Here is a 271,812-nt window from a genome sequence, read left to right as displayed (position 1 = left end):
GAGGCGGTAGATGTAACACAGCAGCTCTAGATCCTGGCTGCATGAGCTGAGGGGAGAGCAGCCTAGGCCATGATTGTGAGTAGCAGACATACTGAACACCCTCCTTCCTCTCTCTCCCTCACCTCCATCTCTCTCATCCCCCTCTCTCACCTCCCTCTCTGTTCCCCCCTCTCTCTCATCCCCCTCTCTCACCTCCCTCTCTGTTCCCCCCTCTCTCTCATCCCCCTTTCTCACCTCTCTCTAACTCACCTACCTCTCTCTCACCCCCCCCCCTTCACCTCTCTCTCTCAACTCTCTCCTAACCCCTCTCTCTCTCTCACCCCCCTTTCACCTCTCTCAACTGTCTCTTACCCCCTCTCTCTCTCATCCCCCCTCTCTCTCTCTCTCACCCCCTCTTTCTTACCCCTCTCTCTCTCTCTCACCCCTCTCTCTTACCCCCTCTCTCACCTCTCTCTCATCCTCTCTTTCTCTCTCTCTCTCTCTCTCTTATCCACCCTCTCATACCCCCTCTCTCATCCCCTCTCTCTCACCCCCTCTCTTACCCCTCTCTCTCACCTTCTCTCTTTCTCTCTCTCTCCCCTCGCTCTCTCACCCCCTCTCTCTTACCTCACTCTCTCTCACACTCCTCTCTCTCTCACCGTCCTCTCTCTCTCTCTCTTTCTCTTACCCCCATTCTCTCTCCCTTACCCCCTCTCTCTCTCTCACGACCCTCTCTTTCCCTCCTCTTTCTTTCTCTTACCCCCCCCCCTCTCTTCCTCACCCCTTTTTTTCACCCCCCTCTCTCTCTTTTTCTCACCCCCCTCTCTCTCTCCCTTACCCACTCTCTCACTCTCCCATTCCCCTTTCTCTCTCACCCTCTTCTCTCTCTCTTACCCCCCCTCTCACCCCCCTCACTCCCTCTCTCTTTCACTTATCCCCCCCTCTCTCTCACCCCATCATGAAAATCATATTGGCAATACCAAAGGCTTCTAGGTGGGACATCACAGAAGAGAGGAAGCGCAGCTGATCCTGATTGGGAGAATACACATTAGAGACCACAAATACTGTTTGAAAATATTTTAATTTCAAGAAAATTAAACGACCCAAAGGGTCAATGAAGGAATTCAGCACTTCCAGTGTATAGATACCCTTTTGGATTTGGTGGAAGGATTGCTGCTATGGAACCACGTGGGATAATATTTACTGTAAAATTGGGGAATGTTGTCAGAACAGAAAGGAGTTTCTTGTAGTAGAAGTATTAAGGTATAAGCTTTATGAAATTGATATAAAACCCGCTTCTGTTTGTCAGGGATGTTAAAACGTCTACAATTGAATGAGGATGTTTTTAAAGACATCGGGGGAGCCATGGTATGAGTACTGAGAAATCGATGAAGGCATATAGCAGCAAGGAACCCATATCCACTTGAAAGTACCAGGGGGGTTGGGATAAGACCAGAAAAAGGAGAAGAGAAGTAGAGAGAGAATATAAGAGAACGAAATAGCAGAACTAAGGAGCTCTGAAAGAAGTGCCTTGTAGAACGCAGACCACCATATATACATGAATAGTAGAGTAGGAAGGCAATTTCCATGTTATCGGGTTGCGAGTCCACCAAGACTGAAGGAAATTGTGAAACTGGAAAATGAGGGAACTATGCAAAAATCACTACAATGTACAAAGATATCAGAGCCCTGAGAACCCTAAAGTAGGGGTCGTGGCAAGTGCACAGAGTGGCTCACATACAACAGGCTTAAATAAACCATCAACTGAAAAGGCCTTAAATACAAGGCCGTAGGTAATCTAATAGTAAAAAAAAAGTCATGAGAAACAATAGTGTAACAGGTAATAAGAGGCTCAGAACCAGCATAAGAACAAAAGTCTTTGACAAAAAAAAGGGAAGGAAATGCACACGGGTAGCTTATAAGGCATTTAGAACTACGGAAGATAATGGGCCACTAAGAGGAAGTCCCCCAGCATAAGATAACTGGTAAAAGATAACAGGTAACAATGTGAGGTGCCGAATACAGAAAAATTGCTAAGTGCGAAATAAATATAAAGTGGTATTGTAATAAATATTATTCAATCAAAAATGACAGTATTCCATAAAGTGTAATAATTTCATCCAATTAGAAAGTGTGTAAAAAATTACATATAAAATACATCCAGTCCATAAATGCAACACTAATTAATTCAGTGCCAACAACTCCACCACAAAATAAGTGTGCTAAGGTGCTGAACAAATCTTCTTAGAAAAGTGCTTGTGCTTAAAGTAATCCTTCACCCATTTGTGCGGTGGTGACTCACCAGAAATCCCAAGGCCTCCAGGATCCAGCTTGCTCCAAATTGTGTATCAGGCTCTGTGGATACGTGGTAGATATTTTCCCTGGACTCACAATGGATTGCCATCAACAATTCTCTCAATCAGGAATTGGTTGCCGTTTTTCAAAAAATAAATACGAATGCAAGTTTCTCATTAGGGGAGAACCTCTGGGGGAATCCAGGATGGAGAAAGATCTGGGGGTTCTAGTAGATGACAGGCTCAGCAAGCCAGGCCGCTGCAAGCAAAGCCAACGGAACATTAGCATGCTTTAAAAAGGGAATTCTCTCCAGAGATAAAACAATATTTCTCCCACTCTATGGACTCTGGTCCGGCCGCATCTTGAGTATGCCATCCAGTTGTGGGCACCAGTCCTCAAGAAGGATGTGCTGGAGTTCAGAGAAGGGCAACAAAGCTAAAAGGGCCTGGAGGATGTCAGTTATGGGGAAGGTCTAGAAGCAGTAAACTTATTATCTTACTGGTGACCCTAGCATAGGGAAAAAACTTTTCAGTGGCAGGGAGTTTAAAAAGACACACGGCCATTCATTGAAATGGGAAGAATTCTCTTCTACAAGCAGTGGTATCAACAGTGAGCATTGATAGTTTAAAAAACTATTAGATGGGCATCTTAACTATCACAACACACAGCAATATGCCATTTACTATTGACACAAACACATACACACACACCACAGGTTGGACTGGATGGACTGGTGTGTTGATTCAACCTTACCAACCAAGTCACTATATGTAACTTTGCCCATTCAGGATAAAGTGACAAGGGCTCCTTATGCTCCCCCAGCAAGGTATCCTTACTGATCTGTGCTCCTTCACCACCTCACTGCTCCATCACTACAGCTATAGAGGCACATAAAACCTCTCCAATTTCACAGTGCCTTGGCCTGAGCTGCCAGTTGACAGGCCTGAACACTGTCACATGAGGGGTATCAGTGACATCACCCACCGTGCTAAGTTCTGACATTATTCAGCACTGGAGCTTGCCCAGGATGGACTATTGCAGAGTAAAGGTGAGGAAAAAGTGTACATTGGTGAGTATACAGTTGCTGGGGTGTGGGGTGCTCATTCAGGGCTAACTGACAGTGTTTATTTTGGTGGTTACTTAACCTCAGGGGCGGATAATAGTTTTAAGCATCAGCCTATATAAAAATTATATCTTGGTTATGGGCAGATGTTGTTGGAATTGCAGATCAGATAGGGCTTTTGTGAGAAATTTCACCACAGGAGTCTGTTTAGCCACTTTACCTCTACCCCCCCCCCCCTCCATTCCCCACCTATGGACCAGAGTAATTTTTACAATTCTGCTATGGACCTGTTTATTTAGTAATAACTTTGTCATTACTAAAGATAACAAGGTAATACAACAATTATTTTTTTAACGCAATCCTTAGACAACAATTAGACAACAAACCTGTTTAATATGACCCTAAAACTGTGATTCTGACCCTAAAATTGTGATTCTGGTACTAAGCAAGTTATTTACAAATTAAATAAAGTTTTTTTTTCAATTTTGCAATTTTTTTTAAAATGAGAAATGTATCATTATATGGTAAATTTGTAAAAATATTAACAAACAAAACAAAAACAAAAAAAAAGATTAAATATTAAAGTGGTTGTAAACCGCTGGGCTTTTTAAAAATGTTTTTGGGGGAACCTGCAAGGTAAAGCCATAATGTGCTAGTATGCATCGCATACTAGCACATTATGTAAACTTACCTTCAAACTAAGCCCTCCCCTGCAGAGAAGTCAGTGCTGCAGGGGCTCCCATTGTTACCCCTCTTGCTTCCGGGATTGTGGACTCCAGCTATGTGACTGGCTGGAGCTGCGATGACGTCACTCCCGCGCATGTGCACGGTAGTCGCCGTTCACGGCACAGGGCTCTGAAGGAATGTCAGCAACAGTACACGTTTAGGAGATATTTATACTGCCTATAGGTAAGCCATATTATACTTTTACCTATAGGTAAAAGGAAAAGATGGAAGTTTACTTCCACTTTAATAGTTAATAAAATAAATACAAACAAAAAAATCAGCAGGAAAGCAATAGTTGAAGAGAGAAAGCGACTAAAGAGTTAATTTACCACTTGCTGACCAGCCACCGCACATATACTGTGGCAGGTTGGCTCTATTACGTGAAACGATGTACCTGTATATTGTTTCATGTAATAGCCATTGGGGGAGCCAATCAGCGGTCCAGCGGGCGAGATGTCTGCCGACCACCCACAATTGCTCCCCATAGAGACAGAACGGCGGTCTGCCTATGTAAACAAGGCAGACCTCCGCTCTGTCACAAATGAACACAGGGATTCTGTGTTCCTGCTATTCAGGAACACAGATCTCTATGTTCATCCATGGGCGTCCGCAGAACTTTTTTCAGGGGGGGCGCATCATGTTAAGGTCCCCCATGCTCCACCCCTTTTCACAATGTCATGAAGAGGAGGGGCTTAGAAATTTTACTTATTTTGAGTATTAATTTTTAAAGAGCAAACAGCAGCATTTATTTTTAAAGCATTTGTTAACCTAAAAAAAAAGAAAATTGATCCTGTTCCCTCAAGGCATGTTATACAGCACAGTGCTTTGCTGTGTAATTTGCCCCCCCCCCCCTCTATCACCTAAAAAACCTGGCTGATCTTGCCTGGCTATGTCCTACCCTCTGTAAACTGACCACGTTATACCATGACTGCTGAGCCCTGACACTGTGGTCAGTTTACGCGCATCCGTCATCCGCATCCCTCCTGTCCTCTTCTGTCCTCTCTCCCCACTCTCTCCCTGCCTTTCTGCTTCTGTGTCAGTGTCACCCCCCCCCCCTCCTGCTGCTGTAGTTTCATTTAAAGTTTCATATCCTGTCTACAGTCCTGTGTGCCATGTGTCTGTGTTTTATAAAAATAAGCCATTCTTTACAATTTTCAGAGTGCCACTTATCGCTCACGTTACCCTCCAGCTGTCAAACGGGGAGAGGAGAGAGCTGACGGGTCATGTAAGCGGTGCTCAGCCCTGTGAAAACTGGTAAAGAACGGCTTATTTTTTTAAAACACGTACACTGACACACAGACACACAGGATTATTAAACAAACCAGACTGGATGGTATAAACTGGCTTAGCAACCACTTGAAAGGGGAAGTTTAGATTCCGGGGGGGGCGGATTTGCCTCCCCCCTTGCCCCTACCTGCGGACGCCCGTGTGTTCATCTAGTGTGTCCATCCCTCACACAGTTAGAAAGCATCCTCTAGGGACATGCTTAACCCTTTGATCACCCCTGGTGTTAACACCTTCCCTGCCATTAGTACAGTAACAGTGCATATTTTTAGCACTGATTACTGTAGTAATGTCACTGGTCCCCTCAAAAGTGTCAAAAGTGTCACATGTGCGATCTATCTGCCACAATGTCGCACTTAAAATCACTGTTCGCCGCCATTACTAGTAAAAAAAATAAAACAAATAAAAATGGCACAAGTCTATCCCTTAGTTTGTAGATGCGATAACTTTTGCGCAAACCAATCAATATACACTTAATGGGATTTTTTTTTTTTAACAAAAATATGTGGCAGAATACATATTGGCCTAAAATTATGAAAAAAATTGATTTTTAATTTTTTATTGGCTGTGTTTTATAGCAGAAAATAAAAAATATTGTTTTTTTTTTTTTTTTTTTCTTAAAAACCGCAGAGGCGATCAAATACCACCAAAAGAAACCTCTACTTGTGGGGAAAAAAGGACATACATTTTATTTGGGTACAGAGTCGCATGACCGCGCAATTGTCAGCTAAAGTAACGCAGTGCCGAATCACAAAAAATGGCCTGGTCATTAAGGGGGTAAAACCTTCTGGTTCACAAAGCCCCGACACGGTCGCCCGGACATCGCTGAGGCAGCTGACATCTTCCCTCGGCGTCTCTTCTGGGTTCGTCGGCTCCGACGCTGTGAGTGGCCGGAGCCGCCCACGATGTTCACTTTCCGGCAAGGAGCTCTGAAGGACCGCCGGACCTTCAGAGCGCATATGCGCGCCGCTGCTGTCAGCGGCTGCATGCAGGGCGAATAGCTCCTAAACCGTGCAGATCTAGGAGATTAATTTTACCTGCAGATAAGCCTTATTATAGTCTTACCTGTAGGTAAAAGTTAAAAAGCGGGGTATACTTCCGCTTTAACTGACATTGTTTGCAGATCTAAGTTCATCCGTTTGACCTGAATGAACAGAATGATACAAAAATAACAATATGTTACAATGTATATTTGTATAATGGTCTGGAGCAGTGTTGTTTGCAAATTCTGATTCAGAATGCTTCTTTGACAGCTAGAGCTCCCCAACTTCTTCCCTAAGTATACAGTAATTTTGCTTTGAAAAAATACAGCTGACAATTAGAGATGGGCTCAGACGTGTTCGGGATTCTAGAGATGGGCTCTGGCGTGTTCGGGACCCTACTCAAAACCCAGCTGTCCGATCCCGCCAGGAAGCTGACACGGCACATCACCAATCACAGACAGTGAGACATTTCCCAGTCTGTGCAGCTGTGGATCGTGAAATGTCTCAATGCCTGTGATTAGCGCTGTGCAGTGTTGGCTTCCTGGCGGGATCGGGCAGGTGGGTTATGAGTAGGATCCCGAACACGCCAGAGCCCATCTCTACTGACAATTACTGTATACTCGGAAGGGGATCCCAGGAGCAGAGCAGAGAGACTAGATGCGCTACACACGCGCTGTACAATGATTACATTTTTTTTGGACGTGTGTAGCATGCCCAAAGTCTGCAACTAGTTAAATAAGGCCATGAATTATTCACACACCAGCATTTATTTCACACGTGTTCTGCCTGAACTCACTCTTATTTTGCAGCTGCATGCTTTTTCCAGGTCTGTGCTTCAAAAAGTTCTAAATCCAAACAATCAACAAACATGTCTGCCCAGCAATTGTCATTTTCCACAGGGTCACTAAGCACTGGCAGCCTCTGCATTTGTTAGAACAGCCCCATGGTTGCAGGAAAGAAATTTGCACCATATATAGCTGGCTTGATTCGGCTCTAGTATGTCTCTTTTAACCCAATCGCTGCCAGGCCCTTTGCTCCACTTTTAAACTTAGCTGGCCAGATGAATTTTGCAATTTTTCTATTGCTTTTTTTATTTCCCCTTACAGCTTTCAGAGTTTGTTAAAGACCACCCCCCCCAAAAAAAACATATATTTTTTGAAAGCACATGACCAGTAGAATACAAATAAAGTGCTACTGATTTTTAGGGCACAATTATATTTGCGCAAATGTTTATCAAAACAATATTTTCGCTAAAAATACACTAAAATCATTATTAGCAGATAAAAACACAGCCCATTTTACAAAATTCCTACTAAATATAAAAGCTAACCTGTATTGAGTTAATAAATAACCGCTATTTGTAAATTTTACATTGCGCCTTTTTGGGAAATGGGGAAAATTGAACATACCCAAAAATGTAAATATCCAAACTTCTCTAAGAATCAAGAGGTTTTCATTGTTCCCTTACAGCTTTCAGAGTTTGTTTAAGACCCCCCCCCCCCCCCTCCAACCATATATTTTCTGAAAGCACATAACCTGTAGAGTAAAAAGAAAGTGCTACTTATTTTAACGCCCTGCGATACTTGTGCAAATGTTTATCAAAACAATATATTCGCTAAAAATACTCTAAAATAATTTTTAGCAGATATAAACAAAGCAAATTTTACAAGATTCCTGCTAAATTCCTACTAAATGTAAAAGCTTAACCTGTATTGAGTTAATAAATAACAAATATTTGTAATTTTTAAACTGCACCTTTTTGCGAAATGGTGAAAACTAAACGTACGCAAAAATGTAAAATACGGGGGGGGGCGTGGTCGGAAGCGGACCGGGACGGACGTCTGGTGGAGAGGCTCCTATCTGGCAGAAGTAATCCGGCCTAATCCTCCTCTCTGATCACCCTGACAGCGACATCAACACCACAATCCTCCACACCGGAGCCTAAGGAACCCATCTGTGTGACCATTTTGACTCCGGGAGCGACTTTTGAGGTTGCGGCCTAGTCGGGCTCTGAAGCCGCGGACTCGCCTAATTGCGGCGCCCGCGGCCGCGATACGGGATCCGGGTGAGGCTGCATCCGGGGAGGGCCGCAAACGCCTACAATCGCCTCGGGGGGACCCACAGGCACTCCAGGTACTGTCACTGGACATTTTTGTGCAGTAATACACCGGATTGAAGGTCCTGTATTTCGGCGGCCTAATTGGGCTCCGGAGCCGGGGCCTTTCCTGGAGTAGGCCGCGGCTTCCGGGTTTTGGTGGAGCCGAAGCGCACAGAGACCATCCTTCCCCCTAGGGGCGCCCCAATTGCCCACCCATCCCCACCAGCTTCTCAAAGTAAGGCCCCAACAAATATTACAGCCCACACAGCATAGCAGTCCGCCATCTTGGCTGCAGAAGGGGACAGAGACACTCAGCAAGTAGCACACCACTAAACAATTCCAGTAATTGCCCCTGGAGACATACTGGTGTAGCTGGCTGTAGTTCCACACACCCGCTATCCCCTCCTTGGAAACCAGAGAAACTTGGCATTATTTGCGTGTAGCGGACATTGTGTAAAACCGGGGCTCACCCACCCGCCCATTTGACACAATAGCACTCAAAAGTCTGTGCACAGCGGAGATGGCCGACTAAAAAGAGAGAGCCGGTCACAGGACAGCTCCCCATCCTCCATGCAGCCACATTTTTAATGTAAGACAACATACAATGGGCAGGATACTTAAGACAGGATCCCAGGGGAAATTACAACGCTCTGGAAAAGTTGTTAGCAGCAAGGGGATCGCCGATATTTTCAAAACCCAGGCTCCCGTGAGGAGGAACAAAGCAGGTTCCAACATGGCGAGGAGACCAACACAGGAGGAAGAAGAAGAATATGATGCAGACTCAATCACCGCATCGGAGGATACGGTGGGAGATTCTCCACACTCTGACAGACAACTCACATTTAAAGACATGACTGTGTTTGCTGCAGACATAACTGCAGACATAAAAAATTCATTTGCCACAGCTATAACTGACCTGAAGGCAGACATACTGAGGATCACTGAACAAATTGCGGTGGGGGAGAGAGCAGGAAAAGGCAGAGATAAGGCTATTAAACGACTTGAGACTGTAGCCACCTCACACTCTGAACATCTTATTGCCATGAATCGTCAACTAGAGGATTTGGACAATCGGGGACGACGTAATAACATCAGGATTAGGGGGATACCTGAATCGGTCAGCGGTGAAAATATCAGACCAGTGTTGACCTCCATTTTTAATAATCTTCTGGAGAGACCCCCAGAGTCCCCGATTGAGTTCGACAGAGCCCACCGTGCGCTCAGACCCAAAGCTCCAGATCCCAACCCTCCGAGAGACATTATATGCTGCCTCTCAAACCACCCAGTTAAAGAAGAAATCCTCTATAAGGCGAGGCAAAATGAAGAGATCTTGTTCAATGAAACGCCTATTCAATTATACCAAGATCTCTCCCCCATCACCCTGAAAAATAGAAGGGCTGTCAGACCTGTGTTGGAAGCATTAAAGGAGAGAAATATCACCTACAGGTGGAAATTCCCCTTTGCGGTCCAGGCGTCATATCAAGGGAAACTATTTTTTCTTCGCACACCAGACGATCTCCCCACATTCTGCGCTAACCTAAATTTGGAGCCAATCTCATTGCCAGACTGGTATGCAGAATTTATGTTGCCCACATCCATGAGCGACACACACGAAGCCTCATGTTCAACATCAATGAGGTCACCTGCAACTAAAATTGGAGGAAAGAAATCTAAAGGCAGAGATCCTCACAACGCCTTCTCCTCACCTCCTAAAACCCCCAGACCCAAAGATCACACTTGATCCTGCTCACTCAAGTTGAAAAAGACTGCAAGTCTCTTCCTTTTTTTCTTTTTGTTTTGTTTTTTGGTTCTGCTCAATTGCTTTCAAGTTTTTTTTTTTTTTTTTTTTTGTGTGTAGATTGATGTTTGAACATCTGTTCAGTAGATGGTGCTAGACCCACAGAAACAATGGGTAGATGTACTGTTCTCCTATGTCCACGGGTCATTGTCAACATACAGGTTACCACTTCTTGAAGGTGGAAATAAACACAGACACAAGAGACCAACCGGCTCAATGATGCTTAGTTTCCACATTATCTATGAAAATAGGATTGCTCTCATGCAAGCCCTGATTGACTGACTATTGTGAAAGGTTCCTACGCACAGGGATTTGCCTTTATGAGGAATTCACTATAATATCGTACAAGACATTACCACTTTTCATTAATGGAATTCTCTTCATGCTACGGTTCGCAATACTTTAGTTCACCACAAGTTACCGATATTGTGCAGTTGACTTCAATCTCAGGAGTCTCAGATATACTGAGTCATTAGAATGACATACCTACCCATGTTTTCTCGCAATGACATATCTCATGTTGTCAATACTTGATTTAATTAATCTCGCCCCATAACGGGTTTGTTTTCCTTTTCTTTTTTGTCCTTCTATCTCCCTACCTCCGAGATAGTTTGGGTTGCAGCAAAAAGAGACAGCTACACTGGGACTTCCACAGAGGACCGTTATTGAAACACCTACCGGGTTATATTCCTGGGTCTACTCCAAGGTACTGTAACTAACTTCTTATAGCATCCACGCGGAACTATGAAAATCAAGAAAGGGAAAAAAAGGGAAAAAATCTATCCATCCTTTCTCCCTCTTTCAAAAGGTTTGATTCATCCAATGTAGTGGTTTATGTGACTCAATAGTTAATGCTATCCTGCTATTGGGGATGTGGAGGCGGGGGTCCCCTAATTCTCGGGGTGACGTTTGCCCCTATTTCCTCCAAAAATGTTGAAAAGTTCTTAGACCCATATCACAGCAATTGTTACGTGATAAACATGCTAACAGTTCAAGGAGTCATAATCTACTTCACAGTACCTCTTTAATTTTCATTGGCCTTTGAGGGGAGAGGAGAAAAAAAAAAAAAAAAGAGGGAAAAAGGAAAAGTTATTTTTTATTATATTTTATTATTAAATTTTTTTTGTTTTTTTTTTTTGTTTGTGTCCTTGGGCGCTATTGCCGAACCCAGGGATACATTGGTTATTCACCAAATGTACCATATCTTGCAGTCCTTTTATTCATTGCCTATTGTTATATATTGAATTTAGGCTTACGTTAAATCTTTTTTTTTTCCTGTTTGTTTAATAATGGATGGGGAGTTGTCCGGCTTCAGACTGGCGTGTTGTCCGTACTTTGTTCAAATTTTTACGACTTCTCACCGGACAGGCCGGACTGTACTCCTTCCACTCACCCCCCAGTAGGGAATATTATTCATAATTCATTCAAAGTTAAATAATTCTTTGATTTGTACCTAATCTTGATTCTCACCTTCACGGTCTGTTGATCATCGTGTTGGTGATACTACTTACTTGTCTATTCTTCCTTCCTCCTTCTCTTCTCTCTTCTCTTTGCCTTTTCTCTTCCACCCTTTCCCCCCCCCCCCCCCTCATTGCCCGTGTCCAATACCCCTTTGTCCCCTGACTAACCATGGCTTATTCGCAGCTGGGAAAGAATCCCCTGATAATTTCCCATAATGTGAACGGCCTTAATATTCCAGAAAAGAGGAGGAAATTGTTATATGAACTACGAAAATCAAAAGCTCAAATTGTGTTTTTACAAGAGACACATTTCAAGGGACCCAAGATCCCTACCCTGATTGACAAAAACTACACTAAAATATATGAGGCATCTAGTACCATCACTAAGACCAAAGGAGTCGCTATTTTATTACACAAATCTGCACCCTTTGTAGTTGAAAAACAACACTCAGATCCAGAGGGCAGGTTTCTGTTCCTCTCTGGTACATTATTCGGACGTCCAACCACGCTAGCAAATGTATATTTCCCAAATAAAGCACATGTGTCCTTTTGCTCAAGAATTATTGATGAATTAAAAAGCTTTGCCAGAGGATGTATTATTTTAGGGGGAGACTTCAATGTCCCCCTAAATCCCCTTCAGGACACATCTTCAGGTCATTCATGTATTAAATACCAATCACTGAAAAAAATCAAAAATGCACTAAGATCACTGAACTTGGTGGATGCCTGGAGATCGCTACACCCGGCTGACAGGGATTTCACTTTCTACTCGGCATCGCACAATAGATACACGAGAATAGATCATCTGCTCATTACCCAGAGGGACCTTCCCAACCTTACGGACGCTAACATCGGGATCATCTCTTCATCTGACCACGCTCCGATATCACTCTCTCTCTCCTCAACCACACATTGTAAACCAGTATTCAATTGGAGGCTAAACCCCTCTCTTTTAATAGACGCTAAAATACAAAGTGAAATCCAAACTACAATAACAAATTATTTCAATGAAAACAAATCCTCTGATATCTCCCCCATGATCCTGTGGGAGGCCCACAAATGTGTGGTGAGAGGTGAATTCATTAAGTGCGGGGCCAGGAGAAAGAGAGAGAAGGAGCAACAGGTCCAAGATTTGATCACAAAAATTTCGACTCTTGAGGCTCAACATAAAATGTCATTAACCAAAGAACACCACCAAGAACTATTATCTCTTAGGAAATCATTGTCCGAAATCCTAAACAACAAAATAAAAAGATCACTTTTTTTTAAAAAGGCAATATACTACGAATTTGGGGATAAGGGAAGCAAGTACCTAGCAAGGGCATTAAAGGACGCGCATACCTCTACACACATTATGTCACTCAAAGACAAATCTAATAGATTAACACATGACCCAAGAAAGATAGCGGAATCCTTTCGATCTTTCTATGAGAAGCTTTACAACTTGCCCCCTCAGAATAGACCCAGCGACCTCATAGGTCCCAGACATTCAATTATGAAACAGTATATCATTGACAGTGGCCTTCCTCAGATTTCAGATGGAGATGTGGAGGCATTAGAAAAGGAAATTTCCCCAGAAGAAACCAAATTGGCAATTCTAGATCTTAAAAATGGGAAGAGTCCTGGTCCAGATGGACTAACGTCCCAATATTACAAGATGTTTGAAACCTATTTAACAGATCCCCTTACAAACGCACTAAACATACTAACCAAACAGCATAAACCATCTCAGGATTTTCTTACTGCTCACATCACAGTGATTCCGAAAGCGGATAAAGATCCGACTACCTGCGCCAGCTATAGACCGATTTCCCTACTAAATCTTGATGTGAAGCTGTTAGCAAAAATCTTGGCAAATAGGTTAAGACCACTATTACAACAAGTTATAGGCCCCGAACAAGTAGGCTTCATGCCAGGCCGTGAGGCTAGGGATAATACTATCAGATCCCTGAATTTAATACACGGAGCCCACAATTTAGGAATTGAAGGTCTGTTAATCTCAACCGACGCCGAAAAGGCTTTCGATAGAGTGGCCTGGGACTACATGTTGATGATTTGTGAACATATAGGACTGAAAAGTAGTATGATATCTTGGATAAAATCCCTCTACTCTAATCCCACAGCCAAAGTTAAGGTGAACAACATCCTTTCCGCCCCTATCCATCTAAAGAATGGAACTAGACAAGGCTGCCCTCTGTCACCCATCCTCTTTATATTGGCGTTAGAACCATTAATTAGACATATCAACGGGGACACAGATGTGCATGGCTTCGGCATTAAAGAAAGAGAATTCAAAGTTTCTGCTTATGCGGACGATCTCCTCTTCTATATATCACAACCGCATATCTCCATTCCAAAATTGAACTTACATTTCCGCACCTTCAGATACATATCAAACTTTAAAATCAACCATTCCAAATCGGAAGCCATGGACGTCTCACTCCCCGATAAAGTAAAACAATTAACTAAATCTAATTGCCCCTACAAATGGGATTCGACCTCACTTAAATACCTAGGAATCAAACTTACCCCAACTCTAGATGCCCTCTATGAGGCCAATTTTATCCCAATCCTGAAACACATCACTAATGACCTGAGTAAATGGGATGTTAAACATTTCTCGTGGTTCGGCAGAGCAGCCATCCTAAAGATGGTCATATTGCCTAGACTACTTTATTTATTTCACGCTTTACCCATCACAATACCTCCCTCCTTTTTCAGGAAACTAACGACTATTCAAAGAAAATTCATATGGGCTAACAAAAGACCCAGGATACAACTAAAATATATGCAATTACCCAAGATCAATGGAGGCATAGGGGTCCCGGATTATTATAAATATTACCAAGCCACTCACCTTACCAGAGCGATTGACTGGCACTGCCATTCAACTCAAAAGGACTGGGTGGCCATGGAGAGGCACTGCTCCCGGTATCTGACCCAGTTCCTGCTTTGGACAGACCCTCACAACTTCCCTTCTGAAGTTAAACACCACCCCCTAATCAACACCACCCTTACCATCTATCACAAGCTAGCGAAATCATATAACTTATCCACCAACCCAAGCCCTCTGACCCCGGTTTCCCACAACCCAGACTTTGTTCCGGGTCTTAATATAAAGTGCTCTGCTGACCACCCTTTCCTCATTAAACATTGCATTCGTGATCAAAAAATCCTATCTCTTCACGAACTAAACAACCTAAAACCCCAAAACATCTCATTGAACCAGTGGAACTATATCCAGCTGCACAGCTTTGTTCAAAATAACAAAAAGAAAACTTTGTGGGCTAGACAACTAACTGCTTTTGAGAGGATATGTGAGAGACAGTCTCCAATATCGAAAACGACATCGATGACCTACCAGTGGCTTATAGCCCCGTCGCCGAATTTTGACGACAAATATAAGAAATTATGGGAACTCGAGTTATCACGCAAAATCTCTGATAGGGAATGGGAGAAAGCCAGTGTATTCACTCATAGATGCTCCCTGAGCACAAAAACTCAAGAAACGTCATTTAAAATCCGCACGCAATGGTACATAACACCAGCGAAAATGAAGACGTGGTCCCCACAGAACTCTGGAAGGTGTTGGAGATGCCTAGCTCACACAGGCACATTTCTGCATATTTGGTGGAATTGTGACATAATCAAAACCTTTTGGAACAAGGTTGTGCTTCTGATCAAACATATCACTGGTTCTACCATAGAATTTAATGCAGCAAGCTGTTTATTACACATCAATAAACTCTCCTATAGGTCATATAAAAAGTCTCTAACGAGACATCTACTCAATGCGGCCAAATCCCTTATACCTCTACACTGGAATTCCAAATCCGTTCCCTCGACTAAGAATTGGGTAGACAAGGTTACTTCCACATATGAGATGGAGGAAACTCTAGCCATCAAAAAAGAAAAATAGCGGACCCTTCCATGACATGTGGAGACCATGGTTGATTTTTACTCTTTCTTCGGATTTCAAAAAAATGATTGAAGATTAGCAATCTCGCAATTAACCCTCACATTCCACCTGGACCTTTTAGTATACGCTTCTACAATGAGCCACCTGATCAAGTACCACTTATCAATAGTACTCCATTACCCCCCCCCTCCCTTCCCCTTACATTTCCTTCTCCTTCTCTTTCTTTTTTACTCGTCTTCTTTAATTCCTATCTTCGCTTCCTTCCCTGCCCTCTAGTGGCCTTCTTTGAGACAGGCATATGACTTTGGTCCTGTCTCATCTGAGGGTGGGTATCTAGGTTAGATGCCCACTTTATACCTCAGGAGCTGACTTAGATGTTTAATGTTGTTGCACTAACTTTTGATCCAACATTATATGATGTTGTAATTTATGTACATGTTGTACAGTTGTACCAATATGTCATACTGCCATTGTTAATACTGTACATGTTTATTATTGCGATTCAATAAAGCTTTTATTGAGAAAAAAAAAAAATGTAAAATACCACATTTCTCTAAAAATCTGAAGGTTTTCATTGTTCCCTTACAGCTTTCAGAATTTGTTAAAGACCCCCAAACCATATATTTTCTGAAAGCATAGGACCAGTAGAATAAAAGGAAGATGCTACTGACTTTTAAGGCCCCAGAGCTTTCAGTTTTTAAAAGAACCCCCAAACATACATTTTCTGAAAGCACGTGGCCAGTAGAATAAAAAGAAGGTGCTAGTGATTTTTAAGGTACCACGATATTTGCGCAAATGTTTATCAAACCAATATTTTTGCTAAAAAAAATCATTAATTGGATGGATTCATACATGGCAAAATGTACAAAATCCCTGCTAAATTCCTACTAAATATAAAAATTAAATCTATATTGAGTTAATACATAACAAATATTTGTACATTTTAAATTGCACCTTTTTGTGAAATGGAGTAAACTGAAGGTACGCAAAATTGTAAATAAAAACAATTTACTCTGGAGGTAAATTTCACTTACAGCTTTCCGAATTTGAAAAAAACCCTTAAACCATACATTTTCTGAAAGCACATGACCTGTAGAATAAAAAATGTGCTACTGATTTTTTGGGCCCCGCAATAATTGCGCAAATGTTCATCATATCGCTATTTTCACAAAAAATACACTATTAATGCTCATAAACACAACATGATTTACAAAATGCCTGCCAAATTTCTACTAAAGGTTCGTTCACATGTGGCATATTAAGGTATACCCCCATGGAGGGCCATGTTTAGCCGCACAGGGATTCACAGGTGTTCCGTGCATCCCTGTACAAGGCAGTCCCATTCATGTCAATTAGGATGCCACGGCTGCACAGACATAGCTGCTGTTCCCAATCTGACATCTGTGTGGTTGTGGGTGCACGACCCCGAATGCAGACAGTGTGAGCTCAGGGGCATGCATGCGGACCTACATTGATGTTGAATTGGGAGCAACAGCTCTGTTTGTGCAGTTGCTGCATCCCAAACAACATCAATAGGACTGCCTGCACAGAGATGCATGGAACATGGGCCTTAGGCCCCTTTCAAACAAGCAGACTGATCGGGTCTGCCTATCCATTTTTCAGGCGGGGCCCAATCGGACCACCCATTATTTCTGTGGAGAGGCTGATGTAAATAGACGTGTCCGCTTGCACCCGCTTGCATCCGATCCACTAAAAACAGACAAATGAGGATCCCATTCCCCATCCATCTAGCAGATCGGATCGGATGGAAATAAACAGGTGGTCTGTTTCCATTGGACCACCCCATAGAGAACAGCGGCCTGTGTCCATGTTCGCTCAATTCGACCAGCAGATAAGGGGTGGGGAGTATAGTGGTATTGGATAGATGTGACTATCTTGCAGAGATGCAACGCATTCTGAGTGATACGCATACCTATACCCCCCTCCCTCGAGATACGGTTCCCCAATACAAAAAGGAACTGGATTTGATTGTGTCCAAAGGCTTTTCTTTAAATATTCTTAATAAAAAAGAAAGGGCCTTTTTGGTACCTAGATGCCCTAGGACGCCAATCATTTATTATTTGCCTAAAGTGCACAAGAGTCTTACTTCCCCCCCGGGGCATCCCATTGTGAGTGGGATCGACTCTGTGACGTCCCGGGTGGGGAAGTATATCGACTCATATCTTCAACCATTGGTGAAACTGACTCCCTCTTACATCAAGGATACGAGGCATGTAATCAATACATTGGCGTCACTAGCCCTGGTTGATGGATTATGGATGGTCACCGCGGATGTTGCGTCTTTGTACTCCATCATTCCCCACAATTTAGGCCTACAAGCCGTTGAAAATTCTTTGATTCAAAACTCCAACATCCCTAGTTCCCAGATTCAGTTTATTATGGAATTGTTAAGGTTTACCACCAAATCAAATTATTTTTGGTTTGGTGGCCAATTCTTTCGTCAGGACAGAGGAGTTGCGATGGGGGCAAAATATGCCCCCTCCTTGGCTAATTTGTTTATGGCCAAATGGGAGGAGGACGTCATCTACAATAGTGCCCGACCCCAGATCATGCTCTGGGCTAGGTACATTGATGACGTCCTCCTCCTGTGGAATGGGTCAAGGCAGGACTTGGACATTTTCATGGAGGAGCTTAATCAAAACACTAGGGGCATTCAGCTAAGTTTTGAAGCTAGTCAGGAAGTTATCAATTTTCTCGACCTGACTATTACACGTGATGAGAGGAGGTTTATTACCAGTACCTTTTTTAAGGTGACAGATAGGAATTCGTACATTCCTACAGATCGGTGTCACCATACCCCTTGGCTCCAAGCGATTCCAAAAGGCCAATATATGCGGCTTAAAAGGAACTGTACGGATCACAAGGACTTTGTCCGACAAGCCCAAATCCTCACAAATAGGTTAATTGATAAGGGTTACGACAGCTCATTCCTGTTTGACACTCTAAAGACGGTAGAGGGTATGGAAAGATCAAATATGCTTTCCACCGCAGTTCCATCTGCAAGGAGGGATTCTCCCTACACCCCACCATTTGTCACCACGTTTTCAACGCAACACAGAAGTATCAAAAACATCATTGAAAGGCACTGGCACATCTTGAAAAATGATCGTACTCTCACCAAGGTGTTACCAGATAAGCCTAAGGTGATATTTAGGGGAGCCCCTACTTTAAGAGATAAGTTGGCCCCGAATGTTCTGAACCCTCCAGAGCCAAAGCCCACCTTTTTTAGCCAGTTAACAGGGTACTACAGGTGCAATCGTTGCCAGACTTGTTCTGTTAACAAGTGTAAACATCAAAGACTTTTTTTTCTACAAGTACAGGCCTAACGTTTCCTATCATACCTTTTATTTCATGCTCCACAACGGGGGTTGTATATCTATTGCAATGCTCTTGTGGCTTGCAATATATAGGGAGGACCAATAGACCCCTCTTTGTTCGTTGTAACGAACACATAGCAAATATAAAGAAGGGTTTTAAAAAACATTCAGTGTCCAATCATTATTGCCTGAAGCACAATATAGATCCACGTAACACTATCTTCATGGGCATTGATAGGTTTTTTCCACACTGGAGCCATTTGTGAGGGGACTCTCCAGGTTGGAAATGTCCTGGATCTATAAAAGCAAAACTTTTAGCCCTTTTGGCCTAAACATCGATACAGATGTGAATGCTTTTATTGATGACTCTTAAATACAATTTACCATTTATGTGTTAATTTAATGTTTGGTCATGTCCTTAGATAAGTAGAGATATTTGTGTAAACCCGGTTTGAGCCGCATCCCAATATGGGTCTGGGGTCAGTGTGAGCCACATCCCAATACGGGCCTGGGGTTAATACTTAGCTATTATAAACGTACAATTTAATTAATTCAAGTTGGGACATTTATATATATATATATATATATATATATATATATTTTATTCTTATGTTTATATATATGTATATTTAATACTCAATGCAATTTGGTGGTGATGGTCACCTAAATTAAATTATTAAATTAATTAACCAATATTTATTAATATATTGATTTTAATATTATTCTTTTGATTGATGGATCCGTTATAGCTGTTTGGTATGGTTTTAATTATTAACCCATACATTTATATCTCTATGCAGCATACACCTATTTTCAATAAGAATTTTTAATGGGTTATTTTAAATAGACATTTAGAACCATTATTGCACTCAGGATTCTATAATTTTAATACATAATACTTAACTTTTTTATTTATTATTTAGATTGTGTCCGGTTACCTTCAATAGTGACATGGTGCTTTACAAGTTAATTCTCTAAATTTACCCATTCCCTTTATTGATATTGCCGAGGATCATAGACATAATTTCCAATGATGACGGCATTGACCTTATTTGGAGGCGGCTCAAATAGGGGTGGTGTATTTGTATTTTTAATTTTTCATGTCAGAGTTTTGCCGTGTACAAATGATGATATGTACTGGCATTTTTCCCTGGTTTAAGATGGCGCTGGCCGCTTCCGGGTAGACCTGGATGGGGCGGTAGCTACGCTCGTCTGTCTGGGTATTTAAGTGGTGAGTCAGCGCGCCGCCCGTATCCCCAGGAAGACGTCATCTATGACAAAACGCGTCGGTAGGGCGTGCTGACGTCACTACGTGATACTCGGAAGTCGGGCGGCGGTGTTCTGCTGAATCTGCCGAGAATAGTGCTATTGTTTCTACACCCATGTGAGATGTTTATCTTTTTTTTACAATAAAGTGTCCCCTACGTATTGCACTATTGTGGCCCCTTTTCTTTCATGTCCCCTTGGGAGTGCCGGGCTGGGACCATTTAGAGTGTTGGCTGGTGTACTATCGCGGCTCCCTGCTGGATTTGCATAGACCACCTAGAGAGAGGTACCACGCCACCTGCAGGATCACATTGGAGTTCCCATTATATGTTGGATGCCTGTATTTATCTTTGCTCTGGTAAGCGTCTAGTGTGCCTACAGCATGCAGCACTAATTGTGGAAGAAGTCACAGGAATTGGTGGTGGATTCTTTTCTTGCACTTGGCACCCTAAATTGGACTTTACTGTTCCTTTATGGACACTATATATTAACAGATAATTTTATGTCTTTCATGGACACTCCTAGATTATGTGTTGGGTGTTTGCTTTCCTAAATGGGGTCATTTTGTGGGTGTTTCCATTGTCCTAGTGCTCCAGGGCCTTCAAAAGTGTGATAGGTTTTAATGAAATTATATGTGTAATTTATGCTCCTAGAACACCTGACGGTGCTCCTTGCATGTTGGGCCTCTGTATGTGGCCAGGCTGTGTAAAAGTCTCACACATGTGGTATCACCATACTCAGGAGGAGTAGCAGAATGTATTTTGGGGTGTAATTGCAAGTATTCTCATACTGTGTGTGAGAAAAAAAGTGTTATTATGACAATTTTGTGTAAAAAAAAAATGTCTTCATATTCCTAAGAAGTGTGGGAAAAAAATTACAACTTCAAAAAACTCACCATGCCTCTTACTGAATACCTTGTACTGTCCTGACATTTCAGGGCCTCAAGAAATGAGATAGGCCATAGGTGATTGGCACCATAGCTTGTAGACTCTATAACTTTCACACAGACTAAATAATAACCACTAATTTGGGTTATTTTTACCAAAGATATGTAGCAGTATAAATTTTGGTCCAAATTTATGAAAATAAAATTACTTATTTGCATAATTTTATAATAAAAACTAAAACAAATTTTTTTTTTCAAAATTTTCGCTTTTTTTTCACTTATATCGCAAAAAAAATAAAAAACCCAGTGGTGATTAAATACCACCAAAAGAAAGCTCTATTTGTGTGAAAAAATGATAAAAATTTGATTGGGTACAGCGTTGCATGACTGAGTAATTATCATTCAAAGTGTGAGAGCACTTAAAGCTGAAAATTGGTCTGGGCAGGAAGGGGGTGAAAGTGCCCTGTATTGAAGTGGTTAACTATAACCTGATGAACCAGACCGATAACACACTAATGGCCATACACTTTTTTTATTTGAGCATCTAAAAATAATCAAATCCACAGACAATCGAATAGCTGTAACTTCCTTTCTTATTGATTTAGACTCAATTTTGATCATATTTAAATAAACCGAGTGAGAGGGAAAAAAGTATTGATCATTTTGCATCAATTGGCAGAACTGAGATACTTTGTTCATAAATACAATCGTAGTTCAATCGACTGAATTATGATATTGCATGGTGGAAACGGAGATGTGATCAATAACGTACGATCTTAACCACTTGCCTACAGTGCACTTTCACCCCCTTCCTGCCCAGACCGATTTTCAGCTTTCAGCGCTCTCACACTTTGACTGAGAATTACTCTGTCATGCAACACTGTACCCATACAAAAATTGTGTCCTTTTTTTCACACAAATAGAGCTTTCTTTTGATGGTATTTGATCAATACTGGGTTTTTTATTTTTTGTGCTATAAATAAAAAAAGACTGAAAATATCGTGAAAAAACGCATTTTTCTTTGTTTCTGTCATAAAATTTTGCAAATTAGTCATTTTTCTTCACAAATTTTGGCCAAAATTTATACTGCTACTTATCTTTGGTAAAAAAAACCCAAATAAGTGTATATTATTTGGTCTTTGTGAAAGTTATAGAGTCCACAAGTTATGGTGCTATTCATTGAAAATTGATCACACTTGATCACACCTGATGTACTGAAGGCCTATCTCATTTCTTGAGACACTAAAAGGTCAGGAAAGAACAAATACCCCCCAAATGACCCCTTTTTGGAAAGTAGACATTCCAAGGTATTTAATAAGGGGCATGATGAGTTTTTTGAAGTTGTCATTTTTTCCCACAATGCTTTGCAAAATGAAGATTTTTTTTTTTTTATTTTTTTTTTTTTACAAATTGCCGTATTAACAGGTTATTTCTCTCACACAGCACATGTATACTTGCAACTACACCCCAAAACACATTCTACTACTCCGCCTGAGTATGGCGATACCACATGTGTGAGACTTTTTCACAGCCTGGCCACATACAGAGGCCTAACATCCAAGTAGCAGCGTCCGGCATTCTAGGAGCACAAATTACACATATCATTTCCTGACAACCTATCGCACTTTTGAAGGCCCTGGAGCACCAGGACAATGGAAACCCCCATAAAATGACCCCATTTTGGAAAGCAAACAGCCCAACGTATAATTTTTGAGGCATAATGAGTCTTTTGAATATGTCATTTTTTTCCACAAGTTTTTGGAAAATGTGGAAAGAAAATGAAAACACATTTTTTTTACACAAAGCTGTCCATTTATGCAATATTTCTAACACATCGCATGTACATAGCAAAACTTGCACCCCAAAATACATTCTGCTATTCCTCCTGAGTATGGCGATACCACATGTGTAACACTTTTTCACAGCCTGGCCACATACATAGGCCTCACATCCAAGTAGCGCTTTACACAAAGTTGTCCATTTATCCACTTTAAGACTGGGCCTATTTTTGACACTTGGTGTTTACAAGCTAAAATCATTTTTTTTGCTAGAAAACTACTTTGAACCCCCAAACATTATATATTTTATTTTAGCAGAGACCCTAGAGAATAAAATGGAGATCGTTGCAATATTTTTTATCACACCATATTTGCGCAGCAGTCTTCCAAATGCGATTTTTTTGAAAAAAATTCACTTTTTTGAACTAAAAAATAATAAAACAGTAAATTTAGCCCAATTTTTTTCCATAATGTGAAAGATAATGTTACGCCGAGTAATTAGATACCCAACATGTCATGCTTCAAAATTGCGCATGCTCACAGAATGGCGCCAAACATTGGTACTTAAAAATCCCCATAGGCAACATTTTAAAAATTTCTGCAGGTTACTAGCTTAGAGTTACAGAGGAGGTCTAGGGCTCAAATTATTGCACTCGCTCTAACGATCGTGGCGATACCTCACATGTATGGTTTGAACACCGTTTACATATGTGGGCGGGACTTGCGTATGCGTTTGCTTCTGCGCGCGAGCTAACGGGGACAGGGCGCTTTAATTTTTTTTATTTTTTTTTTTCCTATTTATTTTATTTATTATTTTTTTATTTTTACACAGTTTAAAAAAAAAAATGTTTTGATCATTTTTATTCCTATTACAAGGAATGTAAACATCCCTTGTAATAGAAATAGGCATGACAGGTCCTCTTTATTGTGAGATCTGGGGTCAAAAAGACCTCACACCTCACAACTACACTAAAAAAGAAAAAAAAAAAAAAAAATTGTTGAAAGAGGAAAAAAAAAAAGCAAAAAAAAAAAAGCGGCCCTTTAAACCGGTTGCTAGGCAACGTCTTTTGACGTAGCTCCGGTCCTCCAAGACCATAGAGTTGAGTGAGGGCCATCTTGCCCTCACTCGACTTCCTGTCTCTGAGGATCCGGGACCGGATAGTTTTCCCCTCTGCCGGCGGGTCCGGTAAGCTGGGAAAACGTCTGGGACGTGGCAGGAGGGGGGGGGCACCTCTTCCCCTGCACCGTAAGGGTAATTCCGCGGCGAATCCGCCACTGGGACTACCCTTATCTGAAAGCCGACCGCCCGCCGTTTCAAAAAATACCGGGGTTATGGGGGTTATCTGCTGCCATAACCCCAGTATTTAGCTTTTAATGGCCGACGCATATAGTCGTTAGGCGGTCAGTAAGTGATTGCATGTATATGGCAAACAGGTGACGATGACTGACGGGGTGACAGGTGACGATGACTGATGGGGTGACAGGTGACGATGACTGATGGGGTGACAGGTGACGATGACTGATGGGGTGACAGGTGACGATGATTGATGAGGTGACAGGTGATGATGATTGATGGGGTGACAGATGACGATGATTGATGGGGTGACAGATGACAGTCACTGACGGGGTGACATGTGACGATGATTGATGGGGTGACAAGTGACGATCACTGATGGGGTGTCAAGTGACGATGACTGATGGGGTGACAGGTGACGATGACTGATGGGGTGACAGGTGACGGTGATTGATGGGGTGACAGGTGACGGGCGATGGTCACTGATGGGTGACAGGTGATGGGCGATGGTGCGCGGCGGTACTGATGGCAGTCTCTGGTGACCGGTGAATTTTAGGCTACGTTCACATGTGAGCGTAGCGATCGTGGGCAGAATCACTGCGATTCTGCCCGTGATCCAGAAATCATTGCAAATTGCGGGGCGCCTGTGCGTTGCCCGTGATTTGCAATAGCACCCCAAACGCTGTGCGATGTTGCCGCCATTTCCGCCTGCCGAATCGCGGTAACATCGCGCAAACAACGCATGACGCTCCAAAGAAACTCTTGTACCTTTTTTGGGCGTCATGCGATGTTTGCGCGATGTTACCGTGATTCGGCAGGCGGAAATGGCGGCAACATCGCACAGCGTTTGGGGTGCTATTGCAAGTCAGGGGCACCGCACAGGCGTCCCGCGATTTGCAATGATTTCCGGATCGCGGGCAGAATCGCAGTGATTCTGCCCGCGATCGCTGCGCTCACATGTGAACGTTATGGGTGTCAATTTCTGGGCACTGATGAGGTGACTGTTGGGTGACAGGTGACATTGAGGGGGGCTGAGGACTGTGTGGGGACCTTTATTAGTGTGATTTTACTTTGTGACATGTGTACAGAGCAGTAACTCACTATTTCTAGCTCTTCTCCCCTCATACTGGAAACTGTATGAGGAGAGAAGAGCTAGTAACACTGAGTTACTGCTCTTTGTTTACATTTTGTGATCGGCTGTGAATGGATTCACAGCCGATCACATAGTAAACAGCCACTGTCAGTGACTGTTTACTACCGCCGGTGACAGCTGTGTTCCTACGGAACACAGTGCCACCGACATGACCGCGCTGCGCGCTCCCGATCGCGCATGCGCGGTCATCTGGTGGGCGCCTTCATTGTGATCGGCTGTGTCATTGGAACACAGCCGATCACGTGGGAAACAGCCACGCCCATTGGCTGTTTCCCCCCTGCCGGTGACGGGGGGTGTCCCGGGGACACCCCGACACCGGCAGTGCAGGGCGGCGCGCACGCGATCGCGCGCCTGCCCTGCTTAAAGTGCCGCCGTCATATGACGGCGGCCCAGGATAATGGTCGCTCCGCTCCGCCGTCATATGACGGCGGGCGGGCGGCAAGCGGTTAACCACTTGCCTACAGTGCACTTTCACCCCCTTCCTCTCCAGACTGATTTTCAGCTTTCAGCGCTCTCACACTTTGAATGACAATTACTCAATCATGCAACACTGTACCCATAAAAAATTTGTGTCCTTTTTTTCACACAAATAGAGCTTTCTTTTGATGGTATTTAATCACTACTGGGTTTTTTATTTTTTGTGCTATTTTTATTTTTTGTGCTATAAATAAAAAAAGACTGAAAATATTGTGAAAAAACACATTTTTCTTTGTTTCTGTCATAACATTTAGCAAATGAGTAATTTTTCTTCACAAATTTTGGCCAAAATTTATACTGCTACTTATCTTTGGTAAAAATAACCCAAATAAGTGTATATTATTTGGTCTTTGTGAAAGTTATAGAGTCCACAAGTTATGGTGCTAATGATTGAAAATTGATCACACTTGACCACACCTGATGTACTGAAGGCCTATCTCATTTCTTGAGACACTAAAAAGTCAGGAAAGTACAAATACCCCCCAAATGACCCCTTTTTAGAAAGTAGACATTCCAAGGTATTTAATAAGGGGCATGGTGAGTTTTTTGAAGTTGTAATTTTTTCCCACAACTCTTTGCAAAATGAAGATTTTTTTTTTTTTTTTACAAATTGACGTATTAACAGGTTATTTCTCTCACACAGCATATGTATACTTGCAACTACACCCCAAAACACATTCTACTACTCCTCCTGAGTATGGCGATACCACATGTGTGAGACTTTTTCACAGCCTGGCCACATACAGAGGCCTAACATCCAAGTAGCACCGTCCGGCATTCTAGGAGCACAAATTACACATATAATTTCCTGACAACCTATCGCACTTTTGAATGCCCTGGAGCACCAGGACAATGGAAACCCCCATAAAATGACCCCATTTTGGAAAGCAAACAGCCCAACGTATAATTTGCGGCATAAAGAATTGAGTCTTTTGAATATGTAATTTTTTTCCACAAGTTTTTGGAAAATGTGGAAAGAAAATGAAAACTCGTTTTTTTTACACATAGCTGTCCATTTATGCAATATTTCTAACACATAGCATGTACATAGCAAAAATTGCACCCCAAAATACATTCTGCTATTCCTCCTGAGTATGGCGATACCACATGTGTAATACTTTTACACAGCCTAGCCACATACAGAGGCCTAACATCCAAGTAGCACTTTTCACAAAGTTGTCCATTTATCCACTTTAAGACTGGGCCTATTTTTGACACTTGGTGTTTACAAGCTAAAATCATTTTTTTTGCTAGAAAACTACTTAGAACCCCCAAACATTATATATATTTTTTTTAGCAGAGACCCTAGAGAATAAAATGGAGATTGTTGCAATATTTTTTATCACACCATATTTGCGCAGCAGTCTTCCAAATGCAATTTTTTAAAAAAAATTCACTTTTTTTAACTAAAAAATAAGAAAACCGTAAATTTAGCCCAATTTTTTTCCATAATGTGAAAGATAATGTTACGCCGAGTAATTAGATACCCAACATGTCATGCTTTAAAATTGCGCATGCTCACAGAATGGCGCCAAACATTGGTACTTAAAAATCCCCATAGGCAACATTTTAAAAATGACTGCAGGTTACCAGCTTAGAGTTACAGAGGAGGTCTAGGGCTCAAATTATTGCTCTTGCTCTAACGATCGCGGAGATACCTCACATGTATGGTTTGAACACCGTTTACATATGTGGGCGGGACTTGTGTATGCGTTTGCTTCTGCGCGCGAGCTAACGGGGACAGGGCGCTTTAATTTTTTTTTTCCTATTTATTTTATTTATTATTTTTTTATTTTTACACAGTTTAAAAAAAAAATGTTTTGATCATTTTTATTCCTATTACAAGGAATGTAAACATCCCTTGTAATAGAAATAGGCATGACAGGTCCTCTTTATTGTGAGATCTGGGGTCAAAAAGACCTCACACCTCACAACTACACTAAAAAAGAAAAAAAAAATTGTTGAAAAAGGAAAAAAAAAAAAAAAAAGGCGGCCCTTTAAACCTGTTGCTAGGCAACGACTTTTGACGTAGCTTCGGTCCTCCAAGACCATAGAGTCGAGTGAGGGCCATCTTGCCCTCACTCAACTTCCTGTCTCTGAGGATCCGGGACCGGATAGTGTTCCCCGCTGCCGGCGGGTCCTGTAAGCTGGGAAAACGTCTGGGACGCGGCGGGAGGGGGGAGGCACCTCTTCCCCTGCACCGTAAGGGTAATTCCGCAGCGAATCTGCCACTGGGACCACCCTTATCTGAAAGCCGACTGCCCACCGTTTAAAAAAATACAGGGGTTATGGCAGCTATCTGCTGCCATAACCCCAGTATTTAGCTTTTAATGGCCGACGCATATAGTCGTTAGGCGGTCGTTAAGTGGTTGCATGTATATGGCAAACAGGTGACGATGACTGATGGGGTGACAGGTGACGATGACTGATGGGGTGACAGGTGACAATGACTGATGGGGTGACAGGTGATAATGACTGATGGGGTGACAGGTGACGATGACTGATGGGGGACAGGTGACGATGATTGATGAGGTGACAGATGACGATGATTGATGAGGTGACAAGTGACGATGATTGATGGGGTGACAGATGACAATCACTGACAGGGTGACAAGTGACGATGATTGATGGGGTGACAAGTGACGATCACTAATGGGGTGTCAAGTGACGATGATTGATAGGGTGACAGATGACTGATGGGGTGACAGGTGACGGGCGATGGTCACTGATGGGTGACAGGTGACGGGCGATGGTGCACGGCGGTACTGATGGCAGTCTGGTGACCAGTGAACTTTAGGCTATGTTCACATGTGAGCGTAGCAATCGCGGGCAGAATCACTGCGATTCTGCATGCGATCCAGAAATCATTGCAAATCGTGGGACGCCTGTGCGTTGCCTGTGCTTTGCAATAGCACCCCAAATGCTGTGCGATGTTGCTGCGATTTCTGCCTGCTGAATCGCGGTAACATCGCGCAAACAACGCATGACGCCCCAAAGAAGCTCTTGTACCTTTTTTGGGCGTCATGCGTTGTTTGCGCGATGTTACCGCGATTCGGCAGGTGGAAATCGCGGCAACATCGCACAGCGTTTGGGGTGCTATTGCAAATCACGGGCAACGCACAGGCGTCCCGCAATTTGCAATGATTTCCGGATCGCGGGCAGAATCGCGGTGATTCTGCCCGCGATCGCTACGCTCACATGTGAACGTAGCCTTATGGGTGTCAATTTCTGGGCACTGATGAGGTGACTGTTGGGTGACAGGTGCAATTGGGGGGGCTGAGGACTGTGTGGGGACATTTATTTGTGTGATTTTACTTTGACAGGTGTACAGAGCAGTAACTCACTATTTCTGGCTCTGCTCTCCTCACACTGGAAACTGTATGAGGGGAGAAGAGCTAGTAACACTGAGTTACTGCTCTTTGTTTACATTTTGTGATCGGCTGTGAATGGATTCACAGCCGATCACATAGTAAACAGTCACTGTCAGTGACTGTTTACTACTGCCGGTGACTAGCTGTGTTCCTAGGGAACACAGAGCCACCGACATGACTGCGATTCGCGCTCCCGATCGCGCATGCGTGGTCTGATTCCGGGCTTTGCTATTGTGATCGGCTGTGTCATTGGAACACAGCCGATCACGTGGGAAACAGCCACGCCCATTGGCTGTTTCCCCCCTGCCGGTGACGGGGGGTGTCCGGGGGACACACCGACACCGGCAGTGCAGGGCGGCGCGCACACGATCGCGCGCCTGCCCTGCTGAATGGGATCACGTCATATAACGTCTTCTCAGAACAATGGCCGCACCGTCCCCCCGTCAATTGACGGCGGGCGGCAAGTGGTTAATATCTTAAGTATCCTAACTATCAAACAAAATCCACTCGAACATGTTTGGCATATCGATTGAATGGGTTGTCGACTATAGATGAATTATTCCTATTGGAAGAGACTTATCATAACAAGAAATCCATCATTTATCCAGTCTCATATAGCCACCATAAGAGAAACTGGTGAAAATATTACTGTTGTAGGAAATACCTTTTGTTTATAGACTTTTTTATTTGTGTTATGTCTCCATCTCCTGGAAACTGCTGGTATTTTTCCTAGAATGCATTAAGGGGGAAAAAGTTGAGGCTTTACAACCACTTTAACCACTTGCCGACCAGCCGCTGTACTTTTACAGCAGCAGGTAGGCTCTAGCCTGCAAAACAATGTACCTGTATGTGCCGATTGGCCACAGGGAGATCCAATCAGCAGGACCGGAGAATCCAGTAAGCCCATCCCCCTCACAGTTAGAAAACGTCTGGTGTTAACCCCTTCCCTGCCAGTGTCATTAGTACAGTAACAGTGCATATTTTTAGCACCGATTACTGTAGTAATGTCACTGACCCCCCAAAAGTGTAAAAAATGTCAGTTAGGTGTACGATCTGTCTGCCGCAATGTCGCAGTCCCGCTAAAAATCGCTGATTGCCGCATATTACTAGTAAAAAAAATCTAAATAAATAAAAATGACATAAATCTTTCCCCTAGTTTGTACTTTTACCAGTAAACCAGTAAAAATACACTTATAGGGATTTTTTTTACCAGAAATATGTAGCAGAATACATATTGGCCTAAAATAATGAAAAAAGTTTGATTTTTAAATTTTTTTTCATTGGGAATGTTTTATAGCATAAAGTAAAAAATATAGGTTTTTTTCCGGAATTGTCACTCTTTTTTTTTTTTTTAGTTTATAGTGCAACAAATAAAAATCGCAGAGGAGATCAAATACCACCAAAAGAAAGCTCTATTTGTGGGGGGGGACATCAATTTTATTTGGGTATAGCGTCGCACGACCACGCAATTGTCTGTTAAAATAACGCTGTGCCGAATTGCAAAAAATGGCCTGGTCATTAAGTGGGCAAATCCTTGCGGTCCATAAGTGGTTAATGCATAGAGTGCGTTAGGATAAAAAAAAACCTTCTGTCTTTACAATTACTTTAACAGAACAATAATTGTGTTTTTGCACAGCGGCTGTCATTGTAGGGAAGGTGTGTAGAGCGGGTACTATTGGTATATATAATTAAATTTTTGTGTCTCATTTTCTTTTCTTCATTCCTTTATTCTTTTCAAAAAAGAAAAAAAAAAGTAAAAAAATCTGTGATTTTGAGGGTTTTTTTTATAGAAATAATTTATAGACAGTAAAATATCTATATTTTTTTTAGGATACCAAAACAGATAAAATAGGCACAGTTCTACGAGGAGACCTCAGGCTCTGGCTGGAAAAAAGTCAGAGATTCCTGATGCAAAACTTCATTCCAAGGGGTCCATATTCACTACTATGGAGCAGCACCGAATCATTTTTTGCCAACAGTTCTCTTCTAATATCTCTGTGTTGACACCTCTGCCTACATGCATTAGGGCCCCTTTCACACAGGCGCCTCTGTTTCTGCTGATCCCCGCTGAGCAGGCAGATGACAGGTCCGTGTCCGCTCTGCACAGCCCCACTCTCCCCTGTGGGGAAATCAGATGGAATCGGACATGCTGTCTGTTTTTCATCTGATCCGATCCGCCAGACGGATGGAAAATAGGACCACTATCCGTCTGTTTTTTGCAGACAGGATTGGGTCAGGGTGTCTGCTGACATCTGCTGCTCCATAGAGATCAATGCAGTGTCCGATCAGGTCCACCTGAAAAACTGACAGGTGGACCTGATCAGACAGCCCATGTAAACCGACCCTAAAGCCCAAGAGCGATAAAAAGAAAAGCCCTCCTTTCCAGTGGGGACTGTACCCACAATGCAACGGATAAATGTTCCTTTATGTCTAGTACACAGGAAAAGCACTTTTGCCTCTTTGATTCTGTGCTCCCCCGGCAAATGGTGCTCCCCCATTCTCCAGCAGTGGACAGTTCCTTGAAGTCCTCACATCCAATGCAGGACTATGAACTATGAGCCCCTGGACATAATTGAGCATTTAACCCTTGCAATGCAGCTCCACTGCAAGGGAGGGTTTTTTCTTTTCCTGGAGTTCCTCTCCTGGGGTTACCTCTCCAGCCCATGTGAGCTGCGACCCTGGGTGTGAGAACTGAGACATGGACAACTCCGGCATCTTTGTTTGGTTGTTTTATTGTAGTTTTAGGGGATGGGAGAAGGGAATGAGTGGGATACTCCTTTGGCTCGACTATGTACACTTCGGGGACTTTATAGCAAAAATGCCCGTTAGCGCTGTCTTGATGCCAGCTGAAGCTAGCCAATGCTTACTGGCACTTTGAACACACTGTATCTCTGAAAGCTGTGCTGGAACTCCGACTTAAGCCTAAAAGATCCAGGACTGTAGAATACTGAGCTTCTAACAATACTTGCACTCAAAAGTCACTGACTACTCCCTCCAGCCTTGCACTGGCTTGAGGTAGCTTGTTGTGAGTTCCTGTATGGCTGCAACTCTTAACTGATGCACTACACACTGTGCACTGACTCCTCAGGGCCCAAATGCAGGCGTCCCCTTTCACACTTCAGGGTCCTCAACCTAGGTACCCCCTCTATCACTTCAGGGTCCTCTGACCAGGTACCCCCTTTACAGCTAGCTGATCCTAGAACCTTCTCCGGAGTGGTCCCCTCTGATACTAGGCAGACCCCAGGGGCAACCCTCAGTACTCATGACCTGTGTAGGCTTTCCTGGGACTGGACCCCTCTCGCTCTCCGCTGGTTCTCGGCACACCGGATCCCCCTCAGCTCAACTCAGCACTCTCTGGATCCTCAGGCAGCACCTGAGACATCCACCTTCCTCAGACAGGAGGAGAGACAGCCGTCCTCTACCTCCTGTGACTCTGCTTCCCGCCAAAGACGCTCAGTCAAGCATTCCCCTCAGACTTATACCCACTCCCAGAATCCTTTGCATCAAAATCTGCCTTATGGGGTAGTTACAAGCCTGAATGTGTCCCTGATTGGGTTTCCTCCAATGCCCTATGAGAAGCCTCTCACAGAACCAGTGGGGAGACTCCCCTCTAAGCAGGCACACCTGGAAGCCATGACACCCTAACCAAAAAGCTGCTGTTAGGCAGACAAGGCCGACTATGCATTCACCTAGCACCTACCTGTAGGGTGCTACACCTGCATCAAGATAAAAAGCCTTCTGTATTCAGAAGCCCCTCTCAGCCCCCTTAACACTTACCTGAGGTCCCTTTCTGTCTAGCGATGTCCACAAGTGTCTCAGCCGTCCAAGATTCTTCCTCCTGATTGGCCCCATTGGCTCCCTTTGCTGTCAATCAAAGTAATTTGGCCAATCAGGGGAGAGAGGGGGTGGGGCTCTGTGTCTGAATGGACACAAAGAGCTGCAACTTGGCTTGGGTGCCCCCCATAGCAAGCTGCTTGCTGTGGGGGCACTCAACAGGAGGGAGGGGTCTGAATCACAGAAGAGGGACCTGAGAAGAGTGCATATCCACTGCAACAGAGCAGGTAAGTATAACATATTTGTTATTTTGGCTTTTTTGGAATTGAAGGGGGGTCAATTAATTGATTTTTTTTGGCAAGGGGAGGGAAAAAAGGTTTCAAGAGGCAAAAATGTTGAAAAACATAGAAACACGCTTAGTGATCTCTCAATTAGACATGTATAAAATACAGTAAATGTATTGATTTTATCTGTGTAGCACCCTATAGGTAGGTGCTAGGTAAAGGTATAGTGGGCCTTGTCTGCCTTACAGCAGGGCTGTGATTTATTAGTCAGGGTGTCATGGTTTCCAGGTGTGCCTGCTGAAGGGGGAATCTCACCACTGGCTCCTGTGAGAGGCTTCTCATAGGGCGGTGGAGGAAACCCAATCAGGCTTGTAACTACCCCAGAAGGCAGATTATGCTGCAAAGGATTCTAGGAGTGGGTATAAGTTTGGGGGTGGCACATGACCAATGTCTTTGGCGGGAGTAGAGTTCCAGGAGGGTGAGAATGGCTGCCTCTCCTCCTGTCTGAGAAGGAGAATCTCTGGGTGCTGCCTAAAGATCCAGAGAGTGATGAGCTAAGCTGAGGGGATCCGGTGTGCCGAGAACCTGTGGAGAGTCAGAGGGGTGCAGTCCCAGGAAAGCCTACACAGGTTGTGAGTACTGAGGATTGTCCCTGGGGGTCTGCCTGAAGTTAGAGGGGACCACTCCGGAAGAGGTTCGGGGATCCAGTGCCAGCTATTGGTGAAAGGGGGTACCTAGGTTGAGGACCCTGAAGTGACAGAAGGGGTACATAGTCAGTGGACCCTTAAGAGCTTAAAGTGTAAAGGGGGCGCCTGTGGTTTGGGCCCTGAAGTGATAGTGCACAGTGTGAAGTGTGCCAGTTGAGAGTTGCAGCAGTACAGGAACTTACAAGGAGTTTTCTCAGCCAGTGCAGTGCTGGAGGGAGCCATTCAGTGACTCTGAGCTATTGCAGTGTTACAAGTCAAGCAGTTCTACAGTCCTGGATCTTCTGGACTAAAGTCGAGGATCCAGCAGTTTCAGTAATTACACAGTGTTCAAGCGTCAGGAAGCGTTGGCTAGCGTCGGCTGGCGTCAAGACAGCGCTAACAGGCATTTTTGGCCAGGAAAGTCCCACAATTGGATTTAGTTGAGCCTAAAGGAGTATCCCACTCATTCACTTCTCCCATCCATTTAAATACAATAAAACCACAAAACAAAGATGCCGGAGTTGTCAATGTCTCAGTGCTCACACCCAGGGCTGCAGCTCACAAGGGCTGGAGAAGTAACCAGTACCGATGGCAGACCCACATCAGGCCACAGGCCTGGAAAACCTGCTACATCTGTAACATCTGAAATTAGTGTTCGGTGTTTTTCTGTGATCTAGGACTGATTTATTTTATTAAAGTCAGTGTCTCAGTCACAAATCCCCCCCCCCCCCCACTGTGCTGAAGCTCTTCTCAGATATGACATGTGTAGCAAGACAGCCTAGTACATCAAATGTATATATATGCCAACCTCCAGCCAGTGGTCCACCCTTCACATTCAGTAGTTCATGAAATTAACTTTTGTATATTTATTAGCTAGACCCTTCATGTTTGCTTGATCAGGGGACAGAGCCCTAGTGCAGGGATCTCCTCCTGCAGGTCTGGACCCAAGTACACTGCCCCTGCTGCTCAGGCCTCCGCCTATTTATGAGCCCTTCCTCCACCTTCTGGGTACTCCTCCCCAGGGATTGGCTGGAGTCCCATAAATATTCAGTTTGCCTGTTCTGCTCTCCCTCCCACTAAACTTCTAGAAGGCTCTGGAAGACAGGGGAAAGTAACAGAACAGCAGTCTATGAAACACTGAGCAGCCCTAAGCAATCAACCCCTGCTCAACTGATTACAGAGGAGCTAAAATAAATTTACTTAGCAGCCTACTCCGTACTAGAAGGGTGCTACATCGAACAGAATTTTAAATTGCACATTTTTAAAAAATGTTTCCTGGCGTGTTCAAAAACACGTCTGAAAAACTTGCCCTGATGCTCCAATTAGCTAGTTAATTCATCAAAACTGTGAAGAAAGAAAAACTGTGGTTAGTTGTCAGTTACAAGAGACCCTGTGACCTTGCACATACACTAATTTACTGAGATACTGTAATTTGCCCTGCATATGCAAGGTCTATTTGTCTTATTAACTATAATGGAGATATGATGAGGATGAGCACAAGAATGCTCCTTTACAAGGACATCTGGGTGTAATTGAATAATTTCTCCTAAGTTGTGCTTACTTTGCGATCACTGGTTGGATGCAGTCCCTTTGGCTCTTCTTGGCCTCTTGCTGGAAAAGCAGACATTGCTCTGTTTGCTCCTAAACACACCAATACACACCACAAAGATATCTACGAAGCAGATCAGACAAAGTTGACTGCTAATGATGTTACAGCATACAGCATTGTAAATAGTTTTCATTGGCCAACATGAGAATCGCAGGATGCATTAAAATACAAGAAAATGCATTAAAAACACACATCAACAGAATTTAAAAATGGGCATCGATACGCAGTAAAAAACACATCACGCAAAGGCGTAGAACTGGCCTTATCCTTGTATATAATTAATAAAATATAGACATAGAGTACATGCAATATTAGGCATCCTTTTATTTTTTTTAGGTTCAGCTTCTACAGTTCAGTTCCTTTTTAAAAGAGAACTCACTTTTATAATTTACAATATTGGAAGCAGACAAAATCTTTCCTTTTTGTCCACACTCGCTCAAAGTTCCGCCTGGGTCTAATGGACCCAGCGGGACCCATGGTAGGGCCGGCCCTGCACCTATGTACTATGTCATGTAGGCAGAAGGCATTGTGGGGGATAGCTGAACCCTCCAGCAGGAGTAGAACTCACCTAGACTCTCATCTGAGGGTCTCCCAAGCCCAGCAGCACCCACAGCATATGCACAATGAGTTCAATCTCAGTGCTCACCCACAAGGCTGGTCTCTGGATTCTCAGACAGTGGCATCATGTTCAGGGTGTAGCACTGCTGCTCTGTTTCAAATTACCCACCACCATTATCGTCTTTACAGACTGTATACTGGGGGTTGGAGTGCAGGTGGACACAGGGGGATATGGATGGGAGGTGGAGCATATCCAACCTCCTTCCGCTTCCATGGCCCAACTCACAACTCAGCCTTGACAGCTGCAAGCCAGCCACCCTCATGCCTTTCAGGTGTATTAGTGGAGCCCATTGCCGGAACTTGTTCCGACAAAAGGCTCTGGAATTCAGCCCAGATTCATGGGATGCCGGGATTTAGTTAAAATCTCAGGATGGTCCCAGTGCATCTGGGATGGTTGGAAGGTATGGTACTGCAGGCAGTGCCAGATTTGTGCAGCTATGGGGTGCGTAGGCCAGAGGACTGTAGAACACTGGGCAGGTACCAAGTGAAGGAACACTAAGGTACTCGAGCAGGTGACAGAAACTTAGCCAAAACATGAGCTGAGTCAGTAACAGCTGGGCAGCGAGGTGCCCAGAAAGGAAATGAGCCAGGAACACAAGCCAAGGTCTGTAACAGACAGTCATTGAGATACAAAATCAGGAAGCGGAACTAGCATTGAGGGTACAAGAAATGGTTGGTGAAAGCTGGGCAGAAGAAGTACAAGGCAGAAGGCATAGCAATCACTGGTCCACAACATCCAATATACCTGCACAGATGTTTTATCAAATACTTCATAATTACTTTTTTTCATGGCGTGTTCCTCTGGTTCAGTATCAGGTTCTTTGTTCTCCAGTCAGGATGGCTTACCTACCTTGAAAATAGAGTAAAAAATGCAGGCCATGGTCACAAAACCATGGCTTCAGTGGGGTAGAGCTATGAAGAAATATGAAATGGCATTGGTAGATTTGCAGGAATGGTGCTTGTAGACCAATGACTGGCATGCAAATCCTAGTCTATAGAAGCCATGGTTTCTGTGAAGATGCCTTCTTTTGTAAGAATGCTCTGCTTTTTTTTTTTATTTTGTTTCTAATTGGTCCATTTAACTATAAACTGTTATGCTTTTTTTTTTTGCAAGGTCTATTCCGTAGAGGCTAAAGTTTCCATGTACTGCACTAATGATGGCTAATAAGCTTTGAACAGCTGTCTGACGTTTGGATTAAATTGCTCTATCATTTCAGACTGTATTTGTGCTGTAAATTGCTGGGTCAGGGTGTACAGTTTGTCCAGAAATGAGGGATAACCCTCCTAATGTCTAGATGTGTGCTGGAAGTAAGAGATGCAGATACTTTCTGTTTAGACAAGATTCTGTTGTGCATTGAACTGCTTTGATAGACTAAAATTAATGAGAAAGTTCTCTATCTCCCACTAATCTGTAAAGCAGGCATGTCCAACCTGCGGCCCGGGGGCCGCATGCGTCCCGGAACCACAGGCAATGCGGCCCACTGCCCCCTGAATTTTTTTTCTTTTTTTGCTGCAGAGGAAGGAAAGCGGGTCAGGGGCACAGCCACAGTGGCTTCCAGCTAACTGTAGGCAGAGGCTGCCTCGGAAGGGATTATCCTCTAGTTGTGTTAAATTAGTGCTGGGGGGGCATGGCAGTGCGGGAAGGGCGCGGCGGCGTTTTATTACTTATATACCTTAACTATAGTATATATTTTATATGCGCGGCCCGCGAAAATTTCTCTACACTCAATGTGGCTCAGAGAAGACAAAAGGTTGGACACCCATGCTGTAAAGCTATGCTTTCTCATTAAACTATTATTCTGTTTGATACTTCTAGGAAGCTGTCACTGTACTGGCCGATTAATTGCGGTCAGGGTATTCCCACACATACAAATAAATAAAAAAAACGCTTTTATTTTTTAAATCAGTTTTTACTGATTTCACATCACCATGCAGAGAAGCATGCATATGTAAGATTTAGTAAAAGAAGAGGGAAAGAACCACTTTAAAGAATCCTTCTTACAAAACCAAAAAGTAAGTTTACATTCATCCCAGAATGTTAGTTCCCTATGAGCCTTCCAAGTATTTCAGCTTTAGCAGGGCACAAAGGGTACGTTTAAATGTGCAGCAAGATTGCAGGGCCTCTGAAAACGGATCCATGGTCAGATCGCTTTTCAGAAACATTTGATTGGTAGTGAGGAGGCAATATAATATAAAACGCAGCTCAACCATGTATTTTTACAGCTCCCAAACAGCATTGAACCCTAATACATTGATCCACTCTAATTACATTTATATAATTGTTGTCACTATTCTTCAAACTAATTATAGTTCTAGCCAATTGTACTGTTCTTCTAAGATCAGTGTGCATGTCCAGTGTACATGAGATCTAAACTTAAAACAAATCAATAGTACAACCATTTCAAAACCATTATATTTAAAAAAAAAAAAAAAAAAAAACGTGTCCACAAATGTCCCAACATATTTAATCAATGAATTTAGGTGATGACTGATATGATATTCTCCTTTTTCCAAGTGATTTTCAACTTGTGTACACTTTCTGTGAATGTCACAGCTAATGTAGATTATGTAGAAGCAACGCAGCAATCACCGTTTTTGTTTTTTTTTGTGATTTCACCACCCAGAAGAACATAATGATCTCTATATCACAAGAAAGTCATAATAGCATTGGCCATCATGCACTCTCTGATCTTATCCTCCAAACATTGGGCATCCTTCAAAAGCAATGAAGAACCACTAAAAACTAGGATGGTTTTACAGCTCATGATTTTACTCAAGCACTCAGGGCCAGGACAAGGGGTGGACAGGCAGGGAAGCTGCCCTCAATGCAATGGCTTATTGCATTGATAGGTGCTGTTATAATGCTGACGAAGTAGTGACAGTGACATCACCGTCAACCGTTACCATAAGGGAAGGGGGGGTGCAGTTTGGCATCTTTGCCCTGGGCGCTTGATGATGACCTTGTTCCAGCACTGCTGGCACTACAGCATCTCTTTTTTGCATTTCCTCATCCATAAACCCAAAACTCAACATAGTGAAAACCACAAAGATTTTAATAAAACCATAAAAAAGCCACCCACTTGGAGCAGTGCTTCAAGTCATATTGATTTACAGTATCTCACAAAAGTGAGTACACCCCTCACATTTTTGTAAATATTTTAGTATATCTTTTCATGTGACAACACTGAAGAAATTACACTTTGGTACAATGTAAAGTAGTGAGTGTACAGCTGGTGAAACAGTGTAAATTTGCTGTCCCCCTCAAAATAATTCAACACACAGCCATTAATGGCTAAACCGCTGGCAACAAAAGTGAGTACATCCCTAAGTTAAAATTTCCAAATTGGGCCCAAAGTGTCAATATTTTGTGTGGCCACCATTATTTTCCAGCACTGCCTTTAACCCTCTTGGGCATGGAGTTCACCAGAGCTTTACAGGTTGCCACTGGAGCCCTCCTCCACTCCTCCATGATGACATCACAGAGCTGGTGGATGTTAGAGACCTTGCGCTCCTCCACCTTCCATTTGACGATGCCCCACAGATGCTCAGTAGGGTTTAGGTCAGGAGACATGCTTGGCCAGTCCATCACCTTTATCCTCAGCTTCTTTAGCAAGGCAGTGGTCATCTTGGAGGTGTGTTTGGGGTCGTTATGTTGGAATACTGCCCTGCAGCCCAGTCTCTGAAGGTATATCACAGTACATGTTGGCATTCATGGTTCTCTCAATGAACTGTAGCACCCCAGTGCCGGCAGCACTCATGCAGCCCCAGACCATGACACTCCCACCACCATGCTTGACTGTAGGCAAGACACACTTGTCTTTATACTCCTCACCTGGTTGCCACCACACACCCTTGACACCATCTGAACCAAATAAGTTTATCTTGCTCTCTTCAGACCACAGGACATGGTTCCAGTAATCTGTGTCCTTTGTCTGCTTGTCTTTAGCAAACTGTTTGCAGGCTTTCTTGTGCATCATTTTTAGAAAAGGCTTCCTTCTGGGACGACGGCCATGCAGAATAAATTAATGCAGTGTGCGGCGTATGGTCTGAGCACTGACAGGCTGATTCCCCACCCCTTCAACCTCTGCAGAAATGCTGGCAGCACTCATACATCTATTTCCCAAAGACAACCTCTGGATATGACGCTGAGCACGTGCACTCAACTCCTTTGGTCCACCATGGCGAGACCTGTTCTGAATGGAATCTGTCCTGTTAAACCGCTGTATGGTCTTGGCTGCCGTGCTGCAGCTCAGTTTTGAAGGTCTTGGCAATCTTCTTATAGCCTAGCCCTAGGCCATCTTTATGTAGAGCAACAATTCTTTTTTTTAGATCCTCAGAGAGTTCTTTGCCATGAGGTGCCATGTTGAACTTCCAGTGACCAGTATGAGAGAGGGAGAGCAATAACACCAAATTTAACACACCTGCTCCCCATTCACACCTAAGAACTTGTAACACTAATGAGTCACATGACACCAGGGAGAGAAAAAGGCTAATTGGGTCCAATTTAGACATTTTCTCTTAGGGGTGTACTCACTTTTGTTGCCAGCGGTTTACACATTTATGGCTGTGTGTTGAGTTATTTTGAGAGGACAGCAAATTTACACTGTTATACAAGCTGTACACTCACTACTTTACATTGTAGCAAATTTCTTCAGTGTTGTCACATGAAAAGATATAATAAAATATTTACAAAAATGTGAGGGGTGTACTTACTTTTATAAGATACTTTATAATGCAAACACAAATTATAATCGGAACAGAGCCGCGGTCATCAACTGTAGAAGACCTTGTATAAATTAAAAAAAAGCCTCTGTGTCATGTAGCTCCGCCTACCATGCATTTTGTCACCACAGGACTTTATCAAGGGATTATTATTAAAATGTTGAGACATTTTTAGACACGTAATTTTATTATATAATGTCTTTGAAATGGTTTCACTATTGATTTATTTCAGTGTGCTATATCAATTAATTCTTGTACATTATAAATATATAAAGCTCAACAGATTTTTGATGATACACTTTGACATTTTTACAATGGTCTGTGCAAAATAAATATCTTTTGTGCTCAGAGTGCATGAAGAAAGGACAAGTGTATTTATTTTAGTTAGACATTAAATGCACTAAATTCATTTCACACTTGTTCTATTTATTTTTCCATTTCAGCAAAGCATACACTGACTTTTTATTTACTTACTGACACGTCACAAAGAATTGTTATTTGTCATACATTTCATTCAGGTAAAAGAATTCTCCACTCAAGAAAACACTGGCTAGAAACCTAAGCCATGTGCCAACCAGTGCACTGCAGAAAAATGCAGAAATGCTGCATTCTACCGCAGGTCAACGCACATCACATCAGCGTTGCATCGTTCGTGAATATGGAGAAGGGAAAATTACTGTTTTCTACACTGCCTGGGAAAAAAAAATTCCCCATCAGGAAAAAAAAAAAACACATTCTAATATTTCGTTGGCTTTGATTATGGCATAGATTCGCTGTGGCATTGCTTCGATAAGCTTCTGCAATGTCACAAGATTTATTTCCGTCGAGTGTTGCATTCATTTTTCACCAAGATCTTGTATTAATAATGGGAGAGTCAGACCACTGCACAAAGCCTTCTCCAGTACATCCCAAAAATTCTCAATGGGGTTAAGTTCTGGACTCTGTGGTGGCCAATCCGTGTGTGAAAATGATGTCTCATGCTCCCTGAACCACTCTTTCACAATCTGAGCCCAATGAATCCTGGCATTGTCATCTTGGAATATGCCCGTGCCATCAGGGGAGAAAAAATCCACTGATGGAATAACCTGGTCATTAAGTATATTCAGGTAGTCAGCTGACCTCATTATTTGGACACATGCAGTAACTATCCAATAGGATAGTCACTGCATGCTTAGTTTAACCGCTTGCCGACCGCCGCACGACCATTTACGGCGGCGGTCAGCCCCGTACAGGCAAAATGACGTAAGACTACGTCGTTAGCCTGTGAGCCTGTAGGGGGCGGGCGCGTCCCGCCCCCGCTCATTCCCTAACAAGTCCGCGCGTGTGACCGGCGGACCCGATGTCCGCCGGTCACTCGCGATCTCCCGCTGCAGAGGGAGAAAGGCAGGCGGCTGATGTAAACAAAGCCGCCTGTCATTCTCCCTGATCTAACTGCAGAGATCATACGATCCTGCTATGTAGGATCGTATGTCTTTGTGGTTACATCAAAAGCCACGCCCCTTTACAGTTAGAAGCACGCCCCTAGGGACACACTTAACCCCTGCATCACCAATAAAGTTAACCCCATTCCCTGCCAGTGTCATTTTTACAGTAACCATGCATATGTATAGCACTGATTACTGTAGTAATGTCACTGGTCCCCCCAACAGTGTCAAAAATGTCAGTCAAGGGTCCGATCTGTCCGCCGTAAAGTCGCAGTCCTGCAAAAAAAATCGCAGATCGCCGCCATTACTAATTAAAAAAAAAAAAAACAATATAAATGACATACATTTTTCCCGTAGTTAGTAAACGCAATAATTTTGTGCAAACCAATCAAAATATGCTTATTGCGATTTTTTCACCAAAAATATGTAGCAGAAAACAAATTGGCCTAAAATGATAAAAAATTTAGATTTTACATTTTTTGGGGGGGGGGGGGGGGGAATTTCATATAAAAAATGTGAAAAATATTGTTATTTTTTTCAAAATTGTCGCTTTTATTTTCTAGTTTATAGCGCAAAAAATAAAAATCGCACAGGTGATCAAATAGCACCAAAAGAAAGCTCTGTTTGTGGGGAAAAAAGGACGTAAATTTCATTTGGGTATCGCATCGCACGACCGCGCAATTGTCCGTTAAAATCACGCAGTGCTGAATCGCAAAAAAGGCCCTGGTCTTTGAGCAGCCAAATCCTCCGGGGCTTAAGTGGTTAAGTATATTCAGGTAGTCAGCTGACCTCATTATTTGGACACATGCAGTAATTATCCAATAGGATAGTTACTACATGCTTAGTTTAATTAGTTGCGTAGTTAATTCCAGGTGGCGACTTTTTTTTTGGCCAGGCAGTGTATGTATACTAGTAGCAACTTGCATTTATCCAGTGCAGAAATATGCAGGTCACCGCTGATAGTGTAAATGAGCCTTCAGTGTGTGATCAATAAAGATGAGCTAAAAATCACATTTAAATTTCGGCTTTGCACTATTTTCAAATCCAAAGACCTGCGGTCCAAGTCATTCAAAGTCGTTGACTAAATACGGGCATTTTTCCATATAAGGGCTCTGATGTCGCCATTATCCCGCTCCTTTGTTTACATGCACTGTAAGATGGGGGAATGACCTGGCTTGCAGCTCACTGGATTAGAAAATAGAGTTAGGCCCCTTTCACATAGGGCTGATCCATTTTGACAGACTCTGCTTGCTCAGCAGGAATCACACTGTTGATCATCGCTGAGCAGGCGGATGACGGGTCCGTCTCCACTCACTGTGCAGAGACGGACCTGTCAGAGTCCCGCTCTTCTCTATGGTGAGATCGGATGAAAACGGACAGCCTGTCCGTTTTCATCCAATCCAATCTGATCCAACCCGCTAGACGGATAGCGAACGTATCGCCATACGTCTGTTTTCAGTGGATCGGATTGCAGGCGGGTGTCAGCGGACATCCACCTCCCCATAGAGGTCAATGAGTGGCCCAATTGGGTCCACCTGAAAAATGGACAGGCAGACCTGATCGGTCCGATCATGCGAAAGGGGCATTAAGCCGAGGCTTGGGTGGAGATGAGCTCAGAGGATGCCTGAGACATCTTTAGTAATTAGCAGCAGATGGAACCATGGAAGGGTATATTTGTAGACTAAATGTCATCGTGTACATATTGCTTTTAGGGGTCATTTGAATGGCAGTGAGGAGGCATAGTGATACTTCCTCACCGCCTGATTTAACCCTAAAATCCCGCACTACCATACCACAATCACGTGCATTGCACACAGTTCTGGCATCAAGGATCTTCAATAAAACAGCATATACACCATATATAGACTCTCATGATAGATATATATAAGGATAAGCAGAAAAGAACCTCATTGTGCAGTATTACTCATAAGTAATTATTTATTGGTAAGATCCAAAATGCTCACAAACAGAAGCACAAAACTGTATGGGTAATACTGCACAATGAGGTTCTTTTCTGCTTATCCTTATATATATCTATCATGAGAGTCTATATATGGGGGTATATGCCGTTTTATTGAAAATCCTTAATGACATAGCAGTGGAGAGTTGGTGTGAGATATGCCTAAGCTGTATTGACTACTCTTGCACAAGTAGTCCATCTTTTGGGGTAAGGGTCAGTGTGAACTCTTTCCTCCAGTGGTGGATTCTTCTCAACACTTCTCCTGCATGCATTTTTGCCCATTTATGGACTTTTTTTTTTTGGAATTTTGTTTTTCATTTGCATATTGGACTTTTTAAAAGATTTTAAGCGCTGCATTTGTGTGTTAATATTCTGATGTTCTTTGACCAGGGTTATAGTGTCAGCAGCTTTTGACTATAATATTATAGTGGTTTCTTGGTTTTTTATTGCACACAGTTAACCACTGGCCGACCGTCTCACATGGGAGCCGCAGAGCGTCTCTCCTGCGCTGGATTATGATCTAGTACGTGATCAAGCACTTCCAGGAAGGGGGAGCACAGCACAAGCCATCCGCTCACATCACTTGCCGGCCACGCCCCCCCATACACATTTCTAAATGGGAGAAATGAATAGATTCCCATATCAACATTTAACAATATGAATAAAGGAATCTCCCCTGCCAGCTATTGTAGTCTGACATCTGCTGCTCATACGGATGTCAGAATATTCAAACAATGACTGTTTATAATTGTCTGCAGTTACTCTTTGACTACGAAGTTTCTGCACCTCTTCTTCAAACTTTAGATTGAAATTTGTTGATTAACTTTGTTGAGCTGAGCAGTAGAAATTTGTTGAGTGCTACAGGGCCAACCACAGTAAGAATTTTGACCAATTGCTATTGCTGTCCACTTCAGTATATTAGAGATCTGAGATCCAACCATCATTCATTTAATCCATGTTCTTCTTCCAACCCCTGATCAAGTAAAATACCTTTTATAGTGTCTCTGTAATCTTTATTTTATCAGTCCTGATTCGGTTCAGTACCAGTCAGTCCTGGTACAGTCTGCTACCAGGCAGTCCTACTACCCACCCACCACTGTACCTATTGGGTGACCTGGGGGTATCTTGGAGGAACATCAGTTGTCTCTTAGACACTCACATTCCTGACAGTGGGTCAGCTTTTTTAAACAGCTGTGATGCTTAGGTGGGCATCCAGTGCATAGCCCCATGCTTAGTGTGGTATAATAATCTTATGTAACCTGGACTGTAGATGATAACTGATGTGGAACTTTTTCCATTGTTGCTGCTGTATAATCCTTCTGCAGTGTGGACAGGATTAAACAGAATATTCATTATTGCAGAAGTTCAGCACCCGTCTTTAACCCTTTCCAGCAGGCTGTACGCATTTAAAATGGGATTCTTTCGGAAAGCAGCATATATGGGTACCTGTGTTTGTGCTAGGAGTGCACTGCACAGCGCTGTTCCAGCACAGGGACCTGTCTACCACTGAGAGCATTGGGTCTTGTACTAATGATCAGGAACCGGAAAGCCCAGCTCCTAATCACCTGATGATAGCCTCTTACTGGCTATCACAGTGGTCAATCTCTGTAATGCCCGACCCTGTGTATGCTTTCTTATCTGAATTGAGGGTAAGAATGTAAAATGTAAATAAACAAGTGTGTCTAAAAATAAATAAATAAATACACAAAAAACTAAAAAAAAAGAAAAGATGCAAAGGTCAAGGACAGTATATTTTAGGTAGGATTTTTTTTTTTTTTTTTAAAAAAAGCATTTTTAAATCGGTATCACACAAAGGAAGCAATACAAAGAAACAGGATGCTTTCTTATACAAGTACATGGTACAGCAGGCACATATTAGGAATATGAAGCGTTGGGGTAACAAACACTTTAAGGTGTGAAGAGCAATCACAAAACAACTTAGTGGTTCCTTCGGGGGTAGTTCTACAGTTATTTTAGAACAGCCCACTTTATATCCACTGGCTGGGTTTATTTTATGTATGGATTTACTGGCTGGGTTGAATTTTAGGTAGTTTTTATGGTTGAACATGTTATAATAAACGAATAGTTTTAATATGCTGTATATTGTAAATGCAAATACAGTGTTTCAGACCTCTTTGTCCTGATCCCATCTGTGATTGTACACTAGGTGGTGCAGTTTTCATTTGTGATAACTTTCTTGCAATTCAACACACAACTGTAAGAGGGTGAATGAGTTCATTTTGCAATGACTCTAGTGCAAAATTGCATTTTGTAAACATAACTGATAGTCCAATCACTTGTGGTTTATTTATTTATTTTTTATGCTGGTTTTTGTTTTTATCCTCAAGTCTAGATGAGTTTTACACAGAAGAAAGCTGACTAAGGATTGCCATACATTATACAATTTTCTTACAATTTTCTGTACAATTTTCTTTAGATTTACCTTTAGCTGTGTACAGGCCCGGACTGGGACAAAAAATAGGCCCGGGCATTTTAGACTGAGCAGCCTTTTTTTTTTTTTTTTTATTTAAACCAAATTACAAATAATGACAGCTACCCGTTTCTCAATGTCTTTTAGTTCTATTTAGCCTGCTACAGTCACTGCTCACTGATTGCTATAGGTTACTGCACATTTTTAGCACTAACCCATTGGTGGCTGGGGAGGGGGGAGGTGTAATCAGTGGCAGTACTGGGGGGGGGTGAATTGAGTGGCAGTGCTGGGGGGGAGGAATGAGTGGCAGTTCTGAGGGAGGGGGGGGGGTAAGAATTAAGTGGCAGTGCTGGGGAGGGGGGGATGGAATCAGTGGCAGTGCTTGGGGGATGGAATCAGTGGCAGTGCTGGGGGGATGGAATCAGTGGCAGTGCTGGGGGGATGGGGTCAGTGGCAGAACTGGGGGGGGGGTGGAATCAGTGGCAGTATTGGGGGGGGTGTAATGAATGTCGGGGGAGATTGGATGTGATCAGTGTGGAGGGTAGGATGGAATAAATGGCAGTGTGGGGGGATAGGATGAGTGACAGTACGAGAGGAGGGTGAGATGACTGGTAGTGCTGGTTGGTTGTTGGGATGAGTGGCAGTGCTGAGGGGGATGAGATCAGTGGCAGAACTGGGGGGATGGAATTAGTGGCAGTGTTGGGGGGGGGGGTTGGAATTAATGGCAGTGTTGGGGGGGATTGGATGGGATCAGTGGCAGTGTGGAGGGATGGTGGGATCAGTGGCAGTGCAGGGGGGGATAGGATGAGTGACAATACGTGGAAGGTGGAATCAGTGGCTGTGCGGGAGGACGAGATGAGTGGCGGTGCTTGGGGGAATTGAATGGGATCAGTGGCAGTGCTTGGGGAGTGGGATGAGTGGCAGCGTGGAGGGAGGGGATGAGAGGAGTGGCAGCGTGGAGGGAGGGGGTGAGAGGAGTGGCAGTGTGGAGGGAGGAGATGGGAGGGGATGGGAAGAGTGGCAGCGTGGAGGGAGGGGATGGGGGGGATTGGAAGAGTGGCAGCGTGGAGCGAGGGGAGGAGTTGCAGCGTGGAGGGGAGGGGAGGGGAGGCAGTGTGGAGGGAGGCAGCATGGAAGGAGGGAGGAAAGTGGAGTAGTGTCAGTGTGGACGGAGGGGAGGAGTGGCAGCGTGGAGGGAGGCAGTATGGAGGGAGGGAGGAAAGGGGAGTAGTGTCAGTGTGGAGGGAGGGAGGGGAGGAGTGGCAGCATGGAGGGGATGGGATGAGTGGCAATGCTGGTGGTGGGTGACATCAGTGGCCATGCTGGGTGGAGGGATGGGATCAGTGACAGTGTTGGGGGGGGTCAGTGGCAGTGCTGGGGGGATCAGATCAGTGACAGTGCTGGGGGGGGATCGGACCAGTGACAGGTCTGGTAGGTAGGGATCGGATCAGTGACAGGGCTGGGGTGATTGGATCAGTGACAGGGCTGGGGGGATCGGATGAGTGACAGGGCTGGGGTAGGGGGATCGGATGAGTGACAGGGCTGGGAGGGAGGGATCGGATCAGTGACAGAGCTGGGAGGGATCGGATCAGTGACAGGGCTGAGAGGGATCGGATCAGTGACAGGGCTGGGGGGATCGGATCAGTGACAGGGCTGGGAGGGATCGGATCAGTGACAGGGCTGGGGGGGGGGGTCGGATCAGTGACAGGGCTGGGGGGGGATCGGACCAGTGACAGGTCTGGTAGGTAGGGATCGGATCAGTGACAGGGCTGGGGTGATTGGATCAGTGACAGGGCTGGGGGGATCGGATCAGTGACAGGGCTGGGGTAGGGGGATCGGATGAGTGACAGGGCTGGGAGGGAGGGATCGGATCAGTGACAGGGCTGGGAGGGATCGGATCAGTGACAGGGCTGGGAGGGATCGGATCAGTGACAGGGCTGGGGGGATCGGATCAGTGACAGGGCTGGGAGGGAGGGATCGGATCAGTGACAGTACTCACTCAGGGAGTTCAATGTCCATTCTAGGATCTTGGGATCTTCAAGGCTGAGGCTCTCATGGCCAACTTTACAGCTAAACAACTTCTTCTTCCCAAGATCCTAGTGAGCTTCAAAGTGGGACACAACGTTGTTGTAGAGGCCAATCTGTGTGACTGACTGTCAAAATAGGGATTATTTTTTGCAGCTGGTGGCAATGTGGCAGAGTAGTCACTCACTTCACTTACCTTGCAGGGCAGGGCAGGCCTTGGGGTGGTGCGGCGCCGGTGCTGCAGACAGAGACAGACTGAGTGACACTGTTCTTCCTTCCCGCCATCAAGCACTGCAGAACTCAGAAGGGGTCCCCTCTAGCTCCACCCCCTTCCTTCACAGACACAAGTCTCACGACGAGTCACCCCTCCTGACTGAGCTGCCTAGAGAAGGCTGGATGGCTGCGGAGCCGGCCGCAGTGAGCGGCGCTGGGCTCAGCATCAGCCCGACTGCTCAGTGGGGAGTGGACTGTCACTGGGACATACCCGGCCGGCCAGAACAATATGCGGCCGCGGCCCTCTCCGCGGAATCGGCCGCGGAGAGGCCAGCGGCCGGCAGCAAGTGATCGGGAATCAGAGGAGGGACGGTCACGGAGGTGAGAGTGACATGCGGTGTGGGCGGCCCACCGGGCATATGCCCCGTCTGCCCAATGGTCAGTCCGGCCCTGGCTGTGTAGTATAAAGGCCTCCCTAATACGATACAATTAAAAGTGTTATTTGTTTTGACCTCATATTATATGGTTTTTGGTAAATCTAACAGAAAATTGTACAAGACAATTGAACATGTTTGGACAACATGTTTGTATTCACTTAGGCAGGCCTTTGTACTACACAAATTGTAAATCTAAAGAAAATTGTACAGAAAATTGTAAGAAAATTGTATAATGTATGGCTGGCCTAAGTATTGCAGATGGAAAAATAAAAACATTAGTCTAGTATAAATCCTCTCACATAGATAGGGTCAGACAAGATTTAACTAGGTTTTAGTTCAAATACCTACCTTGGAGTCACAGGATTAATGTTGCAGTTTAGAATGTGAAATCAGTTATGTCTGTAATTAAGAAGTATATACTGTAAGGGATGCTAAATTTATATTGTATGTCTAGCAGTTGAAAAAAGGCTCCATTCACACTTGTGAGACTTCAAAATCCTGCGATTTTTATTGCAACTTTACCCTGCGGCTTGATGCGACTTTGATGCGACTTTGTTACAACTTTGGCTTTGACCAATGTGATTGTTTTGTTTGTGCTCTACAAAGTCATTAGACATGTGCAGAATGGAAAAATGTGCAAAAATGTTTAGTTTTGTTTGGTTTCTTTATTTTCTAATGAATTCCAAAATTACAGAACAATTTCAATTTGCATCAGTCGAAAATTGATCATCCGATTTGATTTCTGTGTGAAGAATTTGTTAAAGAGGTTGTAAACTCAGTTAAATTTTTTTTTTTTTACAAGCTGAAAGAGAAACACGTAATGAGCTAGTATGCATCGCATACTAGCTCATTATGAAAAACTTACCTTAGAACGAGCTCCCGTCGTGCCGTCCGCTCACCTCTATGACGGGCGACATGTCCAGTCGCCCGTCTTCCGGGATCGCGGCATCTGGCCATCTGATTGGCCGGAGCCGCGGTGACGTCACTCCCGTGCACACGTGCGGGAGCCGACGGTCACGGCACGGGGCTTTGAAGGAACGGCACCAGCTGCCGTTCCTTCAGAGCGCATGCGCCAGTGATGTCACTGGCTGCATGTAAGGTAAATATCTCCTAAACGGTACATGTTTAGGAGATATTTACAGTACCTATAGCTAAGCCTTATCATAGGCTTACCTATAGTAAAAGTGTCAGAGGAGGGTTTACTTCCTCTTTAAGGAGCAGGCCGGAGGAAAGCCAGCTGACGCGTCCTTAACAACTGATGACTCATCAGCTGTCCACGGCATTCCCCACTGATAAAATTAATGCAGCGCTAGCAACTAATTAATACAAATTATTTAAATTGAAACCAATCTATATCATGTGAATACAATAAGTAATAATAAAATATATTAATCACATTAAGGTGCATACATTTCTATAGAAATATTTTAAAGTGCATATTTAAACTAAAATATAAACATTCAAAATGTGAGATTTAAAGTGCAAAAATGGTGGAATAAAGTCCTTATTGATGATCCAAAAAGGTGCCAAAGTGCCAAGAAAATAAAGGTGCTTGTGAGGTGAAGGTGCCCTCTTGGTTCCCCACTCACCGGAATTAAGTAGTATAGAAGCCCTTGGTTTTATTGCACATTTGCCCAGGATCAGATATGGAATTCCTCCGATGTGTCCTCCGTATGGAAATCGTTCCGGATGTAGAAACGTCCATATATTTTCTGCAAAGGATTTGTATTTCTGTTCATACAGTCCTTAGATTTATACAGCTCTGCCATACAGTACAACCTTCTCTAGCAGGGTAGGGAACGAGATCTTTTTCTGCTAGTTTCACTTTCCAACCCCACCCTGTAAACAGACAGTGAATATATTCAATGGCTATATTCACTGTCTGTTTACAGGGTGGGGTTGGAAAGTGAAACTAGCAGAAAAAGATCTCGTTCCCTACCCTGCTAGAGAAGGTTGTACTGTATGGCAGAGCTGTATAAATCTAAGGACTGTATGAACAGAAATACAAATCCTTTGCAGAAAATATATGGACGTTTCTACATCCGGAACGATTTCCATACGGAGGACACATCGGAGGAATTCCATATCTGATCCTGGGCAAATGTGCAATAAAACCAAGGGCTTCTATACTACTTAATTCCGGTGAGTGGGGAACCAAGAGGGCACCTTCACCTCACAAGCACCTTTATTTTCTTGGCACTTTGGCACCTTTTTGGATCATCAATAAGGACTTTATTCCACCATTTTTGCACTTTAAATCTCACATTTTGAATGTTTATATTTTAGTTTAAATATGCACTTTAAAATATTTCTATAGAAATTTATGCACCTTAATGTGATTAATATATTTTATTATTACTTATTGTATTCACATGATATAGATTGGTTTCAATTTAAATAATTTGTATTAATTAGTTGCTAGCGCTGCATTAATTTGGTTTATTCATTTATTCTAAGAATTTCTTAGTGTTGCAGCAGCTGCACACCTTCACAGTTTTTTCACAGAATAACATATCACTACTGTGTAGCGCGGGTTTAAATTTGTTTTTTCATTCCCCACTGATAGCTGAATGTAAAGAAAAGAATGGCGGTAATGAAAAATATATGAAAAAAATTTGGTATAGTTCGGGCACTCACTCGTACAATGCATCTCATACTCATTTACATGGGGGGGGGGGGCAGAATCTGGCGGCCCCCTTGTCAGTGGCGTCGGGAGGGGGCCTGACCCGGGCTATAGAACCGTGTGGGCCCCCAAAAAGCCCAAGGTCCCGTGTTGTTTGTTTATAATTATTAGCCCCGAGTCGTGAGTTCAGCCAGACAAAGCCTGAAATGATCCTCCGCTCCGCTGGGCCTCTATTGCCTGGCCCGCCACACTGGTTGTTAGTATTGCCTGCTGCCTGGTGTCTAGCAACCAGTGATATTGTCGTCACGTCAGGAGAGAGCTAGGCCCCAGGCTCCCAGTATTTAGAGTTGAGGAGGATTTCAATTCCTCCTCCGTGCCTAGAATTGGCTCCACCCACCTCCCTCAATGCCTCCAAACTCCATCTTCTCCGGGCGGCAGCTCAGAGCTGAGGGAAGGGACAGGATCAGGGAGCATACAGGAGCATCAGACTCGAGCACCCACCGCAAGTCTGAGGACTCGAGGAGCTGTCCAGTGTCCACCGACTCCACCTGGCCTGCTGCACGCACCTGCACCTCAACCTACTACTTGAACACTGAGCTGATTAGGTATGTAGTGAGTGAAATTAGCCAGTGTTAACCAGATCATGAATATCACTTTGATGAGTGAGGGCATGCGTTCTCATCACTTGCGTGCTTGCTTGTTTTTTTTTTCTTTTCGTTTTTTTCTTTTTTTTCGTTTTTTTTTTTATATAGTTCTATCTTGTAAGAGAATGATGCGTCATGCATGTATTTATAAAAAAATATATATTTTTTGCTTGCAAAAGCATATATTAATATTGCAATTTGATTCATGCACACGCAGATTCCATAATACTGAATTGGATGTTTATTTTTTTCTTTTCGTTTGGAGAAAACATTCCCGCACTTCCTTGTTTTTCACCTAGGTGAGAATCATATTTGTTTCCCACAGCTTCTTGGATAACTACGTCGAGCATCCCAGGAGGCAATAGGGTAATCTATGGCGCACACGCTGTGCCATGTCATTGAGGGGGGCTTGCTGTCTCTTCATGTTTTTTGCAGCCGGCCCCCTTATGATGCACCATGACACGTGTTCGTCATTATAGTAAAAGCAATAAAAGTGCAGCGCTAGAAAAAAGTGATAAAGAACATAAAAATAATTCAAATGAATGATAAAAAGTGAATACAAAATGTGAATACAAAATAGGTGAGTCCCAAGTGAGAACAGTAAATTAATAAATCCAGGGTGATGTGTATAGTCACGATGACTGCCAGATCCAAACACCAACAGGAAGGTATATAGTATGCGCTCACCAGAAGATATGGACCCAAACTACCATATAGTACATGGGTCAATAAGGCTCACATGGTATATGATGGGTATCCAGATCAGTGCTGCAACCTTGGATGCTTCAGTATGCAATCGTATGATGAATTTGAAGAGGATGAAAACTCCCACTCACCCGATGACATAAGGGGATATGAATCAAATGAAGCAAACATAGTGTAAATATGCTAAAACAATTTATTAAACAATAAGGGAATACACTTACAGACATCCAGAGGTACAAGCGCATGTAATGGACACACAATCACACAATCAGGCTGTCTTTGGCATGGTACTGACGCATTTCATCACAGACGACTTTATCAAAGGATATTGCAATATCCTTTGATAAAGTCATCTGTGACGAAACGCGTCAGAACATGCCAAAGACAGCCTGATTTGTGTATCCATTACATGTGCTTGTACTTCTGGATGTCTGTAAGTGTATTCCCTTATTGTTTAATTGTTTTAGCGGATTTACACTATGTTTGCTTCATTTGGTTTATTCCCTTATGTCATCGGGTGAGTGGAAGTTTTCATCCTCTTCAAATTCATCATACGATTGCATACTGAAGCATCCGAGGTTGCAGCACTGATCTGGATACCCATCATATACCATGTGAGCCTTTTTGACTCATTTACTATATGGTAGTTTTGGTCCATATCGTCTGGTGAGCACATACTATATACCTTCCTGTTGGTGTTGGCATCTGGCAGTCATCGTGACTATACACATCACCCTGGATTTATTAATTTACTGTTCTCACTTTGGACTCACCTTTTTTGTATTCACTTTTTATCATTCATTTGTCCATTGGAGTGATTTTTATGTTCTTTATCACTTTTTTTCTAGCACTGCACTTTTATTGCTTTTACATTTTACCAACTTTTTTTGTCAGCTGTTTGTGTCAGCAGCTTGTTTACAGATAGCGCAGTATACTACACTTCCTTTTTCGTTCGTCATTATAGTGCTGGCTGCAAGAACCAAGAAAAGACATCCGGCCCCCCTAATGATGGGGGGGGATGTTCCTTTTTAAAGTGACAATAAACCCATGTAAATGAAAAAAATAATGTAATAAAGTCTGATACCCTTAGTATCTATCTGTGTTCATTCTAACAGCAGTGTTGGACATCACATCCATTAAAAAAAAAACAAAAAAAAAACCCTGCATGGTCCCACTGTATATGGGAACGTACGTAGATACCCTGATAGCTTCCGACATGGACTTCAGCACTATAAGCACACACAGACAGGATTTCAATACACCCTAATTGGGGGGTGCACAGAAACAACATTTAAAAAGCAGAGAAACCATATTTTAATGTTTTTGGCAGATTAACAAATTTGTGTTGGACGTACCTGGGAACTTGCCGGCTTTCGACCAGAGATGGCGGCTTTTCGCTTAGGTTAGTGGTTCTCTGGGCACTGGGCTCATTACTCCAACTTTCAGCGAGAATTGACAGGAGTGAATGCACCATCACCCCTGTCAGTCAGAACAGGAACTAGGATAGAGGGAGGTTTTTGCTCTCTCTTCCCTCTCATGGCAGGCCCCTGTGGGCAGAAGACAGCAAGAAAAGAGGGTGCCCGCTGAGAGCAGACCTCTTTTTCAGTATTAGCCCAGACCTCTACTCCACCCCTGTCCCAACTTTATTCTCAGGCCCATTTATTTATAAAAGTTCCAAGGCATAATGGTGGGTTTAGTACCTTATCCTGTATTAGGAGTTGATTTAATCACTTATACTGCAGCAGGTTGGCTCTGTTACACGAAACGACGTAACTGTACGTCGTTTTGTGTAGCAGTTAGTGGGGGCGCACACGTGCCAATTGGCTAGAGGGGGAGCCAATTAGTAGGTCCAACGGACGTGATGTCCGCCGGGCATCCATGATCGCTCCCCATGGACACAGAACGGTGGTCTGCCTATGTAAACACGGCACATTGCTGTTCTGTCAGTGATGAAAACAGGGATCCTGTGTTCCTCCTATTTAGGAACACAGGTCCCTGTGTTCATCAAGTAAATAAATCCCCCACACAGTTAGAAAGAATCCTCTAGGAACACATTTAACCCTTTGATCGGCCCTGTTGTTAACCCCTTCCCTGCTAGTGTCATTAGTACAATAACAGTGCATATTTTTTGCACCGATTACTGTAGTAATGTCACTGGTCCCCTCAAAAGTGTGCAAATTTTCAGTTAGGTGTCCGATCTGTCCGCCGCAATGTCGCAGTCCTGCTAAAAATCGCTCATCACCAACATTGCTAGTAAAAAATAAATAAATAAATAAAAATGACATAAAAATATTTCCCCTAGTTTGTAGACGCGATAACTTATACAAAAACCAACCAATATAGGCTTATTGAGATTTTTTTACCAGCAATATGTAGCAGAATACATTTTGGCCTACATTAATGATAAAAATAGATTTTTTTATTTATTTTTTTTTATTGGGAATGTTTTATAGCAGAAAGTAAAAAATATTGTTTTTTTTTTTTTTTTTTTCAGAATTGTCGCTACTTTTTGTTTATAGTGCAAAAGATAAAAACCACAGAGGTGATCAAATACCACCAAAAGAAAGCTCCATTTATGGGAAAAAAAGGACATCAATGTTATTTGGGTACAGTGTCACATGACAACGCAATTGTCTGTTAAAATAACGCAGTGCCAAATCGCAAAAAATGGCCTGGTCATTAAGGGGGAAAATCTTCCGGTCCAGAAGTGGTTAATAATATTTATTAAAATTGTATCTAAAAATTCCCCAAGTATTAAAAATGTTGCACGGCACATTTCAATGCAACTTGAAGCAGTTTTTATCTGCAGATTGAAGGCTTTCATTTTTCTTACTAAGACTCCATTCACACTAGTGCGATTTCAGATGCAACTTGAGTCCCACAGAATTGCATGATAATGGTAAGCACATTGTTTTCAATGGTGCCCATTCACATCAATGCAACTCAGCAAGGCTCCATTCTGGAAAAGGTTCCTGTACTGCTTTGGTGCAATTTCAATGGGATTTTGACCCCATGGAATATGCAAACCACATCCAAGCTAATCGGCCGCGCAATTGTCCGTTAAAGTAACGCAGTTCCGTATCGCAAAAAATGGCCTGGTCATTAAGGGGGTAAAACCTTCCGGTCCTTAACTGGTTAACAGGGAATGGTTAGTGCTGCTGGGGGTTCCAATGCAACAGGTGCTATCTCACCACCCTCAAACATGAATGGTCAAATCAGCTGACCGTGTTTGTAGGCAGAGGGATAACTATTGGCCACGTTTTTTTTTTGACCTGTAACCAAACCCTTCTATCCTTTAAACCCAGGGAGGAAAACAAAGGTAAAATGCTGTCGCTCAAGGCATAAATTATACATATAAAGTATATTAGCTACAGCAGTCCATATAGTCCATTAAAATGTCTGTATCAAATTGGTGACTAGGCAGTGGGCTATCAATGCACAATAAGCACTAGGGCAGAGCTCTCCTCTGGAGTGAAGCCGACTCTGGAAGGAATATGAAAAATAAAACAGAAGAGTGCCTCTACGTGCAATATTTTATTAAAAATGAAGCAGAAAATCAGCCAAGTGACAACTCACATGAAGTGTAAAAAAAGTAAGCTCATCTGTGGAGAGGAGAAGCTCCAGCAGCGAGAGGTTCCACACATCCAACCTGGGGAATGAGGAGCCGCAGTGTGGCGTGTAATACCCAGTGAGGATGAGGTAGTTTCCGGGTACAGGATGGAACGCATCGCCAGCTGGCATGTGACGTCACTGATGAGCGGGGAAACACATGCGCAAAGATCAGACGAAGCATGCGCGCCCCTTTGTCAAGTGTAACAAGGACGGGAAGGAGTAAGGTTTAAATAGGTGGACTCTCTGAGGATCTGAAAAAAAGAATTGTTGCTCTACATAAAGATGGCCTAGGACATTGAAGGCGAACCTTGGCACCCCAGATATTTTGGAACTACATTTCTCATGATGTTCAACTACACTGCAGAGTACAGGAGCATCATGGGAAATGTAGTCCCAAAACATCTGGGGTGCCAAGGTTCGCCATCACTGGCCTAGGCTATAAGAAGATTGCCAAGACCCTTAAACTGAGCTGCAGCATGGTGGCCAAGACCATACAGCGGTTTAACAGGACAGTTTCCACTCAGAACAGGCCTCGCCATGGTCAACCAAAGAAGTTAAGTGCATGTGCTCAGCGTCATATCCAGAGGTTGTCTTTAGGAAATACAGTAGATGTATGAGTACTGCTAGAATTGCTGCAGAGGTTGAAGGGGTGGTGGGTCAGCCTGTCAGTGCTCAGACCATACGCCGCACACTGCATCAAATTGGTCAGCATGGCTGTCTTTTCAGAAGGAAGCCTCTTCTAAAGATGATGCACAAGAAAGCCCACAAACAGTTTGTTGAAGACAAGCAGACTAAGGACATGGATTACTGGAAACATGTCCTGTGGTCTGATGGGACCAAGATAAACTTTTTATCTTGATCTGATCTTTGTCTGATGGAACCAAGCGTGTGTGTTGGCAACCAGGTGAGAGGACAAAGACAAGTGTGTCTTGCTTACAGTCAAGCATGGTGTTGGGAGTGTCATGGCCTGGGGCTGCATGAGTGCTGCCAGCACTGGGGAGCTACAGTTCATCGAGGGAACCATGAATGCCAACATGTACTGTGAAATACTGAAGCAAAGCATGATCCCCTCCCTTCAGAGACTGGGTCACAGGGCAGTATTCCAACATGATAACGACCCCAAACACACCTCTAAGATGAACCACTGCCTTGCTAAAGAAGCTGTGGGTAAAGGTGATGAACTGGCCAAGCATGTCTCCAGACCTAAACCCTATTGAGCATCTGTGGGGCATCCTAAAACAGAAGGTTGAGGAGCGCAAGGTCTCTAACATCCACCAGCTCTGTGATGTCCTCATGGAGGAGTGGATCAGGACTCCAGTGGCAACATGGGGAACTCCATTTCTAATTTCTAATTTAGGCCAGTAGGTTTAAGGGTATCTAAAGTAAAAATCCAGAACGTTTCACACTGACAAAGTCTGGAGAAATGTTCTGCTTCAGAGAGATTCTTTGGAATGGCTTCAATGATCCAGACTCGTAGGCCTGCTGTGGATTTGTTGTGTACCTCCAAAAAATGTTGAGGGACGCTATGTTTATCGCACCTTCTTCATTAAAGAGACAGTGTTTACCAAAATGCTGTCGCAAGGGGCAGAGCTTACATGGACAAGTGAGGCAATAAACCACATGATCAGTGGAACAGTTATAAAAATTCTCTAGGTGATATGTCTTGTCTTTGTGTATAAAACTTTTTTGCCCATATGTGATAAAATCACAGGTCTTGCATAGTGCTTTGCGACAGGGATACATATCTTTAAGAGAAGGTAGACACAAAGGCCTAGGGTCTTTTAATTCTTTCAGTTTGCCTTTGACCTTTGGCCTATTCCCCAAGATAGACTTAAAGTGGGGATCTTGTTTTAGGATATTTCAATGTTTATATAGGATATTTTCCATTTTCTTATATTGATCGTGATACCTCATGATAAATCTGACTGGTAGATCCTCGCCTGGTTTAGCAGTTTTAGGTGGCTTACCAGGAAGATACATGCTGTAGGCCTGATCGGCCAATGTATCTGGGCACCCTTTTCCAAGAGTTTTTGTCTGAGAAGAGAACACTGGGCAATATAATCAGAATCTCTAGTACAATTCTGTCTGAGATGACAGAATTTCCTTGTGGGCATGGTATTGATCCATTGCGGATGGTGGAAACTCTTGAAATGCTGATAAGAGTTCCCAGCAGTGGGTTTTGTGTAATTACGAGCAAAAATATAATTGCCCTCATGGCCAAGTTCTAAGTCTAAAAAGGCTAAGGTGTCCTGATGATGAACCGATTAGACTGGGTACTACACCCCACACTGCGGCTCCTCATTCCCCAGGTTGGATGCGTGGACCCTCTCACTGCTTGAGCTTCACCACAGATGAGCTTACTTTTTTTACACTTCATGTGAGTTATCACTTAGCTGATTTTCTGATTCATGTTTAATAAAATATTGCACTTAGAGGCGACTTGTTTTTTCCTTTTTATACCCAGGGAAGCTGCCATGTGCCTGCGTTTGATCTGCAGTTGCCATGGTGCTGTACAATGAATTACTTGGTTTGACAGTTTGACTGAGAGAATAAGCAACTATGACAGTCATCATTCCCTGCTTATCTTGAAAATAACCGTTTTGGGAAACCATTAAATCAATGGGTTTGGTTCCCCTTTAACCTATCCAATCGCTGCTTCTCCAGAGAAGCCTTGGCCGCTGATGTCAGAAAATACCCTATATATATACCCCAATACACTTTAGATCATTGCCAAATCCAGTTGAAAAAGACCAGATTGGGGGATTGTCATCTAATCAATTTTAAAACATGACATGCTAGGTATTTACTTTCTCGGCGTAACTTCCTCTTTCACATTATACAAAATAATTGGGCTAAATTTACTGTTTAACTTTTTTTAATTCAATGAAGTGTATTTAAAAAAAAGAAAAAATTGAGTTTGAAAGACCGCTGCGCAAATACCGTGTGATAGAAAATATTGTAGCGACCGCCATTTTATTCTCTAGAGTCTCTGCTAAAAAATACATATATTTGGAGTATATATATGTATATATATATATATATATGTTTTGGAGTTCTAAGTAATTTTCTACTGATTTTAAAGAAAATACTGATTTTAAAAATTTTTGATTCCTTTTGCGGTTTTTATTTTTCCACATTAAATACTGTATATAGCTGGTTGCTAAGGAGCGGGCCATGAAGCCGGCCGCCGCGTCCATAACAGCCGATGAGTCATCAGCTTTCAGCAGGGTTTCCCACTGACAGCTACATGTACTGTAAAAAGAAAATGTTGCCGTCAAAAAAGAAAAAAAGTGAAATAAAACAGCATGTGGTCCCCCCAGGTACATACCAGACCCAATGGGCCTGTTACAAAACACAAGAGGCGGTTTTTGAAAAATCCTTTATTACAAATCGCGTCTTCTTCCTCAGGTAGGAAGCTTAAATAGAAGGAAGCTTAACCACTTAACGCAAACTGGCGTAGACCTACGTTGACTCATTTTAAGTGGTTGTACCGGGATGATGCCTCTAGCTAGAGGCATCATCCACATGGCATTGTTTAGAGCTGGCGGTCGGCTTTCCGGCGGTAATGCCCGATGCGGAGCCGCTCGATCGTTACCCCGGCGAGTGGGAGGGGACATCCTCCCCTCCTGCCACCTTCCGCGGCTCTGCCCAGGTCTCCTGTCCCACTAGGAGACCTGAGCAACCAGCCGGCGCGTCCGCCGGCTGGATGGAGTCCTGATCTAAGCCAGATGCTGCTTCAATCGGGTCTCCGATGACGTAACCTGGAGGCGGCGTCCATGACATCACATCCGGGTTACTTGGCTGCTAAAGGCAGCAGTTTCAAAAAGTGAATGTATTCAAAAATGCAGTTTTCGGCATTTTAAATACATGGAAGTGCAGTGGAGGGGTCGAGGGTCTTTTAGACCCTCGATCCCTTCATAAAGAGTACCTGTCGCTGCATATTGCTGTCACAAGGGATGTTTACATTGCTTGTGACAGCAAAAAAAGTGATCAGATTTTTTATTTTTTTTTTAAAACCTGTGTTAAAATTAAAAAAAAAAATAAATAAATAGGAAAAAAATAAAATTTTTTAGCCGCCCCTGTCGCCGTGAGCTCGCGCACGAAAGAAAACGTACAGTATATGGAAGTCGCGCCGCAAATTAAATCGCTGTTCAAACCACACATGTGAGGTATCGCCGCGATCGCCAGAGCATGAGTAATAATTAAAAAAAAAGAGCTACACTCTAACTCTAAACTGGTAATCGTTAAAAATTTTTAAAACGTCACCTATGGAGATTTTTATTGACCGTAGTTTGTCACCATTCCGCTGGTGTGTGCAATTTTAAACCGTAACATGTTAGGTATCTATTTATTTGGCATGACATCATCTTTCACAATATACAAAAAAATGGGTTAACTTAACTGTTTCGTTTTTTTTTTTTTAAATGCAGTGAAATGTGATTTTTCGTAATTTTTCCAAAAACAATGGTGTTTGAAAAACCACTGCGCTAATACCGCGTGACAAAAAATATTGCAATGGCTGCCATTTTATTCTCCAGAGTCTTTGCTAAAAATATATACATAATGTTTGGGGGTTCTAAGTAGTTTTCTAGCAAAAAAAATACTGATTTTAACTTGTAAACAAAAAGTGTCAAAAATAGGCCTGGTCTTAAAATGGTTAAATAGAGGCAATTTTAAAGAGTGCTTAAATTATTTAGGTAAATTTGATCCTTTCCTTCAAAAGTATAAGCCTCCAGGCAATACTATGTATACTTCAACTTCATCACAAAATGATTTCATACAGTGCTGTTCAGAAGACAACGTGACAAATCCAATTGTCAGTGAGTTTAATAAGTCTGAAAATTATTATACAATCTAAAGGTAGTGAATTGATGTGTGTAAGCTGTTATGGATAGTTTTTGACTTTAATATTTAAACTGATGTGTATTTCATAGAGGCACTATTATATAGTGTGCCTTTTACCTTGCACTTTTTTTGTAGTTTTTCACTAAACTCCAAATCGTAATGAACCGAAATCCAAATGGCAAAGATCAAGATAAAATTGCCAAGCTACGGCTACAGGTGAGCTGGAGAATTTCTCCATATTGCCTCATTTCGCATTTTGATTGTAATTTGCTTTAGTTTGGAGAATAGTGAATAAACCCCTATTATGTGTTATTAAAAAAGTGTTATAACAAGTGTCCTATGTATTGCTTGACAGAGTGTGGATTTTCTAAAATATAATTATTACCAAAGTGTATTCCTCTTTGGTTTGATGCTAATATAAGTATTGGTTGCTGATTACTTTGTGTTAAGTATAATAAACATAAAACTGTTTAAAAATTTGTGTATGCATATTTTTTTACTTGAGTCTGACTTTTCTCTTCTGCCAGTGTGTTTTTAAGTGTGCACAAAGGGGTGCGTGCACCGATATATACTCTATCCTGCTCCCTGCAGATTACCAGATTCCCTGCAGGGAGCTAAGATTACCTTACATATACAGTCAGGTCCATAAATATTGGGACATCAACACAATTCTAATCTTTTTGGCTCTATACACCACCACAGTGGATTTGAAATTAAACAAACAAGATGTGCTTTAACTGCAGACTTTCAGCTTTCAGCTTTAATTTGAGGGTATTTACATCCAAATCAGGTTAACAGTGTAGGAATTACAACAGTTTGTATATGTGCCTCCCACTTTTTAAGGGACCAGAAGTAATGGGACAGATTAACAATCATAAATCAAACTTTCACTTTTTAATACTTGGTTGCAAATCCTTTGCAGTCAATTACAGCCTGAAGTCTGGAACCCATAGACATCACTAGATGCTGGGTTTAATCCCTGGTGATGCTCTGCCAGGCCTCTACTGCAACTGTCTTCAGTTCCTGCTTGTTCTTGGGGCATTTTCCCTTCAGTTTTGTCTTCAGCATGTGAAATGTATGCTCAATCGGATTCAGGTCAGGTTATTGATTTGGCCATTGCACGACATTCCACTTCTTTCCCTTAAAAAAATCTTTGGTTGCTTTCGCAGTATGCTATTGCCATTGTCCATCTGCACTGTGAAGTGCCGTCCAATGAGTTCTGAAGCATTTGGCTGAATATTAGCAGATAATATTGCCCAAAACACTTCAGAATTCATCCTGCTTCTTTTGTCAGCAGTCACATTATCAATAAATACAAGAGAACCAGTTCCATTGGCAGCCATACATGCCCACGCCATGACACTACCACCACCATACTTCACTGATGAGGTGGTAGGCTTTGAATCATGAGCAGTTCCTTTCCTTCTCCATACTCTTCTCTTCCCATCACTCTGCTACAAGTAGATCTTGGTCTCATCTGTCCATAGGATGTTGTTCCAGAACTGTGAAGGCTTTTTTAGATGTTGTTTGGCAAACTCTAATCTGACCTTCCTGTTTTTGAGGCTCACCAATGGTTTACATCTTGTGGTGAACCCTCTGTATACACCTAATGTTTTTGCTATCTCTCTGATGGGTTTGTTTTGTTTTTTCAGCCTAATGATGGCTTGCTTCACTGATAGTGACAGCTCTTTGGATCTCATATTGAGAGTTGACAGCAACAGATTCCAAATGCAAATAGCACACTTGAAATGAACTCTGGACCTTTTATCTGCTCCTTGTAAATGGGATAATGAGGGCATAACACACACCTGACCATGGAACAGCTGAGCAGCCAATTGTCCCATTACTTTTGGTCCCTTAAAAAGTGGGAGGCACATATACAAACTGTTGTAATTCCTATACCGTTCACCTGATTTGGATGTAAATACCCTCAAATTAAAGCTGAAAGTCTGCAGTTAAATCACACCTTGTTTGTTTAATTTCAAATCCATTGTGGTGGTGTATAGAGCCAAAAAGATTCGATATGTGTCGATGTCCCAATATTTATGGACCTGACTGTAGCTTTATATAATGCTCCTAATTATTTGCTAATTAATAACAATTCCAAGATTTGGTGTCATAATGGGTTCATAGAACATTTTATGGTGGGGCATTGGGCAGGGGTGAGGGGCATTGGGTGAAGCTTGGGCGGGACTAACTTTAAAATGTCGGAGGGATTATCAAATTTACCTTCGGGCTGAAGCCCCTGGTCTTTTTCCTACCTAGCAACGCCCCTGCCCCTTGTTAAAGGGGGCTTTAAGATTCTGATAAGCCCCCCACCCGCAGACCCCCACAACCCCTGTCCAGAGTTATGGGGAAGAGGCCCTTGTCCCCATCAACATGGGGACAAGGTTCTTTGGGGGGAGGCAGAGCCCCCCTGCTCCAAAACACAATCGCCTATGTTTAGGGCATGTGGCCTGGTACAAGTCAAGAGGTAGGAGTGCTCGCTCATCCCCCCTTTCCTGACCTGCCAGGCTGCATGCTCAGATAAGGGTCTGGTATGGATTTTGGGACGAAGCCCATGCTGTTTTTTTTTTGTTTTTTAATTATGGCGAGCAACACTGACTGTGTTGATGAGGGAATTGAGCAATTTTCTTTCCTTCAACCCATGTATGGCCAGAGCTGTGAGAAGGAGGGTTTACCCTTGAAATGCACAAGAGTCTGCTCTATATTAGGTGTTGTTTGTGCCTATCTGGAGCTACAATTTGAGGCTACAGTTGGAGTCGCCCTGTGGTTTGTTATGTGTCTTACACTCATCTGGTTTTGTAAGTATAATTGTCTGCTTTTTGTTTACAAGAAGGACACTGAAAAAAAAGGACAGACTCACTAACTAGGGGACCTTCGAAATTTTGCTACAGTCCTCAGTCTTTTCGTGTATGTATGTATGTACTACTATTTGCTAATTATTTACAAAGTTATTTCAATGTTTTTCTGAATATGCAGTGAAATCCTCTACTCACCTTAGTGACCCAGTTCACTAACAGGCAACTGTTCAGTTACCTTCATAGTGACAAAGTGATGTCACCACTTAACTCTTACTGTAGCCATTGGAGCAGTTGCATATTCTTGAGCCAAGATGAGGTGATCTTAGGTAAATGATCAGTATATGCTTCTCTGCACCCGGAACTCTCAGTTTAATGGAATTTTAGGCAGCTGCCCAACTTGCTTGGGGCTAGAACTGGCCCTAGTGAGAATCTTGGGAAATAAAATGGCTGTGAGGAACAGATGAATAGTATATGTGAAGTAACCTGTGGGTGTACTGTCAATGTTTTGGTGTCTGTTTATATGGAGACACCATGCTTTGCAAACACCATCTGTCTGTTTGATCATGTCTTAACCATTATGTGGAAGAGACGACAGCAAATGAATACCACCAGTTAGGGTTGTAAAGTACATATACAAACATTTTCTTTGGTTCACATATTTTTTTATTTCTTTAGTACAAATAAAGCACATATACATATTTTATATGCTACAATCTGACATGTGTACATGTTTGAGAACTTTAAGACTGATAAGAGTTTTTGCAGCCTGGCAGGAAAGAGTCAAGGAGAGCAATGGAGCATGAGCTAATTAAGTACTGAAGTGAGTTAATGAATACACAGAACAATCTGGTGATGGCATGAGCTTAGTCCAGATGGCTTTTGTCATTTACCTTAGTGTTTTTCGTTTACAGCTGAGACAAAATGTATTTTACCTCTAATAGGGTCCTTCACACACGAAAAAAAGGGTATCTAACTTATCAATTGTGGCCTTACATTTAGAAGTCCAGGTGCCAGCGATTTCTATTAGCCATTAAGTAAAAAAAGTTTGCATTCACCCAAGACGAATAGTTTGCAAATCTAGGGCATAGAGTGTCAAAAGTGCATTTGGCATCAGTGTATACCTAATCGTAATAAATATGGTGAAAAATTAGGAATTAGGAAATTCGCTAGGAGCACTCTGAAGAGAGAAATGAAGAGAAAAGTACACAGAGTATGTCATGGTGAACAGAGGGCATGGTCACATCTCAGTAAGGGCTTGTTCACACTAGATGAAGTGCAGAGAAGCATGCAAAATTGTGCAATTTCTGTCAACACACAAAAACATGCTGCCTTTAGCAGACGCACATCTAGCAAATGTGCATGTGTTTGCACTTGCTAAAACGTATGGTACTGCAGTGCCAGCACCACATTTCACGTGCATAGGGCAGCCCACTGAAATAAATTGGCTACCCTATAACACAACGCGTGGCAATGAACAAAAAAGCATGCACGCTCAGACACACTTACACGTGTGAACAAGCCCTTAAAGTAGGAGTAGCCTAACCCTTTCCCACCACCACCTCCTGGCCCTTTAAGAGCTTCTAAATGGTGGGAGGTGGAGACATTCGGGTCATGTGACCAGTGTGATTGGATGTTACAGCGGTCACATGATCGTACAGCTCCTGATCACAACTATGAATTGGGAGCTTTCTGGTCCCCGCCAGTGACTGTGCTGGGAGTTTGCAGGGCGCACGCTCTCAGCACAGAAAAGTGTTTACATGAAGTCACATAAATGCGGCCTCTTGGTGTTAAAGCCTACCCGTCAAGAGGCCATGCGTCATGTCGACAAGTAGAAGTTAAAGAGGCAAGGGTAAATAGAACCTTAGTCTAATCATTGTATACGCTGCACACACATGCCACAGTTCTTGTCCACACCAAATATGCTGTTATTACTGTGCCACAAGCAAGACACATATAAACCTCAGGACAAAGCATCATTTGAATAATAAAGAAAAACTCTTCCATTGCATATGGTTTTTCTGTATGCAGGAATAACGCGGAATTCTAAGGAAGATAATTTCTTCTGCATATGGACACCATGATTTCTCTATAAAAATGCAGCATCCCAAACTCAGTGAAACAGTGTGGAGATGGCTTTCATGCTAACGCTACTGTATTCCATTGGACCGACTGGTGTTGATTACTAAGAGTTGAGAGTGCAAAATCTGATGCAGCTCTGCATAGAAACCAATCGACTTTCATTTTTTTTTTTGTCAAAGCATAATTAAACAAGTTGAAGTTAGAGGCTGATTTGCTACAATGCACAGCTGCACCAGTTTTTGCACGCTCCAGTTTTAGTAAATCACTGTTTCTTGGATGGGAGTACAATTCCGAGAGAAAAACAAAAAACAAGGACCATGAGAGGCCCCGAAAAGTGGGACTATATCGGCATGTGTATGGTTGTAGGGATACAGACACAACACCACTATATAAAAAAACATATTCATTTATTTATGCAAAAGATAAAAAACAATTGTGACATCACATAACGACAGACATGTAATTTGATTAAAAAATACATGGATCCGTGTGTGAAGAGATTACTTGAAATCGATACAGTATACCACACCAACGGATCTCAATGTGTATGCAGTCTAACGGTCCCTGGAACGCGTTTCGCAATTATAGCTTCGTCAATTCTGGATGTTGGCTTGGAACGGAAAAAAATGGTGATGATCACTCCACCATTCCTGATCCCTCCTTCCATTTTTTTCCCTCTCCTCCCTTAGTAAACATTTCTAAAATACCTTCTACTTCAGACTTCCTTTCCCCCATTCTTACTCCCTAAATAGTTTGCTTTTAACCCCATTCTGACCTAGGGTTTTAATAAAAAAAATAGGTAAAAAAATAAGTAAAATGCAAGGAAGACACTGTACGTATTGATTTTCACTGAAGTACTTACCTTTTTGTACTACAGACACAAATGTTACATTTTAGCCTTTGGCAAGCTTTTTCTATACCTTGTCTGTCTGGAGATGTGTGTCAATAAGTCAATTTATTCCTGTGCTAAAGAAAAAAAAAGACATGGAATACCTACTTTGTCAGAGCCTACCTTAATCACTTCTGGACCAAGCCCTATTTTTCGATTTGGTACTGCGTTAAGTTAACGGACAATTGTGCGGTCGTGCGACGTTGTAAACAAATATAATTGATGTCTTTTTTTCCCACAAATAGAGCTTTCTTTTGGTGGTATTTGATCACTGGTGCGATTTTTATTTTTTTGTGCTATAAACAAAAAAAGAGCGACAATTCTGAAAAAACCCAAAATATTTTCCACTTTCTGCTACATAACAGTCCCAAAAAAAAAATTAAAAAATCTAAATTTGTTAACATTTTAGGCCAATTTGTTTTCTGCTACATATTTTTGGTGAAACAAAATCTTAATAAGCAAATTTTGATTGGTTTACGCAAAAGTTATCGCGTCTACAAACTACGGGAAAGATTTATGTAATTTTTATTGTTTTTTTTTTTTTACTATTAATGGCGCAATCTGCGATTTTTAGCAGGACTGGAACATTGCGACGGACAGATCGAACCCCTGACTGACATTTTTGACACTTTTCGGGGGACCAGTGACATTACTACAGTATTCAGTGCTAAAAATATGCACTGTTACTGTAATAATTACACTGGCAGGGAAGGGGTTAACACCGTGGGTGATCAAGGGGTTAAATGTGAGCCTAGGGGAGTGATTCTAACTGTAAGGGGGTTGGGCTTGTAAATTGACCACAGAGACCTGTGTTCCTATATGGCAGGATCATAGGCACTCTGTGATCATCCCAGAGAGAAGAACGGTCAGCTGTGTTTACAACAGCTGCCCATCCTTCTCTCTCAGTGGGAAATGATCACGGGTGTCAGGCGGTAATCGGAGCCACCTGCCCCGTGCATTGGGATCCCCGCTGCCGTTGGGGGCTCGCCCCCTAGCTGCAGGTGCGCGGCCGACGTATACCTACGTCGGTTTGCGCAGAAGGGGCTGCCTGCCGCAGTATAACTGTGGCGGGCGGTCTTTAACCGGTTAAAGAAAACCTTTGTAAAAATAGTTGGGGCTGCTTAGCAAGCAACTATTCAGAAAATGATAATTTTATTCAAAGTACGTAATGTACAGTACGGCATAGTACAGTGGTTAAGACGTAATTAATACACAGCAGAAATTTCAGCGGTCATAAGTATGTAACATAAAGCAGAGCATGCAGTGTGCAGTGATGACAAATATGAAATGTACGGCATGCAGTGGTCAGCAGAATGAAACACAAAGCACACAGTATAGTGATCAGGAGTATGTCATGTTTAGCACAGCTTACAGTGTTCAGTGGTCTACAGAACAGTCTGTGGAGTACAGGGTTCAGGAGTATTGAACACATAACAGAGGGCGAAGTGGTTAAAGATATATAACATCAACACATAGCACAGCCTAAATCATGCAATGTCCAAAAGTATAATGTATTGCAAAACATACAGTGTGCAGTGCACATGAGTATTTAACACATAGCACAGAGTAAATTAGTCAGAAGTATGCTAAGAACCTCTCCTCCTGGGGAAGAACAGAACTGCGTCAGGCTCCGAATTATTTATGCACTCCCCAGCCACCTTCTGGGCACCCTTCTCCAGGGATTGGCTGTAATCACATAAACATTCAGGCTGCTTATATGACTCTTCCAACCTACTATATTCTGGAAGCCTCCAAAAACAGGAGGAAGCAATCAAATCAAATGTAAAGCCCGGTCTACAGAAGGTAGGAGTTAAATGTACATAACATAGGGTGGAGTGGTAAGAAACATGTAATCTACAACACAGCATACAGAGTACAACATGCAAGGCAAAACGGTCAAGAATGTACATTGTGCATTAAACAGCCCAGCATACAGAGTGCAGTGGTTAGAAGTAAAACAACCATACTAACCAGTAACTTAGTGGAACCTGCTAGCATATTGAATGCTCAATACAATTCAATTTCACCACAATATGAGTCTCTGTAATATGTAACTACATATATATAATAGACATCAAGCTAAAACAAATTAAAACAATAAAACTTAGCAGGGGACACCCTCCTATAGATATTTGCCATATAAATTACCTTCAGGTGCAATATTTCAAGTGATATGTGACTTCACATGTAATACACATCAAAATGAAAATATCACTCAAAATGTTGCAGCTGAAGTTATTTGTATGGTAAATATCTATAGGAGGGGTTTCCACCATCCTTCCTTTAGATTTTATGTATTATATAGATTACATATCACAGAGACAGGTATTGTGGTGATATTAAGGTTTATTGAGAATACCATACATTAGATGGTTCCACCATTATTGTTAAACTATTGATTAGTAAGGTAGCGCTGCACTTTTTTTTCGTGGAGTGGGAACACATAACAGTGCTTAGCAGCAGGCCTTTTGCTCACAATTTTTTATTTCAAGTAGTTTATTGTAAACAGCAGGGCAGTGGTTACCTACTATATTTTAGTGATTCAAAGTCGGTAATCTAAAGCCCAGCCAGCATACAGTAGTCAGAAAAAAAACAGCATCCACTCATCCACAGTGTCTCTTTCCTTTAGTTGAATTTACCCAATTCCTTATGAAAAAAGTGCCCCAGATGCCTGAGCCTACAATGCCACTAGTGGGGACCAATGCCACTTGATTGTTTCAAGGTGAAGATTCTCTGTCTTTATATTTGTCTGTTTAGAGATAACCCCCAAAAGGACTGCTGATTTGTGTCACAGGTTCTTTTACCATTAGTGCGATGGCAGCCAGGCAAACAGCAACATTCGATCAGTAAACAGTCTAGGGGTTGCCTTTATGGGAAAATTTTGCAGGTTTGTTTGGATGGGTTTAGGGAAGCTGTAGGATACTCCAGAACACCAAACAAGAATGTGAGGACATCCTTCCCTTGGCAGCTACTTCTTAGAACAGGCCCTTAAGCAGTAGGACATAAAATGGACAGCACTGGGACACCATTTGTAATGTTCCAGGCCTGGCAACAGTGCTGTATCTTGGCCTAGGCCAACAAGGCCCAGGCCTAGGGCAGCACTTTGTAGGGGGGCAGCAAAAAATTTGGACTCTTGTTTGCTGCCACTGATTATTTCACTTATTTGTATAAGGACTATGGACTTTCTATTTATTATACAAATAAGTTACATAATCCTAGGACTACAATCAGTGGCAGCAAACACAAGTTCAAATATCTTAAAAGAACTGATGGGGCTGCACTGATGGTCGCTAATATGCTGCTCTGATGGCCACTAATGAGTTGCCAATGGGGGGTACTGATAAACTGCACTGATGGGCATTAATGAGGCTGCACTGATGGGCACAAGGTGGCACTGATAAGCTTTACTGATGGGGCTGAACTGATATGGTGCCCTGATGGGCACTGATATGTTGCACTGATGACCACTGATGAGGCGGCACTGATAGGCTGTACTGATGGGCACTGATATGATGCACTGATAGGCTGTATTGGTGGCCAATGATGGGGCTGCACTGATGGCCACTGATGAGGCTGTACTGATATGCTGCACGGATGAGGCTGCACTGATGGTCACTGATAGACTGTGGTTGTGGTTTACAAATGACAGGGCGGGTCATAAACAGGAAGGAGTGTGGCCTTTACAGGAAGGGGTGGGTCAAATTGCAATTAGGGGGTGCACGTTTAGTCAGGCCTAGGGCAGCACAAAACCTAAATACACCACTGCCTGGCAAGCCTTAATGTTACTGCACCAGGATTTAAAAGCATTAGAATACTTCTCTCAGGTCTGTACTCGCAATGACCCGGGACCTCTCCAGACTCAGGCAGACCATCTCCTCAGTGAAGCCTTCAGACCATATCGTCAATGAAACCCTTCTCTCTTTTAGCTACCAAAGAATTTGCAGCAGATTAGGCTCCCAGCTATACACAGCTGGGACCTTGAAGACACCAGCCGAATCTTCAGCTGGACTGCCTAGAAATCAGAAAATTGTACGAAAAATACTATTTTCAAAGCCATCGTACGATAATCTGATTGTTAGTACACAGCTTTTGAGAGGCAATCACAATTCATGGGAAATTATCTGATGGAACATGTACAAAATTTTTTCTCGTACAATACCAGATAGTACGATTTTCATCTTTTTTTTATTCTGTCCTACAAGAATTTTTGTTCCTTTAGTAAACTCTTTATTTTCTTTTTTTTTTGAAAATCTTTTTATTATTTGTAGCATAAACAACAACACACAAACAGTTGGTGCAAAAGAGTCAGCAACAGCCCGCTACCGGCGACCGGCAGCAGGGATAACAATCCGGAACTTGGGGTGCCCACGCAGGGGCGGATCAATAAGACATCGAGATATGAGCACATATCAGTAGACCATATCAGTCACAGACAACAATCGGGGCGGCAGCCCATCCAATACCAAGATGTGTCTAGATGACCCCCCCCTCCCAGACACTCTGCAAGCAGCTGTACCGAAGAGTCCGCCAGCCACCCGGCCCAGACTCTGTCATGTTTCTTGGGGCATCCCCTATGAAAGTAGGTGTCTTTGTATAACGGTATCACCGAGTCCACCAGTGCTCTCCATCGCTGCAGCGAGGGGGGGGACCGCTGTCTCCAGTGGAGGGCAAAATTCTTCCTAGCGAAAAATAAGAGGAGACCCATGAGGGTGCGGTCCGCCACCCTAGGCAGCAGATCATCCAGGAGACCCAATAGAGCTATTTTAGGCGAGGGGTCGAGCGAAACCTGCAGAACCCCATTCGCAACCGCAAATATGCGCGACCAATAGTCCGCCAGACCAGGGCACGTCCAGAAGATGTGTATAAAGTCCCCGGGAGCGTGGCCGCACCGCCAGCACTCCGGGGAGTGGGAACCATGCATCATATGAAGGCGGTGAGGGGTGATGTATGCTCTGTGGGCAAATTTATATTGGACCATGCGGTCCCTGATGGAGATCAGTATCTTAAAGGGGGAATCCCACATCTGGCGCCAGTCCTCCTCGTCCATGTCCGGAATGTCCCGCGTCCAGCGGGCCCGAAGGCCCGAGAGCTCTGGAGAGGACACCCGAAGGAGATGGGCATGCAGGATGGAGGCGGCACGGTCGGCGCAGTCATAACGGAGGACTCTCTCCAGGTCCGACAGCACCGCCCCCCCCCCGGGCGGGAACTGAGCTCCGAAGGCATGGGACAACTGCAGGTAACGGAACAGATACGATGGCGGTATCCCATGAGAGTCAATGAGGCCCCAGAATGTGGGAAGGGAGAGGTCCGCGGACAGATCCGAGATCCTCTTGATTCCAAATTTAGTCCAGGCCACCGGGTCCGGGATATTATATAGGTGTGGCAGGGCAGGATTAATCCACAGTGGTGCATTGGGGGAGACCGCGGTGCTCGGGTACACTTCTAACGCCAGACCTTGGCGCCAGGCCTTGATCGTCGTCCTCATGGAAGAGGTCAAGGCGTATGGAGCCTTGGGGCCCCTAAATAACAAATGCGACAATGCCTCTACGGACCCCAGCACCGCCGCCTCCGTCACCACTGCGGAGTTGAAAGCATCTGGAGATAGCCACCACACCGCGGTGACCTGTTGGGAAGCCAAAAAGTACTTATGACAATCTGGGAAGGCCAGGCCCCCTTGAGACTGGGGTCTCATCAGCGTGGAGAACCTGTAACGGGGGGGGGCGGGAGCCCCATAGAAAGGAGGAAAAAATCTTGTTCAAGTTGGTAAAGAAAGACTTGGGGATCCACTGGGGCGAGTGTCGGAAGAGGTAGGTCAATTTGGGGAGGATCCTCATTTTTACTAGGTTTACGCGGCCCAGTAGGGAAAGGGGGAGGTTCTCCCATGCCTTCAGCTTGGCCCGAATGTCCCGCACCACCGGATCCAGATTGAGGGAAATGAACTCCGTAGGATCTTTGGACACCCGCACACCCAAGTACATGAAATTCTCGACCCACTGAAGCGAGAGATCCGACGGGGCGCCACTCCTGGCCTCCCCGTCGATCGCGAGCAACTGGGATTTCGACCAATTCACCCTCAGTCCCGTCACTTTGGAGAAATCATCCAATATAGTAAGCGCCCCCCTAAGCGAGGGACCCGCATCCTGCAAAAACAGGAGGAGGTCATCCGCGTACAGCGCCACCCTCTCCTCCAGCCATGCCACCCGAAGCCCCCGAACCTCCGGTGAGGTCCGGAGCGCCTCGGCCAGTGGCTCCATAGCTATAGCAAAAAGGGCCGGAGAGAGAGGGCAGCCCTGCCTCGTGCCTCTGGATAGCGGGAATGAGGGGGATAGCCTACCCCCCAATCGAATGGCCGCCACCGGAGAACCATAGATAGTCCGTAGCCACTCGATGAACAAGAGAGGGAACCCCATGCGCCTGAGGACCTCCCATAGAAAGGGCCATTCCACAGAATCGAAAGCCTTCTCTATGTCTAGAGAGGCGACCACCCTCGTACCGGAGTTCAGATGCTGCGTTTGTAAATTGGTGAAGAGCCTACGCAGGTTGACATCGGTGGACCTGTGGGCCATAAACCCGGTCTGGTCCTGATCTATCACGGAGGGGAGGACGGGGCGAAGTCTGGAGGCAAGTATTTTCGTAAGAATTTTGAGGTCGTTGTTAAGGAGTGCTATCGGTCGGTACGAGGCACACAGTTTAGGGTCTTTCGGAGGTTTGTGAATCAGGATAACGTGTGCCTCCGCCATAAAGGGTGGTAGCGAACCCATCGCCAGGCAGTCGTTATACAGCGCCGCCAGGAGAGGGGCCAGGACACCAGAGTGAGTTTTGTAAAATTCGATGGGTAACCCATCCGGGCCGGGAGCCTTGCCTCCAGGGATAGAACGAATGACAACCTCCACCTCCTCCTCCGTGACCGGCCGAACCAGACCAGCGCGCTCAGAATCCGACAACCAGCCCAGGGCCACCGGGTCAAGTAGCCGCTGCAGGACCTCCGGCCGGAGATCCGTGGGAAGAGTAGTGGCATATAATTTGGAATAGAAGGCACAGAACGCCCCCAAGATCTCCGCCGGGGACGTGACAGCCTCCCTAGTAGGGGAAGTGAGCTCCGGTACCAGGGTGAGGGGGGCATCATGGTGAGACATCACCGCCAACAACTTCCCGTTCCGGTCCCCATGTTCAAAAAACCTCTGCCTGGATTGGTACATGGACAATCGGGTAACCTCAGACAGGTGGAGATTCAAATCTCGCTTGGCCGACTGCATCCCCTCAAAGTGGACGGCCGAGGGGTCCCGGGCGTAACAGCCCGAAGCCTCCTCAACCGCCGCCTCCAGGGCAGACACCGCTGCCGCCTGCTGCACCTTAACAGCTTTAATAGCCGAAATATAATGGCCTCTGGTGACCGCCTTAAAGGCATCCCACACCACCCCGGGAGAGGATGTACCCGCATTAATTTCCCAGAATTCCCGAATCACGGGCGGGGTCTGGGCCACTATCTCAGGTTGGTCTATCCACTGAGCCCCGAGTCGCCACATGGAGCTACTACGGTCCCACCCCGCCCTGAGGACAACCTGCAGGGGACTATGGTCCGACAAGCCGCTGGGAAGGTACGAAACGTCCTCCACATCAGTCAGCATGGACGGGTTAGCGAAACCATAGTCTATCCTGGAGGATGTCTTATGGGAAGCAGAGAAGCAGGAATACACCTTCTCCTGTGGGTTTCTCCAACGCCAAATCTCTTGTAGCCCAGCGGCCTCGGACCAGTGGAGTAAGTCCCCAGAGAAGGACTTGGGAGGCGTGGGTCTATCCAGGTCCGGGGAGAGAATGGCATTGAAGTCCCCCAGGAGAAGCAGTTTGGCCGGACAATAAGCGGAAATCTTCTCCAGGACCGTGTACAAGACCTCAGCCCTAAACGGAATAGGAGGCATGGAAGGCCCGCTGCACCCATGGTTTTTTCAGAGACAGAAGCTTACTGCCCACCAGGTGAGTTTCCTGCAGGATCAGTATAGAGGGACTGTAACGCTGTATATATTGGAAGAGCAGAGCCCGCTTGAATTTGGAATTTAGACCCCGCACATTCCAGGATAGCACCGAGAAGGTAGGAGATTTACGTGATGCCATCATGGAAGGTTATAAAAATAGACACCCCAGAAGAAGCATATGTGGTCACAGTCACCCGGGGAGCAGCAAGGCTGAGCAAACTCATGCACCAAACACAAACATGTACAAACAGTGTAGGCTCCCCAACGGGGAGAGCACAATATCCCCAACAGAGAAGTCTTACCCTACCGTACCCCGGCATCCCCATCAACCGGAAGGGGGAGACCAGGGCCAGTTTTGTCCCAAAACTTGAAAAAAGGAGCACGAGCAGGCGCCAGCCGTACAACCAGCTGGGCCTATCGTGGGAGCGAGTCTCGTGGCGTGAACTCCGCCAGGGCACCAGAGGGGCCCCCGCCGCGACCAGTCACTCCGCAGCGAGGGACTCCCAGACGCCCCCAAGAATAAAAAAAAAAAAAAAAAAAGGACAAGAAAAAAGGAACCAACCAAAAAGAATAATAACAAAAAACAATGTAGGGTCCACAGTGGTCCGACCAACTACTGGCAGTCCGTTGCACAGAGCGGGAGCTGAAGTGAAGAAGGAGAAAAAAACAAAAAAGAAAATTCTGCAGAGCCACAGTCCACCCGAGCTCCGTGGTAAATCAGCAATGGCACAAGGGCTAAACAAGGATACCCATGCGTTCGTCGCCCATAGGCGAGCAGGGGCAAGGTCTCACGGTCCAGGAGGGACAATCCAGGGAAAAAGAAGGGGAGGGCAATTAAGGGAAGAACAAGGAAACACAAGAGTCAGCTCAGGAACCATCCTACCACCGTCAGGACATCGTATGACCGAGAGGACCCAAGGACGAAGCACCGATCAGGCAGCAGCACCCAGAGCATCAATCCAGTCACTGGCATCCAGAGGGGTCTCAAAGAAGCGCACAGAACCCTGATGGGCCACCCGCAAACGGCTAGGGTACAGCATACTGTACTTGATGTTCTTCTCCCGCAGGCGACGTCTCACATCATTAAAGGATCGGCGGCGTCTCTGTACCTCAGCGGAAAAATCCGGGAACAGCATCACTTTAGTGTTTTCATAAGGCAATTCCGCCATTTTCCTAGCCGCAGCCAGGATCATATCCCGGTCTCGATAGTTCAGCAGCCTGACCAGGAACGGCCTAGGAGGGGCACCGGAGGGCCGCCTGCCCGTGGGCACCCGATGGGCCCGTTCGACCACGTAAGTGGCGGGAAGGTTATCCAGGTGCAAGAGGGACTTAAAGAAGGTCTCCGCAAACGTTTCAGGGTGATCCCCCTCCGCACCCTCCGGCAGGCCCACCACTCGCACGTTATTGCGGCGCTGCCTGTTCTCAGCATCGTCCATCTTGGATGTAAGTGTGGCAACCAGGGATTGTAGTTCAGAGATCTGAGCCGAGTGTGAGCCCTGGCGATCCTCCACCTCTCCAATCCTCTCCTCCGCTTCAGACAGCCTGCCCCGAATCTTATCTAGGTCGTGGCGGATTAGTGCACATTCTGACGCCACGCCATCTATCCGGATCATGAGGGACGCCTTACTACCCTCAATGGCGGCCAGGATGGGAGCCGTGATGGCCGCTGCCTCCACCGATGCCTCGGCAGCAGCCAGGGAGCACTTGTCCGGAGTACGCGAGCCCTGGGGAGAAGACATCCCCGCCGATGCTCCGGAGCCGCGGCCCGCCCGAGCGCCGTCCGTGATAGGCAAGATGGCGCCGGGAGCACACGTGACATGCCCCCGGCCCGAGCGCTGAGGCTTCGGATCCTTGGGTACCTTTCCCTTGGGCTTGGTTGACATTGCGCCCGGATCGGGAGGATGCAGGGAGGAACCGCAATCCAGTCAGCCGGGTCTCAGGGACAGGATCGCCTTGTAAGTGAAGGATGAAGTCGGATGGACACGGAGCTCTGCAGCCGCACGTCTTGTCCCGCTCACATCCCGGCCACGCCCCCAAACTCTTTATTTTCGATTTGAGACTAGCATGCAAAAAAAAAAAAAAAAACGGACGATAAGGCATAAGATGTCTGTATATTCCCTATAAAATATTTTACCAGCTTGTGCCTCCATTCCACACATTATTCCACCATTATATCCACCATTGCAGAGCAGACTTACAAGTAACTACTCGAGAGAGATGTTTGAGCCAAAAAAGGCTAACATAGGACCTTTTCACATATGCCAGGGACTAACAGCTTTTATTATCTGTTTTACCAACTGTATCCAAGAAATAAACAGCCTGTCCTTCACAGGCGACTTCATCAGCAAATGTGCAATCTAAATAAACAGCATATGCAACTTTGATGACAGTCTAGTTGACAAAGCTGTATTACCTTTTGCTTCATTACCTGCTGGTCTGTGCTGAGCGACTGATTCCGGAAACTTGTAATGAGTCAAGCTCTTGCTCTAGCCCAATCTACGTGATGCTATAATTGCTATAGTAGATAAAACCACTTAAAATTCAACTCAGGGCTCAGTGCAAAAGAGAAAATAGAAAGCATTTTATTTCATCTGTAAATAACTTTGCTATGCTTTTAGTATTATTATAAGTAAAAGAAATCTATATTTTTTATTTACAAAAAAATAATTTTTTTAAACTAACACTGATCACACTACACGTTTTATTACAGTTTTTTCCATGGATTGTATAGAAAATATCATTTTTGCAAAACAATATCATCAAAAGAAATAAAAAACAAACAACCCCCAATATATACAGTATGGGACAAAAGTGAATACACCCCTTACATTTTCGTAAATATTTTATTATATCTTTTCATGTGACAACACTGAAGAAATTACACTTTGCTACAATCTAAAGTAGTATGCAGATTCTATAACAGTGTAAATTTTCTGTCCCCTCAAAATAACTCAACACACAGCCATTAATGTCTAAACCGCTGGCAACAAAAGTTACACTCCTAAGTTAAAATGTCCAAATTGGGCCCAATTAGCCATTTTCCCTACTCGGTGTGATGTGACTCGTTAGTGTTACAAGGTCTCAGGTGTGAATGGGGTAGTGATCGACTGACATCGGTTTTTCGTTGCCGATACCGTTACCTATATTTTGGCGATCGCATATCGGTATCGGCCGATATTGGGCGATATTTTTGTACATTTAAAATTTTGCAAAATAAACACAAATTTCGACACACATCTGTTACTGAACATGTAAATCTTTATTTATTAAAATTTTTAACATTAAGGGCTTGTTCTTCACACCTTAACTGCATGAAAACTGATAGGAAAAGTGCACTTACAGGGACATCAGTTTCACATCATCTAAACTGCTGCATTAGTGCACTCACACAGTGCAATAATTTTAAATCACTACTGCAGTGCAGTCAGTGCAAAACTGCTAGAAAAAAAGCTAGGCAACAGCTAGACAGTGGATTGGATTGGAGTCAGTGGACTACTGCTGCAGTAGGGCACTCACTGCAACTACTGCAGTCAGTGCAAAACTGCTAGAAAAAAGCTAGGCAACAGCTAGACAGTGGATTGGACTGGAGTCAGTGAACTACCACTGCAGTAAGGCACTCACTGCAACTACTGCAGTCAGTGCAAAATTGCTAGAAAAAAATCTAGGCAACAGCTTGCTAGACAGTGGATTGGACTGGAGTCAGTGGACTACCGCTGCAGTAGGACACTCACTGCAACTTTTTTTTTTTAAAGCCCGTAGCGTGTGAAACACACTCAAAAAGACTTAACACCCGGTGCATGAAAAGTGCACACACGCAAACGTGAAGAACACAAAAACTGCACACGGTGTGCGAATGGTCTGGCCTCCGAAGAGGTTGGACCTATACCTTGATCCCCCGGGGCGCAAGTCTCTTGACAGGGACTGGGGTACTTCCTATGGTTTGCCTGGCCTAAACCTGGCAAACCCCGTTCTCTAGGGGGACTGCCGAAACAGCCAACCCCAAGTACTGGGTGGGGCTCCCCCAAAGGGAGACCCCATGAGAGAGGGCGAACTAAGCCAGAAGGCCATGTCCACCCCCTCCAAAGACTTTGAAGGTAGGCCCGGAGACCCACACCGTACTCATCGTGCAGGAAGAAAAGGTTAAAGTGAAGTGACACACTACAAAGAAAAAAACACACACAACAAAAAGGTGGAGAAGGGGAAGTGGAGAGGTGAATTAGTGCCAATGTGAAAATATAAAGGCAGGCCTTCTGGCCGGAATAAAAATTCCTCTGGTCTAAGCCAAAAGGCCTGGCCCAAGAGGCAGGTGCTGAAAAAGTGTGTATGGTGCAGTGACGAAAAACTCAAGGCGAGCTGCCCCTCACCAGTGAGAATTAAGGCACCCCTGGGCTGCCACCCCAGGGGCACGTACACCACTGGCTTTTCCGGTCTCGGCCCATGGCCAGACCCAATGTAGCCCTATCCTACCAGGAGGCATCGGAACTTTAGACAGCTTAGGGAGAACCTACCTTCAACTGGGGACAAGCCTTTTGCAAGGCCAGATTCAACCCAGTAGGAAAGGCTCTCCCACCGCCATTCCTTACCAATCACATCCAGGAGCAGTACTAACTGGCCACGGAACAAATCCAGTTTTCTCGCTCCCTACAAACTGATATGGACACTCACTGCAACTACTGCAGTCAGTGCAAAACTGCTAAAAAAAAGCTAGGCAACAGTTAGACAGTGGATTGGACTGGAGTCAGTGGACTACCACTGCAGTAGGGCACTCATTGCAACTACTGCAGTCAGTGAAAAACTGCTAGAAAAAATCTAGACAAAAGCTACTTAGTGGATTAGAGTGGACACTACTACTACACTTTTTAATACTCCCAGTTGAGTAGAACAATATTATACTGCAGAAAGCAGAACATTTCAGCATGTCCATGGTCACCTGTTAAACGGCTTCTGTTTTGTTCATATAATGCTACCACTTCATTAACATGCTCAGGAGGAGAGGAGGACAGAGGAGCAGAGAGAGAGAAAGGTAACTTCTAACATGGGAAGCAAGTCTTTTGTAGCGTGCCTCATTTCCTTTCCACCACTGAAGAGGATCACTTCTTCTGTCAATTACTGGTTCCTTCAAATAGAGATGAAGTTCATCATCCAGGCTCATTATTGCAGATTCAGAAGAAATTGAATCCTCCACATGAGGCCCCAATAAAACACTGAAAATGTCCTGATCAATTCGACCACGATGAAGATGATTCTCTTCTGATCGTTGATGTATTTTTGGACATTTTTCTGTTTTTGCAGCATGCTGCTCTTTCAGATTATAAAAATGGTATTCTGGACTTGTCTTTTCAGCAGGAACCTCCTGCACCTCCTGTTGAATATCTTCTGTCAGCCATTGTTTTGCCTTAGCCAATACATCATCAGAAGAGAAAGCATGGTTCTTGTATCGAGGATTCATAAGACTTGCAAGCACAACTTTTTTAATCTCTTCATGCTTCTGAAAACATTTACAGTATCAATCAAAGCTCTTTGGCTTGACAGACCATCATTTGAAAGTTGGAGTGTGTTGTGTGCCATGACACTGATGTCTGACATATCATCAAGCCTCATTCCTTTCTGCATGTTTGCTCCACTGTCTCGAAGTAGCACAAGCATCACTCTGTCTTTGTTGAGTCTTCAAGCATGCCTAGAAACATTTCTCTACTGTACTCAGTGTGGGATCCTTGCATTGCTATTGTATTCAACACCAATTGCCTTTTTGTCCATTCGGTGTCAATGAAGTGGCATGTAAAAATCATTAGTGACTCTGACTCTGTTTGTCCTGACCAGCAGTCAGTCGTGAATGAGGGTGAGTTGCCAGCATTCTCTGGTTGCAGCGTAGCCTTTACTTTGTCAACGACCTTTTGGTGAATCTTTCCCAGCATTTCGGTTCGATAATACTTGTAGTATGGTAAGCAACGGGTTAAGTTGCTGTCTGCAAAATGTTACAATTATGTATATGTCTGGGAGCTGGGTGTGGCTGAAGTTAGTTGCATGCTGATGTGCAGTGAATAAAGAAGCAACCTGTACAGCTTGTCTGTGTTAATACACTACATTTTGGCGACGAGGATGGTTAGCTTTCTGGATTTACCGGCTATCGGACCGTTTGATGTGTCTGGAGACCACACTAGTCTCTCACAGCGCTGGGACAAGTGGAAGAAGGGATTTCAGCTCTATGTTATAGCCACAGGAGTGACTGCACCTGCTCAGAAGAGAGCCATGCTGCTGCATCTAGCTGGACCTCAAGTTCAGGACATTTTTGAAACCCTGGGAGCAACAGGGGAAGATTCAGACTATGAGACAGCCATGAATAGACTGAGTGAGTACTTTGAGCCAAAGAAAAATATTCCCTATGAAAGATATAAGTTTAGACAGGCTGTGCAAGAACTGGGAGAAACCACAGACAGTTATGTGACTAGGCTGAAATATCTGGCAAAGTCTTGTGATTTTGGGACTGTAACTGAGGAGATAATCAGAGATCAGGTCATAGAGAAATGCACATCTGTGCACCTCAGGAGGAGATTATTGAGAGAACCTAGTCTCACACTTACTAGTCTGCAGGAGATTGCAAGAGCCATTGAACTGTCTGAGCTCCAGGCTCTGCATATTGAAACCAAGAACACTGCATCTGTCAATACAGTCTCCAAACCTATCTATAATAATAGGAATATCTGGAGTAGGAAAGAGAGTTTTCCAAAGAGGACTTTACATATCACCTGCAATAAATGTGGCAGGGCGGGACACACAAGTCAGGACTGCACTGTGGTACAGAATAAAATGTGCTATGCTTGTGGAAAGACAGGTCATTTTGCAGCTGTGTGTAGAAGTACAACCAGAGATAACAAAACCAAAGGACAATCTGCACAAGTAAATGTTATTGCTGAGGATAAAGAGAGTGCTCCTGACTGTGAATTTATATTCTCCCTGTGTTCTCTGCAAGCTGGGACATTAACCATTAAGATTGGAAATACAGATATGTCAGTGTTGATTGACTCTGGAGCTACATGCAATGTTATGGACTTGGCTTCTTGGCACAGTCTTAATGGCAGAGAAAATCACCTTAAATTGTGTAACACCACTAAACAGATTTATACTTATGGCTCCAGTACACCACTGCAACTTATTTTATACCTCTGTTCAAACACATGAGACTGGTCCTCCATTGCAGACCGAATTCTATGTTGTAGATGGCACAGGGTCGCCTCTGCTTGGTCGTCAAACCGCAATGGCACTAGGGGTGTTACAGATTGGCCGTGATGTAGGCAGCGCAAGAGTGAATATGGTGTCTCCTGCTATTTCTGCATTGAAAGAGGAATTTAAAGATTGCTTCTCTGGGTTTGGAAAATTAAAGGATTTTCAGTTGGAGCTTCACATTGATTCACATGTAAAGCCTATTGCACAGCCAGTACGCAGACTTCCTTATAGCCTGAGATCACCTGTTGAGCACAAACTGGCAGAGCTGCTAGACCTTGACATTATTGAACCTGTGGAAGGGCCCACTCCGTGGGTATCGCCGTTAGTTGTTGTACCAAAGGGCACAGATATTCGGATTTGTGTGGACATGAGATGTGCTAACCAAGCTGTGCAGAGAGAGAGACATCCAATTCCCACTATTGAAGATGTTCTGCATGCAATGAATGGGGCAAGTGTCTTCAGTAAACTGGATTTGAAATGGGGTTATCATCAGATTGAATTGACCCCAGCATCTAGAGTCATCACTACATTTGCAAGCCATAAAGGTCTTTTTAGATACAAGAGGTTGATGTTTGGCGTATCGTCCGCACCGGAGGCCTATCAACATGTGATTCAGCAAGTGCTACATGGTTGTGAAGGCACGCATAACATTTCTGATGATATAATTGTGTGGGGAACAAACACACAGGAGCACGACGAACGTCTCCGTGCAGTGCTAAATCGCTTGAAGGAGAAAGGGTTAACATTAAATGAGAAGAAATGCACATTTCAAATGAATAAAATGACTTTTATGGGCCATGTGCTGTCTGACAGGGGCATTGGTCCGGAGGACTGTAAAATTAAAGCTGTGTCTGATGCCAGAAATCCTGAAAACCCTGCAGAAGTACGCAGTTTTCTTGGGCTAGTGAATTACTGTGCCAAGTTTATTCCAGATATGGCGACTGTCAGTGAACCTTTGAGAGTGTTGACTCGCAAAGCAGTCCTGTGGAAGTGGGGCTTTTTGGAACAAGGTGCATTTGATGAACTTAAGAGACGGCTGACTTGCGCCACAACTTTGGCTTATTTCAATCCTACTGCACACACCCAAGTTATTGTCGATGCTAGCCCTGTGGGGTTAGGCGCCATCTTGGTTCAGAGACAATGCACAGGCGATTACAGGCCTATTCAGTATGCAAGCAGATCCCTCACTGATGTAGAGAGACGTTATTCTCAGACCGAGAAAGAAGCTTTGGCTGTTGTTTGGGGATGTGAAAGGTTTCACACCTATCTCTACGGCCTTGATTTTGAAATCATCACAGACCACAAGCCTCTGGAAGTGATATATTCGCCACGCTCAAAACCATCCGCCAGAATTGAGAGATGGGTTCTCAGATTGTTACCATATCGCTTTACAGTGCGGTACAGACCTGGACCGACTAATGCGGCAGATGCACTTTCCAGATTGCCTCAGTCTTCTGCACCTGTTCATAACCTGGCAGAAGAGTACATTCGTTTTGTGGCTACTAACGCCATGCCTCAGGCATTGACTCCGCGGGAGGTTGAAGAATTGTCATCTGTGGATCCGGAAATTGCTCGGTTGAGAAAATGTGTAAGACAAGGGGTTTGGGTGGATTGTGACCCAAGCTATCACAGAATCAAACAAGAGCTGAGTATTGCAGGACAACTAGTTCTACGTGGCAATCGTATTGTGATGCCTAAAGATTTACGGAAACGTACATTACATTTAGCCCATGAGGGCCATCAAGGCATTGTACGCACCAAACAAAGATTACGTGAGAAAGTCTGGTGGCCAGGAATTGACAAGGATGTGGAACGTTTGGTTTCTTCATGTCGAGCATGTCAGTTGGTGGGCAGCAAACCTAAACCAGAACCAGTAACTCACACTGTTCTACCTGAGGGACCATGGGAAGATTTAGCCATTGATCTGTGCGACATTCCATCTGGACACCATCTTTTAGTTGTTGTGGACTATTATTCAAGGTGGCAAGAGGTGGTAGTTCTCACTAAAGCTACATCATCAACTGTAATTGAGGGGTTGGAGAGCATTTTTGCATCTCATGGGTTGCCTAAACGGATTGTGAGTGATAATGGTGCCCAATTTACTTCTCAGGAATTTCAGGATTATCTGAAATCAAATGCTATTGAACATCATCGTACAACTCCATACTGGCCACAGGCTAACGGGGAAGTGGAGCGCCAGAATCGAACCTTGCTGAAAGCTTTGCGGATTGCTCATTTAGAGAGAGGAGACTGGAAAAAGGAACTGTGGCGTTTTCTTTTGGCTTATCGCACAACTCCGCATACTGTCACTGGCGTTAGTCCTGCGGAACTTCTTTGTGGTCGCAAATTCAGGACAAAATTGCCAGACATTGGGGGTCCTCCTACAAGTCAGAAACCTTTTCGGCATATTGATGAGGAAAGGAAGATCCGGGCTGAACAGTATGCAAACCACCGCCGCCAGTGTCAACCTAGTGGCCTTCAACAGGGTGATAAGGTGTTGCTTCAAAGTGATCGGTTTAACAAACTGGCTCCGTCCTTTGAACCTGAGCCTTATGTTGTAAAGGAGAAAAGAGGTACTCAAGTGGTTTTAGAGGATTTAGATGGACACACAAAAGTGCGTAATTCCTCATTTGTGAAGAAATTTATTGAGTCAGAAGGTCAAGTATCGGAAGATGGCGAACAGGCAAAGAGTAGTGATGATACTGCCAGTGATCCAGACTTCAATCCACAACCATCCACATCGGAATGGCCAAGAGAAAAACGAGCAACAAATCCACCGGCCTACCTTAAGGACTATGTGTATAGTCAGGAGTTTATAGGTTAAATTTTTAGTTGTTCATCCATGCATTTTGTTAATCTTATTAATACGTTGTGCATGTTATGTTTTATTCAAAGAGAGGAGGGAATGTAGTATGGTAAGCAACGGGTTAAGTTGCTGTCTGCAAAATGTTACAATTATGTATATGTCTGGGAGCTGGGTGTGGCTGAAGTTAGTTGCATGCTGATGTGCAGTGAATAAAGAAGCAACCTGTACAGCTTGTCTGTGTTAATACACTACAATACTTCTCACTCTTCAGTATGTAGTTTGGCTCGAGTATGGACATCAACCACTTAAATCCTGAGTCAGACACCATTGTAAATGGCTGGTTATCAGTGACAATTATCTCTGTGATTACTCTGTCCAGCAGTTGGGATCTTCCATCTGAATCTAGACAGTTACACCTGTTTTTTTTTTTCCAGAAACATATCTGTTATTGTTGCCTGGGATAGTGGAGGAGGTATTATTATATTTATTATTATTATTATACAGGATTTATATAGCGCCAACAGTTTGCGCAGCGTTTTACAATGTGAGGGAAGACAATACAGTTACAATACAGCTCAAACAGGAGGAACTAGAGGGCCCTGCTCATTAGAGCTTACAATCTAGAAGGTAAGGTATTTCAAAATCACATTGATATTAATTTTGTTTTTTCTGTGCTGCATGATATAATTGATTATGATGAACTCTTAGATGGGAAGATTTGACGTATTTTTGTTTTTTGCAGTTACTGATCCCATGCTTGTATTGTTTGTGCATGTGTTGCACACTGCTGCTTTTCCTGGAGATGGTTGAGACGAGAAATAGTCCCAGACAACACTTTTTCTGTCCTCATCCATCTCCACTGCAATTTTAAAGAGACAAAAACGTTTAAATAAAAAGGCTGGCTGACTGCTGGCCTGGCACCCTACCCTGCTGTGGGTGGCTTCCTGGCTCCCTGTTGGGGGTCCTTGGTGGCTGATGCCAGGCAGTTTGGGTGGCTGTTTTGGGTCGGTGGCTGGTCCTTGGCAGTGTGGGTGACTTGCTGGCTCCCTGTTTTGGGTCGGTGGCTGATGCCTGGCAGTGTGGGTGGCTGGCTGGCACGCTGTTGTGGGTCAGTGGCTGACGCCTGGCAGTGTGGGTGGCTTTCTGGCACCCTGTTGTGGGTCGGTGGCTGATGCCTGGCAGTGTGGGTGGCTGGCACCCTGTTGTGGGTCGGTGGCTGACGCCTGGCAGTGTGAGTGGCTGGCTGGCCCCCTGTTGTGGGTCGGTGGCTGACGCCTGGCAGTGTGGCTGGCTGGCTGGCACCCTGTTGTGGGTCGGTGCCTGACGCCTGGCAGTGTGGGTGGCTGGCTGGCACCCTGTTGTGGGTCGGGAGCTGAAGCCTGGCAGTGTGGGTAGTTGGCTGGCATCCTGTTGTGGGTCGGTGGCTGACGCCTGGCAGGGTGGGTGGCTTTCTGGCACCCTGTTGTGGAGTGGCTGGCTGCTGTCACCCTGTTGTTGGTCAGTGGCTGACAGCTGGCAGTGTGGGTGGCTGGCTGGCTGGCACCCTGTTGCGGGTGGCTGGCTTGATGGAACACTGTGGTGGGTGGCTGGCTTGGTGTCACCCTGTTGTGGGTGGCTGGCTTGCTGGAACACTGTGGTGGGTGGCTGGCTTGGTGTCACCTTGTTGTGCGTGGCTTGCTTGCTGGAACACTGTGGTGGGTGGCTGGCTTTGTGTCACCCTGTTGTGGGTGGCTGGCTTGCTGGAACACTATGGTGGGTGTCTGGCTTGCTGGAACACTGTGGTGGGTGGGTAGGTGGCTGGCTTGCTGGAACACTGTGATGTGTGGCTGGCTTGGTGTCACCCTGTTGTGGGTAGCTGGCTTGCTGGAACACTGTGGTGGGTGGGTGGCTGGCTTGCTGGAACCCTGTGGTGGGTGGCTGGCTTGGTGTCACCCTGTTGTGGGTGGCTGGATGCGGGCCTGGCACCCTGTTCTGTTGTGGGTCGGATGGTTGGAACCCTGTGGTGGGTGGCTGAGGCCAGGGCCTGTGCTGTGGGTATGCACCGTGACCAGACTGCAGCTGGCTGCACACGAGGCTGTCTGAGGCGTGGGAGGCGGTCTTAGAAGGCAAAACGTGTGCAGCGCAACATACGCAATAACGTCACAAAAATATTGGCAACTTCAGAGGCTGATTTCAATATATCAGGAAAAGTGCATATCGGCCCCTGATATATCGATGTTGCCGATAATCGGTCGTTACCTAGAATGGGGAGCAGGTGTGTTAAATTTGGTATTATCACTCTCACTCTTTCATACTGGTCACTGGAAGTTCAACATGGCACCTCATGGCAAAGAACTCTGTTCTGTGGTCTGATGAGACCAAGATAAAATTATTTGGTTCAGATGGTGTCAAGCGTGTGTGGCCTCAACCAGGTGAGGAGTACAAAGACAAGTGTCTCTTGCCTTTAGTTAAGCATGGTGGTGGGAGTGTCATGGTCTGGTACTGCATGAGTGCTGCCCGCACTAGGGAGCTACAGTTCACTGAGGAAACCATGAATGCCCACCTGAACTGTGACATACTGAAGCAGAGCATGATCCCCTCTCTTCGGAGACTGGGCCACAGGGCAGTATTCCAACATGATAACGACCCCAAACACACCTCCAAGACGACCACTTCCTTGCTAAAGAAGCTGAGGGTAAAGGTGATGGAATGGCCAAACATGTCTCTAGACCTAAACCTTATTGAGCATCTGTGGGGCATCCTCAAATGGAAGGTGGAGGAGCGCAAGGTCTCTAACATCCACCAGCTCCGTGATGTCGTCATGAAGGAGTGGAAGAGGACTCCAGTGGCAACCTTTGAAGCTCTGGTGAACTCCATGCCCTGGGTTAAGGCAATGCTGGAAAATAATGGTGGCCACACAAAATATTGACACTTTGTGCCCAATTTGGAGGTGTTTCTTAGGGGTGTACTCACTTTTGTTGCCAGCGGTAAAGACAATAATGGCTGTGTGTTGAGTTTTTTTGAGGGGACAGCAAATTTACACTGTTATACAAGCTGTACACTCACTACTTTACATTGTACCAAAGTGTAATTTCTTCAGTGTTGTCACATGAAAAGATATAATAAAATATTTACAAAAATGTGATGGTTGTACTTACTTTTGTGAGATACTGTACATAGTGGGAAACAGATGTATATATAACAGGAAAGCAAATTCAGGAAAGAAACATCTCAGAACAGCAAAATGCTGTGCAACCAAAAAATATTCTCACAACTCAGAAACAATGGGAGGAAATTGACATCCTCAACAGCAAAAATATCTAAGTTACAAAAAGGGAAATTTTCCATAAAATTAAAAGTTAACCACTTGCCGACTGCCTAAGGACGATTTACGTCGGCAGTCTGCCCCTCACAGGCAAAGCGACGTAGGTCTACGTCGCTAGCCTGTGAGGCTCTGGGTAGCGAGCGCGCACCGCTGGAGGCGCACTCCCGCTCGCTGGCGGTACCCGATGTCCGCTGGGCACTCACGATCGTCCGTTAGAGTGGGAGAAAGGAAGGCGGCTAATGTAAACACAGCCGCCTGTCATTCTCCCCTGTGTAAGAATGGAGATCACACGGTTCTACTATGTAGGACCGTTGATCTCTGTTCTTACACTAGTAGCCACATCCAATCACAGTAAGAATCACGCCCCTAGGGACACACTTAACCCCTCCCTCTCAAATAAAGTTAACTCTCTCCCTGCCAGTGTAATTTTTACAGTAACAGTGCATATGTATAGCACTGATTACTGTAGTAATGTCACTGGTAACCCCAAAAGTGTCAAAAATATCAGTCAAGGGTCCGATCTGTCCGCCGCAATGTCGCAGTCCCGCAAAAAAAATGGCAGATCGCCGCCATTACTCGTTAAAAAAAAAAAAAACAACAAAAATGACAAAAATCTTTCCCTTAGTTAGTAAACGCAATAACTTTTGCGCAAACCAATCAAAATACGCTTTTTGCTATTTTTTTTACCAAACATAGGTAGCATAAAACAAATTGGCCAAAAATGTTAAAAAATTTTGATTTTTACATTTTTTTTTGGGAATTTTTATATAAAAAAATATTGTTATTTTTGCAAAATTTACGCTCTTTTTTTGTTTATAGCGCATGATCAAAAAATCGCACAGGTGATCAAATACCACCAAAAGAACAGTAATTGCAGCTCACACATATTCAATTGCCAGATCATGTAACATTACCTGTTTCTGCCCACATGGAAGAAAAATATATTTAAAATATATTTTTTTAAAAATTAATTTTTCCCCCCAAATATATTGGAAATATATTTGAAATGCTACAATTTTGGCCATATTCAATATATTTCTAAAAATTGTTCCCTAAATATATTGGAAATATATTTTTCTTCCATATGGGCGTAAAGCCATTTGTTCCCGATTGAGTAGGGCAATGTCATCTGACGTTTTATTTAATACCTCATCCATTATAACTAAATACTTGTTTAAGCTTTTCTTTAACTCAATTCCCCATCCTGTCCATGATGGGAACCATGCCCATGCCATGTCCCCTTTTCTAAAGAGTTCTCTCCTATTTACATGTTTAAGGGGATATTTTGGATGTTTACTTGCTTGTAATACATGGTGAAGAACCCCACTCCCAATTATCTCCATGACTGGGACCAGAGAGGCCAGATAGCACCATCCTCTCTTCATGGGTAACATACCTTACCACAACAGATAAACAAACTGCGCAGGCCCAGTGCCTTTTATACTTGGTCAGAATAACTAGATAAAGTATTGACAAAACCTTACCAGTTGAGTTATGTAGTGGGTGTGTTTCATTCATTATGGACCAGATTGCGGCATTTAACCACTTTGTGTGTGTGTGTGTATGGGGGGGGGGGGTTAACCACTTTACCGCTGCTCACTAGAGCTCTACTGCAGCAAAGTGGTTCGATAACGTCTGGCGACGTAGACCTATGTCGCCAGACATTCCCCTCTCTCGGCAGCGCGCGCGCGCCGCCGGAGGCTCGCTCCCGCTGTATTCAGTCACAGCGGGAGTCGGGCCAGGGGAGGAGCAGCGGCGATCACCGCTGCTCTTTCCCAATCGTCGGGGAATCGAGTGTGGAGATTCGCCCGCTTGTGTAAACAAAGCGGGCGGATCTCCTAAGTGACAGGCAGTGTCAGATTGCAGGGTTCCGCTTAGCTGAACCTGCGATCTCTCCCTGTGTCAATATACAAGAAAAGGAAAGTGCCATGCCTAAACTGGCCAATGTACCCAGCAAGCCAACACCACATCCCTATTGATACATAGAGCAAGAAAAAATATAAAATGGTATCACTATCCCTGCGGACTCTATTTGTGCCCCAGAGTAACCGCTGCAGGTGGGCGTGAACCAAAATGATGGGATTTTAAGGGTGAGGCTTGTGAGGGTATATGTTTAAGATAAATAATTCAAAAACAAGATAAAATAATGATTTTTATTACAAATTCATAAAAACAGTCACATACAGTGATACATCTTGATATCGCAAAGATACTTAAATGTATATAGAACCATTGAAAGGTGCTAGGGGTCACTAGTGTCCAACATGTTTCGCCGGAAGGCTTCTTCTGGGACAATACAGGAATGGTGACCTCTACTGGTTCTAAGTATGAATAACATACAGTCAGTTTACAAAAGTATACCAAGTTAATTACAATCAGATATAGGAATAACAGTGTAATAGGGCTCACCACAAGTTGTATCTAGAGCAAAGCAGCCATATCAGCGTCCGTGTATCAGGGATCATAGCGATCCATCCAATGGCGGGTATTAACCCTGAACTACAAAGTCCAGCCAGACCTGATCCCGCTACTTTAACAGGAACCGGACCGAGCTCGGTCGAACGGGAGTAAATCTGAAAAAAACAGCATTCCATGAAAGGAAGAAGCTAGTTACTAAAAATCCCACATTATACTGAAATCAGGTGTATATAGGTACGTTACCCACGTTCTCCAACAGTAGGGCCATAGCAGTGAAAAGATCATGCTTAGGTTGTGAAAGAGAAAAGGGAACTACATAGAGTGATAAGGCAGAAAAATAAGAGGGGTTGATCTGCCTTATCACTCTATGTAGTTCCCTTTTCTCTTTCACAACCTAAGCATGATCTTTTCACTGCTATGGCCCTACTGTTGGAGAACGTGGGTAACGTACCTATATACACCTGATTTCAGTATAATGTGGGATTTTTAGTAACTAGCTTCTTCCTTTCATGGAATGCTGTTTTTTTCAGATTTACTCCCGTTCGACCGAGCTCGGTCCGGTTCCTGTTAAAGTAGCGGGATCAGGTCTGGCTGGACTTTGTAGTTCAGGGTTAATACCCGCCATTGGATGGATCGCTATGATCCCTGATACACGGACGCTGATATGGCTGCTTTGCTCTAGATACAACTTGTGGTGAGCCCTATTACACTGTAATTCCTATATCTGATTGTAATTAACTTGGTATACTTTTGTAAACTGACTGTATGTTATTCATACTTAGAACCAGTAGAGGTCACCATTCCTGTATTGTCCCAGAAGAAGCCTTCCGGCGAAACATGTTGGACACTAGTGACCCCTAGCACCTTTCAATGGTTCTATATACATTTAAGTATCTTTGCGATATCAAGATGTATCACTGTATGTGACTGTTTTTATGAATTTGTAATAAAAATCATTATTTTATCTTGTTTTTGAATTATTTATCTTAAACATATACCCTCACAAGCCTCACCCTTAAAATCCCATCATTTTGGTTCACGCCCACCTGCAGCGGTTACTCTGGGGCACAAATAGAGTCCGCAGGGATAGTGATACCATTTTATATTTTTTCTTGCTCTCCCTGTGTCACTCAGTCACCTCCCCCAACACATGTCAGTAAGCACCAGGCATACATTAACCCCTCCCTCTCCAATAAAATTAACCCCTTCCCTGCCAGTGTCATTTTTACAGTAACAGTGCATATTTATAGCACTGATTACTGTAGTAATGTCACTGGTACCCCCAAAAGTGTCAAAAATGTCAGTCAAGGGTCTGATCTGTCCGCCGCAATGTCGCAGTCCCACAAAAAAAAATCGCAGATCGCCGCCATTACTCGTTAAAAAAAAAACACCAAAAACGACAAATCTTTCCCTTAGTTAGTAAACGCAATAACTTTTGCGCAAACCAAACAAAATACGCTTATTGCGATTTTTTTTACCAGAAATATGTAGCAGAAAATAAATTGGCCTAAAATGATAAAAAATTTTGATTTTTTTGCGGGGAATTTCATATAAAAAAATGTGAAAAATATTGTTATTTTTTGTTTATAGCGCAAAAAAGTAAAAATCGCACAGGTGATCAAATACCACCAAAAGAAAGCTCTATTTGTGGGAAAAAAAGGACGTAAATTTTGTTTGGGTACGGCGTTGCATGATCGCGCAATTGTCAGTTAAAGTCGCACAGTGCCGAATCGCAAAAAGTGGCCCAGACGTAAGACAGCAAAATCCTCCGGTGGTAAAGTGGTTAAAGAAATGCTAGAAATATTAAACATAGAAGATAGGTCTGGGCTTAAAGATATGTTGAACTGTGACTTCTGACACATTTCCTCTCTCCTATTCGATTCATTTCCTAATCATATACAGTACTAACCTTTTTTGCAGTATATAAAGCATGCAATCAAGAGTCTTGTGAAACAGTTTTTTCAAAGTTAAAAATTGTAAAAAAAAAAAAACAAAAAACAGATTAAGATCTTTGGCCAAGATCTTTTGAGATCCCTTATTTTGCTGAACACAGAGAGGAATGTCGTCAGTTTAGATTATAAGCACATACTTGTTTGCTCGTTCTTCTGTTTTTTTTTTTTTTTTTTTTTCTAAAAAATATTCTTTAAAGCTAAAACCAAAACAAGACAATCATTCCAATCCTCCCTTCCCTTAGGATAGTCATGTAAGATATCAGCAAACAGTAGTATGAAAGGTAGCAAAACCAGTAATGACTACATTTTAAAGAGATTACAAAGGGGTTGAAATTTTAGCTCAAAATATTGTGGATACAGTTAAAGGGCTTAAAGCAATATTAAAACACCAAACCAGAAATATAATACTGTATATTGCAGTTTACCAATCATTAGATGTGCTGGCAGTACTAGTTTGTTTGTTTTAAGCTTGGTAATCTGGCCAGTAACACACCCCCTGTATTAGAGTGCCTCCACTCTGGATGAAGGAGTAGAGGACGTCTTTGCGACAGCAGCATTTAGACTGACGGAAGGGAAGTGTTGGATGTTCTAGATCTTTTAAATACACTAACATATTGAAGCCAAACTCCAGCTAAGGCCCCTTTCACACTAGTGCGACTTGTACCGCGATTTTGGACCGCAAAATCGCATGACAAGTCGTTTTCCATTATTTTCAATGAGCCCCATTCATATCAGTGCGTTTTGAAGTCGCACCGACTTCAAAGTAGTTCCTGCACTACTTTGCCACGATTTTAATGCATTTTGAGGCATATAGCCTTGCCCATGCTTTCAAAATCGCGGCAAAATTGCGTTGCAATAGTGTGAAAGGGGCCTTATACTTATAGTTACAGCAACAGTTTTGTTCCCTTTCAGATAAATGTTTTACATAACTGCATAAAAGCTGAACATTGTAAGCACCCTTGGTAAATGGCTTGTCTCATTACTGAAACTGATACATCTACAGGAGAGCTTGTTCTTTTGAAAAACAGACTTACTGGCTAGATCACCAGATGAAAAAGAGGAAAGAAAGTCTAAAAAATAAACAAATGCAAACACCACATCTATGAATTGGTAAGTTGCAATATAATAAATGTTTGGGTTTAATACTGCTTTAATAATGCTCTAATTATTGCTAAACTCTTACCTAATCTCAGCATCTTGAGGACTGGGTAATACAATGATTCTAGCTCTGTACCATTGGTCATCATCTTCATAGCACTTAGTAACTCATCATGCTTAGCAACACTTGCTTGACCGGTAAGGTGTATGCAGTCAGATTCTTTACTGGTATATACATTTTGGATCTTGTTCACGAAGCACAAAAATCAGACAGCGTCATTTGTCTAAAAAGAGTTGAATAATTGTGTTCTGAATACTATTTAATTTTATCAACATCCTGAAGACTGTGTGACTGTGTAATTTAAAGATTTTGGCTCTGGGCCATTGGTCATTATCATCATCATACTTAGAGACACTTGTGTGTAATGTTCCAGTAATCTGTTTCTTTGCTGTTATTTACATCTTGGTTGTTGTTCACTGAGCAAAATAAAGTTAGATGGGATAAGTTTTAGGGTCCATTCACACTAGCGCGACTTGTCAGGCGACCAAATCGCGGTCCAAGTCGCCTGACAAGTCGCGGTCGGTCGCTCACCATAGAGTAGTACAGAACCCGTTCTAACAGGAGCGACACAAGTCGCTCCGACTTAGAAAAAGGGTCCTGTACTACTTTGGGGCAACCTGGAGGCGACTTGCATTGACTTCAGTAAATATGAAGTCCGTGCAAGTCGCGCCGAAGTCGCGGTGCACGCAAAATCGTGTCGCGCCAGTCTGAATGGGCTGTAACAATTGTGTTTGAAATACTACATGAATAATGTCAACATTTTAAGGCCTGGGTAATACAGTAAAACCTTGGATTGCGAGCATAATTCATTCTGGAAACATGTTTGTAATCCAAAGCACTCTTATATCAAAGCAAATTTCCCCATAAGAAATAATGGAAACTCAGATGATTTGTTCCACAACCATTTATTCATAAGTCCTTCAGTTTATAGTCCATATAAAAAGATTATAGCAATGTGTAACCATAAAATGTCCATACACAAATAGCGCCTCCACAAGGGGATTAGTAGCACAATCCAGCAGAAGCTACAAAGTATAAAAGAGAAGAGCGACGTCTCTAAGTGTAGCAATATGGTTACATTTAATGAAGGTACAACATTTAGTAACTCACATGGTTGTTGATGAAAACAGACACATCTAAGTACGCAGGCATCCAGGGTAAAGCTGTCCACAAAGACCGTCCTCCACACCGCTGGCTCTCACCGCTTTCAGTCTGCAGCCGTGATCGGGAAGACTACCCTGCAGGAGAGCGATCTGAAAGTGAGGCTTGACCGTTCATGGAGCGCAGGGTGGAAGGGATGATGTAGATGGCGGTGCGGTGGATCATCTATGTGGACAGCTTTACCACAGAAGCCTGCATACTTTGATGTGCCTGTTTTAATCATCAACCATGTGAGTTGCTAAATGTTGTACCTTCATTAACCACTTAAGCCCCGGAAGATTTTACCCCCTTCCTGACCAGGGCCTATTTTGCGATTCGGCACTGCGTGACTTTAACGGACAATTGCGCGGTCGTGCGACGCTGTACCCAAATGAAATTGACATCCTTTTTTTCCCACAAACAGAGCTTTCTTTTGGTGGTATTTGATCACCTGTGCGATTTTTTGATCATGAGCGTCAATTTTGCAAAAATAACAATATTTTTCACATTTTTTTCTAAGAAATTCCCCAAAAAAAATGTAAAAATCAAAATTTTTTAACATTTTAGGCCAATTTTTTTTTTACCATATGTTTGGTAAAAAAAAAATTGCAAAAAGCGTATTTTGATTGGTTTGCGCAAAAGTTATTGACTGACATTATTGACACTTTTGGGGGTACCAGTGACATTACTACAGTAATCAGTGCTATACATATGCATTGTTACTGTAAAAATGACACTGGCAGGGAAAGAGTTAACTTTATTTGAGAGGGAGGGGTTAAGTGTGTCCCTAGGGGCACGCGGGGCACACGCGCGGGGGGGTCCGTGAGCGAGCGGGAGCTCCCCAGAGCCTCACAGGCTAGCGATGTAGACCTACGTCGGTTTGCCTGTGAGGGGCTGACTAAATCGTCGTTAGGCAATTGGCAAGTGGTTAAAAGATATAGCATGAGGCAAATCCTGAGAATGGAATATAACAAATTACAGCACTACATGAATAATCACATCAGCTACAAAATATAGGGCTAAAAAGCATTATCCTTTTATGACACAATACATAAAATCTCTCTGTAATATGTGTGCCACCCTAAAACACTTTGGTCAATGGATTAAATTGTGCAATATCATTCCATCTCTGACCAAACAGGGCATGACCTGTGTCTTATTCATATACTCAGGAGACTGTGGAAGTAACCATTTCCTATGTACGCGTCAATGTACTCAAAATTGAACCTTGACTTTTCATTCCCAGCTGACACTGACCTGGGGAGCTGTAATGAGCTAGCACCAAAATCAGTGAAGATTGTCATTTGCACAGGAATAGTGCAAGTGGAGATCCTTATAGAATAATATACGTATGCACGTCTTTATGGACCTTGCTGGTGCACAGTCATGTTGGAACAGGAAGGGGCTATCCCCAAACAGTTCCCACAGAGTTGGGAGCATAAATTGTCCAAAATGTCTTGGTATGCTGACGTCTTAAGAGTTCCCTTCACTGGAACTAAGGGGCCAAGCCCAACCCCTGAAAACAACCCCACACCATAATCTCCCTTCACCAAATGATTTGGACCAGTGCACAAAGCAAGAACAATAAACACATGGATGAGCAAGTTTGGGGTGGAGAAACTTGTCTGGCCTGCACATAGTCCTGACCTTAACCCGATAGAACACCTTTGGCATGAATTAGAACGGAGACTGCGAGCCAGGTGTTCTCACCCAACATCAGTGCCTGACCTCACAAATGCACTTCTGGAAGAATGGTAAAAAATTCCCATAGACACACTCCTAATCCTTGTGGACAGCCTCCCCAGAAGGGTTAAAGCTGTTATAGCTGCAAAGGGTGAGCCAACTCAATACTGAAGGCTACGGACTAAGACTGGGATGTTATTAAAGTTCATGTGCGTGTAAAGACAGATGTCCCAATACTTTTGATGATATAATGTATGTGCAATGATGGCCACATAACACAGTGCTTCTCGATTATTTTCCAAAAGTGGAAACCTTCTCAAAAGACATAAATTACTGGGTGAGTGAGGGGACATAGGGCTTCTGCTATAACAGTACCATGTTTCATGATCATTGCTTACAGAAAACCTAGGCATGCATATAAAGGCATGGAAGGAACTCTTAGGGCGTCAGCATACCAAAACATTTTGGACAATTTCATGCTCCCAACTTTGTGGGAACAGTTTGGGGTTAGCCCCTTCCTGTTCCAACATGACTGCGCACCAGTGTACAAAGCAAGGTCCATAAAGACATGGATGAGCAAGTTTGCCTAGTTCTAGTTTGCTGAATAAGGGGACATAGAATAGTTTAGCTATCTGCCTTGCCCCCTGTCATACACAGGGCAAATTATAATATCCAGGTAAATCCCATGGTTACAACAGTAGTTACATAATAAAGACAATGAATCCTATAACTGGACCAACGAGTGCCAAGAAAAAAAGTTGCCAATATACAAAAAAGTTCTGCCTTATCGTCATTATAAGATATCATCATTTTTACTGTAGATATCCATGCAGAGTTGTATAAAGTACTCGAAACCCATACTTGAGTAAAAGTACAAGTGCTCGATCAAAAAGTGACTTGAGTAGAAGTGGAAGTGCTCAATCAAAAAGTGACTTGAGTAAAAGTACTAAAGTATTCAACATTTTTTGTACTTAAGTATTGCAAGTAGTTTTTCTAAAAATTTTGCTACTCAAGTACTGAAAGTAAAAGTACCAGTAGTTTTGAAAAAAAAATTGCTACTCAAGTACTGAAAGTAAAAGTACAAGTACTGTGTTATGTAGTTATTAAAGAAAGAAGTCAAAAGTTTGAACATCATATTGTTTTTTATTATTTCAAATGCAGCTTTTATTTATACATACAGTAGCATTTATTTTCGTATGCGCTGATAATACACATGTTTTGAGCTTCATGAAACCTGCCATCTACTGTTCTGGCAGTGGTAATTTTTATAATAGTAACGAGTAACTATGCAGCACAAAAAAAAAATATCGGAGTAGAAGTATTGAAATCATTGAAAAAATGTAGTGAAGTAAAAGTGGAAGTAGGAGAAAAAAATTCTACTCTAGGAAAGTACAGATACCGCCTTTCGGTACTTAAGTACAGTAGTGAAGTAGTTCTACTGAGTTACTATACATCTCTGTATCCATGTAATATCTTCTAGACGAGGCCACATGTATGAATAGGAAATTGAGGAAAAGAGAGAAAAAAAGAGAAAAGGGAGCCGGGGGTGGAAGATCAAGAGAGAATTGAGTATCAAGTTAGGTAGGCGACTGAGCAATGTCATCCAGGGTGGGTGGTGTTAAATTCTTTACCTACTGTATCAGGCCTAGGATAGGATAGGATTTGAAGCCACCTGAGTCCATACATAGAAGCCAGGAACTAGAGATTTCAAAAGAAAGTATTATGCAATTGAGAAGTCAGATTTTCCATTCTCATTCTAATCAGCAACTGATGGGCTTATTTGAGATTTTCAATGGAGCTCTATCACCTCGTGAACTGATATTACAAAGAGGCAGAGTAGACCCTCCTGGCAAAAATGGATCTCGGTAGGAGATATAAAAGGGACATTTCAGGGGTTTTCAGAATTTTACAAAATGTAATCTGGTGGAATAGAAAAAAAACTTTTTTTCCAGAAAGGTTGAATACAAGGACAATCATATATGACATATTGCGGCCTTCTCTCCCCCACATCTCCAACAGGTATATGAGATAAACAATGTTTTTGATATGATGTGGAAAGGCATCTGTATCATCTGGTTAGGAGTTTAAAACTCCTTTCCTGTGCTGAACTGGCTACTGTAAGTGTGTGCATGAGAGTGAAGGAGTAAAGGATTAAAGTGACACTAAATACACACTGTTTAATTTACATTGTCCCTTCTATTCCTGTATGTGGATGATGGCACTGCAATTATTTTAATTAAAAATACCTTTTTCCCAATTGATGATATACTGTACAACTGTCAGATGGCTCAGCCCTTTCCCAGCCTGTCTGCAAGAAAGGTCACAGGTTCTGCTACTGGTCACATGTTCAAAAAAAAAAGCCTTTGGAACACAGAGTAAAAACAAATAATATCAATAAACTGTTTTAAATTGGCACACAAATATGTATTTGAAATTACATTTTTATTATTTTGTGGAAATTACATGGTGTGGGTGGATTTCTGCCAGTTACAGGCTGTGTCACACCCCTCTAGCCTATGTCTTAGAATAGGAGGGAGGTGAAGCCTCCATTAATCTTCATATAATATTCCACCCCCATTGTGTTTAGCTGGCTAGTGGGCATGGATGAGAAGGGATGGAGTGGGCTGTCATTTACCACTGTATATACGCCCACATGTGTGACTCTAAAATCATATGGGCTGCTCAGCTGCGATAGGGGGGAAATGTTTGGCATAGAAACTCACTGAAAACTGAGCATGTGCAGAGTTGGGGGCAAGGATAGAACTCTGCTCACTCCACCATATGTCCAATCCCTGGGAGGAGATCACACATGGTCCGCTACAGTAATGGCCCATCTAGGAGTTCCCAGTAATCCTCCAGGGGCAGCAGTGACACCCAGCACTGCTCAGGGGTTGAGATAGAGGGAGGGGGGTGTAAGACAGAGGGGGGGTAAGAGAGACAGGGGAGACAGAGAGAGAGAGGAGTGTAGGAGAGAGAGGGGTATAGGAGAGGGAGGGGGACTGAGAGAGAGAAGGGGACAAAGAGAAAGAGGGGGACAGAGAGAGATGGGGGGCTGAGAGAGAGAGGAGAGCAAAGGGGGAGATGAGAGAGAGACCCCTAGCTCTGTCCCTATCTGCAGTCCCTGCTCTTCCCCACCCCATCCCAATATCTGTCTGTAGGTAAATCTGTGTATGTTCCCAGTACCTTTCATGACAGTCTCCATGTGCTTTCTGCTCTGTTTCTTAAAGGTGGCTCCCTCACAACCTGCGCTTCCTGCTTGTCCTCGTCTTCCGGGCCCCCAGTTAGCCTGTTCTCCGGGCCTCACTGTTGATGTTTTAGCAGAGAGGAGGTTTAAGGAGTCCAGGCTCTGGAGGGCCCCCGGGGATGCTGCACCTGCTGCTCGCCTCTTTGGGGGTCATGGAGGCAGGGAAGCTCTTTTCTCCCTCCCGGTCTCTCAGGCTATCTGTTCACCTCACTCACCATGTGCAGATAGATTCCTGCACCTCAACCTCACCGCTGTTTCCTGCCACACTCCCACCGCCACTAACCTGGACTCTCAGAGGATCTCCCTCTACCTGTGATCACCAGACTACTTACGTGCCCAAAGAGAGTTCTCTGTCTGCCAGCTGTGGCACACGGGTTCGCTATCACTGTTATAGAAGCTGAATGTTATGAGATAGTGTGTATCCTCACAAGAGCATTATTATGACGTTTTTTGATGGTCTGTCTCTAATCAGGACATATGGAACTGTCAATATCTCCAATGTCTATGAATATGACAATTAACTAAACTACATTTGTGTATAGGGTGATGTGTATAGGGGATACATACATATAGTGGGATATCTCGACATTGGGTCCTGGGGTAGGGTGTGTACATAGGTGTAGGGTCAAAGAACAGAGTGGGTTTCTGGGTCCTTGTTTAAATCCTTCCAGAGCCATGGAGTCCATGGTGTAGATCCAGTAGATCTCCCTCCTACACAGGCGTTCTGTCCGGATATGTATGTTTACCATATATACATCACCTCCCTAAGTGTGTGGTTATACAGATATGTGTGGATAGGGATCACTGTAATGTCCTGATTAGAGCCAGGACATCCTAAAACTTCACAATAATGTTCTCGTGAAGATACAACTATCTCAAAACAGTTCCTTGCTTTCGTATCAAATCAGGCAGGCCCTTGCACTACAGAGCTAAAGGAGATTGTACAGTCAGATTGTATTGTGTATGGCCACCGTAATGGGAACACAGACAACAATAAAAACCTGACAGGGGCTCTAATCCCTCTCCTCTCTATCCAAATCTAAAAAAAGTTTTACCTTTAGAACCGGTTTACACCTGTGTGGTGCATTTTGTCAGGATGGGGTGATGCCATCTCTGGGAGTTTTTCAGTCAGGCTTCATAAGGTATGCAAGTGACCAACAGCTATTGCAAGGGCATTATTCATGTTTGGTCAAAGCTACACAGTTTGTTTATATCTGCAGGCGCCCTTTTTTTGCTGAGGCGCTGTTTTGGTAAAGGTGAAATTAGGCTGGCCATAGATTGATCGAAAATCAAATGGTTCAGCAGGGATATATTTTTATCAATCTATAGCCATTCCTGTTCGAAAGGAGTCAATCTCATAATCAACTTTTTTCGAACGGGACTGCTGGTAAATCCACGTTCGATCAGTGGATGCAGCCAATCGACTGCAATGCCAATCAGTGTATTCTGACAGCAGAGGAGTCAGAAAACAAAAGCTAAACGGAGAGGACTTCCGTATCCTTTTTGAGTGTGTGGATTGGGGAATGTGTTCCGTTTTTTGGATGTAGATGATGAAAAAAAACTGATCAATGTATGGCCAGCCTAAAGTGGTTGTAGAGGCTGAAGGTTTTTACATTCATGCATTCTATGGATAAGGGTAAAAAACTTTCAATGTACAGCTCCCCCCCTTATACTCACCTGAGCCTGTTTCCAATCCAGTGACATAAAGGAGAGCTCTCCCTCTTAATTGGCTGAGACACAGCAGCGGGAGCCATCGTGTCTCATAGACGCACAGATTAGGCTCTGGAGCGAGCACGCATGAATGTCCCCAGAGCAAGTGGCTTGCTATAGGGCACTCAGCAGGGAGGAGGAGCCAGAACCGTCGGCGGTTTACCCAAGAAGAGGAGGATCAGGGCTGCTCTGTGCAAAACCACTGCACAGAGCAGGTAAGGATAACATGTTTGTTATTTAAAAAAAAAAAATTGAACCTTTACCTTCATGCATTCTATGAGTAAAGGTAAAAAACCTTCAATGTACAGCTCCCCCCCTTATACTCACCTGATCCCAATTTAGCAACGTGCAGGAGGGCTCTCCCTCTTCATTGGCTTAGACACAGCAGCGGGAGCCATCGTGTCACATAGACACACAGATTCAGCTCTGGAGCGAGCATGTATGAATGTCCCCAGAGCAAGCGGCTTGCTATGGGTCACTCAGCAAAGAGGAGGAGCCAGAAGCGCCGGCGGTTTACCCAAGAAGAGGAGGATCGGGGGCTGCACAGAGCAGGTAAGGATAACATGTTTGTTATTTTTTTTTTTTTAAATTGAACCTTTACAAATGTTTTAACCCTTTAAAATCCACTGTGTTGCAAGTTTGTGTAGCTCACTAGATTGCTTTAAAAAAGGCTTGGATTCTTTGCTGGGTGTACATAATATAAATGGGTACTAATATTTATAGGTAAAGTTGATCCAGGGAATATCTGATTGCCTCTCGGGATCAGAATGGAATTTTTTTTTCCCTGCTGTAGCAAATTGGATCATACTTTGCTGGGGATTTTTTGCCTTCCTCTGGATCAACTGCGGGTATAGGATTGTGTATATGGGATTGTATGGTTGGGTTTTCTTTACTGTTTTTTAACCACTTGCCGACTGCCGCACGACTATTTACGTCGGCAGTCAGCCCCTCGCAGGCAAAGTGACGTAGATCTACGTCACTAGCCTGTGAGGGTCTAGGGAGCGAGCGGGCGCCCCCGGAGGCGCGCTCCCGCTCCCGCGTGGTCACGGACCCCCCCCGCGCGTGTGACCGGTGGACCCGATGTCCGCCAGTCACTCGGCGATCGTCTCTGCAGAGGGAGAAAGTCAGGCGGCTGATGTAAACAAGCCGCCTCTCATTCTCCCCTGTGTAGAAACAGTGATCATACGGTTCTACTATGTAGGACCGTTGATCACTGTTCCTACAGCTCAAGCCACAGCCAATCACAGTTAGAATTACGCCCCTAGGGACACACACAGCCCCTCCCTCTCCAAAAAAAGTTAACCCCTTCACTGCCAGTGTAATTTTACAGTAACAGTGCATATGTATAGCACTGATTACTGTAGAAATGTCACTGGTAACCCCAAAAGTGTCAAAAATGTCAGTCAAGGGTCCGATCTGTCCGCCGCAATTTCGCAGTACCGCAAAAAAAAAAACGCAGATCGCCGCCATTACACGTTAAAAAAAAAACAACAAAAATCTTTCCCTTTGTTAGTAAACGCGATAACTTTTGCGCAAACCAATCAAAATACGCTTTTTGCAATTTTTTTTACCAAACATATGTAGCATAAAACAAATTGGCCGAAAATGTTAAAAAATTTTGATTTTTACATTTTTTTGGGGAATTTCATATAAAAAAATTTGAAAAATTTTGCTATTTTTGCAAAATTTACGCATTTTTTTGTTTATATCGCATGATCAAAAAATTGCACAGGTGATCAAATACCACCAAAAGAAAGCTCTGTTTGTGGGAAAAAAAGGACGTCAAATTTGTTTAGGTACAGCGTCGCACGACCACGCAATTGTCCATTAAAGTCACGCAGTGCTGAATCGCAAAATAGGCGCTGGTCAGGAAGGGGGTAAAATCTTCCGGGGCTTAAGTGGTTAATGGTTGAGCCAGATGGACTTGTGTCTTTTTTTTACCCGACTAACTATTTAACTATGTAAGTTTATGGCTAAGGCTCTGTTCGCATCTAGGCGTCCCAGATCACGGGCGGAATCGCCTAATTTGCGGGACCCGCTTGCAAACCCGTCACTTCCAATGGCACCACAATCACGATTGTAGCCCAAAAAATCATGGTAAAATCATGCATACAGAAACGCTGGACGCCCAAAAGAAGTTATTTTGGGCAACAGGCATCTCTCGATTCTTTTTGCGTGATTTTACCGCAATTCATTGGGCGACAATCACTGCAAAATTGCACCGCGATTAGGGTGCCATTGGAAGTGACAGGGATCGCAAGCGCGTGCCGCGATTCACTGTGATTCGGGATCGCGGGTAGAATTGTGGCGATTCTGCCCGTGATCCAGGAGCGTAAAACAACGTAGTAAAAAAAAACAAAAAAAACAATCTTATATAAGTCCTAGAAATGCAGCCCACTTTTCCAGGACAGTAGCAGTTTCTATTTCATCTTCTGACCTTCTCTTAGGAACACATGGATCGATAACAATGCATTGTCACTTGCAGTCCACGTTTTTAAAGCAATACAGGATTTTCTAGTTTTTTTCTAACGTGTCATTTTTTTGCAGCAGTTCCAAACCTGCATTGACCAATAGCAGGAGGAGAAATGTTTAAAGAGCACGCTTGGAAGGGGTGTATCAGCAGGACCTCCCCTGTCTGGGTGGGTCTAAGACTTAAATTGCACTGCTGTCAGTTGAAGGCACTGTGTGCTAGCTCCAGATAAAGCCTGCTAACAGCTGTGTTAATCCATGACTTGGCTTACAAGTACTGACCCCCCTTATGAGGGCTAGTCTTGGATGTCATAGCAAATAAATGGTCTAAATAGGAAACTTGTCTCTGAGCTAAGCAAACACTCCCATCCCTGTGCTGGAGGAAGTGTTTTGTTGCAATCCACGTCTTGCAGGAAGCTCATAGTCCTGGGTGTAATTTCACAGATCTCTAGCATCTCGCCTTGAAATGCTGCATTTCAGTAAAATCACTGATTTCAGTGTGGAGCTGTCCCCGAGCTCCTATGGAGTGTACACTGCTGGGGAGCTGCTGAGTGGACAAGTGGTGGTGGAATTGTGCAAAGCCCTGAAGATCTCTGCCCTGGAGGTTTGTGCCAGGGGGCTGGCGACTGTCCACTGGCTGGAGACGCGAAGCATTGGCATGAACACCGTGTACAGCGACTTCACCGCTCACGAGACCTATTTGCGAAAGAGGCACCATTTGATAAGAGGTAGGAAAAACACCAAGCTGGGCAGGTGGCTGCCCATATCTTTTAATGTCGTTTTTTTTTGCTTATACCCGTATGTTTACTTTTAGCAAAGCTTTTAGAGTTGGTAAAGGTTCTAACCCCTGACATCGGTGTCCCATTGGCGAGATTACCCTTCACTTCCTGTCCCATAAGCAAAACTGAAGGTGAGCGTAAATCGTGCCAAGCTGAGGGGAATCCCTGGTTGTCACCAGAACTAGTGTCCCTATTGGAACATTCCTGTTCTGGTGACAAAACAAAATTTTAGATTTTCCTTCTGTTTTTGGGATAACCGTAAAAAGGACAAATTAGAGACGTTGAATCTTCCTTACGGGGGAACAGATTTGTAATAAAACATCCACATTTTCTAATCGCACTCCACTCCTTTTTATATACCTTTTTAGTGATACTTTTAAGCCCCCATTCACACTTGAGGTGAGCATAGCCAGGCGTTTTTTTTTCCCCGCAATTATGCGCACGTTTTTCATGTGACTGTACAAGAGCAGAATCGTGTGCTTTGGGCCCCATAGATTTTTAAATGGAAGTGCCTGAAAAACGTGCATTAACACCGGTTTTTCGAGCTCTTCCAATGAAATCTATGAAACCAAAAATGTGCCACAAAGAAGCTCGTGCTCCCTTTTTTTTTTTTTTTTTTCAAGCTTCACAGGACAGATGACAAGTGACACAATACTCAGGTGTGAGCAGGCTCTTGAATGTAATGGGATTCTTCATCTTGATTGTTGGCAGGCGTCGACATCACTCACAAAAAAAAAAACACTCAGTGTAAATAGGCATTACACCATTAAAATGTATATTTGTAGAACTTTTTGGTTTATTGTGTAGAACTGTATCAGTGTTTATATCTGTCAGTTCGTAGTGTCTGTAACTAGCAGTAACACAGTAGTTTTTCTGATTCTCTTGTAACATAGGTTTATTACCTGGCGATCCTGTAGGAAGATTCACTATCTTTTATACTTCTTTTTAACCAGGTAAGGACCACCCTATAGCCGATTTACTGCTACAGGGCGCCCCTCCTGTGCAGGATCATGTGTGTGTATACACAGGTGATTCTGCACTTCCCCCTGCAGGGGCGCACACGCATTACCGATGGGCCGATTCTGCTGTGATTATTTACAGCAGAAGCCGATCTGCGGTTGCCGGGCACTGGATGTCTGCTGGCACCTGCCGATCATCGGTAAAACACACATACCGGAGATCAACCTATGTAAACAATGCAGATCTCTGTTCTGACAGGGGGGAAGGGATGGATTTCGTGTCTCTGCAAAGCAAGTACTGGGGATAGGGGGGGGCAGGTCTCGAGGAGCGGGCAGAGCAGGTGCGAGCCACAGGGACAGCCGCAGTATGCTGCATGACCTGCCGGGAGGAGCCCCGCCGGCAGCGGCTGCATACACGGGAAGCATAAGACCGAATAGCGCCAGCCCCAGCAGGGCCAGTGGCACTAACAGCCAGGCGGGGGGGGGGGGGCCTCCCCACGGCAAGTCTGAGGGGAACTGGGGCTCAAGTGGGCTGGGGGCACGCGCCTCTCTCAGGGGATACAGGGGAAGGGGCAGTCAGAGGGAAGAGAGTGCATGGGAAAAATTCACCTAGCAGAGGATGTCGATCCAGCTCTTCACCACGATTCTTCTTAAAAGACCCAGAATTCCCTGGGTAAGGTCCTCTTACTGAGCTCAGGCCCAGCCCCATGCCCAAGGCTCTGTCCAATGAACTTGTCCCATGTAGCCTCCTGCTTGATCCAAGCTCTTGGCCATGCCCCCATCAGTCAAGGCTCTCTTTCCCTAAAGGGGTCAAGAGGCCTTCATTACCGATGGGCCGATTCTGCTGTGATTATTTACAGCAGAAGCCGATCTGCGGTTGCCGGGCACTGGATGTCTGCTGGCACCTGCCGATCATTGGTAAAACACACATACCAGAGATCAACCTATGTAAACAATGCAGATCTCTGTTCTGACAGGGGGGAAGGGATGGATTTTGTGTCTCTGCAAAGCAGAGAACAAAATTTATCTCTTCCCCCTAGTAAAAGCAGCACACAAATGTCACAAAAACACTGGCTAGGCTCACAGTTAACCCTTTGATGACCATAGATGTTTATCCCCCTTCCCAGCCAGTGTCATCAGTACAGTAACAGTGTATATTTTTAGCACTGATCACTGTATTAGTGTCACTGGTTCCCACAAAGTGTCAGTGTCCAATTGTCCACTGCAATATTGCAGTCCTGCTATAAGTCGCTGATCGCCGCTATTACTAGTAAAAGAAAAAGGGAAAAAAAAAAAATTCCATAAATATATCCCATAGTTTGTAGATGTTGTTAGAACGTTCTTGTAAACCAATCAATGTACGCTTATTGGGATTTTTTTTACCAAAAACATGTAGGAGAATACATATAGGCCTAAATTTATAAATGTTTTGTTTTTTGTCTTTTCTCTTATTTTTTTTTTATTGGATATGTTTTATAGCAGAAAGTTAAAAAATATTGTCGTCGTCCCCCCCCCCCCCCCCCAAAATTGACAGTATTTTTTTCTGTTTTATAGCCCAAAAAAAAAAAAAGAAAGTGGTGAACAAATAAAACCAAAATAGAGCTCTATTTGTGGTATAAAATGACATACATTTTATTTGGGTACAGTCTTGCATGACCGTGCAATTGTCAGTTAAAGTAACGCAGTGCCGTATCGCAAATAAATGGCCTGGTCATAAAGGGGGGTAAAACTTCTGGAGGTCAAGTGGTTAATAGGATGACCACACTGTTTGTTCAGCAGTGAAATCCTACAGCAGCATTGTCACCCTGTGGACAGAGTAATCTTAATACAAATTCCGATTTCCTGCGAGGCTGAACGAGAAAAATCCCCTGATTTCCGCCATCCTTGCTTTATAGCACAGATGGACGCATCTTCATTCTTCAATGCCGGCTATTGTATTCTCACAGCCATCACCTGTGGCTTTCAGGATCCCTAAGCAGTGCTTTTATTTTGATTGGGTGAAGGCGCTGTTCAGCCTAGAATTCACTGGCCTGCCAACGTGACCACCCATAGAACGAATTTTAGCCAACTCAGCCAGAATTGGCCAAAATGTAATCTGTGTATGGGCAGCTTTAGGTGGATTTGGGGGCTCATGCACACAGACACTGTAAAATACTGATATCTAGTCCCCGTGCACACTGGTGGTTAAGCCCATACAGTGTGAAAGCCAGTTGTTTTTGGATGCTCGGGAGGCACAGTTGCAGCGTACAGCCAGATAGCCAGATAAAAAATGGGTCACTGTACACATTTCTAAGCGGTAATCGCATTTAGGGCCATATACTTTTAAGCTCATGTGCCTTGAATACAGAATTCCTGTGTTCGGGGAATATGTCCCTGAAATTATACGGCCCTAAACACCTTTCGGAACAACATACAGCTGACACATATTTCAACAGCTCTGCCACCTGGGTACAAGAAAACACTGAGAATTTGCACTGTACTGGCTTAACCACCCATGTGCATGAGACCCAAACTATATGAATAAAGCGGACTGTTGTAAGATCCTCTGCCAGTACTATGATTTGGTCACTTTTGCTGGGCAGCTTGATTTGCAAAGCACGTGAGCGCATTGTTGTACTGCAGCACACTTGCACCAAGAAAGTACATTGGGGTGACGTTCAGAAGGAATTGCAGTGCATCATGCGTGCAGCACATTGGCATGAATAGCCCCTTAGGCTGGGTTTATATTGTTGCAATGCAATAACACACAAGAGTATGTTGGTGCCCTGCAGTGCCAGTCATTATTAATGGCAGCCAGTGCAGCTTGCCAACAGATGTGCATTGCAATGCACTTCAACACAATACCATGTGTTATGGTGCATTGTATTATAAAAGAAAAGTGCTTATACCTTTTTTTTAGTGCATTAGTCAGCTTATCCAAATAAATGGGCTGCCTTCAAGCGACGAGCTGTAACATGAGACATATTGTGCAATAATGCACTGTCTGAACCCAGCCGTAAAGTTATTTTTAAAGGCTTAAGATTTTTTTTACCTTTTTAATGCATTTTCTGCATTAGCATAAAAACCTTCTGTGATCAGGATCTTCCAGCTCCCCTAAATACTTACCTGAGCTTTATCTTGATCTAGCTCTGTACCTGAGAGCTGTGGCTCTCTCTGCTCTCTCTCTTCACAGGACAGAGAGGCAACAGTGGGAGCCATTGGCCAGAGTAACCATTTCTCTAAAAAGGGCATCATTCCCCGTCCCCCATATACTTACCTTAACCTACGCTTCCTCGCAGATCCTTTTTCCCCAGCAGTCACTGAACCTACTTGGTACTTCTAGGTAGGGATGAGCATGTTACCTGTTCCCCCTGTGATGGAGCCCTGGCCTAGCAGCGAATCAGCAGCCAATCAGTGGTACATGATTGGGATGGTGTCTTCATTCCTCCAGATCATGGACACAGCTGATCTGCAGTAAGGTAATTAAATAAGGATCAGGAGATGCCACTTCAATAGACACTGTCACCTTGCCCTGCATGAGTAACGTGACAGTGTCTCTTTAACCACTTTACCACTAGAGCATTTTGCTGTCTTACGTCTGGGCCACTTTTTGCGATTCGGCGCTGTGCGACTTTAACTGACAATTGCGCGGTCGTGCGACGCCGTACCCAAACGAAATTGACGTCCTTTTTTTCCCACAAACAGAGCTTTCTTTTGGTGGTATTTGATCACCTGTGCGATTTTTTTTACTTTTTGCACTATAAACAAAAAAAGAGCGTTTTATTTTGAAAAAATAACAATATTTTTAACATTTTTTTATATGAAATTCCCCCCAAAAAAGATGTAAAAACCAATTTTTTTTTAAATTTTTGGCCAATTTGTTTTCTGCTACCTATGTTTGGTAAAAAAAATCGCAATAAGCGTATTTTGATTGGTTTGCGCAAAAGTTATTGCGTTTACTAACAAAGGGAAAGATTTATGTCATTTTTGGTGTTTTGTTTTTTTTAACGAGTAATGGCGGCGATCTGCGATTTTTTTTTTTTTTTTTTGCGGGACTGCGACATTGCGGCGGACAGATCGGACCCTTGACTGACATTTTTGACACTTTTGGGGGTACCAGTGACATTACTGCAGTAATCAGTGCTATAAATATGCACTGTTACTGTAAAAATGACACTGGCAGGGAAGGGGTTAATTTTATTGGAGAGGGAGGGGTTAATGTATGCCTGGTGCTTACTGACGTGTGGGGGGGGAGGTGACTGTGTGAGACAGGGACAGATCGGATGTCCAGCTACGCTGAACACTCCGATCTGTCACTGAGGAGATCCGCCTGCATGTGTTTACACAGGCGGGCGGATCTCCACACTAGATCCCCGACGATCGGGGCAGAGCAGCGGCGATCGCCGCTGCTCCTCCCCTGGCCCGACTCCCGCTGTGAATGAAAACAGCGGGAGCGCGCCTCCGGCGGCGCGCGAGCGCCGCCTACAGGGGAGGAGTCTGGCGACGTAGGTCTACGTCGTCAGACAGGATCGTGCCACTTTGCCGCAGTACTATTCAAGTACTCAGTGGTAAAGTGGTTAAAAGTGTAAGTCCAGCCAAAGCTTTTCCCTTCATTTAGGCTTCTTGCCAGTGGGAGGGAAGGGAGGAAAACCTGATTCACTGCAGTAGGAAAAGGGATTGGTTCCTGTATATGCCGCCCCTCCTATCCCGGTTCCGGAGGGCCGGCAAGGAGGGGGACACAATCTACCCGTCACACATCAACGGGTTGCTGACTTGAGTAGAGATAATTCAAACTTGTCAAAGTTTTTTTTCTTCTCTGTAGATACAATAGGATGTCAGTGTAAATCTCTCCTCACCTCACTATAACAAGTGTCCCCACTGGAAGATTTACCTTATTTTTCTGATGTGGTAACAACACAAATTGTGAATTTCCCCCTCTCTTTCAGTCCCAGTGACAAAAATAGAAAAAGAAATATGGCAGCCACTCTGATCTGTGTGAGACTAGCAAAAAGAAAAGGGTACCCATGGGCAAGGCAATATACCAAACAGTACAAGAGTGGGTCCCCAGCACACTTACAAGATAGAGAGCAAAAAATAAACAAATCAATCTGTTTAACTACTCAAGTTAACCTCCCTGGCGGTATGATTATGTCTGGAATTACATACCAAAAGCGGTACAATTCTTTTCATGGAAATTTGGCGTTATGTATTATAGGCCTATAATTCTTAGTAATTACTGACTTAAACCTGACCAAAACAAGAGTCTAGTAGACATCCCAGATGTGATAAATTTGAAACACAAACGCATGAATTATAATCTAATCAATAATATAATTTTATTATTTAATATATAATATATATAATAAAATTATATTATTGATTAGATTATAATTCATGCATTATATATTATATATAGATATATGTGTGTGTGTATGTATGTGTGTGTGTGTGTGTATATATATATATACACACACACACACACACACACACACACACACACACACACACACACACACATATATATATATATATATATATATATATATATATATATATATATATATATATATATATATAATATATAACGCATGAATTATAATTGAATCAATTATATAATTTTATATATATATATATATATATATATATATATATATATATATATATATATATATATATATATATATATATATATATATATACCGGTGTGTGTGTGTGTATGTATGTATATATATTATAATATAAATTGTGTTTTGTGCAACGTTTTTTTTTTTTTTTTTTTGAATTTCCCTCCCTAGTTCCGCTCCCATGCAGCATTGCTGCTGCAGGGAACGGAACTAGGAAGTGATCGTACCGACGGAGGAGCGGCGGGACTCTCGGCTGGCGATCTCAGCAATGAGAGATCATCGCTGGATCTCCAGGATAAGGTAAGAGAACACCGCTGCGCTCTCTGCAATCCACCCCGAGCGTGACTCGGGGTTACCGATCCTGATATGAAAAATCAACCCCGAGTCACGCTCGGGATTACCGCTAAGGTGGTTAAAAACAAAGGTTTTAATTGCATACACTTCATTTCCTCCTTTTTCTTATCTGTGCAGCCCACATGACTATATAGTTACACGTGTGGGTGTATACACAGTGATAAATGACACTCCCCTCCCTACGTCCTCCCATGTCCTCCTATTGCTAAATACTATGGGGGCAGGATATAATATGCTGATTTGTTACATTAACTGAGGAAGTCACAAAAAGATTAGATTTATAAGGAGCTACATATTTCTAATCTAATTTAATTGCTTTTCTGAAACTGGTCAGGGTTGGCCAGACACCGACCTCGAGTAGGTGTAAAACTGGTGGCCCTCCAGCTGTTGCGAAACTACAAGTCCCATGAGGCTTTGCAAGGCTGACAATTACAAGTATGACCCCCAAAGAGAGAGGCATGATGGGACTTGCAGTTCCTCAACAGCTGGAGGGCCGCCAGTTTAACACCCCTATGAGAGTATTCATCAGCAGAATAATAAAAGCCCCTCCCTTCAGATGCCAAAGAACAGGGAAAGATCATGTGACTACACAAGCGCTGCAGGAATAAAATAAAATAAAACTAAATCCAGTGCATGATATCTATAAATTATAGCAATTAAAACTTCTCAGATTACTATCGCTTTATAGGAAGTATCTCCAAAGTACGATAAACCCTTTTTTAGTTGTCATCTAAACAAGTGTTGCCATTAGGAGACTTCTTCCCCTCTACCCCTGTTTTAAGGACCTTACCTAACCTTACCTTACCCACCATCCCCCTGTAAACAGATGCACACATCAATTTAAGGGCCCCAGCCTCCAGTGTTTGTTTATACCCCGGCTATGCCTGCACTTTACATACCCTGCATAGGTGTGCACAGCCTATTGCATTAGGTTGTGCACCCCAAAACTCAAACACATTTGCGTGTGTGTGCATGTGTATATATACTGACGGTGTCAGTGGGGGCAGTGCACGGTGTCAGTAGTTTTTATTTTGTTTTAATTTTTTGGGAGCTCCATTAGGGGTCTTTGGAGAAATATTAGGGGTCTACACAGGGGGAATCTTCACCACACGGGGTGATTAGGGTGCGGCCAGGCACACCCTGTGCACATGTCTATGATCCCCTGTCTCCTCTGGGACTGTCTCCCCATCTCCAGCAACTGCCCCATAGAGGTCTATGCGATTGTAAAGCACAGGCACAATCAGGACAACAGGACTTGTGGTGCTGGATATAAAGAACACATAGCACATTAGTTACAGTACAGTGCCCTGAAAAAGTATTCATACCCCTTGAAATTTTCCACATTTTGTCATGTTACAACCAAAAACGTAAATGTATTTTATTGGGATTTTATGTGATGGACCAACAGAAAGTGGCACATCATTGCGAAGTGGAAGGAAAATGATAAATGGCTTTCAAGATTTTTTACAATTATGTGAAAAGTGTGGCGTGCATTTGTATTCAGCTCCCCCCGAGGCAATACTTTCTAGAACCACCTTTCACTGCAATTACAGCTGCAAGTCTTTTTGGATATATCTCTACCAGCTTTGCACATCTAGAGAATTACATTTTTGCCCATTCTTTGCAAAATTGGTCAAGCTCAGTCAGATTGGATGGAGAGCATCTGTGAACAGCAATGTTCAAGTCCTGCCACATATTCTCAATTTCATTTAGGTCTGGACTTTGACTGGGCCATTCACAAATATGCTTTTATCTAAACCAGGGGTCTCCAAACTTTTCAAACAAAGACCCAGTTTACTGTCCTTCAAATTTTAGGAGGGCCAAATTATGGCCAGCGGGAGCAGCAAATGCCCCAGGTCCAGCATCTGTGTGAATAAATTTTGTCTCATGGATGGTGGTCAGTAGGAGGAGGAGTAGTGCCCCCTATTAGTAGGGGGAATAGTATCCCATCATTGGTATCAGTGGAAGAAATAGTGCCCAATTGTTGGTGTCAGTGGGAGGAATAGTGCCCTAAGAGCCAGATAAAGGCTAGCAAAGGGCCACAGTTTGGAGACCCATGATCAAAACCATTCCATTGTAGCTCTGTCTGTATGTTTAGGGTCGTTGTTCTGCTGAAAGGTGAACCTCTGCCCCAGTCTCAAGTCTTTTGCAGACTCTTAACAGGTTTTCTTCTAAGATTGCCTTGTATTTGGCTCCATCCATCTTCCCATCTACTATGAAAAGCTTCCCTGTCCCTGCTGCATAAAAGAATCCTCACAACATGATGCTGCCACCACCATGTTTCACGGTGGGAATGGTGTGTTCAGGATGATGTGCAGTGCTAGTTTTCCGCCACACATAGTGCTTTGCTTTTAGGTCAAAAAGTTAAATTTTGGTCTTATTTGACCAGAGCACCTTCTTCCACATGTTTCCCCCACATGGCTTCTCGCAAACTGCAAACGGGACTTCTTATGGATTTCTTTCAGCAATGGCTTTCTTCTTGCCACTCTTCAATAAAGGCCAGATTTGTTTAGTGCACGACTAATAGTTGTCCTGTGGCGGGCATGTAAGTCCTGCTGAGGCTGCCACATAAGGAACCTTACTGTTCTGAGCCTCCTATACGGCTGTTTTCACACTGAGGTGCAGCACAGTGCATCTGCAACTTTCCTGGGTTAGCTGGGCTTTGCCATAGTCTTCTATTATATCCTGCAGGTGTAGTGCGTACCAAAACTCCTTCATTCAGAAAGTGTACCAAACCCACAGGATATAACAGAAGTCTATGGCTAAGCATAGGAAAGCTGCAGGTACACTGCAGTACACCCGTGGTGTGGGTAAACGGCAGCGGATCAGTGTGAAAGCAGCCCTTTCCCACATGCCCCAGTGTATTGCTTCACACTGACCTGAAGATCTCTTCTTTCCTGCTGCTGGCACCACTCTGGAGACCGCTAGTAGGGTTAAGAGATGGAGTGCAGTTGGTATCACTCCGCATGGGACAGGAGCCAGCACTACAGAGGAGGCATCGGCTTATGTATCTCTTGCTCCCTACTATAGCTCCAACTTTACAAGTAGTCCCTCTGCATTGCACTCCGTTTGATGCTCAGGGATAGCGGGTCAGCAAGCCCAAACCCAGGGCTGGCGCAACCACCTTGGGGCGGGCAGGTCCGCAGCAGGGGATGGGGCGGAAAAATTAACCTTTTTTTTTTTTTTTAAATACTTTATTATCCGGAGTTGTTGCCGCCCGCCGGCGCCCGGTGTCCCGCTCCGGTGTGCTAATGCGCCACAGCGCCTGTCAGCTGTCACTTTGATGCGGCCCGGGCGCAGCCAGTCCCGACTCCCTTACCTTATACACCCGGGGTCCTCAATAGGCAGACTCCTGGCCGTCTCCGGACCCACACAGACTTAAATCTGGACCGCCGAAGCGGTCTGCTTCCTTCTGTCTCAGCGGGGGGCAGAATTGATAGGATCGGGAGGATCGGAGTGGCTGTGTCTTACACTTACAGCGCTGCATGATTTCAAAAAGCCGAGTTCTTCTGCGGCGGAGAGGAAGTCCTACAAAGTCCCGCCTCCTGGGCCGGCTCTTACCTATGATAGACAGAACACTGGTGACATCTATCATAGGAGCCAATGTCCAGGAGGCGGGACTTTGTAGGACATCCTCTCTGCCGCAGAAGAACTCGGCTTTTTGAAATCATGCAGCGCTGTAAGTGTAAGACACAGCCACTCCGATCCTCCCGATTCTCTCAATTCTACCCCCCCCCCCCCCCCGCTGATGACAGAAGGAAGCAGACCGCTTCGGCGGTCCAGATTAATGGGGGCAAACACACTGGTCAATCTGCATTATTGGGGGCACACACACTGGTCACTCTGCATTATTGGGGGCACACGCACTGGTCACTCTGCATTATTAGGGGCACACACACTGGTCACTCTACATTATTGGGGGCACGCACACTGGTCGCTCTGCATTAATGGGGGCACACACACTGGTCACTCTGCATTAATGGGGGCACACACACTGGTCACTCTGCATTAATGGGGGCACACACACTGGTCACTCTGCATTAATGGGGGCACGCACACTGGTCACTCTGCATTATTGGGGGCACACACACTGGTCACTCTGCATTATTGGGGGCACACACACTGGTCACTCTGCATTATTGGGGGCACACACACTGGTCACTCTGCATTATTGGGGGCACACACACTGGTCACTCTGCATTATTGGGGGCACGCACACTGGTCGCTCTGCATTATTGGGGGCACGCACACTGGTCGCTCTGCATTAATGGGGGCACGCACACTGGTCAATCTACATTAATGGGGGCACGCACACTGGTCAATCTACATTAATGGGGGCACACACATGGTCGCTCTGCATTAATGGGGGCACGCACAATGGTCGCTCTCAATTAATGGGGGCATGCACAATGGTCACTCTGCATTAATGGGGGCACGCACACTGGTCAATCTGCATTAATGGGGGCACGCACACTGGTCAATCTGCATTAATGGGGGCACGCACACTGGTCAATCTGCATTAATGGGGGCACGCACACTGGTCAATCTGCATTAATGGGGGCACGCACATGGTCGCTCTGCATTAATGGGGACACGCTCTGCATTAATAGGGGCACGCACATGGTCGCTCTTCATTAATGGGGGCACGCACACTGGTCGCTCTGCATTAATGGGGGCACGCACATGGTCACTCTGCATTAATGGGGGCACGCACAATGGTCGCTCTGCATTGGATGGGGGCAAGTTTTGGGGAATGCCTTTTTTTGTTGTTGGCGTTCTGTATTTGGAATTTGACGGTCACTTTTCCAGACCTCGGACTGAATGGAAAATTTGTAAGTGGACCCTTCAAGTTTACATTTGAGTACCCCTGTTATACACTGATGGATGACGCCGGGTCCGGGCCTGTACGGCACTTCAGTGACGACGTCCTCCTCCGCGCAGATGGACGTCTGACGTCACTGAAGGGGCGGCCCTCCGCTGCTGGCGCCACAAAGGCTGCAGCAGTAGTACAGTACCCAGTCTCGCGCCGCGGCGCCGGAAGATTAGAGAACATCGCACAGGCACAGGTGAGGGTGGGGAAGAAGAATGGAAGAAGGAGCAAGGGGGGTTAATGGAGACGGGGTCGGGTGGATAATTAATAAAGCAGGAGGGCATAATGGAACTGGAAGAAGGAGTGGGGGGGGGGAGGAATGGCGGAAGCAGAGCAGGGCCCAGGCGGGATGGATGATGGAAGAAGGAGCAAGGGGGGTTAATGGAGACGGGGTCGGGTGGATAATTAATAAAGCAGGAGGGCATAATGGAACTGGAAGAAGGAGTGGGGGGGGGGAGGAATGGCGGAAGCAGAGCAGGGCCCAGGGGGGATGGATGATGGAAGAAGGAGCAAGGGGGGGTTAATGGAGACTGGGTTGATAATGAAAGCAGGAGGGCATAATGGAAGAAGGAGTGGGGGAAGCACGGGGGATGGATAGCGGAAGCAGAGCAGGGCCCAGGGGGGGGATGGATGATGGAAGAAGGAGCAAGGGGGGTTAATGGAGACGGGGTGGATAATTAATGAAAGCAGGAGGGCATAATGGAAGAAGGAGTGGGGGGAGGGGGGTTAATGGAAGCACGGGGGATGGATAGCGGAAGCAGAGCAGGGCCCAGGGGGGATGGATGATGGAAGAAGGAGCAAGGGGGGTTAATGGAGACGGGGTGGATAATGAAAGCAGGAGGGCATAATGGAAGAAGGAGTGGGGGGGGCGGGGGGGTTTAATGGAAGCAGTGGGGGATAATGGAAGAAGGAGCAGGGGGGTTGGATAATGGAAGCAGGGGGGTAATGGAAAGGGGGGATGGATAATGGAAGCAGGGGGATGGATAATGGAAGCAGGGGGGATGGATAATGGAAGCAGGGGGATGGATAATGGAAGCAGGGGGATGGATAATGGAAGCAGGGGGGATGGATAATAGAAGCAGGGGGATAGATAATAGAATCAGATGGGGATGGATAATGGAAGCAGGGGATGGATAATGGAAGCAGGGGAAGGATAATAGAAGCAGGGGGGATGGATAATGGAAGCAGGGGGGATGGATAATGGAAGCAGGGGGGATGGATAATAGAAGCAGGGGGGATGGATAATGGAAGCAGGGGGATGGATAATGGAAGCAGGGGGGATGGATAATAGAAGCAGGGGGGATGGATAATGGAAACAGGGGGATGGATAATGGAAGCAGGGGGGATGGATAATAGAAGCAGGGGGGATGGATAATGGAAGCAGGGGGGATGGATAATGGAAGCAGGGGGGATGGATAATAGAAGCAGGGGGGATGGATAATGGAAGCAGGGGGGATGGATAATGGAAGCAGGGGGTATGGATAATGGAAGAAGGAGCAAGGGGGGTTAATGGAGACGGGGTGGATAATGAAAGCAGGAGGGCATAATGAAGGAGTGGGGGGGGGGGGTTAATGGAAGCAGTGGAGGATAATGGAAGAAGGAGCAGGGGGGGATGGATAATGGAAGCAGGGGGGATAATGGAAGAAGGAGCAGGGGGATGGATAATGGAAGCAGGGGGGTAAAAAGCAAGAAAGGTTAGATTTTTATAGTGCTCACTTTGAATGTTTATATTATCTAGCACTTTATTTGAATTGCATTCAGTTAACTCTCTGGAAACGTATGTTCTTGGCATGGCTTGGCTGCCGACTAGTATGGCCGCGTAGTACATTATCTGTACGTTATCAGTGTGTGTTATCTTTGGTGTTGAATAGGACTGAAGGTCCTAAAAATCTCATGTTCTCAAAAAACTCATGTTCTGATATTATAGTTTGTAAATATGTTTATATGCACTTATTGCTCTTCTTTTAACCAATAATGGTAATGTTTTGCCTTGAATAGGCCATTTTAGTGTTGTACTGTTTGTGTGCAGTACTATTTCCTGCACTTCTACAAGTCTGTTTGCACTATTTCCTGCATTTTTGCTCATTGGTAAATGGTAATGTTAATTTAATGGTAATATTTTGCCTTGAATAGGCCATTTTAGTGTTGTACTGTTTGTGTGCACTACTATTTTCTGCACTTTTACAAGTCTGTTTGCACTATTTCCTGCACTTATTGGTAAAAAATTTGTTTTATAGCTGTATAACTTATTTTGTTAAACCGTAAAAATGCACTCAACAAAAGCACAAATTAGTGTGTTTTATTCATATAAAAAAATTATTGAAAGAAACATTTTTGCAAGGGAGGTGGGTGGCCGTTGGGGGGGGGGGGGGGGGGGGGGGGCGCCAAAATGGAGCTTTGCTTGTGTAGGCAGAAATCCTTGCACCGGCCCTGCCCAGACCACCATCTACTATTCATCTGACCATGCTAAATACTGGTTGCTAAATACCGCTTTCTACTGTAACCTCCTCTCCCAACAGCTGTTTTCAGGATGGAAAGCAGGGAAGGGGCTGGTAAATGTCATTTACCAGCCCCTTCTTTTTATGACTGAATGTACTGACTAACACTGTCTACACACTGTTCACTGCTTTGACTAATTCTGTCCACTTATAAGGTAGGCTTAAGGTAGTTTACATTTTTTGCAATGACATTTGTTTTATTTTATTTTTTCTAATTCTCCTTCATATTAAATTAGGGCTGCTGAACCCTGGTGATATTTGATCTTTCAGGTAGATCTCCACTCTTCAAAGGTTACCTACAGTGGGAAAAATTCATTATTTGATCCCCCTGCAGATTTTGTAGGTTTGCCCACTTGCAAAGAAATGAAGGGTCTATCATTTTTATCATAGGTGTGTTGTAAATGATAGAGACAGAATATCAACCAAAAATCCAGAAAAAAACACGATCCAAATATTCTAAATGGAGTTGCAGTTCAGTGAGTAAAATAAGTATTTGATCTCCAAGCAAAACATGACTTAGTTCTTGGTGGATCAACCCTTGTTGGCAAGCTCAGAGGTGAGACGTTTCTTGTAGTTAGTGACCAGGTTTCCACACATCTCAGGAGGGATTTTAGTCCACTTTTTTTTTTTTTTTTACAGATTATATTTAAATCCTTAATGTTTCTTGGCTGTCTCTTGGCAACTTGAAGTTTCAGCTCCCTCCATACATTTTCTATTAGATTCATGGATTGGCCACTCCATGGCCTTAACCACTTAAGCCCCGGAGGATTTGGCTGCTCAAAGACCAGGGGGTATTTTGCGATTCGGCACTGCATGACTAATGAACAATTGCGTGGTCGTGCAACGCTGTACCCAAATGAAATTGATGTCCTTTTTTTCCCACAAACAGGGCTTTCTTTTGGTGGTATTTGATCACCTGTGCGATTTTTACTTTTTGCGCTATAAACAAAAAAAGAGCAACAATTTTGAAAAAATAACAATATTTTTCACATTCCCCCCAAAAAAAATGTAAAAATCAAAATTTTTTAACATTTTAGGCCAATTTGTTTTCTGCTACCCATGTTTGGTTAAAAAAATCGCAATAAGTGTATTTTGATTGGTTTGCGCAAAAGTTATTGTGTTTACTAACTAAGGGAAAGATTTTTGTCATTTTTATTGTTTTTTTTTTTTTTTTTAAAGGAGTAATGGTGGCCATCTGCGTTTTTTATTTTTTTTGCGGGACTGCAACATTGCGGCGGACAGATCGGACCCTTGACTGACATTTTTGACACTTTTGGGGGTACCAGTGACATTACTGCAGTAATCAGTGCTATACATATGCACTGTTACTGTAAAAATGATACTGGCAGGGAAGGGGTTAACTTTATTGGAGATGCAGGGGTTAAATGTGTCCCTAGTGGCGTGCTTCTAACTGTAAAGGGGTGTGGCTTTTCATGTAACCAGGGAGACATACGATCCTACATAGCAGGATTGTATGATCTCTGCAGTTATACCAGGGAGAATGACAGGCGGCTTTGTTTACATCAGCCGCCTGCCTTTCACCCTCTGCAGCAAATGATGGCGAGTGACCGGCGGACATCGGGTTCGCAGGTCACACGTGCGGAAATGTCAAGGAACGAGCGGAGGCTCGCCCCCTATTGGCTCGTGGGCGAGTGACGTATATATACGTCACTTTGCCCAGGAGGGGCTGACCGCCGCAGTAAATGTACTTGCGGCAAGTGGTTAATGTGCTTCTTCTTGTTGCCTTGGTGGTATGTTTGGGTCATTGTCTTTCTAAAAAAGACCCAACCATGACCCATCTTCAGTGTTTTGGCTGAGGGAAGAAGGTTCTGATCCAAGATTTTACAGTACTTGGCCCCTCAAAGTCAGTCTGTACCTTTTAGCAGAGAAACAACCCCAAAGCATAATGTTTCCACCTCTGTGTTTGACTGTAGGTATGCTGTTCTTAGGGTCCTAGTCAGCATTTTTCTTCCTCCAAACACAGCGAGTCCCCCTCCTCAAGAAGGCACAAGTACAGTCATGCCAATGAACATCTAAATGATTCAGAGAAGGATTGGGAGAAAGCGCTGTGGTCAGATGGGTCCAAAATTAGTTTTTTTGCCGTGTTTGAAGAAAGGAAAATGCTGCCTATGACCACCATCTCTACAGTGAAGCACAGAGGTGGAAACATGATGCTTTGGGTCTGCTTCTCTGCTAAAGAAAGAGGCCAACTCTTTGTACCCCAGCTGGGCACATCCGCCGGACCTGCGTCTCCTGTCCTCCAAACGCACCCACAGCCTGCGGAGAAGCCATATCCAGCCCTTAACCCCTCAATCACGAGACAATCCACACAGGTGTTGAGGGTTCAACATGCAGAGCTTAAACTGTTTATTACATTCCAAGGCATACAGTTTTACACACAGTTAGGGAAACTCCCATTAGCTTTGCCACAGAAGGGGGGAAGGGGACAAAGACCAGTCAATGGGAACGGAACATTTGTACATTGAAACAGTCTTAATACACACCCCCTGCGGAGAGATGTCTCCAGCCCAGACCAGACCATTGTCTGTGTCATGATTCCACACAATTAGACACAGAAACAGGAGGGGGAGAAGGGCTGTAGCATTACATTCCAAACACTTGGTTCTTAAACGTATACACATGCAATAAACCTAATGCATACATGAAGGACAATATACAGTGGCTGTGTTTGCCACAATGCTCCCTCAGAACCAAGCTGGCATACACAGTCTGATCCTAACGGATCGGCTTGGGGATGTCTGGGGAGTACTCATGGATCATTTGTCAATGTCTGTTTGCCTGGATAATTCGTCGGCGTTGCCGTTTTGCTTCCCAGGGCGGTAGTGGATGGTAAAGTCAAAAGGCTGCAGCGCCAAACTCCAGTAGCTTCTGGCCCATAGTCTGTCGGTAGGAGGCTTGCGCACAGTCCCCTCCAAAACACACAGTGACAGTGGGTTCTGTCACACCAACTTTCCTGCATTAAGTTGCCAATGGACAGGGCCACGTATTGTAAAATCTTAGATAAGAACCTTCTGTAAGACTGGACCAAAATCCCTCCTCAGATGTGTGCAAACCAGGTAACCAACTACAAGAAATATCTTACCTATGTGCATGCCAACAAGGGTTTCTCCACCAAGTACGAAGTCATGTTTTTCTTGGGGATCAAATAATTATTTTACTCATTGAACTGAAACTTAATTTATAACATTTGTATCATGTGTTTTTTTTTCTGGATTTTTGGTTGATATTCTGGCTCTATCATTTAAAATTCACCTATAATACATGTCTACGTCTCCGCTTATAAAGCATGTTACATCACTACCTTACATAACTTTATATGTTATATAATTTTTTTTCTCTCCTTTTATTACCATGTGAAACATATGACACTTGTTCAGAATAACATGTACTAGCACAGCTCTGATATGTCATACTTTGGTTTTGTTTTTTGTTGGCTTTTTCTGTTTACAAAGCTCAATAAAACGTTTGTATTAAAAAAAAAAAAAAATACACCTATAAGAATTTATACACCCTTCATTTCTAGTAGGCAAACTGACAAAATCTGCAGGGGATCAAATAATAATTTTCCCCACTGTACCCCTGCTCCACTCTATCCAATAATTTAAAAAGTTTTGGCTTTAGATACACTTTTGCCTTAGAAAAAAATGGGTAAACAAGGTGTTTATTTTTTTTCAGAAGATACTTCCAGCAATAAAATCTTACTTTCCAGCTTGCAAACTGCTTTAGAATGTATGCTGAAATGTGCATATACAGCTCAGTGTAAGTTCTCAGCTTGCCCTTGTGCTGGGATCAGTTAACTTCCGCACACAATGTATCTAAGATCTGATTGTTCGTTTTGTGTGTGGAATATTGACTGGTACCATGGAGTCCTCTCATTGGTTTGATAAGGGCTATGCAGGTCTGATGCACGGATCGCAACACAGACAGATAGCGTTCTGAAACATGCATCGGATCTGCAGAGGTGTGCACTCTGGAATGCACATGGAGATCCATGCAACAGGCTGCCTTCACAGAACACCTGTGCATCCCATGTGGATGAAGACACCACGTTCACATTGGTGTACATATAGATATGCCCCTGTGAATGAAGAGTAAGTAATACACAGTGCAGGGGTCAGTAGTAAGTAACACAAACTTTAAAGGTCATTAGAAAATAATGCAAGTAACAAATATTCAGTTTTACTGAATTGGGTATGCACGTAGCTGTCCCTCAACACAAATCTTTTTATTACAAAAGAAGTTCCATTTAGGTTTGGTAGCGAAAATAACACACAGGGAATAGCGGCTGAGGCACCGCCTGGCTCCATGTATTGTTTCCTCTGCTGGCATTTCATCATTGTTATGTATACACAGTGACTAGTAAGACCTTATGCTCTTCCATAGACCTGGGTTCATCACTCCTCCCTACAGCCTGGGTACCACAGGTAAAAGAGATGACCGTACCTCTCCCCCACCATATTTGGGGGGGCTACCAATGGCAGTGCAGGAGCCAGGGGTTTCTACAGCATTACTTATTCCCCATCCGATAGGCAGACACTACAGTTAGTAGGGCATGCAGAAAGGAGTGACACTGAAAAAGGGATGAATCGGTAAGATGTATGGCTGGGGACAGCTGCGACCTGCTCACTCGAACACCCAGTAACTCCAACACACAACCCCACACAAATGTCCATTCCAATGGGCACTTGGCTGCAGAGCTGCCGTCTTGCACAATATGCATTGGTTCCTACTCATTAGGTGGTGAGCAGGGGGTTGGTAGGGCACTAAATATGGCTAAACTCAGCCTCAGTAGTGGAGACAAAGACCATCAAAGCGAAGGAAACCACTTTGTTGCAACTTGAACTGATATACAGAAACTATACAAACTGTGCTTCAGTTTGCAACTTTATTTGACCAATGTCTTTTTTCTGTTGTATACTGCATTTATTTCCAGGAAGGAGGAATGACTGAAAACAGAAAAGGACCTGTATGGTGATAATGTTCTTCCCTTGTAATATTATTATTTTATTATTATACAGAATTAATATAGCACCAACAGTTTGTGCAGTGCTATATTAGTGCCAAAGCTTCTGTGGATCACAGGAGTGTAGTTCGTTCTGTACTCCTGTGACCCATTTTCAGCAGACAGCGGGCTGAAGTCACAGAATCGGTCCAGGCTTGGGAAAAATTCTGAAAATATGTTTAGTATCTGCCCACATGCCTGGACCGGTACCTGGCTCAGCCTCTCAGCATGCCGCTGAGAGCCTGAGCCAGCTGCTGCCGCCCCCTCAACAGCCCAGCACTTCAGTGAACGCTGGAGGGGCATAGCAGACAGCGGTGACTGACAGTCACCAGCTCTCTGCTCAGGAAGCTCTGAGAACCAAGCGATCGGCAGTGTTTGATAGCTCGTCAGTCTTAGAGACGGCAGGGGAAAAGATGCAGCATCAAACCGATTCTGCATCCACCTTGGCAAATATGATTAAAAAAAAAAAAAATCCCATACTTCTCTTTTTAGGGCAGACAACATACACTGCTCAAAAAAATTTAAGGAACACTTTTTAATCAGAGTATAGCATCAAGCCAATTAAAGTCCTGGGATATTGATCTGGTCAGTTAAGTGGCAGAGGGAGTTGTTGATTTGTATCAGCTGCTTTGGTGTTAATGAAATTGTGAGATGCACTAGATGGGCAACAATGAGATAACCTCTAAAACACAAATGATTTACTTTACTGTTTTCCAGGTATTTCTTTTTCATCTTTTCTGAATTTTTTTTCACTAGTTTTGCATTTGGCTAGGGTCAGTGTCACTACTGGGTAGCATGAGGCGAAACTTGGACCCTACAGAGGTTGCACAGGCAGTCAAACTCCTCCAGGATGGCACATCAATACGTGCCATTGCCAGAAGGTTCGCTGTGTCTCCCATCACAGTCTTAAGAACATGGAGGAGATTCTAGGAGAGCTGGACGGGACCGTATAAGGACCTTAACCCATCAGCAGGACCGGTGTCTGCTCCTTTGTGCAGGGAGGAAGAGGATGAGCACTGCCAGAGCCCTACAAAATGACCTCCAGCAGGCCACTGGTGTGAATGTTTCTGACCAAACAATCAGAAACAGACTTCATGAGGGTGGCCTGAGGGCCCGACGTCCTCTAGTGGGCCCTGTGTTCACTGCCCGGCACCAGGGAGCTTGATTGCCATTGAACATCAGAATTGTACTTTTTACAGATGAGAGCAGGTTCACCCTAAGCACATGTGACAGATGTGAAAGGGTCTGGAGAAGCCATGGAGAATGTTATGCTGCCTGTAACAATATTCAGCATGACCAGTTTGGTGGTGGATCAGTAATGATCTGGGGAGGCATATCCATGGAGGGACACACAGACCTCTACAGGCTAGACAACAGCACCCTGATTGCCATTATGTATCGGGATGAAATCTTTGGATCCTTTGTCAGACCCTACACTGGTGCAGTGGGTTCAGGGTTCCTTCTGGTGCACGACAATGCCCAGCCTTAATGTGGCGAGAGTATGCAGCCAGTTCCTGGAGGATGAACGAATTGCTACCATTAAATGGCCCCCACGCTCGCCTGACCTAAATCCAATAGAACGGTCCCCTGGGACATTTTGTTTCATTCCATCCAATGCCGCCAGGTTGCACCTCAGTCTGTTCAGGAGCTCAGTGATGCCCTGATCCAGATCTGGGAGGAAATTTCCCAGGACACCATCCGTCGTCTCATTCCGCGCATGCCCCAACGTTGTCAGGCATGCATACAAGCACATGGGGGCAATCGGATAGAATGAAACTGGTACGGAGTACCATTTTAAATTGCAGCAATGAAATTTCAGCAAAACGGACTTGCCTGGTGCATAATTTTTTCACTTTGATCTTCAGAGTGTCTTTGAATTCAGCCCTCTGTAGGTTGATAATTTTCAATTCCATAAAACGATGTGGCATCCATTAGTTTCTAACACATTACCCAGTCCATATCAGTAAAGATATCCAGCATGATATTTTTCCCCATTGAGATCTGATGTGCTTTCAAAGTGTTCCTTTTGAGCAGTGTAGTTGCAATACAATTCAACACAGGAAGAATCAGAGGGCTTGGATCGTTAGAGCTTACAACCTAAAAGGAAGGGTCATGTAATACAAAAAGTAATATCTGTGGATAATGAGCTGATGGAGAAAGTAAAAGTTTATTAGCGGTAGAATAGACCTCTCTGTAGAGATTTTTTTTAGGGATCGCCTAAAGCAGGGGTGTCAAACTCAATGTCATTGCGGGCCATATCAGCATTATGGTTGTCCTCAAAGGGCCAGTTATATCTGTAAGATTAGATGTCCAGAGCACCCTACGCCCCCTTACACCCTTACATGAGATGTCAATAGCCCCCCCACCATCAGAAGTCAAGAGTCACCACCCTTCCTTACATCACAATGCACCCCCCTGCTGCCAGGAAGAAGATGCAGGTGGATCTGGGAAGAAGTACAGGGTCTGGAGGAGGACCAGAGGAAGGCTGGAGTCAGCTTCCAAAGTCTGCTGAATCCTGAGACTAGGGGAGGCAGATACAAGGTGGTGTTGCGGCTGAGAAGGGGGGTGGGCAACGATGAGCCTTTCTGCAGCTGCACAGAGAAGCGCTGGATCTGGCAAAGGAGTTCTGTCCTCTCTGCTGCCGACTACTGAGACAAGGTATATAAGGTAGTTTGTTTGGAGTATTGTCAGTATGGTCTATGTACGTGCCCGTGTTGTCTGTGTGTGTTTGGCTGACTTAACCCAAAACAGCATATAAATAAAGCTTTCTGTATAGGTCACAGAAAAAAGGAGGTTATCTTTGTCAGCTGTAACATAGCGGGCTCATTGATTTAGTGAACATAGACATTTATTTTGAAAAATAGATGATGTGATAATAACATCCGTGCAAAATATGATGTCAGTGGGTACAATCAGTGTAGGGGACAAGAAACAAGACATACATAACATGTAACAGACAGTGACAAAAACCGGCCGGCAATATGGTATTTCATCAAGATTATATAAATAGTCAATCAATTGTCGGTTGCAATAATGACAATTCTTGGAGAGGTTCCTTGGGGGGGGGGGGGGGGGGGTGTGGATCGCTAGTGGGGCTGGTGGCCGTACTGCACAATTGTATTGAGTGTTGGATCCCGTGAGGTCACTCTTATTTGTGCTATTAGTCTTTAATATGACTTTGTGGGAGGAGGGTTGGGGGTATCTCAGTCAAAGTGGCAGCATTTGGGGGAGACAGTATATGCTTAGTGTTGCTGTCATGTGGTGAAGCATCAATCGTTGGTATATGTGGGGTTATTTGATGGGGACTAGGCAGAGATCTGACGATTAGTGTCTTGATCACTGGCGGCAAAAATGCCGTTTCTTCACCCCTATTTTATGACAGAATATCGCTCTAGATTAAGCCTTGTAGCTTGTGTTGTTGTGGGAAGGTATCTGGTGATAACGGGGACTTATGCAGAGCATAACCGATCGGGTATGTGCCTCCGATTTCCGTTCGCCGCATGTAAAAAATGGCGGTTTAGCGCGGTAAGTGGTGTGTCACTTGCTCTGACGGCTCTACGGCCGTTTCTTCACCCCTGCTTAGGAACACACCGTACCTCGTAGATGATCCATAGAGCGATTCCTCATGTCCTTATGCTGCCGGTCTCCATGTGTGCTGCCGTTGACTTCTGCTCTCCCGAGCGATCCGGCGCCTGTTAGGAGTGGTGAGGGGATGTGCCGCTGGGCCGGTGACGTCGACGCGTTTTGCTTCCTGTTGCGTAGCTTCGTCTGGACGTCCACACATGGAGACCGGCATACCCGATCGGTTATGCTCTGCATAAGTTCCCGTTATCACCAGATACCCTCCCACAACAACACAAGCTACAAGGCTTAATCTAGAGCGATACTTTGTCATAAAATAGGGGTGAAGAAACTGCATTTTTGCCGCCAGTGATCAAGACACTAATCGTCAGATCTCTGCCTAGTCCCCATCAAATAACCCCACATATACCAACGATTGATGCTTCACCACATGACAGCAACATTAAGCATATACTGTCTCCCCCAAATGCTGCCACTTTGACTGAGATACCCCCAACCCTCCCCCACAAAGTCATATTAAAGACTAATAGCACAAATAAGAGTGACCTCACGGGATCCAACACTCAATACAATTGTGCAGTACGGCCACCAGCCCCACTAGCGATCCACACCCCCCCAAGGAGCCTCTTCAAGAATTGTCATTATTGCAACCGACAATTGATTGACTATTTATATAATCTTGATGAAATACCATATTGCCGGCCGGTTTTTGTCACTGTCTGTTACATGTTATGTATGTCTTGTTTCTTGTCCCCTAAACTGATTGTACCCACTGACATCATATTTTGCACGGATGTTATTATCACATCATCTATTTTTCTAAATAAATGTCTATGTTCACTAAATCAATGAGCCCGCTATGTTATTGCTGACAAAGATAACCTCCTTTTTTCTGTGACCTATACAGAAAGCTTTATTTATATACTGAGACAAGGTGTTGGCAGAGACAAGGAGGGTGCTGCATCTGCAGGAGAGGTGCAAGGGCCACATGAAATGGCCTGGGGGGCCGCATTCGGCCCGCGGACCTTGTGTTTGACACCTGTGGCCTAAAGGGTGGATAGAATAAGAGATAAATTGTGCAGGAAGTTCCAGAGGATGGGAGAGGGAGGAGGAGACGAGTGAGCAGGAGCTCTTGGAAGGGGTGAAGAGAACTGTTTGGTATTTTGAGACAAGTTTAGTGATGTACAGTTACACACACACACACACACACAGAAAGCTTCTTAAAGTGGTTCTCCAAAGAGGCCTTACATCTTGCCCTTTATCAGTGTCAGGCTTCCCTCTAACAAGGTTAGTTCTATTGTCTCTACACTATGTTTCCAAAAGTATTGGGACACCTGCCTTTACCCACATAAACTTTAATGGCATCCCAGTTTTTAGTCCGTAGGGTTCAATATTGAGTTGGCCCACCCTTTGCAGCTTCAACTCTTCTGGGAAGGCTGTCCACAAAGTTTAGGAGCGTGTCTATGGGAATGTTTTACTATTCTTTCAGACGCGCACTTATGAGGTTAGGCACTGATGTTGGAGAGAAGGCCTGGCTCGCAGTCTGTGCTCAAATTCATCCCAGAGGTTTCTATCGAGCTGAGGTTAGGACTGTGTGCAGGCCAGTCAAGTTTCTCTACCCCAAACTTGCTCATCCATGTCTTTATAGACCTTGCTTTGTGCACTGGTTTACAATCGTGTTGGAACAGGAAGGGGCCACCCCCAAACTGTTCCCACAAAGTTGGGAGCATGAAGTTGTCCAAAATGTCTTGGTATGCTGATGCCTTAAGAGTTCCCTTCACTGGAATTAAGGGGCCAAGCCCAACCCCTGAAAAACAACCCCATACCATAATCCCCCCCCCTCCACCAAATGATTTGGACTGTCACTGTACTAATGACACTGGCTGGGAAGGCGTTAACATCAGGAATGATCCAAGGGTTAAATGTGTGCTTAACCAGAATTTGTGTGTGTACTGTGAGGTGCTTTTACTAAATTAGTAAACAAAAACCTGGACATCCCCACTGACAAGACAGAGCTCTGAGCTCTGTCCTGACCCAGATCTTTCCCATTCTTTCTGTAGGGAAACATAAGCAGGAGCTTCTAGTCCTCTGCTGCTGGTCACATGTTCAAAAGAAAAAAAAATGGCTTTGGAATGCAAAAAAATAAATAATATCAATAAACTGTATTAAGTTTGTCATACAAATATATACAGATTTCTGTCAGTCACAGGCTGTGTCACGCCCCTCCAGCCGGTGTCTTAGAATAAGAGGGAGGTGAAGCCTACATAAATTTACATGTAATATCCCACCCCCATTGGGTTTAGTTGGTTAGTGGGAGGAGGAGGGATGCAGTGGGCTGTCATTTACCATTGTGTATACGCCCACATGTGTGGCTCTGTAGTCATGTGGGCTGCTCAGATGTGAGGGGGAGGAAATGCTCAGCATGGAAACTCAATGAAAACTGAGCATGTGCAGAGCTGCCAACACTGCTCTGCAAAATTCCCAGCTGAATTGGGGACATGAGCAGAAGGTGGAGATAGAGAACCACAGGATCAACCAGGTTTTTTGCAGAATACGTAAAATGAATCTCAGTGACTTGAGTGAATATGAACCGCACGTAATGCAGCATTTGATAGTCTTTTTTTTTTTTTTTTTATGTGCGTTTAGGCTCCTTTCACACATGTGAGACTTGTCCTGCAATTTGGGACTACAAAGTTGTTTCACAAGTTGTACTCCATGATTTTTTTTTTTTTTAATGCGTTTTGAGGTCCATAGACATAGGCATTGCTTCAAGTCCAGTCAAAATCGCAACAGCAAAAAAATTGCTGCAAAAATCTGCTAGTCTTGTACTCGGACAAACCGCTTTTCCTGGTTTTACAGACTGACAGTTTGTAGGCCATCAAGCTCCCTCCCTGGGTAATTTACTTTCTTCCAATTTTAGTTCTGCTGGCAAGTGTTTGCTCACTTGGTTATCGCATCCTGACTCATACCCTTGCGGACAAAACACTTGCAAGTACTGTCATTTAATATATCAATTTCAGTTCAGCAGTCACTGGGGAAACTTTTGAATTGAAACAATATATCAATTGCAACACAACTTTTGTTGTTTACAAAACAGAGTGTTCCAACTGCAATTTGCAATATGTTGGATGCACTACTTGTGCATTCAGAGAATTGGTGAGTATTTTTGTGATTCAGGTCATTTTAATGTTAAGTTTATCTCTAAGCCTAGGCTCACACTGAGGCCAGGAATTTTCAGTCCGACTTCGGGGCTGATTTCACAGACATCTGTACGGGTTCTGCTTGTCTTCAGCAAACTGTTTGCAGGCTATCTTCTGCATCATCATTTGTCCTTCTGGGACAACAGCCATGCAGACCAATTTGATGCAGTGTGCAACGTATAGTCTGAGCACTGACAGGCTGACCCCCCACCCTTTCAACCTCTGCACCAATGCTGGCAGCACTCATATGTCTATTTCCCAAAGACAACCTCTGGATATGATGCGGAGCACGTGCACTCAACTTCCTTGGTTGACCATGTCGAGGCCTGTTCTAAGTGGAACTTGTCCTGTTAAAACACTGCATGGTCTTGACCACCTTGCTTCAGCTCAGTTTTAGTGTCTTGGCAATCTTCTTATAACCTAGGCCAGTGATGGTGAACCTTGGCACCCCAGATGTTTTGGAACTACATTTCCTATGATGCCCATGCACACTGCAGTGTAGTTGAGCATCATGGGAAATGTAGTTCCAAAACATCTGGGGTGCCAAGGTTCACCATCACTGGCATAGGCCATCTTTATGTAGAGCAACAATTATTTTTTTCAGATCCTCAGAGAATTCTTTGCCATGAGGTGCCATGTTGAACTTCCAGTGACCAGTATGAGAGAATGAGAGCGATAACACCAAATTTAACTCCCCTGCTCCCCATTCACACCTGAAACCTTGTAACAATAACGAGTCACATTACACCAGGGAGGGAACATGTCTAAATGGGCCCAATTTGGACATTTTCACTTAGGGGTGTACTCACTTTTGTTGCCAGCGGTTTAGACATTAATGGCTGTGTGTTAAGTTATTTTGAGGGGACAGTAAATTTACACTGTTATACAAGCTGTGCACTCACTACTTTACATTGTAGCAAAGTGTCATTTCTTCAGTGTTATCACATGAAGATATAATAAGATATTTACAAAAATGTGAGGGGTATACTCATTTTGTGAGATACTGTGTGTATGTGTGTATATCTCTCAATATCAATCTATCTAAAAATAAAAATTAAAAGAACACTTCAAATTTAGGAAAACACATCAGATCTGAATGGGGAAAGTGTCATGCTGGATATCTATTATGATATGGATTGGGTAATGTGTTAGCTCATTTTGCTGAAACTTAATTGCAGCAACTCAAAATGGTACTCAGTAGATTGTATGTCCCCCACGTACTTGTATACATGCCTGCAATGTCGGGGCATGCTCATAATGAGATGACAGATGGTGGTATGGGGTATTTCCTACCAGATCTGGACCAGGGTATCACTGAGCTCCTGAACAGACTGAGGTGCCACCTAGAGGCATCGAATGGACAGAAACCTAATGTGCCAGAGGTGTTCTACTGGATTTAGGTCAGGCGAGCGTGGGGGCCATTCAATGGTATCAATTCCTTCATGCTCCAGGAACTGGCTGCATTCTCTTGCCACCAGTGGCGGCTGGTGCTCAAAATTTTATGGTGGGCGCAAACAGAAAAATGAGTGACCAGAGTGCCACAGCATGCCCCCATCAATGCAGAATGCCACAACATTGCCCCCAATCAATGCAGAGTGCCACAGCGTGCCCCCCCCAATCAATGCAGAGCGCCACAGCATTGTCCCCAATCAATGCAGAGCGCCACAGCGTGCCCCTCAATCAATGCAGAGCGCCACAGCATTGTCCCCAATCATTGCAGAGCGCCACAGCATTGTCCCCAATCATTGCAGAGCGCCACAGCATTGTCCCCAATCAATGCAGAGCGCCACAGCATTGTCCCCCAATCATTGCAGAGCGCCACAGCATTATCCCCAATCATTGCAGAGCGCCACAGCATTGTCCCCAATCAATGCAGAGCGCCACAGCATTGTCCCCAATCATTGCAGAGCGCCACAGCATTGTCCCCAATCATTGCAGAGCGCCACATCATTGTCCCCAATCAATGCAGAGCGCCACAGCATTGTCCCCAATCATTGCTGAGCGCCACAGCATTGTCCCCAATCAATGCTGAGCGCCACAGCATTGTCCCCAATCATTGCAGATTTTCCTCACTCTGTCCCCCGGCGCGTCTCCACGAGTACTTCCGGTCCCGCCTCCTCCTCGGCCAATGGCAAGGGGTTTGCCTTGCGGCCAATCAGGAAGCACGTATCGGACGCGCTTCCTGATTGGCCAGGAGGAGGATCGGTGTGGCAATAGCGAATTTTCATTCGCTATTGTCACACAATGGGTGGAGTCGGGACGCACTGCTTTGCGCCCCGGCTCCACCCTTTGCATCACCCTATTAGAACCTCTGGCTCTAATCAGGTGATGTTAAATAAAAAAAATCCCCATTAAGCTCCATGCGTCCGGCGCCCCTGCATGCAGATTTGGGGGCCGGACACCTGAATGGGGGGGCGGCGCCCCATATACACCGGCCGCCACTGCTTGCCACTTAAGGCTGGGCATTGTCGTGCACCAGGAGGAACGCAGGATCCACTGCACCCGCATAGGGTCTGACGATGGTTCTTCCAAGGATTTCATCCCGATACCTAATGGCAGTCAGGGACCATTGTCTAGCCTGTAGAGGTCTGTGCGTCCCTCCATGGATATACCTCCCCAGACCATCACTGACCCACTACCAAACAAGTCATTCTGAACGATGTTATAGGCAGCATAACATTCTTCCTGGTTTCTCCAGACCTTTTTACATCTGTCACATGTCCTCAGGGTGAACCTGCTCTCATCTGTGAAACGCACGGGGCACTAGTTGTGGACCTGCCAATTCTGGTGTTCAGTGGCAAATGCCAATCGAGCTCCACGGTGCCAGGCAGTGAGCACAGGGCCCACTAGAGGACATTGAGCCCTCAGGCCACCCTCATGAAGTCTGTTTCTGATTGTTTGGTCAGAGACCTTCACACCAGTGGCCTGCTGGAGGTCATTTTATAGGGCTCTGGCAGTGCTCATTCTGTTCCTCCTTGCACAAAGGAGCAGATATTGGTCCTACTGATGGGTTAAGGACCTTCTACGGCCCTGTCCAGCTCTCCTAGAGTAATGGCTTGTCTCCTGGAATCTACTCCATGCTCTTAAAAATCTCCATAGGCGATACGTTTAAAATGTTTTACAGGCTACCTGTTTAGAGTTACAGAAGAGGTCTAGTGCTAGAATGCTTGCTCTCACTCGAACGTTCACGGTGATACCTCACATGTGCAGTTTAAATGCCGTTTGCATATGCTAAAACAAGTCCTTTATGCTGGTTAAATTAGTGAACTAATGAAGATGCTATTTATAATCTATGTAGCACCCTCCTAGGTAGGTGCTAGTGAGAGAGTACAGTTTTGAGCTCTGTTTGCTTAGCAGAGGAGCTGCAGGTAAATCTATATTGCTTTTTGCCTACCAGAGAGCAGGATCTGTTAGTGAGGTCTGCTCATTGCACTCAGTATGCAATTCATTCAGTCTGTGTTTCAGGCCGGTCCAATAGGGAGGCAGTGGGAGGAAACCTGATGAATGGGTGCATAGGCTTTTGATACAGTCCTGGTGATTGGCAGAGGGCAGGTCGCCTCAGTGCATTCTGGGATACTGTATAAAAGCCAGGAGCACATGTGCTGCGGGATCTTTGGCTGGAGAGCGGAGTGCCAGAGAGAGGGAGGTGGCTGCTTCCTCCTCCTCTGTAGAGGTGTCATGCAGTCGCAGGAGATCGTCCTGAGGACCAGAGGAGCTGAACCCTGAGGTCCAGGAAAGCTGACTGAGAGGTGAGACACTGGAGACCCTGGGACTACAGTATCGTGAGCACAAGGACTCGGGTCAAGGGGCCTGACCTGAGGGGGGCCACCTCTGCTTGTAGGATAGTCAGTGGACGGGTGTCAGCAGAGGAAGAGAGAGAGGATACTGGGGAGAGTGTCCTGAAGATAGTTGTCTGTTCACTGAGTTGTCTTAAGAAAAAGAGACTCAATTCAAAATCATCCATAGTGGCAGGGTGAATCAACAGCCTGGTTGTATCAGAAGATAGGAGTCCTCAACATTGTCTATAGTTAAATAAGTGGCAGTCCTTGTGGGGGCAGTGCTACATCTATATAATCAGAGAATGGTTCCGATTCTATTTTATTATATAGATTATATATGGCACTTTCATTAGTTCTCATAATTTTACTAATTTAACCAACATAAGGACTTGCTTTATCAAAATCAGGACTGTTGTTAGCTATATAGAGCACAGTGTAATTTTTTATTTTTTATTCTGTAACAGCCCCTGTACTTGACCAGTGAAATCTCAGCATTTACAGGGCTGTTACAGAATGCAGAAATAAAAAAATAAAAATCTGCTGTCCAATAGATTCCTTTCACCAGACGCTTATTTGTCTGGGGGAATCTGATTGACTGCCTGCATCCTGACGTGCAGTTTTTTAAAGCACCTACCTTCCTAGGTAGGTGCTAGAGAGTGAGTATCGTTTTTGCTCTGTCTGCCTATCAGAGGAGCAGCAGGTAAATCCTATATTGCACACTTTTTTTTATTTATTATCAATATTTATTATATTTTTTTGGATTTTTTTATATAGAATTCACTCAATTTTTCACATTTTTCATATTTCTCCTATATTTATTGGATTTTTTAATTGAATTTAGAATAATAGATATTTTTTTCTTTTTTTCAGAGTCATTTAATATACAGTCAGGTCCATCAATATTGGGACATCGACACAATTAAAACATTTTTTTGGCTCTATACACCACCACAATGAATTTGAAATGAAACAAAGAAGATGTGCTTTAATTGCAGACTTTCGGATCTAATTTGAGGGTATTTACATTCAAATCAGGTGAACGGTGTAGGAATTACAACAGTTTGTATATGTGCCTCCCACTTTTTAAAGGGACCAAAAAGTAATGGGACAATTGGCTGCTCAGCTGTTCCATGGCCAGGTGTGTGTTATTTCCTCATTATCCAATTTACAAGGAGCAGATAAAAGGTCCAAAGTTCATTTCAAGTGTGCTATTTGCATTTGGAATCTGTTGCTGTCAACTCTCAATATGAGATCCAAAGAGCTGTCACTATCAGTGAAGCAAGCCATTATAAGGCTGAAAACAAAACAAACCCATCAGAGAGATAGCAAAAACATTAGGTGTGGCCAAATCAACTGTTTGTAACATCCTCAAAAGAAAGAAAGCATTGGTGAGCTCAGCAACAGCAAAAGACCCTGAAACCCACAGAAAACAACTGTGGTGGATAACGGAAGAATTCTTTCCCTGGTGAAGAAAACACCCTTCACAACAGTTGGCCAGATCAAGAACACTCTCCAGGAGGTAGGTGTATGTGTGTCAAAGTCAACAATCAAGAGAATACTTCACCAGAGTGAATACAGAGGGTTCCCCACAAGATGTAAACCATTGGTGAGCCTCAAAAACAGGAAGGCCAGATTGGAGTTTGCCAAACAACATCTAAAACAGCGTTCACAGATCTGGAACAACATCCTATGGACAGATGAGACCAAGATCAACTTGTACCAGAGTGATGGGAAGAGAAGGGTATGGAGAAGGAAAGGAACTGCTCATGATCCAAAGCATACCCCCTCATCAGTGAAGCATGGTGGTGGTAGTGTCATGGCGTGGGCATGTATGGCTGCCAATGGAACTGGTTCTCTTGTATTTATTGATGATGTGACTGCAGACAAAAGCAGCAGGATGAATTCTGAAATGTTTCGGGCAATATTATCTGCTCATATTGAGCCAAATGCTTCAGAACTCATTGGACGGTGCTTCACAGTGCAGATGGACAATGACCTGAAGCATACTGCGAAAGCAACCAAAGAGTTTTTTAAGGGAAAGAAGTAGAATGTTATGCAATGGCTATGTCAATCACCTGACCTGAATCCGATTGAGCATGCATTTCACTTGCTGAAGACAAAACTGAAGGGAAAATGCCCCAAGAATAAGCAGGAACTGAAGACAGTTGCAGTAGAGGCCTGGAAGAGCATCCCCAGGGATGAAACCCAGCGTCTGGTGATGTCTATGCGTTCCAGACTTCAGGCTGTAATTAACTGTAAAGGATTTGCAACCAAGTATTAAAAAGTGAAAGTTTGATTTATGATTGTTAATTTGTCCCATTACTTTTGGTTCCTTAAAAAGTGGGAGGCACATATACAAACTGTTGTAATTCCTACACCGTTCACAACGTTTCATTTCAAATCCATTGTGGTGGTGTATAGAGCCAAAAAGATTAGAATTGTGTTGATGTCCCAATATTTATGGACCTGACTGTATTTGCTAGTTAATATAGTATACATGTATATGCTTTTCATTTATTAAGCAATATTGGGCAAAGCTAATTAGTTTTTAATGTTATTTAAAAAGAGATATTTATTAATGTTGCACAAAAATGAGGGCTTTTAGACAGGAAGTGATTGTCGGGGTGTAGGTTAAGCCTTGTTTACACCAAACAGGATATGATATCGTAGGTCAGTTGACCTCTAGAGGCGGGTATATAAGATGAGCTGTGAGGACGGTCTGTGTGTCTTTGAAGACGCCCACAGGGAGGGGCGAAACTCGTTGATGTAATTCCGGCCTTCACAGCTAACGCAATGCGTCATTTCCGGTGTGGTGGAACGCAAGTGGAAGTGCGCTGGAACGCACGTCGCTGGGTATAGCGAGGAAGACGGTAGGATCGCTCTCCACTATACGCCAGGGATATTTGTTTATGATGAGCCTGTAATATATTTGCCTATTGTGAGTGCATTACCTGGAAGCTTTTATTTTATAATAAATTTAGCGGAACGTACTGCACTATCTGGGTTTTTTTCTGTTTTATACCTGCATCTGAGGAAAGGACATCTTAAAGGGGCCCTAGTCCATATCCACTTGCCAAGCCCTTTCAGACCCCTGGACCATAAGGTTTTAAGGGGTCCACGTATTCTGGTAAGTGGATTCACGAGAGGGGAAGAGGGCACTTTTGGATCCACAAGAATCGCATGAATTTGATTTGGATCAGGTGTGAACACACTATTGCCAGCACTGAATTATTTGGAATTTTTTCCACTGTACACTTGCTTAAATTACCTATATATAATTTTTTCACCTATATATAATAATAATTTTTCCACTGGACGCTTGCTTAAATAATTAGATATATACAATTTTTTTCACTGAATATTTATCGGATATATATATTTTCACTGGACACTTGCTTATATATATTTTTTTTTTCACTGGACACTTGCATTAGTACATCATTTTTTCACTTGGCACTTTGAATAATTTGAACTTGATTGGTTATCACATAAGCTCATTTGATTTTTCCTATTTTGTTTATATTTTGTGTCACTATATTTTAATGTATACTGTCTTAGCGCTGTGTTATTGGTATATTTATGTTTTTCACTTGGTGATGAGCAGCAGCGGCGGTATTTTCTAGATCTATATTTGGTCTTTCCTATGGGCAGAGTGGACTTTTTTTAAGTCATTTACTATATTGCACTCTGCTTAACAGGGAGCAGGATCTGTGAGTTAGGTCTGCTCAATGTGCCCAGTGTGTGATTCATATGGTCTGAGGGAGTGTCCCCACTGTGCCCAATAGGGAGGCACATTGGACAGTGGAGGAAACCTGGCCAATGACACACAGGCTTTGTTATAGCCCCAGGGATTGGCTCTTACAGTTGTCTCGTGCATTGTGGGGTGGGGTATATAAAGCCAGGGGCACGTGTCGTAGAGTTCTTTGGTGGGAAGCAGAGTCCCAGAAGGAGGGTGGCGACTGCCTCCTCTTCTGAAGTGGATGGTGATGGTCACAGGCAGTCGGCCTGGTGAACCAGCAGTGTGGAGCTGAACCCAGAGGACCAGGAGAGCTGACTGGAGGAATTGGGGCACTGCGAGAATCTGGAAAGCAGTATCATGAGCACAGAGGATCTTGCCCAGGTTTCTGCCCAGGAAGGGGACCACTCCGGGGAGTGCAGTCAGTGGACGGGTGTCGGCTGGTACAGAGAAAAGGGGTGCTAGGTGAGTGCCCTGAAGAGAAATACAAACAGGAACATTTTACCTCCAATTCATTAAGTGGCAAGATGAAACTGCGGCCTTGCCGCATTCTCAAGTTAGAGTCCTCAGAATTGTGAATAGTTCAAACATTGGAGTATCCCACTCATCCCTTCTCCTATCCCAATATAAAATAAAAACAACAAAAACATCAACCCCTAGACTGCTCATTGACTGAGCCAAGAACGTAAAGTGCTAAGACTTCTGATTGCAGTTGCTATGGGTAACCCAGGGGTATCCAAAAGTGTTATACACCAGCAGCTCTTTAGGGGGCATAGATAGATTTGGGGGGTTCTAATTTACTAGCAAAAAATACTGATTTAAACTTTTAAACAAAAAGTGCAGAAAAGGCTTGGTCGGCAAGTAGATATATTATTACTTTTTTTTCCCCTTGGGGATAGAGGTTTGTTAAGCCTACTTTATATCCACCGCTACCTTCCTTTTTTTAGTGTGTAAAAATAACCAATGCAGTAATCTTCTACGATGGACAAAAAGTGTAGTGGTTATGATAATAAACACTTCTTAAAGAGAAAAATAGTGGCAACAGATGCAAGAACAATGCCCAATTATGCTGGGATCGTTGACTACAGAAGTCTGTTATATGTACTCCAGTCTATCACAGGGTGGTACAGGGACATAGACATCTGTGACTCACATTTAGTTTTTTAACTGTGACATAAACAGAAGACTTTCAGTTTGTACTTCATTGCACATGACAGAGTCATCAATCTCCCCCAGACAGCTGCAAGTAATCGACAGTTCTTTACTAGATTACACTACCAAGTCAAATCTTGTCATGAATGCACAACTGGATTAATTAAAGGGACGATTTTTAAATGCCTAGAAACTTTACATTATTAAAAGTTTTCTATTACTTGGAAAAAACCTTCTAGTTTACAAAGTCCATTGGTTAGATCTTGTTCTCTTTCTACCCTCAGCTGTTCTTTGACTTCTTATGTGAATATAAATTACACTCGCGCCAAATATAATATGTAAATGCTTATTAGAACAGCAGCTGTTTCAAACCATTATGATTATGCAAGTATTTTTTGAGATAATTGCAAATTCATACGATCAACAGCGCATATTCTAATGCAATGTACAGTTGTGTTCAAAATTATTCAACCCCCCAATGCTGTAAAGGGTTTCGGGAATTTAGTGTACATTTGTAATTGTATTCAAAAGAACCATATGCAACTAAAATGACATCAATTGGTTTTGTAATACAGTAGTAAATGTTTCTTTTGTGAATTCTTCATTGACACATTTATTCAACCCCTTAAAGACTACCACTCTGAAGAACAGAGGTTCATTGAAGTGTTTTCAATCAGGTATTGAAAACACCTGTGGATGTCAGGAAGCAGCAATAAAGCCTAATAAGCACCAATTAGGCAGCTTTAAAATGACTGTGATACTCAGCTCCTTCTAGACATTTACTGGTGTGGTTACAAAGATGGTGAAGTCAAGAGAATGGTCCAGGAAGACAAGAGAAGAGGTGATTACTCTTCACAGGAAGGGCAATGGCTATAAGAAGATTGCAAAGATGTTAAACATACCAAGAGACACCATAGGAAGCATCATTGGCAAATTCAAAACAAAGGGCACTGTTGAAACGCTACCTGGTCGTGGCAGAAAGAAGATGCTGACTTTGACTGCTGTGCGCTACCTGAAACGTAGAGTGGAGAAAAGTCCCCGTGTGACTGCTGAGGAACTGAGAAAAGATTTGTCAGATGTGGGTACTGAAGTTTCTGCTCAGACAATACGGCGCACACTGCGTAATGAAGGCCTCCATGCCAGAACTCCCAGACGCACCCCCTTGCTGTCTCCAAAGAATAGAGCTTCAGCGTGTGCAAGGTACCATGAATTCTCTTCAGTACCAGGAGATATTGGATGACAATGTGATGCAGTCCGTCACAAACCTGAGGCTTGGAAGACATTGGACCTTTCAACAGGACAACGATCCCAAGCATACCTCCAAGTCCACTAGAGCATGGTTGCAGATTAAAGGCTGGAACATTTTGGAGTGGCCGTCACAGTCACCAGACTTAAATCCGATTGAGAATCTCTGGTGGGACTTAAGGAAAGCAGTTGCAGTGCACAAGCCTAAGAATGTGACTGAACTGGAGGCTTTTGCCCATGACGAATGGGCGAAGATACCCGTAGATCGCTGCAAGACACTTGTGTCAAGCTATGCTTCACGTTTAAAAGCTGTTATAACTGTAAAAGGATGTTGTACTAAGTACTAAGATTGAATGTCACTTGGGGGTTGAATAAAACTGATAATGATGTGAGCACAGAAAAGACATTTGTGGTTATTTCATTATTAATGTTATGTTATATTTGTCTGACCTACACGTGCCTCTTTGATTTAATTGTAAGCAGGATGACTGAATGATCAAAATCAATGTCAAACTGGCCAAAACAATCAATTTCAGTGGGGGTTGAATAATTTTGAACACAACTGTATATGTTATATATAAATTAAATTTATTGTAAGAGGGGTCAACATCTTCTGGTGAGTGTGCATTTCTGCCATAATATTTCCCCCAAGCATGGAGGGTGTCACCATCGCTGTTAATGCTTGCACAAGATTGCACTTTACAAGATCTTTTCCTGATGGAAGATTTCCAGAAGGTGTAATAAGGACTGAGCACAATAACTTTATGCTTGACTTTTTCCATAGGGATTTTTTGCTGTGATAAGGAATTGTACTGAAAATGTTTTTATATATATATATATATATATATATTTATATATATATATACTCACATACTGTCACTATTGCACTGAGCACTTTAAGAGCATAGCACCTTCACTAATCAAGTTTATATTACTGTATGAGATCTGATGGAGTTTTTTTTAATATATTACTGTTGATCGTATTGCTGAGATTAGCATTAGCATTGCACTAGTTCTTATAATAATTTGTTGTGTCATTTTATTTATTTACGTCATTTTTATTACTGCAGGGAGCACTTTAAAATTTAAAATGCAATTTGTATGTAACATATACATTGCATTGGAATATGCGCTGTTGATCGCATGAATTTGCGATTATCTCAAAAAATCTTTGACTTCTTGCATTATCCTGACAAAAATAGCATAGCAGCTTAAATATGTGTGATAACAACTATTTAAGGTCCAGATCAGGAGGGCTTTATGCCTTTACAAATCTACTGCCATCAATCTGCCACGACTCTTTCTAAATATGCAAACCCCCTCTGACAATATGGGCTCAAGAGCATTGCTGTCGCTGGATGCCAATAAGGCATTTGACAGCGTTAAGTGGCAGTGTCTTTGGGAGGTCTTAGCATGCTTTGGATTTTGGAACACATTTGTCACTTGGGTGAAGCTTTTGTATTCACTTTATACAGTTATTTGATCAGGTTTGGTGTCCTCCCCATTTTTTTCTGGGTCAGGGAACTAGACAGGATATCTCTAGCTCTATCCCTCTCTTTCTCTCTCTCTCTCTTTGCAATAGAGCTGCTGGCCGCGTGTGTTTGGGTCTCTGCGCCTATTTAGGGCTTTCAGTATGGTGATATGTGTGAAAAACTTCTACTATATGCAGATGATATGCTGCTTCTGTTGGAGGATACTGCTTCTCCGTTGCAAGCTGGGGAGTTTGGTTCGTACTCAGGCCTGACCAATAACTGGTCCAAGTCAGTTTTTGTTGGTGTTGGATGGCTCCGTTGCTCCTATTGTGCCTCCATCCTTCCAGTACCTGTTGTTTCTAATTTTAAATACGTTGGTATAGTGATCTCTAAAGAGGTCACGAAATTTGTGGGGATAAATGTAACCCTCTACTTAAAGTGGAGTTCCACCCAAAAGTGGAACTTCTGTTTTAAGTACTCCTGACCCCCTGGCATGACACATTTGGCATGTCCATTTTTTTTTGGGGGGGGGGGGTGGGGTTGCGGGTACCTAGTTTTGACAGGTTCCTAGCTTTCACTTCCGCTCTGATTGGCGCCCCAAGCAGAAGTTCTCCTCTCCCCCCCTCCCTGCAATCTTCTGGGACACGTCAGAGGTCCCAGAAGATTGCCCGGCCATTCAGGAAGCGCACCTGCAAGCTGCCACAGCCGGTTGCCCACACTATAGATGCCAGTGTCGCCGAGAGGAGAGGGAGAGGAGCAAGGCTTCAGGCAGGCGCATCGCTGGATCCTGGGACAGGTGAGTGTCTGTTTATTAAAAGTTAGCAGCTACACTTTTGTAGCTGCTGACTTTTAATATTCACAGAAACTGCTGGAACTCCGCTTTAATCGCTTCCGTGATAAAATCAAGCTGTAGCAGAAATTATGGCTTTCCCTGATCGGTCAAGATAATTTGGTTAAAATAAGACTTATGCCCCAACTATAATACCTGCTACACAACTCTCCTGTAGTTATTCCTCTTAAAATATTCCACACAGTAACCTCTCTTTACCGTTCCCTTTTATTGAAGGATGGCTCTCCCCAGATAAGGTTGGAGCAACTTCAACATCTGAAGACAATGGGTGGCATTGCTTTCCCGCACCCTTGGTTTTATAATATATCTGCACAGTTGCAGCATATGGTAGTGGGCATGTCCTCTCCTGATAGCAGCAATCTGATGCCTCAGGATGCTACTTAAAAGGTAGTTCTTTACTTTGTTCATTCAAAGTCCCTGCCTGAAGGACTAGAATCCCACTCCTTTGCCCAATAGATCTTACCCCACTTATCGGCTGATGCACAAGGTATGGCATAGAGCTAAGCAATTACAGGGGGGTCACGGGGTACACTAGCTTTAGCACTTTCTGTATTAACCCTGCTTATCCAGAAATTGCTAAGCTGCAGTATGCCCCCAAGTGGCAAGAATATGGTATCACTCATGTAAAGCAGATTTTTACCGGTGATCGGTTGATGCCTTTTTCTGCTGTGCAAGCCAAATTTGGTCTCCCCTCAGCAGATGTATTTCTAGTACTTGCACGCAGTGTCAGCTCAGCATTTTCCTCCTGATTTTTTGTCTTTCCCTTATCCCGGTGTTTTCTATGATGCAAGAAGCTACTTTCACTAAGGGTTTTATTTCTAACTGTTCACAGCTGCTTGGGACATACCCGGAAAAATACCCCTGTAGGGCTAGAGTGCAGTGGGTGCTGGATGTGTGCGAATTGACAGATCAATGGGAGGAAGCTATGGAGGTAGTGTGTTACAGCTCCCTAAATGTGTCGCAACACCTCTCACAGTTATATATCCTGCTTAGAGTACTTTATACCCCTTTCAAATTACATAAAATGGGCCTACTGGCAGACCCTCTTTGTCCCAAGTGTTGGAGAGATCATGGGGATCTGCTGCATGTTCTATGGTGCTGCCCCAAACTCCATAGATACTGGAACACTATCCTTCGTACAGTCAATCAGGCTTTCCAACTGAATTTATCTCTAGGTCGCGTATCTTGTAGCCTTGGTATTTTGGATCCAGTGATTTTCTGACACTTTGGTTAAAGAGGCTGTCTCCAGGGCCTTATTTCAGTCTCATAAAGTGCTTTTGATGTATTGGAAAAGTTCCTCGCCCCCATTCCCACAGAATTGGATTACCAATATGAGTGCCACCCTTCATTATGGAAAAAATGATATACCAACATAGGGGCTCTCCCACCAAATGTGACACCGTATGGGATGGATAGCTGTCGATGTCGGGGGGAGCACCCATGGAGCTGGTTTTACATCGGTTACTAGATTGAGGTTGAGTTCTCAGGCTTATTGCCCAGTCACCATGCTACCTGAGGTTCGTTTTTTACCCCCATATTCAATGTTTACTTGCATGGCTGTACTCAACTTGTATATTGGTCAAGTTGTGATAAACGAGCTGAGGTTCTATATTTATATGCGCAGATGTACTGTAATTTGAATTACTCCTGATTTCTTTGTCCGCTTGTATATTCAAGTGTTAGATATTTTGCTGTATACTGTGGCACAGATGTTCTGGAACTATTTTCTGTGCTGTTTAATAAACTTGTCATGGGAAAAATAACTGAGCTGCCCTTCTCGGCTCACTTTGGAAAATGCTTGAAGTTTGGTATTCATTCTGATCCTTTTGGTTTTACAAGCAAGTCACAGACCTGAAGCATGTATACAACTGGTGAAACAGAAATTCCCAACCTTTGTTCTCATTCTAAATTCTTAACTAAGCAGAACTAAGAAAAGAACCAGCTTCTATTTTAAAACTACGGCTGGAATGGCATCTATCAATGTCTTATTACCTTGACTTTTAGATGATGTTATAGGTTGTATAATTTCATGTTTGAAGATATGAATATTAACCGGTTGCCGACCGCCGCACGACTATATACGGCGGCGGTCAGCCCCGGCCAGGCAAAGTGACGTATATATATACACTCGCTTGGGAGCCAATAGCGGGCGAGCGTGCACCCGCGGAGGCGCGCTCCCGCCCCGGCTCGTTCCCTAGCAAGTCCGTGTGTGTGACCGGTGGACCCGATGTCCGCCAGTCACTCGGCGATCGTCGGTGCAGAGGGAGAAAGGCAGGCGGCTGATATAATCAAGCCGCCTGTCATTCTCCCCTGTGTAGGAATGGTGATCATACGGTTCTACTATGTAGGACCGTTGATCACTGTTCCTACAACAGTAGCCATGTCCAATCACAGTTAGAAGCACGCCCCTAGGGACACACTTAACACCTCCTTCCCCAATAAAGTTAACCCCTTCCCTGCCAGTGTCATTTTGCAGTAACAGTGCATATGTATAGCACTGATTACTGCAGTAATGTCACTGGTAACCCCAAAAGTGTAAAAAATGTCAGTCAAGGATCCGATCTGTCCGCCGCAATGTCGCAGTACCGCAAAAAAAATCGCAGATCCCCGCCATTACACGGTAAAAAAAAAAACAACAAAAATGGCAAAAATCTCTCCCTTACTTAGTAAACGCAATAACTTTTGCGCAAACCAATCAAAATACGCTTTTTGCGATTTTTTTTTTTTTTTTTTACCAAACATATGTAGCATAAAACAAATTGGCCAAAAATGTTAAAAAATTTAGATTTTTACATTTTTTTGGGGGGAATTTCATATAAAAAAATGTGAAAAGTATTGTTATTTTTGCAAAATTGACGCTCTTTTTTTGTTTTATAGCGCAAAAAGTAAAAATCGCACAGGTGATCAAATACCACCAAAAGAAAGCTCTGTTTGTGGGAAAAAAGGACGTCAAATTTGTTTAGGTACAGCATCGCGTGACCGCGTAATTGTCCGTTAAAATCACACAGTACCGAATCGCAAAAAAAAGCCCTGGTCAGGAAGGGGGTAACATCTTCCAGGGCTTAAGTGGTTAATGAGAACCTGTTTTGAGGGAGAAAATTAAAATAATGGAGTCCTGCGGTGCAGAGCTCGATGTCCTGTGAACAAAAAAGTTAATCACCCCACACAAATGCTGAAAGGTGCTTTGTCCAAACTCCAAAAGAGGAAGGGTCTCAATCTTTGAAACCAGACACTGCTCCTTGGAGACCTGCCTAAATCAGTCTGTCAAATATTTGGCATGGGCTCTTTTGAAAAGAGACCCAGACTGGGGAGAGGAAAATGACCCAAAAGCCACAGATCTCACTCTGACATCAGGGCAGGTTAGGATTGCCACCTGTTTGGGATTCACCCAGACAGTCCAGGTTATGAATCGCGTGTCAAGGTCTCAGGCGGACTGGTTCTGGCTCCTCAAGTAACCAAGATAGTCACGCACAAATCTGTTGCCGTCCAGGAGCTGCGGGCAACTGTCTGGGGGGCAGGTTCAGCATCACTGGGGGGACAGGCGATTATGTCAGCAAAAGCAATTTGGCCTCACCCACTGTTCAGTGCGGAATGCTATGCTCACCTCATTACTACTCTCCTTGGGGCAACCAAAAGTGTCCCAGTCTACTAAAGTGTTCGGGTTTGGCTTGAAGAAAAGGTGGCAACCCTAGGGCAGCTCTTGATTAACCACTCAAGGACCAGGCCTATTTCTGACACTTATTGTGTACAAGTTAAAAATCTGTATTTTTTGCTAGAAAATTACTTGGAACCACCAATTAAAAAAATAAATAAATATATAGCATTTATTTTTTAGCAGAGACCCTAGAGAATAAAATAAAAATTGTTACAATACTTTGTCACACTGTATTTGTGCAACAGTAAAGTTAGCCCAATTTTTTCCTATAATAAGAAAGATATTGTTGCACCGAGTAAATTGATACCGAACATGTCATGCTTTAAAATTGCGCACGCTTGTGGAATGGCGACAAACTTTGGTACTTAAAAATCTCCACAATGCATAAAAATGTCGACAGGTTACCAGTTTGGAGCTACAGAGGAGGTCTAGTGCTAGAATTATTGCTTTAGTGCGTGAGCTCGGAGGGACGGGGCGCTTAAAATTTTTTTTTTTTTTTTTAACACTTGTCCCTTTTTTGAAAAAAAAAATAAATGTTTTTAATCACTTTTATGCCTATTACAAGGAATGATAACATCACTTGTAATAGAAATAAGCAGGACAGGTCCTCTTTTTAATAAGAGATTTGGGGTCAAAAAGATCTCTGATCTCACATATACACTTAAAAGCAATAAAAAAAAAAAAAAAAAAAAGGCGTTGGGCAGAAGTCATGCTTGACTTCGCTCCGGTCCTCCAAGGGCATAGTTGAGTGGGGGCCATGTTGCCCTCACTCGACTTCCTGCCCATCCGCACTGGGATCGGATCGTTTTCTCCACTACCTATGGCTCCGGTAAGTGGGAAAAACGACCGGGAGGGGGATGGGCACCTCTCCCGCCACCCATAAAAGTGATCCCGGGCGATTCCACCTGGGGGGGGGGGGACGTCACTGGGAGCTGCTTGCACCTCCCAGTCTCTATCCAGACAAATACAAGTTTTCTAGCGGTCTCTTGCCGTAATACTTTGCACCACTGACCTGAAACAAGAGAAGTGAGAGGAAAGTCGATGGATGAAGCTCGGTCACTATGTCATGGTCACAAATTAAATATGTAGCTTTCAGACTTTTTGTTCTTTTGCTTGGGTGATATTTCATCTATTTCGTTCAGTGTTTTAACAATAGCCATAGCAGACCAAGTAGGTGCTAATGGGGCCTATGGGGTGGAAGGCGGTTCCAGTTATGGGGGCTCTTGAGTAAACCTAGAAAACCTGTGCACATGTATAGATCCCATAATGCCAGTCGCCAAACTAGTGTGTATTGGTCCTTTTTAAAGTGATTGTAAAGTCTCGTTTCTTCTTTTTTTTTTTTTTAAATAACATGTTATACTTACTTCCTCTGTGCAGTTGGTTTTGCACAGAGCAGCCTGGATCCTCCTCTTCTCGGGTCCCTCGTTCCTCCTCCTATCGAGTGCCCCCACAGCAAAAAGCTTGCTATGGGGGATCCTGAGCCGAGCTGCAGCTCCATGTATCCATTCAGACATGGAGTTGCTGTTCGACCCCACCCCCCCTCTCTCCTGATTGGCTCACTGGCTTTGACAGCAGTGGGAGCCAATGGCGCCGTGGCTGTGTCTCAGCCAATCAGGAGGGAGAATACCGGACGGCCGAGGAACTCGTGGACATGGCTGGAGAAAGATGGGTCTCAGGTAAGTATTAGGGGGTGGTGGGGAGGCTACTACACACAGAAGGCTTTTTATCTTCACGCATAGAATGCATGAAGATAAAAAACTTTCTGACTTTACAACTCCTTTAAGCTAATAGTTAATGTTAAAGGTACAGAATTATTGACTTTGTTTCCCTTTCCTTCACCTTTCTTGTTACCACTTCCCCATTCTCCAATCCAATACCTATCTCACATCACGCCTTTCACTCTGAAAACTTTTACTCACTCATGCTTTCTGCTAATCTTAAAAAAAAAAAAAAACACCTAAAGATTTCTACACTGCAATCTCTGGCCTGATCTAGCATAGAAATGCTCTATTTTATTTTATTTTATTTTACTGGTAGTGTTGCCCATCCCCTTTTGCCTCACAAACATTCCTGTTGGCCAGTAAGCCAGGCCATCATAGTGGCAAACCAGTAAAAATGTCTGCACTTTATGCCTGAAATGTTTTTTATGCCTGAAATATTTTTCTTTTTTTTTTTTAAGTGGCCCTCACCATTATATCTCAAAGTGCTCAATAAAAATACAACTCGATGGAGAAATATTATATTCTACGTTACTTATATGAATGTTTGTTTTAGACTTGAAAGCAATGGATATTATATTCATGCTACATAAATGTTACTACAGTGGGTATAGAAAAGAGACACCCCCTACATAATGCAAAAATACATTTTGTTGCTTTGACAAGACACAGTTTTTGTTTTGTTATTTTTATCCAGCTGCATTTACTCGATGAAGCTTAAAAAATCTAATATAGAACACCAACATGTCAGGGGGGAGGGGGGATGAATCACTGAGTTGGAGGAGGGATTACCTCCCCCCCCCCTTCCTAAAAATGACTTGTAAACTCAATCCGGTGTAGCTAATCACCTTCGTAGTGGCACAAAAAGCCATTCGACTTTCAACTGTGATCAGCTGTGGTCATTTTGATTAGCTCAGCATGAAAAGCGCTTTCCTGGAGCATTTTTCATCCCTGACTGTTTGTTTGCTTCAGTTGTTGTTCAGAGATAAAGTTGTGGACAGGCACAAGTTAGGAGATGAATACAAAAAAATTCAAAGGCTTTATCAATGCCTAGAAGCACAGTGAAGTCTATTATTAAGAAGTGAAAGGTATTTGGAAACAAAACAGACCTTTCCTGGATCAGAATGTCACTCCAAACTGGATGAAAGAGCCAGGAGGAAACGGGTTAGAGAGGCTACCTAGAGGCCTACAGCAACTCTGAAACAGTTGCAAGGAATTTATGACAAAGAGTGGTCATTGTGTGCATGTGACAGCAGTTTCACAAATTCCCCACAAATGTGGCTTGTATGGGAGGCTTGCAAGAAAAAATCCACTCTTCATCAAGAAAAGCCACATGCAGTCATGACTGAGCTTTGTCAAAACGCACCATTAAGATTCTGGGGCCACATGGAAAAAGGTGTTGGGGTCAAATAAGACTAAAATTGAATTATTTGGCCTCCCAACACCAAACAATATGTCTGGCGGAAATCCAATACAGCTCATCATCCAAATATAACAAATTCCTACAGTAACGCATGGAGGTGGTAATATCCTGTTATAGGGGTGTTTCTCTGCAGAAGGGACTGGAGCACTCTTCAAGCTAGACGGTAAAATGAATGGGGCAAAATGCCATCAAAGTCTTGAGGAAAATCTGCTGTCCTCTGTCAGAAAATTGGCAATGGGAAAAAGGTTTACCTTCCAACATGACAATGACCCAAAGCATAAAATGACCATAGAGTCGTTAAAGGAGAAAAAGGTGAATTTCTCTGCATGGCTTAGTCAGAACCCAGACTTGAACCCTATTGAAAATCAGTGGAATGACTTGAAGACTACAGTCTACAAACGATCACCATCAAATTTAATTGAACTTCAGTAGTTCTGCAAAAAAGAAAGGGCAAATGATGCAAAGTCTAGATGTGCAAAGTTAATAATGACATATCTCAATAGACTAAAGGCTGTAATTAAAGCAAAAGGTGGTTCAGCAAAATACTGACACAGGGGGTGATCCTTTTTCCAACTCAGTGATTCTGTTTTTTTTTATTTATTTTTTTTTCTTACATTTTGCGTGTTTATATCTTTTACTTGGATATTATAAGTTGTACTGAGTAAATACAGCTGGAAAAAAACAAAAACTGTGTTGGTCTTCCATTTCAGGCTGCAAAGCAACAAAATGTGACTATTTTAAAGGGGGTTGATTCTTTTCTATACCCACTGCATGGGGGAACAAAGAAAATGATATCCATCGTTACTAAGTACCGATGCGTGCGGTCACTTTCAAAGTAAACCTCTGTGCCAAAAGCCTTGCAGGTTGTTTTTGTTTTTAACCTTGCCATGGGTAAATGTAATGCTTTACGAGTCTCCCTAGTTACTCATTGCACTTTCATGTTTTTTTCAAGTTTAAATGCACTGATTTGCCAGCCTGGTATATTTCCCAAAAAATATATCAGTGGGTACGTTACATTTAAGAGTTAAAGCAAGCATCTCTGCCAACTGGAAAAGAGAGGGTTAATGTTACTTTGCTTGGATAGTGAGCTTTACAAATCATAAAAAAATGTCTCCTGGCTTTATTTAACATGGCAAAATGAGGCAACCCCTAGCAATCAATCAGACAATGTCCTTCTTTGAAGCAGAAATCTGACTGGCTGCCATGGCTTGCTGCCCCACACTTCAGTTTTTCACCTCCATAAATAATCCAAACACATTATTCTCAAAAATCATTATGACATTTTACTGTGAATGATATGTAAACCTAAAGTGTTACTAAACACACAACTGTAAAATCCAGTCTGTATATGCAGTTAAGTATGCTTGTTATACTCACTGTGGAACCTAAGGGGTTAATCCTCTGCATTGTGTAAAAAGGCTGTTTGATCCTGTCTTCTTTCACTGCCCCAAACCATCTCCTGATAGTACAAAGCCCTTGGGGGCACTCTGCACATGCTCAGTTTGGTGTGTATTGCTAGAGAGTTTTTTTTTTTTTCTTGGAAGAGTGCATGTGATCAGCACAGGGCCAATCCGCATTGTCCAGACAGAGGGTCAGGGGTCATGCAGCCTCATAGGACAGTCAGAGAAGAATGAAAACCCCTCCTACAAGCTGTAACCAGTGCTCGGCCAGACACTGATAGAAGTCACAAGACTGCTATATACTGCTGATGAGAAAAGGTATTTAGCAGTTTATATTTACTAAAACTATTGGGTTTATATGTTCTGTGTACCGTAAGAGAGACCAGATATATTGAATGCAGGTTCTGGGTTTAGTAACACTCACTCTGTTTTGTATAAAAATGTACCTGCACTAGCTAATTAAATATTTGTGGCCTCATGCACATGGGCGTCTGGGGCTGTAAAATGTAAACATTTTGTGCATTTCCCTGCCCAGAAGCCACAAGTGCTGGTTACAGCCATCCATAAAATCAATGGCTGTATGCGGATGTACATCAGTACTGGCATAAACATGTGCAGGGCTACAGACATACACCCCTGGATGCAGATTCTGTGTACAAACATAATCCTGAATGCATTAAAGCCATATGGAAAACCACATTCTGATGGTTGTTCATTTTGTATGTCCCCTCTTTATGGACTCTTGGTGTCCTAGCAGTGAATTTATTTATTTTTTGATCTAGATGGACTTGTCTTCTTTTTTTCAACCTGATTAAGGCCCCTTTTACACGATCCGACCGATAAGGTCCGCCTGTCTGTTTTTCAGGCAGACCTGGTCGGGCCACCCATTCTCCTCTATGGAGAGGCGGATTACCTATGCTAGGCCTAACTATGTAAATATTCCCAACATTGCTTTTGAACATTGAAAACACTCTAACCTCATATGTAAAACATGTAATTGAAGTTTATTTGTTCACATCCTATATTGTGAAAACTTTGTGAGAAATATAACATATGTCAATTTTGCCTTGGAAGAAAAGGTTTCTTTTCTGGGTGAGTTCAAGGTACAAGTTAAGGTTTTGTTGTAACAGAATAAAGGAAATAAAACCTACTCAACAGATCCTACTTATTACAGGATTTTACCATTCGTATTAAGTTAAAAGAGAAGTATGGGATTTCGAAAAAATAATAATTTATACTCACCTAGGTGGATGTATGATCGATCCAATGCTGTATCTGTCCCCCACTGGCTCTGTTCTGAGAACTGAGTGATCAAACACCGCTGAACACTCGGTTCTCAGCATTCCATAAGCAGACAGCCAGGGACTATCAGTCTCTGACTCTCTTCTCTGCCCCTTCAGCGCTTACTGGAGCGCTGGGCTGTGGAGGTGGTGGGAGGGGCTGACTTAAAGATTGCTGAAAGACTGATCCAGCTGTTGAGTACAGGCATCTGGATGGATCCAGACCATAGGGTTGGGATCTTTTCAGAGCCTGGACCAGCTCAGTGATGTCAGCTGATATTGGGCTTCAGCCCTCTGTTGGATGAAAACGGATCACAGGAGTGCAGAACAAACTCAGACAATCAGGTGGCCGAAGAAGCCGTTTCCAAACAATGCATGTGGTAACGCCAATATTAGTTTGGACCTGTAGCAAAAACACGAGAGTTGTTCTATACGTTTTAAACCTGATCATGGAAGACTGAAAATTACACTTCGGTAGCCCATCTAAGGTCATCACTCAGGAAAATCTCTATACTGCACAAAACAGCTCTTCAAAAAGATGATGAACATGCCGATTGGTGAGACATTGAACTTTGTCAATAACAACAGTTGATTTCATTCTGAAAGAGCATCTGTCCATAGCAAATGTTGTTACCTTTTAAGTCCCAAAGCTTATGACCCTTGAGAAAATGCTGATCAGATGGAATATGCCAAACAACAATCTTTTGCTATTTGAATCCAATTCAGACAAAGTTCTGCAATTTGTACCAGTGGATAAAATGCGGGTTCTTTACCTTATCCAATAGTCAAAGCAATGGAACTTGTTTGTCACCTAAATAACATGAAATCTGTTGCTTTTGCTGGAAAAGCGATGGCAAAAGTTTTGTGAGATATGCAGAGTAGGTATTTATGCAACATTATTTTTCAAACCATCATTGGAATATACAATGTTAGACTGCCAGTAATTTGTTTTTCGAATTTGTAAAATAAATGCTGAGGAAAGGTGCTTTCATAAAGATAACTGTAGCAAGGGAGTGTGGCTGACTTCCAGAATGTAAGCAGCTCTCTTTCCCTGCTCCGTGCCCACTCAGAAATCCTGCTCAGAACCCTGATGAGCCATTGCTGCAAACCTCATTTAATCCTACCTACCTGTATCAGGAGACACCCTTCTTCGATTGGAGATTGTGAGAATCGGAAAAGATAGCTCTGCGACTCCCGGGAATAGGTTAGCTCGCTTCGCCCATGGGGCCCAATTTGGTGCCCGCAACTTGCAGGCCTACAGCCTGTCCCAACAGTCTGAGGCTCCAGTCTGAGAGGAGGGAGGTCCAGATTGGATAGACTTTCCTGCCTTTTACCTTGGCTGACCTGATGGCTGTGGACCTGGCGGCAGACACTTCTGAAGATGCAGAGGGGCAGGTACAGAAACACACATTCTCAGATTAAGGCAGCCATTAAAACCCGCCAGGCCTCCCTCACTAATCCGCTTGAAACCCTCAAAGTAAATTTCTCCCTTCTGAAGGATGATGTTCATAAGCTGAGCCATTAAGTCATTAATGCAGAGCAGCAGAGGAATAATCTATGCTTTTATGGGGCTCCCAGAGGGCAAACACCTTAACAGAATGGATGAAGACCTCCATGGAAACGGAACCCTTCTCCCCATTCACAATTTAATGAGCACAGCACGTTCCTTCAGGAGCCCTCCTCCGGGAGGCCCCACGCGGCCCCTGTTTACACGCATCTTGTAATTTTGTGACCGAGAGGCTGAATTTTCAGGGCGCTCAGCGAGAAGCACAGTGAATAGCTCCCAGTTTTAAGGGAGCTGGTCGGGAAGTCAAACGCCCCCCCGCGTCCTTAAAAGTGTACTTTTCATCGGCTTTCCCCGCTGATAGCTGAAAATAAATAAATAAACATTTCCGGCAATAGAAGAAATTGAAAAAACCCAGCCAAAATTAAAATAAAAAAACTGGTGGGTTCCCCCTCAAAATCCATACCAGACCCTTATTGAGCATGCAGCCTGGCAGGCCTAGAAAGGGGGGCGAGCAAACACCCCTCCCTCCTGAACCATACCAGGCCACATACCCCCAACATGGGGGGTGTGCTTTGGGGCACGGGGGCTCTGCCCCCCCCACCACAAAGCATCTTGCCTGCATGTTGATGGGGACAAGGGCCTCTTCCCCACAACCCTGGGAGGTGGTTGTGGGGGTATGCGGGCAGGAGGCTTATCGGAATCTGAAACCCCTTTTTAACAAGGGGGCCCCCAGATCCTGCCCCCCATGTGAATTAGTAGGGGGTACATTGAACCCCCTACTCATTCACGAAAACCGTTTAAAAAAGAAATGAAATAAAAACACACACATCGTTTTTGACAATTCCTTTATTAAAAACTAAAAAAAACAATATCCCCGATGTAGATTCATCTTCGATCACGACACACCACTGGACCCAAAAAAAGCCCCACCCATGACAAAGGCTAACTGCCAGCTGGCACAGCCCCATGTGACTTCACCTACCCAGCATGCACTGGTTGGTGACGTCACAAGGGAGCAAAGCCACCAGGTCACATTGCCAGATGGCTCCGCCCCTTACCTTACTTTAGAAACTGTCAGACGGTGGAGCTGACAGTTGGCGGTTGGTTAGCCTTCGTCGTTGGCAGATTTTTTTTTTTTTTCTTATGGGTCCAGTGGTGCGGTGGGCGTGATTGACGATGGATCTACATCAGGGGACATTGTTTGTTTTATTTTTATTTTTAATAAAGGAATTGTCAAAAACTGTGTGTGTGTTGTTTTTTTTTTTTTTCTTTTTGACACACTTTTTTGGTGAATGGGTAGGGGTACAATATACCCCATACTCATTCACATGGGGGGGGACCGGGATCTGGGGACCCAAGCGCAGTTTGTTCTTTTTTGGTATTTGGCATGGGGTTTCCCTTAAAATCCATACATTTTTGTATTGCCAGCAAAGACTTGCAGCCAGGAAAACAAATTTAAATGCAATTTATTTATTTTTTGTTAATTTTGCTGCAGCAGGTTCTATACGCGGTACAGATGCGCTACTTACAGGCAGACTAAGAAGAACCCCCCAGGCACTAGATTTACCTAAACAATCGCAGAGATATGTGATGATGTTTGTACCTGTAGTACAGCCCAGAATCAATAGTTCGGATTTTGCTTTTTTTTTTATTTTTTTTTAATTTTTTTTATCCTACCTAAAAGGCACCGACACTGCAGCATGCTCCCAGCACACACTGAAAAAAGCCCAGTCCAATGGGGCTGCATATTTGCATATGGTCAGCATGAATGGGTTAAAGGAATGTTTAATTTTTATTGTTTCACTTTAAGCATCATTAACCACTTCCCTACTGGTGTATAGTAAAATGATGCGGCAGGAACCTTTCATCCCTCCGGGTGGGCGTCATATGACGTCTGCCTGTTCTTGCTGCTCCTGCACGCCCCGGGGGCTTGCAGCGCAGTGAACAGGGTTCAGGCATGTCCCTCAGGACACAACCCATTCCCAATTAGGGTAAAGAGCCAGTGAAAATGGCTCTTTACCACGTGACCGGCTGCGTCGTCCTTAATCACGGAAGGCGGCAATAGGAGATGAGGCATGTCCCTCACACAGCCCATCCCCGATCAGGGTAAAGAGCCAATAAAATTGGCTCTTTACCACGTGAGCGGCTATGTCTAATCATAACTGGTCACAAATGTCAACAAAAACGGTGGTAACCCACCATTGCTGGGTTCTCCTCCTCACACACCGATCCAGTGTGAGGAGGAGATTGCGGAAACAGAGAGTTACTGATAACAGTAGTAAAACACAGTCCCCGGATTGCCCCCAAAATAAAGAGGACCTGTCTAGAAGCCTATCAGAGTACCTGTCTGCAGTCCATGAGAGTACCTGAGTACCTGTCTCGTGGGGTCGTTTTGTGGGCGTTTCCATTTTCCGGGTTACTCCAGGGCCTTCAAAGGTGTGTCATGAAATTAGATGTGTAATTTATGCTCCTAGAACGCCTGGAGATGCTCCTTGCATGTTGGACCTCTATGTGGCCAGGCGGAGTAAAACTCTCATACATGTGGTATCGCCATACTCAGGAGGAGTAGCAGAATATGTTTTGGGGCATCATTGCAAGTATGCTTCTACCGTGTATGAGAAATAACTTGTTAATATGACAATTTTGTGTAAAAATAAAAAAATTTTCTTCATGTTCCTAAGAATTGTGGGGAAAAAATTGCAACTTCAAAAAACTCACCATGCTTCTTACTAAATACGTTGGACTGTCTACTTTCCAAAAAGAGGTAATTTGGGGGATATTTGTACTGTTCTGACCAGGGGCGTTTCTAGGTGGGAAAAAGACCAGGGGCTTCAGCCCCGAAGGTAAATTTGATAACCCCTCCCACATTTTAAAGTAGTTCCCGCCCAAGCTCCACCCAATGCCCCCTGATGTGTCCGATCTGTCCGCTGCAGTCGCACTATAAGTCGCTGATCTGCGCCATTACTAGTAAAAAAAAATAAAGTAAATAAAAATGCCATAAATCTATCCCCCTAGTTTGTAGACGCGATAACTTTTGCGCAAACCAACCAATATACGCTTATTGGGATTTTTTTAAATAAAAAGTCTAGCAGAATACATATTGCCCTAAATTGATGAAGACATTTTGATTTTTTAAATGTTTTTATTGGATATGTTTTATAGCGGAAAATAACAATTTTATTTTCTTTTATTTCAAAATTGTTGGTCTTTATTTGTGTCTAACGCAAAAAATAAAAACCCCAGAGGTGATCAAATACCGCCAAAAGAAAGCTATTTGTGGGGGGAAAAAAACATACATTTTATTTGGGTACAGTGTTGCACAACCGCACAGTTGTCAGCAGAGATGTATAGTAACTAAGTAGAACTACTTCACTACTGTACTTAAGTACCAAAAGGCGGTATCTGTACTTTCCTGGAGTAGAATTTTTTTCTCCTACTTCCACTTTTACTTCTACATTTTTTCGATGATTTCAATACTTCTACTCCGATATTTTTTTTTTTTTGTGCTGCATAGTTACTCGTTACAATTATAAAAATTACCACTGCCAGAACAGTAGATGGCAGGTTTCATGAAGTTCAAAAAAATGTGTATAATGTCATGTGTAAATCAGCGCATACAAAAATAAATGCTACTGTATGTATAAATAAAATGGTCTACATATCTGCTGTTAAGGGGAAAGAGAACCTCCCCCAACCAAGGAGAGTCACAAGCGTACATAGACCTTTTTTCTGGTAAGAGGCTGATTTTGCTTTTTTCACTGGAAGTTGAGAGCACAGGTTTTGCAGTTTTGTTTCACTGGAAGAGTCTATTTGGATATTATTTTGCACTTACCTTCATCCGCCGGGTAAGGGGGAAATCCACAAGGTGGTGGGAGTCTGCACCTGTTATTTGGAATAGCACCTGTCTTATTCCTGCACCTTTGAAAATATATTCATCTTGTTTTGTCACATATGTATGGAATTATGGCATTATGGCATTATATATATGGACTTTTTATTGACTTGTATTGTTGTATATCACATTGGTTTATATATGATTTTGCGCACCAATAAGCTGTGGAGAAGAAAAAACATGCAGGTAAGAGAAGGAGGGATGCTTTAAAGGGGAAAGAAAGGGAGGGACATACTTTATCTGTTTTTGTTTACAAAAAGTTACAGCCAAAGGAATTGTGATTGTCCTTTTAGGTTAATCATTTGAAATAATAAAAAACAATATGATGTTCAAACTTTTGACATTTCTTTAATAACTACATAACACAGTACTTGTACTTTTACTTTCAGTACTTGAGTAGCAAATTTAAAAAAAAAAAACTACTGGTACTTTTACTTTCAGTACTTGAGTAGCAAAATTAAAAAAAAAAAACGACTTGCAATACTTAAGTACAAAAAATGTTGAATACTTTAGTACTTCTACTCAAGTCACTTTTTGATAGAGCACTTCCACTTCTACTCAAGTCACTTTTTGATCGAGCACTTGTACTTTTACTGATGAATTAATATACAAAATATATTCCTCGCGCCAAGGGATGTGCAATATTAAGTTGTGATAATAAAATAGGACTCTAGTTTATAAAATCTATATAAATATGTATAAATATATGATATAGTTGTGATAAATTAGCAGCTGCTATATATAAAGGATAGTTTGAGTGCAAATGATCTCATAAGGGGATCAAATATAGCGCTTGCTTAAAAGACTTCTGATACCACGATGTATATATGTGAGCTTCACATGACCCTAAACATTCTCATATACTGTATGTCAGCACAAGATGTGCAAAAAAAGGTATGAATAAATAGGGTATAAATAAATATATTTAAAATTATAATTTATGTGGCATAAATAAATTCAAATTTCTTATATTCAAGTGATTATGTAAACAATGTGGCGAAAAAACTGTATAAATATAGGATGATAGAAATAAAATTATAGTAGATAAAACAGAATAACCGAAATGTGAAAAAAAAAAAAAAAACTTCTATATTACAATCCTCCAAACAAACTTTTGTTTGCATAAAGAAATTGAGCAAATTATACAGAAACACTGGCACCTTTTATTAAGAGATGAACAGCTTAAAGACATCCTCCCGGAACAGCCAAAATTCATATACAGACGAGGCTTAAACTTGAGAGACAAACTAGCCAAGAACGTGCCGAACCCCGCAAAAAAACTATGCACTTTCTTCGACCTTAAAGGTTTTTATACCTGTGGGAGGTGCAAACCTTGTAAAACCGTGAATACAAGGAAAAAAAGAACTCTGGAATTTACATCTAACACCACAAACAAAACATACAAAATAAAAAATCTAATAACTTGCGAGAGCACGCATGTAACATACCTATTGACCTGCCCTTGCAAGTTACAATACGTGGGACAAACCACCAGGAATTTAAAAACACGCATTGGGGAACACATAGACAACATATAAAAAAGGGGTTTAGATACCATAGTGTCTCTAACCACTTTCGGTTAAAACACAACAAAGACCCCACCCTACTTTCCTTTTGCGGCATTGACATTATCGAGCCCCACTGGAGGGGGAAGAATATGAGGATTGCAGTTTCGCGCAACGAAACAAAGTGGATATATTTATTATCCACGTTGCACCCCAAAGGAATAAATATCGATATGGATATAAACTGCTTCATATCAAATCCTTAATCAGATATATTTATAGATACACCACCTTTTGAGCACATACAAAAATCCACTCCTTTTGCACACTTGTTAATATAAGTTACATTTATCACCATATTTCAACATATTCACATAATAAATGATTCAAATTTTTAACAATATTTCACAATATTTTTTATAACATTTATTTATCATACACACTGCACCAATATTTCACCAAAATAATTTATGTAATAAAAAAATAAAATAATACACCAATTTTGGCCAATATAATTTTTTATGCACTAACACATACAAATTTATTTTAATTAAAATATTTTTATAATAATAAAACTATTAATTAATTTAATCTAATTATGTAATGCCAGTGGATCTTTATACATATATATAAAATGCTGCTATTCATATACATATATTCTTAACAAATAGATGAATTTTTTATGGATTGTATTGTTTTTATTAAATCTATTTATTGCTAATAGTTATACACATATATATAAATTTTAAAACAATTTGGGGCTATTTATATGTATCAGATATTTTCTTCATATTATGTATTTTCTATATAATTTTTCATACTATTTATACATTTAAATATAGTGTTTGATAAAAAAAAAAAAGAGAATGTAAATTAATGCTGAAATTAATTTTATACCCTTTATTTTTCTTATTCTTTAATATGCTTGTATAAACGTCATGGTTTTTAATGTATGAAACAAGCGATGTGCGGGTTGCTGGTTCACCCCTAAAATGCAGACTCCACAATAAATTAGGTTTACAGTATCCATCAGAAATCCACAGTATGGGGACACGCTCGAGATTTCGGCCCCTTCCTTCCATATTGTGGAGCACAGGAGTCACCTTAATTTGTGGATTTACTTGAAGCACACTAGTCACTTTACACTGAATGAACTTTTTTCTTTTTTTTACAATCTATTATAAGTTTGTTTGGAGGATTGTAATATAGAAGTTTTTTTTTTTTTCACATTTCGGATATTCTGTTTTATCTACTATAATTTTATTTTTATCATCCTATATTTATACAGTTTTTTCACTACACATTGTTTACATAATCACTTGAATATAAGAGATTTGAATTTATTTATGCCACATAAATTATAATTTTAAATATATTTATTTATACCCTATTTATTCATACCTTTTTTTGCACATCTTGTGCTGACATACAGTATATGAGAATGTTTAGGGTCATGTGAAACAACACTTGTACTTTTACTCAAGTATGGGTTTTGAGTTCTTTATACAAGTGTGGTTGTCAGTTAAAGTAACCCAGTGCCGTATCGTGAAAAATGGCCTGTTCTTTAGGGGGGGGTAAACCTTCTGGTACAGAAGTGGTTAACGAGAGATTTCTGATTATTCATTCTGTCAGTAGCACCAATAGCTCAGCGCAACATACTCTAATAAATGCAGGAATTATTATTTGCCCAGTTGTGGTATGTATCTCATTTTCAAACGCAATGAAGTTCGACATACCATGTCACTCCTTTTTGATACACGTGCAAGTTTCTAAATACTGGGATGGATGGATGCCAGGTGCACAATACAAGCCCACTCACCTGATGTCTGATGCACAAAACAGCAGCAGGCTGTACGCTCTCTCTCCGTGTAGGTCAGCAAAGAATAGTACCGGTACCCCTTCTCCTCTGTGAATTGGGGGACATGGAAGGGACCAGTGGATGGCCGTGACCCTATTTTTTTTTTCTACTTGAAAGGACAAGGAAAATGAGCCTCCCACGATGGAAACAAAAGTTAGCCAAGTCAGGACCTCAAGAAATGAGATAGGCTGTCGGTTCATCAGGTGTGATCAATTTTCAATGATTGTTATCATAGCTTGTAGACTCTATAACTTTCACACAGACTAAAAAATATCCACTAATTTGTGTCCTTTATACCAACGATATGAAGCAGTATAATTTTTGGCTCCAATTGATTAACAAAAATAACTTCTTTGCAAAATTTTATAATAGAAACTAAAAAAGTGTTTGTTTTGTTTTTTTCATTATTTTCTCTTTTTCACTTATATCACAAAAAATCAAAAACTTAGTGGTGATCAAAAACCACCATAAGAAAGCTCTATTTGTGTAAAAAAAAAAAAAAATGTTTGCGTACAGTGTTGCATGACTGAGTAATTGTCATTCAAGGTACGAGAGCACTGAAAGCTGAAAATTGGTCTGGGCAGGACGGTGGTGAAAGTGCCCTCTGCATTGAAGTTGTTAAAATCACTACTGCTTTAAAAAAAAAAAAAAAAAGTTTGCTTTGATACATGTCCCCCAGGGCAGTACCTGGGCCCCCATACCCTTTTTATGTCCAATAACTTGCATATAAGCCTTCATAATGGGGACTGTTGACTCTTCAAGTTTGTGTCCAAACCTTTTCTATGTTCGGGAGTTCTGATGCAAACCGAACCGGGGGATGTTTTACCCAACTCTAGCGATTACCATCTTCCCGGATTTTGCAGCCGCGACAGAAGCCAAAGTAGTGAAGAAGCGCCTGCAAGATCAACATCCCCCGTACAGTACATTTATACCCAGCGTGGTTGCATATGGTGAATAATGGGAAGGCTCAATTCTTTGCTACACCTGCTGAGGCAGATCAGTGGTTGGACTCTGTTGAAAAATCCTGAGCTCTCGCTGCATTTTCTGCTATTGTTTTTTGCTACCTCTCTGGTTTTGAGTCCTTCTAGATCCTGAAGGTCTTATTGGTGTTTTGTTGAATCTCCCTCTGAGTTATTTTCCTCCAGCTAATGTCTCCTACGAACCGTTCTGTGACATTGCAGACATTGACTTGTTTTATTGAAACAAGGCATAGAGTACACCATTTCTACTTCCAGTAATTCTGAACTGTACTCTGCTCGTCTGTCTGGAAGGGGCAGGATCCCACCCCCATTTTCATTATTTTTGTGTTCAGGGTCAAAGCACATAATCAGTTGGGGATTGTGAGCCAGGCAGGTGGGTTTGTTTTGATATAACTTGCATGCAAAATTACATTTAAGATTGTTTGTTTCTTTGTTTTTTGTTAGGTTCGGTTTTGCTGGTGTATGATGCAGTTGCTCAGGTATTTGCATATATGGCCCTGTTGAAAGGTGGCATCCTACTTGAGGCTGGTAACCTTTTCATCTGTGGAATGAGGGCTTCTTCATTTTCTGAACTTTCACTATCCCATTTGACAGCCCTCAAATTTTCCACAGCCAGCCAGATCATCACAGAGCAGGGGGTCGCCCTGCTGTAACAGCTTTCATTTGAATTGCTGGGCGTTTGCCATCACACACCGCACTGCCTCCCGGCCCAGCTCCTTTGATAGACAGAACAACGGTCCAATGCCGGGACATGTGACCTCTATCATAGGAGCCGATCCAAGAGGCGCGACTGTGTGTGATGGCGAGCAAATGAAAGTGGTTACAGTGGGGCAATACTCGCTCTGTGATTATCCGGCCGGCTTTCTTCTTCCTCTCCTCTCTCTTTCCCTGCACAGGTGAGGCTGCATTGGTGGGCACAGGTGAGGCTGCATTGGTGGGCACAGATGAGGTTGCATTGGCGGGCACAGGTGAGGCTGCATTGGCGGGCACAGGTGAGGCTGCATTGGCGGGCACAGGTGAGGCTGCATTGGCGGGCACAGGTGAGGCTGCATTGGCGAGCACAGGTGAGGCTGCATTGGCAGGCACAGGTGAGGCTGCATTGATGGGCACAGGGCTCAGGTGATGCTGCATTGACAGGCACAGGCGACGCTGCATTGAGGGGCACAGGTGAGGCTGCATTGAGGGGCACACGTTAGGCTGCATCTATGGGCACACATTAGGCTGCATCTATGGGCACACATGAGGCTGCATGGATGGGCACTGATCCAGGCTGCATTGATGGGCACTGATCCAGGCTGCATTGATGGGCACTGGTGAGGCTGCATTGAGGAGCACACGTTAGGCTGCATCTATGGGCACACATGAGGCGGCATTGATGGGCACTGGTTAGGCTGCACTAATGGGCACTGATGAGGCGGCACTGCTAAAGTTTATTAATATTTATTTTTGTAACTTCTGCATAAACATTTTAAGTGTAATTTTATGAGCTAAATTATGAGGGCGTGTTTAGGGGCAGGGTAGGGGTTAGGTGGGGCAACTGGGGGGGAGAAAACCTTAAGGCCTGGCTAGTAGCTCAGGACTTGAAATTTTGAGCCCTGCCATATGAAATGGTTATGCAAAGTTTAACAGTGGTCTCCTGGAATGTCCGGGGGTTTAACTCCAAAATGAAAAGATCTTTGGTTTTAATTATATCCAGAAATACAAGCCTCACTTGAATTTTCTTTCAGGAGACACATCTTATAGGTTATAAGGTAATGGCCTTGAAACATGCATTTGTGGTGCACACGTTCCATTCCACTGACTCTAACTATGCTAGAGGGGTCACAATACTAATTAGTAAATTCTTGTGCTGCTCTCTTAAAACTATTGTCACAGATCACTATGGTTGTTATGTAGTAGCTGTTCTGCAGAATAACTCTTTTTATACATTTTTTCCTCAATATATCTCGCCTCCTTTTATAGTGGCCATTTGGGAGGTGCTTCAAGTAGCCAAAGGCACCTTAGCATACCTCGCAACTTCTTGATGGGAGGGAGGGACACCTAATTAGCAAAAGTATGTAGGCATAGGACACACACACCCTGCCATGCCCCTTTATAGGAGAATTAAAAAAAAATGTTAAATCCAAAAGTGCTTTTTTTTTTACCATTACTATTCCTTAATACTGGCTTTTGAAATGTACAAATGCAGCAGTTTAGAAATTATATGAAGGTTTAGCACCGGGGAAACACCTTTTTGAAAGATAAAAAGTGCATTTTACATGCAACTATATAGTTTAGACCAAAATGAGGGACAAACTAGGGGGACAGAAGGACTTTGTCCCAAATCAGGGACAGTCCCTTGAAATCAGGGCCAGTGAGCCAATCAGGAAATGGAGGGGGCGAGGCCGAGCTGCGTCTCTGTGTGTAAATGGAGACACGGAGCTGCCGTTTGGGAGCGCGTTTGCTTGGGTGTCCCCAGAGCAGCTGCTTGTTGTGGGGGCCCCCGGTAGGAGGGAGGAGCCAGGAGTGTCGGCGTAGAACCTGAGAAGGAGGATTAGGGCTGCCCTGTGCAAAACCTTTGCACAGAGCAGGTAAATATGACATGGTTGTTGTTTTTTCTTTTAAAAAAAAGGCTTTAATATCACTATAACATGGTCCTTTCTTCTGACCTGGATAGATTTCGTACTGATTCTAGCTGTTCCTCCCCTTTGCCTAATTGGGTGCTAAAATATCACTTAGTAGATTGCTGGCACTTGAAGTACCCTCGTACCTGAGAATATTCTTGCTACTTCCCTACCTATAATTCCCTTTCCCATCTGAATATGTCTGTCTCCTGATCATCTTCCCCGGGAAGTGGAGGTCCGTTAACCTTCCTAGGGGCTCTTTCACATGGGCGGTCCGATCAGATCCGCCTGTCAGTTTTTTAGGTGGATCTGATCGGATGCCCCATTCAGCCCTATGGAGCAGCGGATGTCAGCGGTGACATGTCCGCTGACACCCGCTGCCATCCGCATCCGATCACGTCCGTGAAATCCGGACGGATGGAAACCCTATTTTCCATCCGTCCTGGGGATCGCATGGGATCGGATGAGAGCGGACAGGCGGTCCGCTCTCATCCGATTCCCCATAGAGAGCAGCGGGGGCTGTGACACCTCCCTCTCCGCACTGCAAGCGGAGACGGAGCTGTCATCCGCCGGCTCAGCGGGGATCGCGGATCGATCCCCGCTGAGCAGCATGGATCCGCCTACGGAGGCGGACCGCGTGAAAGAGCCCTAGGGCAATTTCACTCACTAGTTAAAAATGAGCCTTTTGGCCTTTGTGGTATATACCCTAATGGGTATATGAAGCCCTTTGTTTAGAAAGTTTGGAGACCCCTGTTCTAATCCTTTTCCACACTACCTAAACCTGAAAAATAGTTTTAGCTGGAGGTGAACCTTAAAGGCTAAATTTAATATATATTTTTTTTCTAAGCTCAATGTTTTCTATGTACCTATATACCATTCATATACCATTCATATACCTCATTTGCAGACAATAAAAGGCTTTCCATAATACCCTACACACAGTCCTTACCTCTGGCTCCAGATTCTTGTATGATTAACTTCACCATTACTTCCTAGATGGCCCTTAGGACTTGAAAACTGTTAGGACATAGGAAGGAGTTCACCAGCTGACCTCTTTAGCACACACCTCGCACCGGAACACCCAGCCTGGACCAATCATCATCCAGGACATCGCCGACGTCGCAATGGGGGCGGTGCCGGTGCGTGCGTCAGTCACTCACCGTCACCGCCGCTCAGAGAAGAGGAGAGGTCGCCCGGCCGGTTCCCGCCGCAGAGGAGAGGCCGAGACGAGGGAGAAGGACCCGCCGCAGAAGAGGAAGTATCGAGGAGGGAAGAAGCCGCCGCTGGGAGCCGAGCCGCCGCCAGGTAAGTTTGAAGGGAGCACGCACGCTGGTCTCTGCATTGATTGGGGGACAATGCTGTGGGCACTCTGCAATCATTGGGGTACAATGCTGTGGGCACTCTGCAATCATTGGGGTACAATGCTGTGGCACTCTGCAATCATTGGGGGACAATGCTGTGGCACTCTGCAATCATTGGGGTACAATGCTGTGGGCACTCTGCAATCATTGGGGTACAATGCTGTGGCGCTCTGCAATCATTGGGGACAATGCTGTGGCACTCTGCAATCATAGGGTACAATGCTGTGGGCACTCTGCAATCATTGGGGTACAATGCTGTGGGCACTCTGCAATCATTGGGGACAATGCTGTGGCACTCTACAATCATTGGGGTACAATGCTGTGGGCACTCTGCAATCATTGGGGTACAATGCTGTGGCACTCTGCAATCATTGGGGTACAATGCTGTGGGCACTCTGCAATCATTGGGGTACAATGCTGTGGCACTCTGCAATCATTGGGGACAATGCTGTGGGCACTCTGCAATCATTGGGGTACAATGCTGTGGCGCACTCTGCATTTATTGGGGACAATGCTGTGGCGCTCTGCAGTGATTGGGGACAATGCTGTGGCGCTCTGCAGTGATTGGGGACAATGCTGTGGCGCTCTGCATTGAAAGGGGCTCGCACGCTGAACTCTGCATTGATGGGGGCACGGAACAGTGTTTATTGCATTGAAGGGGGCACAGCACAGTGTTTATTGCATTGAAGGGGGCACAGAACAGTGTTTATTGCATTGAAGGGGGCACAGCACATTGTTCAATGCATTGAAGGGGGCACAGCACAGTTGCATTGAAGGGGGCACAGCACAGTTGCATTGAAGGGGGCACAGCACAGTTGCATTGAAGGGGGCATGCACGCTGAACTCTGCATTGTGGGGGCACAGCACAGTGTTCATTGCATTGAAGGGGGCACAGCACAGTGTTTATTGCATTGAAGGGGGCACAGCACATTGTTCATTGCATTGAAGGAGGCACAGCACAGTTGCATTGAAGGGGGCATGCATGCTGAACTCTGCATTGTGGGGGCACAGCACAGTGTTCATTGCATTGAAGGGGGCACAGCACAGTGTTCATTGCATTGAAGGGGGCACAGCACAGTGTTTATTGCATTGAAGGGGGCATAGCACAGTGTTCATTGCATTGAAGGGGGCATAGCACAATGTTCATTGCATTGAAGGGGGCACGCACGCTGATCTCTGCATTAAAGGGGGCACGCACGCTGGTCTCTGCATTGAAAGGGGGCATGTACGCTGGTCTCTGCATTGAAAGGGGGCATGTACGCTGGTCTCTGCATTGAAAGGGGGCATGTACGCTGGTCTCTGCATTGAAAGGGGGCATGTACGCTGGTCTCTGCATTGAAAGGGGGCATGTACGCTGGTCACTGCATTGAAAGGGGGCATGTACGCTGGTCTCTGCATTGAAAGGGGGCATGTACGCTGGTCACTGCATTGAAAGGGGGCATATACCATCTCCTGTACCATGACCTGTGACATGCCTATACCATATCTGTGCCATGCCTATACCATCTCCTGTACCATCACCTTTGCCATGCCTGTACCATGACCTATGCCATGCCTTTACCATCACCTGTGCCATGCCTGTACCATGACTTCAAAGTCACGCAATTTTTTACTGCGTTTTTTGACGCGAAGCAATACCTATTATTATATTTTTCTTTTTGCCCCCAAAAATTTTGAGCACCAGCCGCCACTGAGTGAGAGCTAAGCACATTGAGATGGCTGGGCCTGAAATTACTTTAGAAAGCACTTCTATTTATTATGAAAAGTGAAATTCTGCCTGAAAATGTCTGTTTACACCTGCTGCTCCATAGTGAAGACTGGACCCAATTTGGAACGTTCATGTCAAAGGGACCTAAGTCTTTGCTGGAAGACCGTGTATTAGTGATAATGCAGGCACACAATTTGACCTTATATGAGATTTTAGTGATTTAGGTTTACATACATTTTCAACAAACTTGCACACAACAGCTTACATTACATGTGATTTTAAAGTGATAAAGTCTCGTGTTTATTTTTTGTTAAAAATAACAAACATGTTCTACCCCCCCCCCCCCCCTCCTGTTGAGTGCCCCCACAGCAAGTAGCTTGCTATGGGGACACCCAAACTGAGCCACAGTTCCCTCTGTCCACTCAGCCAAGGAGCTGTGACCCGGCCCTGCCCCCTTTCTCCCCTAATTGGCTGACTGACTTTGACAGCAGCGAGAGGGCAATGGCACCGCGCTGCTGTCTCAGGAATCCCAGGCAGCCGAGACGATCCTGCAACATTGCTGGATCTAGATGGGCTCAGGTAATAGGGGGGCTGCAGCACACAGAAAGCTTTTTATCTTAATGCATAGAATGCAATTAGATGAAAAAAACCTTCTGACTTTACAACCACTTTAAAGTTTTTAAAGACCAGTCATTTGCTTGAGAACTGCAATAGTTACAAATTAGACATGGTAAAATCTCTATGTACACAAGTCATGAAGGTTTTTGTTGACCATTCAGTGATGTTACTGTTATGGTAGATAAATGATTCCAGACTGCCTGTGAATCCCTGATGTACTGCCAGAAGTGGAGTGTAGCACGATATATGCTGGGGTCAATGAGTTTGTTGCAAAAAAAAAAAAAAAAGTGAAATTCCGCAAGCTGTCAACTTTATGTATTTGTGTGGGCTGGATTAAAGTAGTTCCCAGCTGCACTGAAAAGAGCATGGGAGGAAAGAGAAATGTTTGTGCAGTCTTGTGAAATGACAGGAATGTTTTCCTGACTTGCCAGTTCTTCCTTTTTTATTATCCTCATGGGAGGCTCCGAAAGGGAAAAAAAAGTTGAAAAAATGTGACAAAAACATGTTTATTAAATGTAATGTCTGCTGAAGCAAACAGCTCAATAACAAACACTGCATACATCTTTGTAAAGACTTTAGGACAGGACAAGATAGGCATGCATGGAGAGAATGTAGACTGGATTTTATTTAGACTATAACGCTACATTTACATGGCAGTTTAGTTGCAGATAACTTGCTGCATTCAGAGGCAGCAAAATGCCAAATACGTTTTTTTTTTTTTTTTACATGACATATTAAGTCTTTTCTACCAAAAAAAAAAAAACCTTTAACAATTTTTTTAAAACTACAGTTCAGCTTTTAAAGCCCTGGTGCCCAGCCTGCAGCCCAGGGGCTGCATGCTGTTTGGCACTTTGTGTCATTGCTTTCTAGCAGACTGTAATATGTCTGCAGTCTCTGGCCATCTCTTGTATCCTGTCTGCAGTCTCTGGCCATCTCTTGTATCCTGTCTGCAGTCTCTGGCCATTTCTTGTATCCTGTCTGCAGTCTCTGACCATCTCTTGTATCCTGTCTGCAGTCTCTGACCATCTCTTGTATCCTGTCTGCAGTCTCTGACCATCTCTTGTATCCTGTCTGCAGTCTCTGACCACCTCTTGTATCCTGTCTGCAGTCTCTGACCATCTCTTGTATCCTGTCTGCAGTCTCTGACCACCTCTTGTATCCTGTCTGCAGTCTCTGACCACCTCTTGTATCCTGTCTGCAGTCTCTGACCACCTCTTGTATCCTGTCTGCAGTCTCTGACCCCCTCTTGTATCATGTCTGCAGTCTCTGACCATCTCTTGTATCCTGTCTGGTGTCTCTGACCATCTCTTGTATCCTGTCTGCAGTCTCTGACCATCTCTTGTATCCTGTCTGCAGTCTCTGACCATCTCTTGTATCCTGTCTGCAGTCTCTGACCATCTCTTGTATCCTGTCTGCAGTCTCTGACCATCTCTTGTATCCTGTCTGCAGTCTCTGACCATCTCTTGTATCCTGTCTGCAGTCTCTGACCATCTCTTGTATCATGTCTGCAGTCTCTGACCACCTCTTGTATCCTGTCTGCAGTCTCTGACTATCTCTTGTATCCTGTCTGCAGTCTCTGACCATCTCTTGTATCCTGTCTGCAGTCTCTGACCATCTCTTGTATCCTGTCTGCAGTCTCTGACCACCTCTTGTATACTGTCTGCAGTCTCTGACCGTCTCTTGTATACTGTCTGCAGTCTCTGACTTTATCCTGATGAATGTCTGCTGTCTCTTACACTGCATATTCACAGATTTTTATGTGCAACCCTTTGTTGATATCAAGGGCCACACTTGAGGCCCCTCATATCAAGAAAGTTGACCACTGCTGTTTTAGCAAGTGTTACAAAACCCAAAACAAAGCCTTTTTATATTGTAGCTTACCAGTCCTTAGGCTAGGTTCTCACTATTGCGGATGCGAGAACGCATGCAAATTGCACGCGTCCCCCAGCCAAATGCACTGCTCTTTAGCAGAAGCTCAGGGTGATATTCATTCTTAATGGTACCCCCACACATCTGAAAATGCAGCTCTATTATGGGTGCATGAAACCACATGGTTTCACAGTACAATGCGGGTCTGAGCGGTTGCCCATCGGGTGTGTTTTGGGGAAAGGGTTGGCAACCTTTTTCCAGCATTTCCCAAAGGCATAGCAACCCATTCAAAACAATGGGCTGCTGTGTCCACACAAATGCGGCACACAGGTAATGCGGAGATGTGAACCTAGCCTTAGGCGTGCCAAATGCATCCCTGTTCTTTTTTTTAGGTGGTTTCCTTCATTTTCACCTGCTGATCCAGTCACTATAATACTTTAAAGAAAAAAAATTGAAAATTTAAAAAGTATCAAATATATAGCAGATGTTTCTTAAATACTTGTAGTTAGATACAAGGAGGCGAAGTACATATAAATGGAAAATACAATCAAAGGAAATGGCATTTAAATTCGCAATGGTAGGATGGTAGGAGCAATAGACCCTATCGACCCCATTGGAACCATACTGGCAATAGGGACTGGCAATAGGGATTGCTCCTGAATTAAAGAAGAGGGAAGGGGGAATCCAGAGAGTAGGAATATGGAAGCTGCTTTTGTAAATCAACAAGTAAAAATATTCATATTTGATTATTAAAGTCCTTCAGATACTTTGAAGCTTTGGAATGTATCAACCAGGCTTGCCAAGTAGCATACTTTGTCCTTGGCTTGACAACAGCCTCTTAGTGTATCTATAACCAAACAGTGTTGTCACTCCAGGACAGGGACAGTGTTAAAGGTACAGAACTCCTATCCCCTCTCAACTTCTTCCTAACATAGGAGAGTAAAGCTCAGAGAAGGTAACACTGCAGGAAGATAAGATGGCCATTTTGGCTGCTGTACACTGTGTGCCTTTTTTTTAGCTGCTCGTTAATGCTTCCTCATGCATGTTGTAGCTAAATGGCTGGTACTTTTAAAATGGCTAACATGCTGCAGGCAAAGGCTGCAGACAACAGAAATTGTAAAAAAAAAAAGCATACACTGCAGAGATCTTACCATTTGCTGCCTATTTAAATGCTTGCACACTGTGTCACTGGATAGAGCAACAGGGGTTTCAGGGGTAGGGGGCCAGTGCGGCTTCTCCATCGGTCACAATCTACCTGTCAATCGCAGGTAGGTGCCGGGTAGACCATGTTTCTTCCTTGCGGACCCCCGAAACTTGGGACAGGAGCAGTGGCGGCATTTATTGGAACTGATGTCCTGTATTTTCCTCCTGCAGCTGCTTCTCATTCTCTCCCTCCCCCTGGCATTCAGTGGCTGCAGGAGAAAAAACAGGACATCAGTTCCAGTGTATGGTGCCCCCCGCTGCCCCTCCTGTCCAAGTTCCATTTCCTTATTATGCCCAAGTCCCCTATGTGCTCCCTTTGTCCCACACAGTTTACTATGCTTTGGTTTATAAATGAACAGGGAGACAGTACAAAGCTCTTCCTGTTCATTCATTTTGTGCAGCTGAAGCTGAGGGCTGTTTTCCTAATCTCATTTCTCTGTCTCAAAAGTGAGATATCAGGGGTCTAGACCCTTAATCGTTCACCAAAGCCCCCTAACAGGGCTTATAAAAAAAAAATTGTAAAAAATAAAATTGCAAAATAAAATAACAAAAAAAAAAAAACGACTGACCCTGTCATAGTACATATACTGTGGCAGGTCAGCTCTGTCCCGCGAAACGACGTAACTGTACGTCACTTTGAAAGGACTGCGAGTGGGGGACCATTCGCCTACGGGTGCGGTGGCCGCGATTGCCGCCGGGTACCCGCGATTGCTCACCATGGAGCCACCATGTAAACACGGCAGATCGCTGTTCTGTCAGCAATGAACACAGGGCTCTTGTGTTCCTTCTATTTAGGAACACAGGTCTCTGTGTTCATTTAGCAAGCCCATCTCCCACACGGCTAGAAAGAATCCCCTAGGGACACGTTTAACCCTTTGATCGCCCATGGTGTTAACCCCTTCCCTGCCAGTGTCAGTACAGTAACAGTGCATATTTTTAGCACTGATTACTGTAGTCATGTCACTGGTCCCCCAAAAGTGTCAGAAATGTCAGGGGTCCGATTTGTCCGCCACAATTTCGCAGTCCTGCTAAAAATCGCTAATCGCCGCCATTACTAGTAAAAAATAAAAATTGCATGAATCTTTCCCCTAGATTGTAGATGCGATAATCTTTGTGCAAACCAATCCATATACTCTTATTGGGATGTTTTTTTTTACCAAAAATATGTAGCAGAATACATATTGGCCTAAAATGATGAAAACGTTTGATTTTTACATTTTTGGAATGTTATATAGCAGAAAGTAAAAAATATTTTTTTTCAGAATTGTCGCTCTTTTTTTGTTTCTAGCACAAAAAATAAAAATCGCAGAGGTGATCAAATACCATCAAAAGAAAGCTCTATTTGTGGGAAAAATTTTTGTACCCAAATTCATTTTATTTGGGAACAGCGTCGCACGACCGCACAATTTTCAGTTAAACTAACACAGTGCCGAATCCCAAAAACATGTCCTGGTCATTAAGGGGGAAAACCTTCCGATCCAGAAGTGGTTAACTACCACTGTTTTACACTGTCACTGGAGAAAAGCGATTGACCCATCATCCTGCGTAATTCAGTAAACTCTGAGGGCCCGGACCGCCGCCTGAGCTGAGGCCTGCCCAGGCCCAACCTGGGCCCTAGTTTCGCCTACACAGGGGGATGGGGCAAGCCCTTTACCCCAGCAGCACACTTTCTGCTTAGCCCCTCTGCGCAGTACAGCCCCTCCCTTTTTTGAATTCGGTTTTCACATTTTAATAAATATTTAAAATAATGCAGTGTGGTACTGAAAGAAATAGCCTCGCAAACTCTACTACAAAACTATTGGTATGAAGTTGAGCGTACGCTTTCCTGTAGCTTTGAGATGTATTCTGCCTGCTACCTCCACCACTCAATCTAGGTCTATTACCGATGGATAAAAAAAATAAAAATTTTTCACAGTTAAAATTAACTAAAAAGCCTCCCCCCAAGGTAAAATGAATCCAAATGAGATACTGCTGATGTATTAAACCAACCAACAATGTAAATAATTCAATAACAAATGCAAATTTTTTGAAGCCACAAAACATCCACTGATAATCTTACTGTTCTCTAAAGCGGAGTTCCGGCCACCCAAAAAAAATTTCAATGAACATACCCCCGGTACAGTCAGGGCTAGTACATTCCACAATAGAAAGCCTCTGATCTGTCCCGGTTTTCACTTACCTGCAAGAAGAAATACTCACTTTTAAAATTTCTTCTCCAGCACTGCCATCTCAGGTATGGGCAGCCTGAAGCCAGCGTGATCCTCTTCTGCGTCCTCTTCCGTCCTCTTCTGCGTCCTCTTCCGTCCTCTTCGGTCCCAAGATGCACTGCGCTGGCCCCGCCGTCACTTCCGGGGCCGCAGCGTCATCCCTGCACAGCTTCTGGGCATGCCCATAAGCTGTTTAGCAAGGTATGACGCTCCTGAACCGGAAGTGACGAGCGGGGCCGGTGCCGACGCATTGATTCCTGGGAGCGATGACATTCAGCTCCCAGGAATCATTGCAAAGCGGAAGTGACGGCACGGGCCGCGGCCGCCAAGGGAGGAAGTGGAAGAAAGGTGAGTATATTTTTCTGCAATTACAAGGTAAAAAAAAAAAAAATCGTAATTATCCATTTCTGTTTCAGGTGACCTATAGCAAGCGGATGGCCCAAAATCGACTATGTCAACACAACACATACAGCTTCTCCCAAACTTGTAATTGAAAGTATTGGTGTTTTTTGTTTTTTTTTTTTACCATGTTACCCTCAGTCACAATAAAAGAAACACCCTCTCCCTGCTGTGCATAATTCTTGAAAGTCTTCTTTTGAATTGGTCCATGACAGTGCACAGCTCCCTGTGCCCTTTTTTTTTTTTATAACATTCCCTTGCCTAGGAGACTTAAAAACGGCCAAGATTTATTTTCAAGATAGGTTTGATGAATGGCCTGTGAACTGAACACAAACAAATTTGCTCATCTCTAATCATCAGCTGTAAGCTGTGTAATTCCCAAATACTGCCACTAGATGGTAGAATTCACCTAGCTTTAGTGTAATGCTGCAGAAAAGGTAAAAGGTTCTTGACTATACCAGTGTTTACCTGCTGCTTTTACACTTGTAAGGCTATGTATATGTACAGTACATATTTTACAGCAGTAGGTCTAATCCTAATTTCATTCATAGCTTTGTTAAGAAAAAAACTAATTTCAAAGAGTTCTCTTGGACTTCTCATGAAACAAAGCGCAGAGAAGAACCAAACTGGCTGTTGGAGGCATGGAGGAGCTCCGCTATGAGGAAAAGATTAAATTAACTGAATTTATTCTCTTGAAGAGGAGATTAACCTCCCTGGTGGTCTGATTAAGTCAGGATTTCTCTGCTAAAAGCGGTACATTGTTTTGCATGGAAATCTGTTGTTTTATATTTTAAAACTCACCTTCCCTGCGATCCTCCGCCGTCCTCCCCTGCCATCCTCTCACTGTCCTCTCACTGTGTGCTCTCGGCCGATGCCGGCACCTGTCTTCCGGTTCCCTTCCCTGCGAGCATTGCGACGCAGGGGGGGGGGGTGGAACCGGCGGCAATTTCAAAAATGTAAATACACCAAATGACATGATACAAAGCTGTGATCCTAATGGATTACACTGTATCATGCCATTTCACCACAGGATTTCAACTGATGGCTTTTCCAGTGCTTTGTGCCTGGAAGATTGAGAACGACCATGACGTTCAAACAGCGTCCTTTTTGCGCAAAAGCGCTTTTAGACGAACTGGAAAACAGTGACAGCGAAACTGAGTTACTTGAAGAACTGAGCGATAGCGATTCGTGGGAAAATTCGTCATCAGGTATGGAAAGTGACGACAGCGACGATTCTGATGTCTCTTTCTGGCACGTAGCTTGTGGAATTTGGGAAGTATATCAAATGATTCTTCAGAATTTCCAACGGAGCGTTAGGATCACAGCTTTGTATCATGTCATTTAGTATATTTACGTTGTTGAATTTGCCGCCGGTTCCAACCCCCTGCGTTGCAACACTCGCAGGGAAGGGAACCGGAAGGCAAGCACAGAGCGGGGAGAGAGTGTGAGGATGACGGGGAGAACAGCGAGGGATCGTAGGGAAGGCGAGTGTGATTCTGGGGTAATCCCGAGTGTGGCTCGGGGTTACCACTTTTGGTACTGAGAATTAACACCGAGCCACACTCGGGAATACCGCCAGGGAGGTTAAAGGGGGATATGATGATCAACATATTGTGAACTTGGTGTTCAGTAATTTAATTAAGGGTCATCACAGAGGACAAGGGGACACACTTTACGTCTAGAGGAAAACCGATTTTGTCTCCAAAAACGGAAAGGTTTCTTCACAGTAAGAACTGTGAAAATGTGGACTAGACTCCCTCCAGAGGTGGTTCTGGCTAGCTCACTAGATTGCTTTAAAAGAGGCCTGGATTCTTTCCTAGGTGTACATAATAATAAATGGGTACTAATATTTATAGGTAAAGTTGGTCCAGGGAATATCCAATTGCCTCTCCGGGGATCAGAAAGGATTTTTTTTTTCCCCCTGCTGTAGTAAATTGGATCATGCTTTGCTGGGGTTTTGTCACATTTCTCTGGATCAACTATGGGTATAGGATTGTGTATATGGGATTGTATGGTTGGGTTTTCTTTAAAGACTTTAAAGGGACTTTAAAGGTACTACTGAATTGTAGAAAAATAATTTTTATAAAAAATAGTATTGACACATAATGATAAAAAAAATATAGACACATATTTGTGCAGAAAACGGATTGTACAGCAAACAAAAGTTACATGACATCAATACAAACAATTTGCATGTGTGGTTTAGCTTCGCAAAAGTCCAACGCAGCCTGCCTTGCTGGTGTCCTGCTGTATCGGGAGACCGCACAAATGGACATATGCTTGTTGGCTTCAATTGTCACTCAGTCCCAGGCCTGGGCATTCAATTTCTATTCTGAATTGGAATTTGAAGTTATAATAAAGATACAGCGTCTTGATACACACTGGACCGGTAGATGATGTGAAATAAGGTGTTTTTAATTTTGTGCATGCAAAAACAAATGTGCCACCAATGCAAACTATAGGATTAGGGCATTAGATATGCCCCTGAAGAAGAAGCACGCATAGCTTTGAAACGCGTCGGGCTTTCGCGAAGCTAAACTGCAGATGCAGATTGTTTGTATTGATGTCCTGTAACTTTTGCTTGCTGTACAATTCGTTTTCTGCACAAATGTGTCTACATGTTTTTATCATTGTGTCAATAAATACAATATTTTATAAAAAAAATATTTTTCTACAATTCAGTAGTGCCTTTTAGAGTCGGTTCACACTGGGGCAACGCGACTCTTTACTACTTTGGGGGCGACTTGTGCATTCCCATGCACCATGACTTTGGAGCGACTTGCATGGACTTCACATAATGGAAGTCTATGCAAGTCGCTCCGAGGTCGCCCCGAAATAGTACAGGACCCTTTTTCTAAGTCGGAGTGACTTGTGTCGCTCCTATTAGAATGGGTCCTGTAGCAGTCAATGGACCGCGAGGGAGCGCGACTTGTCAGGCTGACAAGTCGGCTGACAAGTCGCGGTAATGTGAATCGGTTCTTAAAGTCCCAAACCCTCAGGGGAAACTTTTGTCGCAGCTTTACGTATTAAGGATGTGGCACTAGCAATAGAGAGCACTCACTGGGATAATCTTTTTGAAATTGTGCCACCAATCATCGGACCATCTGTCCGTTTTCATCCGATCCTCCAGACGGATGGAAAATAGGGTTTCCATCCATCTGAATTTCACGGACAAGATCGGATAGCAACGGGTGTCAGCGGAGATGTCACCGCCGCTCCATAGGGGAGCATGGAGCATACGATCAGGTCTGCCTGAACAACCGACAGGCGGACCTGATCGGAAAGCCCTGTGTGCTTCATTTTTATTTTTTCAATGACCGGTTTATACTTACCTGCTCTGTGCAATGGAATTGCACAGAGCGTCCCCGAACCTGCCCTTCTCGGTTCCCCAATGGCGCTCCTGGCACCTACCTTCCAGTGAGTGCCCCATAGAAAGCTGCTTTCAATGGGAGCACTCCTGCCAGCTCACTCCTGAGTCTTGCTGTCTGCATCTATTGACGTAGACAGCAGGGCTCGGCCTGCTCTTTCGTCTCTGGCTTTGATTACAGGAGCTAATGGCTCCCATTGCCTTAGCAGAGCCTGTGAGACCAGGAAGTGAGGGGAGAGAAAAGCTGCATATGGGCACAGCGCTGGATCAAATGAGGGTTCAGGTAAGTAAAAGGGGGTGAGGGGGGTGGATACTGATGCCTAAACATTTTTTTTTACCTTTTTGCAAAGGCTTTATACCTATTTGTATTTGCCAGTCGTACCACTATAGAAGATTCATCTCTGCTTTTTATTCTAAGAACATAGTTACAAATGATACGGAGTTAGTGTACACACTCTTGTGTAAGCTTATGGAATGAAATGCACAGTAGAGGCGATGTGCTAATGTGGCATCTTGTTCGTGGAGCAAGCAAATCATTGTCAGCAACTCTGACTGCGGGAATAACCAAACCCTTGCTTTTTTGTATAGTTTGTAACTATCAATGTGCATAACAGCCTCTTTGATCCTCTTATATAACAGCTGAACAGAGATAATGGTCCCTGCAATAATTAGTAGCCAGAAACTGTGAATCTAGTTTATTATGGCAATTAGGAGGCACTTTAACTCCAAATAACATAATCTGGATAAAACGTGTGTCCACACACATGAATTTCCATTGATTTTATTTGAGAACGCATGTGCCTGAAAACTGACATGTGTGAGTGCAGCCTAAGGAAAGCGTGATATCAGAGAATGTGATAAGAAACCAGTCAGAAATAAGTGTTTGAAATAAAATGACTCTCCACTAAAAAAATTGTTATAGCGGTGCCGTCTTACTTCTCAAGGATACCTATTTGGTCCCGTATTCTCTTCCTGTCTGGGGAAAAAAAGTGTTCACTCTTTTAGGGCTTGTTTACACATGCTTTGCTATCTGAAGCGTAATCTGTGTTTAGATTGCTCTTCAGACAGCAATAGAGAGGTGATGAGGAGGCGTTCAAGTATTCACTTGAATGGATTGAGCTTAGCAGGCGGTTCCCCTGCCTAGCATGACAGGGGTTTTTTTTTTCCAGGGCTGTGAAGCAAAATGTTGCGGATGCGGCATGTGTACTTCCTCGTCTGCTGCCTCTGCAGCATGCATCAGGTTGAGGGGTGTTAAAAATGCAGCTCAACTACAGGATTTTACCAGCTTTCCACTGCTAGTGTAAATGAGGCCTTAAAGGGCTGCCTCAGTGGAGTGCAGTTTAACACAGGGTCATCCCTACTATGGGTCCTGCTGGGTCCATTAGACCCAGGCGGCGATTTGAGAGGGGTGGCAGAGGTTTGAGAGGGGTGGTGAAACTCGCACAGCTCCATCTTTTCTGTGACACCAAGTTCAAGGAGCTCTATGCGAGTACAACACTGATAGAGACGGAGCACTGACACCAGCACTGAGAGAAATGGAGCACTGACACCAGCACTGAGAGAGATGGAGCACTGATACCAGCACTGAGAGAGAGACGGAGCACTGACACCAGCACTGAGAGAGACGGAGCACTGACACCAGCACTGAGAGACGGAGCACTGACACCAGCACTGAGAGAGACGGAGCACTGACACCAGCACTGAGAGAGACGGAGCACTGACACCAGCACTTAGAGAGATGGAGCACTGACACTCTTAATATATGCAATTTATACAGTTATTTTTTTATCTCTTTAATTATTTTTTTCTATTACAGGCGTGACAAGGGCCTCATGATTCAGTTATGCCTAAGGCCCCTTTCACACATAGGAGTCCGTCGATAGACTCCGTATATCTCAGCGGGGGATCGATCCGCCGTTCCCCCGCTGAGCAGGCGGATGGCAGCTGTGTCTCCGCTCTGTGTGCAGAGACAGAGCTGTCAGGTCCCCACTGTTCTCTATGGGAGAATCGGATGAGAACAGACCGTCTGTCCGTTCTCATCTGTTCCGCTGGACGGATGGAAACAGATTTATCGTATCGGATGTCAGTGGACATGTCTCCGCTGACATCCGATGCCCCATAGAGATGCATGGGGCATCCGTTCAGATACGCCTGAAAAGCAGACAGGCAGATCTGAACGGTCCGCCTGTGTGAAAGGTAACTAAACTGTGTATAAATGTGTGCCCCCTTGGGAGCTTTTGCCATAATGTGAATATATGCATAGCATTTTGGCTTCTAGCCATCAAGTTTAGGTCCAAAAAATGGAAAAGGTCACAAAACCTTTTTAATTATTTTTTTTTAACAGACTCCAAGGTAATCGGATGCTGGCCCATAGACAAAGATTGAACTTCCTTTCAGATCCAAAACCCTTAGGCTCCTTTCACACGGGCTTTCTGATCAGGTTCACCTGTCAGTTTTTCAGGCGGACCTGATTGGATGCTCCATGCACCCCTATGGAGCAGAAGATGTCAGTGGTGACATCTCCGCTGACACCCGCTGCTATCCGATCTGATCCTGTCCGTGAAATCCAGATGGATGGAAACCCTATTTTCCATCCGTCTTAAGGGTCGGATCGGATGAAAACGGACAGGTGGCCCGTTTTCATCCGATCTCCCATAGTGCAAAGTAAGCAGAGAAGGACCTTTCATCTGCCTGCTCAGTGGGGATCAAAATGGAGCCAGCTGGGCAAAAAACCCGTGTGAAAGTACCCTTAAGCTGGCCATACAATTTTTTTTTTTTTTTCAGCCAGAGATATTGCATTCTGACAGCGACTGTTGGAATACAATGATCAGTGGCTGCAGCTATTTGGCTGTAGCCACTAATGTTCCCGTGGGATTGGCTAAATTTCAAACCATGTATGGCTTGGCCAGTTTTGAATTGAAGAAGAAAAAAAATCTCTACAATTCTTCTAGATAAGGAAGTGAATAAGGGCTTTTATTAAAGTTCTTTTAAAGCAGCCCTTATATCACGCCCCCGCTTACTAAACTGCCTGTGCTAAAACAATGTTTTATGAGAAACCAATAAACCTACAAAAAAAAAATATATATATATATACTGTGTGTGTATATATGTATTATATATATATATATATACAAAAAACAGGAAGTGAAAAGTCAGCAGCTTCAGCTGCCCACAGTTAAAATGGCTGGAGCTAGACTTGGTGGAGCAAGATTTCTGTAGCATATTTGGTAGGTACAGAATCACAGTACATATAAAATATTATGCAAAGTAGTTGGAGGGAAGCTTCAGAATGGCAAAGATGTTTTTGTTACAAATTATGTGAGCAGACTGCAGTTCCTCTTTAAGATAAAAAAACCTTCTGACTTTACAACCACTTTAGGGTCTGCCCTATAGCAGTTTTACTGCTATAGGGTGGTACTTATGTGCCGGATCACATGTGTATGTATGTGTGTGATAACACAGCGGGAGCTGATCGGCGGGTACCCAGAGATGTATAGTAACTACTTCACTACTGTACTTAAGTACCGAAAGACGGTATCTGTACTTTCCTAGAGTAGAATTTTTTTCTCCTACTTCCACTTTTACTTCACTACAATTTTTCGATGATTTCAATACTTCTACTCCGATATTTTTTTTTGTGCTGCATAGATACTCGTTACAAAAAAATGTGTATGATGTCATGTGTAAATCAGCGCATACGAAAATAAATGCTACTGTAGGTATCCCTGTACTTGGCCGCATTCATCTTTCCCTCGATTGCAACCAGTCGTCCTGTCCCTGCAGCTGAAAAACACCCCCACAGCATGATGCTGCCACCACCATGCTTCACTGTTGGGACTGTATTGGACAGGTGATGAGCAGTGCCTGGTTTTCTCCACACATACCACTTAGAATTAAGGCCAAAAAGTTCTATTTTGGTCTCATCAGACCAGAGAATCTTATTTCTCACCATCTTGGAGTCCTTCAGGTGTTTTTTAGCAAACTCCATGCGGGCTTTCATGTGTCTTACACTGAGGAGAGGCTTCCGTCGGGCCACTCTGCCATAAAGCCCCGACTGGTGGAGGGCTGCAGTGATGGTTGACTTTCTACAACTTTCTCCCATCTCCTGACTGCATCTCTGGAGCTCAGCCACAGTGATCTTTGGGTTCTTCTTTACCTCTCTCACCAAGGCTCTTCTCCCCCGATAGCTCAGTTTGGCCGGACGGCCAGCTCTAGGAAGGGTTCTGGTCGTCCCAAACGTCTTCCATTTGAGGATTATGGAGGCCACTGTGCTCTTAGGAACCTTAAGTGCAGCAGAAATCTTTTTGTAACCTTGGCCAGATCTGTGCCTTGCCACAATTCTGTCTTTGAGCTCTTCAGGCAGTTCCTTTGACCTCATGATTCTCATTTGCTCTGACATGCATTGTGATCTGGAAGGTCTTATATAGACAGGTGTGTGGCTTTCCTAATCATGTCCAATCAGTATAATCAAACACAGCTGGACTCAAATGAAGGTGTAGAACCATCTCAAGGATGATCAGAAGAAATGGAACGCCCCTGAGTTAAATATATGAGTGTCACAGCAAAGGGTCTGAATACTTAGGACCATGTGATATTTCAGTTTTTCTTTTTTAATAAATCTGCAACAATGTCAACAATTCTGTGTTTTTCTGTCAGTATGAGGTGCTATGTGTACATTCATGAGGAAGAAGAATGAACTTAAATGATTTTAGCAAATGGCTGCAATATAACAAAGAGTGAAAAATTTAAGGGGGTCTGAATACTTTCCGTACCCACTGTATCTGCTGTTAAGGGGAAAGAGAACCTCCCCAACCAAGGAGAGTCACAAGCGTACATAGACCTTTTTTCTGGTAAGAGGCTGATTTTTCTTTTTTCACTGGAAGTTGAGCGCACAGGTTTTGCAGGTGTGTTTCACTGGAAGAGTCTATTTGGATATTATTTTGCACTTATGTTCATCCGCCGAGTAAGGGGGAAATCTACAAGGTGGTGGGAGTCTGCACCGATTATTTGGAATAGCACCTGTTTGATTCCTGCACCTTTGGAAAATATTCATCCTGTTTTGTCACATATATATGGAATTATGGCATTATGGCATTATATATATGGACTTTTTATTGACTTTGATTTCATACACTCTTCCTTTATTTCATTATTGGAATATATTGTTGTATATCACATTGGTTTATATATGATTTTGCGCACCAATAAGCTGTGGAGAAAAAAAAACATGCAGGGAAGAGAAGGAGGGATCCTTTAAAGGGGAAAGGGAGGGACATACTTTATCTGTTTTTGTTTACAAAAAGTTACAGCCAAAGGAATTGTGATTGTCCTTTAGGTTAATCATTTGAAATAATAAAAAACAATATGATGTTCAAACTACATAACACAGTACGTGTACTTTTACTTTCAGTACTTGAGTAGCAAATTTTTTTTAAAAACTACTGGTACTTTTACTTTCAGTACTTGAGTAGCAAAATTAAAAAAAAAAAACTACTTGCAATACTTAAGTACAAAAAATGTTGAATACTTTAGTACTTCTACTCAAGTCACTTTTTGATAGAGCACTTGTACTTTTACTCAAGTATGGGTTTTGAGTACTTTATACAAGTGTGTGGGTACCACAGACTTGATGTTTACCGGCATCCGCTGACTGTTTGGTGCAGAGGCAGAATGGTGATCTACCTATATAAACAAGGCAGGTCGCCGTTCTGTCAGGAGGGAAGGCATGGATCCTCTGTTTCTACAAAGCAGGGACATGGATCAATGCCTTCCCACAGGCTAGGCACACAGTTAACCATTTGATCGCCCATGATGTTAACCCCTTACCAGCCAGTATGATTAGTACAGTGAAAGTACGTATTTTTTAGCACTGATCACCATTGGTGTCACTGGTCCCCATAAAGTGTCAGAATGTCCGCAGCAGTCCCGCAATAGGTCGCTGATCGCCACCATTACTAGTAAAAAAATAAATAAATAAAAATATCCCATAGTTTGTAGATACTATAACTTTTGCACAATTCAATATATGCTTACTGGGGTTTTTGTTTTTTTTTTACCAAAAATATGTAGCAGAATGCATATTGGCCTAAATTGATGAAGAAATTTAGAATTTTTTTTTTTTCATTGGTTATGTTTTAAAGTAGAAAGTAAAACAGGTTTTGTTTTTTCAGAATTGCGCGGTCGTGCGATGCTGTACCCAAATTAAATTTATGTCCTTTTTTTCCCCACAAATAGAGCTTTGTTTTGGTGGTATTTGATCACCTGTGCGATTTTTACTTTTTGCGCTATAAACAAAAAAAGAGCGACAATTTTGAAAAAATAACAATATTTTTCACATTCCCCCCCCCAAAAAAATTGTAAAAATCTAAATATTTTAACATTTTAGGCCAATTTGTTTTCTGCTACATATTTTTGGTAAAAAAATCGCAATAAGCGTGTTTTGATTGGTTTGCGCAAAAGTTATCGCAGCTGCTAACTACGGGAAAGATTTCTGTCTTTTTTTTTTAACTAGTAATGGCGGCGATCTGGCGGTGATCTGCGTTTTTTTTTTTTTTGCGGGACTGCGACATTGCGGCGGACAGATCAGACCCTTGACTGGCATTTTTGACACTTTTGGGGGTACCAGTGACATTACTACAGTAATCAGTGCTATAAATATGCACTGTTACTGTAAAAATGACTGGCACGGAAGGGGTTAACTTTTATTGGTGATCAAGGGGTTAATGTATGCCTGGTGCTTACTAATGTGTGTGGAGGGAGGGGACTGTGTGACACAGGCACAGATCGCAGGTTCAGCTATGCTGAATCCTGCAATCTGTCCCTGCCTGTCACTTAGGAGATCCGCCCGCTTTGTTTACACAAGCGGGCGGATCTCCACACTTCATCCCCGAAGATCGGGGAAGAGCGGCGGTAATCACCGCCGCCGCTTCCCTGGCCCGACTCCCACTGTGACTGAATACAGCGGGAGCGAGCCGTATACAAGGGGAGGAGTCCAGCGACATAGGTCTACGTCGCTGGACGATATCGAGCCACTTTGCCGCAGTAGGGTCAACGTGACCGGTCGGCAAGTGGTTAAATAAAAACCGCAGAGGTGATCAAATACAATCAAAAGAAAGCTCTATTTATGGGAAAAAGTAGACATCAATTTTATTTGGGTATAGTGCAGTTTTCAGTTAAAGTAATGCAGTGCCGTATCTCAAAAATGGCCTGGTCGTGAAGGAGAGTAAATCTTCCGGAGACCACGTGGTTAATGTGTTAGCAAGTAATATAAAACAATATAGAGACTATATCCTACAAGATTTGAGAGAGCGTGAATAAGGTCTTGGATATGAAAGGATGTCTATTTTATATCTCTGCCTCATGCCAAGTCTAAAATGAAGTCTGCTATCTGATGTGATGCTGGAACGCCTGTTTAATGACCTTTTGCTTAATTAGGAGAACATGCAGTATAGGCCCCTTTCACACAGAAGGACCGTTCAGATCCGCCTGTCAGTGTTTTTGGCGGATCTGAACTATCCCCCATGCATCCCTATGGGGCATCGAATGTCAGGGGAGACATGTCCGCTGACATCCGATCTGATCTGTCAAATCTGGACGGATGGAAACCCTATTTTCCATCCGTCCAGCTATTTTCCATCCGTCCAGCGGATCGGATGGGTTTGGACGAGAACAAACCAACGGTCCGTTTCCATCCGATTTCCCCATAGAGATGTATGGGGAACTGACAGTTGTGTCTCCACACACAGTGCGGAGAACAGCTGTTATTCTCCTGCTCAGCGGGGGATCGGCAGATCGATCCCCCACTGAGATAAACTGAGTCCGTCCGACGGAAATACTGTGTGAAAGAGCCCTAAGGTTGTTTGTGCATTACTTGTCTTGCAGGTAAAGCAGCTTTGGGCTCCCATGGTCACCAGTCACATGAAACAAATGCTTGGGTATTAGAAACATCTGATCTGATAAAAGAAAAGAGCAGCATTTGGGCAAAGCTGCCGACTGGCTGACTCTGCCTTTAACAAAGTAAAGTGGAAATCTTTTCTGAATTCTTGTACACAGTCTCTTAATACACATGCACTATATAGATTGAGAACTCAACACATCATCTTATGCATGAAAAATGTGCATCCTCCAAATTTTCCACTACAAGATACAAAGAGGTTATGCTAAAACTCAGGGTAATGTTCTCCACTACAGCACGCACTGCTTATTATCCTGACACTGGATTACGTGGGAGAGAGGTTTTTGGACCAGTGCCTATTTAGTTGGTAACAAAAAATAAAGAAATAAGTGGTGCGCTAATCATAAATCATAAATCAACAGTATATCCCATCAATCAAGTAATAAAGGAACAAACATAACATGTAGCTATTAGTGATGATGTGACAAACCAATAAAGAATTTTTGACCAATGGAAAAAATAAATATCTTTTATGTATTTGCTGCATATAAAGTCTCTAAAATTCTAGTGTTCTTAAATAAGTGTTTCCTTAATAAATACCGTGAATAACAGAAAAGGCCCTTTATGCCCAGTCCTGTTGGACCAAATATTTTCTTCACCAAAAACTTGTGAACTACAACACGCCTCCTTCAAGTTGATCCATACACGCGAGTGCTCACACAGAATTCTACTGTGTGTATATTTTGGGTAACTCCTTAAGCTAATAGATGGGTCTGCAATGGCTTTATTTAGTGCTGTTCCTCCCGGCAGTCTTTCGGATCCCCTCTTTTCACCACCCAATGGGACTCACCGATTGCTCTACCACTCCTCCAATGCCATATTAATTATTTCCAGGAATAAGCAACAGAAACATGAGCCATTGTGCAGTATTCTTAGTTAAAAAATAAAAAAAGCAATCCAAAGTGTGCACTTGCATTAGAATTATCTCATTGCCAGCATCAAAAATTGATGTTTTACCAGAAATAAGTTAAGATGGCTCCCACTGCCCAAATCCCTAAAATCTCTGGCATGCGCGCCCAGAAGGGACAAAGGCAGATGTGACATCACAGCCAATAGCCCTACCCAACAAGTTTCGTCTTCGCCAGACGTCAGGGACAGATGAGCACTCTGGAGCATTAAAACCTTAAAGGAAGTGTTCTGTAGTTCACAAACTTTAGGAAAACATTTTGATTTCACAGCACTTGGAGATAAAGGCCTCTTTCACACGGGCGCTCCGTTTTTGTTGTCCGTTCCAGCACTTTTTTTTTTTTTTTAACGGACACGGATGACACTTGTGTCATCCAGTCCGTATGTCCGCATATCATCCCATCCGTTTGCGGATGATATATGGACATAATGTATGTCTATGGGATTGTGGATGTCAGTGGATGACACCGCTGACATCCGATTTTGCGTCCATTTTTTTAAACTGAAGAAAAATAGGGTTCTGTTCTGTTCCAAAAAACAGAACAGAACTGAAAGGACGCAAATCGGATGTTAGCGGATGGTCATCCTCAATCCCATTGACATGCATTATGTCCGTATATCACCCGCAAACGGATGGGGTGATATACCGACATACGGAACGCCCGTGTGAAAGGCCAAAGTGTCTGTTCTGTCATTCACAATATTTATTGATCAAGTAAACCTTTTTTTAAGAACACTGTAATTTGAGACATTTTATATACAATTGATACTGTTTGAAAGCCATTTTATTATTATATGCATTGGTTCCAAATTCTTTATTAGTTTGTCACATCGTCGCTAATAATCACATGTTGATGTTTGTTGATGAATTACTGGATTGATGGGATAAACTGTTGAGTATGTTGATTAAAGAAATACTGTAACTGTTGTGCTATTCAAAAAATTGTATTACAATAACGGTTTGCCTTCTAGATAAGAGGAGAAACATGGTTAATTGGTGCGAGCAGCTTCCCTAATTAGGATACTATACCACTACAATAAGCGCAGGATACCTTTTATTAATATTCTTGGTTGGTAACATGATTGGCCATTATGGAAGCCTGAAGTGGAATTTTCTGCAATGCATATTTTTTTGGGACTTCGCACCCAAGTAGAATTTTAGACACCTTAACTCCTCTTTTTGAGATGGTTAGATATATAGTCTTGGATCGTATGGAATATGCCGGCCATACATTGCTCAAATCTCGGCCGGTTTAAACCATGTATGGGCAGGCTGAATGATGATCAATCAACTTGGGTACAACCAGCCTGTCAGATTTTAATGTGATCATTGCTAGCAGCTATTATAGACTGTAACCATAATCATGGTGTTTACCTGGAAGTGAGGGCTCCCCGTGACCCCCCTCCAGGAGAACATAATGGCTCCAAGGGTTGGAGTCCCTGTGGTTGCAAGAAAGAAAATGACTCCATCTATAGCCAGCTGCAGGGTTAGAACATAGGCGTGCCAGGTGTGCCTGGGCACATCCTAATCACCCCATGCAAAGTGGCATATAATCGAGTGTGCAAATGTGTGGGGAGCATACTGTGCCCTGTCACACACTACACATCCTGAGCAATCTATCCTATTTTATCAGCAACACTGCTCGCTCCAACATCTCCCTGTCATTGCCGGCCGAGGCATTTCTTCCTTTGAGCTGGGGGCAGGTGTGCTGTGCTGATCCTGCAACATCTCACTCACAGGAAACCTATGAGTGAGATATTGAGACACACGATCGGCAGTGCCCGACACAGTGTGCTACATGAATAGGACAAAGGAGGCTGAATCTGGTCCGCCTCCTGTCCTATCCCTGCTGTGTCTTCCCCCACCCCACCACTCCACTCTCCAACTTGCACACACTGCTGTGAAAGGAATTGCTATGGAGGCAGCAGATTTAATTATAGAGCACACAGCAAATCTACATCCTTGCTGCTTGAGCCTAGGGGAGACCAGCCTGTGGCCATATTTAGTGAGTGCAGGTATGATGAACAGCTACCCCTGTCTCTCTTAACCCCCCCCCCCCCCCCCCATACACACACACACACTTTCCCTTAGTGCACTGAGTATATGTAAATATATATAGTTGAATATGTATTAAGAGTTTGCAAAACAATACAAATATTAAAAGGCATAAACGCATAGGTGTGCGCAGCCTTTTGCATTAGGTTGTGCACCCCAAAGCTCAAACACACATCCCTGTGTATATACTGATGGTGTTAGTAGGTCAGAGATCGGTGTCTGTAGTTTTATTGTTATTTTTTATTCTTTTTTAAAATATTTTTTTTTGTTAGCCCAGTTAGGGAGCTTTGGTGAAATATCAGGGGTCTAAACAGGGGGAATCTGCACCACAAGGGGTGATTAGGGTGTGCCCAGGCACACCTGGCACACCCTGTGCGCACACCTATGCATAAACGCAAGCTTTGACAGTGATATATGTATATACCTCTTTTGGAACAAAGTTCCTCGGTCCATCTTTCCTTCTCATTTGTCTCTAATTTTGGCCTAATGCACATATATGAAAAGGCACAGTTTATCTATCTAAAAGACTTTTACAGTGCTAAATGTTTCATCCAATTACTAAATTGCAGCATTTTTACATTTTACAAGCCAATAAAAGGAATATTAGTGGTAAAAAAAAAAAAAAAGCACATGCGGGTTTAATCAATCTTTTTTTTTTTTTTTTTGTGCATTGTTTATCCATGTAATGGGGGTGTGGCCTTTGTGGACTTTCTTTCCCATAAAGTTCAGAGGTATGGTATTGGTCTGCTTTCATTTTACAATAGTTTTATAGTGATGATATTTTTCCACAGAAAGGTGTAGCATAATTGCACAATGGCAATGAGCTATAACGTGAGTCAATAAAGACACACTATGAGTGGTAATGTCATGCAGTGCAGGTCTATATATAGCAATTCAAGGAAATGGTAATTACACCTTACCGTAATTTTTCTTTCAGGTGAGACTCATAGAGGAAAAATTAAAATGCATACAACAGGACCTGTATTGAGATGGCAGCAATCCAACACCTACCTGAACTAATTCTTACATAATCCTGTAAAAACCGCAGAGCCATGAAAGCTTTACTGATGACATGGATACATTGTAAACGGGAAGAACTTTCGGTAGAGACTTCCCTTAAATCAGGAAGCCAATAAATCCTCTTGGCAAATGATGTACTGGCCTTATATAGACAATAAAACCAAAAGGCTCAATTTGTCTAACATACTAATAGTATCTATCTATTTTTCTTTAAAAATATTGCTTTAATGGAGAGCTTGAACATCTATATTGCTCATTCCATATGCAAACCCTTTCTTTTTTCTGATTTCTGCTCTTTCTCATAGTGCCAGCTTACTGAAAATGTATTAGGCTGTTTTATTATTATTTTATTTTTTTTTCTTAAAATATAATCTTCAACAACCACAACAGATACAAATCCACTTTGTGTGCGACAGATGTCTTTGCAATCCCAAATATTATCTTTTAAATCATCATCCTGCTGCTCATAGCCTTAGCAAAGCTGGAGGTGGGACCCAAAAGGTCCACTCAATACAGGAGGGGCGGATACAAGACCAGTCACCCCGCAGAAGGACAGAGAGCAGCGGTGACTGGTCTCTATTATAAGAATCTCCTTCAGAGGCAAACTTTCACACTGGATTACAGGACAGCTTTATGTTCTAAATCATTACTATAAAAAAACAGCATACAGTATATTTATTGTTCATACTGTTGATGCATATAAAATCACCCCTCTCCTGTGTAAGCTATGAAGAACCAGACGTGCAGAATGTGCATGTCATCGCATAGATATTTACTGCTTTGACCTATTGCTTTTAAGTCAATAGATGCTTTTCTTCAAGGATATGAACTGTCATGTGCCCATTGCACTACTAAAATTGTTATTCTAGTATTCTAATACTCATGTACAGACACTTGGTGTTCTGTCCTAATATTAGGATCTGTTTCCTGTAAATGAAACCCAAACAAAATACAAATTGCAAGACTTCATTTGGAGCATTTGTATTTTTCGACAGACATTTTTTAGCAGCTCCTATCCTATCTATCTATCTATCTATCTATCTATCTATCTATCTATCTATCTATCTATCTATCTATCTATCTATCTATCTATCTATCTATCGATAATATATAAAAACACAAACGGGCTGGCAAAAGTAGTGTTAATATTTACAGGACCTAATTCAAGTCCAAATGTTGTGCATGTCTGTAGAGTGATTTATGTTCAATATTCCACCACTATACAGTATTGTGCATACATAGGCACAATCGTAAAGAGGAATGTAAAATGGTCTGGGGTCAATTTTATGTAGCACTACCCCGCAAGGGCTGCTGGTAACCATATTCTCTATTCCTGCACAGCCAGGCAACAAGTGATTTTCATTTGCATCAAGACACAAGAAGTCAGTCTATGGACTTGTTTTTTTTTTATAATTAGGAATAATAACTTGGATGGGGTAGAGGGGTAACATATGTGATGCCCGACTTGACAGAAACAAGTAGTGGAGACAACTTCCTTCCTCTATACAAAGTAAGGATCCTAGACTGCTCTCCCTCCTAGACACCTTCAGGATCAGCGGTAAAAAGTCCATTGAGGACTAGGAGCTATTAGACCCCTTTAGAAAAAATAGCACAGTCTGTTGTAAACTGAATGCAGGAGTATCTCCTCTTCTTTGTAGAACTGCTCCCAGCTCCGCTGCCTACAGGAACTACCAGCCCACATGCCCAGAACAAGGGATATAAAGGGTTAAGTACAGCCAAGATTCCTTCCCAAGCCAGGCCGAGCCACAGCCCCAGCCTCAGGTGTCCCCTCCTAGGCTACTGACATCCTGCTCCGCATTCCATCTTCCACATGACTCCCTTGCTGGCATGGCTCCACCATATTGAAGGGCTGACCTAACCATCCTGCCAGGATATTCTGCCTGGGGATTGGCCAAGTTCCTTAACCACTTTACCACCGGAGGATTTTGCTGTCTTACGTCCAGGCCACTTTTTGCGATTTGGCACTGTGCAAATTTAACTGACAATTGCGTGGTCGTGCGACGCCGTACCCAAACAAAATGTATGTCCTTTTTTCCCCACAAACAGAGCTTTCTTTTGGTGGTATTTGATCACCTGTGCGATTTTTACTTTTTGCGCTATAAACAAAAAAATTAGCGTAAATTTTGAAAAAAATAACAATATTTTTCACGTTTTTTTATATAAATACCCCCGAAAAAAAATGTAAAAATCAAAATGTTTTTAAATTTTTGGCCAATTTGTTTTCTGCTACATATTTTTGGTAAAAAAAAAAAAAATCCCAATAAGTGTATTTTGATTGGTTTGCGCAGAAGTTATTGCGTTTACTAACTAAGGGAAAGATTTCTGTCATTTTTGGTGTTTTCTTTTTAACGAGTAATGGCGGCGATCTGCGATTTTTTTTTTTTGCGGGATTGCGACATTGCGGCGGACAGATCGGACCCTTGACTGACATTTTTGACACTTTTGGGGGTATCGGTGACATTACTGCAGTAATCAGTGCTATAAATATGCACGGTTACTGTAAAAATGACACTGGCAGGGAAGGAGTTAATTTTATTGGAGAGGGAGGGGTTAATGTATGCCTGGTGCTTACTGACGTGTGGGGGGAGGTGACTGAGTGACACAGGGACAGATCGCATGTTCAGCTATGCTGAACCCTGCAATCTGTCACTGCCTGTCACTTAGAAGATCCGCCCGCTTATGTAAACACAAGTTTCTCCACACTCGATCGCCGCTGCTCCTCCCCTGGCCCGACTCCCGCTGTGACTGAACACAGCGGGAGCTAGCCTCCGGCGGCGCGCGTGCTGCCCACAAGGGGAGGAGTCCAGCGGCGTAGGTCTACGTCGCTGGACGATAACGAGCCACATTGCTGCAGTAGCAGCAATGTGAGCAGACGTAAAGTGGTTAAAGTATACAGATCAGAACCTCCTGACCTCTGCCCACTAACTTCCAGAAGCGCCTACCAGCTTCTAGATCCAGGGAGAGGTACCAGAGACCTGGCTCTGTACAGCCATCCAGCCCGACCTGCAGTAACCTAACCCAATGTCTGACTCGCACAACTTATTAAGAGGCATAATGTAAAATTTGCCTATACTAACACTAGTAGCACACTAGAGGGTGCTACACTTACCCTGCAACTTTTTTTGTTTATAATTTTTGTAAAATAATGTATATATCTGTTTTCTCTATATCACGTACCTTGTGGAGATCGAGCTGTAGAGGGGGCTTCTCTTGCACCTCCAGTCCAACACCCCTGGTAGAGATTACAGGCGGTGTAGGACACAGAGTGGCACGAGGGCCGGTATAGCAGGTGGTGCCTTGACAGGAGACTAATGACTGTGGATCACCGGATGAGCACCTGGAACTGGAACTCGGTGATGCTGGATGAGAAGGCAGGAACGAAGCCGGAACACAAGCCAAGGAGTCGTCAACAGCCGGGCAGCGCGGGTTCAGGAACGTGAGACAGAAGCGGAGTCAGGATACAAGCCGAAGTCGGTACACAGTCTGGCTGCGAGGTAAAAAGGCATAAAGACAGGAGCAGTGTCAATCACAGGCCGGGGTCACAGGTAGGCAGGCAGGAATTCAAAGGAGAGTCAAGGGCAAGCCGGGACAGTACAGGTAATCCAGAAGCAGGTCAGGGCACAGGTAAACAGGAACAAGCTGAAAGACCACTCAGCAATGTGCTCCTGTCACTGCTCAGTTTAAATAGGCCTTTTGGCGCCAAATGCGTGCGCGCATTTTGCGCGTTCACATACGCGCATGCGCATACACACATTTCTTCCTGTATACCCCGTAATGGGCATGCGCACCAATGCCTGTTTGGGTCCAGCTGAGCGTCTCTTACACTCTATGCATCAATAAACATGTAATACATGCTTCACTCATCAGTTGTCTAAAGTGAAAGCACAGAAGCTCTTTGGCTTTCAAAATCTTGCTCTAATTGAAAGACCTTTGTAGCCCCATCTGAATAGAGCAGACAGGGATTGGAAGAAAATAGGACAATTCAGCTGTAAGTGTATTTCTCTGTCGCTCATTGACAGACGTAGTCCTCCTTGATTAATATCAACTCGGGTTATACTGCCCTCTATAGGAGTAGGACTAGACAGGAAAGAAAACGTTCTGGCCACACCCTAGGGGCAGTCCCAGAGGGTATATCCTCTCACTTCCTGCTACAGCAAATCAGTTTTTTTCTGTCTAGTTAGGAGTAAGGACCTAGATGCCTTGCTAGGATCTTCGGTCCTGGCAGAATTTTTTTCTTAGAAAGATTTTTTTAGACAGCTTTTTTCTCCAGTGTTCCTGTGAGATCTTCAAGCAAGAAAGCTGGAACTGGGCGACGGGCTGGATGTTGAGATCCAGTGGTCACCCCAGTTCAGCCTACGAGCGCGTGCAGGCCATAGCTCCGCGCTGGGTCGGCCGCGACATAGTCCCACTGGACGGGGACTGACCCTGCGAGTTAAACGTCTCGCCTGGACGCCAATGAGCAACAGAGTCACGCCGTCCGTATTGGTCGACAGCCCCCCCACCCCGGTGGAGAGGGGTTCTGTCAGGAGTTGGCGCCCGCCTGGTTCCGGTATGGTGAGTAGAATGTTCCCCCTCTCCCCCCTGTCGGGTTTGTGGTGGACGCGGGCCCCTCTCTGGGATGTAGGATGGGTCTCCCCTCTATCCTATAACAGGTCACAGATCCCCCAATTTGAGTGTGATTGTTTGTGAATAGTAACCAGGAGGCTTGGTTTGGGAGCTGACAATCTAAGGTCATTGTAAGACTGTAAGGGTGACTGAAGTCAGTGGCAGTACAAAAGGGCATTACTATTGAAGTAGAAGGTATCCTACCTGTCAGAGTGTGTACACAGGCCGATGCCTATGCCTGAGTTACTGCAGTCCAGATCGCCATTCCTCCAGCAACCGGTCACTTCCACGGGCTGCACAGCCTCCCGACGGAGGGTCCTATACCGCCGGCCAGGCTTATCACCATTCAGGGTGAAGTTTGTGGGGCCGAGGCACTCCCGCAGGCCGGCAGGCCGAATACATACTTCCCGCAGGCCGCTGCTAGCCGCCGCTATCCTACACAGGCTGCCGCCATTGTTTTGCAGATCGCACGAGGCCGCCATATTGGCGTAGCCTCGTGTCTCCAGCATGGGGGTGGCCATGTTTGAGGTGACCAAACACCTCGAGGAGCTAGGGGGAGGCGCCGGAAGGCGTGTAAAGGGGCGGAGCCGCCTCCTTGGCCCAGGGAAAGCAAGCCAAAGACTTCCTGTCTGTAACAGACAGTGCTGGAAGCAAGTTGATAAGAAACTTCTGTGCATCAGGTGAGCTTGGGGTCTCTCTCTCTCTCTTTCTGAGGGGTCCAAGCAGGTAGACTGAGGGGCGCTATTGCGCTGGGGGACTAAGAAAAAAAAAAAAAATGTTTTTTTCTTGCAATTAATTTTTTTGTGTTTGCTGGCAAGTGTCTCGGGGTGGCCGCAGGACCCTCCAGTACCTCATTTGTGATGATGCATTATCAGCAGTTTTGGAGTCTTTGGTATACCGGGTGGAGGGAGCCTGTCAGGGTCGGGGGTCAAGAAGAGCGACCCCCGCCTACCCCTATGTCATCTGATACTTCAGATACGGATTCTGAGCTGGTCATTGCAGCCCCTTTTCTGGGGTTGTTGTCTCAGGTACGGTCTCCTCAGACAGTGAGGAGGATGCGTCTGCCTCCGCCATAGCACAAGAAGCGTTGGTGGAAGCACTAGTTGTGTCAGTCCGGGAAACCTTAAATCTTGAGGTTACACGGGCAGAGGTAGCGGAGACTCATATTCCTTCTTTGGTACTAGCAAGCCTACCAAAATGATGAAGGGTTTCCCTTGCTCAAATGGGGTCGTCCGTAAACGAGCCCCTGCTATTTCCAGACGCATTGCTAGGCGCTATCATTTTGAGGAATCCCTCATTACAAAGATGAACGGTACCACCAATAGTGTACTCACCGATTTCCAGACTAAATAAAGCCACTGTTATCCACTGGGGGGACGTCTTCACCGGTTTCCGGATCCAGGGCTTTCCAGAATCCCGGATAAAGGGGTTCGCAAGGTCATATGGTCGGGATACAAGATCGAGTTTCGATCACTTCCACCGGTGCGATTCTTCCCTTCCAATGTTCGAAATTCCCGGGTCGCTTAAAAAGCTTTGCGGGGGACAGCTTGATGCAACAAGCAGTGGTAGTTCCCATTCCTTGGAGGAGTTCTAGTCGAACCTGTTCACAATGCCCAGGAAAAAGGGCTAGGTGCGTCCAATTCTGGTCTTGGAAGAGATGGAGTCCATCCATACAGTGGTGGCCTCCCTGCATCAGGGGGATTTCCTGGCGTCCATAGACATTTAGGGTGCCTATCTTCATATCCCCATCTTCGCAGGACATCAGCGTTTTCGTTGCTTTTCTGAACTATCTGGGCCTAATTTTGGATACATCCTTGGCAAGAGTGTTTCTCTATGCGGAGAAACTCCAGAAGATTCAGTCAATGATTCGGATGTTTCTGTCCGTCAACTGGCTGGGATTGATGGTCGCCTCTTTAGAGGCAGTACCGTTTGCCCAGTCTCATACCCGAATTCTCCAAAGAGGAGATTCTTCTCATATGGAATCGGAATTTCCGATTCCCTGGACAATCGGATCCGATTGAGCGAGCGGACCAGGGAGGCTCTGGTCTGGTGGCTTCGGTCTCCGATGCTCAGCCAGGGGAAGTCATTTCTTCTGATAAATTCCAGGTCACCGATAAATGTGTTGGAACTGAGAGCGATCAGACTTTGTCTGATTTACTGGACCGAGCAGCTCCAGGGCAGCCCGGTTCGGATCCAATCGGACTATGCCACGGTCATGACTTATGTCAATCACCAGGGGGCACCAAGAGTGCCCTGGCGGCCATAGTAGTGGCCAACATTCCTATTGTGGGAACAGTTGTTCCAGTTCTCTCCGCGATATTTATCACGGGGGTGGACAGGCAGATTATTTCAGCCGTCAGATTCTGGATCAAGAGGAATAGTCTCTTCATCCAGAGGTATTTCACCAGCTGTCCCTTCATTGGGGCACCCCGGAGATGGATCTGTTGGCAGGTTGGCTCAACAGGGCTCGCGCCCGCGATCCTCTAGCGGACGCAGCAGACGCGCTGAGCGCCCCGTAGGGGAAGTATCAGCTACTGTATGTCTTCCCCCTTCTCAAGTTACTGCTGAGATTTCCCTGCAGGATAGAGGTGGAGGGAACTCCAGTTATCCCGGTAATTCCGGGCTAGCCTCGTCAAGCCGGGTACGCCGACTTGGGCAAGACTAGTCGCGGACGCTCCTTGGAGACTTCTTCTCAGGGAGGATCTGCGGTCTCAAGGACCGATCTTCCATCGTGCTTTACAGTCGCTGGCTTTAACGGCCTGGCCATTGAGACCCAGGTACTGAAGGACAAGGAATTGTCAGCTTCAGTTATTCCTACTCTAATTAAAGCAAGAAAAGCGACTTCCAGCAAAGTCTATTATCGCACATGGAAGGCTTACATTGCGTGGTGTGAATCGTAGGAGTTTTCCCCCACGTATCTATTCGGTGACCCGAATCTTGTTTTTTTCTGCAAAAGGGGGTTGAGCAGAAACTATCCTTGAGCACTATCAAGGGTCAGGTTTCAGCGTTAGCAATCTTCTTCTTCCAGAAGCCTCTGGCTACTCATTCCTTGGTGCGGAATTTCATCCAGGAGGTGCAGCACTTGGCTCCGCCAGTGCGCGCGCCCTTACCACCCTGGGATCTTAATTTGGTGTTGTCGGTTCTTCAGAAACCTCCCTTTGAAGATATCAGGGAGATTCCCTTGCTTACATTATCCCAGAAGGTGGCCTTCTTGGTGGCTATCACTTCTGCACGCAGGGTGTCAGAACTGGCTGCATTATTGTGTCATTCCCAATATCTGGGGATTCATAGGGAGAAGGTAGTTCTTCATCCGAAGCCATCTTTTTTTCCTAAGGTGGTTTTCAGACTTTCATCTGAATGAAGATATTGTGCTACCTTCCTTGTGTCCTAAGCCCAGTCATCCTCGGGAATGTGCGTTGCATTCCTTGGATGTGGTGCGGGCAATCAGGGTATACCTGAAGACTACGGAATCGTTCCGTAAGACGGATTCACTTTTTGTGATCACGGATGGCCCCAGAAAGGGGTTGCCTGCATCTGCCGCGACTATCTCCAGATGGATTAGACAGACGGTGGTACAGGCTTATTCTATTTAGGGTCGGAATCCTCCGTTCCTTGTTAAGGCGCACTCCATTCGAGCGCTCAGTACTTCCTGGGCCTACCGCCATCAGGCGTCAGTGGTCCAGGTGTGCAAGGCGGCTACCTGGTAGTCGGTGCATACCTTTACAAAATTTTATAAAGTTCATGTGATGGCATCGGTGGATGCCTCATTTGGCCGCAAGGTTTTGCAGACCACAATTTGAGGAGACCGGTGGTCTACCTCGAGGGTTTTTTTCCGTTGGAATTTCTGTTGAGTCTCATCTTTTGTTTGATGAGCCTTTTAAACTTCTAGTTGGCACCGGTTGGGCCTTCTAGATTGGATTTTGATTTCCATTTTCCCACCCCTCATTTGTGGCACTGCTTTGGGACGTCCTGAGTTGATATTAATCAAGGAGGACTACGTCTGTCAATGAGCGACAGAGAAAAATGGATTTTTGTAAAATCTTACCGTAAAATCCTTTTCGCTTAAGCTCATTGACAGACGTAGCACCCGCCCCTCTGTTTTTGAGTTGGGTTGGGTTAAATTCTCTAAACACTGCTTTGTGACATAACTGATTTGCTGTAGCAGGAAGTGAGAGGATATACCCTCTGGGACTGCCCCTAGGGTGTGGCCAGAACGTTTTCTTTCCTGTCTAGTCCTACTCCTGTAGAGGGCAATATAACCCGAGTTGATATTAATCAAGGAGGACTACGTCTGTCAATGAGCTTAAGAGAAAAGGATTTTACGGTAAGATTTTACAAAAATCAATTTTTTGGAGCTTGAACTTTATCCTTGAGCTAATGCACACTGCCTTCATAGTGCAGCATACAAGCTTAGCACAAGTAAGAAGCCGAGCGTTTAAACATTTTGATAAAACAACTCCAGCGCACATGCAGTGCATCATCACTGACCTACCCACTGACCAAAAAAAGATGACTCTGGTACCGGGAAAAAAATCATTGTGGCGGTAGCAGTGAAACGAGGAGCCAAAACCAAGAGGCAAATTGCAATTTGCACATTATGGCAAATGATTCTGGATTCAGTTTTAAAGGGGAGTTCCACCCTGGATTTTTTTTTTTTTTTTTTTTTAATACCCCCGGGACAGTCAGGGCTAGTAAATTCCACAATGGCTAGCCTCTGATCTGTCCCAGGTTGCACTTACCTGTTAGGACAAATACTTACCTTGAAAACGTCTTGTCCAGCGCTGCCATCTCAGATGTGGGCAGCTTGAAGCCAGCGAGATCCCCTTCGGCATCTTCTCCCGCCTTCTTTGGTCCCACGATGCTCTGCGCCGGCCCCGACGTCACTTCCGGGTCACGCGCGTCATCCCTCTACAGCTTCTGGGCATGCCCAGAAGCTGTTTAGAAGGGGATGACGCGCGCAACCCGGAACTGACGTCGGGGCCGGTGCAGGCGCAATGATTCCTGGGAGCTATGACGTTCAGCTCCCAGGAATCATTGCAGAGCCAGGAAGTGACGACGGGCCGCGGCCGAGGAAGGAGGAAGTAAGGTAAGTATTTTTTCTTCGCTACGAGGTAAGTAAAAAAAAAAAAATATGCGATTATCCATTTCTTTTTCAGGTGACCCGGAGCGAGAAGATGGAGGTAAGTATTAAATTATGGTGGAACTCCACTTTAAGGGTTCTAACTTTATGATGGCACCAGCAGCTGTAGTGTTTACAATAGAAATCCTTCCCAACTTCCTGTGGGAAGTTAGTATACAGGCATGGGGAGCATCCAACAGGTTTTCTATACTGGGCCTGTAGTTATGCTTTTGGAGTGCAGTTTCAAATGAGTAGCATTATAACACACCACACAGAGTGGCATGCGTTACTGTAAGAAATAATAAGAAATAAGTGTGAAGTGCAGTATAAGGGTCCTTTCACATAGGCTTTCCGCCCAGCGGACTCCGTTTTGCTCATCGGCGGATCGATCCACCAATCTCCGCTGAGCAGGTGGATGACCGTTCCGTCTCCACTCACTGTGCTGAAACGGATCTGTCAGATCCCCGCTCCCCTCTATGGGAGATCGCATGAAAATGGACCACCTGTCTGTTTTCATCCGATCCTCCGGATGGATGGAAAATAGGGTTTCCATCCGTCTGGATTTCACGGACAGGATTCGATCAGATAGCAGCGGGTCTCAGACATGTCAGTGCTGACACCCGCTGCCCCATAGAGGTGCATGGAGTGATCAGGTCCACCTGAAAAACTGACAGACAGACCTGATCGGAAAGCCTGTGTGAAAGGGGCCTAACACTTTTGGCAGGCATACATATTTATTTTTTTTCTTCATCATCCTCACATTCCAGTGTTCACAGTCCTTTCCTGGCATGTCATTCTGGTCATTTCTTGTGAGCCCAGCTCTTTGTTTACATGTCTCCTCTGAGTCTGGGCTCTCAGTACTCCAGGACTGACCATATGTCATTATATGAGGCCAGCTCAGTGCATGAAAAATTGCCACTACAGATGAAGAGGTAGCTGGTATGATGTCACAAGGTCGGCTAGAAGACTGAAAGTAAAAGCTGTGCATAGTATTTTTTTTGTATTGGGGGGGCTTTAAGGAGGCCAGGATAATAGCTGGAGTTTTACTTTTAAATACATTTTTTTTTTTTTTTTTAGAGGTCTGTACATTTAGGGGAGGGCTATGGGACATTCACTCCCTGGGCTAGTACTAATATATGTTGGGCTTGCAGCTTTCAGTTGAGATACTTCATCGTTCAGAAATCAAGTGATATTCACAGTCAGTGGCACATGCTGGGCATAATACAGCTACCTGCTCCCCAGGGAAGTTGTTTACCATCAGCTTACTTTGCAACTGATGCTGGGAGAGCTGAAAAAGCGTGTGACAAAAGGCCATGTTCTTCCTGAACACCCACCTTTCACCGTACCTATCAGTCAATGGGCATTATGGTACTTTGAATGGCACACTTTTAGTCCACAAAACTCTCAATGCTCTGAACGGGCAAGTCCTCCCCAGTATGCAACAGGCCAAAAAGATGAGCCACTAAAGAGGAATAGAGATTTGGTTCCAATAGAACAGGGGTCTCCAAACTTTCTAAACAAAGGGCCAGTTTACTATTGCTTAGACATTACAGGGCTCGAACTGTGGACAGTGGGGATAGAAAATGCCCCAGCTTTAGTAGAACAATATGTCTCAGGCTTGGTGGTCAGTGGGATTAAAAAATTCCATAACACCTGTGCCCAGTGGGCGAAGGAACAGTGTCCCATCTTTGGGAGAAATAGTGCCCTATTGGTGTCAGTTGGAGGAATAGTGCCTCATCAATGGGGTCAGTGGAAGGAATATTCCCTTTATATCTTTGTCCCAAGGGCCAAATAAAGTCAAGCAAAGGGCCACATTCAGCTCATAGGCCGCATTTTAGAGATCACTGCAATAAAGAGATGGTCCCGGTTAAGCTTGGTATACACATATTGAAAGTTGGCTGGTTCAGTAGGAACCAGACAAATTTCAAACTGTGTGTACCTCTCTGTTCAACAGAAGCTGATTTGAATAATCCAGCTGGAAAGCCAGCATGCAATCAGCCATTACAGCATTGATCATACATGTGCTGGAAGCGCTGTTTAAACTCAGTGGCATCAGCTACTGTGCATACAGTTTATACAGTGTGCCCAAAAAAATATACCTGTTCGTGAAGAAAAACATTTTTGGGTCAACTTTATTTAAAGGCACAGTAAACATGGCATTAGGCTGGCCATAAAAGGAGCGAAATTCAGTCGGTTTAGCGGGCACTGGCTAAATTGGGATCCATGTGTAGCCGATATATCGACTTCTGTTAAAAGGGAAAGTTTCTCGATCAGCGGCTTGCATTCTCTGCATTTAAAAAAACTTAGACTACTCCCCCGCCCCCCCATACTTGCACACTCACATGGCTCCTCTCAACACTCCAGCACTGTCCTGCCTGCAGCACCACTCTCCTCATTGTGGTCTCACCAGAGACACTGAGAACAGTAGGAGCCATTGGCCCCTGCTGCTGTCAGTTAAGGAAAAGGAGTGGGGGCATGTCTTCCCAGTGCTGCATGTGTCTATGAATGCACACAGAGCAGCTTGGGAGCATGCCCGCAATATGCCTTGCTTAGGGGGCTCTCAGCGAAGAGGAAAATTGGAGGACTGCCAAAGCGAAAGCAAGGGACTTCTCTATGCAATATCATTGCACAGCATAGGTAATAATTTTTATTTTTTTTATTTTAAGAAAAAAAGCCTTTATTCTCACTTATCTATGGCCAGCTTAAGGCCCCTTTCACAAGGGGGGCCTCCGTGCAATGGATTGTGCTTGCTCCGCTGATCCCGGCTAAGCAGGCAGATGACCGGTCCTGTCCACTCCTCTGTGCAGAGCGGACACAGACACAGTCCTGGTCTCCGCTATGGGGAAATCCTATCCGATATGCTAGACAGGTGAAAAATAGGACCACCATCTGTCTGCATTTGCGGGCAGGATCGGATAGCGGCGGATATCAGCAGACATGTGTCCGCTGACATCCGCCACTCCATAGGGGAGACTGCAAGGTCCGATCAGGTCCGCCATGATTGGAAAACCTGTCTGAAAGGGCCCTTAGGCTTGAAAGTATAAGTTTTACCTTTTTGTAAAAAAATAAGAAAAAAATTAATTAATGCAGATATTTTTGCAGGTAAGAAAAAGTGCATTTTTATCATTTTTTTTTTTTAATGATGAGCCTCCAAAGCATTGCACTCAAAATCAGCAGATTGCGGGTGCAATGCAGGGCTTTTGCAGACTGTCTGTATATCTGTCTGCTTGTACCTCGTACAGGTAGGCACTAGGCAGTTACACAATGACACAAAGAATCGGTGAAGTACTATAGTGCTAAACAGCGCCCCGGTAGTTAATTGAAAATTAAGGCTGTCAGTGGAGTTCCGTACAGGCACAGCTGCGCTCTTTTCAAATAGTGACTGTGTTTGCGGAGAGAAGATCCCTGGCCCTCTGTCACAGGGTGGGGGGGGGGGGGTGCTACATGTTCTTCCCTAAAAACGGGTGGCACATGGAACGTTCCCAAAGGTGAACTTATCCTTTTACCCACTTAAGCCCCGGAAGATTTTACCCCCTTCCTGACCAGGCCCTATTTTGCGATTCGGCACTGCGTGAATTTAACGGACAATTGCGCGGTCGTGCGACGCTGTACCCAAATGAAATTGACATCCTTTTTTTCCCACAAACAGAGCTTTCTTTTGGTGGTATTTGACCACCTGTGCGATTTTTACTTTTTGCGCTATAAACAAAAAAAGAGTGTACATTTTGAAAAAATAACTATTTTTCACATTTTTTTATGTGAAATTCCCAAAAAAATAATGTAAAAATCAAATTTTTTAACATTTTTGGCCAATTTGTTTTCTGCTACATATGTTTGGTAAAAAAAATCACAATAAGCGTATTTTGATTGGTTTGCGCAAAAGTTATTGCGTTTATTAACTAAGGGAAAGATTTCTGTCATTTTTGGTGTTTTTTTCTTTAACGAGTAATGGCGGCGATCTGCGATTTTTTTTTTTTCGCGGGACTGCGACATTGCGGCAGACAGATCGGACCCTTGACTGACATTTTTGGGGTTACCAGTGACATGCTACAGTAATCGGTGCTATACATATGCACTGTTACTGTAAAACTGGCAGGGAAGGGGTTAACTTTATTGGTGATCAAGGGGTTAAGTGTGTCCCTAGGGGCGCTCTTCTAACTGTAAAGGGGTGTGGCTAGTGGTGTAACAACAGAGACATACGATCCTACATAGCAGGACCGTATGATCTCTGTTCTTACACAGGGGAGAATGACAGGCGGCTTTGTTTACAGTCGCCTGCCTTTCTCCCTCTCTACGGGGAGATCGCGAGTAACTGCTTAGGGAACGAGCGGGGGCGGGAGCGCGCCTCCGGCGGCGCGCGCTCACCCCCTAGAGCCTCACAGGCGAGCGACGTAGTACTATGTCACTTTGCCTGTGAGTGAATATATGTGGCCTCATGTATTCACCTTTCTGTGCTGAGAGCGTGCGCTCCCAGGAGTCACTGGTGGGGATTGGAAAGTTCCCAATGCATGTTTGCGACTGGGAGCTTTCCAACCATGTGGCCGCCAATCACAGAAGTCACATGACCAAATGTTTGCCTCCCGGCATTTAGAAGCTCAGCGGCGAGAAAGAATAAACATTGGGGGGGGGGGGGGGCAGCACTGCAGGGGTAGTTTTTTGTCTTATTTCTGCTGGAGTTCAGCCCAAATTTTAGACTGTAAGCTCTGGGCAGGACCCTCTGATCTCTCTTGTATTGAGCCGTATTGTAACTGTACTGTAGGCCTTCATTTTGTCCTATGCAAACTGTTGGTGCTATACAGGCTAAGCTGACATATTTGCGTCTCTGTGTGGGTGTGTTTGTCTATTCCTTTAAAAGAGCTGCTGTACCTGTAGAATAAAGGCACCTGGCCCCTTTTGTAAAACGCAGTCACACTGAACCGCATGGTATCGTGCACCCAAAAATGTGCTGCATTTTGAGATGTGTGGGGGTGCTATTAGGAATTAAACGCCCCTGTGAGTTTTGGCTGCGGAAGGCGTGCAATTACCGAACTTGCGTATGTGTGAACCTAGACCACGGGCGCCCCACCTTTTGAAGAGCGAGGGCTACTTTAGTGACTTGCTAACCAGTCGTGGGCCATAATGAGTTGAACGACCAGATGACAGATCCATGTCCGCTCTGCATATACAGAGAGGGCACGGACACAGCCCACTCTGCTCTTTGAGCTCTCTGATCTGCCCAGACGGAAGGGGACAGATCCCCTTCTGTTTTTTTTTTTTTTAAGCGGATCCGATTGGAGGTAGGCGGGTGTAAATGGACACAAGTCCATTTACATCTGCCGCTCCATAGATAAATGGAGGGTCCGACTGGGTCCCCCTGAAAAATGGACAGGCGGACCCAATTGGACTGATCATGTGAAAGGGGTCTAAGGCTACATTCATACTGATGTGTGAATGAATAAAAAAATAAAATAAAGTGGTATGATAAACACACAAAAGTGATAAGTGATGTGAATTGCTGCTCCCACTGTGTTCAAGACAAAAAATAAATTTCTCCTCTAGGTGGGATTTTAAGGGCAATAAACATAAGATATATAAATAAAATTCATAATTTATTGAAAAATCAACATTATACAAAATAAGCCACACAATAACATTAAAAATTGGTTGGGCCCACAAATAGCCCGTAATACAAACGGCACATAACAATTGATGTAGAGACCACAAAAGTCCCCATGTAGAGGGCGAATCCAACGCGTTTCGAATAAAGTATGAACTCGTAGTTCTATTCTTCTTCAGGGAAGATTATCTCCACCTCTGTGATGGAAAACAACAATATTTACGTATATTTTATACCTGTGTTCAAGTACTCCAAGAACTTGAAATGGTCAGTAGAAAATGTGAATGTGTGCTATTCATATATGTTCACTTTAAACATAAATGAGCTCCAATTAACAAACAATAAGCAAATCCTAAAACATTGATATTAAAGTCCGTGATTATGCATGCAGTGCCTCTTCATTGTAATGGAACAAAAAACATTTTTGAACATAAGTGCCTCTTCATTAGATATTGACAGGGTGCTATGGTGCCAGACACTTCCACCTCGGCACCTTTAAGTGCAGTGCGCGCTCACCTGGAGCACAACAAATGTGTACAGTAAGATATTAGAGTCCTCCACCTGAAGGACTGATCAGCTTGGCATAAGCACTTCCTTGTGTCAGTAGGTCATCTCCACACTTATGTTAAATAGAGAAGGAAATCCCATAGTGAAGCAATCCTTTAAAACATGTTATCTAAGCATAAAAAGTAATCTAGAACACTCACATTTCGGAGGTATAAACAGGCATTAAAATGCAGGTATTGGAAAAAACTGTCTTGGATTACACAGTCTGACGGAGCCCCGCTCAGTGACTTCCCAGGAAGCCACTGAGCGGGGCTCCATCAGGCTATTCAATTAAGACAGATTTTTCCACTACCTGTTTATACCTCCGAAATGTGAGTGTTCTGGATAACTTTTTATGCTTAGATAAAATGTTTTAAAGAATTGCTGTACTATGGGATTTCCTTCTCTATTTTACATAATTGTGGAGATGACCTACTGACACATGGAAGTGCTTATGCAAAGCTGATCAGTCCTTCAGGTGGAGGACTCTAACATCTTACTGCACATATTTGTTGGAACAATAGCACCCTGTTAATATCTAATAAAGAGGTACTTATGTTCAAAAAATGTTTTGTTTGGTTTCAATGAAGAGGCACATCACGCATAATCATGGACTTTAATATCAATCACTATTATTAATGTTTAATAAGGAAATGTTTTAGGATTTGCTTATTGTTTGTTAATTGGAGTTCATTTATGTTTAAAGTGAGCACATGAATAGCGTACCACCACACATTCACACAATTCATACTGATGTGCTGCAGTTTACCCACACCGTAGGTGCAGCGCAGCGCTCCTGTAGCTTTCCTGTGGGTTACCTGCAGTTTGCCATAGAACGCTATTATATCCTGCAGGTGTGGTGCACTTTCTGAAAGCGCACCAAAAACTCCTGCATTCAGGAGTTTTGGTGTGCTTTAAGCACTTCCGCCCCAGAAGGTTTTACCCCCTTAATGACCAGGCCATTTTTTGCAATACGGCACTGTTACTTTAACTGACAATTGCGCGGTCGTATGACATTGTACCTAAATAAAATTGATGTCCTTTTTTCCCCCACAAATAGAGCTTTCTTTTGGTGGTATTTGATCACCCCTGCAATTTTTATTTTTTGCGCTATAAACAAATAAAAACCGACAATTTTGAAAAAATAAAAAAAAACTATTTTTTAATTTGTTATAAAACATATCCAATAAAAAATGTTTTCTAAATCAGTTTAGGCCAATTTGTATTCTGCTACATATTTTTGGTAAAATCCCAAAAAGCATATATTGATTGGTTTGCGCAAAACTTATAGCGTCTACAAACTATGGATAAGATTTATGGACTTTTTTTGCATTTTTTTTCTATTGTTTTTATTAGTAATGGTGGTGATCAGTGATTTTTAGTGGGACTGCGACAGTGCAACAGACAAACGTGACACTTTTTAGGGAACCAGTAACACTAATACAGTGATCAGTACTAAAAAAAAATGCACTGTAACTGTATAAATGACACTGGCAGGGAATGAGTTAACATCAGGGGCGATCAAAGGGTTAAGTGTGCTCCTAGCGAGGGCTTTCTAACTGTGTGGGGGATGGACTGACTGCAGGAAGAGAGAGATCTGTGTTCCTGATTAGTAGGAACACAAGATCTCTCTTTTCCTGTCTAACAGAACGATGGTCTGCCTTGTTTACATAGCCAGACCGCCATTCTGTCATTCCTCAGAACGATCACGGGTGGCCGGCGGCCAGACCGCTCATTGGCTCCCACTGTGTCCAATCACAGGGGAATTGCAGCTCCAGTGCCACAGAGCCTATAGAGAAAATCAGGTACAGGTATGTGACTTTGCGCTGAAGGGCCGCCCTGCCCCAGTACATGTACGTGGGGTGGTCCTTAAGTGGGTAATAACATCAGTCTTTGGCTAAGTGCAAGTAACCCGCAGGTGCACTTTGCTGCACCTGCGGATCAGTTTGAAAGCAGCCCAGAGTAATCAGTGTAGCGAACAGACATGCCAATTGCGGTTTTGAATTTAAAAAAAAAATTGATTCCAAACTTCACTTCTTCCTCAGGATTCCTGCAGGTATCTGTCCCAGGCGGGTATCGTGGGCTGTTGCTGTCCCAGGCGGGTATCGCGGGACTGTTGATTGCATTTGGTATTGCTCTGCCTGTGACAGGAGTCTGCGCTGTAACAGAAGCATCAGCTTTACTCTCTATTGCAGCCGCACACTTCCTCTACTGCCGGCTCCATTCTTACCACTAATGCTCTGGGATGGCAGGTCAGGAACCCGCCATCTGGGATTGCTGACCTACCATACCAAAGTAGAAGGTCGCAGGGCGCACCTCTGACCTGGACTAAAGAACAGTTGGGAGCCATGCAAAAACTTTGGCTCCAGTTTTCTAATTTTTGGAGGAAATTGTCCAAGCTTGCATTAAATAAAGTAGTTGTATATACAGTATCTTGCCCTTGAAATGTACCACATTTTGTCATGTTACAACCAAAAACGTAAATGTGTTTGATTGCGATTTTATAGATAGACCAACACAAAGTGGCACATGATTGTAAAGTGGAAGGAAAATGATCAATGCCTTTCAAAATGTTTTACAAATAAATATCTGAAAAGTGTGGCGGGGATTTGTATTCAGTCCCCTTTACTCGGATACCCCTAAATAAAATCTAGTGGAACCAATTGCCTTCAGAAGTCACCTAATTCGTAAGAGTCCACCTGTGTGTAATTTAATCTCCATATAAATACAGCTGTTCTGTGAAGCCCTCAGAAGTTTGTTAAAGAACCTTAGTGAACAAACAGCATCATGAAAGCCAGGGAACACACCCAACAGATCAGGGATAAAGTTGTGGAGAAGTTTAAAGCAAGGTTAGGTTATAAAAAAAAAAAATATCCCAAGCTTTGAGCATCTCCCAGAGCACTGTTCAGTCCAACATCCAAAAAAAGAGTATGGCACATCTGCAAACCTAACAAGATATGGCTGTCCACCTAAACTGACAGGCCGGGCAAGGTCCCATCATAACTCTGGATGAGCTACAGAGATCCACAGCTCAGGTGGGAGAATCTGTCTACAGGACAACTATTAGTCGTATACTCCACAAATCTGGCCTTTATAGAAGAGTGGCAAGAAGAAAGACATTGTTGAAAGAAAGCCATAAAAAGTGCCGTTTGTGTGAAGCCATGTGGGGGACACGGCAAACCTGTAGAAGACGTTGCTTTTGTCAGATAAGACCAAAATTTAACTTAAACGCTATGTGTGGCAGAAAACAAACACTGCAACCCTGAACATACCATCCCCTTCTTAAACCCTGGTGGTGGCAGCAATATGTTGGGGGATGCTTTCCTTCAACAGAGACAGGGAAGCTGGTCAGAGTTGATGGGAAGATGGATGGGGCCAAATACAGGGCAATCTTAGAAGAAAACCTGTTTGAGTCGGCTAAAGACTTAAGACTGGGGCAGAGCTTCACCTTTTAGCTAAGGTTGCCAACATCCCTTTAAACCAGGACACATATTAATTACACAGGTTCTGAGGCTGATATAATGCACATAAGGCACTAAGTCCCGGTTCACACATATGCAATGCTGGAACCCTGCGAATCCACTGCGGCTTCCCTCATCGCATTCAACTCGCAGGCAGTTCACACTGCCATATGCGAATTGCTGGGGGTAGCAATACAAAGTTAACGACACCCCCAGCTCAGTTCGCATATCTGCTGTGATTAGATATAGCAGGAGTCAGACCGCACGAGGAGCGGCGGCGATCACCGTCAGCCTCTCGCAATCGTCACAGAAATGGACAGAAGACCTGCCTGCTTATGTAAACAAAGCAGGCGAGTCTTCTGTCACACAGGCAGAAAGAGATCAGTTTAAGCTGAAACCCTGATCTCTCTGTGTCGTCATTATTAGGCATACATTAACCCCTTTGAGCGCCCCCAGTGTTAACCCCTTCCCTGCCAGTGTCATTTATACAGTAACAGTGCATATTATTTAGCACTGATTACTGTATTAATGTCACTGGTCCCCAAAAAGTGTCAAAAATGTCAGTTAGAGGTCCGATCTGTCCGCCGCAGTCCCGCTAAAAATCGCTGATCGCCTCCATTACTAATAAAAACAAAAAAATAAAAATACCAAAAATCTTTCCCGTAGATTGTAAATGCTATAACTTTTGCGCAATTAATATAGGCTTTTTGGGATTTTTTTTTACCAAAAATATGTAGCAGAATACAAATTCGCCTAAATTTGATTTTGTGCGGAGACAGAGCTGTCAGGTCCCACTGCTCTCTATGGGGGAATCGGAGGGATTTCTAATATATTGTAACGCTCCTTGCGTTTCTTATAAGGTGTGGATTTTCAGCTGCAGAAGTAGTTCCACGTCAGTAGTCATGTAGGAGATATGCTGAGATACCAATCCCAACCTCAATGACTCATCATGTATGGAAGGTCTTATTTCAGCAAGTAAATACACACCGTAATTAAGCTGGTTCCTAGTGTGACTTTATATACATGTGGTAAGACAATGATAAAGGTCTTAGGGATAGGTTTGAGTGGAAGTGGTAGGTGACAGACACTTGAGGTGAGACAGTGCAGATGGATGCAGGAAGGGTTAGCGATCATGTATGATAACAGATGACAGAGTAGCAGGTGCATACAGGAGAGATCAACCCAGTGCAGGAAATAGTAGCAGTAGCCTCAAGAGCTAGCAATCTAGTTATGCAGATGTAAAAGACAGTCCTTGCTATGCAGAGCTAAATAGTGTAAGCCTAGTACAAGTCTATAGAGATTTCCCCTGTGGGGTACTTAGCACTAATAGCGATAGCCGAAGGATCGCTCAGGAGATGCGGATGATCCAGTAGCAGGATGCAGGGATCAGCGCAGCGAGGTTCGTCAGCGAGGAGAGCTTGCAAGCATGGAAGCTTCAAGCAAGATTAGTATCCAGGTACTGGTGTTTGAACGAACACATGTGAGTGAGAACCGACGCCCTAAATAGCCATCTAGTCCGGCGCTGGGTGATGACCGCTTCAGCCTTAAAGGGAAACACACCTATATGTGTTTCTTCTGTCTAGGTAGATGGAAATCACCCGGAATAAATGTGATAGGAGGCACTGAGAGTGCCAGAACCTTACATATATTCACCTGATTATGATGAATGTGCACTTAATTCACTGAGTACCCCAATGTCAAAACAGGGGGCAGGGAGGGAAAATAATGTTCCCTTGATATCCCTAAATGGGAGGTATCCCTTAAAGAAAAAATGAAGTTTGTTGATTAAATAGCAATGACAAACGCAATATAAGTCTGTCAAGTTTAAGGGTATACATACTTACCCTAAGTTAGCAAACTGGGCACATAAATTGTCATGCAGTATTCATAAGTACACCGCCATTGTAATTGAACAGATTTTCCAAAAGTGCGCTCAAATGAAGGAGACTGCACGGGAGGAAAGAGAGAAGAGAGGCACAGAAGGGCATGGTCAGCATCTAATATATCAAAAATATGGAAAGAAGCAAGGTTCGAAAGATTTCATTTACCGCAAGTGGTCTCGAAGTTCATATGTCGTTCCCCGGTGGTCTAGTGTAATACTGACCATGCTGCGCCGGCATTTATACACCCTCTCCACTCCCACCAGTAGCTGATGAATTAAATATCCACTTGGTTTCACGTTGCAATAAATTTCTGTCTACACTTCCACCTCGTTCATTGAGTGGGATGTGTTCCAAAGCAAAGAAGGTCATCATCCTATCGTCGAAGCCATGGTATAAACCCATATGTCGACTAATGGGACTTTAAAACTTTTTGTTCTTGACAAGTTTAACATGGTCACGAATTCGATTGAAAAAGGGCCTTTTTGTTTTGCCTATATAGAAGGCTTTACAACTGCAATGCATTATATAGACAATTCCTACTGTTTGACAGTTTGCATAAAAATTCGGTCTATATAATTTTCCATTAGGAAGAATAATTTCACTCAAATTAGGCAGATACTTGCAGAAGTTACATTTTCTGCAGGAATATGTGCCTGTAGGTGTTTTTTTACATTTGATTGAAGGAGTATAATGGCTATGAACCAATTGATCCCTTAACGAGCGAGACCTTTTAAAAGTTATCTGGGGGCGGGCATCAATAAATCTAGATACCTTTTCATCTGCCTCTAAGAGATACCAAAACTTTTTGAGAATTGACCGTACTTGGTCATGTTGACCAGAGTATCGTGTAATTAAGCGTACCCCATTAGTGTTGGTTTTGTTCTTTTTCTTTTTGCCAAAAACCAAATCAGTCCTGTTCCATTTTTTTGCTCTATGATAAGATTTTTTCAAACACGCCCTACTGTAACCTCTACCTAGAAGTCTCTTCTGTAAATTTTTGGCTTCTCTCTCGAAATCTTCAGATTTCGTGCAATTACGCCGTAATCTTAGGTACTGGCTATATGGTATACTAAATACCAAAGGTTGGGGGTGGGAGCTATCTGCCCTCAGTATAGTATTGCCTGCAGTAGTTTTACGAAGGAGGGTGGAACCCAGAATGCCATCTTCATCTACATAAATGGAAATATCCAAGAAGTCCAAGGACTTTTGGCTATAGGTGTAGGTGAATTTGAGATTGAAGTCATTGACTTTCAACACCTCAAAAAATCTCAACAACATGTTTAGAGAGCCTGTCCAAATCATAAAAATGTCATCAATAAATCTTCTCCATAGGAGTATACAAGATAAAAAAGACTCCAGGTCATCCCTGGAGAAAAGATCACGCTCCCATCTCCCCAGGTGCAGGTTGGCATAAGAGGGGGCACACTTGGTCCCCATAGCCACCCCCTGCACCTGGAGGTAATGGGAACCATTAAACAGAAAGACATTATTGGACAGAATAAATCTAAGGAGTGAGATGACAAAGGCATTATATTCCACTGAAGAACCTCCTCTCTCTGATAGAAAGCCCTCCACAACTCTAACCCCACAATGATGTGGGATGGAGTTGTAGAGGGCCTCCACATCAATACCCACCAACCATGCCTCCTCAGGGACTTGGATGCCAACAATGGCTTTGATGAGATCACTAGTGTCCCTAATGTAGGAGGGCAAAGCCAGTACATGGGGACGTAAATAATCATCCACTAGTTGACTGGCTCGTTCCGTTAGGCAGCCATTGCCAGAGACTATAGGTCTACCTGGAGGTTTTTTAAGGTTTTTGTGAACCTTAGGTAGGGCATACATAGTGGGGGTTTTTGGATCCTTAATATTCAAAAATTCCCAAGTTTTTTTGTCTATCAAGGCTCTAGAATAGGCTTCAAAAATAAGTGGACGATATTTGATGATTATTCTTGCTAAGAAACTTTCAGAAATTTTTCTATACCAATCTTTATTATTCAAAATGTCCAAAACCATAGCTTCATACCCTAATGTGTCCATTACAACGACATTTCCGCCCTTATCTGAAGGTTTTATTGTGAGGGAGGGGTCGTTTTGAAGTGATTGAATAGCTCTAATTTGACTATCATTTAGGTTAGAGGAATTTACATCTTTCCACTTGGTTTTCTGAATTTCCCTAATCACTTGTTGGGTAAAGGCCCAAATGTTAGGGTTAGATTGCAGTAAAGGAAAAAATTGGGATTTGGATTTATAAGACGATGGAGGAGGAAAAATGGCCTCCACTTCAAGATTTTCTGGAGTGGCCGTCTGATCAATTAAATCATCAGAAAAGGGCCAACCTGATGAGTCTCCTTCTTCCCAGAGCTCCATCAAATCACTGAGTGCCTGCATTTCGGCCAGAGAAAATTCCTGGTTTTGTGCAGGCAAGCAGTTAGATTTGATCAGTTGATCTGTTGAAGACTGATTGATTATCTTTGTCATAATTTACTTTAAACATCAATCTACGAGCGAACAGGTGAACATCCTTAATTAGCTCGAAGATATCAATTTTTTGAGTAGGACAATAGGTCAGACCAAGAGAATTGTGTAATTAATGTGTGTCCTGGTTTAAAGGGATGAGGTGGCAACCCTACTTCCAGCAGGACAACGGCCCTAAACATACAGCCAGAGCTACAATGGAATGGTTTAGAGCAGGGGGGTCTTCAAACTCTTGCCCTCCAGTTGTTCAGCAACTACAATTCCCATCATGCTTAATCACGTGTGCGAATGTCCGAGTTTTACAATGCCCCATGGGACATATAGTTCCATAACAGCTGGAGGGCCGTAGTTTGAGGATCCCTGGTTTAGATCAAAGCACATTCATGTGGTATGCTGGATACACACTATACAATTTTCTTTAGATTTTTTCCTTTATCCTTCCTAGTGGTATTCCCAAGTGTGGCTCGGGGTTACATTTCAGTGCCAAAAGCGGTAACCCCGAGCCACATTTGGGGTACCGCCAGAAGCATCGCTGGATCCTGGTAGAGGGGTTACTTACCTTGTCACCGGGATCCAACGATGTATGCGGGCGGTGTGCGGCGGAGTATCTTCCTCCCGATGCTCTCCGTTCCCCCAGCTTCCGTCTCCTGCGACGTGACGCTCGCAGGGGGGTGGAACCGGCGGCAAATTCAAAAGTAAAACACACCAAACAAAAATAAATTCACATTAGATTGCCCCTCAGTGCCCTTTCCTGCAGTTTTACTGTAATGTATATATAGTGCCTTGCGAAAGTATTCGGCCCCCTTAAGCTTTTCGACCTTTTGCCACATTTCAGGCTTCAAACATAAAGATATAAAACTGTAATTTTTTTTTTTTTTTTGAAGAATCAACAACAATTGGGACACAATCAAGAAGTGGAACGAAATTTATTGGATATTTCAAACTTTTTTAAAAAAGAAAAAACGGAAAAATTGAGAGTGCAAAATTATTCAGCCCCCTTAAGTTAATACTTTGTAGCGCCACCTTTTGCTGCGATTACAGCTGTAAGTCATTTGGGGTATGTCTCTATCAGTTTTGCACATGGAGAGACTGAAATTTTTGCCCGTTCCTCGTGAGGTTGGATGGAGAGCGTTTCTGAACAGCAGTTTTCAGTTCTTTCCACAGATTCTCGATTGGATTCAGGTCTGAACTTTGACTTGGCCATTCTAACACCTGGATATGTTTATTTGTGAACCATTCTATTGTAGATTTTGCTTGGTTTTGGATCATTGTCTTGTTGGAAGACAAATCTCCGTCCCAGTCTCAGGTCTTTTGCAGACTCCATCAGGTTTTCTTCCAGAATGGCCCTGTATTTGGCTCCATCCATGTTCCCATCAATTTTAACCATATTCCCTGTCCCTGCTGACGAAAAGCAGGCCCAAACCATGATGCTGCCACCACCATGTTTGACAGTGGGGATGGTGTGTTCAGGGTGATGAGCTGTGTTGCATTTACGCCAAACATAACGTTTTGCATTGTTGCCAAAAAGTTTGATTTTGGTTTCAGTTGTGTCTCCCAGGTGGCTTGTGGCAAACTTTAAACAACACTTTTTATGGATATCTTTAAGAAATGGATTTCTTCTTGCCGCTCTTCCATAAAGGCCAGATTTGTGCAGTATACGACTGATTGTTGTCCTATGGACAGAGTCTCCCACCTCAGCTGTAGATCTCTGCAGTTCATCCAGAGTGATCATGGGCCTCTTGGCTGCATCTCTGATCAGTGTTCTCCTTGTATGAGCTGAAAGTTTAGAGGGACGGCCAGGTCTTCGTAGATTTGCAGTGGTCTGATACTCCCATTTCAATATTATCGCTTGCACAGTGCTCCTTGAGATGTTTAAAGGTTGGGAAATCATTTTGTATCCAAATCCGGCTTTAAACTTCTCCACAACAGTATCTCGGACCTGCCTGGTGTGTTCCTTGTTCTTCATGATGCTCTCTGCACTTTAAACGGACCTCTGAGACTATCACAGTGCAGGTGCATTTATACGGAGACTTGATTACACACAGGTGGATTCTATTTATCAACATTAGTCATTTAGGTCAACATTGGATCATTCAGAGATCCTCACTGAACTTCTGGAGAGAGTTTGCTGCACTGAAAGTAAAGGGGCTGAATAATTTTGCACGCCCAATTTTTCATTTTTTTTATTTGTTAAAGTTTGAAATATCCAATAAATTTCATTCCACTTCATGATTGTGTCCCACTTGTTGTTGATTCTTCACAAAAAATTACAGTTTTATATCTTTATGTTTGAAGCCTGAAATGTGGCAAAAGGTCGCAAAGTTCAAGGGGGCCGAATACTTTCGCAAAGGCACTGTGTGTGTGTGTGTGTGTGTGTGTGTGTGTATATATATATATATATATATATATATATATATACATACTTTAACTTATTTATAGTCATTTATTATATTATAATTTAGTGTTTCAAACGTTATCATACCCGAGATGTTATAAAGAAAAACGCACAGTAAAAAAAATTATATGTAAATAGTTGGTTTGGGCTGCTCATTCTTAAGAATTACATGCAAAATAATGGTACCGCTTTCAGCACCTACAATCTGAAAGAATCATACCACCAGGGAGGTTAAGCTGGATACACACTATACAACTTTTGTTGTTAGATTTCCTTTAGATTTACCTTCAACTATGTAGTGCAAGGGCCGGCCTGATTCCATACAAATTGAAAGTGTTTAGATTTGACCTCATATTATATGGCTTTGGTAAATCTAAAGGAAAAAATCTAAAGACAATTGTATAGTGTTTATGGCCCATTAGACTTACCAAAACCATATAATATGAGGTCAAACCTAACCACTTTAAATTTGTATGCAATCTGTCAGGCCCTTGCACTACATAGTTGAAGGTAAATCGAATGGAAATCTACCAACAAAGGTTGTATAGTGTGTATCCAGCTTTAGAATGGCCCAGACCTAAATCCAATGGATAATTTGTGGCAAGACTTGAAAATTGCTGTTTACAGACGCTCTCAATCTAATCTGACAGAGCTTGAGATATTTTGCAAAGAATGGGCAAAAATGTCACTGTCTAGATGTGCAAAGCTGGTAGGGGCATACCCAAAAAGACTTCCGCTGTAATTGCAGAGAAAGGTGGTTCTACAAAGTATTGATTCAGGGGGCGGAATACAAATGCACACCACAATTTTCACAAGTGTAAAAAAAAATTGAAAAGCATTTATCATTTTCCTTTCACGTCACAATTATGTGCCACTTTGTGTTGGTACATCAGATAAAATCCCAATAAAATCCATTTCCATTTTTGGTTGTAACCAGTGGCGTACCAACAGGGGGGGGCGGTCTGCCCCGAGTGCCACGGAGCCCCAGGGCTGGCCACTGAACTGCCTCTGCCACTCACTGACCCAGGAGAGTGGAACAGGTGGCAGTGACGAGTGTACAGCAGAACAGTACAGCCACAAGGAGAATCATCAGTGCTGAATATACAGCAGGGCGGGCACTGCTGGAGTTAACTTTCTAAGTTAATGTGCAGGACCCCCTAGCAACCAATCACCTGCTGGTAACTAGCAAAGTTAACCTCTGCAGTTCCCGCTGTATATTCAGGGCTGAAGATTCTTCCTGTCACGTTCTGCTTTACACTGCTCTCCTAATAAAGTAGGATGGGAGGCTTTTGCTTTATAATGTAAATGGTGATGTAACGTGCTTTATAATGTAAATTCTTCTTTGGGGGGGGGGGGCTGTATATATATATCATCTAAAGGGTTCCATGGGGGGGGGGGGAGAGTGGCTGTATAACGTAAAGGGTTCCATTAGGGGGGGGGGGCGTGGGGGGGAAGAGTGGCGGGAAAACTTAAAGGGTTCCCTGGGAGGGGAGCTGTATATTGTAAAGAGTTCCATGGTGGGGGCTGTAGAATGTAAAGGGTTCCATGGGAGGGGGGCTGTAGAATGTAAAGGGTTCCATGGGGGGGCTGTATGAATGTAAAGGGTTCCACGGGGGGCTGTGTAATGCAAAGGGGTCCAGAGGTACGGGGGCTGTGTATTGTGAAGTGGTCCAGAGGTACGGTGGCTGTGTAATGTAAAGGGGGGGGGGGGGTGAGCTCCCTGTGTTACCTCTCTATGGTGGGGGCGAGCTCCCAGTGTTACCTCTCTATGGTGGGGGCGAGCTCCCAGGGTTGCCTCTCTATGGTGGGGGGGGGGTGAGCTCCCTGTGTTACCTCTCTATGGTGGGGGTGAGCTCCCAGTGTTGCCTCTCTATGGTGGGGGTGAGCTCCCAGTGTTGCCTCTCTATGGTGGGGGTGAGCTCCCAGTGTTGCCTCTCTATGGTGGGGGTGAGCTCCCAGTGTTACCTCTCTATGGTGGGGTGAGCTCCCAGTGTTACTTCTCTATGGTGGGGGTGAGTTCCCAGTGTTACCTCTCTATGGTGGGGGTGAGCTCCCAGTGTTACCTCTCTATGGTGGGGGTGAGCTCCCAGTGTTGCCTCTCTATGGTGGGGGTGAGCTCCCAGTGTTGCCTCTCTATGGTGGGGGTGAGCTCCCAGTGTTGCCTCTCTATGGTGGGGGTGAGCTCCCAGTGTTGCCTCTCTATGGTGGGGGTGAGCTCCCAGTGTTGCCTCTCTATGGTGGGGATGAGCTCCCAGTGTTGCCTCTCTATGGTGGGGGTGAGCTCCCAGTGTTGCCTCTCTATGGTGGGAGTGAGCTCCCAGTGTTGTCCCTCTATGGAGGGTGGGTGAGCTCCCTGTGTTGTCCCTCCTATGGAGGGTGGGTGAGCTCCCTGTGTTACCTCTCTATGGTGGGGGTGAGCTCCCAGTGGTACCTCATAGTTGCCAACATTTAAAAAAAATTTCCAGGGACACTTTGTAGCACAGCAATCAATTACCACACCCACTTCCCTGAAGCTCCGCCCACTCTGCATAATCTTGCCTACTTATCAGATTATAGGGCTCTTGCACACGGATGTTCCGTATGTCCGTATATCACCCCATCCGTTTGCGGATGATATACGGACATAATGCATGTCAATGGGATTGTGGATGTCAGCGGATGACCATCCGCTGACATCCGATTTTCGTCCTTTCAGTTCTGTTCCGTTTTTTGCAAACGGAACAGAACCCTATTTTTCTTCCATTTAAAAAACGGAACGGATGCAAAATCGGATGTCAGCGTTGTAATCCGCAATCCCCATAGACTTACATTATGTCCGTATATCATCCGCAAACGGATGGGATGATATGCGGACATACGGAGCTGATGAGTGTCATCCGTGTCCGTAAAAAAAAAAAAAAAAGTGCCGCAGCGGAGAAAAAAACCGGAGCGGCCGTGTGAAAGAGGCCATAGAGTCTACTCAATATAGAGAGAATTACAGGAAATTAAGAAGGAAATTTCAAACTTAAAGCGGAGTTCCAGCCATTCACTCACCTGTCCAACGGTCCAGCGATGCGGCCGCCCGAAGCCTCGATCCTCTCCCTCGGCGCCGGCATCACTGCTGTGGGCACCCGGCTGTGACAGTTTGCGGCTTCACAGCCGGGTACCCACTGCGCATGCGCGAGTCGCGCTGCGCGCCATGATTGGCCGGCAATCTTCTGGGACCTCTGACATGTCCCAGAAGATTGCAGGGAGGGAGGGAGGGGGAGAGGAGAACTTCCGTTCAGGGCGCCGCGGCGCTCTGAGCGGAAGTGGGAGCGGGTACCTGTCAAAACTAGGTACCCGCTCCCCCCCCCCAAAAAAATGACATGCCAAATGTGGCATGTCAGGGGGTCAGGACTCCCTAAAGCGGAAGTTCCACTTTTGGGTGGAACTCCGCTTTAAGGCCACAGTAGCAGAGTTGGAATAATTCTTCCATTCAGCTGCACTACTTCTGCGTAACATTTATGGGCAGCCCGATTAACAGGGGCTTCCAGGGACAATACAAATGACCTGGGACAGGCTCCTATTTGCAGGGACTGTCCCAGGTGAAAAGGGGTGAGCTCAGGCTGTTTACTTCCCACCATGAAGCCCAGAGCTCCTTTTCCTGGAAAGCCTGTGTGCTCTGGGAATAGTTGTGCTGAGCTCACAGTTTCGAATCCTGTAGTTTGAGGCGGACACGGGGATTCCCCTGCTCTCCACAGACACTATTGCATAGAATTGCAGCACCCTGTGTCAGCTGACCTATTTTCCTTTCCCAAATGCCGTTAGTACTGTTACATACGTGTATGAGTGAGCTGTAGCCACACCCTCTCCCTCAGACACACTTAGAGTATATCGCTTCTACATGACCGGGTGTGTCCCACACAAGGGGCTACCTGGCCGTGACGCATGCGCCTTGACCTTGTTTTGCACAAGGCGACTTGAAGTTCCTCGTCTCCTGAAACTGGGTGTGACCAACTTGATACGGACCACGGCTGGCGAAGGCTGCTATTGGCTCTGCCGCTTGTGTTGTTTTTCTAAGCCGCGCCCTCTGAGCAACTTCCCATATAAAAGCGAAGTTGTCCGGCACAGCTGGAGTTACAAGCGAAGCAAGTTTTGGGAAGTTGTCACCTGTGTTGTGTTCGGCTCATGATGATCTTTGACAAGGTGAAGAAGTTGGTGGTGGTGCTGGAGTCCTCAGAGGACGACGTTCCTCCGGTGTTCAGCAGCGGGGACATGGTGTCGGGGAAGGTGCTCCTGGAGCTGCTGGCTGACACCAAGGTGGAGTCGGTGAAGCTGCATGCTGGGGGCTATGCTAAGGTGCACTGGACCGAATCCCGGAGTGCAGGCTCCAGCACTGCATACACCCAGAACTATAGCGATGAGGTGGAGTACATCAACCTGAGGGAGACGCTGCTGAGCAGAGGTGAGAGCACACATCACCTATAGAGGAGAGAGTGACAGGTCCTACAATCCCATCCTTTTATTATAGATGGGGAGGACAGGTCTACAGCCACAACCTTTCTAGTGTTCATCATAGATGGGGAGGACAGATCTACAGCCACAACCTTTCTAGTATTTATTATGGATGGGGAGGACAGATCTACAGCCACAACCTTTCTAGTGTTCATCATAGATGGGGAGGACAGATCTACAGCCACAACCTTTCTAGTGTTCATTATAGATGAGGAGGACAGATCCTACAACCTTACTAGCTTTCATTATAGATGGGGAGGACAGATATACAACCACAACCTTTCTAGTGTTTATTATGGATGGGGAGGACAGATCTACAGCCACAACCTTTTCTAGTGTTTATTGTGGATGGGGAGGACAGATCTACAACCACAACCTTTCTAGTGTTTATTATAGATGGGGAGGACAGATCTACAGCCACAACCTTTCTAGTGTTTATTATAGATGGGGAGGACAGGTCCTACAATCACAACCTTTTATTATAGATGGGGAGGACAGATCTACAATCACAACCTTTTCTAGTATTTATTATAGATGGGGAGGACAGGTCTACAACCACAACCTTACTAGCTTTCATTATAGATGGGGAGGACAGATCTACAACCACAACCTTTATAGCCTTCACTATAGATGGGGAGGACAGATCTACAGCCACAACCTTTCTAGCCTTCATTATAGATGGAAAGGGCAGATCTACAACCACAACCTTTCTAGCCTTCATTATAGATGGGGAGGACAGATCTACAATCACAACCTTTCTAGCTTTCATTATGGATGGAAAGGGCAGATCTACGGTCACAACATTTCTAGTTTTCTTTATGGATGGGGGAAATGGGTCTACAACCACAACCTTTCTAGCTTTCATTATGGATGGGGAAAATAGGTCCTACAACCACAACCTTTCTAGCTTTCATTATGGATGGGGGAAAGTAGGTCCTACAACCACAGCCTTTCTAGCTTTCATTATGGATGGGGGAAAATAGGTCCTACAACCACAGCCACAACCTTTCTAGCTTTCATTATGGATGGGGGAAAGAAGGTCCTACAACCACAGCCTTTCTAGCTTTCATTATGGATGGGTAAAATGGGTCCTACAACCACAACCTTTCTAGCTTTCATTATGGATGGGGAAAATGGGTCCTACAACCACAACCTTTCTAGCTTTCATTATGGATGGGGAAAATGGGTCCTACAACCACAACCTTTCTAGCTTTCATTATGGATGGGGAAAATGGGTCCTACAACCACAACCTTTCTAGCTTTCATTATGGATGGGTAAAATAGGTCCTACAACCACAGCCTTTCTAGCTTTCATTATGGATGGGGAAAATGGGTCCTACAACCACAACCTTTCTAGCTTTCATTATGGATGGGTAAAATAGGTCCTACAACCACAGCCTTTCTAGCTTTCATTATGGATGGGTAAAATAGGTCCTACAACCACAGCCTTTCTAGCTTTCATTATGGATGGGGAAAATGGGTCCTACAACCACAACCTTTCTAGCTTTCATTATGGATGGGTAAAATAGGTCCTACAACCACAGCCTTTCTAGCTTTCATTATGGATGGGGGAAAATAGGTCCTACAACCACAGCCACAACCTTTCTAGCTTTCATTATGGATGGGGGAAAATGGGTCCTACAACCACAGCCACAACCTTTCTAGCTTTCATTATGGATGGGAAAATAGGTCCTACAACCACAACCTTTCTAGCTTTCATTATGGATGGGGAAATAGGTCCTACAACCACAGCCTTTCTAGCTTTCATTATGGATGGGAAAATAGGTCCTACAACCACAGCCTTTCTAGCTTTCATTATGGATGGGGGGGGAAATAGGTCCTACAACCACAGCCACAACCTTTCTAGCTTTCGTTATGGATGGGGGAAAGTAGATCCTACAACCACAACCTTTCTAGCTTTCATTATGGTTGGGTAAAATAGGTCCTACAACCACAGCCTTTCTAGCTTTCATTATGGATGGGGGGGAAAGTAGGTCCTACAACCACAGCCTTTCTAGCTTTCATTATGGATGGGGGGAAAGTAGGTCCTACAACCACAGCCTTTCTAGCTTTCATTATGGATGGGGAGAAAGTAGGTCCTACAACCACAACCTTTCTAGTTTTTATTATGGATGGGGAGGACAAATCTACAGCCACAACCTTTCTAGCTTTCATTATGCATAGGGGAAATGGGTCTACAGTTACAACCTTTCTAGCTTTTATTATGGATGAGGAGGACAGATTTGCAATCACAACCTTTCTAGCTTTCATTATGGATGGGGAAGACAGATCTACAGCCTTTCTAGCTTTCATTACCTACAGTACTGCCTGTCTGTTTACACCCAATTGCCAACCGATCTGATTTGCCAGACGAATGGATCCCCATCCGCCTGATTTTAGTTGACCGTATGTCAACAGGTATCCATAAACACATGTCTATTGACACCCGCTGCTCCATAGAGGAAACTGGAGGGTCTGCGTGAAAAACTGACAGACCAAATGGTCTGCTAGTGTGAAAGGGGCTCTAAAGGCTGCCTGCTAACTGGCCTGTAAAAAGCAATCCACCACAGATCACTTTTCAGAGGGACAGCAAGGGCTGCCGCCAGTGTCAACGAGCCCTTAGAGCAGGGGTCTTCAAGCTTTGGCCCTCCAGTTCAGGAACTACAATTCCCATCATGCCTAGTCATATCTGTGAATGTCAGAGTTTTATAATGCCTAATGGAATGTGTAGTTCCGCAACAGCTGGAGGGTCTTAGTTTGAGGATCCCTGCCTTAGATTAAATCCTTCTATTAGGAACACGGGCAGCAATAAAAGCCTGAAAGTGGTTCTAACCCCCAATCACACCATCCAAATCTTTAAAGACTATTTTTTTTTTTTTTGTTATAGTTTAATTTTGAATAGTGTAAACATGTTCCTTGATGATAATATGCAGTGTAATTGTAATGCTGCACAAATGTTGGTGAGAGGGGGAATTTTCTGTTAGACAACTCTTGATTTGGTTCGATTCAAGTATGACGAGGTTAAGGATTTAAGAGCTGCTGGATGAGCGCAGGTCCTGATGTAAACAAGGCACCCCATGACTAGCAAACTGCTGCTACTTGCGGAAAAACAGCTCATGGACTTGGCTGACATTCCCTGGCTGTCCCCAGTTCAACTACACAGATGCCATCCTGTGTCCTGGGCTCCTCTCCCTTCTTTAATCTGTTCCGTGTACCTGCTTATCGCGTGCGATCAATCACATCTGCAGTGTTGTGCTATGTAACACTTGTTTGTGTGTGTTTGTGCTGGGTCAGAAAGTTCTTGGTATGTGGAAGCATATTTTGTGAGTTTATGCATTCTTGCATACTTTCTATAATATGGGAGTATTTATGTTCCACCAGCAAGCCGAACGTATTGAAGTCCCCATTGGACAGTGGCAGATTAAGGCTGCCCATAGATGGTTCAAATCTCGGCCGGTTTGTGCTGAATTCGAACAATGTATGGGCATGTAGAATGTACCAAGATGATCAACAAATAGCTGTCTTTTATACAATCGGCCGGCAGGAGGGATTACCCTGTCAACCCGATCTGTGTTGATGGGAGATTCAAGGGAATTGCTTTCCTCCAACACATGGTTGCAGCAAAGAAATGCGCACCTCGTATGGCCTGCTTGAGCCACCATTCATGCCTGGGCATTTTTTATGGCTACAAGCACTGAGCAAGCCAGATCCCATACTTTTAAACTGTCTCCATTCACATTTGAGCGCCTGAAGTTGCAAAAGGTACGCTAGATACTGTTGATGCAGAAAGGGGCATTTTTGGCCGCCTTGCTTTAGGGCCAGTACACATCAGAACGCTGTGCGGAAAAATTCTTGTTTGTGCTTGTTTTTTGCACCACGTTCAAAATGCACTGAAGTTGTGATCTGCAATATCAATATTAAGTTATTAACACCCCAAATTCAGATCGCAGGCGCAATGCGTATGCCTAAACTGGGCAGCATGGTAAAGTACTATGCGATCCGGTTGCAGTGCATTTCCAAAAGTAGTATATTCACTAATCTTGGTGCTGTGCGATTTCCGCCTATTCTAATGAATTGACTGAAATTGCAGTGCACAGGAACACACACCGCACATTCCTGTCCAATTCCACGTGTGAACTGGTCCTTAAATGGGAGCATGAAAAAAATGCACAAAAAAACGTGAACGCTCCCATAATTAGTCTGAGTCTAAATGTACACTCCTTCACCAAATAAGTTCTTGTGCAGCACATGCCTCCTGACAGCATGTGAAAAAACACAAAGCAAATCTCGACTAATACGTGATATGCTCAAGTGTAAATTGGGGCTAAATAACAGAATAGGCAGCTGCCTGGGAAAGGGGGACTTGGCCCTGGGTTATACCATTGTGCACTCCATTTGCAGCAATGGAATTGTCCAAATTGTTGCGACACACGTTTTTTAAGTTGCACTTTTCAGGTTTTGAAATGGAAATTCTTTTTCTTATGGGTTCATTCACACACGTTACTCCATGCGCTAGATCACACGCAGAATAGTGTGATTCTAGCCTCATAAATACTTGACAAAAGCACTTTCGAAGCAGAACAAAAATGCCTGTGTGCACTGACCCCAGTAAACTAGTGAGAAGGAGCTCATGAGTTAAAAAGAGCCCGTCGCCCACAGTACAGTGAACCCAGTGTATTTTTTATGTAAGAACAAACTTCGGAAGTGGCGTGATCTACTGTAGCATTGCTTTCTGGCTGAGCTGTTCAGCTCATTGCAGTACTTTTTTTAAAGCCTGCGGTTTTCCTCTTTACCGTGTACCATTTAAATGTCTCACATGTGACTAACCACACATTTAAAGGTACCTTCTGTATGACTTTTTTTTTTTTCTTTTTTAAACAGGAAGTAAAGTAGCTGAGAAAAGCTTAATTTGCGACAGGAAATACTGCTAGATCCTTGTCTTGCAGCTCAGAATTACATTAATTTTTTAATTCTTTTTCTCCTACAGACAATGGCACTCTTAATGTTCTGCCAGCAGGAAGACACGAGTTTCCTTTCACCTTTCAACTGCCTGAGTGAGTATAAACGTCACCCTTTACCAGCATTGTAATCGCATTAAGCTTTGTTTTTTTTTATTGGCCATTTGCTGGTCTCTGTTCTAATTTGAGCAGTTTGTACCAGTATATCATTGCTTTGTGCCCAAAGCTAGCTATGCCTGCAATTTGCAAAGATGGGTTTTGATGCCATGTTTGGGTGATTAACTCATTCTGGTGTAGGGTAGGGCTCCATTCACACTTGTGCTATTTGTCATGTGACTTTGACATCAAAGTGGCACGACAAGCTGCACCCCATTCATTTCAATGGCATCCCGTCAAATAAGTGTGACTTAGAAAAGGTATAGAAAAATGTAAAAACTGCGCTAATCCAAACAAAATAAAGCAGCGACTTTCAAGGGTGACCAACAACCCAAAGAACAATAATAAATACAAGTCGCGCTAAAAATGACCAGACATTTAAATGAAAAATGTGTTTCAAACAGTGAAAATTAATAGTCCATAAAGTCCGTGAAAAACCAAATAATATAAACGTGACTAGGGATCACCGTGCAGATGGAAGGCTTACCAGAAATCGGTAAAAATCGTGCCAAATAATATCATCGACTCCAGAAATTTGGCTAGAGCTGTACACGATGGATCTCACAATCTCAAACGATCCACCTCAATGATGTGGATGTATGTGAAATAAAAATCTAAACGCCATAGCGTAAAACCAAAATAGCAAATGGAAATGATAATGCACTTTATATGGATGTGAAACACCAAAAATCTAGTGATAATGAAGTGCTCATAAAAAATGAATTAATATGAAATCCAGTATTATCATGTGGGGTAAGTGAGACGTCCACCACCAAAGACAGACCAATGAGATACTCCTTACCAGATGTAAAAAGTGACAGGCTAAATGATAGATCCAGACACCTCCACCGATAGGAATGCAGCTTACCAGAAAAAAAGTGGTGTAAACGCTCATAGAGAAAATCCACAAAGGATCCCAAACATGCTAGAGCTGTACCTCAACACCAACACTAAATAACCTTACCAGATGATGGTATAAAGTAGGCAGATAATGATGGTAAATGTATGCAGAGGACTGAAGACCAGATCTCGTATACCAGCCAATGGGGGCTCAAGATTGGAGACCGATGTAGACCGGATATCAACCATGAAATAAAAGAAGGGGCGCCATAGCATAAAATCCCACAAAATGTATTAAAAAGGAAGAATCACACTTACAATAAACGATGAACTCTAGGCATGGGAGAGAAGAAACAGCCGCTCGCCCGTACTTCCTGAACGCTGGTGAGGGTGACGTCCGCACGCCGTGACCCAGCGCGTTTCGTCAGATGACGTTATCAAAGGTGTCTTAGAAAAGGTGCCTTCTACTTTGGTGCCATTTTTGATGCTACTTGGATCCATTGAGTAAAGTCGCATCAAAGTTTTACTGGAAATGATGTGACTTTGGAGATGCCCTAATGTAAATGGACCCTAATGGAAGGCTGCTTGTACTTTGCTCCAATGTGGCTAGTTGCCTTAAATTGCAAGTTTGGGCAAAATCAAAAATTACATGTATGATGAAATCTGTCAGTCAAGTTTAAAAATAACGGATCTCCTGATAGGATCAACGTGTAATAAAGCTGCGAGGACTCATTATTTTCTTGCCTAAAGTTGCATTTTAAAACCCCATTCACATAGGCATGGGATTATATGCATTTCTACATGCTTGTAATGTTTTCAAATGGTATAATGTACACGGCAATTACTTGCATTTAGTTTAGCCACATGTAGAAAAAATGTGTATGAGCAGATTTGACTATATGAATGCAGGGGAATTGGTCTAGGAAGTATAAAGTTAAATTCCACTTCCCAGATCAATTTCTCCTGCATGTAAATAAAACAAACCTAGGCGGATCACAGTGAATGGGAGCTAATTCCTTTTCACCAAACAGTAAAGTCAAAAGTGGCAACAAATGTAACCATTCAGTAATCTAATGATCACATGTTGCAAGTCCAAATTGAACAGCTCTATTTTCTTGGGGAAAGTAGAAATTGTAAATTATAGTACTTGGCTAGATGTACTCCGTTTTTAAATACTTTTTGCCCTGGGTGAGATCTGTATGTAGAATTGCTAAAGCAGATGAAGGATGGTATAGCCTTTAACATCTGGTTTGGCTTAAACAAAGGATAACTTAAGTCTGACATTTCTTACAGGAACCTGGTGACCTCTTTTGAAGGCAAGCATGGGTGTGTTCGCTACTGGGTCAAAGCAAAGCTGCACCGTCCATGGTCCACAGTTAAAAAAGCAAAGAAAGAGTTTACTGTGCTTGAACCCATTGATATCAACACACCTGATTTGCTGGTAAGACCTGCATTGTAAAGTGCACTGGATGCTAGCATGAGCATTGTTTTTTGCCCGTATAGCCAGCCTTTCCGGAAACGTTACTATGTTGTTAAAACACCCCTGCAAAAATTGACTAGATTTTAGCATCAATTGAATATAAATTTTGATTTTGCCATCTGTAGACTTGATTTTGGCAAAACTGGACATTTACTTTTGTACAGTTATGCTGGTCATGGGCAGCTTAAAGTTTATGGTTAACAAAAACAAACCCATTGATTCACTTATATGCTGCAGCATCGATGTGCTGCTGCAGATATCCCATGTCGGCTCTTAAGGGCCATACACACTATAAGATTTTCTGAAGACTTTTTCCTTCAGATTTACCTTTTCTATGTAGTGCAAGGGCCTTCCAGATTGCATACAAATTGAAAGTGTTTAGGTTTGACCTCATATTATATGGTTTTGTTAAATCTAAAGGAAAAAGTCTTCAGAAAATCTTATAGTGTGTATGGCCCATAAGTCTGAACTCTGATCACATGACTTCTGATTCCTCAGTTCTCTGTCTACTTGGAGTGGAGAGAACCAGCCAGCGCTCATGGAGTGCCAGGCATGGGAGGGGGCAGTCGCACCTGGCTCAAGCTCTGTCACTTGCTGAGAGCCAGCTGTCAATCAGGCAGCTGGGTGGATCCTGACCATTATCGGGACCCTTCCAGAGCATAGAGTGGCTTTGCCACATCAGCTGATAGTGATGACAGAGGAGCAAAAGTGCGCTCCTGTTGCCCACAAGAGAAATATGGCTAGAAAAGCTTTGGCCATACTTTAGTCCCAGTTCACACTGGTGCGATGCGGGAAACCCTGCGACTCGGTTCCGGCTCCTGCATCGCAGCAGAATCGTACAGTGGTTTACACGGAGATCTGTAAACCGCTGGGGGTGTCGATGTAAATTGAATGACACTCCCAGATTGGTTCACGGATTGCAGTGCGAACTGTGAAATGGTGCATGAATCGGATCACATAGGTGTGAACACCCATGTGATCCGATTCCAGTGCGAACCAAAAAAAGTCCTGCACCACTTCGATGCGATTTCAGCCATACATTTTGTATGGCTGAAATTGCATCGCACAGACATCGCATGTGATCTGCACAGCAATGCGGTGCGAATTACATGCAATGTCTGGCATCGCACTAACACACTTAAGGGTGTTTCCAACCAGGTTTATGTTGCAAAGAACAGACAAGTGGATCAAGTCAACCTCCAGACAAAGAGCCTCCTTAGAAACCCTGATATGAACAAAACTGTTGACGTTAAGCTGACTTACTCTTCCTGGTCGTTTTTTCTGAGATGGGAAGGAGATCTAAAGTAGTTCCTCTTTAGTAACATGTTACACCCTAAATGTAGGTGTAACATGTTACTAAAGGTGAACATATTGTTTAAAGTATATGTAAAGGCTTAACTTTTAGTTTTTAATGTGTAGAAGGATTAGAAGCCCTGTTAGGCTTAGCCTGTGTCCCTGCTAGGAGATACTCCCTTTCTGTTTTGTTCTGGTGCTCATAGTCACTGGGACTGACAGTGAGGGACAATGTGAAAGTTGTTGCAGGCAGAATAGTGAACTGAATATGAATTCATTGGTTAAGAGCGCTATAAAAATTCTAATGAAAACCTTTTTTTTTTCTAGGCTCCCCAAGCTGGTACCAAAGAGAAGATTGCACATGCCTGGTACAGTAACCTAGGGCAGGTGTCTGTTACTGCAAAGATTGACAGAAAGGGATATACCCCTGGTAAGTGAGTTTATCAACCTGCCATTATTTGCATTTAAAGGAAACGTGGTCTGAGAGAAATGCTAAAGTGACCAGTGTTCGTGGTTTTCCTCTAAACATGTTGGCCAATACCTGGTTTTCATGCTGATCAACTTGGTTTAGTACCTCTTGGGTAGTGCCCTAAAACATGTATGCTAATCGGGATATTTTTTTTTTTGTCTGAAAGCTTGTTCCAATTCCATGACTCCATAAAGTGCTGAAGTCAGAGAATCGGAAAGACAGCCAGATAGCTAGTGTTCCCAGGAGGAGTTCAACAATGGCTGCTTACATATTTTTGATAAAATATCCCATTCTTACCGCAGTCTATAAATTAGTCTTGTTTTATTTTGGGCATGTTGTATATTAACTATGAGAGAATTTTTAGCACTGAACACTGATCTTCTCCAACCTAACCCACAGGTGAAGTTATACCCATCTTTGCTGAGATTGACAATTGTACCAGTCGTAATGTGGTGCCTAAAGCAGCCATCATCCAGTCTCAGACCTTTATTGCTCGTGGTACCTTGAAACAGAAGAAATCTGTGGTAGCTACTCTGGATGGAGACTCTATACCTGCAGGGAAAAGAGAGACCTGGCATGGACGAGCTCTAAAAATACCTCCACTTGGACCTTCTATCCTACAGTGTCGTATTATTCGCGTTGAATATGCTTTGAAGGTATTTTTTTATTCTTCAAACTAAATAACCTTGCTACATTGGTCTGGGGAATGGGTTATATTTTTTTATTTGAATATAGTTTAACTTTTTGTCTGCTTCATTTTTTAGATGTGTGTAGAGATCCCTGGTTGCTCAAAACTACTCATGGAGCTCCCTCTGGTGATTGGTACCATTCCACTTCATCCATTTGGAAGCAGAACATCCAGTGTGGGCAGTCAGTACAGTGTCAATCTTGACTGGCTACGTGTAATTGTTCCAGAACAACCTGAGCGTAAGTATCTGAGAAATCTTAGTCCTTTTTCAGGCATCTTCTAAAATCTTATTCAGAGCCTGCGTGAAGGGTTTGGGTCCCTGTATAAGTCTATAAAACCCATTTGAAGTAGTCCAGATAAGATCAGAAGGATGCCAACTGCAGGTCAAATGAACCCCTCAATGAATTCGGAACGTCAGGAAAGTTTCACACTGATGCCTTTCATACAAAGCCTGTTGACACAGACCCTTAAGAAGTTTTGTCTATAGCTTTCAGCACATTATTACCTTATTATATGGTTAGCTATAGGAAGCAAAAACTTTTCTACATTTTTAGTCTTTTATAAATGGGTCCCAGCGGTTTTTTAAAAAAACACCTATAATACACATTTTATAGTAAGTTGGCTAGATGTAAAACCATTACTATTTGAAATGCTCATCTGAAGTCGTAGTTGGTCATATTTAAGAGGGCTTTTTTTTTTTTTGCTTAAGAGACCAGCCATGGTAGTATTCTAATATTGGGTATTTTTTTTTCCTTATTTAGCTCCTCCAGAATACGCCTCAATAGTTTCTGAAGAAGACGTCCGAAACAACATTCTTTCTCCTCCACGTCATGCCAGTATGGGTTGTATCCTAGAAGGGCCATTTTATGCCTACATTCAGGAGTTCAGAAACAGACCTCCTCCACTGTATTCAGAGGTAAGCACCATAGTAAAAATAGTATTTCTGCACATTTTTAACATACAATTTTTATTTATTTTTTGTGGATTATATTTACAGTATTTCTGCAGCTTAAAAACCATGGCGGTAAATATTTCATCCTATTTAAGCCTTAAGTGGAATCCCAGCTTAAACAAACTACTCTTACTACTGTCCCCTCCCAACCTGTGTAAGAAAGATATTTGCCTATTTTAAGGTAGCTCTCGTTCTGTCATGTGATCTCCCCTGTGTCGGCCAACGGTGGCTGTAGAGGAGAGAGTGCTGCGACAATGGCTAATGATTACTGGAGTGGTAAGGTCACCCATAGACTTCAATGGCCCGTCTGTTGTCAACTCTTGCTCCTCTCCCCGAAAGCCTCACAGGATGATCCCAGACCTTTTTCATCCTTGCAGGAATGCAATTTAGTCCTGTGTTCTCTAGTTTCCTTTCAAACATGTTATTTAGTGTTGTTAGGACTAAAGATCACCTTCTCCCTATGGTATGGAGAGTGAGATCTTCATACAGTGACGGTGCTGCTTTTCTATTTATATAATTAAGTGTTGTCACTCTAGGAAAGTTTTACTGTCAGGATCACTAGGTGAAAAACAAGACAGGCCAGAAAAGAACTGACCTACCAAATGGGTAAAAATCTTGTACAATAATAAAAAATATTGTATGATCCCTTTCCTTTTTACTATAGGGAAGAGCTGGCTGTGCACTTTTTTGTTTTTTACACTTTCAAGTGGTATTAACCACTTGCTGTGACCGCCCTGTAGCAATTTTACTGTTACAGGGCGGCAGCTCTGAGTAGGAGTGTGTGTGTGTACAAAATCCTTCCCCCATACAGGGAGCGCGAGATGCTTCTGCTGTGATTCTTTACAGGAGAAGCCGATCTCTGGACGCCGGGCACTCTATGTTCTCCGGCACCTGCTGATCGTTGGTGAACACAGAGGTTCTGACTATGTAAACAAGGCAGATCTCTGTTCTGACAGTGGAAAAGGGATGGGCTCTGTTGCATAGTTAGTCAGGTTGAAAATACACCAGTCCATCTAGTTCAACCAATAAAAAGTGTTCTGAAAAGCAGGGACTAGAATCCATCTCTTCCCCTAAGAAAAGCTGTACAAATACTGGCTCGGCACACCGTTAACCCTTTATTGCCCTAGATGTTTAACCCCTTCCCAGCCAGTGTCATTTGTACAGTCACAATGCATATTTTTTAGCACTGATTACTGTATTCGTGTTAACTTCAGCTTTTTAAAAATGAAACCTGTCATATTTGCCTGCTCTATGTAATGGTTTTGCACAGAGCAGCGCTGAACCTCTTAGGTCCCTCACCAGCACTCCTGGCTCCCCCCCCCCCCTTGACCAGTGCCCCCAATAGAAAACTGCCTGCTATGGGGGCACTAGTGCGTGCTCACTCGAGCCCTGCTCTGTGACCATAAGACGCACAGAGCTGTGGCTTGGCCACGCCCCCACTCTCTCCCCTCATTGGCTTACTGGCTGTGATTGGCAGCAGTGGGAGCCAATAGCATCTGCTGCTGTCTCAGCCATGAGAGGGAGTCCTGGGACAGCCAAGCACATCACTGGATCAAGAGGGAGGCTCAGGTGTGTATTAGGAGGGCTGTGGGGGAGCAACACACAGAAGGTGCCTCCATAACAATTTATGTGCTTACACTAGACTTTAATATTTAAATTTACAGTAGGTTTCTTCCCAAAGACTGGTTCTCATGGCTATTCTTACTGTATTTTCAGGTTGATCCTAACCCACCTGAGGCAGAAATCCGTCCACGTTGCATGACATGTTGAAGGAGAACTATCAAGAATCTGAATTTTTTTTTCTACATTTCGCTGAAAGCAGATAATTCTTGCTAAAGACTGAATGTGTCTCCTACCATTAGCAAACTGGAACGGTTTGCCCTGTATCAGAGATGGGGATTGGAGGGACTGGAGACCATCTCTACAGAGAGGGATGGAGTAGGTCCTCTTGCTGAGACATAATTTTTGTGGAAAAAGGAGATCAAGAACCATTGAGGATATGGCAAATGTCTCAGACTGTTTCTGAACACCAAGGGAAAAGAAGTCTTTTCATTGTGTTGATATTGTGCATATCAGGAAGTTCCTTGCACAGTTCTAATGTTTGAAAAGAAATTGTATCTAAAAGAAGGGCTACATATGATCTTATCAAAACTAAAATGTGAATATTTCTGTACAGAGGCATATTGTTTCTTACACTTAGATTTATACTGCTTAATGCCCAACAGCTCGTGTTAAGAGTTCTAATTGGTTGTGCTTTACCATCTTGCTTGATTCATGGCCTAAGTGACTTTTGATCTTATTCTGCCAAGTATTCCGCAAAGCATTACTACATAAACACTTGCTGTAGCTTTCAATGAATATACAACTTTAGTGTTGTAAGTTATTATAATAGATTTCTGTGCACTGTTAGGCTTTTATATACAGTGGAAAACCTACAATTGTAAGCCACTGCTTAGCCACAATCTGAGTGTATAGGTGTATGATTAAGAAACCTATTGCTTGGTCTTTTTCTACAAATTCCTGTTTATGGATAATAACCTAGCCTGACACTCTACAAAATAACACACCTGCACTGTGCTTCTGTCCACTTGCTTTATTTAGTGGCCTTAATGAAAACCACACTTTTCTTAAAGGGAATAGAATTTTTAAACTGCATTACGAATATAAGAAAAAAAAAAAAAAAAAAATGTTGTATTCAAAACGCATACTTTCCATAATTTTCCATTTTATCCTCCAAGGCACCACTCGGCCCAGAGGTGGTTCCAAGTAATATAGATTGTGATTGGAAATGGAGGGCTTGCATAGCCATGCTTTACTACACTTTTCGGGGTTATCTCAAGGGGCAGGTTGTGGACTGTTGCGGAAGATTCCTGGGAAAAAAGTTACTGAATAAATTCCTCATTTTGACCACATTGCAGTATTATTGGACAGAATTGTGGGTCATGATATATCTATAATTTCTCATGTCTTGGTGCTAAAGTGCCTTTTAACGTAAAACGTACAGGACCTCATGTTTCTATTTGAGTAATATATATTTTCAGAAAGATGTTGCTGTTTTAAAAATTATTCTTGCATTATAGCTTTTGCTGTATTACCTATTTTGTAGTGTTTCCCAAACTTGTCCTCGAATCCCACCAATGGTGTATATTTTATGCACATTACATAGACCATATAGCCACATAAACTATTGAAGGTAATCGAGGATGAGTTTGTGAAATATTGGGTAAAATATCTTCACTGTTTTCACAAGTTTGCAATGATTAATGCATGCCAATGACAGATATCATTCCAAAATGAAGTTTGTAGAATGGATGCTGAATTTGATGTTACAGAATCCTGCTGTGCTAGTGTTTTTGCCAAATGTCACAGCAGACAGATGTATCTATTGTATCAGTTTTTGTCTTGGTTTTTTGAGCCAAATCTTCATGTAATTTTGTAAACTTTTGTACTGACGAGTGTGTACATTATTTTTTTTTTTTCTAATAAAACACATTTATTGTCTACATAGCGAGTCTTTTTTTTATTTTCGTAACCAGTTGGTGAATGTTCTTTGCACAAAATACACACATTGATGAAAAATGGAGACCCTTTTCTACATATGACTACCTAACCTGCAAAACTATGAAGCCTTTGAGTTGGAGCAATGCACATCCTTCCCCCTGTGGCATTAATACAAGAAAATTAATCTAGCTACACTGTGTAGTGTGGTAATGAGCGAAGCATCAACAGCTTGTATCTGTTATAACTGTGTAATTATACCAGCGTTTGTAATATATTCTTACCTATACTGCACCATATTTGTAATTCTCTAGGCTGCTTTGCACAAACTGCAAGCCTCAATTGTCAGCCCACCTTCACTGACAGCCTATTGTACTGATCTGTAGCAGTAATATTTATATACTCTGTTGAAGTAGAACTATAGGCAAAACCTTTTTTCCCCAAGTCCTCTTCCAGGACAGCCTAATTGAGATATAGGTTCCTCCCACCTAGCACAGGAAACACAATCCACATTAGTTTAAATACAGGTGAGAGGCAGATTTCCCCCCCCCCTCACTTTTTTTTTTTTTTTCTTGTGTTTCCTCGGCCAGACAGGATCACTCAGAAGTCCAGATGCTGTCAGGTTCTGTGCTAGGTGGCAGCAGCCTCCCGACCCTGGCCTTTCCTATACGGGGGCAGTGTCCCTGGGGAGGGTGTCAGGGAATTTGGGTAAAACCCGGTACCGTGGGAGATAGAGGGAACCCTCTCCCTCTAGTTTTGTCCTGTGGGTGGTCTTAGTGGGGCCTTACAGGTCCTCGGAGGATGCATAATTTGCAGGTTCCAGGCGCTCTCTGTGCGGGGCGCTCTCTCCAGGTCTCCTGGTCGGCTAGCTGGGCAGGTGGGGAGGCGCCGGTGCAATGTTGACTTCCATCGTTATGGAGAGGAAGCAGAAGTGACGCATTCGCCATTTTTGATTTTGGGGGGGGGGGGGCGGATTTTGAATAACTCGGCACCCAGAATCGGGTACTGGCACCCAGCAGGACAGACGCTGCTGTATGGGCTCAGCTCCAACCTCTGTGGACGGATGCTAATCAAAGTGCACTTATAGGACAAAGCAACCTCGGCTCCCTGCACATCTATGGAGGTGGCTGCTGCAGAGAAAGCGGATCAGGGGACACTGGCGGATCCTGGCCCCAAGGTAAGGAGTGATGGGGGTAATCTACTCTGCTACCTATTACTGGTGAAGGGGCACTAGTGGGGGCTGCATTTAATACGCAGGTAGGGTGGGGACATGGGCACTGTGATGTCTTTTTTTTTCCCCTGTATGTTTAGTAATTTTGTTTTGCACGGGGGTATTTTTACCGCTGAGGTGCGCTTGTGCCTTGCAGGGCAAGAGCCGCGAATAAAAAGATGGTGCAGTCTTGGGGAAGATCCCCAGAAAGAAATGTGCCTCGTGCAAACAAAAGATGTCTTCAACCTGGAAAAAAGTGTTATGCCAGGACTGTATTGATGACCTAACTAAAAAGGAATCTTTCTCCATGTTTAGAAAATTCCTTGACACCATGAATTTAGAAATGGTTAAAAATTCTTCCCTTCAAGAGTCCGGCCCAGCGAATGCTTCTCAGCCTAGTACTTCATACACTGGCATGGCACCTCAGGCCCTTCCATGCGCTCTGGTAGAACAGGGGGTGTCGGAAAAATTGGAGGAAAACTCAAGTGAAGTTTCCAGTACAGAGGAAGGGGAAGTTAAGGAAGACAAGGCTAGTCGGGTGCAGAAGTTTTTTTTTCCCCTCTGACGAAACTGATGAATTAATAAAAATCCTATATGATACGCTGGAGCTAGAGGAAAAAGAGAGCCAAAACTTGTCGGTACACGACAAACTGTATGCAGGTTTACAATCAAAACAGGTCCAAACAGTCCCCGTGCATGCTATGCTCAAAGATACCATATTGCAAGAATAGAGAGCTGGAAAAGGTTTTTTCCCCCAGGAATCTGAAAAGAATATTCCTGTTCAAGGAAGAAGACACAGCACTGTGGGAGAAATGCCCCAAATTGGACGCAGCTTTGTCAAAAGTAGCCAGAAAATCAGACCTATCATTTGAAGACGCAGGAGTGCTAAAAGATGCAATGGATAGAAAAGAGGAAGGCTATCTGAAGAAAGCATGGGATGCGGGGGTGGCCAACTTTCAACCGGCCATTCCATCCACTTGTGTTGCAAGAACATTGGACCTCTGGTTGAAACCATTGAAGATCCTCTTGGAACAAGACACTCCAAAAGAGGAATTTCTCGACTCGCTCCCTATCCTTAACAAGGCGGTTGCCTACGTAGCAGACGCTTCCGCAGAAGCTATTAGGTGTCCAACACGTTGTACAGCGTTCATCAACGAAGCCAGACGATCGATCTGGCTTAAAGCCTGGGTGAGGGATGCAGCTTCTAAGGCCAAGTTATGTTCACTACCTTTCAAGGGGGGCTTAATCTTCGGTGAAGATTTGGATTCGGTATTGGAGAAGTCGGCAGATAAAAAAGGCTTTCCAAAACCAACGAAACAGCAGTTCAAAAAGCCTTTTTGTCCTTTTCAGGAAGAATAATCAAAAAGGCGTAGCCAGAAAGGACCAAAGCAGGCCCTGGCAACAAAGGAAGGGCAAAGGTCGAGGGGGATTTTTGTTCAATCCCTCCTAGACAAAAGCCAATGACTCCCTTTGCAGGGTAGGAGGGAGGCTGGGGGCCTTCCTACCCTCCTGGCAAAGGGTTACAACCAACTAATTCATCCTGGATATAATCCAAAATGGATACAGAATAGCATTTCGTCAGGTACCCCCAGTTCATTTTTTGGTGACCTTGCTACCATCAGACCCAATCGTGGCAGCTGCCATGACGGGTCTTATCCAGGAGTTTCTGGATCAGAGGGTCATTTTCCCAAATCCTCTAGATCGAGGCTACGGGGGATTCTTTTCTCACATCTTCATCAGAATAAAGCCATCAGGAAAATACAGATTAATTCTGAATTTAAAAGAAGGTAACATGAATGTTTATACAAGAAATTCAAGATGGACACGATTTTTACAACAAGGGAGCTGTTTTTTATTGCAACAATCGATCTGAAGGATGCAAACCTGCATATACCGATAAGGGACTGCTCCAAACCGTTTCTCAGGTTTGCAGTAAAAGGGCTAGAGCAGACACTCTGGTTTCAGTTCAACACTCTCCCGTTTGCATTGGCATCAGCACCCATGATCTTCACCAAGGTTCTAGCAGAAGCCCTGCAGGGGTTGAGGACCGCAGGGGTGCAGATAATACCCTACCTAGACAGTCTGTTGATATTCGCGGAGTCATCTGCAGAGCTAGAGAAAACTCTAGCCTTCCTGACAAACCATCTACAGTCTCTAGGGTGGATTGTGTATATGGAAATGTCAAACCTACAACCTACTCAAAAAGTCGTCTTCTTGGGTTACATTCTCAATTCTGTGGAAGCGAAAACGTATTTGCCAACAGAGAAGAAAGACATGATGAAGTTGGAAACTTCCAGTTTCCTTTTAAGACAGGCAGTATTCATGAGGTTGTTGGGGCTGATGACAGCTGCTATCCCTGCGATACCCTGGGCTCAATCACATATGAGAATACTGCAGAATTTTCTCTCTGACAAAATGGAATGGACAACTGAGTACCTTAAATGATAGGGTAACTCCGCCAGATCAAGTAAAAAACTATTTACACTGGTGGCTACAGGAGGACAATCGGGTGATGGGGAGACCCTGGACACAGGAAAATCCAGTCCAAATAATAATGGATGGAAGAACATGGGGCTGCGGAGCCCACACGGAAAAGCTAGCCACCCAGGGAAATTGGGAGAGATCAGAGAGAGACGACTCCTCCAATGTAAGGGAGCTAAAAGCAGTTTGGAAAGCTCTTCTTGCCTTTTGGCCCAGCATAAAAGGAAGGCATATTCTGATTTTGTCAGACAATGTAGCTACATTGGCCTACATAAACAAGCAAGGGGAGACACAGGCATCTTCCCTCATGTCGGTGGCAGAACTGATCCTTACTTGGGCGGAAGAAAACACCCTCTCGCTGAAGGCCATTCACCTCAAAGGGGACCTGAACTACTTGATAGATCTTTTAAGCAGAGAGAAGATTTACCATACGGAATGGAGCCTGAACCAGGAAGTGTTCAGGACAATCACGGAAAAGTGAGGGTACCCGCTAATAGACCTGTCCGCCTCGGCCAAGAATTTGAAAGTGGAGAATTTTTACTCCATTTACAGGGACTCTTGCAGTCGGGGTCTAGATGTGTTTGCATTCCCTTGGATAGAGGATGATCTATACACCTTCCCTCCATTCAATGTCATACCCAAAGTGATTCAGAAGGTCAAAACAGAGAGCAAAAGTCATCTTGATAGCTCCAGCTTGGCCAAAGAGGTCTTGGTTTGCCGCTCTTCAGAAGCTTTAAATAGAAACACCATGGAAGTTGCCAGAGAGGAGCGACCTATTGGTCTAGGGAGAGCATTGCCATCCTCAAGTGAGCCATCTTTCTCTGACGGCTTGGCTCCTGAGTGGTACTTGCTAAAAGTTAAGGGTCTGTCTGAAAAAGTAATTGACACAATCTTAAACAGTAGAAAAAAGTAGACTAGCGTAATCTATAAAAAGGTGTGGAAGAAATTATGCTTTTGGTGCAAAAGTAACAACAGGATTTCTGAACCGATCATCCCGGCGGTGCTGGATTTCCTTTGTGGGGGGAGGGGGGACTTAAGATTGGCCCCCAATACATTTAAAAGTTCAGGTGACAGCGCTGTCCAGCTTTCTAGATTTCAGATTAGCAGAACACACGCTAATTAAATGTTTTAAAGGCTGTCTCTAGGAGCAGAGGCCCGCGGCTCAATAGATTTCCCCCCTGGGGTCTGTATACGGTGCTGCAGAGTTTCTCAAAACATGCTTTTTTACTGTTAGAAGAGTGTACTTTAAAATTATTAACCTACAAAACGGTGCTCTTAGTAGCACTGGTCATGGCCAGAAGAGTCAGCGAGCTGCAAGCAATGTCCATAGCAGAACCATGCTGTTCAATTCTTCCTGATAGAGTGGTTCTTTCACTGGATCCAGCTTTCCTTCCCAAAGTATCTACGATCTTTCACAGATCACAAGAGATCGTTATTCCATCGTTTTTGCATTGAAGCCAGCAATCCCAGGGAAGAAGATTTCCAAAAAATTGACGCGAGGCGATGTTTGAAGGGTTATGTTGAGCGCACTAAGGATTGGAGGAAAACCACCAAGCTATTCCTGCTATTCTCGGGAAATCAAAAAGAATCAGCTGCCTCTAAAGCCACCATCGCTAGATGGATGAAAGCGGCCATCATGGAGGCATTTGCATCGGTGGGGCTTCAAGCTCCCCTCAACCTTAAAGCCCACTCAACTATAGCTCTGGCTACGTCCTGGGCTGAAAGGGCAGGAGCTACCACGATCCAGATCTACAGAGCAGCCACATGGTCGAGCTTCCAGAACTTTGTCAAGCATTACCGTCAGGATCTCCTTTTGGCTAGCGACCAGGCTTTTGGGAGAAAAGTGCCACAGGCTGTAGTCCCTCCCTAGCAGGTATGGTTTCTATTATGTCATTCTCAATTAAGCCGCCCTGGAAGATAACTTGGGAAAAACGAAGTTATTACCTGTTAACTTGATTTCCAGGCATCTTCCAGGACGGCACTGCTTCCCGTCCTATTTCAGATGTTGTAGTATGGGTGGTAGGTGTGAGGTTTAATGGGCCTTCGGTTATTTGTTATTACTGAAGGGGATCTGCCTCTCGCCTGTATTTAAACTAATGTGGATTGTGTTTCCTGTGCTATGTGGGAGGAGCCTATATCTCAATTAAGCCATCCTGGAAGATGCCTGGAAATCAAGTTAACAGGTGATAACTTTGTTTTTGGAAAGAGTAAGGGAAGTTTGTAACCGCTGTAAAGTTTAATTTTCCATTTGTATCCCAGGTGAAAGATTTACCTTCACTTCCTTCCCCATACCAAAACAGGAAGTGAGAGGATATCCCGGCAAATTAAGGTAACTTTCTTGAGGGTCATCAGAACAAGTGTCTCCATTGCAAGATTTCCCCTCTTCCCCACTTTACTGGGAACAACCCAAAATTTGGGATTTTCTTCTACTTTCGATGATCATGGTAAACAGGAAAATTTAGAGAGGGGGCACAGACCGCAAACAAAAAACAAAACTGAAAGGTGTTCTAATCCCTCTCCTCACTATCCAAAACTAAAATAAAAGAGCGGACTCCTCCTAGTGTAAAATTGTGGAGAAGGGGGATAGAAGGAGAAGCTAAAGACCGATTTCCTTGGCCAAGGAGACAATTAAAACCTACTCAATCTTATTGCCGTAAGGCAAGGAGGATCCACATCGTCTGGTGAGTGGTAATTCTCTACACTCACTTTTCACACAGGGTGTCACTTCTATCTGGCTCAATTATTCTACTCCAGGGATGGTCTATTTTATGACAGGAAGAGTGAACTGTTCTGTTTGGAGTTGGAAGTTGCTGTTTTGTTCTATTCTGTCTTCACTGGACATTTATGTGCACATTTCAGGCACAATATACACTTATGTTGGCACTATTAATGTTTGTTTGGTGCACATTTTATATTATTGCATGATTTTACAATGTCACATTGTTATTGTGCATTTTCATTAAGTTTTTCACTGAATTTTTTTAGCAAGCGCTGTTATCCGCATGGAGTAATATACTTTCTCCGGACTTATCTTTTATTGTTCCACAGGTAGATTTGTGACAGTAGCTGCTTATTTTTATATATTTTGTATATTATTTGTTAGTTTGGCACTAGTGGGTTCATATTTTCACAAGCTCTTTATAGTGCCAACAGGGAAGTATCGAGAGAAGGAAGGCACGTCAAGAACGTTGGCAGTATAAATTGGCAAACTCAAAGACAGCGTATGGAGCGAGGGGCTTGGAGCTTCCTGCTGTGGTGACAGCGCACTCCACCAGGGTAGTGGCAACCTCGTCGGCAGCCCTCTCAAAGGTCTCCATGGAAGCCATCTGTAGAGCAGCATCTTGGTCTTCACCAAACACCTTTTTAAGACATTATAGAGTTGATCCAGAAGCCCTATCATCTCTGGATTTCGATAGAAGGGCCATCTAGTCTTCTGTTATAAAATAAACTTGTTTTTGGTTTGGTCAAGCATTACCCACCCTGTTGGCTAATTATTTATCACTAGATGGCTGCCACGGAAAATTGTATCAAATACCGTAATTTTCATTTCCTGCCGCAAAATCATGGCAGCATGCTGTCCCACTCTTGTACGTTTTGGTATGTGGCTTGTTACTAAGAATGGGGAGGGGTGGGCAGTTCAACAACTCCTTTTTATTCTATTCACTGGTCGACAGGCAGAGCTCTATCACTAGTATGCTGCCATGGTTTGGTGTCAGGAAAGGAAAATTACTGTAAGTATTTGATACAATTTTACGTTTTTGGTTGTAACGTAACAAAATGTGGAAAATTTCAAGGGTTATGAATACTTTTTCAAGGCACTGTAGATCATGCATGTGTTTGGCCACAAATATATTTAGTGAAAAAGCTCTCCCAAGAGACATGCATAGATGTAATTTTAATACAGTCTTAAAATGGATGGTCTGCTCCTATGATCGCATTATTTTTTCAATCCATTTCTATATTCCATTTCAATGTGATGAATTTCAAGTTAAATAAAAGGTAGTTTTTGTTGCAACAACTAAGATATTATTTATTTATTTTTTCTTAATGCAAAGATATGAGAACCAATCTGGAGAAGTACATCCACTGTCATAGACTGGAGTTTGTGTAAATTCTGTTTGTGGCAGGAACATACAACCTTTTTGCTCATTTTTTACATATTTACTAGATGTTTGAATGTACTTTTTAAAGGGGAAGTCCACCCTAGCACTAAAATCTCTACATCTACAGACATCCATGATCTAAGAATAACCTATCTAACCCTGTAAAGAAGAAATCGCTATACATACCTTTTTTGAAGCTCTGCAGAGGAGACTGCCGACAATGGCTGTGAAATGAATGGGAAGTGACGTCACCCATAGACTTACTATGGGGCTGCCTCCTCTGCATCTGCCTCCACAGTAAAGCCGCAGCTTAAAAAAAGGTATGTATATTGATTTCTTCTAGTTAACTAGTTAGTCTAAGATTGTGGATGTCTGTATATGTAGAGATTTTGGTGTTAGAGTGGACTTATCCTTTAGGGGTTTTTCCTTGTAAGGCCATCACTGCCCTGGTCAAGCAAGCAAAGGCAGGGATGGCAATGCAAACTGCACACTACTTTAGCCAAGAAGGAAGTTCTAGGCCTCATCACCACTTACAAGTGATCATACTGTATCTTTTGACTCCTGAGTATCAAGGATTTACCACTAGCTGGAGATGGCCCAATATGCACTCAAGGCACTGCACATGCCATGTGTTCGGAGCACACATCCGTGTGTATGTGTGCTGTACGCAACCCCAGCACATGACCGTAAACAGCTGCTGTCTGTATCTGTAGTACATTGGAGATCTGGACTGCTACTTTTACACAGAGTGCAGTGGTTAAGCTCTCCAATGATCTGACATGCCCCCAATCAATCAACGTGTTCCAATCAACCATGTTGCTAAGAATTATCTAAAAATGCATAAAAATTAACAACAAATTAAAAAAAAAAAATAATCAGCTAATTACTCCAAACATACAGGCAATTGTGAAGTGTATGTCAGGGCAAAATAAATAAGAAACATAATCTCTGAAATACCTGCACATTTCCCCATGTTATGGCCTATAAAAACCCTGCACATACCCGTCGATCTGCAAAAATGCCAGCTGGAAGCTGACAGCACACAGGAATTTGTGGACTGAACTTTACAGGAAATGGTGTCAGCCTGGCCAGATGTCTTTAACCATTTGCCAACCCCTCCACAGTACATACACAACGGTTTGCGGATCCCGATACTCGGGGCCCAGTGATCAGGTGATTGCTGTGCGATCACATAGTTACATAGTTTGTGAGGTTGAAAAAATACATCAATCCATTCAGTTCAACCTTTGATGTGTGTGTGTTTGATGTTAACCGTACATTGTATACCCCCTTATGTTGTGGTCTTTAACCACTTGCCGACCGCCGTAAGTACATTTACTGCGGCAGTCAGCCCCTTCTGGGCAAAGCGACGTAGTACTACGTTGCTCGCCCAGGAGCCTGTAGGGGGCACGCTCCCACCCCTGCGCGAGTAACCGGCGGGGGCCGATGTCCGCCAGTCACTCGCGATCTCCCGCTGGAGAGGGAGAAAGGCAGACGGCTAATGTAAACAAAGCCGCCTGTCATTCTCCCTGGTGTAACTGCAGAGATCATATGATCCTGCTATGTATATGTATATGTCTCTGTGGTTACATCAAAAGCCACTTCCTTGACAGTTAGAAACACGCCCCTAGGGACACACTTAACCCCTAGATCTCTAATAAAGTTAACCCCTTCCCTGCCAGTGTAATTTTTGCAGTAACCGTGCATATGTAAAGCACTGATTACTGTAGTAATGTCACTGGTACCCCCAAAAGTGTCAAAAATGTTAGTCAGGGGTCCGATCTGTCCGCCGCAATGTCGCAGTCCCGAAAAAAATCGCAGATCGCCGCCATTACTAGTTAAAAAAAACCCAATAAAAATGACATAAATCTTTCCCTTAGTTAGTAAACGCAATAACTTTTGCGCAAACCAATCAAAATACGCTTATTGCTATTTTTTTTTTTACCAAAAATATGTAGCAGAAAACAAATTGGCCTAAAATGTTAAAAATTTTGATTTTTACATTTTTTTTTTGGAATTTCATATAAAAAAAATGTGAAAAAATATTGTTATTTTTTCATAATTGACGCTATTTTTTTGTTTATAGCGCAAAAAATAAAAATCGCACAGGTGATCAAATACCACCAAAAGAAAGCTCTGTTTATGGGAAAAAAAGGACATCAATTTCATTTGGGCACAGCGTCGCACGACCGCGCAATTGTCCGTTAAAGTCACGCAGTGCCGAATTCGCAAAGTAGGCCTTGGTCTATGAGCAGGAAAATCCTCCGGGGCTTAAGTGGTTAAGGTGCCCATCTAATAGTTTTTTAAGCCATTGATGCTCCCTGCTGATACTACTGCTTGTGGAAGAGAATTCCACATCCTTACTGCTCTGACAGTAAAGAACCCCTTACGTATTTTAAGGTTAAACCGTTTTTCCTCTAGTTTTAGTGAGTGGCCACGTGTCTTATTGTATTCCCTTTCTCTGAAAAGTTTGTTCCTTATGCTAGGGTCATCCCCAGTACAGTATTTGTACATTGAAATCATATCCCCCTCAAGCGTCTCTTCTCCAGAGAGAATAAATTCAATGCTTGTAGTCTTTCCTCATAGCTGATGTCCTCCATTCCCCTAATTATTTTTGTTGTCCTTCTCTGGACTCTCTACAGCTCCAGCACATCCTTCCTGAGGACCGGTGCCCAGAACTGGACGGAATACTCCAGATGTGGCCGGACCAGAGTCTTGTAGAGTGGGAGAATAATCTCTTTATTTCTGGAGTGAATCCCCTTTTTCATACATCCCAGTATTCTGTTGGCTTTGCTTGAGGCGGCTTGGCATTGCATGCCACTGCCACGCCTGTTGTCCACTAGGACCCCCAGGTCCTTTTCCATCTTAGATTCACCCAGAGGTTCCCCCCCTAGTGAGTAGCTTGCTTTCATGTTTCTGATGCCCAAGTGTATTACTTTACATTTTTCAACATTAAACCTCATCTGCCATGTAGTTGCCCACTCCATTATTTTGTTCAGGTCCATTTGTAAGGTTTCCACATCCTGCATCAAAGATATTGGCATGCTTAGTTTAGTATCATCCGCAAATACCGAGATTGTGCTAGATATCCCCTCCTCTAGGTCGTTTATGAATAAATTAAACAGGATTGGTCCCAGGACCCCACTTTCCACACCCGCCCAATCTGAGTACTCCCCATTTATCACCACCCTCTGGACTCTCTTTTGGAGCCAGTTCTCTATCAAGGTACTCACCCTATGGTCCATACCTACGTACCTCAGTTTGTACAGTAAGCGTTTGTGGGGGGGGGGGGGAACTGTATCAAATGCCTTTGCAAAGTCCAGATACACCAAATCCACAGGCTTTCCTTTGTCTAGATGGCAACTCACCTCATCGTAGAATAGATTTGTCTGGCAAGAACGATTTTTCATGAATCCGTGCTGATTACTACTAATAATACCGTTTTCATTACTAAAGTCTTGTATGTAGTCTCTTAACATCCCCTCCAAAATCTTGCAGACTACAGATGTTAGGCTGACCGGTCTATAGTTACCCGGGATATATCTTTGCCCTTTTTTAAATATTGGTACCACGTTGGCTTTTTTCCAATCAGCTGGCACCATACCCGTCTGTAAACTATCCTTAAAGATCAAGCATAATGGTCTGGCAATCACCTGGCTGAGCTCTTTAAGAACCCTCGGGTGCAAGCCATCTGGTCCCGGTGATTTATTTATGTTAAGTTTCTCTAGTTTAGTTCTAAGTCTATCTTCTGTTAACCATGGGGGTACTTCCTGAGGTGTGTTATTTAATTTAGCATTACAAGCTGGGTTAGTGTAGCCTCCCAATTCTTTTGTGAAGACTGAAGAGAAGAAATTATTTAACATTTTTGCCTTCTCTCTGTCCTCTGTGGCCAGATTCCCTTTGTTGTCTTTTATGGGGCCAATGTGTTCTAGCCTCACTTTCTTACTATTTATATACTTAAAGAATTTCTTGGGGGTTTTTTTACTCTCTTCCGCTATATGTCTCTCGTGTTCTATTTTAGCCGCCTTGATTTCACCTTTACATTTCTTATTACACTCTTTGTAATGCTTGAATGCTGCCAATGACCCCTTGTATTTTTTGAAGGCCTTTCCTTTAGCAATAATATGCATTTTTATGTTGGAGTTTAGCCACCCAGGGTTTAGTTTTGCTCTTTTACATGATCACAATGTCAACAAAGCTGTTATGAATGAATTCATAACAGCTGTGTTGCCTATGCTGTGATTGGCCCACCGCTATCACATGGTACCTGGGCCAATCACAGCACTCTGTAGCTGTAGCCAATCACGGATCTTCACATCTTGATTCCTTTATTCCTTTTGTGTGGGATTTATCATTTGTTGCAGTTATTTCACATGCTGGAGTCAACACCTTTTTCAAGTCACAGTATACACTTTATGGACATTCTGGACTTTGATTTTTTTGCATTTTGGTTTGATTGTTCACGTTTTACTTCGTGCACATTTACTCACACATTTTTACCGCTGCACTATTTTTCTTAATATTTTGATCACCATCACTGTCGGTTGGAGTGTTAGCAGCTTTATATTGTGTTTTACTTTACAGATTCGTTTTAGGTTAGCGCAGTTTATTCACATATTTTCCAAATGATCTTCATTGTAACAAGAAACAAATTGTAAAAACAAAAAAAAAGTCACCCCTCCAGATTTTTACAGTTTTGCTATAATGGCCCTGAACTACTCTGATGACAGCATGGAAAAAAATAGTAACAAATGAAAAAAATTGAATACAATTTAACATAGTATCACCAGTCCTTGATCGCTGCCACATCAGTCATATGATGACAATGTACTGCACTGGTGACAGTATGTAAAAAAACAGGGGGGATACATTCTATTCAATTTCTTCATTTTCAAAAAAATTGTGATAACAAAATTACAACTTCAAAAAGCTCACTATGAGGCTAATTTACTATAACGCTACACCAGTGTATCGGCGTTCTTTTGAACTTTATGGCGAACTTGCCATAAATACACTGCATAATCAAATTCACTATAACGATCAGGAAAGCGTAGCCGCGAACACAAATTCACTAAAGGGAATGTACGGCAGCGAGGGAGAAAAAAAGGAGTCGTGATAAAAGTACCACTATTTTACTGGAAATAATGTTTTGAGCATGATAGCAGAGCTGAAATGCTTCTGAAAGATGTGTTATAATGTTTGGACATGTTCTGCTTTGAAACTTTTTCAAAAAATGATGTGGAAAAAGACATTTTCAGGAAAGTGTGAAAAAAAAATCCCTCACAGCCTACGACTGTGGAGCAGCACATGTGCGCATGCTCAGACCTAAAAAATAGTTCTCAACCTATGCCTGGGAAATCGTAAGATGCCGTTATAGTGAATTAGGAAATTTGCCTATGCAATTACGTGTGCGCGGCCGCAAAAAATTGGCGTAAGTGTATAAGAAAAGCAAGTGTCATGCATTCATTCAAATTTTACAACTCTGTTCTTGACACAAAAGTATACATTTTGATTGTTGTATGAATTGTTTCATTAAAGACAATTGTGTTTGCTGGCTGTTTATTTTGCTTCTTTTTCCTTTTTATTTTGAACAATGTTAGTAAGTTGCAATGTTTTCATGTGTTTTAGCAACAGATATTATTCTCTCTTGCGCTCTCTCTCTCTCTCTAATATATATATATATATATATATATATATATATATATATATCGAGAGAGAGAAAGAGAGAGAGGAACTGCCATGTACATTTTGTATGCCCAGGGACTTTTGTCATTTGGGATACATTTCTTGTTACACTGAGCATGCTCAAACACTTTGATGTTTAGCCACACCTTTTGCTACACTGGGTATGTTCAGACATACTGACATCTGAAATTAAATGGTAGATAATGCACTCCTTGGTTGCCATCTCACATACATCTTAACCCAAACTCCCACAGCTGTCTTCACAAACAACACACAATACGTATTGTCTTCCCTCAAATTGTAAAGCGCAAATAGCAAATATAAATCCTGTAAAATAATAATAATACCACGCAATTTTAAAATCAATAACAATTTGATGTGTTTAGTATTTGCAAATGATAAGCCTTTTGAACACAAAAATGCAATATGTGTACCAACATCATTCATCCAATTAAAAATGTTGTTACCAACATTCAGAGGGTAACATCATCACTATTCTACACTCACACACCAATATTCAAAAAACATCACAGAGTCAATCAAGAAACAGAACTCCTGACTGATGGAATTATACCACCTATAGGTAAATGCCGCGAGAAATGTAATTTTTGCTTGTAGGAGGGTTCCACCAACATTGCAAATTGCCATATGTGTTTCATGGGCAAGGACAAGAAGCAGCCTCGTGAATTCCACACCTGCACCAATTGCAGCCTCTTAACAATAAAAAAGTTGCAAAAATAGGAGCATGCTGACAGTAATCAGACATACCCAGCCTTGGACTCAGATGGCATATCACAGAAACAGATTGCTCAATGGCACTCAGGACTTCCAGAGTACATCTGCATTGATTAACTTTAGGCACCCCAGGGACTTAGGGATGTTTAACACCACAAAGATGGAGGCTCCGTGCATGTGGCAGCATCCGCCTTGCACCAACGGGGTCATTGGTTCGAATCAACAAACCTTCCACTACTTACCCAGAAGTTTCTTTGTTGTTCTAGTTTCATTTTCACAAGTTATTATATTTCTGATGGGTTTCATATAATGGAAAACCAAGAAATGACATTCTAAAGAAAGCTTTTGCACCCAAAAAAAAGAAAGCTTTTGCACCCAGTCTACAACTGTGTGTTTGTGGGCAGATATGTGTGATCCTGAACTCCTATTTTAATGTTGTATGCTGATGATGAATGACAAATGTGTTTGGTCAACAATTTGAGGGAAGCAGCCCTCACAAACTTGACATTTTCTGCTTTGTACCCTCCACATGCCCAACAACTTGCAATTTGAAGGCCTCATGCACACTGAACGTTTTTACAGCTTCTGTTTTTGGCGTCAGACATTTTTTTCTACAGCCAGTAAACTCCCTAGCATGCTATCCTATGTGTCCATGCACACACAGGCTGTTATTAGCATTTTTTGGCAGGGGCGTTTCCTGGCTGTACAAAAATCCCAGAACTAGTGGGTTTTAGGAGGCGTTTTGCAGCTGGAAAAAACGCTCTAACTCTGATAAAAGCAAAAAAAATGCCGCAAAACTCAGAAAAATTCTACTGCAAAAAAGCTAAAAAATGCCTTCTACAACTACAGCTTTCTACTGACATTTTTATAATGTCCAGTGTGCATGAGGCCGAATAGTTTTTTTTTCTTATCACTGATCATTGCCATAGCGCCTAGTAAATGTGCCTTTTTTTTTTTTGTTTACACTGCACAGATATATATGCTGATGCATTCTTTCATTTGCCAAGAGTGTGTGTGTGTTGCTCATCCACAGGTGTGGGGGCTTAAGCCATGAAGAGACTGAATTATGCCTCGTTTCCACTGAGCGGTATGGTTCGGTACAGTTCAGTACGGTTTGGAATAGTACACCTTGATCAGGCTTGCGTTTCCACCGCCATCAGTACCCTTACATTATAGGGGTGGTGTAGCCAGAAAGTAGTGATCAACGTCACTTGATAGGCGTGGTGATAGGCCAATCAATGTTCTGCAGAGTGTAGCTCCACCCTGTTGGTACGGTACTATTGTGCTTGGTACCCCAACGAAAGGGTCCCAAAAAAGTGGTATTGTACAGTTTGGAATTAGGGTACCATTCACAACTTTTGACAATGGAAACTGCAAAAATTGCGTACCGTACCGTACCGAATTGAACTGAACCGTACCGCTCAGTGGAAACGAGGCATAAATTACACTGGTGGGCATTTCCTTTCCTGGGTGTGGTGGGAGCATGCCAACCCCTACCTCAATAAAAGAGGTCTATTAGTGTGGGCTGGTTTTCCTGTAAGGAAAAGGCTATCATTTTTGCTTGCATTTGTTAGGGATTGTAGTTTTTGGGGGGGGGGGGGGGTGGATAGAGATAGCTTGCATAATGACTGACCCACACCCCACTAAGGCTGTGGTTTCATTTGTTTGCTGTGTGTCTTTGCCAAATCTGAACATGTGTTTGTTCAGATTTTGTACATTTGGTAGATTTGTTTAAGTACATTGATGTACCAAATGTTGATATGACTTTTCTAATCAATTGTTTTTTTCGTGCATTATGTTTTACTGTTGTTGACTAAAAATAAATGTTTGAGAAGTGGAAACTATTTGCACCTCTTCAAAGTGTTCTCCAATCTAATTGCATACCTACTCATTTTCTTTGGCACATGTGCAAGTAATTGCAATCAAGTAGCCACAATGTAATATGGGGGGGGGGGGGGGGAATAATTACAAAGATTTTAAAAAAAATCAGCCCCCCCCCCCAAAAAAAAAAAAAAACACTGCTACTGTGCTGTAGTCATGCATGGCTTACTCACCTTTTTAGTTGTCTAAGTCAGTGATGGCGAGCCTTGGCAACACAGATGTTTTTGAACGACATTGCTCATGCACTCTGCAGTGTAGTTGAGCATCATGGGAAATGTAGTGCCAAAACATCTAAGGGCTCTTTCACACGGGCGATCCGATCAGATCCGCCTGTCAGTTTTTTAGGCGGATCTGATCGGATCCTCCATGCAGCACTATGGGGCAGCGGGTGTCAGCGGAGACACCTCCGCTGACACCCGCTGCCATCCGCATCCGATCCTGTCCGTGAAATCTGGACGGATGGAAACCCTATTTTTCCATCCGTTCAGTAATCGGATTGGATCGGATCTGATGAGCGGACAAGCGGTCCGCTCTCATCCGATCCCTCATAGAGGGCAGCGGGGGCTGAGACACCTCCCTCTCCGCTCTGCAAGCGGAGACGGAGCTGTCATCCACCGGCTCAGCGGGGATCGCGGATCGATCCCCACTGAGCAACACGGATCCGCCTACGGAGGCGGACCGTGTGAAAGAGCCCTAAGGGGCCAAGGTTTACCATCACTGGCCTAGGTAAAACATCTTTTTTGTCTCTGAACACCATTTTTCAAATGCATAGCTAAAACATGAAATATGTCAAGTACATCTTATTTGTCTCTGAACACCATTTTTCAAATACAGTATCTCATAAAAGTGAGTACACCCCTCACATTTTTGTAAATATTTTATTATATCTTTTATGTGACAACACTGAAGAAATGACACTTTGCTACAATGTAAAGTAGTGAATGTACTGCTTGTATAACAGTGTAAATTTGCTGTCCCCTCAAAATAACTCAACACATAGCCATTAATGTCTAAACCGCTGGCAACAAAAGTGAGTACACCCCTAAGGTAAAATGTCCAAATTGGGCCCAAAGTGTCAATATTTTGTGTGACCACCATTATTTTACAGCACTGCCTTAACCCTCTTGGGCATGGAGTTCACCAGAGCTTCACAGGTTGCCACTGGAGTCCTCTTCCACTCCTCCATGATGATATCACGGAGCTGGTGGATGTTGGAGACCTTGCGCTCCTCCACCTTTCCGTTTGAGGATGCCCCACAGATGCTCAATAGGGTTTAGATCTAGAGACATGCTTGGCCAGTCCATCACCTTTACCCTTAGCTTCTTTAGCAAGGCAGTGGTTGTCGTGGAGGTGTGTTTGGGGTCGTTATCATGTTGGAATATAGCCCTGCAGCCCAGTCTCCGAAGGGAGGGGATCATGCTCTGCTTCATTATGTCACTGTACATGTTGGCATTCATGGTTCCCTCCAGTGTCGGCAGCACTCATGCAGCCCCAGACCATGACACTCCCACCACCATGCTTGACTGTAGTCAAGACACACTTGTCTTTGTACTTCTCACCTGGTTGCCACCACACGCTTGACACCATCTGAACCAAATACGTTTATCTTGGTCTCATCAGACAATGGGACATGGCTCTAGTAATCCATGTGCTTAGTCTGCTTGTCTTCAGCAAACTGTTCGGGGGCTTTCTTGTGCATCATCTTTAGAAGAGGCTTCCTTCTGGGACAACAGCCATGCAGACCAATTTGATGCAGTGTGCGGCATATGGTCTGAGCACTGACAGGCTGACCCCCCCAAACCCTTGAACCTCTGCAGCAATTCTGGCAGCACTCATACATCTATTTCCCAAAGACAACCTCTGGATATGACACTGAGCATGTGCACTCAACTTCTTTGGTCGACCATGGCAAGGCCTGTTCTGAGTGGAACCTGTCCTGTTAAACTGCTGTATGGTCTTGGCCACCATGCTGCAGCTCAGTTTCAGGGTCTTGGAAATCTTCTTATAGCCTAGGCTATCTTTATGTAGAGCAACAGTTCTTTTTTTTTCAGATCCTCAGAGAGTTCTTTGCCATGAGGTGCCGCATTAAACTTCCAGTGACCAGTATGAGAGAGTGAGAGCGATAACACCAAATTTAGCACACCTGCTCCCCATTCACACCTGAGACCTTGGAGCACTAACGAGTCACATGACACCGGGGAGGGAAAATGGCTTATTGGGCCCAATTTGGACATTTTTACTTAGGGGTGTGCTCACCTTTGTTGAAAGCGGTTTAGATATTAATGGCTGTGTGTTGAGTTATTGTGAGGGGGACAGCAAATTTGCACTGTTATGCAAGCTGTACACTCACTACTTTGTAGCAAAGTGTCATTTCTTCAGTGTTGTCACATGAAAAGACATATTTACAAAAATATGAGGGGTGTACCCACTTTTGTGAGATACAGTATTAATATACATATATATATATATAAATATATATACAGTCAGGTCCATAAATATTGGGACATCGGCACAATTCTAAACTTTTTGGCTCTATACACCACCACAATGGATTTGAAATAAAACAAACACGACGTGCTTTAACTGCAGACTTTCAGCTTTAATTTGAGGGTATTTACATCCAAATCAGGTGAAAGGTGTAGGAATTACAACAGTTTGTATATGTGCCTCCCACTTTTTAAGGGACCAAAAGTAATGGGACAATTGGCTGCTCAGCTGTTCCATGTCCAGGAGTGTGTCATTCCCTCATTATCCCCTTTACAAGGAGCAGATAAAAGGCCCAGAGTTAATTTCAAGTGTGCTATTTGCATTTGTAATCTGTTGCTGTCAACTCTCAATATGAGATCCAAAGAGCTGATGCTATCAGTGAAGCAAGCCATCATTAGGCTGAAAAAAACAAAACAAACCCATCAGAGAGAAAGCAAAAACATAAGGTGTGGCCAAATCAACTGTTTGGAACATCCTTAAAAAGAAAGAACGCACCGGTGAGCTCAGCAACACCAAAAGACCCGGAAGACCACGGAAAACAACTGTGGTGGATGACCGAAGAATTCTTTCCCTAGTGAAGAATACACTCTTCTCAACAGTTGGCCAGATCAAAAAAAAAAACTCTCCAGGAGGTAGGTGTATGTGTGTCAAAGTCAACAATCAAGAGAAGACTTCACCAGAGTGAATACAGAGGGTTCACCACAAGATGTAAACCATTGGTGAGCCTCAAAAACAGGAAGGACAGATTAGAGTTTGCCAAATAACATCTAAAAAAGCCTTCACAGTTCTGGAACAACATCCTATGGACAGATGAGACCAAGATCAACTTGTGCCAGAGTGATGGGAAGAGAAGAGTATGGAGAAGGAAAGGAACTGCTCATGATCCAAAGCATACCACCTCATCAGTGAAGCATGGTGGTGGTAGTGTCATGGCGTGGGCATGTATGGCTGCCAATGGAACTGGTTCTCTTGTATTTATTGATGATGTGTCTGCAGACAAAAGCAGCAGGATGAATTCTGAAGTGTTTCGGGCAATGTTATCTGCTCATATTCAGCCAAATGCTTCAGAACTCATTGGACGGTGCTTTATAGTGCAGATGGACAAGCATACTGCAAAAGCAACCAAAGAGTTTTTTAAGGGAAAGAAGTGGAATGTTATGCAATGGCCAAGTCAACCACCTGACCTGAATCGGATTGAGCATGCATTTCCTTTACTGAAGACAAAACTGAAGGGAAAATGCCCCAAGAACAAGCAGGAACTGAAGACAGTTGCGGTAGAGGCCTGGCAGAGCATCACCAGGGATGAAACCCAGCGTCTGGTGATTGATGTCTATGCATTCCAGACTTCAGGCTGTAATTGACTGCAAAGAATTTGCAACCAAGTATTAAAAAGTGAAAGTTTGATTTATGATTGTTAATCTGTCCCATTACTTTTGGTCCCTTAAAAAGTGGGAGGCACATATACAAACTGTTGTAATTCCTACACCGTTCACCTGATTTGGATGTAAATATTAAAGCTCAAATTAAAACTGAAAGTCTGGAATTAAAGCACATCTTGTTTGTTTCATTTCAAATCCATTGTGGTGGTGTATAGAGCCAAAAATATTAGAATTGTGTCGATGTCCCAATATTTATGGACCTGACTGTATATATATATATATATATATATACATGTGTATATGTTCCAATCTTGTTTTTAAAGGCGCAGAGATTTGATGCAGTTGGTGCTGTGCGCACACAAATATGTGCCATGTTATTAGCTGACCCTGGTCACGAAGCATTTTACATATATAGTAGGTGAGGTTGAATAAAGACAATAGTCCATCCAGTTCAACCTGTGTAGGTGTGTGTGGCTGTAATCATCTCACATACCCCTGAATGTTCTGATCCTTGAGATGTAAGTCTAAGAGTCTTTTGAAAGCCACCATACTACCCGCAGAAACCACCTCTTGTGGTAGAGAATTCCACAATCTTGTAGCCCTAACAGTAAAGAACCCCCCACGTTGCCTGAGGTTAAAACGCTTCTCCTCTAATCGCATTGTATGCCCTCGAGTCCACATGCAATCCCTTCAAATGAACAGCTTTTTTTCTAAGCTGGGATCCCCATTAAGATATTTATAAATTGCTATCATGTCACCCCTCAGACGTCTCTTCTCCAGGGAGAATAAATCGAGCGATTGTAGAGGCTCTTCATAGTCAAGGTCCTCCAATCCCCTAATTAGTTTAGTTGCCCTTCTCTGTACTCTCTCCAGCTCCAACACATCCCTCCTGAGGATTGGCGACCAGAACTGGACAGAATACTCCAGATGCGGTCGGACCAGAGTTTTATAAAGTGGAAGGATTATAGTCTTATCTCTGGAATACATCCCTTTCTTTATGCATGCTAATATTCTGCTGGCTTTGGCAGCTGCCGCTTGACATTGCATGCTGTTGCCTAATCTATCATCAACCAAGACTCCCAGATCCTTCTCCATTTTTGATTCCCCCAAGGGTTCCCCTCCTAACGTGTATTGTGTTTTTATGTTTTTAGTCCCCAAGTGCAAAACCTTACACTTCTCCACGTTAAACCTCATTTGCCATGTCGTTGCCCACTATGTAATTTTGTCCAGGTCATTCTGTAGGATATCTGCTTCTTGCTGTGCAGTTATTGCCCTGGCCAATTTTGTGTCATCTGCAAAAACTGATAACGCACTACTGATCCCGTCCTCAATGTTGTTTATGAATAAATTGAACAAGGTTGGTCCCAGGACTGAGCCCTGGGGCACCCCGCTTACAACCTCAGACCAGTCTGAGTATGCGCTGTTTATTACCACCCTTTGGACACGCCCTTTAAGCCAATTCCGTATCCAAGAGCAAACCCTGCTGTCGATACCTGCAGACCTTATTTTATAAACTAAGCGCTTGTGGGGAACTGTATCAAACGCCTTAGCGAAATCCAAGTACACCACATCCACTGGTCTCCCCCTATCTAGCTCACAGCTCACCTCCTCGTAGAATGTTAAGAGATTGGTTTGACAAGAACGCCCATTTGTAAACCCGTGCTGATTACTGCTGATGATGTTGTTGTCTTTAGCAAACTCTACGATATAGTCCCTTATCATCCCCTCCAGAAGTTTACATACTATTGATGTCAAACTGACAGGCCTATAATTTCCCGGGATATGCCTCTGGCCCTTTTTGAATATCGGAATCACGTTAGCTTTCTTCCAATCCCCTGGTACATCTCCTGTCCTAATACTGTCAGCAAAGATCAGGAACAGTGGTCTGGATATAACCTTACTGAGTTCCTTGAGTACTCTCGGATGTACGCCATCCGGGCCTGGTGATTTGTTTGTGTTAAGTTTATCCAGCCTTTCCCTGATTTCACCCTCTGTTAGCCATATTACTATATATTACATATATTACTACTAACCATACAGTCATGGTCAGTGTACCCCTCCGTTTCCTGTGTAAAGACTGACGAGAAAAAGCATTCAGCACGGTTGCTTTTTCAGTGTCCTCTGTAACCATCCTCCCATCATTGTTAATTATGTGTGCAATATGCTCTGCCCTAGTTTTTTTGCTGTCGATATATTTAAAGAATTTCTTTGTTTTTTTTTTACTATCCTCCGCTATTTGTCTCTCAAAGTTGATTTTAGCCATCTTGATTTCTTGTTTACTTTTCTTATTTGCCTCCTTGTATTGCTCGAAAGCCGATACTGTGCCCTCTGATTTATACTTCTTGAAGGCCAATTTTTGCAGATTTTGCAGATTTACATGCAATATTGCTAGCAGTGCTGAGTGTGCACCTTTGGTCTTGCACACTGATTGGCAGCTCACTGCAAGTTCCTGCTCACTACTTGTACTTTGGGACTTTGTCGATCATGTGACTGCCAATCATGATGGTCCCATGGCCAGTCACATGGCCATAAACCCCGCCTCCCAGAAGAGAAAATCCTAAGCTGGCCACCTCATCCCCTTAAATCCCAACACACATGAATTACAAAGGTTCTGAGGCAAATGTATTGCAGATAAGGTATCAAGTAATTTTCATTAACACTTTAATTTGCCACGGAACCGGTGTAATTAATGTGTATGGTTTTAAAGGGATGAGGTGCCAAACCTAGCAAACACCTTAAAGTGCCAGTGGTAGCCTATGCCAAGGGGTTAATGATGTTTAAAGTGAACCAAGAAAAGCAAACATTTCAAATAAATATAGTGCCTGGGGATTTACCTTAGTCGGCTTGTAAAGTGGTGCATCTGTACTGTACCTAGACCATGCGCCCTCCCAAATCACATATGGAAAGATTGTGCCAAATGCAACCTAAAAAAAGTCTGCATTTCTACTCCCCCCCCCCCCCCCCCCAATCAATGAATACGGTGACCTTTTGGTGCTTGTATGGCTTTTAAGAGAAATAACATGCAAAAAGGTATCATATATCCACGTCATGGGGGCCAGTCCCAAATCCCTAGGAGACCTGCTATCACTACCCCAAAGCACCTTGGCTCCATGTTGATGGGGACATGGGCCTCTTCCACAGACCCAGGCCAGTGGTTCTGGCGGCTCTATGGCCAGAAGGCTTATTGATGTCTGAATGCCTCCTTTAACAAGTCTTCCCCCAGATCTTACCCCTCTGAGAATGAGTATGGGTTGTGTTGAGCACCAAATATTTTCAACATAAGGTAATTACAAAATCAGTTTGGGAAAAGTCCTTTCTTTAAGTTACAATAGGAGACATCACTTTCCCCCATGGAGATCCAATGTCAATTAAGAGGCCTTTTGCCCCACCAGCCTAAAACAAAAAAGCACTGGTTGGTAATGTGACAAGGGGGCGGGCCACCAGGTGACATCGCCATTTGGTCCCGCCACTCACCTATTTAACAACTGCCTTACAGTGGAGCAGCACATTGGTGATAAGCCTTTGCTGCGGGTGGAGCTTATGTTTTGGACATCCTTTTTTTCTGTGCTGGCGGTCATTGTGATTGACTATGGATTGACATTTGTGGAAAGTGTTTTTGTGTTTTTAAAATTGCTTCCTCAAAATTGCTTTGCTCAAATGTGGGTTTGTCTTTGGCTTTTGGGCCAACTTTTTGGAGGGGAGTTAGTAGGGGCACAATGTAGCCCATTCTCATTCACATGGGGGGTGGGTGGCGGCAGGATGTGGGTGACACCTTTTAAAGGGGCTTTACAATCCTGAAAAGCCCCCTGCCCACATCCCCCCCCCCCAAACACTGCCCAAGGTTGTGTGGAAAAATCCTTTGTCTCCCCAATGCAACCCCCATGTTGAGGTTAGCAATAGTTCATTAAATTTTTCCACTGTGTGGTGACATAGGTCATGTAGATAGATGTGTAGATAGGTGTATGTGTATCATCAGAAACTGACCAAATGTTTTTCCTTTGTGATAAATCTCTAAAGGTTTCTTATATATGTTTTGATTTTTGCTAACACAATCTTAACGAATTTAAGTAAAACATAAATTACTGTTTCCACAGATCCTCCTCCTCTGCAAATATGATACACCCATATCAAATTTCGCCAAGCAGACCATTGTACGGTGGGTGAAGCATCAGCTGTGGCAGAGACTCCGCCATAGGACGACTGTCCTGGCCATTCAGTGCTCTTGGAGCGATGTCAAAAGACGGAATCCAAGAGCGCCGAAGAGGGCAGCGGAGCGAATCTCTGGTAAGTCAATATGTGTACTCAATATGCCAAAATATGCGTGTGTGTGTGTGTGTGTGTTCACAGTCTTTTTAACCCCCTTTAGATTTTGTCTGTAAATTCTATCCTTTTGTGTTCTTGATCTAGACACAGCTGATGGCCACCAAGCAATGGTCCGCTTGGTGAAGCAGCGGAGGAGGAGGATGGCCATATTGTCTTTTGTGGCCCCAGGGAGTGAGCCATTCCAAAGGCTCCAGGAAGTGGAGGGTAAGCAGAAGCATGGGAATTTTGTACTTGCTAAATTTGAAGCCCTTTGGTAGGAGTGTGGAGCTTAAATAATGTTTTATTTCTAAATTAGACTCCTTTTAATGCAAACACTTCTGTCTGAACAGCTTGGTAGCAACATTGTACGTAAACTACTCTTGAAGGTGGGCAACTGATATTCTTTCCCCTTCTCAAAATTTGGGGTTGCTCTTCAAATGAGGACGATTGGAACAGAAATGTTTGAAAGTAGTCTGAATGGCCTATATTCCTGACAAATGTATTTGACAGTTATCTTGCCTACATCTAATTGCACGGTAAAAAGTGCTGTGATTGGGCCAGCTAGTATTTGCTAGTTGGCCGCAAAACACAGCTTACCGGGAAACCAAGAAAAACTGTTCTGAATAACCTAATTTCAGAACAGCTTGGTGTAGCTTGGACTAATGTGATTGCATAGTGAACACATGATCTTCAGGCTGCTTCAAGTGACCTGAAAGTTTAAGCCACTAGATACTTTATTGTGGGGGATGGAGAAGGGGATGGGGATACGGTGGGGCGCACCATAGTGGATGTCCTCCTGGTTAAAAAGATGCACAATGAATCTCATTGATGTCATTGTTCCTGTATGTACTGCCTGGCATGAGGAAATGTCAAAGAGATATTCCCTAATGCTTTACTAGCTTTGGAACTAAAATTGTTGGGGTATATTGCTGCCATGTGGATAAGTAGCTAGTTGTTTGTGTCCGAAAATTGTGTGTAATTTGTGCTGTCTTTTTCTGTAGATATTAGTGAGGAGGATGACAATGAGGAGGAGCAGCAGGAGGCCACTTCCCCTCGGGCCCACTGTAAGTACTTTGACTGTGAATGACTGTCTTCTGAGTCCATGTTCAAACTTGTAGGACTGCAATTTTTTGGGTGTTTTCTTTAGTTGTTTATGTAGCTTCAGCCATGGTGGAGCAAGGTGACGGGAGGTGAAGGAAAAAGAGGCGGAGGTGGAGGAGGAAGAGGCAGAGGGGCAGGAGGAAGAGGCAGAGGTGGATGAGAGAGACCTGGAGGAGGCAATTTCCTCTGGGGCCCACTGTAGGTACTTTGACTGTGAATGTCTGTGTTCTGTGTCCTTGTTCAAACTTTGAGGACTGAAATTTTTGGGGGGTTTTCCTATATTTTGTTTTTTCTGTATAATCAGCCATGGTGTCCAGGAGGGAGGAGCAGGAGGCGGTGGAGGAGGAGGAGGCAGCGGAGGCCAAGCCAGACCAGCCCTCAGAAGAGGATGCCCCTCTGCCTAGAGACCACTGTAAGTACCTTCAATGGGATTCACCCATTTAATGTGTGTGCTAGAGGGATGTTTATATGTACAAATGTAAGTTTGTTGAAGATCCATTGTATTTTAGCTAGATGTGACAGGAAGGTTGAAGTGTAGAAACCAGCTTCAGCACTGAAAACATGCATAAAGCACCCTTTCAGGGGACGGTGGAGGGGTAAGGAAAGAGAGAGAGAGAGAGACATAGGTGGGAGAGAAGAGGACGGGAGAGAGAGAAAAGTGTAAAAGAGTAAGGTGGTTTAATGGGTGAACATTTAGAGAAAGAGCAAAAAGATGGAGCATGGATATGGTGTGGATAAAGATGAAAGAAAGGGAGAGGGGGTTTGATGTTTTTTCTGACTGCCTATCCTCCTATGTTTGAATTTCATGGCTAGACTTAGTTTTCTTCTTTTTGATCTCTCTTCACACATATTCTCTTGAAGCATCAAGCGCTGATCAGCAGAAGGACCAACCCCTTCCATTGGACCAGCTCCAGCCTGAGAGTAGTGATCTCCAATGTGTATCTTTAAATATATAGCTAGCGAGAGTGAGAGAGAGAGTTTTTGATAGAGAGAGATTTGTGCACATGTAGCCTAGCTAGAAAATGGATACAACACATACCATTGTTCCAAATGTTTGTTTCTCTTAACCTGTTGAGGTGTACGTGGCAAGCCTTTTACATTGTTTTTGGGGAACAGTTAATAAAGTCAGAAGTCATCTTGTTGAACCTTTAGAACACTTTCCCGCGGACAGCTTATTGTCTATGCTTATGGCCCCTTAAAGTGTATTCACATTTGGGAGAATATTTTCAAAAACTGGAGAAACCAGTTAGGCCAAACAAAGTGCTTCCTCCACTGTCATCTCTACCATCTTCAGGCTTCAATGCTAAGAGATGAAAGACCACACCTTAGCTTCCTAGGAGCTGGGTCTCCTCCCTTCCACTCCGCCTGATTAATCAAACCATTAGGTCAATAGCAAACTCTGATCCTGTGTGGATTGAATTGTACAGCATTCCCAACATAGATACTGTATATCCATGGAAACTGCACATAAAATTTTTTATCTTATTGGCCAAGGAATTCCCCTTACACGTGCCCTAAACATTTTTTTGGATTAAGCATTTGAATCTGACTATGTAGACCAGCAATCTATCATGTTGGAGCAAGAATGTATGTAAAACGGGGCAAATATGCTACAGTGCCTAGTTTTTGATGTGATGGTTTTGTGAATCCTTTGTTTATGCATTGTGCCTCCAGGTAATTATCTTGTCTCTTTTTCTCCACAGTGGTGATGGACAAACCGCTGCCGGTCATGAAGGAGATGCTGCAGTGGGCCGTTCACAGCATCCAGGCCTTAGAGCGGCAATTTGGGGTTGGTCCTTCTCCTGACCAGCCCTTGTACTTTAAATCATTATAGGAATTTTTTTTATTGTTTTACCTTTTGTACCAATTCAAACTTCTGTCTGTCATATTTAAACTTCAAAGTCTTCAGCCTTTTGTAGATTTTAAGGGGAACCCCCGCCAAAATTTAAAAAAAAAAAGCCAATGCGTGGTCCCCCCAAAAATCCATTCCAGACCCTTATCCGAGCATGCAGCCTGGCAGGCCAGGATAGGGGGGGACTGACGAGTGAGTGCCCCCCCTCCCTGAACCATACCAGGCCGCTTGCCCTCAACATGGGGAGGGTGCTTTGGGCTGCCTCTTCCTGAAAACCCTGGGCTGTGGTTGTGGGGGTCTGCGGGTGGGGGCTTATCAGAATCTGGAAGCCCCCCTTAACAAGGGGGCCCCCAGATCCCACCCCCCATTTGTGAATGGGTATCGGGTACACCGTACCCCTACCTATTCACCCAAAAACTGTAAAAAACACACAACACAGTTTTGGACAAGTCCTTTATTCCAAATAAAATTTCCAAAATAGTGTCCCTCAATGTAAATCCATCATCAATCACGACACCCACCGGACCCGAAAAAAAAAAATGCTTTGCCTCTTCTGAGGCTCCCCGCCTTCTGCCAGTTTGAAGCTTGGACAGCACTTTTCTAGGCAAGGGGAGGGGCTAGCCGATTACCTCACCCGGTGGCACCACCCCTCTCTGACATCTTCACAATCCAATACACTTATTAATTTTTTTTTTAATCAAAGATACAGTATGTAGCAGGAAGGGGGGAAGGAGAAAGAATGGAAGAGTGGAAAGGAATAGTGGTCTTGCCTTCCCCCCCTGGACATACCACACGATCTTGCATATATCTCTTCCCCCATCTAAGGCAGAGTTCTCTGATCTAACATGTTGATTAATTATCTCGCCTCAAGACCCCGTACTCAGTTGAGGTTTTAAATACCTGCCAACATAACCAAGTATTTGTAAATTTATGCAGTCTCTCATGTGAGATGTGAATGAGTTAAAACCAGATTTTTTTTTATGAGGAGGTGAGTAAAACCTTGGACAGACGGGTGGCTGTGGACGTAGTATACTTGGATTTTGCAAAAGCGTTTGCCACAGTTCCCCACACACAACTAATGTGTAAGGTAAAGTCTACAGGCTTGGAAAGATCAGTTTGTAAATGGATAGAAAATTGGCTAAAAGATTGAATTCAGAGAGTAGTGGTTAATGATTCTTACTCTGGATGGTCTAAGGTTATCAGTGGTGTACCCCAAGGTTCAGTGTTGGGTCCCTTACTTTTTAATATCTTTATAAATGATATAAGGTCTGGGATTAAAAGTACCATTTCAGTCTTTGGAGATGACACCAAGCTTTGCAGTGGAATAACTTCAACTTACAAACTGACCTCAATGCACTTCATTGGTCAACTATGTGGCAAATGAGGTTTAATGTTGAAAAATGTAAAGTTATGCACTTGGGGGCTAAGAATATGCATGCATCATAGATACTAGGTGGAGTAGAACTGGGGGAATTAATAGCAGAGAAGGATCTGGGTGTTCTGGTAGATCATAAGCTTAATAATAGCATGCAATGCCAAGCTGCAAATCTAGAATATGTAGTTCAGTTTTGGGCACCAGTCCTTAAAAAGGATATCGGGGAACTGGAGAAAGTGCAGAGAAGGGCAACCAAACTAATAAGAGGCATGGAGGAGCTCAGCTATGACAAAAGATTAGAGGAACTGAATTTATTCTTTTTTGAGAAGAGGAGATTAAGGGGGGATATAATCAACATGTATAAATACATAAGGGGTCCATATAGTGAACTTGGTGTTGAGTTGTTCACTTTAAGGTCAACACAGAGGACAATGGGCCACTCTTTACCTCTAGAGGAAAACAGATTTCGTCTCAAAATACAGAAAGTTTTCTTCACTGTAAGAGCTGTGAAAATGTGGAATAGACTCCCTCCAAAGGTGGTTCTGGCCAGCTCACTAGATTGCTTAAAAAAAGGCCTGGATTCTTTCCTGGGTGTACTTAATATAAGTGGGTACTAATATTTATACGTAAAGTTGATCCAGGGAATATGAAGATTGCCTCTTGGGGTATCCGGAAGGAATTTTTTTCCCCTGGTGTAGCAAATTGGATCATGCTTTGCTGGTTTTTTTTCACCTTCCTCTAGGATAGTATAGGATTGTGTATATGGGATTGTAGGGTTGGGTTTTCATTACTGTTTTTTTTTTGTTTTTTTATTGGTTGAGCCAGATGGACTTGTGAGTTGTGACTTTTTTCAACCTGACTAACTATGTAAATATGTAACCAGCCTGCTGGATGCACTTCTGATTTTCGCAAGTAGCGACTAGCGACAATAACTGTTTTCCCCCCGGCAGAGACAGCTTCCATCAGTCCATCCAGTTCAAACCATGCATTTATGTCTCTAACACTTCCTATAGCCCTGTATATTGGTTAGAGGGCTTTAACTTTGATCTTTACTGGATGTAACTATGTCTAAACTGTCATACCTAAACTTCGACATTAAGGGATATTTTATTGGTGCATGTCTAAATAGAAAAGTTGACTTTGCGTCAGAGTTAGCAGCATGATTTAGGAGATGAATGGTAAATATGGTCCTGGTGCTCAGTATACTTCCTTTAGGGGGTGTAAGCTTCATGTGTACCTTTGGAGGAAAGCCGCAAACTAAAGTGTTACTAAACCCAGGCCCCTGCATTCTCTATATCTGGTCTCCCACAGTACGCAGGACAAAGAAATGAAATTATTTTAGTAAATATAAACTGCTAAATAAATTTTCCCATCAGCAGTAGGGATAGACGTTCTGACGTCATGTGATGTCAGAAGGGGGCAGGGCCACCGGGTGACCTAACCCCTTGCCTATATAAGAAATGTCAAAGCGTGGTGCCGGTGTATATGGCGGGAGGCCTCCCAGGAGGCGAGAGCATTTTTCTTTTTTCTCTATTTAGGTCTATGGTGGTGTGATTGACAATGGATTTACATCAAGGGTCCCTATTTTTTTTATTATTTATTTATTAATTAAAGAGTTGTCAAAAACTGTCTTCTGTGGTTATTACTTTTGTGCACATTTTTAGTGAGTGGGTAGGGGTACTATCTATGTAGAATCTTGTTAAAGGGAGCTTCCAGATTCGGATAACCCCCTACCCGCAGATCCGGACAACCACAGCCCAGGGTTGTTGGGAAGAGCCCTTGTCCCCATCAACATGTTGAGGAAATGTGGCCTGGTATGGTTCGAGGGGGCACAGGCTTGTTACGATTCTCGGTTGTTAAGGACACCGTGGCCGCGCGCTCCTTAACCACTTAAGCCCCAGCCCTATTTCAGACACTTTTTGTTTACAAGTTAAAACCAGTATTTTTTCCTAGAAAACTACTTAGAACCCCCAAACATTATATATATTTTTTTAGCAAAGACTCTGGAGAATAAAATGTCGGTCATTGCAAAATTTTTTGTCACGCGGTATTTGCGCAGCGGTCTTTAAAACGCCATTTTTTTGGAAAAATTTGAAAAATCACATTTCACTGCATTTAAAAAATACTAAACAGTAAAGTTAGCCCATTTTTTTTTGTATATTGTGAAAGATGATGTCACGCCGAGTAAATAGATACCCAACATGTTACGGTTTAAAATTGCGCCCCCCCGTGGGATGGCGACAAACTACGGTCAATAGAGATCTCAATCGGCAACGCTTTAAATTTATTTAACGGTTACCAGTTTAGAGTTAGAGTGTAGCTCTTTTTTTTTTAATTATTGCCCACGCTCTGGCGATCGCGGCGATAGCTCACATGTGTGGTTTGAACAGCGATTTCATTCGCGGCTCGACTTGCGTATACGTTTTTTTTTGTGCGCGAGCTAACGGTGACGGGGGCGGTTAAATTTTTTTTTCCTATTTATTTTTTCTTTTTTTTTTAACTTTATTACAGGTTTTTAAAAAAAAAAAAATCTGATCACTTTTATTGCTGTCACAAGCAATGTAAACATCCCTTGTGACACCAATATATAGTGACAGGTACACTTTATGGAGGGATCGAGGTTCTAAAAGACCCTAGACCCCTCCACTACACTTCCATTTATGCAAAACGCCGAAGACGGCGTTTTTGCATACAGCCGTTTTTCAAATTTGCCGCCTTTTGCAGCACAGTAACCCGGAAGTGACGTCATGGATGCCGCCTCCGGGTTACGTCATCGGAGACCCGATCAATGCCGTTTCTGGCATTCATCGGGACTCCATCCTGCCGGCGGACGTGTCGGCTGGATGCTCGGGGCTCCAGGTGGGACGGGAGCCCCGAGCAAAGCCACGGAAGGCGGCGGGAGGGGGGGGGGGCGTCCCCTCCCGCTCACCCGGGTAACGATCGAGCGGCTCCCGAGCCGCATCGGTCATTACCGACGGAAAGCCGACCGTCGGCTTCAAACCACGGTACCGGGATGATGCCTCTAGCTAGAGGCATCATCCCGGTATAACCCCGCAAAGTTACCCGACGTACGGGTACGTTAGTATGCGGTAAGTGGTTAACAACCAGTTTACACTGCACCCTGATTGGGCAAAGCTTTGCCTAATCAGATCACAGAATGCACTGTGCAGCACTCAGTGTATTGCAGGGTGTTCGTTGGGGCAAACACCCGGCGAACACCCTGAAAATTCCAAGTCCAATGTTCGGCGAACGGCCGAACAGTCCAATGTTCGGCCCCAACTCATGCTCAGGCTGAACCGATCGCCCATTCCTAATCAGCAGTATATAACAACATTGTGACTCCTATCAGTATCTAGCTGAGTGCTAGTTAAAGCTTGTAGGATGAAGTTTCATTCTCCCCTGATTGTCCTATGAGGCTGCATAACCCCTGACCTTCTGTCTAGACAGTGTTGATTGGCCCTCTGCTGAACACAAGCACCCTCCCAAGAAAAAAAAAAAAAAAAACTATCTAGCAATACACACCAAACTGAACATAAGCTGAGTGCCCCATGGCTCTGTGCTATCAGGAGATGGTTTGGGGACCGTGGAAGAAGGGGAAGATCAGAGAAGACAGGATCAAACAGCCTTTTAGGTTCCACAGTGAGTATAACAAACATGCTTTACTGCATATACAGCCTGATTTTACTGTTGTGGGTTTAGTAACACTTTACATTTTTTCAATAAGAAGGATTCTCAGGATCACTAACAGACATCAAGATAACAAGTCTGAAAAATACAGTATATAAACAGTAACAGCTTTTGTCTGTAACAAATACATTGGTTGTAGCTGAGCAATGCCATGGCTAATGCTGATAGACAGAGAATTCTTGGTGTGTCTGGCAAAGATCTGGGCTGAGCAGTTTCACAGCTGTGTGTTTACAACCTCCTGCTTGTTTTTCTCTCTTCTGGCAGCTGCCCCCCCTTAATTTAACCAGCTGTGAAGCCATGACCTGTTTATGAAGTAGTCAGGCTCAAGTTGTAAGATGCTGGAGAGGTCATCGGAACAAACTGGCCTAATCTGGGCCCTAAGGAATTAATATGCATTCCAGTACCCTTGTCGGATGGGTGTGGGCCAGGCAAATGTCCAAAAAGTTCAGTAGTAGTTTTCTAAGAATCTCAGGAAGCCTCATGTGGTTTGGGGACTGACAACTACTGCATTACTGTGTTTAACCCTAGACTGTATCATCTCAAATGGTAATTATATGCCTTAGCTGAAATGCTATTGGAATAATGCACGGAGACGGATGAGATGAATACATTCATGTATTTTTTCTGCCTTATCTTACTTAACCACTTGACCTCTGGAAGATTTACCCCCCTTCATGAACAGGCCATTTTTTGCGATACGGCATTGCGTTACTTTAACTGACAAATGTGCGGTCATATGACACTGTACCCAAATAAAATTGATGTCCTTTTTGCCACAAATAGAGCTTTCTTTTGGTGGTATTTCATCACCTCTACGTTTTTTTATTTTTGCCCTATAAACAAAAAAGACCAACACTTTTGACAAAAAATATGTATTTTTTTACTTTCTGCTATAAAACATATCTAATAAAAAAAAAAATCATCATCAATTTAGGCAAATATTTATTCTGCTACATATTTTTGGTAAACAAAAACCCAATAAGCGTACACTATATTACCAAAATGAGGAAAGCAGGGAAGGTCGGGACTTTGAATGAGGTTACAAAAATTATGTATCTCCATCCCCAATATAAATATGAAAAAAGGGGGGGTTTTTGGGACTTTGAATGAGGCATGTGATTGAAAATGACCATCAAAAATTGTACACAAGAGTATATGTGCATACACGTCCAAACAAAAAACATGAAATGGTACACATGTAATCTGAAAAATATATTACCAAAAGTATTACGACGCCTGCCTTTACACACACATAAACTTTAATGGCATCTCAGTCTATAGGGTTCAATATTAAGTTGACCCACCCTTTGCAGCTATAACATCTTAATCTCTTCTGGGAAGGTTTAGGAGTGTGTCTATGGGAATATTTGACCATTCTTCCAGAAGTGCATTTGTGAGGTCAGGCACTGATGTTGAAGAGAAGGTCTGGCTCACAGTCTCCGCTCTAGTTCATCCCAAAGATGTTCTATCGGTTTGAGGTGCAGGTCAGTCAAGTTTCTCCACCCCAAACTCGCTCATTCATGTCTTTATGGATCTTGATTTGTACACTGGTGCACAGTCATGTTGGAACAGGAAGGGGCCATCCCCAAACTGTTCCCGCAAAGTTGGGTGCATGAAATTGTCCAAATTGTCTTGGTATTATGTCGTCTCAAGAGTTCCCTTCACTGGAACTAAGGGGCCAAGCCCAACCTCTGAGAAAAAAACCCTCTGTTGTGTTATTTTTCGTGTGTTTGAGTGTGTGTGCGTGTTTGACCCTCGGTTGTGTGTGTGTGTGGGGGGGGGGGGGTTAGTCCTAAAGGGTAGACCCTGGATAGCCTCTTTTGCCATTCTGTGATTGTTAATAACTGTCTATTTGTTTCCAGATAGAATATTGCCTCTTAACCCGTTGACATAAAAACAGCTCTCTTTATATGTCTTGAAGAAGAGGAATTTCTGCAAAACGCATAGATATTTGTTGAAGTGTCTAAACTCTGATTTTAATATTTAGGTATGAATTTTTGTTTTGTGGTTGCTTTTACATTTTGTACAAATTAAAAAATGTTTTTATGACAAATGGTACGTTGTTAGAACTCCTATAAATAACACTGGTGAGGCACATTTATAGTCCCGATTACCCCTTAGAGGGGTTTTCGTATTGTTTTTTACAACACAATTCAGCAGCTTCTCTGGGGGTAGCACTACACATAAAAAAGAGCCAACCAGTTGTACTCCAGTGCAAGATGTATTCTGATAGGAGGAAAGACATTGGCATTGACAGAAAATCATGCTTGAAATCTACAAACCCGAACTTAGCTGTGAGCTCACTTGAAGTTTATTGGGGGGAATCTTGATACTAAATTCTAGCCTTCTTCAAGGCTACTAGACAAACTATTATAAAAAAAAAAAAAAGCAACATGGAGCTGAGCACTGACATATAGGACATTTAAGAAAGCAAAAATGTTTTAAATTCCAAACAGCAGAGAACGGGGTGTATTGTGAAATGGAAAAACACCAGTCCTTTAAATGACAAGCTTGGAAGATGCCTGACAATAGCCACAAGTATTGTTCAGCGGCTGGACAGTATGTAAGAAACCTGGTCAGGCCGTAATATAAGAAAGAGAGAAAAGGTGGGTTTTATCTTAAAATAAACATTAAAATGAATTATTTGTAAGATTGTAGTTGCAAACATTGTGCTGTATTTGGACAGCAGTATGTAATATTTCTGGTTAGGCTGCAATATAAGATAGAAAGATGAGACAGGTTTTATCTTTAAATAGGCATTGGTTAGGCTGCAATATAAGATAGAAAGATGAGACAGGTTTTATCTTTAAATAGGCATTAGACTCTAATGCCTATTTAAAGATAAAACCTGTCTCATCTTTCTATCTTATATTGCAGCCTAACCAGAAATATTACATACTGCTGTCCAAATACAGTACAATGTTTGCAACTACAATCTTATAAATAATTCATTTTAATGTTTATTTTAAGATAAAACCCACCTTTTCTCTCTTTCTTATATTACGGCCTGACCAGGTTTCTTACATACTGTCCAGCCGCTGAACAATACTTGTGGCTATTATCAGGCATCTTCCAAGCTTGTCATTTAAAGGACTGGTGTTTTTCCAGAGGTACAGTATAGCACTGTCGCCACAATCCTCATGTATTTGTGTGTGGGCCTAGTGAAGGTGATATTCATGCAAATAGCTCTCTGACAGGGGGCTGCTGAGGGACAGTAAAGATGTGCACTTCTAGCTTGATTCCAGCTCTGTTGTAGGACAGACAGAGCTGCAACGATGTCATCACTACTGAAACATAGACTAAAGCCACACTATAAAAAAAATCAGGCAAAGATTTTTGTCCAAGGAACGATCGTATGATTTTCTGACAGCCAATTCCGACCTTCCGAACGAAAATTTCCATAGGGAAAAACTCCAAAATATTTCTCGTAAGGGCACAGAACAAACAATGTGTACCATTTTTGTACGATTTGTGTAGAAGAAATATCAGATACAAAAAAAAGCCTTTGTCATTTGAGAATTTTCATACATTATTTCTATCCTTTGTTCCAACTTTCTGTGAAACCTCGAGGAAATCCGGCTTATCGTTCGCCCAATTTTTTCATAGTGTGTACAGGGCTTTACTCATCGCAGTCAACACTGCTCTGTTGAGGCAGCATGAATAAGGGGATGGAATGAGAGACACCTCCTGAGGGAAAACTCATAGCTCAGTTAACTCCAAATTTTCTGAGAAAGGAAAGAAGGACACCCTTTAGTACAAAAGTGTGTTGACACAACCCCAGCCATGCCCCCGGTTACATGACCCATGATTGATTGGCCAAACCCAGAAGTGATTTTTTCATCACCATGTTTCCTTTATACTGGCTTTTTTCAGCAATAGTGTAATAAAGGTTTGCAAGGAAGGTTTAATGTAGTGTAACACTTTTGGTAGTTAAGCATTGCATTTATTAATATAGAGGCCTACGCATATGTCCAAAAAGTTTAACAGCTAAGAAAGAGGGACAGAGGTATTTGGTTCTAAAGCAGGGACTGTCCCGCCAAATGGGGACAGTTAGGAGAGTGAGCTTATGCAGTGATCTGGCTTGTCTTTGTGATCCAAAGATTCCACAGACTCAGATTGCAGCAGTGGCAGTTGGGCTTGCAGTAGGAATGAATAAGGGGATGTAGCTAGAGGCAGTGTCTGAGGTAACGCTTGCAGCCTGTCCTCCAGCAAGCATCTCTGTAAAAAAGCCAGCTACAGGTAAACATCTACACTCACAAAAGTAACAGGTCACTCGGCTCTGGAGTGGCTGTGTGATCTATCTGCCAGCTGCTATAATAAACATTAACTTCATTGTTTACTAGCAGCTGGCAGATAGATCACGCAGTCCCTCCAGCAATAAACAATTTACCCTGT

The 271,812-nt window shown here is 43.6% G+C and overlaps 1 protein-coding gene across 2 annotated transcripts; it reads left to right on the top strand.

The window, feature by feature from the left end:
* Window positions 1-104,880: 104,880 nt before the first annotated feature.
* Window positions 104,881-233,858, top strand: ARRDC2 (arrestin domain containing 2). 2 transcript variants are annotated; one of them, XM_082247390.1, is made up of 8 exons: window positions 104,881-105,362; window positions 225,793-225,859; window positions 228,053-228,200; window positions 229,860-229,962; window positions 230,401-230,657; window positions 230,766-230,928; window positions 231,451-231,605; window positions 233,358-233,858. In XM_082247390.1, the coding sequence occupies exons 1-8, from the start codon at window positions 105,101-105,103 to the stop codon at window positions 233,409-233,411; spliced, it is 1,209 nt and encodes a 402-aa protein (XP_082103516.1). In that variant the 5' UTR covers window positions 104,881-105,100; the 3' UTR covers window positions 233,412-233,858. The 2 variants fall into 2 exon arrangements, with proteins under 2 accessions (XP_082103516.1, XP_082103517.1); XM_082247391.1 differs by lacking the exon at window positions 104,881-105,362 and adding an exon at window positions 220,455-220,755 and having other exon boundaries at window positions 233,358-233,857.
* The last annotated feature ends 37,954 nt before the right edge of the window (window positions 233,859-271,812 follow it).

Source organism: Pelophylax lessonae (assembly GCF_965119305.1).
Source record: "Pelophylax lessonae genome assembly, chromosome: 1".
NCBI classification, from domain to species: Eukaryota; Metazoa; Chordata; class Amphibia; order Anura; family Ranidae; genus Pelophylax; species Pelophylax lessonae.
The sequence above is the reverse complement of the archived record's forward strand: the minus strand, read 5'-3'. Positions and strand labels throughout refer to the sequence as shown.

Bases quoted from the DNA above. Each gene is read 5' to 3' on its own strand.
- ARRDC2 (XM_082247391.1), top strand. From the start codon at position 220,479: ATGATGATCTTTGACAAGGTGAAGAAGTTGGTGGTGGTGCTGGAGTCC. The intron at 228,201-229,859 runs GTAAGACCTGCA...TTTTTTTTCTAG, and splicing joins TCAACACACCTGATTTGCTG to GCTCCCCAAGCTGGTACCAA. The intron at 231,606-233,357 runs GTAAGCACCATA...CTGTATTTTCAG, and splicing joins CTCCTCCACTGTATTCAGAG to GTTGATCCTAACCCACCTGA.